General features: G+C 37.2%; 5 protein-coding genes and 1 long non-coding RNA gene across 13 annotated transcripts; 2 read left to right on the top strand and 4 right to left on the bottom strand.

The window, feature by feature from the left end:
- The first annotated feature begins 889 nt into the window (after positions 1 to 889).
- LOC127935028 (uncharacterized) lies at positions 890 to 3,527 on the top strand. The gene is made up of 2 exons (XR_008147950.1): positions 890 to 1,970; positions 2,766 to 3,527. It is a non-coding gene; the product is annotated as an uncharacterized LOC127935028 (long non-coding RNA).
- Positions 3,528 to 5,049: 1,522 nt separating this feature from the next.
- Positions 5,050 to 10,519, bottom strand: LOC127935774 (annexin A2-like). The gene is made up of 13 exons (XM_052533932.1): positions 10,380 to 10,519; positions 9,604 to 9,652; positions 9,321 to 9,423; positions 9,118 to 9,206; positions 8,691 to 8,804; positions 8,443 to 8,533; positions 7,726 to 7,805; positions 7,529 to 7,567; positions 7,073 to 7,163; positions 6,572 to 6,679; positions 6,422 to 6,477; positions 5,358 to 5,465; positions 5,050 to 5,231 (listed from the first exon to the last, which is right to left on the bottom strand). The coding sequence occupies exons 2-13, from the start codon at positions 9,643 to 9,645 to the stop codon at positions 5,172 to 5,174; spliced, it is 981 nt and encodes a 326-aa protein (XP_052389892.1). The 5' UTR covers positions 9,646 to 9,652; positions 10,380 to 10,519; the 3' UTR covers positions 5,050 to 5,171.
- Positions 10,520 to 11,296: 777 nt separating this feature from the next.
- LOC127935565 (uncharacterized) lies at positions 11,297 to 53,198 on the bottom strand. Its single transcript, XM_052533558.1, has 22 exons — positions 52,881 to 53,198; positions 41,906 to 42,017; positions 35,629 to 38,513; positions 29,778 to 31,422; positions 23,567 to 23,614; positions 21,810 to 21,928; positions 18,837 to 19,047; positions 18,159 to 18,298; positions 17,121 to 17,247; positions 16,987 to 17,022; positions 16,742 to 16,881; positions 16,466 to 16,592; positions 15,239 to 15,393; positions 14,958 to 15,084; positions 14,587 to 14,619; positions 14,153 to 14,265; positions 13,840 to 13,969; positions 13,557 to 13,696; positions 13,328 to 13,451; positions 13,088 to 13,246; positions 12,814 to 12,973; positions 11,297 to 12,185 (listed from the first exon to the last, which is right to left on the bottom strand). The coding sequence occupies exons 1-22, from the start codon at positions 53,051 to 53,053 to the stop codon at positions 12,097 to 12,099; spliced, it is 6,993 nt and encodes a 2,330-aa protein (XP_052389518.1). The 5' UTR covers positions 53,054 to 53,198; the 3' UTR covers positions 11,297 to 12,096.
- A 7,226-nt stretch (positions 53,199 to 60,424) lies between these two features.
- On the bottom strand, positions 60,425 to 72,511 carry LOC127935914 (PR domain zinc finger protein 1). Of its 2 annotated transcripts, XM_052534133.1 has the most exons (7): positions 72,260 to 72,511; positions 71,348 to 71,654; positions 67,870 to 67,989; positions 65,907 to 66,156; positions 62,846 to 63,732; positions 62,632 to 62,760; positions 60,425 to 62,253 (listed from the first exon to the last, which is right to left on the bottom strand). In XM_052534133.1, the coding sequence occupies exons 2-7, from the start codon at positions 71,516 to 71,518 to the stop codon at positions 61,729 to 61,731; spliced, it is 2,082 nt and encodes a 693-aa protein (XP_052390093.1). In that variant the 5' UTR covers positions 71,519 to 71,654; positions 72,260 to 72,511; the 3' UTR covers positions 60,425 to 61,728. The 2 variants fall into 2 exon arrangements, with proteins under 2 accessions (XP_052390093.1, XP_052390094.1); XM_052534134.1 differs by lacking the exons at positions 67,870 to 67,989; positions 71,348 to 71,654; positions 72,260 to 72,511 and adding an exon at positions 66,364 to 66,518.
- A 16,621-nt stretch (positions 72,512 to 89,132) lies between these two features.
- On the top strand, positions 89,133 to 102,226 carry LOC127935885 (prolyl endopeptidase). Its single transcript, XM_052534096.1, has 15 exons — positions 89,133 to 89,309; positions 89,673 to 89,747; positions 91,748 to 91,881; positions 92,106 to 92,236; positions 94,150 to 94,359; positions 94,561 to 94,682; positions 94,892 to 94,997; positions 95,594 to 95,785; positions 97,121 to 97,318; positions 97,427 to 97,530; positions 98,149 to 98,285; positions 98,408 to 98,502; positions 99,477 to 99,608; positions 101,033 to 101,189; positions 101,695 to 102,226. The coding sequence occupies exons 1-15, from the start codon at positions 89,268 to 89,270 to the stop codon at positions 101,987 to 101,989; spliced, it is 2,130 nt and encodes a 709-aa protein (XP_052390056.1). The 5' UTR covers positions 89,133 to 89,267; the 3' UTR covers positions 101,990 to 102,226.
- Positions 102,227 to 105,672: 3,446 nt separating this feature from the next.
- Positions 105,673 to 236,412, bottom strand: LOC127935853 (ephrin type-A receptor 7). Of its 7 annotated transcripts, none has more exons than XM_052534043.1 (19): positions 236,222 to 236,378; positions 203,826 to 203,890; positions 199,847 to 200,516; positions 153,639 to 153,794; positions 150,277 to 150,624; positions 131,461 to 131,588; positions 129,803 to 130,094; positions 127,993 to 128,101; positions 122,161 to 122,271; positions 120,148 to 120,203; positions 114,796 to 114,921; positions 114,076 to 114,261; positions 111,708 to 111,769; positions 110,911 to 111,114; positions 110,204 to 110,539; positions 109,249 to 109,401; positions 108,000 to 108,190; positions 107,718 to 107,882; positions 105,673 to 107,636 (listed from the first exon to the last, which is right to left on the bottom strand). In XM_052534043.1, the coding sequence occupies exons 1-19, from the start codon at positions 236,298 to 236,300 to the stop codon at positions 107,522 to 107,524; spliced, it is 3,552 nt and encodes a 1,183-aa protein (XP_052390003.1). In that variant the 5' UTR covers positions 236,301 to 236,378; the 3' UTR covers positions 105,673 to 107,521. The 7 variants fall into 7 exon arrangements, with proteins under 7 accessions (XP_052390003.1, XP_052390005.1, XP_052390007.1 ...); XM_052534045.1 differs by having other exon boundaries at positions 110,204 to 110,407; XM_052534047.1 differs by lacking the exon at positions 110,204 to 110,539.
- Positions 236,413 to 255,000: the final 18,588 nt, after the last annotated feature.

The raw sequence follows: 255,000 nt of genomic DNA, 5'->3' as shown, positions 1-255,000 counted from the left end.
GAACTATTTTTTCATTTTATTGTTAACATAACTTATAACTTATTTCAATAAATACTTAAACAACTGTATGCAAACTCTTTTCACTTACACATAGATTTATTTTGATTTGATTTTAAATGGTGCTGGGTTCATTCTCAAATCTTCTGCTAACTGGAGTTAGCAGACGTTAATGACTTGAGTCATATGCTGTAAATCTATTTGTCTCACAAATTGATAAAAACTGTAAGCTTACGAAACAGACATTTTCATGAAAGATGTATTATCTACATAATAGTTCAACTTCCTTGTGGTGAAGGTCAGCATGATCACAGTACAGATTGGTTGGCAACGGTAGAATTACATGACATGCTTCAAAAGAACAACAGGAGAATTTAATGATACAGCAATTGTTTTTTATGCACAGTAACTATACTATGGGATTCCAAAGTGGACAGATTTACAGCACAAATGTAATGTTTTATTAAAAGCATTTGTTAAGGAACTTATTAATAAACTGAATGTCTTGGATTTGTGTTCATTGTGTTTGTTTTACTTGATGATCCAGAAAGTCAGTTTTCAAGATGTTGAAATATATTTGTTTCCTGTTTTGCATTTCATATCAAAAAAAAGGAAAAGATAAAATTAAAAAATTAAAATAAAAAAAGAAAATATAACATATAATGAACTCTAGCCATAAAATGGCTATACACAAAATGTATGAAATAAATTATCAGCATATATTTCATACATTGACAGGTTCAATAGTAAACATTAATAATGTGTTAAAAGATTTGGTTACATTTTATTTGAATGGTCCACTTTAGACATTCTTACGCAGCTACATCAACAAACTCTCAAAATAAAGTATTAAGCAAAGATTGATTAACATGGATCGAATGCCATCTATCTGTCTGTCTGTCTGTCTATCAATATATATCAGACTTTACATGTGAAATAAATAAACAATTATGAATTTCACATTAGCATGAAATTTGATTACCATTTTAAGCAATTACTGACAAAAACCTAATATGGTGTTTGTATAACAAAATATACATAATAAAGCAAATTTAAAAATGTTCTATGTTCAGAAGCCCTTCAGATACAAGAGTGTACAGAAGCCTGTTGAGGAGCATTCATACACATTAACTTTTATTATAATAAACAAGTCACTCTTCAGATCAATGTGACCTACATTGGCAACAGAGGAAACAATGAGTAAAAAACTGTGAAGAAGAAAAGCAGAAGCTACTTTAAATCAACTGAACAGCATGTGATGCCAAGTAATATAAGTTTATACAAGTCAGTCAAACTTTCCATATGAGCTTTGAGTTTAATTGATGCATTGATTATACAAGTGGATATCTTTATTGAGAGTATTATAGGATCCAGAGGTCACATGATCCAGAGGAACAAGGAAGCAAAAGGATATTTCCAAGAAATATTATTACACCCTTATATCTGCTCGTTGTTATGAGGTATAACTGGAAAATAGGGAGGAAAAAAATGGGTTAAATAATGAGAAAATTGGGAGACCACACTAAATAATCTCCTAACACAGTGAATCTAAATAAAAAGATGATATGTTATCATGCGATATGAGAGGCGAATAAGACAATCGTTTGATTTCGGTTTACAGGAAAAGGTTAACCAGTAGAAATCCATAATTAGTAACATCTTAAAATCAATAAAATCTGGACACACTCCAGAACAAAGACAACCTTCATCCTAGACCAGGGATTGGCTGTTCAGCCTGAGTTTTCACGAATCCACACCTGTGTACGACCATGAGAACATGACATAATTACAGAACCTTATATAAGAGCGGAGGAGGGACACAGCCTCTTTATTGTGCGCACCTGTCGGCTTGGTCACAGTTTGAAGCAAATTTCATTCTCTGTGGTATCATTTCTGATTACAGTTTTCTCTCCATCATGAAGTGGACGATCATAAGATTCTGCATGTTGGCTCTGCTGGCCTCCCAGGCTCAGGTAAATACATACACATCCATCAATAACTTGTAACTTATTTTATATTCACACTCCACACAATGCTGATGTCTTACAATATTATCATAAGCTATTGAAATATGTCCGGGCAGGTAGTCTTGAACAGGCTAAGAAAGAGGTCAGATTCCGATAAGCTCTTTTCAAAGCTAAATGATAATGCAAATATTGAACGTTTTGGGATATAACAATTACAAAATTACAAAATGTAATATACAGAATAATACTTTTTTTGTGGTTTCCCAGTATATATATATATATATATATATATATATATATATATATATATATATATATATATATATATATATATATAAATAATATATATAAATATATATATAAGTCTAAACATCTTAGAAAAAAAGGTATTTTCAGATAATCTAACTTGACTTATTTGTATTTCTTGTTTTAAGCAAAAAATAACAAAACATAGTGAGATTTATGATTGAAACAATGGCTTTAAGTTGATGAAGTAATAAAAAGACTTCTGTTCTGCTTCTCAAGTAAATGGATAATTTTTCAAATATATTCAGATGTTTTTACTGGATGACAATAATAATAATAAAAAATAAAATAAAATAAGGAAATGATTTCCCAAGTTATATTTACAACAATTATACTACAATAGTGAGAACAATAATAGGGAAGGGGAAGTTTCACACCAATGAAATCTGAGGAACGAACTCTGCATTGTGTTTCATTTTTAACATCTAATATTGGCAGTGGTTAATAGCTTTTAACTGTTTAATTTAATTAAGCTTTTTAATTGTTTCCTAAAAGAGTAACGTGACAACGACTGTGACAATCGACTTGGCAACATCTCATAATACTTCAGTTCCATGGACAAATTCAACAACTGTCAAGATTTCAACTACAACTCAACCACCTGTTCCAACAACCAATCTTACTTTACCCACAATAACGAGCAAGAATACTCCAGGTTCAACTCAAGCCAATGGGACGACTTTGCAGCAAAATGTGACAACTGCATCAGGTCAGCCAAACACAACGTCTCCATCTCCAAAGTCCACCATGAGTCAAACACCTGGTTTTTCAAGCAGAAATACAGATTCGACCACATTCACAAATTCCTCAACTACAGTGAATGCCACTATGACAACAGTAGGACAGACCACAATTGGGACAACTAAGTCATCCAGCGACTCACTGACAGTTACCATCATCAACTATATTCTGCCCGTCCTGCTGTACAAGATGTTGAATTGAGCATTATTTGATTCAGTCCTGGATTAAATCTAATTTGGAATGTTTTGTAAAGTACTGTAGAATAATAGAATATAAGTAATATATAAAAGTACAGACTATATGTATCTAGTGAGCATGTAACTGACTATTACATTTACAGTAGCATAAGCCAAAACTGAACATCAGATAATAATATTATTGATTGAATGTTTGTTATGATTGCACACACCTGCTTGATGCATCACAAATGAGGACTTCCTCAAAAAGCACGTAAGATTTCAAATGAAAAATGCATAGTTTAAAATAATGTCTGAAATAAAGAAGAAGAAAAAATGATCTGTTGATTGTATGCGTGTCTTTCATAGCTAAGACTAGTGTTGATTTTCATTTTAATGTGATGGTAATGTATTTACTGTTTAGTAACTGGGCCTTTTCTGCTAAAATAGTACAAATCAATCATTTCCTTTTCCTCAGTTTATGATCTTATGGCATACTGGAAAATCAAATGAGTCAAGCAACAATCTAGAAGATAAGAATGACAAATAACACGGTAAACGGTCTTAAAGGTATACTGCACCCCAAAGTAAAATTCTTACCCCCGTGTCGTTCAAAACCTGTAAAAGCCTGTAAAAAGCCTGTAAAAAAAACCTGTAAAAGTCTGTCTTCGGAACACAATTTAAGATATTTTGGATGAAAACCAGGAGGCTTGTGACTGTCCCATTGACTGCCAAGTAAGTTACACTGTCAACGTCCAGAAAAGTATGAAAAGCACCGTCAGAATAGTCCATCTCCCATCAGCGGTTCAACCGTAACATAATGAAGCGACAAGAATACCTTTTGTGCACCAAGAAAACAAAAATAACTTTATTCAACAATTTGTCTCCTCTGTGTCTCTCCACATCACTGTAGCACAATTTTGGAGAATATCTGCTGAATACAAGCAGCGTACGCTCTTCTGAATCACCTGCAACAGAAGGATGTTTTCTTTCAGATCAAAGTGTAAAAACGTATCCTTGTGGGGCAGCTGACACAGAAGATTGTAGGTTGCCTCTTAAATAAAAGCATTCATTACTTTCAAAAAAATAAATAAAAATAAGCAGCAAAACTGTTTCCAATATTGATGTTAAATCAGCATATTAGAATGATTTCTGAAGCAGTCTGAGTTATGATGCTGAAAATTCAGCTTTGATCAAATAAATTATATTTTAAAGTATATTAAAACAGAAAACCATTATTTTAAATTGCAATAATTTCACAATATTACTGTTTTTGTTTTCTCTATTTCTGATTAAAAAAATAAAAAAATAAAAAATACAGCCATAATGAGCTGAAGAGAGATCTGTAAAAAACATCACAAATCTTCCCTGCCCAAATCTTGACTGGCAGTGTATATATATATATATATATATATATATATATATATATATATATATATATATATATATATATATATATATTCAATCAATAATATATATATATATATATAATTCCCCTCAAACAAAAGTGAAAATTGTAAAAATAAAAATGAAAGAGTCCTGTTTTGAATCAAGCCCTATAACCACAGTGTGTTCTGCTTAATCTTAAAAACACTTATGGGCAATAATATAAAAAAATAATCCAGAGATTTAAGGTGAGAGCTTTGAAAGACCATTTCTGCCACATAAAAAAGGCATGCTTAAGTCAATCAATATAATGATATAGAAGTAAAAATTTTGACATAAAAAGTCATGAAAATATAAGAAAAAAGTCGTAACTGACAATACAAGTTGAAAATTGTATTTAAAAAGTTCAAAATTTTGTTATTAAAACTCTATTGCCTTCCACAGGGATTTGTAAAGAACAGTGCTACAATTCTCAGTAACATTTTATTTATTTATTTATTCAGACCCAAAGTTTTTTTTATTAAAATGAATGGAATGTGCTTTCACTGTGTGCACGTAAATGTAAAAATGCTTATTTGCATCAGATACAGCACTTCTTCTAATCTTCTGCACGACATATAGCCAACAAACCCTGCTGGAGTTCACCTTTGAACTGCTTCTATTGAGAAAACAAGAAAAAACAAAAAACAAACAAAAACATTATTTAGCTGGAATTAACAATGATAGTAAAGACTGGTTTAAAGATGTGTGTGTGTGTGTGTGTGTGTGTGTGTGTGTGGAGGACCTGTAAGGTCGTGTACAGAGAAGTCCCTGTTGACTGAAGGTATGCCACTCTAACTCTCAGTAGATCCTCCTCACTGTGAGCCACCATCACACCCTGGACCACCGGTGCCTTCAGAGTACAGGACACAGTATGTCAACACATATTTTTAGGCAAGGCATGGCAAGCCAAGGCAAGGCAAGGCAAAGCAATGCAAGGCAAGGCAAGGCAAGGCAAGGCAAGGCAAGGCAAGGCAAGGCAAGGCAAGGCAAGGCAAGGCAAGGCAAGTTTCATTTCATACACAATGGTAACTTAAAGTGCTTTACATAAAAGAAAGTAAAACAATCATATAAAACAAAAACAAGAAAATTATTTAAACGTATTTAAAATGAATTTAAGGTTGTGCAATCATTTTGGTTTACATAATATACAGTGCAATTCATGAAATACAGTTCAGACGTAGCGCAGTGCTCATTCAATAAATGCACAGCTAAACAGATGAGTTTTGAGTCTAAATTTAAAAGTGGCCAATGTTTTAGCACATCTGATCTCTTCTGGAAGCTGATTGCAATTGTGGGCAGCATGATAACTAAAAGCAGACTCCCCTTGTTTTGTGTGAACCCTTGTTATTTCTATCTCACTCGATCCTAATGATCTGAGTGGTCTGTTAGGTTTATATTCAGTCCTAAGTCATTGAAATTTTCATTTCAAAGCAAAAAAAAAAAAAAAAGTCTGTGGGCCACTGAGCATTATACAGTGAATAAACAAGCAGTGATCTCAGCATTTGTATAAAGCTGTATATTTGTTTTAAAGAACTTCCCGTTTTGTATTTGCATGCGCTTTGCATGGATTTAGCAAGTTGTATTTTTGTATTTCAGGAAATATTTTTTTTCATTGATACATAGCTGTCAATATTTAGCCCATCAAATAGGTGGTTTTAGGTTTTATTTTACTCGTTGGCACCCAAAATGCTGGCAAAAGTTTTAAACTAAATAATTTAGGAATGGCATTTATTAACTTAAATTAAAAAAAAAAAAAAAAAAAACCAAACAAACAACAACAAAAAAGAAAAGAAATCCCAAGCTTACTTTCATAGTTTGGATCCGTTGTGCCAAGAATAGATATTGGTTTTGTATACATTGCACTGATGAGAAGAAGAAAGAGATGAATTGCAAATGACATTTACATTTATTGATCACACACACATTAATACATCCTCAAACAAAAAACAGTTTTACCTAGTGTCTTTAAGCCCTTTTTGAAGTCTCCAGAGAGGACTCCTTTAAAATGTCCGTCTAAAGTCTCCTTCACTGTCTGGCCTATCTCAAACTCCAGTTCTTCCAGCACTGAAGTAGAAATGTTCACACACATTTGAAATATTTTATTGTTTGTTGCTATACAAGACTTAAATTGTACATATGGTCATTTTTCACAAATTTGCATGAGTCAAATTTGTCAAAAACGTTACACAAGTAATTACTTGTACCAAGGATACAGGAAATAACAGCCTTTCCAAACACTACGTCTGCCAATAATGGCAGATATTAATCAGTAATAATGAAATGTTCTGACACATCTCTTGCACAACAACTTCAGTAGAAGTATAAGCTGTCAAATTTGGAAATACCTTAAAATATAAAATCCCTAGATTTAATTAAATGTTAATTAAACCCACATTTATCTTCTGAAGGCATTTCCAACAATTTTGTCCCTGAAATAATAGCTAGATCTGAACTCACCAGTTCTAAGATGGTCTGGGTTTCTTGTGGTGAGTAATTTGATCCAAATATCAGCTGCAGGTTTCTTGTTTTTCAGCTCCTCAGACAAAGACTGTAAAACAAAATGAAAATATAGCTACTGATTTCAATCACACAGTTCAGTCAAGTATATGAAATATGCAACTTATCTGAGTGGACTTCTTAGAAAACTTTGAATATCTGTCATCCAATATGGATATCCAAAAAAAAGAATATCTGTGATCTAACTGAGCTGAAATCCACAATCTGAATACTATTTAAGAAGTCAGCTAGAGGTCACGGAACAATCACTGGCCGTTGCAGTGTAACAGATCAAACAAAGCAAAGTCAACATAGGTTTTATGGTTAATTCTTTATCAGCTACATTTCTTGATATGACATGAAAGCAGTCCTTTGAGAAAGAGAGACAGAAATCTTTGTGAATATATATGGACTCACTGCTATATCCTGGTCAATAATCCCTGGCCCATTCTCTTTCTGATAAAGGATAGAGAGAAAGAAACAGAGAGATTGAACACGATTACTCGCATAACAAGAGATACTGACATGGTGGTGACGTATCAACATAATGAAAAAACGTTTTTGATGGTAATTATTAAATAGTGAGATTTAGGACAGGAAGTAACACACGTTACCTTCAACAATGCCACAACGAGCTTTGCAAAATCTCCACTGGTTTCACTTATCAAGTCTTTCTCCAAATCCCGCTTATATTCTGTTAAAGTGACAATGTTGAAACATTTAAACACAGACTGATAGAAAATGTATGCAATTTTCACTGTTATATTAAATTCTTATAGCATATATAACATATGCACTAGCGTTTAAACTTTTGGGGGTCAGTAAGCTTTATTTTTGAAACAAATTAACACTTTTTTTCAAAAAAGGATGCAATAAATTGATTGAAAAATGACAGGAAAGTCTTTTACACTGTTATCTAAAAAGAGAATTTCAAATAATTTTTTTTTTTTACTTTGAACTTTTTATTCATAAAAAGAAAAAAAATTATGAACAGACCCCAAACTTTTCCCACAAATGCTAACGTAATTTACAGCATTTTTGTGTTGCTTTACAGTGGAAAATTACCAGTAATCAATAATTATTTTGTGTCATATATGACACAATTTTCTGTCAACATTTAGTGCTCATGTTGATTTACCATCATACCAAAAACCTTTTTTATTTTTATTATTATTATTATTTTTATCATTATGCAATGCTTTAATTTACTAAGAGCAGAGTTAAAAGTGAGATGTTCCAAAAAATAAAATAAAAACCAAGAGGTTTTTAATAGCATTAATTACATTTAAAGGTTCTCCTTTTTACATATTGTAAAATAATTCCTAAAGCACCTTGACTGTATGCAGCCCTGATGTCAGAGAGCTGCTGTGGGGTCCTTGTGCACAAAATCTCCAAAAGAGTTTCTTCATCTGTACCAGCCCCCTGAACACACAAAAAATGAATACAGTCTGAGTGGATGTCCATCTATAGTTAAATGTATGCTGATAATCTCTCTCTCTCTCTCTCTCTCTCTCTCTCACACACACACACGTAATTGCATACTCAAAGACTAGCACTATATTAGGGATTAATGCCAAACCTCCATGGCTTTGCGTAAGCGATGGGCCTCAAACTTCTCTGGTATCATCATCAGTCCAAGTATCAGAGACTGCAGATCACCGGAAAGAACCTTCTTCAGACTTGCTTCCAATTCCTGTAGCACACACATACACAGGAACACACATATTTTGTTTTATCATGATGAGAATTATTCATTGACTTCTATTGATTTTATACTGAGTTAATGATATTTTATATCCTCTAAAACCTTAACCAAATCCTCACAAACCTTTCTTTATTTTTAGATGTTAGAATTTGTATTACCCTTTTAGGACATTTAGTCACTATATAATGCATTATATCACTTAGTCACTTCTTATAGTATTTGGCTTGTAAAAAAACACAACCTGACCCCCACACAGAGACTGACCAGCTTGTGATGATTTGGAGATTTGTTTCTGACTTACTTTTTGTGAGAAATTCTTGTAGGCCTGGGCAAGAGATTGTCTCTGAGCATTACTGCGATTGGTCAGTATTCTCACAATGGTGCTCACATCTTTAACAAAAAAGTAATGGTCGTTTGAAATGAAAACAATTAAATATGATAGACTGCTAGAAGATTGACTTTTACTACCACAATCATGCCTCATGAGCATTGATATAAGTGTACCTTTCTTCTCCAGTGCAGTGTGAAGGACTGTAGCATCTCTCTCGGGATGTAAATTTGGGAAAGGACGAACAGACCCCAGGGTGCCCCACCACATGGCTGCAGACTGCGGGATGATAAAAATATAGGCAATGTGAAGAGGAGGATGGAGATTGTAGAAGAAAAGAATCCTGATGTAAAAGAAAAATGGTATTGAGAAGATGATTCGAAAAAGAAACAGGAGATTTAGTGACAAACAATGAGTCCTACACAAAAAGTGAAGTAAGTACAGATGCAAACATTTTACCGTAAGTGGAGAAGTTTCCTGTGTGTTAGCTTCTGGCTCCATGTCACCCCTTGTCAATGTGGAAAAGTTATGCACAAAAATGGTGTAAAAACAATTTGGATGCACTTTATTTTACAGTAAGTGTACATACAGTGTATTTATCTAAGAAAGTTCTGGTAACACACGGGGTACAGTTACATGGGGTAGGGTTAGGTTTAGGGGTAGGTTCAGGGTTAGTTCCTAGTTATTACATAGTTATTGTAATTACTATAATAAGTACATCGTATGTACATGGGGAGCAGGACTGTAAAATAAAGTGCTACCAACAAATTTCTCTAGCAAATTCCACAATTGATTTTAAAGAAATGGCAAGTAAAAACGAATTATACATTATATTTTAAGTAGAAAAAAACTGAAAAGTATTTTGATGTAAAACATACTCCAATAATCTTTGTTTTATTTAAAACTCATTTCATGAGAAATAATTCTTAAAGTGTATATGGGGAAAAAACCAATAAAGAAAAAAAAAAAACCCACAAAACCTCAGAAAGACCACTGTTCTTCAAAAATATTGAAATTTTTCAAAGAAAAAATTAAAAAAAAATAAAATAAACAAAGACATTAACTTCATTTTCACTTAACATAGGGCCTATCTGTTCAAAATTAAAATATGCTTCAAAAATATCCTTCTGACAAAAAGAGTAAAGCAAATGAAAATGAAATTAGTTTAAAAAGGTTTACCTAGCTTAAAAAAAAAAAAGATTACTGAGACAGTGATGATTATTAAGTTGGTTTACCTATACTGAAGACTCAGAATGAGTGTCTGTGAGATGTCAGTTTCAGCTTTTTTTAGTGACTGACTCCTGATCTTCAGTCTCTCAAACTTAATAACGCAAAATGAAAACACAGGTTAAAATCAATGTTGGGAAATAAATAGCTTCCGTACGCTGCTCGTCTGCTGCAAGAAGCACAAAACGTCTCAAACCGAACAAGCTATCAATGCCTTAGATCAGATCAGATCAGATATCTCATGGGTGTAACCTTGAGACTACACACAAGAACTTAAAAAAACTGGAAGACTCAGTTGACCAGATTCCTCCCCAAACAACATTTCTGAATTAAAGATAGTTCGAAAGAGAATTCTCGAACACATTTTGATGAACATTTATAAAGTTCGATGTCAGTTATTTGCTACAAGCTGTATAAAACAGGTTGTAATTTGAGAAATGTGTGAACGTGTTTTTAAAGTCAACAAAGAAGTTACTGGAGCTGAACATGCATGTAACTGCATGTGTACATAAACGTGTAAAAATGTTGAAAACATCAGGAGAATTCACCTCCACCTGCAAGAGCAACATCATCAGGTGTGGCTTTTGATTTGTAGACCTGATCAAACTGAATGGCACCAGCACACGCATCTGCATACTCGTCATTCATCAGCAGCCCTTATCAGACATCTTTACACACGTAGTAAACACGCCGCTCTTGACCTCGCCGCTCCAGTCCTGTCACTGATCGTATCTGATCTCAGGGTTAACACAAGTCATCCAGTCTGGCAGCATGTTTCCAAAACCAAGTTAAACTGATTAAAACTAATAAACATGCACTCCTGGATATGTATGCCTATACTGTACAAGATGTTCTTGAAGAACCGTTCTAAATTAAGACAAATAGTAAAACATCAATAGCCAACATTTGATGAATTAAGACATGATTTTTTTTTTCACGTAGTTTTATTAAAAAATTAAAACCGCTCCCTGTTACATAATATTTTTACATTGTACTATGAAAATAACATTTATACATAATAAAGTTTTCCAAATCATGGTGACTTTATATTGACTGACATAAGCACACTTTTTGGTATTAAAAACAACAGGACAGACATAAATCTGGTAGAATTCACTCTGGTAGCATTTGCAATGACTATAAACTAATTGCAGACACTGTGCTATAAAAGTATACCCAATATGTCAGATAAAAGCTGAGACAAAACGACATAAGCTTGTAAACAAATAAAATGAGCAGAAATGAAAAATCCTTGGAAAGTTGCCGGAAACATATACAATGATGACATTCTCATGTGACGTATAGGGAAACAGGAAAAAAAGAAAAAGAAAAAAGTTTCTAAGTGACTTAACCACCAACACCATCAACAGTTTGTAAATGAGCCATAGGTAATATGGTTTATTCAAACTATGTGCAAATAAGACACGTCACAGACGAGAGCTTTATGTTTCACAATCAAGAAAACTAGCATGCTGAATGATATTTGACCTCTGCTTCATTTTTTATTTTTTTTTAAATGGCAATACATTACCTATGATTCATTTCACCTATTAACAGACAGGAGAAACTTTCCCCACCCAGCATCTTCTGATTGTATGTAAGGATGATTCACTGGTGCCCTCAAAGTGTCATATGTCAGTTCAGGTAGAGCTTGTATTGTTGGGGCAGGACAGATGGGTGGATTCAAAAGGAGAGGGGGATCAGATGAAGAAGAGAGTGGCGCGATTAAACAAATTCCATCTCCCACTGTTGACTGGCATGTTCCCCGTTCTCTTCTCGGATCACTAAATGTTGTTTGTCATATGTCTTACCCCCTGTAAAAGAAAAAAGAAAAAAAAAGACAAATTAGACTGCATGAAGAACATTTTTAGTGTTGCCAACATCAAAATTTTAGGTAGAAACACATATATTTATAAAGAAATTTAAATATTTTATATTTATAAGACAAAGTATACACTACCATACAAAAATGTAGGGCCGGTAAGAACACAGAAGCTGCATTTATTTTCATAATATAGATTTATAATAAAGTATTAAATTTTTTCAAGAAAGATGTGTTATACTGGAGTACACTGTTACAAAAAAAAAAAAAAAAAAAAAAAAAATATATATATATATATATATATATATATATATTTTTTTTTTTTTTTTTTTTTTAAATATTTCTTAAAGTTTCTTAATCAATCAAGGTCAGCAAATGTTGTTTGATAAATTTGGATGAAGTATGGCACGGCACTGCTTTATTGATGTCAACTACCCTTACTTTTTTAAATTCTAAACAAAAAATTAATCTTTAATACATTAATAGGAATAGGAATACAATGATATTTTTCATAATGAATAGTAAATAAATTGCCATTTAATAAATAATAAAATAAATAGGTACAATATACAGTAATACATTTTGTACTTTGTACAAAAAAGCATCAAACTATAGTTTACCTTTGATATCCAGCACCATTCCGGGGAAGGTGACACTGGAAATTGTGCCGCTGACCTGAGCGCTCCACGTTTGCACTGGCACACGTGTTTCAGTCCACAGCACCACCTTAGCACCCGACTCGACATTACCCATCACCTGCAGACTCATGGTTCGAGCCAGCTGACAAAAAGAGAGCATACATTTAAAAAATCTGAGAAGGGGTGACTTAAAGAAGTTGTAAACTATGAATAACCATACATGCATTATTCATCAACATCATGGTGTGCAAAGCACCTTGTTTTTGATCAGCCCGTCCTGATAAAGCCAAATATCACTCATTCCCTCCACCTGCTCTGTGACGACCACGCGGCCTGTCTTCATGTCCTCAACACCACCCTGCACTGATATGTAGTGGCCCGTCTCTTTATTTTTGATGCGGAACAGTCTTTGTTTCTATAGGGATATAAACAAACAATTAAAAAAATGGACGTACAAATGATAGGAAATACATAAGAAATACTCTGTGATACTAACTTGTCTGACTGGATACAAGGAGCCGATACAGGACAGAGAGCTGAATTTACTCCAGTTTGGGATTTCAATTGTCTCCAAAAGGTACTGGCGCCCCCTGTAGTTACTATGTTCACATAACACCCAACTGCAAAGAGATTGGTGTGGTTTTAACATACATATGTTAAAAATCTCATACAAAATAGACATGAAAGCTCAAATGTACTACTAATAAGCAGCCCATCAAACCTACCAGCCACTGTTGACCCTAACAGAGAGGAAATGTGGATTAAATCCTTCCTCCCACATGTTGTAAATCTGTGTGTCAATTGTGACCTCCCGACCTTCAAAGCTCTCCAGTCCAAAGAGTGAGATTGACGGCACCGAAAATGTCTAAAGGGGGAACAGATGGGTGAACAAAGAGAGCTATATGTAGTTAAATGTATCGTCTACAGATTTTTCAATGGATCATGGCTCAGATCATTTGACGACCTCCTTTTCCAGAAACATATTAAGAAAGCAGGGTTTCTGCTCACCATTGGAACTGCTTTGACCGAGCGAATGCTGTAGTCAGTTGGGACGCCCATGCTGGTCAGGTTGGGATAATCTCCTTCAGACAAAACATACATGTTTCCTGTGAACTTCTCTCCTCCATATAACACCCAACTGAAATGAACAGAGATATACATACTCAGAGTGTCACAATCTGAGGAGAGATTTGAACATGAATATAGTGAAAGGTAATGCATGTTGAATCTAATGATTACAGTTGTATGTGTCTACATGCATTATGGAGCAACTGTATACACTCATCAAAAAATGTATCCCACCCTTAATTTTCTCACTTACCTTCCTCCCACCACTCTGCAGGACTTGACACTGAGACTTTCAGACAAACAGTCCTGGTTCTGATGACACACCCGACATGAGCCCTGGAAATCCAGCTCGGAGTAGAGCAGCACCTGCAGCAAAGGGAAAGAGAGGACAAATGTTTCATTAAATGCAGTGTGTTAATAAAAAAGATTTCTTTTACATACTGCTGTTCAAAAGTTTTAACACTGTTAAATACGATTTCTGTTTCAAATAAATGCAGTTCTTCACTGTTTCCACAAAAATATTCAGCAGGACCACTGTTCATCATTGATAATTATGTTTCTTGAGCACCAATGGAATAAATTACATTAAGAAAATATATTGCAATAATATTTAACAATCTTACTGTTTTACTGTATTTTCGATTTTATAAAAACGCAGCCTCAGTGAGCATAAGAGACTCAGCTTACCTCATTTCTGAAGCTGGGTCCTTCACTAGGTGCCTGAAATACATAAGAACAACCTTATTAATGAAATCAAGGACATAATATAAAAAAATTGAGATTCATAGGGGAATTCATGGCTGTGAAATAATTAATGTCAATTAAATACTTAAATATTATTTCAGCACATTTAACATCTGGTTGAAGCAGATTGCAGATGGTTATGAAATAATAGACAAGAATTTACAATGAATTACCAGATGAAAAAGTGATTACGCCTCTCAAAGTTCTCTGATATCTACTCCTTATGCAAAACATATTCAACCACACACAATTTGAGTGAACAGTCCTCACACAAAGTGTTTGGATTTGATAAATGAATAATGTGTCTGACTTACTGTGAGGATGGGCTGTATGGAGCAGATGCGGTTGTCTACAGAGCCCCAGTCTTCACAGCTGTTGTAGAAGCCTTTTTCCAAGACATACTGGTTACCTGAGAAATCCACATGAGAGTAGGCCACCCATCTGAGGAAAGAAAGAAAAATCAGTTCATATACTTATTAAAACATGGCTCGGTCTACCAGACTGGAATAAGACAATAACTATCAGATAATGTATGCAGAAGAGTTTTAGTCACTCAAACATTGCTACATCAAAAGATGGAGGGATCAGAACATACGCTCCACTCAGCACGTGGATGGAGTGGGTGTTGATGCCAAACCCAAACAGCTCCACATCTGGGACAGCTTCTGCCACCTCAAATGTAGGCTCTTCATTCTCCTCTTTATCCTCTTCAGGTGTCCCATATAACACCAGCAGGGGCTCGGATAGGTCCTACAGGAAGCAGATTTCACAGTCCAAAAAAAACTTATTGTCAAAATCCAGTCTAACTTCTGTTCACTTACCAACCTGGGCTACATTTCCCATCATCCACTGCACTGATTGCACACAGCTGTAACCAATCACATGCTATGGATGATTGGATATGTAGTCCAGTGTAAAGTGCAACAATCTTTGTAGTTTGAGAGTCCAAAGTGAGAGGGTGTATAGGACAGGATGAGTGAACGGACGTTAGTAGACCGGATTCATGACACTTATAACTTTGAACATTTATTAATTTAGTTTACAATAACTTTTAATGATGAAGTGCACTAAACACCAAAATGTTGTGCAAGCTTAACTTCATTGTCACCAAGACAATAACTTGTGTGTGTGTGTAAGCACACTTTGCAATTAAGCTCTTTCTAATTCAGAAATTAAAAAATATGTATATTATTTTTTAATTATTGTATTAATGTAATAACATTTTTTATATTTCCATTTCAAAAACAAATTTACATATATTAATAGCTAGTCACAGAAATTCTACTAAAAACTTTTAAAATACATATTATATAATTGTTATTATTAGTAGTAGTTATATTTTGTATATTTGTAAAAATATTTTTAGGACATATATTTACATACCTTTATAGTTTTCACTGAAATTCTACTTAAAATATTTTAAAACATGTATTGCATTACTTTTATTATTATTATTATTATTAGTAGTATATTAACATAATTATATATATTAAACATTTCCATAATTTTCAGTATAAATATTTATATGCATTTATGGCTACTCATGGAAATTCATTTAATATATTTAAACATCTATTATATTATTTTTTATCATTAATATTATTATTTGTAGCAGTAGCAGTGCTACATTAAAATAATATATTAATCTTTTCAATATTTTGTATTATATTATTGTTATTACTAATTGTGTTATTATTATTAACACTAGAGTATTGGCATTTTTTTATATATATAAATAGCATTTTAATGAAACTAAATGGTATAAAATTTTATCATATACAAAAAATACAAAATAGTAAAATCTATTTTGTGTCTGTCTTACAGCTTGGATGACTCGGACCGAGCGCAGCTCTGAGTTCACTCCTCCCCACACCCGCCAGTCGTGGTACTCTCCCTCTTCTAGAAGATACTGGTGACCCCGGAAACCCTCCTTCTCATAGCCCACCCAGCTACAAAACAGATGGAGTAAGTCAAGCACAAGAGAGAGAGCAATACAACAAAATAAGTCAGATACTGTCCTGCGTACTGTGCAGTAAATATTTCAGTTCTTGCACTCTTCCCCACTTCATTCTCAATCACAAATACTTTTAACACTCACCAGCCTCCAATAACCTTAATGGATCCTGCACTGAACATAAACAGTGATTGTTGCTTGTCCACTCTTGTCAGGAAATCTCTCATGGTGGTGTAGATTTCTCTGCTTTTGCCAGTGAAATATGGCTTTTCATAGAGCACAATCTGTTAAAAACAAATGATCCCAAACATGAATCATCCGTGATCCTGCAAACAACACAAATAATATGACTGCTTAATTACATGGTAGCTGATGAACTCAACACTTACTTTTGGCTCAAAGAGGTTCTCCACTTTAGGTTCCCCCTACGAAAAACATTTATGTTAATATTCATCATTTAATTACTGGTATGCTGTGGAATCATTGATCAAAAAGCACAGCAGACTGAGGAGGAGACACTTACTATTTTAAGCGGATGTAGGGAGCCCACGTATGGATGTGTGACGCCCCAGGAGGCTGGGGTGGGGAATCCCCCGACTTCAAGCACTCGTGGGACACCCTGAAAGAAGGGCTCTGCAAACACCAACCATCTGGAGGAAATCAAACATGTGATGTTTCCAAACAAACACTATGATCAAGCCCCAATGGAATATATGCAAGCAAAAAAGTATTCTGCAGATTTTCACACAAAATCAACACATTCTCACTCCATTCTCACTTTAAATTGCTAATTTCAAACACAGTATATAACAGGCAGAAACTTCAGTCACAATATATTCAAAAAGTATTAATATTCCAAATCTTCTGAGGCAAAACGATTGATTTGTGAAAGGAATAGACACAATCACCATCTCCATCTGCTTTAAAGTTCAGATCCTGTGTTGCAGTCTGTGAACAAACTCAAAAATTGTTTTTGTTTTTTTTACACACACAGCAGTGAACAGCCATTTATGCCACGGCACCCAGGCAGCAGTTGGGGTTCAGTGCCTTGCTCAAGGACACCTCAGTCGTAGTATGGCCAGCCCGAGACTCAAACCCACAACCTTAGGGTTAGGAGACAAACTCTCTTACCACTAGGCCATGACTTCCTCTTTTTTATAGTCAGTTTTTGCAATAAATATCTGTGACTGTACTTTTATTTGCCTGTAACATGCTTTTTATTCTTCAGAAGTGAGTAGGTTTAGGGTATGAGTGGGGTTAGGTGCTCCAAAATATCTATAAAAGTATAGATTCATATAAAATGATTTCTTTTTTTACAAATGCATGCAAACCATTAAATGTGTCTTGATCTGGCACATAAGGCAAACAGCTGATAGCAATGGAGTACCCTGCACATCTAAAAGTGATGCTAAAGGGGTACCCTGACCATCAAAGGTGACGCCAACGGGTCCTGACCAAGTGTCAATATGTGACGATTTGAGTTTGGAGTGAGAACGTGTTGCCAAAATCTGTGCAGAAAATGTCAGGGAGATTTTTGGAATAAGCTGCACTGATCACTCACAGTCCAGCGTTGATGATGATGGAGTTTGCTTTGACTGGGAAGCCAAAAATCCTGGCGTCTTCTGAGGTGTCTCTGAATGTGACCTTCTTGCCTTCTGCATTTTCTTCTGGGAAAAGACTGATTTCAGGAACGCTGTAATCCTGGAAAGGTAAAAAAAAAAAATAGTTTTAAACATACTGAGCATTAAGAAGAAGAAGGAAAAAAAATAAACTCCTGCAAGTGTGAGTTTCTAAAAAGTCAAAATACTGGCACAGTTTTGCTTCGGGACACAAGGTGGCGCACCAATACATCTTCTTTTATGGTCTTTGCTTAGTCTTCTAAGGGTTTATACTTTTTTTCTCTTGTGTTATTATTATATTCACTTATTTTATTATTAGGGCGAGACCCTGTTTTAATTGTTTAGTTGTGCTGCTTTTTATATTCTCTAACTATTTTTGAATCTTTGGTCAGCCATGTGGCTGTTTTATATGTGCTTTATAAATAAATTGAAACTTGACTTGAACCTTTTAATAAGATAGCTGTGATGTGTGAAACCAAAACATGATCCCATCCATCCGAGACACATTCACAAAACAAATCTAAAACAATGGCGCCTGTTATGATAAGAATGTCTATGAACTTGAATTTCAGCAAACAAAGGGAAGCCAGAAAACTGCAGCAAACACAAGTGTGACGTACTCTCACTGCTCGCCGTATGGATCCGATGATGAGCGTCCTCTTTAGCTGAGGCTTGGGCTCATGGTCTTCTTCCCCATGATCCTCCGTTGTTCCGTTCTGCTGATCAAGCACTTCTTCATCTGGTGGTCCAAATGGATTTGTCAGCTCGATGTCCCCCTCGTCCAGAGCGAACTTTTCCCCCTTGAATTCTGGCTTCTCATACAACACCCAACTTTGGAAGACAAAAGAGAAGACATAATCTGAGGAACAGAACATACAACTTTCTATTCATTACAGAATCCTGAAAAAAAGTGTCAAGGTTCCCCCAAATGATTAAGCAGTACAGCGGTTTTCAACATGGATTGTATTAATAAATATTTCTTGGGCACCAAATCAGCATATTATAATGATTTCTGAAGGATCGTATGGCACCAAAGACTGTAGTAAAGGCTGGTAAAAATTCAGCTTTGCCATCATAGAAATTAATTACATTTAAAAATATATTACGATACAAAATTTAAACTGTAATATATCAAAAGAAAAAAAAAAATCTTAGCAACCCACACATACCACAATACCCTTTTTTGAAATACCTAGCCTAGCAGCTATAACCCTGCTTCACTTCTACTTGAAGCACACTGATGCAAGGCTTTGACACAAAGTCATTAGAAAAAGCACATGACGTGTATGTTATGACATCTTTGGCAAACCACAGAACAGCTGACTTTGCCCGATCGCTCAGATAAATTACGAGGGCAAACATGAAGTTGCTTACGCATAAACATAAATCAGCCAACTCTCTTTGAGCTGAGGGAGTGACAAAGGTAGATTGTACAATGGATTTTAGGTGTTCCTATTAATATAAAATGTATAACTCAGAAACAGCAATTAGAAAAAGCTACATTCATGTGTTTCTGCAGTTATTTATATTTTGCAGTGATTGAGAGATGTTTCATTGCTGGGAGGCAGGGCGAGGCTGCATGTTAAGACTGATGTGGAATGTGTCTGATTCGCCTTCTCTAGCCAATCTGACTACACTGTTTAGTGTGCATTAATATTTACTCCTAGATTTTTGCATAATCCTGAACAGCATTATTATTTTACTACACCTATGTTTAATAAACAAGTATGACCTGAACCATTAATTTGTTTTTTTCATGTTAATTACTTAAAGTAATTAATATTAATTTTGGCCAATTGCTCTGTAGTTGCAGGATAATGATGCCTATTATATATATATAATATTAGAGTTGTTCCGATTCCGATACTAGTATCGGAAATATCTCCGATACCACAACAAATTCTGGCATCGGCATCGGCGAGTACATGAACCCATATACCGATCCGATACCATTTTCTTAAAAAAGACCTAGTTATGACCGCAAGCTTTGCCTAACCGCTGCACGGTTCTTCTTCGCTGCTCAAAATGCATTGAAAACACAGGAAGTTGTGCTGTGTTGCCACAAGCAACCCCTGTTTAGAGCAGCGAAGAAGAAATGAAAACGCGTTAGCAGCCCTTATCTATATATGACTGGATCACTCATCACATTCTAAACTGCCAAAAGACAGTGAAGCCGCTACTATATTATAGATCAGTGGTTAGCAGTATGTCTCTGTAGTACCGGTAGTTACAGACTCTCGAGTATATTCAGTACCGGCAACTGCGTTCAGTCGCTTCCGTGTAAGTCAAAACGCAGGGCTCCAGACAGTAGCCGAATATATACTAGTGTCTGTGAATATTAAACTGCAAAATACTATTTAAATATTACTCCCGCAAAATCTACATCTCTGTGGGTGACTGGCACAGATGCGCGAGAGCTCGCTGTTTTGTAGTCTCTGCTGTGTGTCATGAGGACACGAACGCATAAACCGTCACTTCATGAGAATTTACCGTTTCATTTGAGAATACTGTCATATCATAAACACAGACACTCAAAGATCTTCATGGCAGCCCATTAAAATAAATGTTTGGTTTACATGAGTAAATTGACAATATATAAAGCTACTGTTGTAGCCTACAGTAATAATAATACATCTCTATAATAATAATAATTATGCCTAGATGGTTGCTTGTTTTTTACTTGTTTTTTACTTGTTAGAGATTATCTGATTAATAGATCTTTTTTTATATTCCTAGACTTATTTGTTGCAGTTTTTTTATACAGTTATATTGTAAAACTTAAATACCTTTTTTAGTTTGCGGTGTTAGATTTTTGGCTGCATTTGAAGTTCTTTTTTGCATAAGAAAATAAATAATACTGTCAAATTCATGTTAGATAATAAAAATACTGTAATAAATACAGTAGTTCACCATGTATTTGTTCATGTTTTATTGAGGGATCTGTCTGAAGCACACCATAAAAAAATTCTAGCAATTTACACAGGGCTAGTAGTATATACAGCTGTATATACAGATATACACCCAGGTATCGGATCAGTACTCGGTATCGGCCGATACCCTGAGCCCAGGTATCGGAATCGGTATCGGGAAGAGAAAAAGGGTATCGGAACATCTCTATATAATATATATATAAAGAAAAAAAAAAAACTTCGATTAAAAGACAGTAAGACTTTAACAGTGTTACAGAAGATTTCTATTTCAAATAAATGCTGTTCTCCTGAAAAAAGGTATCACAGTTTCCACAAAAATATTAAGAAGCAAAACTGTTTTCAGCACTGATAATGAGAAATGTTTCTTCAGCAACAAATCAGCATATTAAAATGATTTCTGAAGGATCATGTGAGACTGAAGACTGGAGTAATTGCTGCTGAAAATCAAGCTTTGCCATCACAGAAATAAATTACATTTGGAAATATTTCAAAAACATGAAAAACTTAGGTATGTCACCTGCACACATGCATCTTCAAAACTAAGGTCCTCTTAAGTGCACACTTAAAATGATTTACAAAATATAGATCAGAAGTAAGAGAAATGATATGTGGATGTTTAAGTCACCTCAGCAAGGTGGTGCACAGTTTGTGTTTGCCACTCACCCTCCTCTGATCACTCTGATTGAAATAGTGTCCGTAAACTCCCATGATGTGGCATCCACAACATCACCACGCACTTCAATTCTCCCACCGGTCATTCCAGGCTTGTCATAGATTAACATCTAACAGAAAAAAGAAACTGCTTAAAAAGTCCCATCTTTTTTTCTTATTTTACAAAGACTGCATGTTTTTATTTTTAACCAGATCCACCACTAGGGGCAGCAGCTGCGCTAATATTGGACAAGGGACAATCTTCCTTTGTCCTGCACTTTGAAACATGTCCATTTGCACTGTCCTACTTTTGAAGCGCATATTTATTGTCTCAAAACCTTAAGGCTGCAATATTACACTGTTGAATATAGTCAATGTCAGAGAAGGAAAGGGCAAGAATATGCAAGAATAAGCTTGACAAGCCAGTTTCGATGACCTTTTCTAAATCTCTTACTTTGCTTCTGTTAAAGAACACAGGTATGTCAGCCAAAACTAATTAAGCAGAGATGTATAATGCACAGTTAAATCTGTGAATTGTGAAATATATAAAATAAAGGGTTAGTAAATGTCAACAGAGGCAAGTTGAATCATGCGTACTGGAAAAGCAGTATTGTAGTTTAATGTTCCCACCAGATAGCAATCCCGAATGGACGCATGATAAAACATGGTATTTTATGATAATATGCATAATTTTATAAAACAATTAAATGTTATATATTATATACTGTATACATTTTAGCAGTTACTGTAATTTACCAGAAGGGCTGTATTTTCCTCAAGTGTCCTTCACCGTCATTCATTTTGACTTTACAGAATTTCAGATCTATGAAATCTTACATGAGAAGCATATTTCTGCCCTCAGAGTTAAAAATAAATGAATTAAAAATATACTGTAAACAAACAACAACAACAACAAAAAATAAATAGTCACACTATGAGATATAAAGTCGCCATCAGGACATAGTCACAGTCACAAAACTTCACAAAATCCGACTTAGGTAACACTTTAGAATAAGGTTCCATTAGTTAATGTTAGTTAATGTATTAATTAACATGAACAAACAATGAATAATACATTTATTACTGTATTTATTCATCTTGGTTCATGTTAGTTAATGAAAATACAGTTATTCATTGTTAGTTCATGGTAATTCACAGTGCATTAACTCATGTTAACAAGCACAACTTTTGATTTAAATAATGCATTAGTAAATGTTGAAATTAACATGAACTAAGACTTATAAATGCTGTAGAAGGATTGTTCTTGCTTAGTTCATGTTAACGAACGTAGTTAACTAACATTAACTAATGGAACCTTATTCTAAAGTGTTACCCTGACTTAATTTTCAAACATTCAAATACAATACATAAATAATTGGTGTGAGTGTCAGTATTAATAATTCATAACCCATCATTTCTTTTAGAAATCATTTGATAAAGGACATCATGCCATTTTTTTTAACCATTTCTTTTTATACTGTAATCCTTCACTGTCCAAACGTGTATTTGGCAGATGAAGTGCGTCTATTTCTGCACTGTGCACTGTGCACTGTGGGCCTGTTACACAACCACTAATCTCTCTAATCTGTTCTTTAATACCAGCCTCAGGCTTTCCACACAAGTGAAAGCCAACTACATTCTGTCACTTTTTAATAAAATGAGCACATGCAGCAGAGCGAACATATGCAGGGCTTGGTTTGGCCTCATCAGTTAGGCGATTCATTAAATATCAGTGAGAAAAGAATGGATATTTGTGTCAAATATCTCACCTTCCCAGGCCGTGGATTGAGCTTGCCATGCTCCTTTTCTTTTGTGAGCTAAAGAAAAAAAGAAGAAATATTTAAATGAGATGAAGCCTCATTCAAATAAATGCAAACATAAACAAAACAGCGAGTACCTTCTATTTTAAGAAAGCATTACAATTAAATTATTCAAAGTGTGTTTGCACTGGTAGATCAGTAAAATATTATGCTATTATGATAAGATCAGTCAGAAACCACAGAGTTACTGTACAACATTTTCAGACATTCCTTTACATAGAGTTCAGTTCAAAATGTCATGTCACATGAATTTAGGATAACTAAATTAATAAATCATATTCAGAAGAAGAAACTAATACTGAAATCTAGATCCCTTGGTTAAAATACCCCAAATAAATTTTAAGGTTACATTTTATACATCCTTTTTACTAATTTTCTCATCTTCCATCCCCTCTGTACTGGTGATGGTGTTAAAGTTTGGCATTTCAGCATACAAACAGATCACTGTTGGTTTTGAATGGAAACACTACACTCCTAAATCTAACCTTTGACAACAGAACAAGTACTTTACACAACACTTGATGTTTCTACCTCTTAAAGACACATGCAGTAAGGTTTGAGGGGTTTACGGCCTTACTATCAACAAGACTCTTAACAGCACTGGAATGCAGCAAAAATTTACTGAATGCCTGGGTTTAAGACAAGCTGTTTGAAATGTTTATTGTACTTAAGAGATCTTCAGAGAAACTACAGAATATACTACAGAAACAAACTGAGATTGACATCTGCAGATCTGCTGTTAGCATCTCTGCAGAAAAAAAAAAAAAAAACCTCTGCTAAAATAAACAGTTGGCTTTTGAAATGACAATCAAGAAGTCAAATTATCAGGTTTAAGAAGTTCTTCTGTGGATTAATGGCTTTTGGTGAATGCAGTGTTTTTACATTACATGTCAAGGTCTCATTGTTTGTTTGTAAATGGCACATATTTATGTAGGAGGTGATGAAAAGCCCTTCCCAGAATTTGGCGAGTGACTAGGGTTGCCACCCGTCCCTTAGAATACAGAATCGTCCCTTATTTAAAGGTCGAATGATGCATCCCCTATCAAATCCCGTGACGCGATTTGTCCCGTATTTTTCAAAGGCCAACACTTATTTGAATAAACAAATAAGAATTTTGGACTGTTCCTAATACGAATAGCAATTCTAATGAAATCAAGAAGCTCGTTTGTACGTAGGCTAATTGCATTTTGGCGACAATGACTAAAAGTATTTTTTTCTCTACTATGGAAGTTACTGGGAACCAGCAGCTGTTTAGTTACCCACATTCTTCCAAGTATCTTCTTTTGTGTTCAACAGAAGAAAGAACTTCTTGCAGGTTTAGAACTACCTGGGTAAATTACAACAAAATGTTAATGTTTGGGCAAATCATACCTTTAAAGTGACAGACACATACTTGCTTCTAAAGCATACTAATGTAGTCCTATTTTAAACAAATGAATATAACAAAATAAATAATAATAAAAATGAGAACATTTTAACTGACTAATAATAATTAAGAATGGATGTCCCTTATTATTGGCAACCCTACGAGCGACATGCCTTTACACTTGCAATAAGACATGGAAAGGTTAAAAGACAGACTACATCACACAAGAGTCCAAGTCAAATTAATCTGTTTGCATATGGGGATGCTCTTAAAGAAAAGTCAAATATGTGAGTTACATAATGCAGATGCTATAAAGCTACCTCTATAAACCTATCTCTATATGTCACCCAAAATATGTTTTCCAGAACGTCCGAATATTTAAAATATGCATAGTGAAAAAGAGTGTGGAATGCAGACGGTATCTCCACAGTCAATCTATCAACTCAGTGGAACAGTGAATGTGACATCTTCTAGATATTTAGCCAAATTATGCATGACTGCTTAAAAGATCTGTAAAATTGCAAAGACTAAAGTCTCAAATCCAAAAGATATCTCTCTCACATACACACGCGTGCACACACACACACAGCCCCTTCCCTCCGTGCACACCGCATCTCCATGAGAACAAGTGTTTGACATTGAAAGCAAGCTCGCGAAAGGTTGGTATCTCGTGAACACCTTTACACAATCCCACATTAAAAAATATTTTTAATTCTGAATATAATTTTGTCAGTGTATTAATGTTGACCCGAGAAGTGATTGCTACTTTAGAAAGTTAACTAGTTCGCAAGTTTGAGGTAAAATGCACTTGGGTTGTCGATGTCAAGCACTACATAAGCTGTGATTGAAATATTAAATTATGTTATGTAATTTGTTTACTCTTACACTGAATGTTTGCTGCTTCAGTCCAGATGGGTATTCTATTGTATAGGGTAAATTTAGTATAGGGTGTGAATTCTGTACAGAAAAGAATTCCTTGACTGAAGTAAAGCCATCTCTCTCTTTTTCACCCATGCACACTCACGCACACACCCACGGCACAGACTAAAAAAATTGAAAAGCTATTTGAAGTTTTTATATATATATATATATATATATATATATATATATATATATATATATATATATATATATATATATATATATATATATGTTATTTGTGTTGTTCTTTTCTCAGATTGAACTCCCTGACAATCTGACAGAAATGTCTTGTTGTGGCCCAAAAATGGGTTGAATACATGCGGTTCATGTATGTCTTCTTTAGTCTGTGGGCTTTTTAGGTTTTTTACTGGCACACCTCACTTACACATTTTGCACTTACTGCGGAGTGTTGAGACTGTTTACATATTTGTGCCCATATGTAAATTTGATGTACTGGTTTTATTTTTTCTAAAATTGTATGACGTTTGTTTGTTATTACTACACAATACTTTTCTGACCTTTTTTTAATCTTGCCCCTGACAAATAACCCAAATTACAAAAAAAAAAAAAGACTAAAACTAACACTAAAATTAATATAAACTAAAACTAAGCATTTTCAAAAAATAAAAACTAAACTAGCAAACCCACTTTAAATACTAATTAAAACAAACCAGAATTTATAAACAAAAAGTCAAAACGAAATAAAAATAAAAACGAATGCAAAATGCAAAACCTGCTGTTTTCTTTTTTTTTTTTTGGTTTTGTCTGGTTGTCCCGAGAGACGGCATCACAGTATGTTAAGAGGTGTAAGATTTCTGTCACACGCTTGAGGTATTCAGCAAATCACAACGCACTGGATAGCTGGCCAATCAGCTAAGACCTCACTTTTCAGAATGATGAGCTTTGTAAAAATCAATACGTTTCAGAAAGGTGAGGTGTAGAGGAGCAAAAATAATGTACATTATGTGAAAAATAATGTGGTTTTGAACCTTAAACCACGTAAACACATTGCATTACACCAAATACACAACATAATGTTATTTTTAGCAATGTCATATGATCCCTTTAATATGATAATAAGGTGCTTTTTACACCTAGGATCCAGAAGGAAACTGAAAAACAGTCTATGTAGCCTTGGAGGAGGGCCTCCGCAAACTGATATCTGTGGAGCATGAAGGTGACATTTTCTCTATGTCTGTTCCAACTGATTGGAGCTCCCTCGGACAAACAAACGGAGTTGCTCACTCTCTTACAATGACAGCTGTCAGTGTGAAAACCTTGTCCCTCTATGTTTTTGCACAGTTTTGGACATAGAAGGGCCACCATTCAAGTGTTAATTAAATATTCCATGGAGGGATATATACGGTATTTTAAAATAAATATGATGGGTAACTAGAAGCTTGTTTACAGATCACAATGCAAGCAGGGGGAAGTCTCATATTATGGTCATCATGATCGCGCATGACAACATGCAAGATCAACACTGTTCATGTACCGCAGAGTATGATTAAATTAATGTACATTTAACCAGTTTAATGTGAAGACGCACTGAAACGTAGACCTTCGTTTATGTGTTTTTGATTTACACTGTATACGAACCTGAATAGTTTGCTATTGAGGGTTGTAATAGTATTGACTCACTGACTTTAACGTTAGTTAGTTTTAGCCAGAGATACCTTGCTGGAACACAAGATGACATTAACGTTCTACTTGAGCAGATAAAAACTTAATGAGTGTATGACAACCAGAAAATTAAAGTTTTTGTCTTCATTGGGATTGGGGTTGAATGCTTAGAGACATTACGCTCAGTTTTGTTTGGGTTTAGGAAATATAATAAAATAAGTTCTATTGCCCATCCTCTCAGGATACCTGGAATAAGTGTTGCAAATACCCCAGGCACATCGGTTTTCCATTTTCATAGCATAAACACCATCAAACCGATGAAAGCATCAGATCTCCCATTGTTTCTCCATGGTGCTGAAACCTAAAGATGTCTGAGTTCTGCTCCCCATGCAACTGATACTCGACTCATCTGCATTCGAGGGGAGGGGCTTACCGATAGGTCAACTGGAACATTTACAGTAAGCCACTGCGAACCCAAAGAAGGGTGTGTATGAGCAGGACATGATCTAGCCTGTCTAGAGAAATTATCACCTCCACGTGCAACTGATACTCGACTGCCATTGGCTCATCTGCATTCGAGGGGAGGGGCTTACCGATAGGTCAACTGGCAAATTTTACAGTAAGCTATTGCTAACCCAAAGAAGGGTGTGTCTGAGCAGGACATGACCTAGCCTGTCTAGAGAAATTATCAAAGCTAATTAGAGGAGACAAAGCGAACGCAGTAATATAATAAATAGCGACACATTCCATCAGCCTCTCCTTCTTTCTTTACCTATTGACAAGAGCCCAAGGGACGACCGGTTCTACTGATACCATTTCTGACCTGTCCTCAGAAAGTGGCAATTCAGCTTGATTATTCCCAATGTTTTATTCAATGGGAAATATATGCTGGTTTTGTCTTACATGATCATGCACTGAGAAATGCATTCAAAAAGAAACCAGCCTAATTATATAGATTATATGATTAGATAAATTTTCATTTTGGTATTATGAACAGATGCAACTTCAAAAAGGGCATTGCTCTATGCATATTTACAGGAAACCAAAAAGTCTTTAATTGAAACCAGAACTATTATTATTTAGGGGGTTTGCATATTATGATATCATTACTTGTGTGACAGGAAGTAGGATGCTCCTGTAAATAGGTTTATGTGGCATCAAGTGGCAAATAGAAAAAAAAATTTGGATATTTAATTTTAATATAAAGTTGGATGTGGTTTGAACTGTCAGATAACTCAACAACATATGTCAACACAGAGCAAGAGCAGTGTGACGTGAATGATAGAGGTCAAGCTGAGTTTTATAGTGGATGTGTTATCATTTGAAGTCACTCCCTAGTGACAAACCACTTTATATACAGAATCTAAATCATAAAAGTCTTTCCCACAGTAACATTAATAGTCCTTTTTCACATGATCAAACTTGTGAGACATTTTAAAGCCTTTGTTGCTGAACATCAATGTGCTCCAAATAGACAGAATGCCTAGAGAATGAAAGTGAGTATGATTCCTTTAACTGCTGAAGGTTGCACCTAATAACTATACAAACTAACCAAACTACAGTTTTGGTGAAGCTACTTTGGTTAAAATCTAAATTTGACTTGCAAACTCAGGCTCTGTTCAGTAAAGCAGTAATACAAAAGAAGACTCTACAGAACTGCTCAGTGTCTGTTTTGGAGGACAAGAGGAAATGTGAATATTGCATGAGGACTGCGGTAATGTATACTTCCATCAATCTCTATTGTAAACCTTTCATGGTGAGGTGACATAACACACCTTCTAGCCTTCCATTCACTGAGGTTTAAGGCTGAGGTGCTCAGTCCAGCTCCTGGAGAGTCTTGCAGAGTTTTTGCAGAGTTTAGTTCCAAATCTAATGATACACACAAAATTGTCTGTAGGTAAAATGAAGGAGGATTGGAGAGAAGCTCTGCAAGATATCCAGGTACAGGGCTGAGTAGTCTATGTTTAGTGCATCCTACACCCGAGCAGGTCTACAACACAATGCTTGGTGTAAGTGGTTTCATATCAGGTTACACTAACAGGCTGACTAGGACTAGGAAAAACAGAGTAGTGACGATACGATAATACGAAAACAACACTCTCATTGATTCCATGCCCTCGTTCTCAGAGTGCTAAACTTCACCATGGCACCCTTTTGCTTTGCATTTTAAAAATACTTTACTGTTGTAGTGTTTAATGTAAATGAAGATTCAGACAATGCCAACATGTATTGTGGCAAAGCAATACTCACATATGCATCAGGGAAGGCTCTGTATTTGAGGAGTACGTTCCGCTCTGGTTCTGGCTTTTGATTCACTTGAAAGTTCTTTGTGTCATTCATCAGAAGACCCCCGTCAAGGCTACTGCTGCGCTGAAGACCCAAAGGTTGAGAGTTCTTGAGGAGAGTTTCGGAGGTCAGAGAGCGGTAAAGTTCCACAGTGGACTTGGGGTTGAAACTGGAGGTGTCTTGCGAGTTTTGTTGGACAGATGGAGCCACACTCATTCGAGAAGTTTCAGTGATCCCACTGAGGGAATTTGATGGAGATGTGAGGTATGAGAAGCGCTCGATACGTGAACTGAGCAAGGCGTCAGATCCCTTGGTGGCAGAGCTTATTCGCTCTTGACTAGGGCTGATTTCAGGGAGAGATGCTGCACGGAAGATGGAGCGGTTTGAGGACTTGCCGTTTTCAATTGGCTGGAAGAAGAAGCTGTTCTCCAGGCGAGATGAGCTTCCATTTGTGTGTCCTTTTTTAGAATTTTCTTTTTCGGTACTCAGATCGTTGAGTGAGCCCCTGCGCATGACGATGCTGTTGAGGGCCGAAGCTCTCAGGGAGAGCCCATAATTCGGGGTCTCTCCGAGCTGCTGTTCCTTCATCATGGTCAATGGAGAGCGCATGTCCTTGGGGGAACTCCAGTGAAAGCCAATGTCTGGAGGCAAACTAGAAACTCCATTCAACAACTTTGGCTCAGTAATTGATGAGACTGGAGTACGAGGAGAGAGTGGAGTAGGGGATGAGATTGGTGCATCCTCTTCAATAGGTGGCAGTGAAGAGAAGGGAGTGTTGGATGGGGTGCGTTGAAGCCTTTGCCGGACCGGTCGCTCCATGCTCTTGAGAGTGTCTACCAGGTTATCCATTTCTGAGAAAGATGTGGAAGAAAGAGTGTCAGGTTCAGGGCCAGTGGGTGAGGGAATCAGCTCTACTCGCGTAGCTTGGAAAACATCAGAGGGGTAGTCATCTGCCTCCGCAATCATCAAGCGAGAATCTAAATGTGCCTGTGAGTCAAAGACTGTTCTTCTTATCTCCTGCTCTCCCTCTCCCTCTCTCGCTACAGGTAAACTAAGCTCCACCCTGCTCCTCCCACTCTCACTCCTTTGATGAACTTCGCTCTCCACAACTTTCCAGTTACTGTTACCAAGGCTACCGTTAGTCTCTGAGGAGAAAGTAGTAGGGTGGGTCCCGGGAGAGTGAAAATGAGACGTGTAGCTGGGGGAAAGTTGAGAGGAATGCAGGTATGTGCTGTCTGTAAACGTGTAGTCTGAACTCTCTGTGAAGCTGGACTGCTTTTCTTCAGAGTTGGAATGGAGACTTTTCCACCTCCTCTCAAGCTCAGGACTGGCTCTGCTCGGTTCTGACTGATCTCTTAGCCTGATGCTGTCCAATGGACTTTCATGGTTACTGAAGTTTCCCTCTTTGTCAGTGCTGACCAGGGACACTTTGCGGACCACCATGGTATCCTCTCTGCCTTCTCGAGAAGATGATGGCCGACTGAGCTTCGTACTTAGCACCGAAACACCAGAGTTCATGTCTGTATCAGGTGCAGTCTCAGTTTCCACTTGGTTTACGGTTTCTGACTTGTCAATCACTGTACTGAGAACAGTGGATGCATGTAAGAACCTAGAACAAAAGGATAAATGTGAAATAGTTGAAAAATAAATAAAAAATAAATAAAATCCTTTAATCATCTTTTATAATGATCCTCAGCACATATTTCAAAGCTGCTGTGTTGTAAGTCAAACATTAAAATGTAATAAGAAGGCACTACAAAGTTGCTGTCACATTATTTAACTATAATAAAATGAGGTCTATGCCCAATAAATATGGAGAACCTTGGCATATGTACTTTTAAGACCAAACTCTGTTCATGTGAAAAGGAATTTGACACTTGTTTGATTCATGAATCCCTGAATTAATACATTCATATTTGAAGTAGAAACATAAAAAAGCACAAATGGCAGCCAGATCATGCAGGGTATAATTGTCCCTTTCTCATTTGGGAGTGTACTGCAATGTGGGTAGGTAAGTTTCTCGAGGAACAATGTGTTTAAAAGGGCACTTCAAAATGAATCACAGCTTTAAAAGCTTTAATCACACGCCATACAACAGTAAAAAGATGAGTGGAACTTCAGAATCTATACCATAGTACATTTTACTAATGGAAAAGACTACGTATGCAATCACTTTACAACATTGAGCATGTAACAACAACAGTAAATATAATCAATAAATGTGTAAGTGTGTAAATTGCTTCAGTAATCAGGGCATTGCCTTCTGGGTACAGAGAAAGTGGCATTTGTGTTGTTGCCTTTTTCAGCATGATGTATGAAGATAGAGTTTGTTACAAACTAAAAAATAAAAATAAAAATAATTAAACTTTTTTTTTTAATAAAACATATTGCATTGTGATTTATCACTATCCTCAAAAGCGATGTCTCTTCATCAACTTTGTAGTAATGCATTTTTAGCTGACACAGCAAATATTATCAGTTGATTTGGCATTATGATGGCACTATTAAAAACGAGAGATATAGTGTATATATTATCTGGCTATGATTTACAGACACAAGATAGAACTAATTCCCAAAATGTTTGTCTCTGCTAGTTACAGAATACTAGTTAAATATTATCTGAACAGGAAGACCCCTGGCTTGAGATTAACACACATTCCACACATAATCAGACTGAAAACAGAAAGAGTATAAACTGAATGCTCGCATGTTATATACTCACATTAATATACACACATCAAATCACACAGGTAAACGCATTTTAAAGTAATAACATTAGTAGGTTTAGATTACTTTCACTTTATGATAAATATATGTTTAATTTATATTAAAGAAACAATTACTTATAATTTGACTGAAGGCAAGACACAGAGACAAGATAAAGAGGATGTGTCACTTCATATGATGAAGAACAGAGAACAGAGAGAGAGAGAGAGAGAGAAACAGAACACTACTATGTCATGTAGTTTATTTTTTCACTACATTTAGCCCTGAGACAATTAAAGGGAGAAGTATCAAGTTATAGGTTGGCAGAACTAGTCACTCTGGATAATCTACAGTGAATCACACCCCCTGGTGGTAAAGCTGAGCCTCACATTCCAACTTTGGTCTCCTGCAATTTGAAATGTATTCAACAGATTTTAATAAAATTCCTTAGAAATTCACACTCATTAGCTGTACTGCACCATCATTCACACTTGTGTATTATGTTCTTTGCCAGCATATTCACACATTAGTTCAGGCGAATTTCCAGAGCATTTTGTCTACATTCTGAGAATTGTTGTGGTTCTGATATTGGGTGGTGGCCAAGCTCTGTTCTGTGGTTATTTGCATGTCTTCACCAGACATGTCTCACTGAGGGAGATAAAATAGCTTAAAACAAAACATTATTGCCTAAATAATAAAAAAGTGTTTTTTCAAGCTGTCCGTTCAAGTTGATTCTCTTACAGCCTTTGGTTTAGAGGTCAGGTGCATTAGGAATGTAGATGTTTGTGTGTTTAGCCAATTCACATGATATGTGACACACCACGGAGATCTGTAATTGTCCCTGTCAGTTAAGGTGTAGCTTAAAGTCTCCATTTCACTTTTATAGAAATGGCATCCATAATTGCTGACTGGTCCTTAACAAGCATTTCTGTGTATTTACACAAACACTCATGACCATTATAGACTGATAGACATCTGCCTAATGAACTGAAAGATTGTTACAAAGCATGTCTGTTTGTTAAAAATCACGATCAATTCAAAGGTGTGTGTTCCAGATATGATACAATACCTCCCCCCATGGGTATCATTCAAGATCAGAATTTTAATTCAAATTCAATACTATAATAATAATTATTCAAATCTTTTATATTGTTATAGTATAAACACGACTTGTGCTAAGTGCACGCTAAGGATTAGACTATGTGTCAGCACTCATTCCCAAATGAACATGCATAACACATTTGCTCAAAGGTAAAGTAATATTAACATCATTTAATTTACATTTCTTGAAAGGCAGATTAAAAAATTGCATACGCCCATGTAATAATAATGTCCATTTTTACAACTTCATGAGCACATTCTACAGACAATCATATTGTTCACAGAAATCTCTGGTTCATTCTGATGGAATGTTCCATTAAGCTTGTATGAGTCAGTAATCAAAAGAGGGCGGAGCTTAGCGAAGGGTCAACTGTAGTAAATACTTCATCAGACTCATTTCTGACAGTTTACTATAGTAATTGTATGGATTCTTTCAGCTTTTTCATACCAAAATAGGAACATTGGAATTTTCATAAAATTGCCAATATAAACCAGGAAATTAATTTTAAATAAGGGTCATCATTATTATTTTTTTATTTTTTGCTAAATGCCAAAAACCAAAGTTAAATAGCACATTTACACTTCCAGGCAAAAACATTTAACATTGTATTCACAACATATCTGATGAGACATGTTAGGAGACAGAAAGCACTGATAACAAGGCTGAAGCTAAGAATATACAAATAAGAATGAGGCAATGGGGACAAGTCTTTCGTAACGTCTGTCTGTCACTTGCATCCCTGCAATCATTCTAGACATCCACATACTAGGCATCACTCAGAACTACAACAAGAAAGTGCACTGATTTTTGCTTTGAAGCACATTCCCACTGCTGTTGTTAAAAATGTACTAGCATCTGTACAAATGAACATCATGTTAGAAACTGCATTTAACTCAAACACATGCATGAATTAAGCATGACCAATATCTAAATGTGAAAGTGCAGTATGAAAATCCATCAGCCACATTCCTGGTGGTTATACCTGTTTGCCTAAGTAAGAAATCAAGTGAATCTCAGCTGTTTTGGCATTGGCCTTCATTCATGATGGCTATTGCCAGAATGTGTATCATCAAGTATGAGTCAATAGCATACTTTGAACTACCTTACATTCCTTCAGCAGCCCATCCCATTCAAATAAATGTAGAGATGTGAGGTTGAAAGCAGGTGGGGCTTTGATAAACCAGTCCCTTCTTGGGATAAGAACTTCAACCTCACTTACAAAATAATTCGAATTTCATCTTAACTCATCTAAAAGAGACAGAATAATAAATCTGTATATATACTCCATAAAAAAAAAAAAAAAAATGAAACTGGCAGGGAGAGAGAAACATAAGCCAAAATAGTTGCTGAACACGTGGAATAAAAAGGGTGCAGTACATAAACAATTTTATGCCCATATCTATCTCCCATAATTTGTCTTCATCTCATATATCACTTTAATCAGAAAAATGAACAACCATAAACAAAGTCACTTCATATAATAACCCCCGTTTTAATATCTTTTTCTATACTTTTATTCATTTCACTTCTGTTCTAGCTTGAGCACACACTCACACTTAAAACCTGGCATGGTGTACAGCAAATATTGATGGCCATCATGAGAAACTATTTGCGCTGTTCCTCATTCGTAAGCCCCTCTGGATTGTTGCGTCAGCCAAATGAAATAATATATATGTGAAGTAAATCACATGCAATCAGAATTGAGGGGTTACATTTGTCTGTTTCCCATGCGAAAAGTGTGTAATTCAAGCAAGATAAGCTTAATTAATTTTGCATCTTCTATTAACCTATTCATGAATGAATAAAATAATTTTTACAAATATTATTTTTTTGTTTATAAACACACACACACACACACACACACACACACACACACACATATAATTGTAGTTATACATTTATATATAAAAATATATCTAAGTATTCAATCAGGTTTTCAGATCAATACATTATATTTCAAACAGTACACAAATTGCCTGTAAAAAATGTGAAAATCTTGTATCTCACCTTTCATCTGTTATTAAACTTCTTGAAAGTAGCTGATCAGGAACAGCGTTAACTTCTGCTAGATTTTCCTTTTCCCTTTTGTTGTCTGGTGTACTTTCGCTGATTTCTACCCAATTCCTGTGAGTGATATTATCTCTGTCTATCTTTACCTCTGTCACTGTCACCTCTCCCTGTTTGTGGCTTGTGTCTCTGGTGTGTCTGCAGGTCTCCTCTGTGGTGTGTGCAGTGGAGATCTTCTCACTGTTATGTTCTTGACTTTCACTGCCCTGTGATCTTGGGAGAACTGTGGCTACATCCACAGTCTCTTCACCGGTGCTGTGTTCCTCCTCCTCAGCGTAGTGGTTTTCAGGGCTTGTTTGGTATTTGCACCTTGCCGTGTCCTCCAGTATTGTTATCTCTCCGCCTGACTGGTGTGGGGCCGAGGGGTGGAGACAAATCTCCAGATGACTGTGTGTTTTCATGCTTGAATCTGCAAGTGATACCTTCACTGGCTCAGAGAAGGGAGGGGCAGAAGTGCATTCTTCAGGGCTACATTCTTGATTGACTGGTAGGGCTGGTTTCAGTGGAGCGAGATGGTGAATCTGCTGCTCTGCTTGACCTGTCAACACCTCAATGCCTTCAAATACCTCTGCAGATGCTTCTCTTGTGCTTTGGACCATTTTCAATTCATTTCTCTTCTCTTCAACTAACGCATATGTTTCAGAAACCTTGTAAAATAACATTTGCTCTTGTGATAAAACATCCATGATTTGCTCTGATCCGGTGTCTTTTTCTAGATTCGATGGAACTACATACTTTTCGTCATAAATGTCCCCTAATTCACTTTGTTCCTCAACTTCTTGGGCATATTTCTCCTTTCCAGACATGTGAAAGTCATTTCCAAGGTCCATACTCTCAGCTGTGGTTTCAGCCTGGCCTTCTATTATCTGCTCTGATTCAGGGTCTTGAACAAATGTAATGTCATGATTTTCATTATAAATATCATCTAATCTACTTCCTTCCTCCACTTCTGGTCCACTTTTGTTCTGCAGGTCATTTCTAGTAGTCAGAACTGCTGTGGTTTCAACCTGGTCAATCAACTCTTGATTTACTTGAGTAGATGCCTCCTGAACTTCTTCCTCAGGATCTTCATACTCTTCGAATGTTTTCTGTTGTTGTGTGTGCACCTCTGTCTCTGGGGTTTGAGAGCTGAACACCTGGTCTGAAACATCTAAGTGAGGGGGAGGATGAATTATGAAGGCAGGTATGACTTCAGAGGGAAAAGTGCAGGAGATATCACTGTCTGGAAAATCAGAGGAAGTTTCTGAAGAGATGATCGATTTAGCTCGGTCATTCTCCTGACTTATTCGGTCATGTTCTGATATTTCACTTAGGTTTTCCACATCTGAATAAGACATATTGTTAGAGAGACCTCTCTGGGAATGGTCAGGGCTGATAAGGTCTGAGGAACCTGAAAGGTCAAAGGTGACAGTTGACTTACTGATGGTGTAGGTTCTTGAAACAGCTGACTGAGGTAAAGAGATATTTGACTCATTCTCAAGAAGGGCAGGTTCAGCAGGGCTAGGTTTCACTGAACCATATGTCAAGGACAAATCATTGTTTGTTTCATACGAATCCATTGAAATAGTCTCACAATTAATCTTAGGGTGAGTTTCCTTCAGTAAATTTGAATCTAAAGTGGAATGTACAGTGATTGTGGGTAAACTTTGAGGTACTGAACTTAAATCACTTTCAGAAACATCAGTGTTGGACAGAGATAAAATTGGCTTTTTATCAGTATCAGCATCCAAACTGTTCTCTGCGGTTATGGAGGAGGATAAAGTGCTAGATACAATCAGATCTGGCATAGATGAAACCACATCGGCAATGAAGGGGTCAGTGTTGACGGCATTGCCATTGCTGGCAGATGTGTTTCTGTTATTTACAGCGCTGGTTTGAGAATCTTCTGCCTCAGTTGATATAGTGTAATGTGGAAGACTGGAGGAATGTTCTGGAAGGGTATCGGCAGTATATGAGTTTAGGCTGGAACTCTGGGTCACAGTATTGTTTGATGTGGAATCATCAAGGATGACAGAGGGGGTACTGTGGGGGATGGAAGAGTCAAAACTTTGTGGGGTGGAAGAAATGGAACTTTGGGGAATGGAAGGGATGGAACTCTCGTGGATGGAGAGGATAGCAGAGGTTACATCTTTTGAGTCTTTACGTTCCAGGTGTGACTCTTTTTGGAAAATAATTTGGTCATTGTTAGAAGTAATGTCTGTGGTGAAGGTGTTGACCTCAACATCTGCTGAAATTCCTGATTCAGATGTTTCAAAATCAGAGAAAGGGTGATCATCCCTAAAAGAAACATCAATCGGGTTCAGATCAATGTTTGATTTATGGACTATGCATGTGACTGTACTTGCTGTAGTTCCAATATTCGGAGCAGGCCTGAACGAATCAGTTATTGTAGACTCAGGGTTGGAGTACAGAACAGATTTATCTTCAGATGGGCTATCTGGGGGGGTCTGGTCAGCATCACTATCAGACAGTGAAGAGTCAATATATGGTATCGATGTACTGTCCAGATTTGAAGGCACAAAACCTGCCTCCTCCTCATTAAGCTTAGACATGTCACTCATGATATTCTGGGATTGGGATTGGTCAGAAGTACAGGAGGGTTCTGGTGTAGGCACTGCTGTCTTCAAACCAACCTGGTTTTGTTCTGCTTCTTCCTGGATGACAAATTCTTCCTGTTCACTGATGCGATCCTTGAGCACTGGGGCTTCACTATTGCTTGAGAGTCCCTGGGGTAGATCACTTTTCTTCTTCTTCTTCCAGGATAAGGATACAGCAAAGCCCTTGGATTTACGGATGTCACTCTCCGAGTAGCTGTGCTGCACTTTCTAAAAAAAAGAAAGAAAGGAATATTAAGTCAGAAGTTAAAGTATAGAAGTAAAAAAAATAAATAAATAAAGAAGGTGAAGGGGAAAATGAATGCAATAAAAAAGAGAAAGAAAGAGGACAAAGTTTAAAGATCACAGAGATTTACATAATATTAATAAAGTAATATAATATAAAGATGCGTTAATATTTATCTGAATTTTGTTGACATTTGATATCACAAATATACAGTATATACAAGTCCTTGCATGTTGACTCAAGAAACATTATGTCTCATAATAACCTGCCTGATTGGTATTGTCTAATGAATTCCTTGGGCACGAGAGGTATGAGGCGACGATTCAACGGAAAGAGCTTTTGTTTCTAAAGTATTCATGAAACACCCTTCTATCTTAGTTTTATTTTCTGAATGTGATTTAACCACTTTCATCAATGTCAAACAAGAGCACAGACTACAACAGAGTAGAAGCACAAATAAAACTGTATTTGTTGTTAAACATCACATTTAATAATTATTGAAACCTTAAACTGCAAATAGCTATAATGGGATTTTTATATAAACAGTAATAAGGAAGATGAAGAAGAATAAAAAATAAGAAAATCGGTCCCACTTTATATTAGGTGGCCTTAACTACTATGTACTTACATAAAAAAATAAGGACAATGTACTTATTGTGTTCATATTGTATTGCAAAACACTTTTGTTGCTATTGAGGTGGGATAGGGGTAAGGTTAGAGAGAGGGTTGGAGGTATGGGTAAGTTTAAGGGTGGGTTAAGGTGTAAAGTATGGGTCAACAGTGTAATTATAAATGTAATTACAGAAATTAAATACAGATGTAATTACATGTAGTTATTTTTTAAATATAAGTACAGTGTACAAACATGTATGTACACAATAAGTACATTGTACTAGATTATTAATGAAAATGTAAGAACATAGTGGTTAAAGCCACTTAATATAAAGTGGGTCCAGAAAATCATATTACTAAAATAAACAATCGACAGATTAATAGATGCTCAAAACAGCTGATAGTTGCATATCTAGTAATTTAGTCACAACCATGTGTTATCACAGTCCTTGAGGGAATGAAATCTTGTTCTGCTGTCTGGTGAAATATGATAGGTCTACTGCTAAAGTGAATTCAGTGTTCCATCTGATAACATTAGAGGATGAAATGACATGAAGTGAGATAAAGAAAGATGTGTAACTGTCTGTCAGTCTGGGTGGAGGCCCTTGTATTCCTAGAGCTGCGGGTGGTACAGTAGTTCAAAATGACCATATCTGCAGGTCATGATCAGTCAACCTGTCATAGAGCTTAACCAATCAATACTGTTGTGAAATGCATAACTCAGTCTCAGTTTTTTAAAATGACACACACACACACACACACACACAAACCAATTATAAATAAATAAATAAATATATATATATATATATATATATATATATATATATATATATATATATATATATATGCTAGGCATCTTTGATTACGAACACAACACATTTTTGTGATACTGAATCTGATGCAAAACATCTGAATGAAGCCAAACCTTAATTACATGAAAAGCGATATACATTATTCATGAAGCACATCAAGTCAAATTTTATTAACTTACTGAAATCTTTATTTTGAAGTCATTGTGGATTGTTCAGCCAAAATAAACACTCACACATTCATGTACATTCACATGCAAATAGCTCCACCTGCTGGTCAAGTGAAAAAAAGAAATTATAACCAAAATCTATGAACTTTTGTGCAACCAAAAACAAAACTAAAGTGCCCAGTTCCTGATTTTACTCTGGAAAATAAATAAACACACACACACACGATCACTTACATTTTATCAGAGGACATGGCGAGACAGGATCGGCAACTTCATCCTTGCCACACCGACTCAGAAAACACTATTTTATTAGTAAATAATTCAATCTCCATTCTATTTCCCCCTGACACATTCATGTTAATTACTTTTGCCAGTGCTTTGCGGAAAGCTTTTGCCTATTGCGTGTATTTAAACGCAGAACTGTTCAGCTGCACTGACGGCACACAGATATTTGATATTTGGATCAATGTAGGCTACATTTGTGAATGCACATTTTCACCAATGTCGCGCATCAGGTCACGGCTTCCATGCGCATCTTACAGAAAGCAACTTACAATCGCAACTTCATTGTGCTGTTACTTCTTTCGAGCCGAATTACACAAAATTGGTCAGGTCCCGACAGCATCAGGTGTTATAATAATGGTAAGTATAATTATTTATTTATTTCAGTGAATGTAATCGATTAGATATCATAATATTTAGGCTATAATAGGCTATTATAAATCTGGTTGGTTTGTACTGGTGACATAATATGTAAATGAAATATGCAGCCCAGTGGAAAAAAATGTTGAGAAGCACTGGACAGAACCAATAACAAATACTAAATAGATTACATTAAGAATAATGTAAGAATATTATTATTAATGTAAAATAAGTATTTGTTATAAAATTGCTTGGTTTCGATCAGTGTTTTGGAGTATACTAGCTTATATATGGCCTTAAAGGCTTGTAGACAGACTCATGAGTCTTTAAAAAAAAGAGGACAGGACAGAAGCAAGAACAATAAATATGTACAGCACCAATCAAAATGAGGCCCCCTCATGATTTCCACACAACTCAGTGCTCCTAAAATAACATTTAGCAAAATTCTCCTTAATCATCTGTATCCTTCATCATGTCTGTGCATGTCTTCCGTGCAAAAAACAAAAAAACAAAACAAGCATGCATATTATTTTCTGTACTACTGAACACAAGCATGACAGGAGAGACTAAATCATTTTTTCATAACATCCTCATCAATAAATAACTGTTTATTTATTCATTCATTTAAATTTAAAAATAAGGATGTAAATATATGAGATTGACTGTAGCAATTAACAATTGTGAAACAAGTATAATTGATATTTGGGATCGGTGTGCACTTAAAACCATCCGGTTTCAAGATAGGATTCATCTGCAAATATTTTATGCTAAATTGGTATTAATTTGATTGAAGTTTAAGCAGGAATTGAGAAAGATGGTGCTGTTAGATCATTTACCAGCAGAGGGAAAAGGAGCCACACTAACCAGCCAAACATTGACTCCTTCCTTGGTAATAAATGTATTGTTTATTTTTATTATTTTGTGTACATACTGGACCCTACTGGCTTTGCCTTCATTTTCAAGATCTGTGTTTAAATATTAGTAATATTTTAACTCTTTTTTTTACATTGCAAAATATTACCACCATATACTGAAAGTTTTTGCAAATTAACTCTAAAATCAAAAGATAAATGTTTCCAGGTACTGCATAGCCATACACTTGTATGTACTGTATACTGAAGTACAAGTGAGGTACTCTCTGACCTTTGACCTGAGGACAGTGCCAAAGAAAGATGTCTTGCGTTTAGCCCCCCTCTCATCATCCTGAGTTTCACTGTCTCCCAACGTCCCAGCTCCCAACGTCCCAGACTCAGTTCTGTGGAAGACGACATTCAGTTAGACATCTGGAGATTGAGGATTCGGTTTAAAGTTCGGATAAATGCACAAAGAGCAAAGAAAGCAAACAAAAAAGCTGCCTTGAGTTTGTTGTGTGGCGCCAATGCTCGAGTCAGCCAGTGAAAATGATGAGAATGTGAAACATTCAATCATCAGTCTTTCCTAAGCTCATCCAAATACAAATATGTGTAAACAGGTTATTGATTCTCTTAAAAAAATATATACATTCAGTGGAAACCTGCTGCATGCTTTCAGACAACAAGATGTGGACACACAGTGCTCTCTAAAACAAATGCACTAATGCAAAGACACCCACTGTGGCCCATTGTACAGGACCACCTAAAATAACTTAAATGGGTGCAAACCACAGTGAAAACAGTCATGCAGTCAGGAATACAGGCATCAGTGCATCAGGACTCTTATTCACTTTCTTAATGTTAACAATGGCCTAATTATCTATTATATGATCAGTGGATGCAATTCATATCTCAGCTCTGATTTGGCCAGCATTAAACAGAAAATAGTAAGGTGGAACAGGTGCATCCAAAAGTCCCCCTCATGAAGGAAGCAATCACATTTTTTCAAAGTAAATCACATAGTTGTCAGTCACTTAAACCTATTTTAAACAAAGAGCAACTGTTACTTGAGTAACTTGAATGACTGATGAATTGAAGTAACTTATCCTTTGCGTTATGTGATAGAATCCATCAAAAAATGTCATGTAGACAGCTGAGACTGATTCTACAGCTTCAAAGTTTTTGCAGTGATGATCTAGGAACCTAAACATAGCATGAGAGCAATCAGAAGGGAGTTGTTTGAGGCCTAAAGATTGCAGGGTCTTTTGTTAAATATTCTGCTTCACATTCCAAACCCACTCTTAAAAACCCTCAGGCACATGCCTCTGAAAATGTGTTGGTTCAAAGATGCATAAACAAATTAAAGCAGAACCTGAGCATAATCACTGAAGTGATATTTGTTTAACCTGTAACTGTAAAAAATTTATATTCTTTAAAGGTCTCATCTTTACAGGTTATCACTCTCGTGCCAACAGCATCAGGTGAAAACAAGCTGCAACTTTTACTCTTCACTATCTTGGTTTTTTGATCAAGCTTCTCCCCAGAGGGGAGAACAGCAAAAGTATGAGTTTCACTCGGTGTGATGGAAGACAATAATCATGCATTGAGCAAGTTCCTTTAAGCAGAACCATATAATTTGCTGGTAGCACAGAAAATTAACTCAACAGAAAAAAAATACTTGTTATCGTTAACTTAAATTAGTTAAATTATTTGTCTTTATGTAGTGAGGCAAGAAATAGATTTCAAGTCCTGTGCCTTTCCAGAGCACAGGAAACCAGACAGGTAATTTATAAAATAGGTAAATAAAAAAAATAAAAAAAATCTTTACAACAGCTCTTCTATAGTTATTTTCATAAATCTCTTTAACATTATATATATATAATAACTTCTATAACATTATATATATATATATATATATATATATATATATATATATATATATATATATATATATATATATATATATATATATATATATATATTGTCACGGTAGGAAATCCAGTGTTTCCTCCGTGTCATGTTTTGTGGTTGTTTTTGTACTTACGTTGTCTCCATGTGCTCGTTTAGTTGATTGTCATCACCTGGGTGTTGATTGCCTCGCTCCAGCTGATCTTCATCACACCTCAGCTACTTATACTCACCTCGCTCTCTCTCTGTTGTCAGATCCTCTCTCATGTCTCCGTGTCCTAGTTGGATTACCGTCTTCCGTGTTCGTGTGCTGGATTGGGTTCGTGTTGTCGTCCTCGTGTCAGTGTTCCGGTCTGTTCCTGGTTTCACCCATTGACCTCCTTCACCTGCACCATCGACTTCACCATCCAGCTCTTCTCACGCCACCGTAGACCTTCCTTGCCATTGCCAACATTCTGGACTCTCTTTGTAATAAACATCATCTGATTGCCTGCAATTGCTTCCTCCTCTTTTACCTGTCGTTACAGTAGGATCTGACCATCATGGAAGCAGCAGGCGATCGCTCCCCATCTCATCTGGAGGAATTTCTGCAGAGAGCCGTGGGTCGTATGGATCGCCAAGACAAGGCGATAGATGAGATGGGTCGAGCCTTCCAAGCAATGGTGACGAAGGTGTCCGAGCTCGCTCTCCAGACTCAACACCAACAACAACAGCCACCCGCTGCGCCTCCCACGCCACCCACACCGCCGATCGTCTCCGGGGGTATTTCCCAGCCCGAACCACGCCTCCCCATCCCTGAGAAATATGCGGGTGAGCCAGAGTTTTGTCGATCATTCCTGTCTCATTGTTCTCTGCACTTCGCCATGCAGCCCCGCACGTTCTACACCGAGGAAATGAAGGTGGCATTCGTCTTGTCACTACTGACGGGAAGGGCTGCCCTCTGGGGGACGGCGGTGTGGGAGAATCAAGACAGCTGCTGTGCCTCGTTCCACGCCCTTTCGGAGGAGATGAGACGGGTCTTCGACCGCTCCGTCGCCGGGAGGGAAGCGGCTAGACTTCTCACGGACCTACGTCAAGAGGACAGGTCCGTATCCGATTACTCGATTGAGTTCCGCACCCTGGCGGCGGAGTGTAAGTGGAACGAAGAGGCGCAGTGGGATCACTTCCTGCATGGGTTGGCTGACCGCATCCAACAGGAGATCCGCGCCGTCGAGCTCCCCACTTCTCTCAATAGCCTGATTGATCTCACCATCAGAGTTGACAACCGACTCGATCAAGCCGCCAGACGGAGGGGGAGAGCAGTTCTCGCGAACAGACCGGAGGCTCAGTGTCAGCGCTCAGAGGTTGCGGTCAGCCCACCGGGAGATCTTGAACCCACGCAGGTGGGGCGAGCTCGGCTCTCCCGGGAGGAGAGGATCAGGCGGAGATCCCTGGGACTATGTTTATACTGCGGCAGCCAAGAACATCACATCCAGCGTTGTCCGGTAAAAGACCAAGCCCGATAGTAAAACAGAGGCTACTATCGGGTGGGATCTCTGCCAGGAAGACCTCATCTACATCGACACTCCTTCCGGTGAGTCTACGGTGGTCCACCCACGCACTCGATCATCACGCTTTGTTGGATTCTGGGGCAGAGGGTAGTTTCATGGACTTCAAGTTCGCTTGTAAGCTTAACATTCCTCTCACCTCCCTCAAACACCCCATTGCACCCTTTGCTCTCAACGGACACAGATTACCAGTCATCACACAGACCACCTTACCTGTTTCTCTCATCACATCTGGCAACCATACTGAGGAGATCTCATTTTACATCACGGACTCACCTCAATCCCCCATCGTTCTCGGTCACACCTGGCTTCAGAAACACAACCCCAGGATCAATTGGCGCCTTGGATCCGTGGTTAGCTGGAGCGAGGAATGTCATTTGTCTTGTCTTTTGTCTGCTGGTGTTAATGTTTCTGAGTCTGTGTTTCAGGGGGAAGCAGTGGATTTGGCTAGCGTGCCCGCGGAGTACCACGACCTGAAGGAGGTGTTCAGTAAGTCTCGTGCTGATTCTCTTCCTCCTCATCGTCCCTATGACTGTGCGATAGAGTTATTGCCAGGTACTTCTCCGCCTAAGGGCAAGTTATATTCTTTGTCTATTCCAGAGACGGCGGCCATGGAGAAATATATATCCAGTTCTCTAGCAACGGGGTTTATCCGCCCTTCTTCTTCTCCAGCGGGGGCGGGGTTCTTTTTTGTGGGAAAGAAGGACGGATCCTTGCGACCTTGCATTGACTACCGAGGGCTGAACAACATAACGGTAAAGAATACCTATCCTTTGCCGCTTATGTCTTCAGCTTTTGAGAGGTTGCAGGGAGCGTCCGTTTTCACTAAATTGGACTTACGTAATGCTTATCATTTGGTCCGCATCAGGGAGGGGGATGAGTGGAAGACTGCCTTTAACACCCCTAGAGGCCATTTTGAGTACTGCGTGATGCCGTTCGGGCTAACCAACTCGCCGGCAGTCTTTCAAGCACTCGTTAATGACGTGTTGCGAGACATGGTCGATCTGTTCATATATGTTTACCTGGATGACATATTGATTTTTTCTTTGTCTCTCCAGGAACACGTGCAACACGTACGACGAGTGCTTCTGCGGTTGCTAGAGAATGGATTGTTTGTCAGGCGGAGAAATGCGTTTTTCATGCACAGTCTGTTTCTTTTCTAGGACACATCATTTCGACTGAGGGTGTTCGCATGGATCCTGAGAAGGTTAAGGCTGTGGTAAATTGGCCATCCCCAGAGTCTCGCAAGGCCCTGCAGAGATTTCTGGGGTTCGCCAATTTTTACCGGCGTTTCATTCGCAATTTCAGCCAACTAGCCGCTCCTCTGACCGCCTTGACCTCCCCTAGTTTGACGTTCAGGTGGTCAAACGCAGCTGAGGCTGCGTTTGCCAAACTGAAAAGCTGCTTTGTTTCAGCTCCCATTCTCGTCACCCCTGATCGCTCACGTCAATTCATAGTGGAGGTCGACGCGTCAGAGGTGGGGGTAGGAGCAGTGTTATCCCAACGCGCATCCTCAGACGGAAAGGTGCATCCGTGCGCGTATTATTCTCACCGTTTATCTCCTGCAGAAGTTAATTATGACATTGGCAATCGAGAGTTGTTGGCAGTCAAACTTGCACTGGAAGAATGGCGTCACTGGCTTGAGGGGTCGGGTGTACCTTTCATTGTATGGACGGACCATAAGAATCTCGAATACATTAGAACCGCCAAAAGACTTAACTCCAGGCAGGCTCGGTGGGCATTGTTTTTCGGTCGTTTCGATTTTACACTTTCTTACCGGCCGGGTTCCAAAAACATCAAACCCGATGCTTTATCCCGTCTTTTTGAGCGTTCCGATCGTACTGCTACTCCCGAGCCCATTTTACCGGGGACCATCATTATCTCCGCGCTCAGATGGGAGGTCGAATCGAAGGTGTTGACTGCCTTAGAAGGGGTAACGCCCCCGGCTCGTTGCCCACCGAACCGATTGTTTGTGCCGGAAGGGTTACGGTCAGACGTTCTCCAGTGGGGTCATTGTTCCAGTGTTGCTTGTCACCCAGGGGTTAGTAGAACTAGATTTCTAGTCAAGCAACGATTTTGGTGGCCTGGTATGGCTCGTGACGTCCACGATTTCGTCTTGGCTTGTTCAGTTTGCGCTATTGGTAAGACTTCCAATCGACCTCCAGATGGGTTACTCTTACCGCTGTCTGTCCCTTCAAGACCCTGGTCCCACATTTCGCTAGATTTTATCACCGCCCTCCCGCCCTCTAAAGGCAATACGGTGATTTTAACCGTAGTGGACCGGTTCTCGAAGGCGACTCATTTTATTCCCTTGCCCAAATTACCTTCAGCCAAGGAAACAGCGGTAGCTGTCATTGACCACGTCTTCCGCATACATGGCCTTCCGACAGACGTGGTTTCTGACAGGGGTCCCCAATTTGTGTCCAAATTTTGGCGAGAATTTTGTAAATTGTTAGGAGCGACTGTTAGTCTTTCTTCCGGGTTCCATCCCCAGAGCAATGGTCAAACCGAACGAGCCAATCAGGATGTCGAGAGGGTTTTGCGATGTTTGGCTTCCAATAATCCTTCGTCCTGGTGTCAGCAACTCTCAGTTGTGGAGTACGCACACAATTCTTTGCCAGTGTCATCTACGGGCATGTCTCCATTTAAGTGTAGTTTAGGGTACCAACCACCTAATTTTGTCAGTACGGAATCCGAGGTTTCGGTCCCCTCCGCACACGCACTAGTCCAGAGGTGTCACCGCACCAAGGCTAAGGCCGATCGCCACCGGTCGAAGCCTCCCCGTTACGTCGTCGGTCAAAGAGTGTGGCTTTCTACCCAGAATATTCCTATGCGTTCCGTTTCTAACAAACTTGCTCCCAAATTCATTGGCCCGTTTTCTATTACCAAGATTATTAATCCGGTAACCGTGCGTCTTAGCCTTCCTCCGGCGTACAGGAGGATTCATCCCGTGTTCCATGTGTCCAAAATTAAATCGGTGATTTCTTCCCGTCTTAATCCGCCTGCCCCGGTTCCCCCCCCCGCCTCGTCTCGTTAATGGGGAAACCACCTATTCGGTTAATCGTATTCTGGACTCTAGACGGAGGGGACGCGGTTTTCAGTACTTGGTGGATTGGGAAGGTTACGGTCCGGAGGAGAGAAGCTGGGTTCCTGCTCGGGACATATTGGATCACCACCTTATAGATGATTACAATCTACAGGTAAAGCAGGCTGGGAACGTCAGGTGACGTCCTAGGGGAGAGGGTACTGTCACGGTAGGAAATCCAGTGTTTCCTCCGTGTCATGTTTTGTGGTTGTTTTTGTACTTACGTTGTCTCCATGTGCTCGTTTAGTTGATTGTCATCACCTGGGTGTTGATTGTCTCGCTCCAGCTGATCTTCATCACACCTCAGCTACTTATACTCACCTCGCTCTCTCTCTGTTGTCAGATCCTCTCTCATGTCTCCGTGTCCTAGTTGGATTACCGTCTTCCGTGTTCGTGTGCTGGATTGGGTTCGTGTTGTCGTCCTCGTGTCAGTGTTCCGGTCTGTTCCTGGTTTCACCCATTGACCTCCTTCACCTGCACCATCGACTTCACCATCCAGCTCTTCTCACGCCACCGTAGACATTCCTTGCCATTGCCAACATTCTGGACTCTCTTTCTAATAAACATCATCTGATTGCCTGCAATTGCTTCCTCCTCTTTTACCTGTCGTTACATATATATATATATATATATACACACATCACACACACTTAAGTGTCATAAGTGTCAATTTTTCAAAACTGAGATTTATACATAATCATAAAAGCTGAATAATTAATCTTTGCATTGATGTATGGTTTATTAAGATCGGACAAGATTTTGTCGAGATGCAACTATTTGAAAATCTATAGATATAGAATCTGAAGGTGCAAAAAAAACAGAATATTCAGAATATCGACTTTAAAGTCATCCAAATGAAGTCCTTAACAATGCATATTACTAATCAAAAATTACATTTTGATATATTTAAGGTAGAACATTTACAAAATATCTTCGTGGAACATGATCTGTACATAATATAATAATTTTTGGCATAAAAAAATCTATAATTTTGACACATTCATTGTATTTTGAGCTATTGCTACAAATATACCCCATCGACTTAAGACTGGTTTTGTGGTCTCATAGGCGACTCAGAAATGTTTCACTCTGGTTGCAAGCGACATTTGCAGTTGGATTCTCAACTTACAAACACTTTGTGAGACCTTTCTGTTGACCCATATAGCACAGACTACACAATGTTGCTATCAAGTCTACTATCCAAAACAATACTAAACTATGTTAAGTCTGTCTACACAAGCAACAGGATTGAGGATTTGAAATGTATGCCTGTCACAGACCTCACTGTGAGTGCACACTGCACAGTTTGTTTGCCTTTGAGTCACAGTTTATTTAGGAATGGAGACACATGGCGAACAGTGTTTGAATAAGCATCTCAACGTATTGTGCCAAGCAAACACAGGGGACAGATCCTGTCTACAACAGACAGGTTCTGAAGAACAGTCACATGCCAAGGTGTTTTTATAAGATTACAGCAGTTTGCTTACCTGAGGGAGGAGCTTTTGTGGCCGTATAACCTACAATAGTCACATACAAAAGCTGGTTGTTGAGGGTTTTTAACTAAAGGTTGGGTTGTGTGAATATGCAAATCCAAACATCCAAACAAACACGCTCTTCACACAATATTGGGTCCTTTTGGGTAGGAATTAGAGCGACTGATTATTATACGATTAAACTCAACTCACCCATTAACCAACATTCACAGCCAAAACAAATATCTGGTATCACCATCATTGCAGCCTATAAATCACCAGCGTGAAATTACGGAACAATTGTAATCATTATATGAATATGACTATGAGTTACACTTATATGACTGAAAGGGACCATAAAGCAACACTGCAACTACTGACTTCTTTCTAAGCACATTCACCATCTGACTACTGTAGGTGAAGCTGATGAGCATATTCAAACAGAAAGTTGTGGACAGAGCCAAGACTAACACCAAAGTCCACTGCATAGCAAGTCTGCAATGTTTTAAGGTACATGTGTACCATTTAATCTCACAGATAAGTATCCCAACAGGACAGGACATTTATCTTGCGACTCAAAAAGCTTATTAAACATTGTTTTTTACTTACAGTAAAACAAACCGAGCTACTGAGCTCGGTAAAGCCGCATTTGACCGCCACAGTCTAATAGATTACACCTTTAGATTGAATAAGAAACTGTTATTAAACAAAAACAGTTCTTGTTATGAAGCCGAGGATATGTAGTTTGAAAATTGTGGCATTTATGTTGGTGCATGGTATCGGTGTTATCTCTTATACTCGTCAGTGCTGTTTGTCTAACTGTTTCTTCTCCTAATCTCACCTATATCACTATACTTCAAATGCAACTGTTTTGTGCCGGAGCACAACTGTGTGCGTGCGCTGCGGCGGTTCACGTGAAAAAAGGCCAAACCAGAACTCTTTTCCAATGGAAAGCATATTTACGCTGTCTGAATCGTTCCATATCCCCTATATCGTGCACTACACCATACAGAAAATACTAATTTTGTGAACGAGAAACCGATGGCATCTGAGGATTCAGCATCTAATGGCAGAATGTTATGGTTTCTAGAGAGCATTTGATTGGACAGAAAGTTTTTTTTTCTTTTTCTTTTTTAATTGAACAGACTGATGAGAATCTGAAGTGCAGGGAGATGTCATCAAAATTGTTGATCCAATAATGTTGTTAGAGACTGTACATTTTGAATGCTTATATCTCCTAAATGCGAATTTGTCATTGTTTTGCAGCACACTAACTTATAGATAACCTTAAGGCTAACATATTCATATTAAAAACAAAAAACTTCAATTTTGATTTCATGGGGATGTTAACTTTGCAGTGTCTATCTCTTTATGATCATCACCCATGCAGTGTGAGTTTCCTACAAATAATAAACATAAATCAGCACACTGCCACTACTGCTCTCAAAATGTTATTACAATCTCAAAGTTTAGACCCTAAAGTTAGACTAGAGCTAGCCCAAAGGCGCAAAGCAATAGGCCGAGTTCAGTAGAGGTGTGCGATACCGCTAGATTTGGTATCGATCCGATACCAAGTAAATACTGGGCCAGTATCGCCGATACCGATACCAATACCAATACTTTTTAATAATTAAGGTGGATGCGTCTTCAACCTAAATCTAAATGAATTTTCATGACTTTTAATTGTTTTTGTGATTTGCATTTTGGGTTATTAATCAGTACTACATAAGCTTTTGTTCAGAAACAACTTTTGGTTACTTCTGTTTTATTTAAATAAACAAAGTTACAAAATTATTACTTCACAAATATAAAAAAAAATGTAAAAACAAATTCTCTTTTCAAGTAGCATGTTAATAAAAAAAATGTTTCTCCTCTTTAGTGCACTTTTTTTCTAAAACAAAGTCACAAAGTTTTACTTCACAATGTAAAACAAATTCTCCTTGTACAAAATTCCTGAAGCCGACATCTTCCACTATGGAAAGAGGCTGCAGGTCCTTCACAATCATTTCTGATAGGCGCCTTGTAATATCCACTGCTCTTGGAGAATCAGCTATTGATAAAATAATAAATAATAAAAATAATTAAGTCTGGTGCACATCTATGTGTAGTTTAAATATAGAAACTAGTATCACTTTCACAGCTAACACAAAAAGGGTAGATCGGCCTGAAAATACAGCCGTACAACGCTCCTCTTTCTCTCCGCCTCTGACTGACTGCTGTTAGAAATGCGCGGCTGAGCGGTGCGCGCGCCTGACTGCTGGTGGTAGCCATAATAGACAGTAAAAGAAAGTAGCGCTAGTGGTGAGTCACGTGACGGTACAACACAGGAGAGGGGGCGGAGAGCAGTGTCGAGCACGAGCAGCACTCTTGAGAGCTTGCTCTGCTCTGTCTGTGACAGTAGCAGCATTTTGACAAACACGGCCAGGTCGCAAAACGAGAGAAACTGAAACTTAAGTATCGATATTTTCCCGTTGGTATCGATCAATACCGATATCAACGTTGGTATCGATATTATCGATATTAGTATCGATCTGCCCACCTCTAGAGTTCAGGTAATCACAGCCATGCATATGGAGCCCAAAAACACAATCTCTATTCTGACATTACTTTTACATACAATAGCTATTTAAACAATTAGTTAGTGACGATAAACTTACAGGGAGGTACGATTGTTGTTCTGTGTGTGTGTGGGGAGGGGGGGAAGGGGGGGGGGGATTCTACCCGCGAACATGAAAAACAATTCGCAGTAACAGTGTTACAGTGTTACAATAGCTCAATTCCGCGGGAAAACCGCTGACCTGGCAACACTGGGAGCGGAGCAACTGAATCAAATTAAAGCAAACTATACTTTGACTACAGAATATAGCTAGTTTTTAAATACTTACAGAATAAAACATAATAGGTTGCATTTGATTTATTAACATAATAATTGTCAAAATTCTTACCAATGCTCAGTCTTAGCAGCTACAGTACTGGATTACAAATGTGGCAAAACGTTGTCCCAATTAATTCAAGAACATTTTTATACATATAGGCTTCAAATATAAGTAAAATCACAGTAACAAACATATTCATTGGTCTCGTGATTTTTATTATTATTATTATTATTTTTTAGCTTGTGGTTTTACATATCGTTTAAACTAGTACAGATGGCAGATATTGGTTTTAGACTATCTGACATGACATGGACAAAAATAAGCATGGATCATTCAGTAGCCTATAGTTATAACGGCAAACAGAATGAAATGGTTTTACCTTGGAGCCTTTAGGCTCTCCTGTAAACTGTGCGATTTCTTTGTCTTCCATTTAATAAATTTGAGCGTTCCTTTGCTGCTGTCATCTTTCTCCACAGACTCTTTGAGATTTGCTTCACTTTTAGAAAACAAATTCCTCAAAGATTTTTTGGTGGAAAAACTCTTTTTCGCCATGGCGAAACTTCTGAACGATCACCACAGAACCACGCGAATGACTTGAGTAAAAGTTGATTACGGTGTCGAGGCACGTTGAGGAACCTACTGCTCTCTAATACACAGTCAAACCTTACGCTCCCCCACGAACAGATGCTCTGGCTGTACATGTCAAAGATAGTGAGACACCTACCGAGTGTTTTTGTATCGGCGCGCACATCATTTCCATAAACGTTATCAAGATAGGCAGTTCTCTAGGTTATGAAACACAGCCATAGACTCTACTTTATTAGTGTTAGGGTTATGCTATTACTGACTCACCGTAGTGAATCAAATCTTTTGAATCAGATTAATTCACTAATTTGATCAGCGTCCATTTGTGCAGGTTAGTGTGAGTAAATTAATCATTCATTCGACTATTTCCCAAAACAAAGTCCTTTATTAAAATTAGGTTTCACTATATAAATAAATAAATAAATAAATAAATAGCCTAAATAAATTATTCCATTCAGTCAACTGATCATGTTGTGGCAAGAAATAACAGCCTATATAAATTAAGTGTTACAATAAAGTTAATGGATTAATTAATGCCACAATCTCCAGTTCGGAAACTATTCGTTTATCATCATCATCATCATCATCATAAACATTATTATTTTTATTATTATTATTATTATTATTATTATTATTATTGCTCTTCGCGAACGATTTATTCGTTTTCATCTAATTTTCAAAATCCATAAATCCGAATTAACCATATGTGTAAAATTCACACGTAGGCCGACAGGATCATAGCAAGAGGTCAGTATTGCCAGTGCCTATACGAAATAGCAAGTTTGTCGTCTGAACAGACGCAATAAAGACAGTAAAGAAGATAATGTTTAAATAGAGGGTTTGGTTCAGTTCAGTGAAGCTCAGATAACCGATCTGTAACATTAGCCTATAATGTCGGTTCACTGTATAAATATTTAGTTATTTCATTACCCTAACGTCTGATTCAGGAGGAGATACTAAATAGGCTACTGGTAAATTCAGGTAATGTGGGCCGCTTAAGCTTTATTGTACTGTGGGTTTACACTTTCAGAGCATAACAATGGTCTTTAATTTGCCCAAAGGGACAGCATTTCTTTAATCATAAGCTTGTGTAATGTACGGTTGCTCACTAAATGTAATTTTATTATTATTGTTATTATTGCGACAGGTCCTATTTTGTTTGATACTGCAGGGAATAAAATTCAAAGAATAATAAAAGTGCATGATCACAAAAAGTTTAGTTGTCTGCTATATAGTTCTATGTAGTCAATGACTCAAACGTGGACAGCAGCAGTACCTTTTTTTTAAGCAACACTTTGAAAAACAAGTGTGTTGTGGCCATATTTGAAAATACAACAGAAATAGGCCTAATTATTCAAACAAATATAATAGCACCTATTACTGCTACTTGTGCTTATTTTACCACAAGACGTAATGACATTTATTGATCAGTAGATGGCGCCACTGAACAATCCTTTTAGCATGGCCATATGCACAATTGAAGAGGTATTATACATATATATTATTTGATTTTTTGTTTTTGTCTTATGATGCTTTATAACCATTTAGAATATTATTTGTTAATATTTGTATTCACTGTATTACTTGATGTATAATTCTGGAAAAAAATAAATATTTGATTATTTGTAGTATTTTTTTTTTATTTTTTATGAAACAAATTTCAATCAATCTTAAGCGCTGAATAGCGACAGATGATATTTGATCAGGTTGCCAGACATTTGTACAAAACAAATAAGGTTAAAATGTAAGGTTATTTTGAATCAAACATGCGACGTAATGAGGTCATGTGAAGTTCAATGCCATTTGAAACATTTATCAGTACGTTGCATCGTTGCATACTATGGGCTTGCTACATTAAAATAATCATCCTGTGCAATGTAGCATTCTGTAGGCCCAGGTGTTCAACGCAACACAACTTAAACCATATTACAATACATAGCGATACCATCCTTTGACCTGTAGTTGGCGCTAATTCACCAAAAATGTGAAAGCCCTGTAGTTAAATCTCTGAACTGAATCTTACGTTTTTCAACGATCTACGCTGTCAAGTGGATTTCTTTAAGAAACCAATCCTGGACCAGATAAAAATATCATCAATCATTGATATTATAGTCATGTATCAAAAATCAACTACTAGCGTATATCCTTATTATATAATATGCACATATAATTATACAACACACAATGCTTAGAATATGGTGATTATACAAGCAGCAGTCATAGACAATAATCTTACTCACACCTATGGTTACTCATATGTACTCAAACACAGAGTTGGGATGGTACTTTTTCAGCAGTTATAGATTGAATTCAGGCTCTGGTTTCAGGTGTAACTGAAACACATTCTATAGTACTGACAGGGCTTGTTTGCAGAATAACGCCTATCGATATGAACCACAAAAGAAGAACATTGAAACAACAACAATGTTGAAAACATTTACTAATTAAATGATAATATCTGCAAGTGCACCTGAATTTGGTATTGCTCTAGAAGCAGCATAACCTATACATTCAGACAGAGGGGAAATCAAAGCAACGCCTCTCATGCCAAATCAAAGTTGACCGAATTCAACTTTCTTATTTGATATTACACTCATTTGATAAGGTTTGTAATATCAAGGAAGGAAGTCGCTCTAAATTAACTTTGTTTTGGCACAAGAGGTGCTGCTTTGAGTCTGAATGTATTATTTTAGGCTGACACTTTTCCTCTGTTGCACTTACTTGTATTATAAGTACTGTAAGTCTGTCTAAAATGCTAAAAGTAGAAATAAACATTTGATGTGTTTAAATATGAGTCGTGTTTTTCCGTAGACCATATGCTGTAGTTCACTCCATCATCATCTGCTCACTTGAAACTCTCATGACTTTGAGATATGATGGAAAATGCCCTGCTCTTTTCCATTTAATAAAGTGCACTGTGATCACTGGCTGTTAAACTCAATAACAAAAAACAAAACACAAGCTACTTTTTAAATTATATAATTTAAATAAATAAATACATGCATACATACATTTCTATTTTCAAAAACATTTTAGCACATAGGTAAAACTATCTTGTGAGCCAGGACTTCCACTGTCACCCCTTAAATAACAGGTGCATGATGCCCCGAAACAGAAATGAAAAACTGAAATTTGGAAATGGCTTGTTTGGTATTGTCATACTTGCAATCAGTTACTTAAAATTTCTTGCCCTCTTCAAAAGAGCAGGCTACTTCCTATTTTGCTGTTGTGCCACACAGATTTCAGTCAAAAAAGCCCATGTTTTCTCCAAGATCTATAAAAAAAAAAAAATCAATTTTAGATAGTAAATGACAAGACCAACATGACACGACTGTTGTGCCAGTTAGTCATGAGAAATTGATTGGCAAAAGGAGTGTATGACCATTTGTACAAGTCGATGACTAATCCGATATGAGAAAAACAGAAAGATATTGCCCATTTGACACATCAGGGCATGTCCAGACCTTTAAAAATATAAAGATCAAATAACAAATGTCATGCAGGCATGCTTATTGTTTCATGGTCCATTATTAAAAAAAATCCTGGTCACACCAAAGATCACTTTATTACCATCATAATTTCTAATGATGAAGGCGGCTGCATTAAAAGTGTTCACAGATTCACAGATACACAGAAATGTTTGTTATGTGGAAGTCTTGTTACAAGGTAAAACTCTTTCTCTGGAAAAGTAGGAGGGGCATATGTGAATCTTTGTAGTTGTTTGTGTATACCTGGTCTGGGAGTCATATCCACTCTTCAAAGGATCAGTAGTTTTGGCCACTGTGAATTAAACTTATGCTAGATTTGATGTGATGCAGCAATCAGAAAGTGTTGCAGATCAAATGCCACTTGCAATACTTCAATAATAATAAAAAAAAAACGAAGAAAAAAAAAACGTTAAAGTAAATTTAAATAATAAATAAAATAGATATAAATAAAATAATATACACATGTTAATGGGATAAATTTATATTAAGGAAATGTGCTTTATTGTTCTATAAAATGCAAGTTGCTTATTTATTTTTTTACATAGTGGCAAGGAAAAAGTGATTGTGAAAGTACCCACTGACACTTGTTGAAGTACTTTGATGTTTTGCATGCTGTGGAAGAAAAGAAACAAACAAAGCAACAGCAAAAAACATTTGTAGTTGTAGAGGTGAGGCATCAAACTGGAATACACCAGGACGCACGGCACAAACATTCTTGATTCCAGTGGTACAAAGCTGATCAGATTACACAGAAGGAAACAAATTCTTGTGCTACCTAAAAGAAAAAGAAAGTAGAAAGGTCAGTTATGCTGATTACCTGTCAGTCATTCCACTCTTTTAATGTTGCCGTAAACAAAACAGGTTAGGCAGTCAGTCCATGCACAGTTATCTGGAAGCAAAGCTGAGGTCTTTTTGGTGCAAATTAGGTGTGAAACATTACTAGTTTAAAGATTTTTGTTGAAAGCCATGACAAGGAACGTGCGACCCTATGCAATATTTACAGTGAAATTCTGGTTTTATCTCAGCATCTCAGTTGATATAATTAAAATTGAGGCACATTGTCTAACGTGTCATCAACTTTTTACTGTGCATTTTTGGAATTCACTTGTGACTTTTAATCATGCTTGGGGTTTTGAGTCAGAACTGGAGAAGAAAAAGCGAAAATGCATTGAAGCATTGAACTGGCTGTTGACTATAATAGATTGCATGCGATATTTACATGTTAATTCAGTCTCTTCAGTCTGCCCTTTTGACACTCACCCACACATGTATTAGTAATGTGATCTGCTAGTTTCTGTTTTTTTTTAATATTTTGTCTTAACAAAAAGGGGAAGGGAGTTGCACTGGGGGTATTTAAATGTGTAAAATAGGATGGTATCAGATATTTGATGTGTAAAGTGAAACTATATTTAAATACACAAAAAAAGGGATCCATTTTCAGGTATCAAAATGTGCAAATATTACTTGAAGTCAAACCAAATACTGTCTAAAAGAAAGTTGGAAGTATTTTAGAAAAAATCAGTTTGTTAACATGTTAATTATACAAACTGAAATGTTAATAAAGAAAGAAAGAAAGAAAATAACATTAACCTAGATTAATAAATACTTTAAAAGTTTGGTTCATTGATAGTTAATGATAGCCAATGCATTTACCAATATTTACATAAAAAAATTATTCTTATTGTAAAATGTTACCAAGTAATGTAATTATATTTCCGTTTGATTGCCCTTAAAAGGCGCAGAAGGATGTAAGATCTGACAGAGCAGGATTTCTGTCGCCTTGGACCTGTGTGATAAATAATCATTGAATGTTGCTTGTCCAGACCTCTTGGGTTCGCTGGAAAAGATAGTGCAAGTTGATCTTTCAATTCTCTTGTAATCATGTGACACTTCAAAGTGATTCGTGGATAAGACAAGAAAGAAGTCAAATGGAAAGCAGCCAGTCTGGCCAATAGCCCAGGAATGTTGTCATTTTGACTTTCTGTAAAAACATTAATATACATTAATATAGCATAATGACCACAATATTATTTTTAATAATATTGTTTTTAACACAATATTATTAGTATTATTTTTATTAAGGTGAACTGTTGCTTGAAGGCTTGTAGGTCAACTACGAACCAGTTATCTTTGATGCACTTTTTAATATGATGTTTTCCCCCAATTGAAACAGGTGAAAAAAATGATTTATTTAAAGGTTTCATAATATACCTGGAATATTCCCTTAGAAAAAAAAATAGGATAGGATAGGATAGGATTTGCTTTAAACCCAGTTCCACTTAGAAACTGCTAGGAAATGTCACAAATATTTACAGAGAGACTGCACGTAAAACATTGAATTAAATTTTAATTTTTTAAGTAGAAAGACTGAAATAGTGTAAAATGTTGTCTAATAATCTAATAATTACTTTACAGTGTACTCAATGCACTTACCAACTCATTCTTAAACAAAATTAATATACATTTTGAATGCCATTATGGTTATATACATTTTTGAGATAACATTACAAGGTTTTATGCATTTAAACTACTTTTTGTCCCAGTGCTGCGCTGGCCACTGTTGACAGGAACTAAGCTTCTGGGTTTCAGAGAATGACTTACTAGCAATTACTGAACGCATGAAGTTTTAAGTCTGTGCAGGAAGGCAATGCAAGTACTCTGAACATGTCACACACACCCCCACACACATACACACACACACACACGCACGCACGCACACACACACACACACACACACACACACACACACACACACACACACGCACGCACGCACACACACACACACACACACACACACACACTCCTCATGTCATTTACAGCAAGTCAAGTTCCACTCTTTCTTTCTCTGTGGTGTGTTTTCACATGCTTCTCTCTGTTTCTTTCTCCTTTCTGCCATAAAAGGGCCTCTTGCAACTTCTCCTAAGATGTATTCAAAGTGGTGGTTTGACATGCTGTCAATGACAGATGTAGTTTCTCTCACTTGTTGTCTGTCGTTCTCTCACACATACCCTGCTGAGGTGTGTTTGTTCTGGTCTGAGGTGTGTGTGGCGGGGGACTCTCCCTTCATGTGTGCACCCTTGAGGGGAGAAGGGGGGAGGCTGTGACAAAAGGAAACAGATAAGCGTTGTACTCGGAGAGGACAGAGAAGATGTGAGGCATTACTTACTGTAACTACTTTGTCTTCCGTTCCTGACATTTATGTTGATCATACCACAGTTTTACCTGCTGATAGATACTAGAAGAGCGGTTTAGTAAAAGTACAGGTCAGCATTTGTGTGGGAATGGTGACTGAGAGTGACAAACTGCCAGATAAGTTACTCAAATCAGTGCTTTGCTTCATATTAACCTCCAGTTTCACAAATAGTAGAACTACGTTCATTTTACATAGTTATATAATTGAACACAACTGTATTTTTAAGGTTAGTTCAACAAAATTAGTTTTGTTTTATGTCAAAGTTTGTCTTGATTGATGTCAAAGGTTCTTCAGCAATTAAACACGACTTATTGTCATCTTTTATTATATAATAGCTCAGAGGAGTTCATTGGAAACCAAAACTATGTTTTTACTGTAAATCCCACTATAAGTAAAAGTAGGTAAAGGTTGAAGGTGTTTTTTTTTTTCATGTCAAAATGAAAAACAGCGTTGCATGTGATGATGGGCATTTTTGATCAGTCCTAGTTGATGAGCAACAATTTCAGTTCCTCTACTTTCTAGAAATACGACGCACATAGATCAACTTGTGTGGGACTTTCAAACTAATAACCCTGATGTGTGTTGTATGAGTGTGTGGGTGTGAAAACTTGATTCTACTCACAATGTCAAGTCATTAACAGCATAAGACAGAAAGACTGAGGTCTTAGACAAGTAATGTTTAATGTGCTACATTATAAAAGTTTGTCAAAAATAGGATCTCACATATAAAGTATCAACATCTTTTGGACTGAGTCAAAAAATATACTAGGATAACAAAAAGAGACACTAAAAGTCACTGTACAAAAGTCACTAAGTAATGGAACCGTCTTGTTTCTAAACCCAGCTGTAGCTAACAATTTAAATATCCTGCACTTGGATCTAGTTCCTGCTTTTTCCAGTGCTGATATCAAATAAATAAAAAAAGCATAAAATATGAACCTGACAATTTAACTTTTTAGTATGAGGTACTGTTGTGTCTCTAGTTCTGTAGTCTATAAAAAAAGTATTGCAACTTCATGATTGGCAAATTCAGTTCCAGCTACATTGATTTGATCATTTTCATAGTGCTAACAATACTTGTTTGGATTAAAGAGACAACAGTAAACATTGGTAGACACAACTAAGTAACAATATAACTAAGAAAACAAATAATTTTTCTCTTATTTTAAATATTACATTTAAAGTGAGGCTTGTTCTCTTTCCAATGTCAAAAGGGTTCAAGATCTGTTGTAGAGAAAACCAAAAATTTTCTTCTGCCATATTATCATCACAAGCTACAGTGAATCATCATTTGAAAAGATACCAACAGTACATTTTTATATCTTTTCACAAAGGAAAACATCCGGAATTTTTTAACACCAGGTAAAATCATACACACAAACTCAGACTGTACACATTCATATCCACAATAAATGGAATGGACGGGAAAATCCAGTCCTTTTGGAACTGTCACATAGTGTCCATAGAGGGATTAACATAATATTCCTGAGAATCCCAGTATTTTTTTGTTCAAGAATTAAAGAAGTAAAAAAAAAAACATAAAAAAAGAGAAGGACACATATACACAAGTATTAAAACATTTGATACAGTGCTCAAATGAAAAAAAAAAAAATGAAAACAATAATAAGTTAAGACAAACTCACACAAATAGACTTTCACATCGGTTTGGAAACCAGATGAATTATGAGGACATTATAATCACATCTTAATCATATAATAGGTCAGAGGGTAGAAGTGCAATCACTTGACATAATCTTCAAGTCTTTGGAAACACTTTTTGTTTGGTGCGGCTTTCATTGGCTTGGTTTATGCATCTTCTCTTGGATTTATCCCTCAAACTACCAGAGGAAGAGAGGATTTTTGGTGTCAACTAGGGAATACTCTGTGCATAGATAGCAAATTGTGGAGTTTCTGGAAGACCTGAGCAAGCTATATGTCATCCTTTCAACATTTTCTCTCATCTACTCAGTCTTTATAGAGGGCCGGTGGTTGAAGTGTACCACGCTGGCTCTCTCTTGGTGATGACCCATGGCGGTTACCTTATGAGGTACTACAGCAAAAGCCTTGAGGAATCCAATGTCCTCCTTCCCTTCACCGCTCTCCAAACTTCTAGCCAACCATTCCTCCAAGGCAGCATCCACCTGAGCCTCTCCAGAACTCTCAGGAAGAGCCTCGGCCTCCTGACTGGCATCAAAGCGCTCTACCATCTCTGCTGCTTGCCTCAGCTCTGGGATTTCAGGACGGATGGCGGGGCAGAAGCCTGAACGCTGATGGAGGTTCAGTGAGAAGCGATGGAGGAAGCCTCTAGAGCAAGCTTGGCAGGAGTGGGGCCGGTCACGAGAGCTGTGCAGCCGACGGTGGAGTTTGAGGTGAATGTACTGGGTAAACTTCACCCCACACAGTTTACACTGATATGGCTTCTCCCCGGAGTGCAGGCGTAGGTGGGTTTTCAGGTTGCTGGTGCTGCTGAAGCGTTTGTGGCACACCTGTAGACATTCAAAGAGAACGTTAAAAGATTCTGTAATTCAAAAGCAAACAAGAGGCAGCAGATAAGAACAGAAGGCAACTTCTCTACTGCCTTAAATAATTGCCTTGTTGTTGCTTTGGTATGTAGAAAGAAAGCCAGACGTGTTTTTTTTCACTAAAGGACTGTATTTATTTTCAATGGTCAAGATGAATGAGTAGCACATGCTGACGCCACTGTCACACCCACTCTAGTTACTGTACAACAAAGCGTTTCTCTTAAAGGAAACAGGACTGACAAGGTAAAGGTTCTGTAAGAGATAAGCAATGTTGTGTGTGTGTGTGTGTCATCTGATGCCCTTTATTTCGATTTTCTTTCACAGCATACTGTATACACTCACCTGGCACTCATGTGGTTTCTCGCCTGTGTGGACCAAGTGATGTTTCTGTAGGTGGGCGAGTTGGGTGAAACTCTTTTTGCACAAGTTGCACTGGAATGGCCTCTCTCCACTGTGGACCCTCAAGTGCACCTTTAAAATGAATATACAATGTTTAGTTTTGCTCAGTTCCATATCTTTCAAAAACAAGATTCTAAATCAAGCACATTCTACTCACTTTGAGGTTGGACAGTTGACTGAAGGTCTTGAGACAGACATTGCATTCATACTTGATCTTGCCATTTTGCTTCTTGAGTGGGTATGGGAGAGACTTGTACCCAGGTGCTGGAGGAGAGCACGAGGATGAAGGTGACATGCTCTTGGGCGTAGCCAGGCTGAGGTTGATGGCCTCTTCACATTCAGAGAGTGGCTTCTGGAACGTTTGCTGAGGCGATTGCTTTGGCTGTGGGGAGAGTTCTGGTGTTGCAGGGGCTCCTCGTAGTGGAGTATTTGGGATTCTTTCCTTCAGACCTCCATGAAGAGAGGCAGGATAGGGCAGTGTAGCTGGTAACAGACCTGGTTGGGGTACGGAAGGGTAGGGCAAGCCATCACTACCCAGGAATCCATTGTACCGAAGACCCCCTTTTGAGGGCAGCATGGAAGGGAAGGGAGGGGAGTATGGAGGCAATAGTAGACGTGAATAATGAGGGCTGTATGGTGGCAATAAGGGATATGGAGCTTGCAGAGGTCTAGGTGAGGGCAATGAAGGGTATGAGATCAAACCTTCTCGATGACCGTAGAGGCCGTGCAAGTGGAGTGGAAGGTCTTGCGGTGGGGACAGACTGGGATATGGGTGAATGCTTATGTTCATTTCTTTCTGGTTGGGATGTGGAGAATGGACAGGCTCTGGTGAAACAGTGTTGTGGATCTTTTTGCTGAAATCCACGACCTGTTCATCCGGTGTGTCAGGTGGCGTGTCCCTCTCAATAACCTCTACATCAATCTTTTCATCCACCTCATCTTCCTGTCCCTCACTTTGAAGTTTGCGTGGACTCTGGGGCTGTTTAGGGTAGTAGGTGTACTGAGGTAGGGGCTGCTTCTGATACTCAAAATCAGGTATGTACTCTGGAGAATGAGAGAGAGAAAAAAAAAGGTCACACAGTGCAAAGTGTAGAGTGAATGGTGACAGACAGCAGAGGTGAGAATCCAAGTATGAAACTGGAGTGCGTGAAATCTTGAAACTCAACACATTTCACATTGAACAAATCTTCCGTCGCTGAAATTGACCAAGCAGGTCAGAGTCTTCGCAGAGCAAAATCGGTCACCAATCAGGCAACGCCTCTATGCCTGTATGTGATACACCTACTCATAACCATCCTCCTCATACGCTCACTTATGGTAAATGGAAGCGCTTTCAGTTTAAGGCTGACAGGCAGAAGATATCTGACTGGTTTCTTTTTGACAAAGAGATAGTACTGCTTTCACGTAGCACCTAGATTACAACCGTGTGGGTGTTCGCAGTGTGGGTGTGTGTATGTTTGTGAGGTTGAGGGGCATATGTATGTATCGGAAGAAAGGAGCCTTGTGTGACATCGATAGTTCTCACATTTAGAAACTACTCTGATTCACTATAACAGCAGATGTCCTCAACCATGGGAAAATTTCCAACAACACCACTTTAGCACCAACTGTTACTTACTGTTACAAAGGAAATCGAGATAAGGTCAAATTATTACCGTCCTTTCACTCTAGAGATTGTAAAAACAAAGCCACAACAGCTAGCTTCTTTCAGTAACCTTTGTGGTGACTCAGACAAAACATGCTAAATCATGGAGAGTAGTACAAGGCTCAACTGTGTCTCACAGCAATGGGAAGATTACACAAACACATTATAACCCTTGTGGTCAAAGCTTGGTTCCTCAAACCTGATGTAAACCAATCTGGTGCAACATTTACAGGCATCATCTAGGCATTTCCTAACTACCGAGAGGAAAGTGAAAATGGATATCTGAGACTCTGAAGAGCACAACATAAAAATTCAAGTAATTAATGTGTTTACAAATTCTAAAATCTAAACAATGGAGGAACACAGATAAACAGAAGCAACAGAAATTTGCCATGTTTTATGTTAGACTAAGTATCAGCTGATGTGTTCTAAGAAATTAATCTATATTTAAGCCGAAGTCCTTAAAAAAATAAAATGACGTGATATAACGCTTTCTAAAACTGAATATACAGATTTCTTTAAACCTCACACAGGAAGTAAAACTTTTTAAAGCAGACTGAATTATATAAATGTAAAAAAAAAAACGCTCTGAAAAAGGCTAATGTGCTTCACAGTGCCTGACTTTCTAAAGAGGCATATTTTGTAATCAGGAGTAATTGTTCAGTGAAAGCATCACCAGTGAGATGAGCATTTCGTGTCAACATGACTCAGGTAATGGTCCTTAACAACAGCACGTAAAATGAACACATAGACATACATACATTCCGAGGAGTGAATAAGACAGGAAATAGCACAGTGCCAGTGTGAAATTGAATCAGTGTGACATAGGGAGTATCGCATGAAATCTCCTTAGACAGAAAATCCAGAGGGTCCATCGTTTTGTCATAAACATACTGTACAAACGCTTACTCACTCTTACAGATCATACACGTTCATAAGCAGTTTCATTTACAGTCACTTTCATTGCTTACCACCTCTAGAGTTTCAAATGACATTTAAAGAATCACAATTAATTTGCATATTGTATGTGTGTGTGTGTGTGTAGTTTTATATTATATATTAGAGCAGTTTTATGTTACATAAAATTTATCAACGAATAAAAGCCTGGAACCACCTTAACTGTGTGATGAACGTTGGTATTGGTGGCATAATATCATAATGGTCAAACCTATATAAGACACTGCCGCAATAAAAAAAAAAGTTAAAATAAACACCCTCCCTGCATATTAACATAAATAATGTACACAGAAAAACTGAGGGTGCAGATTAATTGCTGATCTCTTAGAATAAAGTAATTAAAAAGTTCACCTGATTCAGAAATAGAGGAAAAGACGGAGACCAGGCACATTATAAACATTATCTCGGGTGAGTGCACAGGAGGGGCAACAAAGATAGCTGAGGTGACTAATAATTCCATAGTTTCAAGGAAGCCAGAGAGAAAGCAATAAAGATATAAAATGGAATGGAAAATAAGTCAAAGGAAAAAACTATGTATATAAAAACCAACATTTTATCCAGTTTTTCCCTCCATAGTGCCAAATAATGTGGGATAGTTCCAAAGCCCATGACTCACTTGGCTTCAGACTGTCTGGTTGCTCCTGCTGGCTGCTCAATCTCTGGGAGAACTCCGGACTGTACCACACCAACAGCTCCTGCTTGGGCTCCACGGGCTGGATGGTGTAGAAGAAGATCTCCTGGCCGTTTTGACAGGCCACCAGGTTCTGTTCGGCCAGCGATCGTGCCGGGTTGACGTATCGCATCCAGTTGCTGCGGTGGACATCATAGCCATCAATGAAGTGGTGTAGGTGTCCACCACTGTAGATCTGGAAGGAGAGAAAGGAAATCACGTTAATGCTTCGTGCTAGTCTGCAATATCAACAATGCTATCATAAGTAATCATTACAATTTTAAAAACTGATCTTCTAAAAAATAGAAATGAACACAATATACAAACAACACATAATACATTGATTTCAGTGAAAATCGGTAAATACATTTAAAAAAAAAAATTGTTACAAATGATTCTTCACCTCTGCCATGAACAGAATGCTCTTCAAACAGCTGTTTATATCAACTCCTCTGTGTCTTCTAACCTGTGAAAATGTGTGTGTGTGGCTTGTCCCGCAGAAGATGTGTGACTAACTTTGTGTGTCAATGATGTCAGGCTCTTTATAAAACGCTGGGCGTCACAACGATCTACACATGCTGCCAGTCACACGCACTTCTCCTCCCCTTTCTCCACCCAATTTTATTCTAATTTGTATGTGGGGGAATTCACTGTTGAGACTTGCCAGGGCATGTTAACTCCCCTATCACAGACACTCCTTTAAGCAGTTACACCCTTGAAGACTCATAAACACAAACACACTTTCACCCACACGAACAGCCTGCTCTTCACATCCGTCCACCTGCCTTCGGTCACGTGATATGCTGCATCATTTCATCGTTTTATGGCAACAGGAAGTCAGTATGGATTTACAGGAAACGAGGAAAGGAAAGGACACACGCACGCAGGCACACACACACACACACACACACGTGTTTGTTTTTTTGAAAAGTGGGGACATCCCATAGGCGTAATGGTTTTTATACTGTAAAAACTATATTCTATCGCCATTCACCAACCCTACACCTAACCCTCACAGGAAACTTTGAACATTTTTACTTTCTCAAAAAAAAAAAAAAAAAAAAAAAAACTCATTCTGTATGATTTACAAACGTTTTGAAAAATGGGGACATGGGTTATGTCCTCATAAGTCACACTCTCCTTGTAATACCTGTGTCATACACATGTCATTATACACAGTTGTGTCCTGATATGTCACAAAAACAAGAGCACTCACACACACACACACACACTCATGCGTGCATGCATGTATGTCCCTATACACGCACACAGCCACACATATGCACACAAGCAAAGATACAAAGACATAGATAAATCTAGTGCCCTTTGCAGGGAAATAAAGAGAATGAAGTTCACTTGGATGCTGATATGACAACAGAAAAGTAAGGACTGTAAAGAAAGTGATTGAGTGTGTGTGTGTGTGTGTGTGTGTGTGTGTGTGTGTGTGCGCATCTGCCACTCTTTCTCTGTGCAAGAAATCCTGACTTCTCTAAAACCTGGCCACAAACCAAAAACTTGCGCTATCCTTTGCGTTTTTGTCAAATGGTTTCGAAATAGCTATACTTGGTAACTTCTGCTGAGTATACCATTGTATGAGAACAAAGCAGGAATCTACAACAAACAGGATAAGATCTCTCAGAGCTTCCTCTGTGTTTTCCAAGTGAGCCCTTGAGTGTTCAGCAAACTAAGCCTAATAGGAATAACTCCTCTCAGTGCATGTGTGCATCAGAACTTAAGCGAGTATTGAGTGCTGAAAAAGCCAATGCATATTTAGATGTATTTAAGCATGAATGAATATGCTTCCGGCTCCTTTCAGCTAAAATTCTCTGGAAAGTCAGTCATGACCGGTTTGGCAGCTTTTCACTCAGTAGAATCCCTGAAAGATTAGATCAACAATGAAGTCACTTACCCTCCAAAAATATTTCCTGTTGGTCTGAAGAGGCACATTTTCTTTGGTGTAAATGGCTCCTTGAAGAGGTCCGAATCGTGTACCTTGAGGTATGTACTCTTTGCTGAAAACTCCAGTCACCTGCAAGAATGAAGAGTTGCACTTGTGAACCAACTCAGTCAGGGGAGGAATCAAAATAAATGATTATTGATCTGTTCACTTTGAATAGGAAACTGCATTGCATGATTTCAATTAGGTGTGCTTGTTTGCTGAGTGTCACAAGTGACCTAAAGTAGCACACTATCCCCGCAGGTTAATGAGTTAAGTAAATAAATAGACTTATACTTTCCCTGCTCTACTTGGACCCTGACCTAAAAACATTCAGCTGTCCTCAATAACACCTGACCCCTTTGACCTTGCTTGCAAACGTTGAGTGGTATCGACAAACAATCCTGTCTGAGGGCCTTAAAAGACAAAAAAAGGAAAGCAGAGGGAAAACAGAATACAGAATGGAGCAGGTGGTCCACTCTCAATGCTCTGTAGAAACCAGGAACTAGGCCTGTAAATAGGTCACACTGTGGTGTGGGGGTCAGTGGCCCCCTTATTACCTTCAAGTCACTCCTGCACTTCTTTAAGTCTTATGATAAGTTTAAATGCAACAATTTTAGATGAAAAGTCCAATTAAAGCATAGTTACGACAGATTAAAGAAGATTGAGTCATGGGATAGGAAGGAATTATCGATTACAAGAAGCACCAACAGGATGCATGGGTTGGGGGCACAGTTATTGGCTGGAGACGAGAGCTGTGGCGACAGTAGAATTGTGCATCATTAGTGTTGCGTGACTAATTGGTCGGTCTTTAGTGATTAACTGCTCAGAGAGGGTTTAGGGAGTAAGAGGAAGGGGGAAGGGGGGTGAGTGTCAGGCCAACGGCACCACGCCATCCAAACACACATGCTGAAGCACTCAACCCTCCATCCAAACATTACCCTCCCACTTCATCCCACCCCAAGCTGTCCAAGGATCCTCGGTCCAAACGAAAGTTAATCAGTCAAGCTTAACCTACTTCCTTTGGCTGAGATTCTGCAAGTGTGCGCGTTTGCGTGTTTGTGTCCTCCCAGACCCTGTCACAGATCACCCCATCTGCCACGTGCCCCCCTTAGCTAGGCACACTTCTCAAGCTAAGGGTCAGGGAGCATTGTTTATACACCCCCTTTGATGCATGACTGTGTAAATGTGCCTTTGCCAGTTAACACCTTCTAAAAAAGTCTATCTTGATAGTTCCAATTTAGTTTTGAGTTGGAAAAAAATATCATAATGCTTATTGTATCAGCATCTGGTAGCAGTGCTGCTAGCTGTTAAAATCAAACAGCAGTCAAGAGATAACAGGCACTTTCTGTTCTCCCCCACAAAACATGCAGTCGTAATGCACTGATGACAGGTTAAAGCAGCAAAACACAGACTTTCATACTGACAAAAAGTTGGAACGTGTGCGAATGAATCACTGAAACCATTTAGGGTATGACTAGCAGCCTGGTCACCATGAGACTAGCCATCTGACATCCCTAAAGTCTGTCATCTCTTACTTCCAAATAAAAGTTACTGAGGCACTCCGGGAACTGAAAAACTAAATGTGGGTTTTCCTGTCCATTGCTAACGCCATCGACCACGTAAGAGCAATGCTTTTGACAGAATCAGCAGAGGCAAGAGGAATAGCTTGCACAGTAATGGGAAGTGTGTAATGGCTCTCGAAGTATTTGTAAATTTAAGCTAGTGTGAATTCTGCAGTAAGTAAAAGTATTTTTAATGTGTCTGACAGCTATTCTAGTTGTGCCTCAATGTATCATGACAGGAAATATATTGTTGTATGGTTGTGTTTATGTTTATCTCCATGCTTAAAAAAGGAGTGTCAGCGTGGGAAAAGATGAGAGTGAGAATATAAACCAGACATAAAAGAGTTGGTGAAAGAAAAGGGGAAGAGAAAGACAATTTAGTGCAGGCCAAATGAGAATAAAAAAGAATAAACTACACACACACACACACACACACACACACACACACTACATATATATTCACTGTTTGGAGTAGCAGCACGAAAAGTATAAAAAACCTCTCCTTCATGTTTGACAGAACAGAACAGAAGAAAGAAAATCAGGCTTAAAATGACGTGGGTAAGTAACCGAATTTTCATATCTGACTAATCTTGAGGTCTTAACACAAGCTGAAAAATGTTCACACATTTTTCTGTCTAAGACCAGCAATTATTTTTTTTAGATAGACCAGTGTATGTACATGTGTGCATATGCATCCTCCATGAGCTGATAACCACAATTTCACACCTTCAAAAAGAGCAGGGGCAATAGAAAGAGGAACTGACTTTCACCTGCAAAGGAGGGAAATTGGATCATGCAAAAGACAAACAGAGCACCAACAAAATGCATGAAGACGCAAAAAAAAAAAAAAGAAAAAAACAGCAAAGTTTCGAATAATGACACAGATATCAATAAAACAAGAGATAGCGATAAGGACAACAATCGAAAAACAGAAATAGATATTTTTTGCTAAATTTCATTGACAGCACTGCAGTAATCTTATTTTAATACTAAATTAATGAAGTTTGTTAAATACGCCACAGTTAAAGTTAAATAAGAAAGAAACAGTCACAAAATAAACCCAACAAAATGTTCAGGTATCATCCTGGAGGGGGTTTATTGTGATAATGACCGGTTAAAATAACCCGTTATGAAAAATAAGTCTGATATTTTTTATGAAAGATATATTAATTTGAGTTAATAAGATGGTTTAAATAAAAGTATAGTGTAAGAGACTGCATTCCAGGGACAATGCACAAGGAAATACACAGTCATTCAATGGCAAAATGCCTCCACTGACCAATCAGTATCAAATATTACAGAAAGCAATGTAATATAACCTTATACTGAGACGCACGCCAACAAAAACAAATGAATAGCCCAGAGAAGCGCTCCACCATGTAAAAGCTCATTGAAAGCAGAGTGAGTCTGTGAATGTCAGGTGGAGAAAGAGTTAATGTGATTAAGCTGTTACCTCAAAGGTCCTCTACCTGCCTGATCCCTGACCTGCCAATGGCTGTCATCGTCACACTGACCCACTGAACCACAGCTCACAGGGCCCTCATACTGTGTGAAATGATGTCAAGACTTATCTGATACTTTGAATTGGACAATCCCGTTTCATGGAACTTTATTTTTATACATCTAAAGGGTTATGGTTGAATGGTTAGGGATCTAGGCTCAGACAGAGGTGAGCTTAAGGAACTGAAACAATACCAATTCAGTAGCACCTATGCACTGAAGCGGTTTTGATAGTATGTGCTCCAGGAAACCATATAAAGTGAAAGCAGTGTTGCACAAGCTGCTGTAGGCAACAAGTGTCTATTAAATGATGAATTATCAAAAGCCTGCTGACACAAGGGAATTGGGAATGTAGTGTACACAGCTAAAGCTGCAGACTGTTGTACCTGGTTGTCAGCGCTGTACTGGAAGGTGAGGTTCCGTGGAATGGAGGTCATGGCTTTCGGAATGCTGAAGCTGGGTTCGGATGCCTGGTCGTGGACGATGTAGGTGCAGCTTAGTGCAAAGTCCACCTCCCTCCACTCACTCATGTCCTCTAAAGATGCCTCCAACTTCATTTCCTCTTTTTCCTTTTTCAGTTGCTTCTCTGTGGTATCTTGCGTATAGATTTGCTTGTATATTCTCCTTTGGTTTGCGTTGCTTTTGTTCTCTGTTGGAGATGTCCTCCTTTTGCTTTACTTGTTAGTTAAAGATCTAAAGAAAACCCAAAAGATGTATTTACATATACACATTTCCTTTCAGGTGTCCAATGCATCTACATATACTTGCTTGTTGCAATACAATATAAATGTATTCTTATACCGTGAACCATCCATGTAGTTAGAAATGACACATACACCTTTTTTAGAAGTAGTTAACATTCACAATTGTTATGTATAATCATATAAAACAATTAGATGTGTCATTCTTTAATGAGAATTAATGAGATGTGACAGATATGATGCCAAATGTGATAACCCTGACTTTTATGAGAAATGTACTGTTTTCTTTTATGAGCGTAGTCACAACTAGCCACGACATATAACATTAAGGTCACATGCTATTGTGTCAATAGGCTAGAACTATAAGTATTTTTTATGCTTTTCACAGGTTGTTATTTCATATTCATTGATCTCACTTTGACTAAATCTGATTTTTTTTACTTTGTTCAAAAGTAAATTGTTCTACTTTGTGAAGGAAAGTTGGGACCAATCAACAATCAACTACCCCAATCAACAACAATGACGCAGAATTATGAAGCAAACCAGACCTAAAGACCACAATATGCTTTCTATGAAATAAATAAATACAAAACTCACTTCACATTCATTCAGCTGTTGTATCCTCAATATCTTTGGTTAGGCCATCTCTGCTTTGCTGTTGCCCAGTCAGTCAGTCAGTCATCTTGTTTGATTTCTCTCCAGTTTCCACAAATTCCAAAGAACCTTCCAACAGCAATTCCCCTCTGATATTTCAAAATCTCTTGTCCATTCCCTACTGTTACTCGGACTGTCCGCACTGAGCTGTGCCAGACTTTTGAGTTACAAAGACTAACCAATCAGCATCTGGCTTTAATCATGTGATCACCAGGATAAGTCAAAGGCGATCCAATTGGGACACTGGAAGTGTTTCGGACACAGCGAGCACAAATGTACAAATCAACACCTTCGGCAGACAAAGGATTGCCTTGGACAATCTGAATGGAGTTGGACAATTGAGTAAAAACAGATGGTTGGATCACTGAAAACACACCAATGGACTTTTGCCTGGATGGACTCTTAATGAGCAATCTGGTCCCAACCCAATTAAACCCCCCTTCCTTTAAACACACACACATGCTACAAGCACCTCTGTGACCTAGATCTAGACCTGGCCTGGTGTGTGATACTCTGTTGTGGCCAGTAGAGGAAGAGACAGAGACATGAAACAAAGCAGATCAAACTGAGGAGCTTCTTAGACACCTGTCTAAAGGGTTTCATCACTCTGTCAGGATGCCACATGCACCAGTTCTGACACAGAGACCCCAGTCCAGTCTAAACTCATCAGTTCTGTCCTGGAACATTCGGTGTACATTCATCAGGCCTAATATAAAGGATTTTGAGCATTGGTCAGCAGCGGTCTAAACAGAGGGAACTCAAACAGCATGAAAATACTGAGTTCAAGGATGAGTCTATTGTTTTAAATACAAATTCTAATAAGAAATTATTTATTTAAATGTGAAGAAAAAACGATCTTGTCTTGTTTTCAAATACAAATATCAAACATTCTTACAATCTAGATACATTTACTTCAGTTAGTCTTATTTTGAAGCCTTACTTTCTGAAAAATGTATCAAGTTTTTTTTTTTAAGAAATAAATAAACAAATAGTAAATGTGCCAGTGAAAAGTAATAAAAAACTTTGAATTTCTATATTTTTTTAATTGGCAGAATTTATTTCGGGTTTAAGCATAAACTTGATACATTTACAGTAAACACTTAATATCTTAAGTCATTTTGCTTAAATGTAAATATATCTTTATTTAAGAATGTTTAGATATTTATAAGAAATATAATGAAGTTATCAGACTATTTCTAATTTCTTCTCAAATCACAATGGAGAACATAATCATCACTCAAACTGATGAAAAAAAAGAAAAAGCATTTTTGGACACCACTTTAACTGAATAAACTGTGGTATGGAGTGGCATTCAACAGAACTTTTGGGGTGGGTGGGGATGTAAATATTTGCATGCTATGAATTCACGCTTCAGAACAAAGTGAAAGAATCACTTCACCTTAGGAATGTTTGTGGAAATTCTCTTCCTCGTGTTTCACCACTTAATATGGAACTTGGATGGCTACTGAACTTCTGCCCATAAAAAGTAACATTACATTTGTCAATCATATTAACCTTAAAAAATACTCTTCAATGACTACAGAAATAATTGAAACTGTTCATCACTTGTTAATAACTTGACTTCAGACAAGCAATTTCCTGCAGTCTATGTAATACTGGAAAGGACATTTTGCACTGACCATTTTTACAATGTTGATTAACACCAACTGCATTTAAATGTCATGTCATGAGTGTCCCTTTTACTCGTCTTCACCCATGGAGTGAAACAGTCAGTAAATTGGCTGCCATATGGCTCTGGTGGCTATTTTTGAGACGCATGTGAGCCGCATGGCGTAAGTGTGCCTCTCTTTTCACTGGGCTAATTTCTCTAATTTGCAGACAGTCTGGGCTGAGGCTCAGCCCGGCGGGGCGTGAGCAGAGCTGATCATCCAGGGCGTCACTCTATTTGCACTTTTACAGGGGAGGGTTAACCCCATCGGGGTAGCATCAGGTGTGGGGGGGGGGGGGTTGTTGATAAGGACAGAGGGAATAACACACAGTGAAAAGCAAGGGGCCAGTCCAAACTATCTACATAACCTGTGCATATGAATATACCTTGGCACACATCACTCTACTTTGATGGGCAGTTAATGTCACAGATATGTGAGGTTTCGCATATTTAAGATTCATGCAAAATATGGTAACTGAAAGCTGCATGTGTGACGTTTGTGACAACACCCAGTATGCTAACGGAGGAGTTTAAGTATGCGGTATGTGGTATCAACAAGGTGACAAAACAGATTCCTTTAGTTGTGCAATGGCTCTCCAACTGCCAACTGCTGATATAAATGATGATACATGGTTTTATTCAATAAAAGAGAAATCGATGTTAGTCTGATCAAGAGGCTAAAAGGTTTGCTGGATTCTCTGTGTCAAGCGGATTCCTGTGTCTTAGTTTGTAATGCATGTATAACTCAATAAAGTGAAGCAGCATACTTCCATTAATTCTGATTGTGTATGGTTTTATGAACGGTGAGTCAGCATTTTCAGTTCTGAACAAATCAGGGCATTCAACGTTCACCAGTTCTCTTAAATACTTTGATTGCTCCACCTGGGTGAAATTCACAATCATTTCCAGAGAAGGAAAAACTCAGTTTTTTTTTTTTTTGACTCATTGGGTGGGTTACTGTACAATTATTTTTTCTTTTCAGTTTTAAATACATTTAAATGTATTTGAATGTACTCTTCTGTGCTGATCAATGAAGGAAACAATAAACTGAGTATAGAAGATAAAGCTTTCAAGCTTCATAATGGTAACCACCCCAAATCACTCAAAATCCTAGAAACTTTCCTCCAGCCTGAAAACTGTGTAGAAGAGTTTATCAGAATACAACAAATAACATGAAGACAGAAGTGGCATAACAGAACAAACACAGAAGAACATTTGATTAACAGAAAAGGAATTTCCTTCCGATAGTAAAGGATGATACTAAGATCTTGATTTTTTCAATTATATACACAGCAGTTATTTGTGCATCATGGTACGTGCTTATGATCTAGTCACACGTCAGGGATCACATTCAATGCTCAAGGCTCAGAAAGCCCCCAGACTCCCCTCAAATTAAAAATAGCTGTAGGTGCCCAATATACAGAAACTAAAAATAATTCTGAAACACAACCAAAAGTAAAACATGTCATTCTCTTCTATGTTTATCCCGTCTGCTCCTCAGGAGTAAACAGACCATATTCCTCAAGAGAGATGGATTACTATCTTCCCTCTGCTTTAGAACTATTACAAACCCTATTGCCTCCCTAGCAACAACCCCACCCACTGCAAACAATGTCAGCCAGTGGTTTCACAGCCAGTGGATGGTGTGTCAACGCGCCATTTAACCACTTTGTTTACGGTCTTTGCTTAGCTTAAGGCGAGTGCACATCCTCCTAAACACAGATTATCTGCTCCTTCTGCCCCTAAACATGTATGATTACATTATTCACTCTCACAGCCAAAGTCACTTGGGATTTTTCATTTCATTTTCTGGTCTGTTTAGGCTGTTGTTTTCCTCATGTGATGTTGACTTGTTTTTGAGGAAGTTCCCCTCCTTGTTAGGAAAGAGAAGATGAGCAGGCTGCAGTGAATATGACTCTGACATAATAGAGAGGAGAGCAGTGACCGAGGCGACATGAACATCGACATGCATCGACATGAAGTTTGGTTAGATTGCGTAAAGGAAACCAAAATGAAAAGCAGTTTTAATATTATTATCGTTATTACTGCATGGCTATTCAAGGCCTACTTACTCAGAGGTGTCACAGTCATGCTGAACTGACTGGTTATCATGTGCTATGGTGTAAAAGCACTTTGTGGGATAAATGCATGCTGTCATGAGGATTGTTTTACCAATGCATATGATTATTTAAAATTGTAGACCAAAACAACTTCCTCTTCTATAGTTTTTCTATATATCTCACTTGAATCTCAACAAAGGCAAAGCAATGACATTGTCAAATGCTGTATGCAATTCATCATGCACACATCTCGGAAACTGAGGGGAACAAACAAACACGTTCTTAAAGGGACGTTTTACAAAAAGTAAAAAAAAATAAAAAAAAAATAAATGCATGACTTCCTTCTTTCTTCTGTGGAACATAAAGTTTTTTTTTTTTAGTTGCCAAGGAAACAATTCTAATTTTCTTTCAGTTTAACATGATGTAATAAAACAAAATGAAATACAAATGAATATTAACTGAATAGACACATAAAAAATAATAATAATGAAAATGCCAAATCTAAAAATAAAAACTAATTCAAAACATAAATAACAACAATAGCATTTCAATAATACTAAAATATCACTTTGGACCTCAGTGTTCCTCAACATGTTTTCTTCTGAGTTCTTTCTTACGAAAGAAAGTCACACAGGTCTAGAATGACATGAATTGTAATATGTAACCGTAAATGATAACAGAATTGTCAATTTAGGTTGAACTATTCCTTTTCATCTTTTCATTGGAAATGGTGTCTTTTTTTCTCAAGGGCTGGCAAACAAACACCCACAACACCACGGATCCATCTTTTGAGCCAAAACCTCCATCTGTTTCATGATCGGCATCATGTGCTGGAAATGGTTTTCCTGTTACTGATCTCTTCCTCTGTCTTTGTTCTAATATAATTTTCTTAAGTCTCTGAGACCCCTTCACCGGGACAGCTCAGTCTGAGTGCCATGAAGGGAAGCAGGGCACAGGCTTCTCTGAATGGAGGAGAATGTAGTGACGTTAAATGAAGGAAACATCTGGAGAAGAGGAAAAACAGCAGCTACATGGAATACATAAAACAACTCGATCATCAAAGTGGATTAAACTGCCACTAAGCAGATGCGACAAAGGGATATAAATCACAAACACAGCTTAAGCACATCAATCACATTGGTTGCACTTTATTCTACAGTACGTGTACTAACATGTACTTATAGTGTACTTACAGTGTATTTATCCAAGAAAGTTCTGGTAACACAAGGTAACTACATGGGGTAGGGTTAGGTTTAGGGGTAGGTTCAGGGTTAGTACCTAGTTATTGTAATTTTTATAATCAGTACATAGTATGTACATGAGGAACAGGACTGTAAAATAAAGTGCTACCATCACATTTATGAAATAAAATTTATCCAATATATTGTTTTTAATACTTCCTAGTATCAATTGCTAAATTTGGTAACTAAACAAAAAATGTAAAAAAGGTTATTTGAAAGAATTCAGGTTTTCTTTTTTAGAATTTCATGTTGTAATCAATGTTACTTACAGTAAGTTTGGTATACCTTCAGTATGCAGAAATAGGAATATAGTTAAAAATTATGGTCTTCACATTCAGACCAATGGCACAATGCAAATGTGATGCTGCTATTATAAAACAATATGCTAATATAGAGTAAGTTATATGGCCATTTGGTATTTGGAAATATGGAAGTATGTCCAAACCTGTATACTAAGTCAATGGCTACCGTCAACTGTTTGGTTACCAACATATTTTTTTTTTTTTTTGTGCTCAACAAAATAAACAAATGTATGCAGGTTTGAAACAAGTGGAGGGTGAGTAAATGATAACGCAATTTTTATTTTTGGGTGAACTACAGTATCCCCATTAAGTACTTCTATTGTTCTACTTATTTCAAGTTTTCACTTTTCTAAGCAGAAAGGCACATTTCCTGCTTCTGTCAAACTAAAAGAACTATAGGTCAGTGCTAACTCACACTTTCACACTTTAACACACACACAAGCACCTAAAAAAGGCAGCGGGGGCAGCAAATCATGAGACAGTCAAGCAATAGTCCTGAACCAATCAGCTGCAGAATTCACACCTTCATCTAAAAAAGCAAGAAAGAGGAAGTCTATTCATATGATCTTATCTCAATAATCTGCAGTCAGTTTACACCGCTCAAAATATATTCTGCAAGCTATCAGACACCTAAGTGCAGGCCACCAGCAGACAAATCATGTCCAGGTGAACAGTTCTGGACTCCAATTGGGTTTGTGCTTTAACAGGGCATTAAATCTACACGTTTTCCATTGCATCACTTTTCCATTTATTTTTGTCTTATTTATCCTTCGCTACACTGAACACAGCAGCCTCAGGATCTTGCACCTTTACCCACTTTTATTATGCAACAAAGGGGAGAATTAATTCACAGTATAACATTTATATTCACAGTGTCCTTAAATGGTCATTCTTTATGATACGTAATGCAATGTATTGTTCAAATATGTCAACAATGCAAATGTCATACTGTTGCACTTAAAATAATGGTATAATAAATATTTGAAAGCTTTATTGTACCATGAATTTGGTTATAAATATTATTCTAAATAATTTGTATGAATTAACCTATATATATATATATATATATATATATATATATATATATATATATATATATGTGTGTGTGTGTGTGTGTGTGTGTGTGTGTGTGTGTGTGTGTGTGTGTGTGTGTGTGTGTGTGTGTGTTAAACTGCTTTATGGTAAACTGCTTTAAATTACTTTTTTCCCCACATCAATCTGCACTCCATACACCAAAAAAATTACTTTTTAACATCATTGCAAGTATTCATTCCCTTATCTGGGACAGTTGAAATTTAGCTCAGGAGCAAAAAAACTCAAGGGTCACAATAGCATGTAGACTCTGTTACCCTTAATGGAAGAAGTTTGAAACAACCAGGAGTATTCATAGATCTGGCCTTCTGGCCAAACTGGGCAACTGATGAAGAAGGGCTTTGGTTAGTGTGGTGACCAAGAACCTGATGGTCACTCTAGCTGGAGATAGGAGAAATCTACAGAAGGACAAACATCACTGCAACACTCCATCAATCTTCTCTTCAGTTAAGACACATGAAAACATAATTGGAATTTACAAAAAAGCACCTAAAGGACCCTCATGCTCTGAGAAACAAGATTCTCTGGTCTGATGAACCTCAATTCTAAGCATCAGGAAACCAGCTCTGCTCATCACCTGCAGAGTACCATCCCAAAAATAAAGTGTGCTGGTAGCTCAGAGTAGAAGGAATGCTCAGTGCCGCAAAATATAGATATAGCCTTAATGAAAACCCAGTCCAGAGCATTCAGAATCTCAAACTGGGCAATAGGGTTAACCTTCAAACAGGACAATGACCCTGAACACACAGCAAGAGGGCCTTATAGACAACTCTGTGAATGTCCTTGAGTGGCCGAGCCAGAGCCTGGGCTTGATCCCAGTCAAGTGTTTCTGGAGAAACCTGAAAATGTGCATCTGCCCGCATCCAGCCTCAGACAGCTTGAGAGGTGAGGAGATACCCCAAAATACCTGAGGCTGTTAAGGTTCTTCAGCTAAATATTTAGTTAAGGGTATGAATACTTATCCAATAAAGTTTTTTAATATTTATAAATTTGTGACAGTTATGTTTTTGCTTTGTCATTGTGTTGAATGGAGTGTAGATTGATGTGGAAAAAAAAACCAATTTCAATCAGCTTAACATCTATATCTCAACAATACAATTTCCATACACTTGCAAATCATTGCAAATCACACTGAAAATCATGGAACATTGATATTACTTAATATTAAAACGTTTATGATTAAATGACTTTAAATGAATGCCAATTAATCTAAACTGATTATTTATATTTTACACTGTTATTGTCATCATTATTGAGAAAACTCTACTGATCTATTGAAATAACAATTCTTTTTTTTTTTTTTAAAGGCCAATAAGCCACAAACTGTTATACTTTATGCAAAACACTTGCTGTACTGTACTGTATACATTATGTAAAACACTTACTGTCATTGTTTACAGATTTTTTTCCCCCTGTCACAACACTACTGCTGGTCTGCTGTTTAAAGCAATTAGTCATAAATTTTTTATAGCCTTAAATGGTTAAATCACTCTACATTCTTTAGCAGGATACACATAGCATCTATTAGCAAATGAAGAAGCAATTAGACAGAGCAAAAATGTTCTGTGATAACCCACTCCCTTATGACTAATTGTGCAACATATTGTCAGGGGGCAATGCACGGATGAAGCTGGTGGTTGGACAGTGTGCAACAGGTGGGTAAGTGCTGGCAGGGGGGCAAACAACCCCCTCAGACCTCCTCCCAAAAGATTTGAACACAGATCCGTCTGACAGACAAGAGGGATTTTCCTCAAATCCATTTGAATCAATAAACATGTCTGCTAATTAAGATAAAGTGGGGGATAGGGAGTGAATAAGGGAGGTCACGACACATAAATAGTGTATGCGGTGCTGATTCACAGACGTCTAGACCAAATAAAGCCTACAAGCAGCCACACCTATAGAGCAGGGCAGGTACAGAGAGGATCAGGGATTTTACCTGGAATACTCACACTGAAAGTTCATCTGTTTCTGTCCGTAAGGCTAAATATAGCACGCGTGTCCTTTACTTCTTGCTTTCAGGCAATTATTCATTTCCGTTTTCCAAGTTATTAACACCTTAAACTTGGTAGTCCCTCCAGCAACTGACACACCCAAACTGATTAATTTTTTAAAGTAAATAATATAATATAATATAGTATAATATAATATAATATAATATAATATAATATAATATAATATAATATAATATAATATAATATAATATAATATAATATAATATAATATAATATATACCATGGTTATTAATATTAACTAAAACAAAAAAAAAACATTTTTGGTAATTAAAATAAAAGAAATAAAATAAAACTTATTTTAAACTTCTTTTATTTCAGCTTATTTTGCCAAGGCTCATTTTTCAATTAGTTTAGCTCGAACTGAAAAATAAATATAATAAATAAACTTTAGAATAATAACTGTAGAATAATGAAGCACTAAAACATTCATATAAAAATTCAAATGGGAAATATAAAAATATGCACAAATTCAATAATATATTATTGCATATTTATAATAATTTATTATGTTGAATATTAAAAACTATAATAATATATCACTGATAAAATTTGCATTTATATATTTGTTTTTAATAATAATAATACAATATTTATTATATTTAATAAAATATTATAGATGTCATAAAACTAGACAAATATATTAATTTATTTTAAAAAGTAAATATATCAATTAAATAAGTAAATACACTTTGTTTAGTATATTTACATACATAAGGGAAGTTGATTTCCTCATTTGAATGTGAGGACTGTTTGAGGTGAGTGTGTGGCATAAATAACTGGAACAACAGAAACATATCTCAATAGTCTAAAGAACTAAATGTGATTGAGAAATCTGACTGAAACAAAAATCACCAGAACCAAATTTCCCTCATGTTTCCTCCATCTTATACTCTCTCTTTCCTCTTAAACTTACAGTTAGGTTCTTCCAACCTTGATTCTCCATCCTTCTCTCCCTTCCATTTCTAACGTTCATTACTTTGACCTAATTCTCTTGATTTAATCTTGTCTCCCTCCCAGTTCGGACAACAATCAGCCTGACTAATTGCCTCAATGCTCGCAGTCTTGCTAGCTCCAGTACAGTCAATACAAAACAAACCCCAATCAATACTGTCATCGCTGTCACAGTAGTTTTCTTACAGTATCAGTGGCTCCTAAAAAGTTAATCGCACACCTACTGACGGCTAATCTAATCTAATCTAATAATACATCTTCATCATCTGAATGATCAAAAATGAAACTATAGGCAAAGATTTACTCAACAGGAAGAAGAGGAGGACGAAACTGTTTCACAATGATGACATGCAGTAAAACATAGTGTGACCCAAATAAAACTTGCATTCAGTGTTCCCATTCCCAAGGCCTGTAATAGAAAGCTATTCGAGTTGCTATTATTTATGAAATACTTCCCTTTTTCTGATTCCGTTTCGGTCCCCCAGTTGCCTTTTAATCTAATTTCATTCGCCGTTTTCAACTTCTGCAAACAACAATAGTGTTTGTTATTCTATATCAGCATTTCTGGGCATTGCAATTACTTTTAAGCGCTGAAAGAAAGATGGGGAGGATGAATGTAAGATGATTAAGTGGTAATAACTACATTGATCGTCAAATTCCAGGGATTATAGAGAGCGGCATTATTGCATGTGCCATCTGCTTGTGAGATCATGGGTGCGTAATTGAACATGTATTCATGCAAATAACATGGATATAAACAGATCAGATCAGAAATACTGAAAAGAGTCAAACTTGGATTTGACAAGACCTTAAAAAAGAAGTATGTCTCTAAAAGAACATTACTTTTAGGCATGTGAATATAATAAACATGTTTATGTATTAATATACCCCCCCCCATCGTTCTCTCCATCCCTTGTGGTCTTTTTAACCCCCTCGCCACCAACCCGCACTGTTGGAGAGCCCCATTCTATCTGTAAGCTGATTGGCTTACACAGCCTAAGATTGTCAGGATACCTGTCTCTTTAACTCATTAGTCTATGTGCATGGCATTATGGGAGATGGGTCTGTCTGAAGTCTTTCATAATGGTCCATCTGCTAACTTAGTCCACTTTCTAGTTCCTCTCACCTGTCTAGACACAAACAGCAAATAATTTGTTTATTTCTTTATTTCTTCTACTTTTATTTCTACTTTATTTCTTCCTATGTGCATAGAAGACCACATAAAAATGTAGGTTAATATTTAGATAAGTAAGTGTATGTAATTTAAATAAATAAACACAAATATTTATAAAGTGAATATATTTAGATAAATGTTTATAAATATAGAAAATATTTATAAAAAATGTATGAAAAACAATTATTGTTATTAATTTGTATTATAATTTAAATAAATATATTTAGATAAATAAAAAAAAAATAAAAAAAGATATATGTTATAAGCCTGTCCAGGTTTTTTTTTTTTTTTTTTTTTGCCATTCAATTTCCCTCACTCCAAAATCCTGTCTACTATTCATGCAAGATGAAATAAACAACAAGATAAATACCAAACTAATAAATAAACACATATGTATTTATATGATTAATGATTTAAATTAAAAATTATATTTAAATAAATCTCTAATATAATATTCAGTGAGGACATTACTTTTGGTTCCCTCTTACTTCTTCTGAGCTTTAAAATAAATGGACCGATTTTCCAAAATGCATCCGTCATACAAAATTTCATGAATGAGGTCCTCATACCACTTTTTACAGAAACGAAAGTTATACGTGTATGTGAAATTGAATTGAATAGCTTCAGGCTGCAATAGAATTCGGCTTGGTTAATAATGAGGCCAATCCTTTACTCTCTCTTCCTCATCTGCCCTAATAGCTCACAATTAGCAGATGAGAAACGGTTCGTGTTAAGACGCTCTTCCCCTTTTCCCAATACGCTGTCTCCCACCAGACGCCTTTCCCAATCACTGAGATTAGGTGGATTAAATGTCTGAAACTCAAAACCGATTTTTCTTGCTTCCTCTGAGTCAACGAATTAGGCCATCCAAGCAATTGCAAGGTCCAACAACAACAACAAATATTGCACTGTGCACTGCTTGTGCATGTTTGCAATCGCAGCACATCCCCAAGGTTTAGTTGCATGTTTTGGTGGTTTATGGTAAGTTTTGGTAGCCTTAAACAGATTTCACACTGAAACACACTCACTCACCCACTCTTTTATCTACAAAGACAGCAAGTCTGTTGAAAAGTGTGAGAACAGAATATATAGTGCCAGACAAAGAGTTTAAGACAGCCATTCAATGATGTTTGTTATCTATCATGATAAGTTTCCTGACTAGTTGCCTAAACATACTGAAAGTGCTGAGTTGTTTGACTGTAGGTTTGACTGTAGATTGACAGAGTGATTTATTGTGATGTGGGAGTGGTGAACTATTCTAGAACAGGTGACTGGTCTGAGTCATTAGCAGACTGCATGACAAGTGCTTTCCACTGTTTCTAAAAGTGATAGATGACTTCATTTCCTGCATGGTGAAAGGTAGGGTGAATTGTGTTAGCACTATCTGAGAAGGCGACATTATAAGATAACACATATGCTCCGGATACTCCTGACACTTCTAAAAGGATGGCATCTTAAAAGGGTATAGTAGTTCACCCAAAAATGAAAATCCTCATCATATACTCACACAGAAGTTGTTCTAAATCTGTATGAATTTCTTTCTTCTGCTGTACATGAAAGAATATATTTTGAAGAATGTGGATCACCAAACAATTTTTAGTCCCCGTTGATTTCCATGGTATTTTCCCCCATATAGAAGTCGATGGGGCATTACCTAGTTTGGCCATATTCTAAGGCAGATATGCATATATCCTTGTGGAGAAGCAAATCCCAAAATGCATTGTGAAGATTGCAGGTGAGAGAGATATTGATTATAAATAAACAATGGGTAAGTATAAAAAATAGTTGTGTTATTAAATATGGTTGTAATATTTAAATATGCCATTTAGCTATGCAATGTTTCATTAGCTTAGCAACATGCTACCATCAAACTCTAAATAAATCTTGAGTGAAGTCTATTTGAGTGGCATGAGGAGTTGTAGAGCGTTCTAAATCTATCACTTATAAAGGTTGCGCAATGGACAGGTTGCTGTCACATTTTCCATTGTTCTATTCATTTTGCGGGTGAAATGCAATTATTTCTGTAGGAAATCAGAGGAAACTGGTATTTTGCATGAGGGTGAAAGATTTCCCCGTAGAGATGTCACAACTTCAACTTGTGCTAGGTGTGAAAGTGACCTCGATTCACTATTAACAATGCTAATGTTTACGTGCTTTTTTTTTTAAATGTTTTTTTGGAAATGTTTCTGTGCTTTTGAGAACCTCAGAGTATCATGACCAGCTGTATGTCTGTTAGTGAAGAATGGTGTTTGGGGTGACACATTACTTCCTGGGCTGCCCAGAGAGAATGAAGGCCATGAAGGGGAAACCACAGTGTTCTTTTGCCTCGCAGCAACATCAGTTAAGAGAAACTGTCCAGACTGACACCTAGGAGGAAATGTATGCAAAATATTTCTGTCTATACTAAACAATGCAAATACAGGAAGTCTCAACTCAAATAAACTGGTCTTTTGCTGAATTGCTCGGTTTTAATTGAAAAAGTTTAGTTGCATATTATAAAATATACAGTACTTAAATCTACCCTATTTTCTAAATGCATATTCTTTATATTATTATGAATGATTCATCCATATGTTTAATAAAAAAAAATAAAAAAAATAAAACATTGACCTTTTTCAATTTTCAATCTTTAATCAAAACTTCGCCTTCTGACATACTTCTCCCTGGTTAATTATGCTAGAATTTCCAAATAATTTCTTATGCATAAATCCCGCCCCCTTCTTTCAATCAGCATTCAGACGCCAAAAAAAAAAAAAAAAAAAAAAAAAAATTTTTTTTATTTTTATAGAGTAAGTGTTATCGCTTTTTTCTAGGATTTGAAAATTTTGTTGAACACATGCTTTTCAATATTTGGCTCAAAATATAGAAGAAGGAAAATAAACAGTTTCAGCTATAACTAAATAAATAAGCCATCTTCACCAATAAAAGCCAATCTGGCAAAAAATAAAAAATAAGAAATGTGTTTTGCTATGCGGCAAACTTTAACTTTGGTAAAAAATAATAACCAACACTGATACTAAGAACTCAAATCAATAATATTTAGCACCTTAGTGAGCAACAATACCAGAATCTACAAAAGCATTAAGGGCCTGTGGCTGTAGTGGTTAAGTTGTACTGAATGTGCCGAGGCCAACCCCGGGCACTATAGTTAACATACAGTATACCACATTATCCACATTAATCTAACATTATTCTATGACTACAAATGTAACAAATCTTGTATCAATGCACAAGTTACTTCACATTCTAGAGTTGGGCTACTGATCTGCTCATGTTTGTCCTAATCTTGCTCTTTTTCCATGAAGAATGATCAAACAGTCTAGTTCAGAATTTGGCTCTATAAAAGAAGCATATGGTAGTGGTCAGGCAAGGATGAATATTACTACCTTGTTTGTGTATGAAAACAGGAGTATATTGTGCAATTCCTGTTTTTGGTTATTGATGAGTTCCAGAGTAGTAATTTAAGACCAAGAACAGGTTGACACGCAAACCATTGATGTACCGTAGGTTACTCAGTTGGGGACTCTCCAGGACTGAATTTTGGAAAGCAACCGAGTTTGTGATACATGTTCGTGTTTCAAATCTTCTCACTCCCTGTCTGGTGCCTTCAGATTCTTCCCATACTGAAGTAACAAAATCAATCCCCGCTGCACCCACTCGTCTCAGAATTGAGTTTCCCATCAGTGCAGCTATGTGTATGGGATTCCCCCTTGAATCATATTCCTTTGCAAGCAGAGTGTTCATTTCTTTGTCTCTGACATTTTGACCCTCAGCTTCCATATGATTTTTGGCCTCAAGATTGGTTACAGCTTGTCTTCTTGTTTGCCTTCAGCATCTGTTTTGCAACAGGTTAGCAAGAAGTCAAGACAGTTAACCATTTAAAGGAATCATTTTGGGTTCAGGACAAGTTCAATCAACAGAATTTGTAAAAAAACAAACACACAAAAAAACAATGGAAGTGAATGAGGCCAATTTTTGGAAGGATTTAAAAGCATAAATGTGAAGCTCACAATAGTACTTACATGACTTTTTCTGTTAAAACCTGGGTATTATTTGCACTTTAAAGTTCTAAATCTATGTATGTATATGTATATATATATATAGTTTAAAGTCATTTCTACAGTCAATGTTATGGCAACAAAGTTATAAATTGCATTTAACTTCACACAGAAAAAATTAGTACGCATTTTTTTTTTATTAAATTTTTTAGTTTTATTTAATAATTAGAATCAATATTTTTTTTTTTTTTTTTTTTTTTATGTTTACATGTGGATCCCATTAACTTCCATTGTAAGTGCATCACTGTAATCCAGATTTTTGTGGGTTTTTTTTAAAGAAAAGGCGATACAAGAAAAAACATACCTGCAGTTTACTTATTAAGCAATGTCAAGAGGATATGTATTTGATGGCTACAACAGAATCTAATTTTCATGATGGGAATATCTCAAAACAAGCCTTTTTTAAAAGCATGCCAGAACCACTGCAGCGGGTACGTCATTATTTGAGGGTTTATGTGTTTCATTAAAGGTCTTGTAATAGAGGGATATACGTTGAGACCAGTGACAGCTATCACACCACAGGCATGTAAAGTGTGACTTAAGACTTAACAAAAAAAGTGTATAGGATACCTTTTACATGCCCGCTGACAAACATCACTTGCCTTGTAATTAAATGCCGGAAAAACATTTTCAAATGTTTTTCTTCCAACCCTTTTTTTCCTCGTGCTTTCCACACTCTATTTTCTGACAGGACAGGCCGTCTGTCAGCATATGCCTGTTTTGACTTCACTAAACTTGTATTGCTGCCAGGAACTACAAATGCATGTCAACAAAGATATGTGAACAAATGCACAGAATAGGCTAGCTGTTAGGTTTTTGTGCACATTAAAACGGTAACATGGTGTACAAATAAGTGCTTTTCTACAAGTAAAGGTAATAGATCATCGACACAATACCTGGTGTCACTACAGTTACAAAGCCAGAGACCAAAATTTCTATGCTTATTTCCAGACTTAAAATAACCTTTTGTTTTGTTCAGTATATAAGACCACTGCACAATTGCAAAAGATCACTGAATCAATCTTATTTCCAATGAACTTTACACATGCGATCAGTAATGTTTTGATTGTATTGCACGCCTTTCTGAAATTGCACTGTTGGTAGTCAGCCATGATTAATTTATTCCACAAACAAAAGTCTCCAATAACAGTGATCTTATAATGATAAAGTTCTTAGTATTGTGATGCAGTGCTCTTACTGTTCACTCTTAAATATAAAGGTTCTGGGAAAAAAATATTTAGATAACTATAACTATTAAAAAAAAAAAAAAAAATCGACATTTTGTTAACTGAAATAAAGTAAGATATAAATATTAGCAAAAAATTAAATTAGAAAAAATTTAAATAAATTAAAGCTAAAAAATAAACAAATAAATCACATAATAAAAATTAAGACTTAAACTGATATTAAAATGAAAACTAAAAATATCAAATGCAATATACACTAATAAATATTATACAACTATTCATAAATAATACTACAATATCATAGTTGGCTGCAGATTCTGAGACAACATTAAATATATTATAATGTATAAATGATGTGAAAATCTAACTGCTTGAATGAAAAATTTGAACATTTACTCAAAACATTTAAAAGTTCCATAATTCCATGAAATGTAAATAGATAATTTTGTAGCACAACGTTTATTCAAAATTTAGTACAAATAAATAAATAAATAATACAATTAAATATATTTGACGAACAAATTCCTGTAACGTTTGCTCAGAATTCACTCATAAATATTTGAAAATGCACATAAGTCATTGCCAATAATCTCTGTTGTTAGAAATGACACAATACAGCAAATCAGGCATGGTTTCGGCTGAAGCTGATAATCTCAAAATAGTCAAATATCTGCTGCCTCCATAGCGTGACCCACTTCATGTTAGATAAAACACTTGTATTAGCTTACTGATATGACAAATGTACTGTACTGTAAATCATGCAATCCTGTATATGTCTTACATTTTTATTTAGACCTTTTTTACACTACAAATTTCTTAGTGTAAAAACTTTTAGTAAGTGACAAGAACAAATGCTACTAAGTCTTTTTTTTTTTTAGGAGAGCAGAGCGCAACGATAACTGTAGTGAACTTTGTGAGATCTAACACCTCCCACTTTGGGTTGACCAATCCAGTGTGAAATCATTTCCTGCCTGAAGAGCTGCGTGGTTGTGTAATCAGGAGAGAGAGAGAGAGAGAGAGAGAGGGCGAGAGAGACATAGCGAGAGAGAGAGAGAGAGAGAGAGAGAGAGAGAGAGAGAGAGAGAGAGAGAGAGCGCCATGTTTAATTTCACTTTCACTTTTCGGAGTTAACTCACCCGGGCCTGAAACATACGGACAAATATACAAAGAATTACAAAAAAGAAAAAGAAAACACACTCAGCATGGCTTTCAAATACCCTGAAGCACGAAGGGACGACAGTAAGGTCAGTGGCACTTTAACTTGTGGTTTTGCAGATCTAATCTTTCATTCATTTGTCTGCTCTTCTTCTCTCTTTAAGATGACATGCACAAACTGCGAACAGGAAAGACTGACTGGAACAACGAACAAGCTTTTGTCATGTATCACGAGAGTAGAGGAGTTTAGGGGTGTCTGTGTTAATATTTAGAGGTTATGTGTCAGAAGTTGCATGTGGCAGCTGACTGCATTAGTTTCCTTGCAGCGTGGGTTTGCCTTAAGGCCTGGTTTATTAGATACAAAACTACCTGGAAACCAAATGTGTCTTGTTTCCATTTTCTCCCAGTGCAGACATGCCTGCTGCTCCTAACTTTGGTGTTTTATTTCAAAGGTGGATGATTATCATGGAGTAAAGGTTCCAGATCCATACCACTGGCTGGAGGACCCTGACAGTGAGGAAACTAAGGTGACCACACACGTGACCCCCTTTTATATCATGACCGATTTTTTTTTTTTTTTTTTTTTTTTTTATCATCAGTGGGGTTTTCATCATTAATGGAACAGGATAGCAGAGGAGCGACAGGAAATGATGTGAAAGTGCTGGTAGATGATTTAACTAGGGTCACCCTCAAAATGTTGGTAAATTTGTACTTCTCACCAGGCAACCTCTCAATGACTTCTGTTATGGTTTATTACACTCATAAAAAAAGACTCAAGTCATATTTGGATGGTAATTGTTTCTCATATCGACATCTGTAAAAATACCTTTGCCTGGTCAGTCACATGATTTTCAGCTGATATTGCCGGGGAAATATAATTTTTGTGGTGCTTTGCCAGGGTAAAAAAAATAAATAATAAAATGTCTTTCGTATTTATCCCTTCTTATCAAATCCGCAGATATGTGAATTCAGGTGAGTATTAAATTAACAACATGAACTTTGCGCTTGTCAAAAAAAAAAAAAAAAAAAAAAAACAGGGAATTTTTTGCAGTTGGTGGGAGAAAAACACCAATGTGCTGTAGTCAGGCAGCAATACAAATCACCAACTATCCCCTGTAAATGTTAAAATTACCTTATGCCTCCATGAGAAACATTTACCATTTGAATAGGCTTTAGTCCCTTTAAGAAGATGCTTAATCACTGTTGGCATTTGATCAACAAAAAAACATTTAAACAAGGTCCTATCAGCTACTGTGTCACTTTAAAGGTGCACTCAGTATTTTTTTACAAACTAAAAAAAGTTGTATACAATAAAATAAACATTAACATTATGTATAATCACAGTTTTTCCTCCGGACATTTAGTATTAGTCTTAGAAATATGTTTTATTCTGCATAAAGCAGATGTCCCCCTCATGGGCACTGTGATGTCGACATCCCATTGATAACTAAAGCCACAGTCAGATTTCAAGCATGAACCACCACAAAGCACAAAAAAATCATTCAAACTGAATCCAAGAATGTCCACTGTAGATATGCGTATTATAATACAGAGAAAAAACAGCCTAGCTTGTATACTAACTTCATGCATTCAGGCCAACAGTTGTCAATATAGAGTCCAAAAACACTGGTACTATTGTACTCTACTGAAGATAAGCAAAAATGTATTTCCCATATTCACACAGTGCTGATATATAATATACAGAATTATTCCACGCTGTTCATAAGATGAGATACAACGTCCAATCAGATTTTTCTCTGTTCACAACCATAAATCATATGCTAAATGCAAATCACATACAAAATCTTCCCAACCTCAGACCTACATGAATGTTTATATGATTTATTCATGGTTTCAAAGAAGGCAGAAGCTTTCTAAACCCTATTCAACCAAATTTGCAATAAAAAAGACTGAACCAATTAGTTTAAGCACCATTTAGTACTAGAACTAAATTCTGTATCATCCTTGGTTCATTAACACTTGCATTACAAGAAGTTACAGCATGGTTTTCTAAGGTAATAATTAACAAAATCATCAAAATGTAAAATTAATATGAATAACTTGTTTAAAAAATAATGAATTGATCAAAACACCTGCTTAAGGAATATAAAAAAACTGATATACATTTTATGCTTATGTGACCATTAACTGACATTAGAGAACCATGCACATGCAAATATGGTGTTACATCATTAAAACATTAACGTTTAATTAAATAAACAGGTTTGGTTGACATTATAAGTCCCAGTAGCATCCTTTTACTGCAATACTGAGATCAATTAAAATGCTGCCTGACAGTTACAAGCTTTCGTGAGCTAAAACGACTTTCTCTTTCTTATCGGACAAGGTAAACAATCCATACCACCATGCACATCGTATTTTTAGGCTCGCCCTGTTTTGTTTCCTGGTCTCCCGCTTTGGCCCACATAACCGGAACAAAGACACGTGCATAAAAATGTACATATAAACAAGTTCTCTGTGTGCATGACAACGAGCATTTTAACAGTGTCCCTCACCCGCCCTGCAGATGTTTGTTGAAGAGCAGAATAAGTTGACCATGCCATTCCTGGAACAGTGTACAGTCAAAGAGCGGTTTCACCAGCGCCTCACGGAGCTCTACAACTACCCCAAATACAGCTGTCCTTACAAGAGAGGAAACAGGTAGCGATCAGATCACACAGACAACACCAAACACAGCGCAGGCCGATTGCACAAAGTTTTCAAAGTGACAAGCTCTTTTCACATTCATAAAATATTTGACATGAATAAACATCGAATCCAATAAATGCACTTTAAAAACAACAAACAATGTAACTTTGTGCAATGCTTATACCATCTTATACTTAAGTGAAAATAAATACATTTAATCAACATTCTATTTCTAGATATTTCTATTCTCATAATGAGGGTCTGCAGAACCAGAGTGTGCTCTATGTGCAGGACTCTTTAAACAGTCCTGCATCGGTGTTCTTTGACCCAAACACTCTCTCAGAGGATGGAACTGTGGCTCTCAAAAGTGAGTTTGATTTGTTTGATTCATAATACACTTACACACATCTATAATTCACTTACACTAACATCCTACTGTAGTTTTTCCTATTCAATCTCTCCCAGCCTCTTCTCTTTTATCCTTTCCTTATATGTCTTGACAGATTTAAAAAGAGACAAGAAATCCATAGTCAATCTAAAAAACAAACAAAAAACATACATTTTGAGAATTATGATAAGAAATGAGTGCGTAATAACGATTATGCTAATTAAAATGGGGGTAAAATAAGACTTTTAAAACATACTTCAAAAACTATTTCTATAACTACATTAATATGCATATGCAATATGTAGTGCATGGAAAAATGATACTGAGTAAAATGAAATAACATATTTCTAAAATATGATATACATAAAACTGGTAAATATCTGAAGTGAGAGTTTAGGTCTTTCTATTTGTGGAGCTCTTGAGATGCACAGGATTGCAAAAAAAAAAAAAAAAAAAAAAAAAGTATTACACACTCTTTCTCTCTCTCTCTCTCTCTCTCTCTCTCTCTCTCTCTCACACACACACACACACACACACGTTAGTTTTTGTGGTTTACGGGACTCTCCATAGGCGTAATGTTTTTGATACTGTACAAACAGGTATTTTCTATTCCCTTACACTAACCCTACCCATCACATAAAAAAACCTGCATTTTTAGATTCAATTCAATTTTTAGATTTAAAAAATAAAATAAAAAATAAAATACATTTAGTATGATTTTAAGCTATTTGTTTTATGAGGACATAGGAAGAGTAACACCTACTTTATTTCATTATACACATTTGCATTCTCATGAGCATTTAAACCTGCAAAAACACACACACACACACACATCACATCACAGCATGACTGTACATCTCTTGATTTATGCTGTTTTTATCTTTCTAATTTAAGTGTACATTTTTACAGTAGTTTTCTGGCTATGTAAGTTTTTCTCTGCAGATACTTTTACACCAGATAATTTGCATAAATGGGAAACCAGACTACTTTCCCTTCTGAGTCTTTTCCTGGAGTGGCTGTTGTAATAGTTTATTGATGTCTTTGCTGAACAGGTTTGGAGATAAGTTTAGCCCTGAGGGACTGTGTGTCCTTCAGTAAAATACCCAGCTGGAATTTTTTGCGTTACGTTTATCCTCAATGCACTGCACTGATTCATATGTGACTGCTGTTTAAAGAATCAAAAAAGATGTAGAAAAAGTAATAGATTAATTTATGACAAGAGTGCACCCTCAAAAATTTACATTGACAGGAGTACTGACTTCTTCGTTGCCTTTTTCTCTGTCCCATTTTAGAAATTATATATCAACTGAAAACTTAAAATATCAAAATGCATCCTTTAAAACCAATTTTAAAACCAGACATTGCATTACCATGTAAATGGTACATCAGTATCATGTTACAACATGTTTTCATTCTTGAATTATACAAATTTAAGTTTGGATCGTGCACTATAAAGTCTATGTTCAAAACTATGAATGACAGTTAAGGGGTTAATTCAACTGCATTTTTACATAGGCAACACATTTTTTTCTTTAATCATTGCATGCAAATCTGATGTTGATGAACTTTTGATACAGCTTTTTATTGCTGTAACCCAACAGCACGTCTGCCAAGAATCCTTCACGTTGCTGTAATTTACAGCTTTGTCTTTCCTCATTTTTGCTTTTCATTCCTTTGATCTCTTTTTATCTGTCTATCTTACTCTTTTGCACACCCTCTTTCAAACGCCTCTTTGTTTCGCAGTTTCTTTATATTGATATTTGCCATTTAGAGTGCATTAGCTTCAACCGCACCAATAAAGTTGACAATTTTGTGCTTAAATGACCAAATCTGCATTTCATCATAGCTTGTTGGTCATTTTTATGTATTTTCTTCTACTTGTTGATGTGCAGTGGGTCGCCTGTCCGAGGAATGTGAGTATTTTGCCTATGGCCTGAGCAGCGCAGGCTCTGACTGGGTGACTGTACACTTCCTGAAGGCTGATGACCTCACCAAACTGCAGGACGTTCTGGAGAGGGTAAAGTTCAGCTGCCTGGCCTGGACCCATGATGCCAAAGGCATCTTCTACAACTGCTACCCTCGACAGGACGGCAAAGCTGATGGTATGTGCACACTGTTGGCCAACTACACTACTTTCCTTCTCTGCTGACATCACTTATGGTGCTTCCAGTGTGGCACAGGAAACCCACCTTTCACAATCCAGTTCCGGCCCTACACTTCTTCTACAGCACGGAAGTAAAACCGGTCATGAATGGCAGTTCATGTTGACTTTCTGTGATTTGCTCCTTTTATGTCCATTCTAGGCACTGAGACCACAACAAACCTAAACCAGAAGCTTTACTACCATGTCATCGGCACAAGCCAATCAGAAGACATCCTGGTGGCAGAATTTCCTGACAACCCAAAATGGCAGAGTAGCCTTACTGTAAGAGAACACCAAATTTATACAAAACCCACTTTTTGGGAAGATAAAATGGTGCAACTGGCTCCTACGATTCATGCAATGTGATGAAATATTTATAAAGAATTTGACACAATTACCTAGGCTAAAATTAATTGTTCTCCTTTTTTGTGCGGTTCTCTTTTTGTTACACAATCGTTCCACTGTTTCTCTTTTTGTCCTCGTCTGTTCAGGTCTCTGACGAGGGCAGGTATGCAGTGCTGTCCATCACCGAGGGTTGTGAGCGAGTGAACCGTCTGTGGTACTGTGACCTGCAGCAGCTGCCCAGTGGCATCACAGGTCAGTTTACATGTGGAAATGTTTGGTATGTGGGATGCCTAATAGAAAAGAAAACATTTATTAATAATAATAAAAAAACTGAATTAAAACATTTTAATTAAAGAACGACTGAAACACAAAGGACCACTAAATTATAGTATATTTAAATTTCTGTAAGATAGGGTCTATAAGATGTTTTTGAAAAATCTCTTTCCTGCTTTACAAGGCTGCATGAATATTGAAAAAAAAGTAAAAAACAAAACAAAAACAAAGATCTGTTAAAAATACATTTTGAAATGTCATTTATTTTTGTGATGTCAAACATGAACTTTTAGCAGCCATTACTCCAGTGTCACATGATCCTTCATAAATTAATCTAATATGCTGATTTGTAGCTTGAAACATTTCTTCTTATTATAAATTGTAAAATCTCTTGGGCTGTCTATTATTGTTGTGTAAGGCATCACACATTTTTTTCAGGATTCTTTTGATGAATAGAAAGTTTAGCATTATTTTGAAATATAAATGTTTTGGAATAATGTCTTTACCATCACTCTTGATCGTTTTAATGCATATTTGCTAAATAACATATTCATTTAATAATAATGTTATTCAAGGTTTGCTTCCATGGGTGAAGCTGGTTGACACATTTGAAGCTCAGTACACATACATCACCAACGAGGGCACCGTCTTCACCTTACGCACTAACCTGGACGCTCCTCGTTACCGCCTCATCACCATAGACCTGCAGAAACCAGAGCAGACACACTGGAAAACCCTCATCCCCCAACATGAGAAAGATGTTCTTGGTAAGAAAACATTATTCACTCTTGTCAACAAAGAGAAACTTTTGTGTGTGTGACTTTTCCACCAAAATAAAAACTCTATGGTTTAACGTTTGAAAGAAAACCAAAAAAAAACAACAAAAAAAAAAAAACAACCAACACCAATCTTAAATTCTAGTATTGTAATTTTACTGTGGCTATAAATAATAATAATAGTCGTAAACTGAAAGGATTGAAACTGAAAGGACCACTATATTATGTTATATATAAATTCATGTAAAATAGGGTCTGTAAGATGTTTTTGAAAGAAATCTCTTTCCTGCTCAACAATGCTGCATGAATATTACAGTAAATGTAATACACACACACACACACACACACACACACACACATATTATATATATATATATATATATATATATATATATATATATATATATACACACAAACACACATATATACAGTATATATATATATATATATATATATATATATATATATATATATATATATATATATATATATATATATTAATAATAATTTTTTTCTTCAATGTCTTCACTGTGACATGATCCTTCAGAAATCATTATAATATGCTGATTTGCCCTTTTAAGAAACATGTCTTATTATTATTATCAATCACGAAAAAAGTTGTGCTGCTTAATATTATTGTGTAAGCTTCCACAATTTTTTATGCATCTTTTAATATTATTATTATTATAATTTTTTCATGAAATAATGCACATACTTCATTGCTGGTAAAAATAAATACATATTTATGGCCAGTAAATTTTCTCAAGTCACCGGCCATTGGCAGGTGTGGAACAATGTTAGTTTGAGGCCCTTGACACATACCTTAATGTTTTCATTACAAAACAACAACAACAACAGCTTAAACATTTTCACTGTTATTACTCTGAAAAAAAACAGCTCACAATTCATTAAGCAGTAATAAAATACTTTATATATACACAATATGAAAAGTATAAAGTTAAAACACATAAAAATACCTTTAATATATTGCTGAAAGCAACATACAAAACCACTGCCAGGAAAAACCCTGATTTGTGTAATTGGACCGTTATCTCATAATTACAGTAACTCTTGTGACAACTAGCCCCGCTTACCCCTTCATTTTTCCTTACAGAATGTTTCGGTTTAAACATTTTGGAAACAGTTTTCTTAGTATTCTGTAGTCAACATCTGTGGGTGAAACTGTCACAAGCCTCCACACACACACGTACGCGCACACACACACACACACACACACACACACTTCCTCTTTACTCACACTATCATTAACTCATTTCCAATAAAAACAGAGAACTACAGCCTCTCGGTGGTATATCTTGTCTGCAGGCTTTGTGTCGTGTGTGAACCAGCGCTATCTGCTGGTGAATTATGTGCATGACGTGAAGGACATCTTACAGCTCTATGAGCTGCAGTCAGGGAAACTGATCAGAGACCTGCCGTTAGATGTGGGCACTGTAGTTGGCCTCAGCTGCAAGAAGAAGCACCCTGACTTCTTCTACAAGTTCACCTCTTTCACTACACCAGGTAATCACACTTAAAAAAGTGTCTGCATTTACTGTGGAAGTAAAAAGAAGATCACAAAGATTTCCAGAGCAAGAAAAGTGTTTCTATTCTTCATATCTAATTGCTCAGGCATAATCTACCACTGTGACCTGAGTCAACCCGACCCAGAGCCCACGATCTTCCGGCAGGTGGAAGTAAAAGGCATCAACCCGAGTGACTACCAGACAACTCAGGTCAGGCTGCAGTCTGTCCTGAAATAACACATGAATCACAAGCTACAGAAAATATATAATATGTACAATACTTATCAAAAATATGGAATAATAATTTTTTAATGCTGTTGAAAATAAAAAAAAGTCTCTTATGCTCCATTACTCCAGTCTTCAGTGTCTCATGATACTTCAGAAATCATTTTTATATGCTGATGTGGTGCTTAAGAAACATTTTTGGCTATTATTGTCTTGCTTAATATTTTAGTGGAAATTTTGTATTCATCAAAGAATCCTGCAATAAAGTGCTTCAAGATTTCCACAAAAAAATATGAAGCACATTTCAACAGATAAGAACCTAATTTTAAGCAACTCAGCATTTAGAATGATCTCTATATGGTCATGTAACATTGTAGACCAGAGAAATGGCTGCTGAATATTAAATTTCATTTTAAAGATATATTCGAATAGAAAACAGTTCTTTTAAACTGTAATAATTTCACAATATTTTTATCAAATATATGCAGTCATGGTAAGAACTCTTCTTTCAAAAAAAAAAAAAAATTGTTTAGAAAATGTTTAATTATTCCAAACTTATGACTGGCAGTGTAATAATACACCTTAAGTATTTGTTTATTACAGGTGTTTTACCCCAGTAAGGATGGCACAAAGATCCCAATGTTCCTGGTACATGCACGTGACATAGAAAGAGACGGCTCTCATCCAGTATTTCTGTATGGTTATGGAGGCTTTGAGAACTCAATTCAGCCATATTATAAGTTAGTATAATTTTTTTTTATTATTTGACTAAAGATTGCAAATGGAATGGGATGGAAAGGGAAGAGTATGTGAAATATGTATATCCCAAAATAACCAATTATTTCTCTGTCTGTATGTGCAGTACTGCATACCTGCTCTTCATTAGACACCTGGGTGGGATCCTGGCTGTAGCCAACATCAGAGGAGGAGGAGAGTACGGCCAAACTTGGCACAAAGGTATCCTTTCTCCTCACATGTGTTGAATGCCATTTTGAAAGATAACAGAAGGAATGAATGAATGAATTGAAATTGAATTCAGATCAGCTTTAATTAGTCAGTCAACTTTTTTTCCTTTTACTTGAAAATTTGTAAAGAAGGTCTGAAACTCGCAGAAGGTCACAGACTACTTTGCATGAAAGTGAACTTAATACCAGCGACGTATCTGCTTGAGTCACTAGTTTGATGATCACAGCATCTGGATTATCTGAGTTCCTGTACAGGGCTTAACTAGATTTTTTTTTTTTTTCTGAAAACTTTCAGAAAAAATGGTAACCAGTTATACCGAGAAATAAAAAGGATCTAAGTTTAAACACCTGGTTGTTTCATATATATTTAGAAAAGGTCCATCATATACAGCTTTTACTCAAGAAATGAATGATAAATGATATATTAATGATAAATGTGGTTATAATAAATTTGGAAATAATATTGACCTAGTTTGTTTAGGCCAAGGATCTAATAATTTTTTTCTTACATACACACTTTATATATATATATATATATATATATATATATATATATATATATATATATATATATATATATATATATATATATATATATATATATATATATATATATTTTTTTTTTTTTCTATAAATGAAAAATCAGATTGTTACAGTGGTTTACCACATTCAAATATTGTTTCTGGGTTAAGCTTTAATGTAACACGAGTACTGTACTTTGCCGCAACATATGATATATTATTTGAATAAATAACACATCTGTTCATGTATTGCCAAATGACTCATTTTCCCCCTTACATGAGTAAAGTGTGCATTTTTTTTCTATGGCTGTATCTTAAACATATTAAAATCCTTAGTATATAAGAGAGATTTAGTTACAAGTTAATATTACCTAATACCTTGTCCCCCAACCTTTACATGCGCTGCATCAAACTGTAAGTCTTTAAGAAAGATTTTTGATTTCAGCTGGCACTCTTGGAAGCAAGCAGAACTGTTTTGATGACTTCCAGTGTGCTGCCAAATACCTGATCCAAGAGGGATACACCTCAGCCAGCCGGATCACTATCAAAGGAGCTTCCAACGGCGGCCTGCTCGTGGGTGAGTTCCTTGGAAGAGCGTGACATCAGTGGTCTGAGGAAGACAGACGGACACAATCATCTCCAGCTAATGAAGAACACAGCCAATAAGACTCGACAGTCTTAGCACACATATGCCTGTTAAATTAGAGTGGTGCTATAATGGAAACTTATGGACATGCAGCTCTGCGGCTCTAATGATGTGCAATCTGTGCTGTTACTCACAGCTAGCTCATCTGTTGACATTCACACTCCGAGCTTTCTCACACAACAAGCATTCGCTCTTCAGTTAAAGCACATTTTGTCACTCTCATTAAACAGCAGGTTTAGTAGGAGATACAGTCGTTAGATGGGTGGCACTCACCAGCTGCCAGTGCAAATACAGTTTCAATCTCTGTCTTATTCATAGGAGAGACAGGATTGAGTCAGTGCAGCTACTGTGTATATGCAGGATTGTGCAGAATTCATGTGCGGTCGATCGTGGGAGGCGCATGGAATCTGTTTAAACGTTTTTAGATTTTTCGCAGAATTGAACACGTCATTCAAAAGGTTCTACAAGTTTCCTGCCCATTGTGTGTGTCTTTCGCAGATATTTCTGGAAATATGATTATTCTTTAAGCTATCAGTAAGTTCTGAAGTCCAAGAGGCCAAGATGATTTTCTTTTATTTTTGGTTATCCATGGTACTCCATGAGTCCAGTTTATTTAAAAATTATATATATATATATATTAATACAGTTGAATAAAATAATACATATTTAAAAATGTTCTTCCTTTTTCACTTCCAAGTATGCAAAATAAATACGTAGTTTATAATAAGTGTAATATGCATAAAAAAATAAGAAGAGAAACTGTCAGAAATTAGAAAATTATTGGATTCATTTTTGTTACACAACAGAAAAAAAAGTGTAAAAAAAAAAAAAAACACATTGCCATTCAGTACATTCATGAATATCATGACTGTATTCAGCTTAGCTTAACATCATGCATAACCATGTTTTTCATTCCGCAAAAAGTGAAAAAATTTTCCCCTAAAATTCTGAGCCAAAAAATGTACAGATTCCATCTGCACCTGGTCGTGGGTTACTGGTGTGTGTGGGTGTGAGGTAACAATCAGAACTAGATAAATGTGTAGGCGGTGCAACGTTTTGAAAACAGTGGCGGTGAATAAATTACTAAGCATTTGAAAAAAAGCTTCTTTATGCTGAATGTGTTAGCTAGGTTAGTATGTCTATGTTGATCCCTATGTTTAGTCACAGTGTAGTTAACATGGCCTTTAAAAAGGTGAAGTGTGACAAATCGGGCTGCACTATCTGAGTAATCCAAAACATTTTCAAGCCCACTCATTTAAGTACAGGTGTGTGAGTCAGTGTGTCTGGTAAATGTGGACTGTGTTTGGCCATTGTATACAATGGGAGAAGAGTAATCTATGCATTTCTTTTTCCAGCTGCATGTGTAAACCAACAGCCCGAGCTCTTCGGCTGTGCGGTAGCTAAGGTTGGGGTCATGGACATGCTCAAGTTCCACAAATTCACCATCGGTCATGCCTGGACCACTGACTACGGCTGTGCCGATGATCCTGAACAGTTTAAATGGCTCATCAAGTAAGGATTCCTCTCTTTTAAAAGCCATAAACTACTGGTCAAAAGTTTGGAATCATTAAGATTTTTTAAAATTGTTTTTAGAAGAAGTCTCTTATGCACACCAAGGCCAAAATCTAGTAGAACTTTAATATGTTATTAGAATTAAATTTTTTACTGCTTAATAATTTCATGCTAACCATTATATATTTTGTCCAGGTTTCTTTAAAGAAAAGAAAAGTTCAATGAACAGCATTTGTTATAAACCGAAATCTTTTGTAACGTGAATGTCACTTTTGATCAAAATAACCCTTTATTAATCTTTATATGTCCATAATACATAACGCATCCATAATACAAATTTTTCTTAAATACTACCACGGTTTCCACAAATTATTAAGCTTCAAAATCTATTTTTAATATTAGAATGATTTCTAAAGGATCATGTGACAGTAAATAATTAATTATAATTGTAAATTTCATACTATAATATTTCTCCCCAAAAAAAGTTTGCTCTTTTCCTCCACAGGTACTCTCCTCTCCATAACCTTCCTCAGACCCCTAGAGATGGGACCCCGTACCCCGCTATGCTACTGCTGACAGCCGATCACGATGACCGCGTAGTTCCCCTGCACACTTTGAAATATGTGGCCACTCTCCAGCATGGCGTGGGCCGCAGCCCCGGGCAAACCCAGCCGCTGCTGGTCAGAGTGGACACACGAAGCGGACATGGAGCTGGGAAACCCACTGCTAAAGCCATCCTGGAGGACACTCACATCTTCTCTTTTATAGCGGAGACACTGAAACTCAGCTGGAGAGAATGAGAGAGAGATAGAGAGATGCAGAGGATAAACAGAATTAGCAATTTAGGGAAAAGAGCACAAATTATCAAGTGATTTCTAAAGATTTTTGACTGTCTTGAGAGAGAAGGGCAAGTAAAACATGGAAAGTACTGAACTGATTTTTTTTGTAGAAACTGATTTTTACTTTTGCTTCAGCACAACAATGTTCATTAAGTATGTATATATATATATATATATATATATATATATATATATATATATGTATGTATGTATGTATGTATGTATGTATATATATATATATATATATATATATATATATATACATATATATATATATATATATATATATATATATATTTTAATAAAAAACAATTCATTTTCTGATTGATCCATTATTTTGGTCATTACAGCGGTCTAATGTTTTGCGATACCTCAAACAGACACTAAGGGGCAGTAAGGACCGCTATAATCACACATTGCATATACAGGTCAAGGTGGAGGAGAGAGAACACTGCCTTGGGCCGGCCCCCCTTAAGAGAGTTAACAATTGTTTAAACATTTACTATAGTGAAACTGCAGAGATCATGACTGTAGTAACTTAGTTTATGCCAGAAACCACATTTTACATACCACAAATTAATAATTTGTATATTTTTATATAATTATGACTTCGATTTTCCTTTATGGTTTACATTGCAAAGACAAAATTAAGTCATAAGACTTAATTAAAATTTTACCTTCTTTACTGTAGTAATATGTTAAACTTGCAGTTACTAGACTTACAAAAAACAGATATATATATATTACAGGGTTACTGTAGTAAACCATGGTTTACCATGTGGTTACTATGATTTGTTACATGAATATGATATGCCATGGTTAAATTGTGGTTATGTTTTTTTTAAAGAAAGTTTAAATTGGTGTTATTTTGTTTAGACACTTTCTGGTTGTCAAACTTTAACCTGTGTGAACTTGATGCGAAATTGCTTAATTCTGCCTAAAAATAAACGTGAGACTGATCTATTAAAAGTAATTACAGAAATAGCTCAGTAAAGTGAAGGTAGTTCTGACCTTTGTAATTACTGCTGGAACTATCACAGACAGTCGAAGCTGTATCTGAGGTCGTCTGAAAATACTGGGGAATGCAGAAAACACTTCACATTGCATTGTCCACATTCCACATGAACATAATTACAATAGCGATAACTGTGTAATTACAGACTGTGCTGTAGCATAATTACATACTACTTGCGTGCAACACATTAGTGTGCAGTGCTTTTGTAACCACTGGATAGTGTAAAGCCTGACCTAGATTTAAGGTTTGTTGGAGAGCTGAAAGGAGGCATGAAAAGAAATCGAAAATCAAAAGCGAGAGCAACTTGTCTTGAACTGTGGTCACAGAAAGTTTAATCTGGGCTTGGACAAAACCTGAGAATTAATCAGACGGGCTCTCAACGCAGCAGAGAATTGAACCGTGTCCCCCAGACGTGATGATTCAAACGAGTATCAGGCGAACGCCATTTTTTTTTAAACCTGAAGAGTCGATATTTGCCCGAATATCTGCTGCTCTTTTATACAGGTGTACAAAACAGGGGCACTCCGAGTGTTTTGTTGCTTTTATACAACTGTTCAATAAACAAGTAATGTTAATATTTAAAAAAAAACCTCTCATTTTAGAAAACCAATATTACAAGTTACATTTTGTCTACTTCCACAGGAGAAGTAGCCTTCCGCGTGCCAAACGAATCGGATGATTCAAATACTCATCATGAAGAAAGTGGCTGAATTCAGATTTTATTTTATTAACAATAGAAATTTAAAAACTCAAATGGGGAAACAATTATAGGCTATTTGCCGAATTCAGAACTGCATCTAGACGTTTCATCCGTAGTGAGTGCACTGGCCACCAGAAAAACCCAAGGAGGGCTTTGCGTGCTCATATTTTAAACCTGTTTTGGATCTTTACCTGCAGCGCGGGGTCGTTCACATGCTACACACGAAGAAGAGCTGCTTCATTGTTACCAAACTATAGAAGACACGCAAAAAAAAAAAATCTACAGTGGATTGTTGCTAAATATTCCACTTCCATTTAGTGCTCTTTTTGTTTTCGATCTTATAGAATATTAAAATGTGAAAAAAAAAAACAGCTGCAAATGATCTAGTGGGTGAGTAAACGTTCAACATTTTTAAACCTTTTTGCAAACCCATTTGACCGATTTGATCAAGAGTAGGCCTAATGCTTTCGCGAATCTGAAATCACTACTTCTGATTCAAAACATTAAAAAACATATCCGTATTGACATCATAAAGATTTATGTTGTTTTAGATTTACAATATTTACAAGATTTACAATATTTTACTGAGAAACACCCCTACTTTTATTATTTTTTAAGTAGAAATAATGGTAGAGTAGTACTCTATAGGCTAATTCAGAAATTTTGTTCTTGAATCAAGTGTTTCAAAGGAATTGCTAATGATCGAATCGATTGAACTCATTCATGAAGAGAGCAACACATCTACGGGCACATTGATGTAACTTTGAGAAATCCACTAATAAATACTTACTATATATAGTATGTTATATAAAAACACACAATAACATTTATTTTACTTCAATCAAGCATTTCAGTCAAGATTAATGCATAATAATGATTTTGTTTTTTGTTTTTTTTATCTTCCTAGAACATTTAATCACGGTTCAGTAAATCCACTAAAAGCCCAGCAGGAATTCCAGAACACACTGTACATTGCTTCTTTTACTTGGCCCTCTTCAGAACAGAACTGGCTGTTTGTCACTTAAATACACTCACACAGCTTTAACATCTCTATCCTCTGTGAATGAACTGAAATCCGTTTATAGAGCAGTATTTGGACTTCGAGAGATGACATGCTCCCGGAGAGACTGCTTCAAGCCCCACTACACTTTGTTTGTTCACACTTGCTCCCGATCCGGATTAATTTCCCAAATCCGATTTGAGAGCTGGCACTCTAACTGCTTGCATCAAACTTTTGTATTTGGAAACTTTCCCCTTCACACTGGCTTAGTGGTGGACCCTCCTTGCTTCTTACAGAAGAGTCTTTTAATCTGAACACAAAAACATGTATACACTCCCTAAGAGAACACACACACACACACGTCTTGCTTTCTCACTGCTGGGAGTTTTACCTGGTTTACTTTTTTTAATCACACAAAGCATTACTTCCTTTTCACACTTTTAGTTCTCCCCCATTATTATCTCCAAGGGATTTTTTAGTACTTAGAAATGTGAGAGTACTGAAACCCTTTAAATTCTTATTGATATGAGCACTTGGATCCACTAAATAGACGTCTTTAAATCTCTTGGAATGAATGACGACTTAATATCTAACAAAAGAATCAGAATTAGATACATAACAGTGGGAAAGACATTATAACATGAAATGATAATAAATATTCTGGTGCAATTTCATCCCGTCACTTTCATACAAAAAGTATCTAGCTGGAATGAAAATAATTTATTAAAAAGAAACCTTTTGATAAAAATACAGAACAAAGAAAACCTTTTTGCTTCCCGCTGTTTTTCCGGGAGTTGAAAGCTGACAGGAAACACTTGATTGCCGTGCCTCGACATTGATTACACAAGATTAAAATAGACTCCAATGCGTGTATGACTTCAGGCAGGTACGCCGGAAGCCAGGAGACCTCGAGCAAACACAATAAAGTCTAGAGTACATGTATTGTATTTTTTTAATAACATGTTTCAATATTGCAATAGCCATCTGTTATTCTAAACAGGTAAAAATCATGAAAAACTCTGACTGAAAGGAAACAAAAAAGGAAAAGAAAACTACTTTTTTGGCGACTCGCCAAATTGAAACAGTAAGTAATTTCAACACAGTGAGAGGATCTCATTTAACACATTATTATTCAAACAAATTATAAAAATAGATTGCATTTTCAAATACATATTTACAGTATCAAACAGAGATCAGAATGATACACAATGCAAAGGGGAATTGAGTCTTATTCGGTAAAGGGCTGTTAATCAGTACAGTACATCATGTCTCTGTCCTTTACATTTTGAAGTGATAATTAACACGGGTTTGCGCCACGTTCAGATATGATATGGCTGCAATAATAACGAATGTGCATCTCTGTATGTGTGTAACTGTAAAACACAGTGTGAAAATGATGCTCTTATCATTAAATTCCAAAACTCTTTAATTGTTTATATCCTAAAAATCAACAACAACCTAATATAAGAAAAAAAAAGCAGTCTTTTTGTACTATATGTATTTGTGGCAAAGTCCAGATCCAACCTGTGTGTCCTGGTCATTGTTAATGTGATTTGCACCGACCTATTTCTATAATCAAACTGTAAATATTCTGAATTAGGCTTTCACTCAATACTGCTTAAACACATCCAAGTACAACCAAGTCTTGTTCACACGCTCACGTCACACAATAGTCTAAATTCAGTAACACTGGAACATTCAGAACATCCTCACTGAAGAACAAACACTTGCGCTGTACGAAACGAGTATTGGACACCTGCCGTCACAGCGTGTAAATGTGTGAATGTATGTGTGTGTATACATCCCCTACACATTCACTCACTCGCTTTTCAAAGTGCAGAAACAAATTAAATTACATAAAATCGAAGTGCATTTTGATGAAATGGCAGCTAAATTCAGTGTTTTGTTTTCGGTTTTCAAACAATATTTCAGCATTCAAACTCCAGTAAGCATCTGTAAATGGATAAATAAATCATCTAATAAATATGGTGCAAGCTTTTGTAAGTCATGGACACTGCAGTGCAAACATTGTCCTTATAGTAGACGGAATGAGAAAAAAAAAAAAACATTATGAGTACAAATGTCCGACAACACTAATTTAAACTCGGAAACGAGTTCCAAGTGTGGAAGGAAGAAAGCAAAAAAAAAAAAAGTAGACAGTAACCAAATCAAGAATATACACAGAAAAAGGGATTTACATATTTTTTTAGATTCCTTAACTCAGAAAACAACTTATTTCCCGAAGATTCGGCGAGATGTTCTTCTAGTCTGAGGAGCAAATGGTCATGGATGACATGCTCTTGGTTTAGTCCACTTAACAAGGAGGAGCGGTGGCTACAAAACATGAGATGTTTTCTTTGGATAAAGAAAACAGGACTACATGTCACCCTTTTGATTGCTCTGAGATTGGTCAGAGTCAAACCTCCCTGCTCTGGGACAGTGACGGAGGGTCTCAACCACCTTAAAGTCCTAATATAAAGGATAGAGCTCATGTCACTGATGAACAGCAGAAGAAAGGCAGGTCAATATCAGCACGCAGGTTATTCAAGGGGAATTTTCTTGCTTGTGACAACGTCCCCCTCAGAAAACAAGAACTTGTTTGTGGAAGGAGAGAACCAGTGTTCACTAAAAGAATGAAAAGGCGAAGATTAGGAAGAGAACTACCATTTGCAGTGACTTGGTTTTCACTTCCTGACCGCTGAATGGCCTGCTGGGTAATTATGAGAACAGACGTCCATATGTCTTTTCTCTGCAAGTCAGCACACTGCTGAGGGTCTGTCAGACTTGCACTCCGCGGCCGTGCATCTGGATAACCTGTGCTCTGAGAGTCTGTATGGCGGACAGGATCTGTTTCTGGTGCTCCAGAGAGGTGATGCCGAGACTCAACACATCCCTGCAAAAACAACAGAGCGAGTTACACACAAACCAAATAAGAGAAATGCACTATTAAGGCCTTGATTTCAATGTCACCCACTGAACAGTCATGCGAGCCACTGACTCCAGGTAACAGTATCCAGCAGCAGTGAAGTTGTCTTTGTAGCGGCCCATGTCTACCGCCTCTAACCACTCTCCAACTGAACTAAACGAAGGGAAGGAAGGAAGTGTCCGTTCTGCTAGTGATACAGATGAGCCCAGAGTCCTTGACAAACACAGAAAGAGATTTCTGTCTTCAGAATGAGAAACATAAATACTTCTAGGAAAGTGGAAAAGGGGTGATTTCTCATGGAGATGGGATCCATGAGAAGCTTTTCAGTACCTGCGTCCCAGGGTGGAGGACCCGATGTTGTCCGGGCTCCTCATGGCCTTGCTGAGAGCGCTGTGGATCTGGGTGAAGGTGGGCCTATCTGTCCTCTCCTTCTGCCAGCAATCCAGCATGAGCTGATGCAGAGACGGTGGGCAGTTCACGGGAGCGGGTAACCGGAACCCATCCTCTATAGCTTTTATTACCTGTAAGGTAAAAATACACCAATTTAAACACAAAAACATAACTATTGACTAGTTGGAGTAATGGAATAAATTGATTAGCGATGCATAAATAGTGCAGACTAATAACATTTCTTCATTGACATTTTTCAAACCCTAAAGGTTTTAGTTTATTTCCAGTCTTAAAACAGATTTTCAGTGTGAACTCACTTTTGGTCCCCATTGTAAACACATCTTATTGCTGAATTTTTTTCCGGGATGTTTTCGATATACTTTCAAATCACTCTGCACTAATAAAATTAACTGTACAATTAGAAACAAATTAGCAAATTATATTATTATTTCATTCATTTCAATAGGTAATGAATGAAATAATAATATAAGCCAAATCTTATAAATTAGAAATATTATTAAAATAAAATAAAATAAAATAGAGACTATGCATGGACCAATTAAAAGTTTGTGGAATTTTTTTTTTTTTATGTGCCCTTGACTGTTTTTTTTTTTTTTCTTTGCTAAGCATATTTATTATTTATTTGTTTAATTTGTATTGTGTTGTTTCTTTACATTTTTTGAGACTGCATTATTACTGGGGTCCAAACACTGTGATGTCCTTCAACTGTGGTTTATTTCAGAGACTATGGGGATCTTTTGCTGCAGGCATGAAAAGGAGGCCACACGTGATGTGACTTCTGAGTCTGATTGGACACGGAGCTGAAGTCAAAAGTGCACACACGCATAGATACACACACTCTTTATCTGGGGTCTTTAAAGGCCCTCGCTTTAGCTACTTTTAAATTTTTATACAAATGCATTACTCCCCACTTCACACAGAAAAATCCCATCCTAGTACCAACAGAGAGAGGCAGGAAAGAGAGAGCGAGGGAGAAAAAGAATATAAAATCACAAACAAACATAAAAGGATTTTTAGGGAGATCTTAAGGAGGAGGGAAAGCAGCCTCCCAATAGAGAGAGCAAGAGATAAAGAGAGAAAAGGTTTAAGAAAGAAACACCAGAGGAAGAGCAATGCAGAACTGCACAGGTGGCGATACATTAGAAGAAATATAAAGGAATGGACGTACATCTTGGTTGCCCATGTCCCAGTACGGTCTCTCCCCGAAGGACATGACTTCCCACATGACGATACCGAAGCTCCAGACATCAGAAGCGGAGCTGTAACGATGGTACTGAATGGCCTCTGGGGCCGTCCACAACACCAAACTCTTTCCTCCGTGCTAAAAGAAAGACAGACCCTGTTATTTATAACAAATTGACACAAATGTACTCATTCCTTATAGATTCTAGTACTAATCAGTAAGTGGTCATTGTGAAGAAGGTTTTATCTGATTCACAGCACACTAATTACAGAGACTTAAGCAACCTGAGGTTAATTGACTTGCTCAAGGCTTCATGAACTGCTCTTTGCAGAGTTTGAACCTACAACCTTTCAATTACCAGCCCAGACAAGTGGGCTACAATTGTAACTATGATTTTGCTAATTGATTGTTGCTAGGATTGTTTCCTGGATTAAGCTCTTTTTTTAATTTATTTTTTTTGTGCACAAATGACACAAATCAGTTGGACAGATTTCATGGTGGGCAGAATTCGACTTAAAAATATAGAAATGAAAGCAAAATAGTAAAGAGGAAAAAGAGAGGAAAACAAACTTGGAAGGGAAGGGTAGGAAGGAAAGCAGATAAATGAAATGTTAATTCAGAAACATCACTAGCAAACACAAAAAAGTAATATCACGGTTTGAGTGTATTGTGTAGGTGAAGGACGGGTTTAGTGTGCCGTACTGTATCCTGACCGCATTCATCTGATCATAACAGAAGCATGAAGCACTGAGGTGTTCTTAAATTATGCTGCATATTCAGCTTCAGTACTCGCAAGAAAAATAAAAAAAAATCACATAAAAGTTTGATAAACTAGATACGAGCTATGCTTTGGCTTTCAGAGAAATGCTGACTACTTGGCTCTTCGAACTCAATCAGAAGTGTTTGAGAGCGCTGTGTGGCATTATGGTAAAATACTCACTAGTGTGCTGTAGACTGCCTCGATTTTGTCGTCCTGAAGAGGTCTGAAGCCTGACACTTTGCAGACCAGGCTGCTGTTCACTAGGACTTTGTGAGCAGCCAGACGGCGATGGATAAAACCCATCTCTGTCAGATACTTCATCCCAGATGCCACTCCGCTCAGTAAATCCACCAGCTGAAGAACAGTCAACTGACCTTCGTGTTTCTGAGCAGAAGAAAAGAGGGAGAAAATGAAAGAAAGGAAGGAATGACAAATGTTGCCAAGAGAAAAATCAAAGGGAAAGGGAAAGGGAAATGGAGTGTAAAATAGTAAAGAGGAAAAAGAGAGGAAAACAAACTTGGAAGGGAAGGGTAGGAAGGAAAGCAGATAAATGAAATGTTAATTCAGAAACATCACTAGCAAACACAAAAAAGTAATATCACGGTTTGAGTGTATTGTGTAGGTGAAGGACGGGTTTAGTGTGCCGTACTGTATCCTGACCGCATTCATCTGATCATAACAGAAGCATGAAGCACTGAGGTGTTCTTAAATTATGCTGCATATTCAGCTTCAGTACTCGCAAGAAAAATAAAAAAAAATCACATAAAAGTTTGATAAACTAGATACGAGCTATGCTTTGGCTTTCAGAGAAATGCTGACTACTTGGCTCTTCGAACTCAATCAGAAGTGTTTGAGAGCGCTGTGTGGCATTATGGTAAAATACTCACTAGTGTGCTGTAGACTGCCTCGATTTTGTCGTCCTGAAGAGGTCTGAAGCCTGACACTTTGCAGACCAGGCTGCTGTTCACTAGGACTTTGTGAGCAGCCAGACGGCGATGGATAAAACCCATCTCTGTCAGATACTTCATCCCAGATGCCACTCCGCTCAGTAAATCCACCAGCTGAAGAACAGTCAACTGACCTTCGTGTTTCTGAGCAGAAGAAAAGAGGGAGAAAATGAAAGAAAGGAAGGAATGACAAATGTTGCCAAGAGAAAAATCAAAGGGAAAGGGAAAGGGAAATGGAGTGGAAAGGTAAGAAAAGTAGCATACGATGTAGAGGGGGATAAAGGAACATTGACAATTCAAAGTAAAAGGAAGGACAATGGAAAGGAAATTAAAGGGAAAATACAGGAAAAAAAATGAAATGAGAAAGGGAAAAGAAATGATAATGTAGGGAAAGGAACATACAAATGGAGATGACAAAAAAGGAACAATGGAAAAAGGAAATAATGAAAAAGGAAAAAAAAGGAAAGGAAAATGGGAAGAAAACATCAATATAGAATATATTTATGAGAACTTTCAATAATTTCACTTCATCTGACTCTGAGACGAGATAAAATGCCTTATTTGGCTCTTTCCGCTCATTGTTTTCTTTTTATCAGCAAATCACATCTGCAGGTTTTGTAATGCAACTTAAATATTTTATATATATACCATTTACTGTACTATCTCAGCATTTTGCATCTGGCGACTCAGAATATTCTAGTCAGTAGAACAAACAGACGCAAAATACATTCTCTTACCCGCAGGAAAGAGTCCAGGGCTCCGTTGGCCATGCTCTCCACCACAATCATCATAGTGTTGCCTGCAGCAATAAGAAAAGAAGAAGAAGAAAAAAACACACATCTAAAGAAATAATTGGATCATGTGTTTGTTTAATCCTTCAGCAGGGAAAGAGGACATGGTAGGGTTGCCCAAAGGTCACAAAAACAAATTTTCATAAAAGTGTAAGTGTTATGTAAGAGATTATACATCAGCAAGTCACTGCAGACAGATAAAATCATAGAGCAAGAGAAAATAAGACAGATAAAGTGTAAAAATAACTGATAGGAAGTCAGAACACCAAATAGTTTTAAAGGTATAGTAGCAAAATCTAGATAGACAGACAGAAAGAACTGACAACTGCAACAGCAACTGACCAATCAGAATGAAGTATTCAATAGCACTGTATAATAATATATCTGTGTCTGTATTTCCAGTAAGCGTTTGACAGTGAGTGATAGAAAGCACCCAAAGAAAGACGAAGGAAGTACGCTCCATTAGGGAGGTGGGTAGCGGTAAATCCCCAGGTGTTAGAGCAAAAGAGAGAGCAAGGAAAAGAGGTAGAAAGAGAGAGAGAGAGACAGATCCCTCAATCACGTACACAGACACCAACAATCTGTAGAATTCAATGACCAGTCAAATGAACAGGAGGCTGCACTATCATTCTGGTCAATCTACCGTTCCCTGCTCCATCACAACTCCTGCGGGGAGGAGCGGACATGCCTGACCAACCCCAATCAGAAGACCTCCTACCGGGCTCTCAGCTCTGGGCTCATCCCACTAGAGCTGTGGAGGTCTATGGCCTGACAGGTGGATGAAGAGTAGAGGTGTGTAGCTTTCAGGAGGTAAATGGCAGAAAAAACAACAACACAGATTTGCAGGTGGAGGAGGAGAAGTCAGGGAGAAAGATTAGAGTCATTAAGGGGGCTTGCTGTGATTTGGCCACCAATTATTCTAACGTGAACATCTGCTGTTACACACACACACACACACACACACACACACACACACACACACACACACACACACAAACACACTTTGACAGGCTAATTCAATCCCAAAATCCCAATTCATTCTTATCTCCAAAATACCACTGAATAAATGGTCTCTTACTCTTCATTTAAAACAATAAAAAAGAAGAACCAATTATGTTTTGATAAAAAAAGTCAAACTATACATTTAAATAAGGGAGCATTTAAACAGGAATTAAATTTTCCTCAAGAGCCTGCTGCTGAGAATGCACACAACAGGACATGCTTAGGGGAGTTGTAACAGTTCAGACATTGCGTGAATCAGAGGTAAAAAATGACATAAATACTGTTCAGTTTCTTGCAGAGACCGATCGTTTTGTGTCAGTACACATCGATGAATTGTCATGAGCCGCAGGGTTTAATTTGGTTTTGTTTGTATATGTTTTTATTTTTATTTTTATGTTTTAGCCATGATTCCCATCCACTTACATTACAAGACTGACAGACTGCAATGGTTTGAGCTAAAAAATCTTGGTTTTTGTTCTACTGAAGAAACAAAGTCACCTACATCTTGGGTAAGCAGATAAACATAAAATTTTCATTTTTGGGTGAACTATCCCTTTAATAATTCCTTCCGCACTAATACACAAAGTCCCAGACTAATATCACCACTGCTAGTTCTTTAATTTAGCAAATCTAGCTTCCCCTCCGGTCTTCCCTGTCTTTACAACACCTTCATCATCTCTCATTCCTTTCAGCAAGAACACAGAAAGCAAATCCATCTAGCTGTTTTATCTCCAGGAACATCACATCGATCAATCTAAAGATGGATCTGTTCTTCTCTCTCCGTACATCTCCACCCCGAGCCAAGTTTCCCTTCATCACGCTTGTTGACTGAGTGTTACCAGTTTCATTTAAGCTCGATTCCCTTCATTCTGTCCTTCCTGGAGGTGATAACATCTACAGCTCCTCATTGTCCTTGATCTTTTACCTCTGATGATCATCCATCCTGCAAGTATCGACCTTTCCCTCCCTTTCTGTTCTTGCGCTTTTGAGGACCGGCCCATTTATTCAAGGGTCCACTTCCCAATAAACTGTCCAATCAATGACTTACCATTCTCTTTTCCATTACTGCAGTGGGACAACCAGCTCATCCCTTCTTTATTCTTTTTCAGCACAGGGACATGTCATCTATTCTTCCTCTTGAATCTCTTTCAGGTGAAGGCCATCAAATCCTCTCGTTCTTTGTCATTCCCTGTCCTGCTAGCAATTGTCCCAATCGCCCTGCAGCTCACATTCTCTACAGAGGAACGTCCCATACATCTCTCTTTTCTTCCATGCCATCTATTCATTACACAATCTCTTTGTCTCTACTGACCTCTGGTGATGACTCCCTCCAGACGCACAATGTTGGCTTGATCAAACTGTCCCAGAATTCCTGCCTCGCTGAGGAATGAGCGTCTCTGTTTTTCCGAGCAGCCTGCACGTAGGGTCTTTATGGCCACAGGCAACTCTCGTTTGCTGGGAAGCTTCAGGCAACCACGACACACCTCCCCAAAGTCTCCTGAAGAAGGCAAGGGTTCACTTGATGTTTATTTGTTTCTCATAATATAGAATAAATCAGAACATTGCTCGTCAATTAAAGGAACAGATACCCAAAATTAAAATTATGACACCATTTACTTGCACTCATGTTGTGAATAATGACTTAGATGGCACCTTTATGAAACCTTTATGATACTTTTGCTTCCTGTTTTGAAGCTTGAAAGCTCCCGTGCACATTCACTGCAATTTTGTTTTTAGAAAAATGTGCTTTTTTGACAAACTACTTTAGCATTAGCTGTACATTTCATACATTAACATTAGCTGTACATTTTGTTTAAAAATAATGAGTCAAATGGGTTTGGAGACAACATGAGGGGTCAGTAAATGATGACAGAACCTTTATTTTTGAGAAAAATGTGATGCATAGATAGTTTGCATAGATACTATTATGAAAAAACCTTAGGCTGTCACAAATAGAAAATACATTTGCAGGGATATGAATTGGATAGTGGAAAAAGTCAGCGTGAAGTAGGGAGGTTTTGATGTCTGGTACCTGTATGGACTATCCTCTCGATCTTGATGCTAGATATGTCCAGCTCTTTGGCAAAGGCATGAACAGTCTGGAGCAGATCTTCACAGGTTTCTGGGTCAATGTAGGTCCTTCGGGTTGGGATTTTAACTGAAAAACAAAAACAAATATATATATAATTGGTGGTACTACACTCAGCATTAATATTGATTGATTTACTGTTATTGTAAATGAAATGGGCGACAAACTCCAATAGACTGAGCCAACTCTAGGTATCAAAATATCATATGCTTTATTCATACATTTTGGTTTTCAAAGACTGACTCTCCTTATGGTTATTTTGCACGTGATGAAATCTGGCCTGATTTTCTCATGCAGCATATGATAGTAGCTGTCAGTTTGGAAAGAAAGGATGGAAAAATGACAAGAGGTATTTAAAGCATTCATGTATATACTGTCTAAACGCACCGCACTGTCTAAATGCAACTCATTCAGTTTTCACAAAACGGCAAATATCACATAGTTTGCTATTTTAGGAAATGTGGGTAGGCCAGTGAGCTACCAAAAAGCAGCCCCCTGGCAACCAGCTAAAATACCCTAACATCATCGCGTTGAGTTTTGGACAAGCATGAGAAAATGTAACTGAACATGTACTATACAGGACCATAGTGTTTATAGTGCAGTATACTTATATGTTGCTAACAAAGATTTATACATTTTAAATTTATATTTAAAATTTAAATCCACAAAAAGATCAACAGATATAAAAATGTTAAATACTGTTTTATTATTTTCATACTGTATTGTTTTACTGTATCCTTGCGTTATGACTCAAAGGCAGTCTTACTCTGAAATGTGCTTACAAGTCAGCATCGACCCAAAGCAGACCAGGGTCTCAACTTCACAGTCTCATAACAGCTTATTGATCTGAAGCTCACATACATACACCCATACTTAAGAATACAATTACAAAGCAAATTAAAGGTGCTCCATTCCATCATGAGAGTGCGGTTCAGGATCGAAAGCCTCTTCCACAGGAATGAGGTTTTTCTAGCACATGTATTCACATGTGAGGTTGCTATTACAGTGATTTAGGGGTCCAGTTCAGTTAACTTCCTATTAGTTTCTGTTTGGGTTTGTTTTTATCAAACGATCTGATTCAGCCAAAGAAGCTTTCAAACATACACACCAAGGTTATAATTACATAATATGTGTTCACTAAACTAAAAGCAGAAGTTTGCAGATGAATTAAACTAATAGGAATGCACTAAATGATTAGTGCAAACTAAAAAGAGTATACGTTTTTTTACACTCTGATGCTCTATTCTTCCCGTTACATGTGAAATTGATGACACCATCACAACAACAACAGAAAACTGTGCAAAGTGGTTACATCATATAATGCTGCTGTGTTCTTTTTTGCAAAAAAGTTTCTTTGTTGGGATATGTTGCAAAAGCAGTGGGAAAGAAAGTCCTGTTAAGTTGATCCAAATGGTCTCAAAAATGAATATATTTCAATGTCAAAAACTTTGGCAAAGTAGTTGCCACGAAGACACCGGTGCGATGGTAAATTACTGCAGAATTGCAGCATTTATGTTAGAGTAGAGTAGAGGCTGTAAAAACGTAGAATAAATGACAATTAAAGTGCATTCGATTGTCCACAAGCACTGCAGTATGCAGAGTTGTTGTAAATGTAAAAAATGATGCCGTTATTTATGCAATTTTTGCAAAGTACTTCTGTATATATGTCTCATTATAGGAAGATTTGTATTGTATTTGTATTGTAAACCGTTAAAACCAACTTGAACTTAAATTAAATACAAAAAAAAAAAGGAAACGTACAAAACCACAATAAGTCTTGCGCTTGGGTAAGAACCAAAAAGTGTGAGAATGCACTCAGTTTCGCCTACAGACAAGTTTACACTCACTTAATTCATTTCGATTTTAAATAGGTCTATAATTTGCCTAACTGACGTTTTTGAACAAAAATACCCAGATCCCCAAACAGCCAGGCACACAAACACTTCACATAATTATCTAAATGTGTACAACATTAATTACAAGTAATATGAACATAATATGAACAAAATCAAAGAAATACTACATGGGAAAAAATTTAATAGAAGTATGTATTTGCATACACATTTTATTTATACACTTAAATGATCCTTTTTCTCTCTCTCTCTCTCTTTTTTTTTTTTTTTTTTTTTTACCTTTGAAGACGTTCCCCAAAGAAATGTCTCATCAGATTTAGTTCTGCGGACAATTGTGTCCCAAATGTACACAGAAGCTATTTAAATCCCCATACACTAATAACCACAAACCATTTATATGCATATACATTTGCATATCTAAAGCACATACGCAAACAAAGTAGGCCTCAGTGATTTTATAATGACAGCTAAAGCACTGATCCCTACCCATTGTTTCTAGGTCATCCAAAAATATGAATATAAAACAAACAGAATGCACTTGCAACGTGAAAAGAGAGTGTGCTGAAAGGGCTAGTTGTATAACCAATGGACGAACAAATCTGTAAAACAAATGACGGTGGGAGACACAGAGATCATGAACGATGGGTCACCAGAACTGCAGCCAGGGCGAAACGAGAGCAAGAGAGTATCTGATGATGCTGATGGGATTTAATTTGTGAAACGTGGGAAATTATTCTGTATGAAACTGCGTGATAGAGTATTGTGCTTGTGGTAATTTTTAAAGGGGTCATATGATGCGATTTACATTTTTCCTTTCTCTTTGGAGTGTTACAAGGTCTTGGTGCTTGAAGAAGATCTGTAAAGTTGCAAAGACTAAAGTCTCAAATCCAAAGAGATATTCTTTATCAAAGTTAAGACTCTGCCACGCCCCACTAAAATGACTCATACAAACACGCCTCCACATGTCTACATCACTGTGTAGAAATATTTGCATAATGTCGTCCAAATGTTCAGGCAAAGAAAGAAGGTGTGGTTTCAGTAACTGCAGTTAGAATTGAAGTAGACATGTCTGTGAAATGCTGTGTGTATCTAGGCGAAAGCAAATCACTTTATTTGTCCTTCTGAAAGTAGATGCATTTAGGAATCTTTAAAATTACTTACAACAGAACAGCAATGCATTTTATGGACGACTGTTTCATGAACATAGTAGAGGAGGTAATTCTGGCTTTTCTACGACAATCTATCGCTTCTGAATCAGCTACTGTAACTGTTTTGTTATTAGTTTAAGTATTTGCTATTAACTTTTCAAATTCTGAGGTGTGCACATTGTGTGTGTATGTGTGTGCGTGACAGAGAGAGAGAGAGAGAGAGAGAGAGAGAGAGAGAGAGAGACAGGGTCACACAAGGGTGTTGAGTGCTTGCGGTGTTCGACCAATCACAATGCACCGGATCAGCTGGCCAATCAGAGCAGACTGCGCTTGTCATTAGGAGGGATTTAGTAGAAAATGACTCGTTTGAGAGACGGGGCATAGAGGACCTACAATTATGTACAGTATTTGAAAAATAATGTGTTTTGAACATTAAAGCATGTCAAAATATTTTGTTACACAAAATAACGATCTTTAAAAAAACATCATATGACCCCTTTAAGGAAAATCTGAATTTATACTCTTTTTATACTATTTGTACTCTTCTTGTTTTCAATGAATGGTTCTTGTTTGAAATATTATTTTGCTGGAAGGTGAAGGATCTGAGAGATTCCTTAAATTCTACATTGAAGAGTGAACATTTGTCCTAGTTTGCAGAAAGCACAAGATTGTGTTATGTAACCCAGACAGAACAACTTTTAGTGCGTTTTCATTAATTTGCACATTACATTTTTGTAATACATTTATTTATTTGTTATAATTCTTGTATTATATACTTGTTTTATTTCATTTATTTTTGTGCTGCTCTTTTAAGATATAATGGAGCCGAAACCAGCAATCAATGCTGATTGACTAACAGCATACCTTTCCTTAAAGGAGCAGCACATAAATTAATTACATAAAAACAGCTATACAATAACAGTTAAGATGAATGAAAAAACACGTAATCATTATTTTATCTGGGTTATAGTTCTATATACAAATACATACACGATATACAAATCATTACCCTTCTTTGGCATTCTTTATGATTATTTAATCACATACTGTTTAATCGGTTCTATCCATATGAAATGTATTTATAAAATCTAATCTATATGACGTTTATAGCCTTATTAAATACTTAATTGTTGCTGGAATAAGAATAAGCCTTACATCACCAAATTTTGCTTGGAAATCTGGCTTCAATAAAGAGAAAAGTGTTAAAAAAATATTAAACATCACATGAAACGTGAAAGATTTAAACAAATCTGTCTCCTACATCCTCATGGCAATCTTCCTCCTGTACAAGTGTCCATCCTGGCATAATGTACATATTTACAAGTTAATGAACACGTGCAAATATAAGTATTATATACTGTACAGATATACTGTGAGACAGACTTGGCACAAACCAGCTCAAAGGTGTGTGAAGCCGCCAGTGTTCATTCTTTCAGCAGATTTAATGCCCCATCTGCATGACTGCTCTGCACAGAAGCTCATTACTCACCAAACTACTGCTGCTCTGACATGCTTACACATACAGTACACACACACACACACACACACATAAATATTAACGCACGTGAAACAGAATGCTAACATCTGGCTAGAGTTTACAAAGATTTGAGGGAAAACGGCAGAGAAAGAGAGATAACTGGGCATAAAAAAATAGAGATAACCAGCCCTGTGCAGCTGTTTTGCATTAATGAATTAATTAGATTTTTGGGGCTTTTTGCCAAAAAAGAAAATGAAAAAACAGTGAAGAGAAGACAGGAAACCACTCTTAATATACATCTGCTTTGCCAACTTTCAATATAAAAAAATGCTCACAATCCATCCATAGAGTTTCAGAGTCTCAGTAAACTGGCAATAATAAAAGCAATGCAATTGTAACTTAACATTTAGCCATAAAAAGTAATGCTGCATGCATTTCAATGGATTATTTTGACAATATTCTTCAACACTGGATGCTGCAATTTGGCATCTTTGTTCCAAGACTGGTAGCGCCCTCCCCCGCTCTTATCATCTCAGAGGGCGTCTGAAACATGCTAATAGACTGGAGCACTAGTCTGGCTGGTGTAAAGGCACGTACTTGGACTTAGACATTAATGCAGTGCCACTTTATACATTCCTAATCTCTCTTTATCACTGATCACTCTATTTTAGACTCCGTTTTTTCCCTTTACCTTCCACCTAAGCTCTCAGTCTCTGACAAGCTATATCCATTACTACCATCAGAAATAATCCTGACAGTCCGGTTGATTTGTGGAATGAATGCACATGTATGCATGGAAACACAACGTGATACTCACACTGGAAGTAGAGTTCCTCATCCCCCTCCTGGCTGGCTTTACTGTAGCCACACTGTCTGCAATGGAAAAAACAACAACAAAAAAATGACGTCTTTAAAAACAAAGCATAAAATGACCATAAAACAACTTGCGTTAAAGAAAAGAAAATTTCAGCACACAGCCGTTACCGACTGAAAGGAATGACAAAAGAGCACTTAAAATGACAACTTGTATTAAAGTTATTTACGAACATATCTGTACCGCCAGTCTAAACAAAAATGCAACCGAGTGAACTTAAGATAACAAATTTGTATTTCCCTTGAGATGGAAAAATTGCTTATTTTTACACTTGATTTTCTGAGCTTGACAGTCCTCATTCACATTCACAGCACTGAAAAGAATGGCTAGGATTGCACAGAAGTCATAATTAAGTGATCATTTTCATTTTGAGGTAACTATCTCTTTAAGATTCCTTTGAGGTGAAAATCTACAACACTTTTCAGTTAAAATCATAAGTTTAAAAGTATGCATGAGGTTTTATCTTTGGTAGTCCATGGTGTGTACATGTAGAGATTTCCTGTGGAACCGCTGCTCTGACATAGTCATAGCGTGAGTGCAAGAAGAATCAGGCCACCGCAGGATCTGATGGAATTTGGGTGATTTTACGTTGTGGATTAGTGTGACATGGAGACATTGGGGAAAGACATGCACCACGGGAGGGATTAGAGAATAGAGACACACACGCACGCACACCAGGGGTGGAAAAGCACTCAAAAGGGGACTCTGACACGATTTTGGAGACTAGGTTATTTGCCAGCGCGTGTACTGTTGTTTGAGAAGAAAGAGGACGCACACCAAACAGACTTTCAACATTTGTGTGTGTGTGCTGGCAGGCATCTAATTAGGACTTTCACAGTCTACTCTGAAAAGGTGAATATGACAGCGTCAGACAGAGAAAGAAAAATATGTAGGAGAGACTACACAAAGCCTGCAGGGACTTCAGCTCTCTGACCATGTTTACACCTCACATCTGTTGGAGGGCAATAAATACAGGAGTAAACAAGGTCCAGATTATTAATTTTATTGATAGCAAAGTACAGCATGGCTCTAGCAATGCAAGATCATGGGTTTGACTTTCCAGAAATGCATGAACTGACAAAATGTATACCTTTAATGTAATGCAAGCGGCTTTGTATAAAAGACCTGTCAACTGCATTAAAATAATAATATAATGCATTCATATTATTATTATTAAAATGACCACATTACCTTTCCTAAGCTCAGGGTCACTTTACACTTTTACCGTAAGTAAATTATTATTATTATTATTATTATTTACATAAACTTAAATGCAATGTAAGTTGCTAATATTTAATAATTATGAGTTTATAAATGTATAATTTTCTGAGTTTGACAGTTATCATTCATTATTATTACACTGAATTAATAATAATAAATATAATTTTATTAATAAAAATATTATCATTTTTAAATTATATTTTTAATTACATATCACTTTCCTAAGATTATGGTTGCTTAACTTGTACATGTAAACAGTAATCCATCCTGATCGGACAGTGGAGACCATCCACATCCATCTACCTATTGATCATCCCATGGGGTGAAAAAAAAAAAAAAAAATTTTTTACATTTAGCTCCAAGTTGGTTTAAAATAAAATGTTTATTCAAATTAAATGAAAAAGTCCCATTCAAAGTCCTCAAAACATCTGTTTTGCCTGACACCAATATACAGCGAGACGGATCATGTTCAGCACATACAAGTTGCATTTGTTGACTTCAACTCTGTGACTCAAAAAAAAATGACATTTTGAGAACTTTCCCTCAAAATAACAAACTGGTCATGCAATCAGTCTCAGCTGACCACCTGTTAAAGATGTTAATAGCAGGAGTAAACATGGCCTCTGTTAGGAAATGAGGTGGCGAGGCAGACGGGACAAACGAGAGGAAAGAAGATGAAGGGAAAGGCAGCAGCAAGGTAGGAGGTTTAGTGAAGAAACGCAGGCATGCCTGTACCTGGGAGACAGCTGCGTGGAGGGAGGAAGAGGAGGAGGAGGAAGAGTAGAGAAGGAGGTAGAGAGCAGCACCACGCGAGTAGGAGCTACATTGGACGGTCTGGAGAAGCCACTAAAGGAAGAGAGGGAGAATGGGCCTGAGAGTAGCCTTCTTACTATTGTCAACATAGGAAGTGACTCACTGAAGTGGCATCTTCACTTCCTTTCATGCCACCTAACTTCTAACCTACTTAAAATGAATTATAGTTAACCTAAGGTGACAAATGATGACAATGTAAATTCTCAGGTGAACGATCCAGAGTTATTCTCTGACAGAAATACTAGGACAAATAGCCCTCAAACCAATGTCTGTCTTTTATAACTTTGTATGAGAGCTAATACGATGGTCTGCATCAAAAGACGAGGAGAGGAGAGGAGGGGTGGTGAAGAGAGGAGTGAAGGTGAGTGGAAAGTGAAAGGAGTGACTGCACAGAAGAACAAGTTAGAGCTTTATGTGAGTGTGTGTGTGTGTGTGTGTGTGTGTGTGGATGAAAACACTCTGCAGGAGATTCTCAGTGTATTCAGACCCAAGACACATCTAACAGATTTAAAACAAATCTAAAACTTCAACACTAAATTACAGAAATAGTTGAAACAGATTGGACAGAAATTTATACACAGAGTTGGATTGAAACTATAACCAATAAATAACCATGTATATTTATAAAAAAATGCATTACAACATGAACAAACCTTAAATTGAAATGTTCTTTGTTGCATATACAGTAGAGGGCAACAGTGCCTTTCCACTTTTTCAGTAGCTCTGGGGATTAGAAGTATTTTTCCCTTTAATTTTTTTCCATAGGGATTTTTTAAAAAAAGTCTCTGTTATACAGTAATAAGCGAATACAAACTATGATTTAAAGGAACACTCCACTTAAAAAAAAAAAAAAAGGCTAATTTCCCAGCTCGCAAAGAGTTAAACAGTCGATTTTTACAATTTCTGAATCCATTCAGCCGATCTCTGGGTCTGGCGGTAGCACTTTTAGCTTAGCTTAGCATAGATCATTGAATCTGATTAGACCGTTAGCATCTTGCTCAAAAATGACCAAAGAGTTTCAATATTTTTCTCATTTAAGACTCTTCTGTAGTTACATTATGTACTAAGACCAACGGAAAATGAAAAGTTGCGATTTTCTAGGCCGATATGGCTAGGAACTACATTCTCATGCCGGCGTACTAATCAAGGAACTTGGCTGCCGTACCATGGGTGCAGCAGGTGCAGTGATGTTACTCAGCCATGGTACGGCAGCCAGGTTCCTTGATTATTATGCCAGAATGCTTTAAAAAGGGAAATAACTACAATCCCATGAAGCACGGTGAATGACACCAAAATGAAAAATGATAGAGGAAAAAATAAAACAACTGATAATTTTGAATAGTATTTTATATTAGTAATTTCATCATTTGATTTAGATGTTGATTACAGAGAGAGAGAAACAATGCACTTTATGTTTATTGCAAAATATGTGTAGAAATATATATACAGAAAGTAGTATGAGAGTCTAGGGAAACTGACTTCATGTCAGTGGGAGGCTGCTAAAGAGCTATTTTTGGCATGATTTGCTTGATGTAATTCTCTGATTGTTGTGATTTCTTTGCAGAATCATGGATAATGTAGTTTTCTACCAAGAGTTCTGATGTTAAACTAGATACTAGGTTCTTTTAAAAAGAAGTTGAAATAATGTGGGTTGATGGCTTCACACAAAGCATATATCAACGGAAAACCTCGTAACTCTCAGTAGGTCTGTCTTCATTGGTTGAAATAATTGTTAAAATCAATTGAATGGCTTTATTGCTTCCGGAACCTGACCGCTGCACTCTCTTCTGACCTTCACATACTATTTTTTAAAGCGGTATGCTAGTATTTCATTTCAAACACAGGCACAGACACAAAGCCCACTGGCTTCAGATGATGCAAGTATATTAAATGTACATAAAGGGCCAAAAGAAAGGCTGTCCACAAATACCAATAATCCGCTGGCCGTGTGTTTACGCATTTAAGTAAGTGAGTATTATTAATAATAAAAGAAGTCCCTGAAATAGAATGAGAAAAGATAGGACCCAGAATTTTCAGAAGGGTTTTGGGGACAAAATGTATCTTTTAAAACAAACCCTGTATAAACCAATCTGATTTAACAGAAACACTCGAGTCAAAGAACTTGAAAGATCAGCAGTACTGTTTTCATATGCATGGATATTGATTTGAAAAGATTTAGATGTTCAAAATGTGTATAAACTAGGGCTATCAAACAAATCAATTACATTAGATGGCAATTATTAACTGAATAACAATTAAGCCTGAAATGAAGATAACAGACATATAATGCAAGATTATTGTGGCAGAAGGGCAAAGCTCTCAATGAGATGACAAAAATTGTCTTTAAAAATCAATATATTGTGTCTTATGTCCATGCAGATTGGCTGTTTATGTTTCACTTATACGTAACATACTACTATGGACAAGCATGTGGTGTGCCTAAATTCAATGAGACGTCAGCAATTTTCGTTTGTCCAACACAATTTCACACCTGATACATGCTCTAATAAACCATTCTCGCACACATCATTTATTAATATAAACCCCTTTATCAGAGACTAGTCGATAAATCCGCTCTCTTCTGTGTGTTAGAATGACATGCAACTAGATTGTGTGTTGTTGTCTGAGTTGATGATCAAGTCTGTGGTTGCATATGAAAGAGATTTTGTGCTGTGTGTGATTGACAGAGGCTCGGCGATACTCCATTGTGTGTGGTTGAGAATGAATGAGGACCATTCCACACCGGCTCAATACAATCCATTCTCATCATAACGGAGAGCTATAGGAGCGTGTGCTTTCTGTCTGCCACTCCCTCCCCTAAAACCTGTGATATTCTGTGCGCATGAAATACCCAGACCCAGTGCAAAACACGGCAGAAATATCCATAGATTTCCTCAATATATCATTCACAAGCAGTTTTGCATCCTGCATTCCTTTAATTTATGTTTGTAAAATGATTTTGCTTTCAGCTACCTATAAGACTGCGGTATACTCTCAGCTTTATTTAACACATTTTACCATGAAAATGTAAAAAAAAATTATATTCTGTCTCATAGGTTTACAATGTTCACGATGTTTAAAAATAAAAATCTAAGATAAAGCAGTACACTAATAAAGTCAATTTTTTTTTTTTGAATAATTTCATACACTATAAATCCTTTATTAAAACAAAGTCAAAGATTAGATAATGAAGTTGTAAAATTACAAGATTAAAGTATTAATATTTTCGAAACACATTAAATCACATTAAATCTATTATGGAAGTAGTTTTTGATAATATTTCATATATACTTTTAAATAATATTATATTGTAATATGTTGATAAGTCAGTTATGTCAAAATCTTAACATCACAAGACTGAAGTACAAATATATTAAAAATAAAGTCAAAATAATAAATTATGAGATGAAAGTGAATTGGCGATAAACATTAAAGGTTTTAGTACTAATTATAATTTATAATAAAAAAAATCAAGTGATTAAGTAATAACATTTTGTAAAATCAATGACTATTCAGTCCCAACATTACAAGTTTAAAGTGGTAATATTTCGAAAATGGCAAAATTACAATAAAGCCACAACAATATGAAAGCAGTATTTATTTATTTTTTAAATCACTTGAGACAATAAATTAAATTGAATGAAGTGAAAAGTCATACTATTACAAAATTAAAATAGTAACATTATGAGAATAAAGTAAAAAAATACAATAATAAAATTACATGAATTTAAAGATTGTAGTCATGGCCAAGGAAAACAAAACTACTTTGACATTTTGCTTGGCATAAACACTTACAGCCAGAGGGCCCTATTTAAACGATCTGAAACGCAAGTGTCAAAGCGCGAAGCGCAAGTAAGTTTGTGGGCGGGTCTCGGCGCTGTTGCTATTTTCCCGGCGGGATAAATGGCTCTTGCGCCCGGCGCAAATCTAAAATAGGTTGGTCTGAAGTAGCTTCATTATTCATAGGTGTGGTTTGGGCGTAACGTGAAATAAACCAATCAGAGCGTCATCCAACATTCCCTTTAAAAGCAGGTGCGCAAGTTCCATTATGGATTGCTATTATTATGGCGTATTTACCAGGCGCACGCCAGGAGCGGTTCACAGCCGAGGAGACTGATGTTCTTGTAAAAGCAATGAAAGACAGAGAAATTGTGTTGTATGGGGATGGGAGAAACCCACCCAAAATAGCGTCGGTTAAACAGGCGTGGGAGGAAATAGCCACAACTGTTTCATCGATTTTTTTTCCTGGTTCTTGACGGACAAACCAATTTGTCAGATGTCCTTATATACATATATGTATTGCCACTATTGGGCAAACAGGTCTGATCCTTAATTACTACAATTAGCCTGAATAATTTGTAAGCAAGATTTATGCCTATTTTTTCACATCTTCGTGGCACACCACAATGATTTCCGTCATCTCATGTGTTAATATTTTTTTAGTGTAACAATTTATGAATCTTAATAAAAATCTGTGTAGATTATATGAGCAAAGTGTATGCGCGTTGTGCACGCTATATACATTAAGGTCAAGCATGCGCCCTTAAAATAGCATAATGAACAACGCGCAACGCGCCACTGACTTTAGACTAGGCTTTTTCTGGTCAGTGGCGCAATTGTTTAATGGAACAGCAAAATAGCACCAGGGATTGTTTGCGCCGGAACACGCCTCTTTTTTTGCGCTGATCCGCCCAGGGAGCGCAAGTTCATTCACTAGTTTAGCGACGTACTTCTGTGGAGGGAAAAGCGCGCTTTGCGCGGGTGCAAAATAGGAATGACACATGCGTCGGTGTACAAAGTCAATTGCGCTGGGTGCAAGATAGGGCCCAAAATCTTTATGGTAAGTTTTTTTTTTGGAAACATGGCACTAAAACAATGGCACATTAAGGACAACTGAATCAGGACAATTCAAGTCTCAAACCTGCACCATCCACATGAGTACCACAACCTATCCTTCTAACAACTACATCACAGAGACAACTGTACGGATCTTTAATGTCCAACTGTGGAAGAACTTGATGAGCTTCTGAAAACACTGCTGATTCTCCAGTATTGCATATATCCACTCATGTGCATCTCCCGGTGCACTTCTGTGCATGTGGGACAGTTTTGTTGTCTATGTGATCAGCGTGAGAGTGATCTGTCTAAATAACAATCCAGGAGCAGAAGGCATGTCCTTCTTCATATTTCTCCACCTTCACTCCCTGCTGGGAGAGGCAGCCTTTACAAACACACACACGACATATGTACACGTCTCGCAATCATGCCAAAATTGGATCGAGCGATTGCGCTGGCCGTCAAACAAGCTAACAAGGGCATTGCGCTTCTCAAAAAGAGGAATGAAGCTTCATGCCCCCGGGGGATGACAGATGAGTTTGTGCATCTGTGTTTGTGAGCGATGGGCTCGACTAAAAAGTGTTTTGATTCATTCTAATGGATGATTTCGCAGACCATGGAAGTAGAAAAAGTATTTTCCTGATGCAACTGTCAGGCTGCCGTTAGGGAGACCCACTATAGACCAGAAACTGAATGTGCAACCATATCTTATTTCAGTTAAAGGGATAGTTCCGCCAAAAACAAAACTGTCACGAGACAGTCATGTTTGACAGGCTAGATTTGAAGATGCAAAGGATCATTTTCACCAAATCATGACTGATAACTTTGTGAACATGTTCTGCATTTCCACAAGCATTGAATGAAAAAAGCATTTGAGGAGTTAAGTCTTTGTTAAAAGCATTGAAATAGCAGTTATACCTTCTCCAGATGAGCAATCCAACTCCAAGAGTCAGTAACATGATGAGAGCAGCCACCGAAACCACCACGATGATCACCACAGGACTCTGCTCACTAGAGGCCAAGGCCACTGCACCACCACACACAAAGACAAACAAAAGATTTGGTTAGTATTCATGATGGCACAAGCCATTACCAGTTCTCTAAAAGCACCGGAGCTTGACAAGAAGATTGATCTTTGAAGTCTTTCCCTATTTATTTTGATAGCATCCTAATGGGAATACATTTTTATAAGTTAAAAAGTTACGACTTTCCTCCAAATGGCCCCGCATTGCTTTTTTGGCGAAATGTAATTATCATTGAAACTCAACGAGTGAAATATAGCCCTCTAGCAAAACACTGTCACCAGCTTTGCATATTTACACATACAAGGACATCAGGACAACAATCCATCTTTACACATACAAGATTATTGTAAGCCCATAAATCGTGAGGAAAGTTGCTTAGAGTATTATTGAATTATTCTGTTCTGCATTTTTAAATGTTTTTTGTTTTGTTGTTGTTGTTGTGAAATGGAGCACTTTGAATAGTGTCTGTATGATTTTTTTTGTCACTTATGCTCACAATGGAGGCATTAATTTGATCAAAAACACAGTACAACATTAATATTTAGAAATATTATTACAATTTTAAAAAAGTGTTTTTTTCTGTTTAATAAATCTATTTTATAATGTAATATATTCCTGTGAAATAAAGCTGAATTTCCAGCAGTAATTACTCCAGTCTTCAGAGTCACATGATACTTTTTGATTTTCTGCTTAAGAACAATTTCTTATTATTACGTTAAATATGTCCTGCTTAAAATTTTCATGGTACCTGTGATACTAAATTTTTTTCAGGATGTACCAAAAGAACAGCATTTATTTAAAAGAAAAATATTTCTAACCATGTAAATATCTTTTAATATATTTATTGTAACCTTGCTGAATAAAAACATTAATTTCTTAATGCTAAAAAAAATATTTTGAACAGTATTGTATATAAAATACACATAAATTCATATTTATCTTTATTTAAATATGTTAACAATTACTACGAAAAATATGAGTACTATAAATTCACAATAAAATATTGTAATATTAACAGTCCTGATTATAACACTTTGAAGTCACAATGAATGATAATTACGTAATATAATATAATATAATATAATATAATATAATATAATATAATATAATATAATATAATATAATATAATATATCAGACTTTCATTAGTAAATATAATTTGACATTAAAATTTTACTATGAGGTCCCTTCAGATAAACAAAAATGCTCCACCTTAAAGCATCAAAATGACTTCATAACATACATTTCAAGGTTGTTGTTTTTTTTGAATGCTGAGAAGTTAAAAATTCTCTACTATCTGACTGAATCAATCATTTTAAATCTAGTGGAGCATTTCACATTTGAGAAAAACTCCAAGCTGTTAGGAGCAAAAGCAGAGAGGAGCGAATGGTTTGCAACCAGGCACCAAAGATTGCAGCTTTGTTCTGCATAATCTAAAGCTGTTCAAATACTTGTTTGAGTGCTACAGTGAAGGAGCAGGATGAGGTCACATGTGAAAGTCCTTCCTAAGTGTTCATTCAATATGAATGTGTCCTCTTAAATTAAAGATGACAGCAAGCATTTGCTCTTTAAGTCATTGTTTTACTGTAAAGCCAACATGTTTTGTGTATTAACATGAAATAAAAAAAGGTAGAGTTTACAACAATTTTGCACCACACATTCCTTTCACATTCATTGTTTCTTCTTAAACAAAGAGACACTCACGTTCCACCAGCGTCTGCAGCTCCAGCGGTGCGCTGTACGCCCCGTAGTCAAGCGAAGGGGGCGACACAGCTGCCACAGGGCTGGAAGAGGAAGCAGAAGGCGAAGATGGAGACAAAGAAGAGGAGGAAGAGGAGGAGGAAGAAGAAGAAAGAGGAGAGGAGGAAAGAGATGAAAGTGCTGGGCTGGAGCAGGTGCGGATGAGGAAGACGTAGGTGGTGCCTGGTTTCAGGTTGTTGACGCTAATTCTGGTGGCAGCCGTCTTTACTGTGGAATAGCGCTGGTCTTTCTGGTCCTGAAGGAACACAGAAATATGTCCAGAAAACAACCACCAAAGAGTCTATGGAAGTAAATGACAGTGATGGAAATAATATTTTAAACATTTCTGGAATAATACTGCCTTTGTCTTTTGTCTTCAGTGTCCTTCAGAAATTATGCTAATATGTTGATAACATTTCTTATTATCACCAATAGTAAAAAACAATTTTGCTGCTTAATATATTTATATATTTGTGTGTGGAAAATTATGCATTTTTTAAAGATACTTTAATGAATATAAACTTCAAAGGAACAGCATTCATTTAAAAGATTTTTTTTTTGGTAACATTACAGATGTCTTTATGCATTGACCTCAAATGTATGAACAGTAGCGTACCTAATTTTTATTATTTATTTATTTTTTTACCTTAATTCACACGACAACTGAGTCAAGTGTTCCTGTAGCTCAACTGGTAGAGCACTGCATGCAAGCAAGCGCAAGGTTGGGGGTTCGATTCCCCGGGAACACATGCTATGTAAAAATTGATAGCCTGAATGCACTGTAAGTCGCTTTGGATAAAAGCGTCTGCTAAATGCATAAATTAAATTTAATTTAATTTAATTTAACTGAGGGACAATTTAAATATATATACAAATATAAACAAATTAAATTAAAATTAAAATTTTCCAGAAACAAACTTTATTTAGAAAAAACAACAAGTGAAACTATAAAATCTATAGATAAAAACTAAATATCAAAAGTAAATTATGAAAGCTTGCTAAAATTAAAATTTTAAATCTTCATTAAACAATTAATAAAAATCCCTGGTTTTAATAAAAAAATAATAATAAATCAATGTCTAGGAGCCCGTAGTAAATGAAACATTCTTATATGCACAATGAAACAAATGATCAAAACTAATTAGAAAAACTTGCCTTAAGAGTTTACTTGAAAAAAAAAAAATAATAATAATAATAAGACACCCTAAATTTACATGAGATCTTAAAACGAACAAGATTTTCTCTATTCGGAGTCAGAAATGTTTGGATTGATTTTCCTTGATTTCCCTTTCTCTAATTAAAAACGACAGCAAAATAACATGTAAGTGGTTTGCATTACATTATGTGCTTACGAATTATAATCTGTGTAAGAGTTTGAATGTGAACATAACTGTGTTCATTATACATATGTTATCGTGTATTCTGTTTTTTTCTCAGTGCTGGCAGGAGTTTGAACAGACATCAGTGTCTGGCAGCTACATGTTCTGAAGCACTGCTGCACCTGACAGAATGATCTATGAGCTACAGGCCTGTGGGAACCTGCCGTTTAGTGTGGCTGTACACACGTGCAGGTTAACAACAGATTTACTGCTTTGTGGAGAGGACAGTGCATGTAACCGAACCTTTTCATAGTATTTGATCTCGTATTCAGTGCGGCTGCTGTTGGGATACACGACGGGTTCCCTCCAAGCCAGAGTCACACTGCGCTGCTCAACCTTCTCCGCTCGCAGCTCGTTAACCTGGGAAGGCGCTAAACAGACAGACAGAAAGAGAAAATGTAAATAATTAAAAGAGAACTGTGAGCTGAACTTCTTCTGCCTGCGTGTGCAACAGATTGGTGATGATGATGACGTCTGAACATGCTGATAAAGATTTGATTAAGACCTTCTCCTGCTGTCAGAATAATGCTAAATCCAACCGTTTTGTGTTCAATGCTGGTTAGACAAACTCCAAGATACAACCAGCACAAATTCAACACTTCAGAAACAGTATTCAACATTTATGAGCAAACGCATGAAACAAGACAAACAATGAAATGAAGCATGAAATATTAAGATATTTTTCAATATATATATATATATATATATATATATATATATATATATATATATATATATATATTTATTTATTTTTTCTAATATATATATATATATATATATATATATATATATATATATATATATATATATATATATATATATATATATATATATATATATATATATATATATATATATTTTTTTTTTTTTTTTTTTTAAATATATAAATTTTTTAACCAAATCTAGTCAAAGGGGCACAATAAGGATTAATGTATATATTCACAATAAAAAAGATCCATTTCAAAAATAGAAGCCCACTGAATAAAATCCTCTTTTAATACAGCAAGCTAAATATGAATTAAAAAAGCCCAAAATCACATACTTTGAGTATGTACCACATTTGACAAAGTATTTCTTTTGCGACTATAAAAATATGTTATTTTTATGAATTTGTGTAGTACAAATGTAATCTACACATAATACACCCGCCATGTTTGTACTGTCATGTGACTTACAACTAGATCAGCACACAACCATTTATGAATCCTCTCCATAGCCTAATGGTATAATAAAGCAACCTTTGTATACACTATTTAGAATCCGCCATAAGATATAGGTCATCTGGGAAATCTGGACATACTACTACTCATATCACATTCTTTTTAGCTTACTATATAGTAGAGAAGTTGGCATATTCAGATGCATCGGTTATCCTTGTCTAAACTGGAAGACTATATCCTGTTGTGTTCAAAATACATACTGTCTTCATGTAACAGAGCGAGTTGGATTGTGTGAGTGCATTCCCTGCCCATCCTCCACTGCTGTTCTGATTAAGAGATGATTACAGACGACAGAACAGCTGAGAGCTGCCACTCAAAAGCCCCAACTGAAGGCTGACAGCTCCATCACATCAGAAACAATCAATGGACAAATAAGATGACAACATTTAATCTCACACACATCAACCAACAACCAAAACAAGCCTTATCTTCCCCCTAATGCTTGCTGTTCTTTCTTCACATACAGTGGCACATGCTAACAAAAACACACCCACACAGTTTCTGTCACATCTTCATGCATACCACGATTCATAATTAAAGTGTAATTCTGGGCGCTGATCAAAGACCATATCTGTCCTCTTCATGTGTCTGAAGCTTTTATAACAAAGGCATGAGAGTTATTGTCATTCAGTCTGTTCTTTCGGCCTGCTTCTCCATTCTCCAGACATCCCATGAGACACTGACATGAAATAAAACTAAGATATCTCAGGAAAAACTCTTTGATCTCAGAAAAAGTGACAGCTACACTGCTCATTAAAGTTCACGGACATCTGTACTGTGACATGCAGTGCGAGACGGCTGACAGCTTAATGACTACACTGTTTAAGGACAATTCAATCCTGACCAGATGTGTGACCTCTCCTTCATTCTATTTTTGGCCTGTATGCCAGTTTATTGACAGGTGTAGTGTAGAGATGAAAGGAAATGACAAAAACCAAACATGAACTCCGATTACACACATAACTAGAACAGTTCAGTGTGTATGTGGTAACACACAAGTCACAGAAGAGCCTGAGTAGACACAGAAAATATGAATGGAGGACACTAAATACTGCAGCTTTAGGAAAAGAAATCAAACCCTTAAAAAAAAAAAACCTGATTATTACGTTTTTTTTTTTTTTTTCAAGAATGTGAATGCACAATAGGTTGGTATTTTTTTAAATATATTTAAGAATTATTATTTTATAGCCAAACCGCAACATAAAATAAAATAAAATAAAATAAAATAAAAATAAAAAATACGACTTGAGATCACACGATGCTTTCTGGAGTTCACTAGGTCAAATTATTTTACTGATGACCTAGAAATATCCTAAAACTTTTCCAGATTTTTAATGTGGTCTCACACTTCTGGACTCCACAGAGAGTTATGTGTTGGAAAAAAAAACAAGCTAATAAATCGTTTTATAATCTAAAGAGGGATGAGAGGTACAGCATAACAGTTTGTGGGTTGTACTGGGTGTAAGAGAAGCTTCTCTCCAATTCTAGTCCAGGATGTTGTTTCTAATGTGCCATAATGAATGATGTATAAAGAGCTCAAAACTGCTGCTCTGCCTCCCACTCCAACAAAAATCCACTTGGAGACACTGATTACTGGCAGCCTGACCCCATCCAAGAGGGAGAAAATGAGAAAGGAGATGAATTGCTTTGAATGTAACTCCATCACTGCAGAAGCCAAACTGAAGGTTACAAAGTTCTGAATCGGACAGCACTCTTGAACTGACCTCTGTAACACTGGTTAGGGTGTAATACTACATGTGAACCTTTCAAACACACAAACACTCATACATATGCATTCACAGCACACACAAACACTCCATTAGGTAAACGTGCACATAACATTTTAAACACTGATTCTCATTTCCCACAGTGCTGTTACTGTTAACTAAACTAAAAGTCTATTAAATGTTGTTGTTGCTGACTAAAATAAAGCAGAAATAAAACAAATATTAAATAAAGCATTATCTTGGCAACTATAGCTAAGAAAGAATTAAGTTGAAGTACTAAAAATATATATAAAATGATCACCATTTGAGGAAATTATATTTTAAACATTTCTGGATTATTTTAGCTGATTCATTTGCTTTGCTAAGATTTGTGCTTTTAAAAACTAGCATTTTATGTATCCTAAACACAAAAAGTTATTAAATACATATAATTGAATATATTACAAAAATGATTTTTTCTTTGAACTTACAGTATGTTAAAACAAAATTGTTGGTCGTGAAATAAAAAATGAATTAAAGATAAACAGAAATATTTTAAAATGTATTAAATTATATATTTTTTTATTAAAATGAAAACTAGAAATGTGAAAAAGCTACTGGATTTCTTGAGCAGTTGGTATTGCACTATAGGCAAAGTCAACATGGCTTTTTTTTTCCAATGGCAGATCCACAGATTCTTTCAGCAGGGGCGTTTTAGAAACTCCGTTTGGTATGGAGCAGTGCACTATCAGAGCGTGCAGGCAGGCACACGTTACTCCCTCGGGACATCTTCCTGTGAATAAGTGTGCAAGTCTCTCTCTCATCCTCAGTCATCTCATTATTGTCTGGAGAGTTCCTTCTATTGGCTCTGCAGTCATTGACTCGCACCGCTGCAGCAACTACTTCCGGCTAATCGTGCTTTTGTTAAATACATCCACTTAAAGGACTGCTGTGTGTGAAAAGAGTAGATTGGGTGAAAATAACAAAGAAAAAGATTCTAAATGTTTTCTTTCATAGCCATTAAAGCAATGTTTTCTGCCAACTGGCAGTGATACAATGTTGACTTATTGAGAGAGAGAAACACAGCGAGGAAAAAAAAGGAAGAGATGCAGGGTTGCAATACTCAGGTAGGGTGAAATGTGATCACCTATGGCAGAGGAGAACGAGACCAAACAGTCAAGTCATGCATGATAACACACAAACATACACACATCTGCTACTGCTATATCACTGCAGTCTCGCAGAGCATGAGATGTCTCCAAGTTAGAGTTAACCTTGCAGTTAGGGTGAAAGTGTGTGTGTATTACACTGTTTACACACACCCATCGCAGGGCTCTATGAGGATGAGGATTGAAATTCTTCATCAACACAGCACAAAAGTGAACACTTTGAATTAAATGTTCAGAACCATACTTAACCATACTTTTAATTCAACATTTATATATATAGCATATATATATATTGAGAGAGAGAGAGGGCCTTATTTTACGATCTAAACGCAAAGTGTAAAGCGCACGGCACAGGTGCACTCAGGGCGTGTCCAAATCCACTTTTCCTATTTTAACGACGGATAAACGGTTGGCAGGCCCGGGCGCATGGTCTAAACGGGTTGTCCCTATTCTCTTAATGAGTAATCTGTGTTTTTTGGGCGTAACGTGCAATAAACCAATCTCTCATCTTCCATTCCCTTTAAAGCTGCGGTAGGGAACTTTTGACGCTCTAGCGGTTAATAAACAGAACTGCTTGCGTATTGCGGAAGAACATCGTAGCCGGAGCTACTTCTCTCTGTTTATGTCTATGAAGAATCACAAAGGTACCGGGTTACTCCGCCGCGGTATCCCCGAATCAATCTAAAATAGTCAGAATATAAACACTTATTATAGGTGCACCCTAGTGATTCAGGACAAGCTAAAAACACGGTTTGGAAAATTGATTCATGGTGTACTCGCTTATTATAAATTGTTTCTGCATTTTGAACACAAAGAAAGTTACGGACCGCAGCTCTGATTGGTTGTTTTTTACCGGGAGCGATGGAGTTTCTGCAAATGGCAATAGGACCACTGGGAGGAGCCAGAGGAGCTTGATTTTTTTCACAGATTATCTGTCTCATATTCTACTGTCAGGACTAGGGGTGTGCCGGTTTCACAATTGGTGATGACGGTTATGACGTGAGTCAATAAGGGGGGGGGGGGGGGTGGATCTACCGTAGAGTGAATTGGTTGTTCTTGGAGATAGCGGGTTAACTCCGTGTCAGCGCGATCGGTAAAGGGGCAGAGATTTCAGACCTCCATTTATTAAGGAGATCGGTCACAAAACTCATCATCCGAGCCAACGTTTTTTGAGCAAATTTCAAAGCCGCACCCGCCCGCCATCCACTGATTGTTTTGCGGTCTATGGCCATGCAATGCTTTGCTGATGCGAGCCGGAAATAAAATGCCATTGTCTGTTCTTGAAAGGATGCAGCAAAGATATTTAATGCTAATGTATGAGGCATAGGCCTACGCTGAGTTTCATTTGCGATGAGATGTGCTCTAGTTCACAGTGCAGTGCAAGTGAACGCGGCGCGCTGGTGCTTCCATGTCGGTTATCATTGTCTGCTATATTTGCTTTTTATTTATTAAAATACATGCAATTGGTTGATGAAACATTTATTAAAATTAAGACAAAATTTGTACAAAACAAAATTCGTTTTTAAGAAAGGTTTTCTACAAAGCAAAATTTTATGAAGTGGTAGGCCTAAATATCATGTCTGACGATTTACAAAACTTCATTAAGTGGTAAAAACCATGTCTCCCGATATATTGCGCATCTTATGATCCTATCTAAAAAATGTTTGTAATAAATATTTTAATGACACGGTTTTGGCCGGTCTCACAGTTATATACGAACCGTCACACCCCTAGTCAGGACATAATGACAGGTTTAACAAATATGTAAAAAATATTTTTTTACAAAAGTTCCCTACAGCACCTTTAAGAGACAGTTGCGTTAATACCATGATGGATTTGATATTTAGGCCAGCGCAAAGACAGAACACGTCTCCGAGATGAAATTATAGTGTATTATATGGCCCAGAGAGAGAGAGAGAGAGAGAGAGAGATGCAGTATCCATTGACAAGGCTGCAAATAATCCTAAAAATGCTAAATTAGTAAGTAAATTTAATTTATATAGCACATTTAAACACAGTGTAGCTGACCAAAGTGCTGAACAGAGTATAAAAAAAATATATATAATAATAATAATAATAAAAAAAATAAGAATAATAAATAAATAAATAAATAAATAAATAAATAAATACAAAATAAGAATAAAATAACATGCAAGACAATATCCTAAAAACACAGTACTAGGATTAATATTAGATAAAAATGCCTGGGAGAAAAGACATGTTTTCTGAAGCCTGCAAGACATATACATTTTCATCTTAACAATGATATTACATCACCCTTCGTACAGCTGGGACAGAGAGAAGAGGGAATGAAAGGAAGAGGAAGTGATGAGGAAGAGGAGAGGAAGAGAGGGAACGAGAAAGCGTAGTGAAAAACAGTGAATGGTGAGGAAAAGGATATAAATGGGAGAAAAAGGTTTTTAAAAAAAGAGAAAGAAGAAATAAAGCAAAGAATGAGTGCAGGAACAGCAAACAGAGACAAAAGGCAGATAAATGTGAATAAATCGATTAGATTTGCCAGTGGTATTTCGCATTGAATTTCAAATTTAATCACCATAGAAATCTGATTTATTTAACTTAGAATTATGACTGTCCTTAAAGATACGATATTCAATTTCTGCATTACTTCCAAACACAAAAATAAATGTGTTTTCACACAAGTTTTCATAAAAAAAATAAAAAAATAAAAAAAACACACTTGCTGTGTGGGGCTCAAAAGAACAGAGCAATATTTTGAAATCTCCACAGAGCTACTAAATTCATGGTTGCAACAGCAGATTCTGTTAGGATAGAAATAAACACTAAGTAAATAATTAAAGGGGAAGTGTGTTTGTTTGTATTTATTTATTTTCCATCCAAACATTCTAGACAAAAATACTCCTGAATATGCAAGCAGAAACATTCAATGTTAGAAGCGTATTATTTTCCCAACTTAAAAATAGAGAGGAAATAAGGAGAGGTAAAAGAAAAAGGGGAAAAACACAGTGAGAGGTGGCTGACAGAAATATAAGGAACTTCATTTTCCAGACACAAAGTGGCAACAATGTTGTAAGTTACAGACAGAGCATAAAACAACCCGACAGCACAGGGCAGACAACACACTAAGCTCTAAGAGTTCATGTGAAGTGCAGTAAAGTTAGACTGAATTGTGAAGGAAGAAAAATAAGCTCAGAGTAAAAGAAATCCACGCACACACACACACACACACAAAGCATTTATTCAGCACTGACTACAAAGAAAAGAACCATAGACGGGGTGGTCTGACCAATAGGAAACTGTCTGACTGTTATCTCCCCCTAGAGATGACAGACAGCTGTCAATCAAAGCATTAGGCCATCGGTCTCATCACAAGATTGCCTGAGCAGTGGGATTGGAGACAGAGGAACTCATCAACTCCCTACTGCTACACACACACACACACACACACACACACACAGACACAAAGCATCCCGAACAACTCCCACACACATTCTGCATGCATAATACCTGTCAAAAACTGCAACTCTGAACTTTTTATTAAACAGACACACAAAACAAACATATACAAAAGGACTGGACTGTTTTTTTTTTTTGCTTTTTTGCTTTTTGATGATATCTGAGATTTACAAATATTAATATTAATGTGTTTTCTATTAAACTTATTTTAGTCATAAGAAATGTGTTTATTCAAGACGATTTCAATGGTAATAATAAAAAATTCATATTTTAAACATCAAATATAATTTAAAAATCTTATTAAAAGGCAATTTTCCACACAGTTCACAATACATTTGAATAAACAGAAATATTTACCTACATACTTATATAAATATATTTAATACAACATTTAATACACCACGTTCAAAAGTTTGGCTTAGTATTGTAAATGGGTTTGAAAGAAGTCTCTTATGCTTTCCAAGGCTGCACTGTGTCCATAAAAAAATAAATAAAAATAAAACAGTGATACTGTAAAATATTATTATGATTTTAAATACGTTTTCTATTTTAAAATATTTTAAATTGTAATTTAATCTATATATGTGTGTGTGTGTGTGTGTGTGTGGGTTTTCCAATAAATAAAAAAGATAAATAGATTTATTATAAAGAACAACATTTTTCAAAATAGAAATCTTCCATAACATTATAAATGTCTTTACTGTCACCTTTGATCAGTTTAATTTGTACTTGCAGAATAAAAGTGTTATTATTAATTAAATTAATACAAAGCTTACGGACCCAAAACGTTTTAACAATAGCGGTCGAATTCAATGCTAGGACTTCCATGAACTATCTGTGTGTTGACTAGCAAGTAACTGAAACCAAGTTTGAAATATATTCAAAGCAAAATGTCTGAACTGAAATGAGTGAGTTGACTAAACATCTCTGAAGCTCAAGTATAAAACTTTATTACACAGTGTAATATTAATGAGTCTCAGACCAGGAAGGATGGAAAAAACTAATCTAATGGCATGCTCTTTAAACTTTATGGCTAAATAAAGTGCACATTAATTCACAATGTTGCCTAATTTTATATCATCATCAAAATCATGACTACAGTATATTGCAAATATATTACCCTGCTCTAACACTCAGTGTACTAAAGATCTTAACACTTACAAGGATGAGACTAAGAGGAAAGGGGCATTTCAGAGCCGGTTTTTCGTCTCCTTTCATGCATTGGTACACCTCCCTCTGCCTCGAGAGCCTGATTTGAGCTTTTTGCAACACTCTGATGATCTAAGGAAGTCTAGCCACATATGTGTGTGTGCTCAATCCAACAGCCAACTCCTTGCATGCCATATAACAAGCTCACAAAAACATCTGTGATTACCAAAAAGACCTACACCGGTAAAAGCAAGCCCTCGCGGAGGGAAAGGAAAAGATGTTGCGTTGCAACCAATTAAAATCCTTTGCACTCTGTGACAAAGGGGGCCAAATTGGATGAGTGTGGCGCTGAATGGAGGGTGATGACTCAATCTCTTTTAGAGCTGCTGGAGCCTTGTGCTCTCTCATTTTCCCCGATTAGAGCAGACCCAGAGAGCAGCTCCCTTGTTAGGGAGAGAGACAGAGGGTGCGGTAATGTACACTCCAGAGCAAATGCATGGAAGTGCTCTGAATTGAGCTGGAAGATTTTAGGTTCTGAGAGCATGTCACTTTTGACAGAAGGATGGATGTGGAGGAGGGAGAGAGAAACAAACATTTGAGATACTGATTGGTCAGTCAGTTGAAGTCAGACTATAACGGTCAGGTATCTCAGAAGAAAGGTACAAAACTATCAGTACACAGCAAAAAACGTTGGGTTACACTTATTGGGTCAATGTGTTGGGTTATCTTAAAATTTGTTGGTTAATTTTCTTTTCGTCGTTGGGTTATTTTTAGTTATAACTGTTGGGTTAAATTATATGTTTCCCGCTTCACTCCTGTTCAAATTTTAACGGTCCAGTCAGAGACTCAGCGCGGACATCAGCGGCAGCCTACGTGATTATGAAGGGTAAGTAACTGTTAATATAATCGTATGATGTATATAACTGTCACAACATTAAGTAATGTGTCGGATACGTTAATTATTGTTTTTTATACTTTAAAAAAGTCTTAATTCCCTTTAGTCCATTTGTTTCCCCCAGATAATCATATCGATTGTAAATTAATGCTATTCCTGTTTGTACGCCAGTATAAATACACTAAAAGATTTAGACAAGTATTACTTAAAAGTTAATAAAAATGTTAGAAAAGCCGCACAGACCATTTATCGGCTCGGACCAGTGAAAGAAGCTTCTCGAGCGAGCTCTGAGCTCACACACATCAGTCATGCGACAGAACAGACTCCGCGAGAATCGTTTGAATGAACCTGCAATTTTCTTTTATAAAAGTTCAAAACCCAGACGAAAGAAGAGCGCGAAGTCGTGAGGCAATCCGCTCTTTCAGGGGAAATTTATACCAGTGCCCCAAATTTACATAACGTTACTCCTACAACTAACCTTTAAGAGGGGAGCTAAAAAAAGAAGTCATATTCGTCTCAGCGCACCAGCACTAATTAATTGTACTGTAAAAGTGTTTTTATGATTTAACGTATTCATATTGAATATTGTTATGCATCTATTGGAATACCCTATAATTACAGCAGTTTCTCTTATGAAGCTAGATTGATTGACATGTTTTTTTTAAATGTGTTGTACTAAATGTGTTTATACTTATGTTTTAGACAATGGACTTTTTTCGTGAAGGAAAAAAGGCAATAATAGAATTTCTGCCTGTTAACTGAAACATTTCAAGGTAAGTATCCTATTTAAATCACTGATACATACATTTTCAATTTTACTTAGACCTATGACTTCCAAAAATTATGAAAAAGGACAAATGAGGTGAAATAAGTGTATTGTTGCATTCCGTCCAACAAAGCTTCCTTTCATTTACAGTGTACTTTTGTTCCTCCCTACAAGTCAAAATCAGTTTGGGGTATTGGGTGGGAAAATTTACTCACATTAGCCACAAATATAGCCACATTTTCTGGAGGGAGTGAAAACTGGTTTAGTCTGTCTCTTAGTGCAAATGATAGTAGATCCCCACAAAGACTGTAAAAATTTAAACTGAGCTTATTTATTTATTTTTATTTATTTTTTTGTCTGTAAAATCTCTGTACTTTTGTCATTAGGCCTTCATGCAGAAATTGTCTTTAAACCCTTCCTGCCATCTGCACCATACCACACAAATGGAAAAATGGTCTGCACATCATACACGGAAATGAAGTTGTCCTTCATTGACATTCAACCTGTAAGTAAAAGCAACACTTAAAATTACAGTGCCCTGTGTAGTCAAGTCACCTTTATTTATTTTGTACAAGACACACGTTGTACAATACAAATAGTTCCAAGAAGATATTTTGAATAAAAAAAAAAGATGACAGAATTTTCATTTTTGGGTGAATTATCACTTTAACCAATTTAAATTCGCTATAGCTTTTAACTCATTTTAATTCACTCATTTGTAAAGTGAGTGTATCAATGAAACATCATCACAATGCATGTTAACTGATTTTTCTTATTATTATTATTCTTTTAAGGTTGGCACTAATTAGTGCTGTACTTGAATCATGAGACAAGCCAGAATCCACATGTCCTGGTGCTTGGTGACAAGGAAAACTCCTCCTTAGTTTTAAACGGGGAGACGATGGAACAGGAGATGAAACTACAAGCAGTCGATCGGTGTTTCAAACTTTTCTTTGTATATGACATCTACTACCTAAAGCCTTCTGCTCATATTTGAGAGTTTTTGGAACACACCGTCTTTAATAGTTTCTTCTGCACACTGTCTCCTCCTTAAAAACTTTGTAATTAGTAATCAATAAAAAAAAATATATATATATATTTTATTGATCATCAGTAGGTCCAGCAATATATTTTTATTATTATTACTTGATTTTATGATTATTTTTTGTTTTATTATATGTTCATTTTATTTGAAAGTTGTAATATTTGCCAAGTATGGTAGACCATATACGGAATCGGCGCTCTGCATTTAACCCATCCAAGTGCACACACACAGCAGTGAGAAGTGAACACACCACCGGAACAGTGGGCAGCTATAGATCCAGCATCCGGAGAGCAACTGGGGGTTCAGTGCCTTGCTCAAGGGCACTTCAGCCATGGGTATTGAGGGTGGAAGAGAGCACTGTTCATTCACTCCCTCTCACCTAGAACTCCTGCCAGTACCGAGACTCAAACCTGTGACTTTCGGTTTACAGGTCCAACTCTCTAGCCATTAGGCCACAGCTGTGAACTGTATTTGCACATTTGTGTGTTTTGATATGAATATGAATCGACACATTTGTACATCTTGAAAATGTCAGTTGTATTTTTACATGTTCTTGTACATTTAAATCAAATATTTTAAAATATATTTGTAAATGTGTTACTTGCATATTAAAATAAAATCTGTAAGTTACAACAAAGTAGTCTCAAAATATGGTTGTATTAAGTAAATTTTAATAAAAATACTGATGTTAATTAATGTAAATAATTAACTCAACTGTTGGGTAACTTTTAACCCAACAGGATTTTAACCAAATGGGTTGGGTTGAAATAACCCATAGATGGGAAGGTGCTATACCAACCCCTAGTTGGGTTACAAGTTGGGTTATTTTTAACCCAACATTTTTTAGTGTGTAACTTTTCAAAAGGTAATAATTTGTCCTTTTAGGTACTAAAACAGTATATACTTTTAAAGGACTAATGTGTACTTTTAAAGTATTAAAAGGTACTAATTTGTACCAAAAACAGTTAATACGATGTTTCTTTTAGCCTTTGTTTTTACTTTAGGGGACAGTGACAGCTTTGTGCTATTTTCAGAGAGTGAAAACAGGTTAAAATAAACTTCCCAATGCTGAGTTCTTTGGAAGGTTGCGTCAAGCAGCAGGTGCTTCAAAACAACCAGGAAGTTAGACTAATGTCTAATATATGAAACACAAACTTAATTCAAGCTCTATTATCTGAAAATACAACAGAATATAGGTGGCACTTTAAAACTTTAAATTAAAAAAAGTGTAAAACTTTTTTTAAACTGTTACTATATTCATTTTGTAATGTTACTATTTAATTGCTGTAAAAGACTTTCATTATAGTCTTTTAATATACAAGTCTTTGCAACTGATTCTTTTTTTTTTATTTTTATTTTTACTTCGTATGAGAACAGTTGTAAGTACAGTTCTAGAAGTCTTTCATGTGGACGTATATACAAATTAATTTACATATCACCTCAGTGATAAAACTCATGGATTTGGATGGCAATTTATTCACAGTGGAAGAGCGAGTTCTGTGATCCTATGAACCTGGGAACGTGCTGCTCATGTGGTCAGTCACATGATTGTCTGCTGTAAATAAAATTAAGTTTTTAACTAATTTTGTAGTTAAATAATTAAATGCGTTATACAGAACTGTTTATAATAATACACATTTTTAAATGATTTTGCTGCTGCTGCCATAATAAAGACCCATTTTGAATGTTTATGTGCTTTTCTTCTTTTTCTGCTTTCAGACACTGTGGTGGAGCAGTTATGAAGAATTATTTTTTTAAATACTTTCAGGCATTTCAGTAATAAATATGTATTTAGTTAAAATCACTTACGTCCCCCTGAGAAACAATTATCATCCGAATAGGGCTAATGACCACTTTAAAACACTAAAACATCTATCATTATTTAATCACTCAAGTTGTTCCAAACTTGAGTTTCTTTCTTCTGTGAAACACTAAACAAGATATTTAACTGTTTCTGGGGTCCAAACAACCATCGACCCAAATGACTTTCATTGTTTGGATAAGACACATGCACCCTCCGCCCTATATCATCCTCTTATCCCTCTCACCCCACTCTTCCTCTGCTGAGGCACGCAGAGGTGCCAGACCCCAGAGAGCTCCACAGGCCTCGGCCATCTAAAGCAGCTAAACAAAATCCTCTGAAGATACTGAAATGTCAATCCCTCCACGTTGACCCCTCCCCTCAGCCAGTCTCCCTCTGACACACACTCGTGAAAACATTGGGGCTTTGTTGAGTAACTCTGGAAAGTGTGTTCTGGTGTAAAAGAGCTGCAATCGATCAAAGCAGAGCTGTCCAAACGAAGATCTGAGAGAAGATGTGACCCAAATCTGCCCACTCTTTGTTTGGGTCTTATTCATGGCTGGTTCAAAATATATATTTACCCTCAAAATTTCAGATCCACAGTATTAAATGTTGTATGATGCACTTTACAAAAATACTATGTGTCATGGGCGATTGTTCTGAATGAAGCTCTTACACATTCATGTAGCAGATGGAGTTGTTTATCTACCACAGATAATACACCAAAAAAATAAGTCTCTCATCCATGCTGACAAAAAGCCTTTACAAATCATAGGGGTTGGAATGCAATCAGATTTATTTTAGTTTATAAATTCATATTGATTTAATTTTGGGGAAAAATGCCTCAAAAGATGTTTAGTTTAATTTGTAGCATGTACTGTGGCACAAACCAACTTTCAAATGCACCAAGGCCTGGGTGGTGTGACTGTATGTTTATAATATATAATAAAAAAATTGCTATAACTTTAATAGCATTCTATGTGAAATCACGCACCTGATGGAATTTACTGCTGATTAGAGAAACGGCTTTAATGACGAAATGCGTATTAATCATCGGCTGATTTATATTGTGCCCCTCCCCCTCCTAATATTTATATTTAGAAAATAAATATAAATAAATATATTTATGAACATTTATATTTTGTTTAGCTCCAATCAAACATAAATAGACATAACCAATCAAACATAAATAGACATAAATAAATTCAAATAAAATGTTCTGTATTAAATGGTGTATGAGGCACTTAGGATAAAAGGTAATTTATCCTATTCGATTACCTGTTTAATACACTGGATTATCCAAGATTAAAACATGCTTATTTAATAACATTTCATGGACCTTATGAAAAATTTTTATAATGTCCATAAAATGAATAATCAGCGCTCTTTTCCACCCTCAATAACAGGACTGAGGTCAGACCCTTGAGCAAGGCACCGAACCCTGCTCCCCGGGTGCCACAGCAATATGGCTGCCCATTGCTCCGCCTGCGTGTTCACGGTGTGTGTTTTTGTGAATATGGGTCACCATACTTGGCCACACGTCACTTCACATTAATTTCACTTACTGCTCACATCTACAGTATTGTGAACCTGTCGAGAACAGTAACAGTGATTTAGGCAAAAATTCATTCAGTGTTGGAAATGCATGTTATCTTTCGACAAGACTTTCAGCAGAAAGTGTAACATACACACTTCTGTTTGAGTCTCAGAATGGCCAAATCTCAGGCGATTAACTGTCCTGTCCAATATATCAGTCTATCACTAGCATCAGTGAGATTATTGGAAGTTTTATTGCTTGTACCTTCAGGGCTTAGCTTATATGTTGAAGCTGTCATATGAGCCAGTGTTTATGCGATCTCCATGGTCTCTCTTCATGTATCTGTGTTCAAGTCAAAAAACACTAGTCTACCTCGCTGCCATCTCACTTTACCGTGAAGAGCTCCATGCAAGCAGAGAGCATGAAGGGACTGAGGCCCTTGGTGTTTTGTGAGACAATATAATATAAAACAGCCACTGACCTTTATGAATATTGCATTGGTGACAGCAAGGGCACACTCTCACCCCCACCCTAAACTAAACCTGTTAGCCAATCCCTCCTCTCGCCCTCCCAATGGGAACTATTAAACTTCCTCTCAGGATAAGGGCCCATGGTGTCTCCAGGCTACAGAGAGGGTCTGTGGAGCTTTACAACGCATGGTTCACAGCCGGCAGCGTTGGCTCTTAGCCAGTGTAGGGTTTAAGACCACAGGTCCAGGAGAAGTGCACCCTGACCAAATGGATTTCCCTGTATTCGACAAGGAGGCTTTGGGCTGGACTTTATCGGCCCACTGCAGACCCTGATGGGAGGTTCGCCTGGAAAGTAGAGGTTGCTTGGCATCTTTTCTTGAGAGGCCACAGGGAAGGAGGTCCCACGGGGGACAGGAACTCCTCCAGCCTGGGATCTCCTCCACAGGTGATTAGACACAAAGTTTCTACACACTTGTTAACCTTTGTGGGTTTGTTCATGGCTGCATATGCATTTCTCACTGATTTCTTCTGGCAAATTCAGATTATTGTGCATATAGTAAGAAGGGAAGCTGTTTAATTTAAGCTTATTGCATTATACGTTCGACAAAATGTAATACAAATTTGGGATTTCTAAAATCAAAACGTGGAGATGGGCAGCATGACCAAAATATTATACCACAGTTTCAGTCATTTTATATAACTGAACCATTCACAGTATTTACAGAAAAAAAAAAAAAAAAAAAAAAATTAAGTCGAAAATACAACAAATATTATTATAGTAAGTTTAAAGTTTTTATAATTCAAAATTTCCTGTTCATTTAAATGTTTTACTTGCCATTTCTTTCAAATTTATTTTTACCTTTTACGAAAATACAGTGGAGGTCATTGGGAACAGAAACTTTTGGATTTGTTAACAAAGTACTTCAAAATATCTTCTTTTGTTTCCCACAGTAAAGAAGAAAGTCATACAGGTTTGGAACGTCAAAAAAACGGTGACAGAATTTTCATTTTTGGGTGGACTATCCATTAAAATTTATGAAATGTGTTAAAATTTCTTTGAACTATGTAACAGCTATTTGAAAATATTGAAGAGAATTAAAATGTCTTTCCTTATTCAAGTACACAGGAGCAGTAGTTGCGTGCCATAGAAACACCTACACAGAACACATCTGTCCGGGGGTTTTACTGAGATGGCTGCCATGTGACCCGATTTGGTTGCTGCAAACTGCTCTCAGAATGATCAGAATGCTTATATTTCATTTCCGCGGACAGTTCAACAAAGGGCCAATAAATACAGAATGTGCACATTCAAAACGTGCAGCACTGATCTCAGCCTCTAGTCAGTTAAACTCCTTTGTGTTGGCTTGCAATCACACCCGACTCTAATCACAAAGCTCAAAAACACAGCTGCCTCCGAGACTGTACATCACAATAAAGTAATAGCACTTCCTCTGAGAGCTCCAGTTAACCTTGAGCCTGTGCTGCACGAGGGAGAGATTAATGGTGTGTTTATTGAGAACGGAACAGGAGAACAGAGGAAAACGAAGTTAGAATATGCAATACACATATAAATTAAAGATTTGTGTTATGGCTACCCACACAACTTCAAGCAAAATAGAAAAAAACAAGGATGGCATGTTTCAGAGGAATATGATTTATACCCGAGACCCAGGTCCAAAATTAACAAATTAAAATTAATATGAAATAATAATCAAATTAAACAATTAATTCATTAATACATAATAAATGATTATATCTATTACACATTTAAAAATAGGTAATGATTTATTTGTTCTTAAAAAAAAAGAAATCCTAATATATGTCCTGAATTTATTTTTATAGAAACAGGTTCATGGCTGGCAAATGCGCTGGCAAATGCTCTCGATTCACTTGTTTTGGCAGGTGTGGAAAAAAGTTAATTTGGGCTCTGGCTGAAGGGGAAAAGGAGAGAAAGAAAGAGAGAAAACAGACTACTGAAAAGGTGTGCGAGACAAAGAAAGAGTCATTTTTGGCAGAGAGAAAGCAATTGTGTTGGAAAGACTATCAAATAATGAAAGGCGCAGGAGTGGAGTGCCAAATAAACGCTCTGCAATTTACTCTTAATGGAAAGCAAAATCTGAGTGCGTAAAAGTCTTGATGAAAGAGATCTCCTCCATTAATAAACATGCAGCTCCTGCGCTGCTTTTTTCAGCCTTTGTGTTCCGGCACTCTGGGATCATTGAAGGATCTGAGCAAGCGCTGATGTGAGGGTGAGCCTGTGTGGCTCTCCACAGTATGTATATGTGTGTGTGTGTGTGTGTGTGTGAGAGAGAGAGAGAGAGAGAGAGAGAGAGAGAGAGAGAGAGGCTCAGCGGGTCTGTGTTAATCTGGGGGTTGTGTTGTACTGTAGAGGCATTTGATGATATAGGTGAGGGTCTAACACTCTAATTGATTTCTGAAATGTGTGTACCTGGCATTTACATAATACTGTTTACATTGTGTGTGTGTGTGAGTGTGTGTGTGTGTGTGTGTGTGTGTGTGTGTGTGGCAAACTCTATGGAACTGACCCGTCACACAAACCCACACCAGCTGTTCACTAAGCCCTGTTTGACTCCAGATGCTGCTCTTATACAACTTACTTTTGTAATTGGTCAGCACTAAAAATGGACTGGGTGCTCATGGGTCGACATGCACACACAGCCTGTGTACATTGTGTACTAGATATTTTCTAGCTTCTAAACAAACCCTCACACAAACCTTTCTGCATTGAGACATTATTTACTATGTAAATAAGCCATTTACCTCATGGGGACCATTGGATGGAGGTAATTTCAGGTTTTACTATCCTTACGGGGGCGCTTAATGTCGTCCCCACTATATAAGCAAAACCTGATTCACAGATACACACAAACAAAACAAGGTGCATTCTAGAAGTAAAATGACATGTTTTTTTGACATAGTCTTACTCTAAAAATAGACATTATCACATTATGCAAGTGAGACTATGTTTATTCATTATTATCCGTCTTTTTTGTTATGAGCCCACAAAATAAACACAAAACCAACATTAGCAAAAGTATTTTTTTTACATCAAGTGGCCAAGTCAAGGCCAAAAAAACAAGCAAACAAACAAACAAACAAAAAACCTTTTCATAGTCATGAAAACAAGAGTTGTTATTACTATTATCACTATAACCTCCATTTATGTGCAGAACATTTAGTCTTCAACTATAAAAGGGACATAATCCACTAATAGTGGATTTGTAATTGTATGGTTTCTGTTGTTCAGCACAAAGCCACAATAAAAGGACCATCTCAATTAATGGGAAAAAAGGTAAATGTTTTGTGCATTTTTTAATAATACGCATGTGTACAATTATGAATCAACTAATCCAAAATAAAACAACCACTGACCACTGTTTCTGATCTCAGTAAAGAGGACATGAACATCTTTAATCCCACATGGTATGGAAAGAAATCAATGACACCAGGATGCAATGAAACTGAGAAGCACTAAGATGAATAAGCTGCTTTGTCAAAACCTCATTTGGAGATGAGTGAAAGCATCTGCTGCAGTATTACTGAGAGAGGACAGTGTCCTCAAATACGGTCTCTACCCACATTAGGAGCATGACACCACTCACAGACAAAAACATGAAACCAGCATGCTCCATCCACATTACACCGACAAATGCAAAAGCTGCAATGTGAAAAAGCAGCACTAACATTTATTTGACAGTGTGTACTAAACTGTCTCTTGCTAAACAAATTTTATCCTGATAAAAAAAAGTGAACTTCGGCTCACTGATGCACTTTATTTGCTTTATTTGGAAAACAGGGAATGATACTAGGTAAATACTAGTGTAATTTTTGTACGGAGAACATACCTGGGAGGCTGGTGGATATGTTGACCTGTGTGTAGAACCTTTTGTTGGGGAGTAACTCCGAGACGCCGTTTCGGGCCTCCACGCTGAAGGAGTAGTTGGTGTTGGGCAGCAGGTTCATGATGGTGACTGTGCGCTCCGTCAGGCCGCTCTGCTGTGGTACGAACCCCATGCTGGCTCCGCAGGGTTCACACTGCATCTGAGGGGCCCGCGGGGGGCCGACGCATCGCCGGCAGCCTATGCTGTAGGTGAGATCCCCTCGGCCACCTGAGTCATTCGGAGCGGCCCACTCCAGAATAAGCGTGGACTGTTTGAGGGTGTAGACCAGATCACGAGGTGGAGAGGGTGGGCCTGTGTGCCAAAAGAAATATATAAATAAATAAAAAACAAACATACAAATGAAGCCCGTAATGCTGGATTAAAACAAAAAGTGTTCAATACCACTGCCACAAAAAAAAAAAAAAAAAACCTTCATAAGCATTAAATAAATGTCATCTGAACATACTCTAATTAACAGGATGATAATAACCCCTCAATGAACTGTAATTCTTTTTTAATAATTTAACCCAATTAGCTACAACTGCGTAGAGCTTAATGGAGATTTAGGCTTAAAATCACTTGAGAGGAAATGAACACAGGCCATGGAAGACAGTCAAAGAGAGATGATGGAGTATTGAGGGTACTGGCAAAGATGAACACAGCTCTCATGCACTAGCAAAAAGTCAATTCATTCAAATACAGGGAGAGGAAAACCTCCTTCATGTAAATGTGCCAACATTACAGTAGTACAGTAGTTTGACCAAAGCTGCATCGACTGAGTGGTGCACTCTGTTAAGCCGCTGGTTCTGAACCTCTGAGGTTGTAGGTTTGAATGCTGGGTGTATAATGTTTGAGCAAGGCACTGAACCCCCAACTGCTCCTCGGGCACCACATCATAAATGGCTGCCCATATATATATACCCATATATATATGCCCATATATATTATAGCAATTCAACACAGCAATAGACAGCAATACCACTAACTGCGTTTTTTTCAGATTTGTGATAGCCTATAAAAAGCATTTGATTTCATGGTAAGATCAAGGACCTTAAAGCAGCTGTATAGAACTGAATGGCTTGCTGCAATGGCATTCACAACTACTTCCCCCAGAAGCAGCAACTTATTTATGGTGAATAATGTGGGCAGAATGAATGACGGTCTCTAAGAGAAAGAGAGAGGGGGTGTTAAAAGAGGGGCGGGGAGGAGGAGAGAGATCAGATGTGTTAATTGCTGCTGTCCTGCAACGCGAGACTGTTCTGTTGACTCTGGGAGGACTGGGTCAAGGCTGGAGCCCTGTGTCTCTAATGCCGTTTGTCAGACAAGAATCTGTCAGCAGCAGGAAGCCATGTAAATGTCACCGGGGCTTTAAGCTGCCCATCATCAGCTCAGGCCAAGAGCACTACAGGTGCCTCCCGCTGCCCTTAAACACACAAACACATCCACACTGCAAAGATGGACTCAATATGCTGCAATGAGAGAAACTTCCACTGTTTACTTGTATATGCAAAACTAGTGAAATAGGACAAATAATATTATATTATAATACTATAAGACTAAATTAATTAGTAATTATTATTATTATTATTACATTTTATATTAATCTCAGTATATTTATACGTTTTCTATTTAAAAACAAAGAATTACCTGAATAAATTTAAATTAATATTATTCACTACATAACTTACTAAAACAACTAATACATATTAATGAAATAAGATAAAAAAGACTAATAAAAAATAAAAAATAAAATAATAAAACAATAAATAAAATTATTGTATTAAAATATACAATACAATTGAAATAAAATAAAAACATTATATTATATTATATTATATTATATTATATATTATTTGATATTTGCAAGTTTGCTTGTGATATCTTTCTTTTAACTAAATGCCACTTCCAATAAATTCCACCACAACAATTTGAACTGATCTGAATGAACTGTGGGAACCAAGTAATGGTATAAATCAGTATAATCGAAAGCATCATAACTGGTGCTGCAAAGCATTTCTGAGTGCCTGATTGTTCTTTGGTACATGCATTTGTTAATTTTTAATTTGAGATCTAGGCTTCTGAAAAAAAAAAGTGTGTGCATGGAATAATTTAGATGTGTGCAAGAAGCGTTGTTTTATTAAAGGCTCTAAAGGCTTATGCAATGGGTCCACGTGTGGCCATGAGCAGTGAGGAACAGCTGCAGTTAGGATACATCCACCACAAGACAGGACACCCACACACACAGAGCAGCGCTTTATCACTTATGTTAGCACACACACACTAGGATACCGACACAAACACAGGCATATTACCAAAACAGAACAGCACAGAAAATACACATAGAAGAGTAATGCAATCCATATCATGTCACCTCCTTTCAAACCTTGGTCTTCAGTAATTTAAAGTCATTATAGACATTCCTCTCTCGCTATAATAATCTGGTGGCATCTGCTCATAACAGTGACTGTAGAATATATACTAATTAACATGATAACAGAGTCTTTGTCTCCTTCATATAACAGCAGCCTAATCAATACAGTTATTAATGGTGTAAATAAAAGTCATTAGCACCCAGAGAACAATTCAGCCCAGAATAAAGGGCTGGTCACACAAGAATTGAAAGGATAAGTGTGTGATTTCCATATTTGTCTGAAAGAACTGCTTGAGGGTAAGTAAATCATGGGGTATTGTTCATTTTTGGATGAATTATCCATTTCAGTTAAGGTATGGGGTAGGATTAAGGGATTTAAAATTTGCAGAACAAGGCATTAATATGTGCTTCATAATTACTAATAACGAGCCAACATGCTCTTTATATCCTTGTAATATGCATGCTAATAAGCAACTAATTATTAGTGAGAACTGGTCTACATTTACATTTACATGTATGCATTTAGCATACAAGCGACTTACAGTGCATTCAGGATATACATTATTATTATTATTTTATTCATTTTTTTTTACCTGACGTGTTCCCCAGGGAATCGAACCCACAACCTTTTGTGCTGCTAACACAATGCTCTATCACTGAGCCACAGGAACATATAAACTAAAATATCTATAAACTAAACTAATCTATAAACTAAAGTGTTACCATACAGTATAGACTATGTATAGTATATACCATACTGTATACATCACTTAACTGTACACACAACAAACAAACATTCCCGTTGGCAGCATTAAACCCCACAGTAAACAAAATTAAACCAGGAAACAACAGGACTAGATTGTACAAACATGAGAAGACGCATAAATAAATACTTGTGCACAAATAACTACACGTGCAATGCACACCAAGCATTCACCGCACAGAGAAGTCTTACGTGTACAGGGTGCAGATGGAGGGTCCAGTGGAGTTCTGAAGTGGTCCTCCTCGCACACACACAGCACAGAGCCCTCTTCTTCAGCCTTACTGTTAGCTGGACACGGGAAACACTCTTGCTGCCGTGACGACATCTTGTAGGTGCCTGGGGGACAGGCTGGCAAAAGAGAACACACAGCAAAGAATCCATTACAGAGTCTTGAGACAACAAATACTGTAGCTTCTGGTTGCAGAATTAAATACAACCCTGAAAAATGCCATTACGTACAACCTGAGACCAGAAAAGAGTACATGGCTTTAGACCTTATTAGCCAACATAAAAGATTAACTTGGGAGTATAATATGCTACTTGAAGGGGGAGGGGGGGACACATGCCACTGTGCCTCCAGGAACAAAATCTTTTGAAATTAATATATTACACATTATTAAGGGGCTATTTGTTGCCTGTACAAGCAATAAATTATGGAAGCTCATGCTTGTGAAGTAACTGCTATGCGACTGTATGAGGGAACAGAGCACTTGTGCAACAATGAATCACAACAATTATTAATTTTGGGGCTATAGGAAAGAAAAGAAAGCCCTGAACCTTTATGGTAGACTCAATTGTCTCACTAAGAAAGACAATAGCTAGCATACAGGTGCATATCAATAAATTAGAATGTTGTGGAAAAGTTTATTTATTTCAGTAATTTAACTCAAATAGTGAAACTCGTGTATTAAATAAATTCAATGCACACAGACTGATGTAGTTTAAGTCTTTGGTTCTTTTAATTGTGTTGATTTTGGCTCACATTTAACAAAAACTCACCACTTAAACAAATCAGAATACTTCATAGAACAAAAAAAAAAATTTAGTGAATTGTTGGCCTTCTAGAAAGTGTGTTTATTTACTATATATGTACTCGTTTTGCTTTAATGACTACCTAAATTTGGCGTGGCATTGAGGTGATCAGTTTGTGCCACTGCTGAGGTGGTATGGAAGCTCAGGTTTCTTTGACAGTGGCCTTCAGCTCATCTACATTTTTTGGTCTCCTGTTTCTCATTGTCCTCTTGACAATAACCCATAGATTCTCTCTGGGGTTCAGGTATGGTGAGTTCGCTGGCCAGTCAAGCACACCAACACTATGGTCACTTAACCAACTTTTGGTGCTTTTGGCAGTGCAGGCAGGTGCCAAATCCTACTGGATGAAATCAGCATCTTTAAAAAGCTGGTCAGCAGAAGGAAGCATGAAGTGCTCCAAAATTTCTTGGTTAATGGGTGCAGTGACTTTAGCTTTCAAAAAACACATTGGACCAACACCAGCAGATGACATTGCACTCTAAATCATCACAGACTGTGGAAACTTAACACAGGACTCTAGGACCTTGATTTCCAAATGAAATACAAAATTTGCTCTCATCTGAAATGAGGACTTTGGACCACTGGGCAACAGTCCAGTTCTTCTTCTCCTTAGCACAGGTAAGATGCCTCTGACATTGTCTGTGGTTCAGGAGTGGCTTAACAAGAGTAATACCACAACTGTAGCCAAATTCCTTGACACATCTGTGTGTGGTGGCTCTTGATGCCTTGATCCTTGTGAAGTTCACTCAAATTCTTGAATCTATTTTGTTTGACAATGCTCATAAGGGTGCGGTTCTCTTGGTTTGTTGTGCATCTTTATCTTTTTCCTTCTACTCAACTTTCTGTTAACATGCTTGGATACAGCACTCTGTGAACAGCCAGCTTCTTTGGCAATGAATGTTTGTGGCTTACCCTCATTGTGAAGGGTGTCAATGATTGTCTTCTTCTGTTAGATCAGCTGTCTTTGGAACTAGATGTTTTTTTATATATAATAAAATATATGTACACATTTTTTGTTACTTGCAAAAACCAAACAAAACAAAGATAAAGCACAAAAAAGCAAACAAACAAACAATATTCAAACCAAAACAAAAAAAATTAAGAAATTAGCATCTTAGAACCAGATGGTGTAGTTATAGCATCTACCAGCAGAGGCTAACAGGGTCAGCAAATCCTTGACCCCTGTAAAAGGTTATATTACTTGCATCCATAATGCCCAAGTTCGTTGCTAAGATGGCTGCCAAAAGAATTAACTGACGTTAAAGAGACTTGAACATGTTTTAAGATCACTAACCTCTAGATGTTATAGTATTATGCCTACATTTATAGGCTACACACTTACCGTACAAACTCCAGCCATCTATTAGTCCATCCCCCAATTTTGGATCAATAATTTATGTTTAAATTTATGCATTTAGCACGTTTTTATCCAAACCAAACAAAATGGGAAAACAAAATGGGAACAAATCACTCCAAAATTGCCTCCACGCACTGACAAGGTCATAAAAACTATTCTCTGGAAAACATACAATGAATATGCACATGGACACAGAGATGCAAATACACAAAATGACCCAGTGTAAGCACTGAAATATGGTCCTGTTTTCCAGCGAGGCAAGGAAAATCAGCAAGATAATGAAAAAAAAAGTGATCCAAATATACAGTATGCATACAGAACAGAACACATGCACGGATACAAACCAAAATGCAAGTGCATCTCAGTGTTATAATGTATGAAAGCAAAGCTCTCCAATCTAATGGCTTGTCAGATTAATTCCTGCAAACAGCGCTAACAAAAATGACTGCAAACTTTGTGGTATCAGACCTGTGTTTTTATGCCACTTTTTGTTTTTGCTGCTGTCTTTACAACAAGACTTTAAACCGCAATGCAATTTACCACTGCTGGGAGGACTGTGGCAAAAACAGACAGCCAACTGAAGGCAGCTAAAGCCAAACGCACTGAAGGGAATGAGATTACAACCCATATCTTCTGATATTACAGGGAAATTCCCAGGGATCCCATTTTTTTTCGAATTCCTCAACAGACCAGCTGACTACATAAGGATCAATTTTTCTAATGTGGCATCAGCAAGGGTTGCTTCACAGAAACCAGTGAGATGATTAGCTCTATAGTGCCAGAAGGAACTATAATTCAGATCGAGCCAAAAGTTACACCAGGGGTCCAGTTAGCAGAGAATCCAGCATAAAGTTAAATGGCAAATATATAGGGGGAAAGGAGGTCTGTGGGATCAAGCTTTCAGAATTACAGTTTTAGATGTAGGGGGTATCACATATAAAAAGTTAGCCATTTTTAGGACATTCTCTGCCTAATTTTATGCCTCATTTTAAAATCTAAAATCAGTCATTATTTATAGTCTAACGGAGAACAACAAATCTTTTAAATGTGTTCATTTAACAGGGACTTTCATGCAGTGTGTCTTACAAATGAGAATAAAAGTAACAGAAGAATGTTTTTTTTTTTAGATGATCTAAAGAAAAGAGGGATTGCAAGGCAAGACAAAAAACATTACTGGTAATAAAATCTGAAAGCATTGACTCCAGGACAATGATCTTGTTTTGTGTGAGCAATCAGATTTCACTGAGGGGTCTCCCCCCAGCTCTTTTGAACACACATCAATAAATCATAACGAACGTAACACAGTAAACGTGAGCAATGAATTGTTTCAATGGCGCTCTGACAGGAAGTATTAATGAATATTAATACGTCCAAAAAGACGTTTGCTTTGCACTCCCTCTCTCGTCTCGACACAAATGGCCTTCATTATTTTGGGACTATAATTCCATGCCGTCTTATTTCCAAATGTCAGGCTAGATTTGCAAGCAGCTGTCAAGGAATCAATAATTCATGTCATCATATTCAGATCACTGCCTCAATGCTGCTAATTCCAGTTAATGAAAAAAATCCCCTGCGAATGGAATAAATTCACATAAATGAAGGAGTGAAAGGTCTATTTTAAAGGCCCTGCCTATCATACTCCCTTCACACTCCTGTGACAATTTAAACCATTGGGTTTAAAGGGCTATAATAACCTATTCAGGTTGCACAGGGACCCGACATGGTTTTTCCAGCAAAAACTGTGCATTTTGCAACAGTGATTGTGGTGACATTGATATGGCCTCTGCATTAATCAAACCACAAAAAGCTATTTTTTCCAAATTTCAAATGTCATAAACAATCACCCTCAGTGGTCTGGTATCAGCAGCAAAATCAAGTATATTTGGGAACAGAAATTTATAGAGATTTAGCTGTGGGTCCTCTACTTACTGAGCCAAGAAGTAACCACCTACTGTAGCAACCACCTGAAATACCCAACACAACAACACACTAAAAGATAACCAGAAATCCAAATCACATGACAACATCTGAGCATCACAGAAGCATGGACATTTAAAGTAATAACCACACAAAAAATGTAGTAATGGTTAACCTAACACCCATAAATCACTCAAACTGGACATAGAGCCGCTTTAAGTGGGATTTAAAGATAGACAAAGAAGGTGGCCTTAGGGTGTAAAGACTGGACAGATTCTTTCTCTACATGTCGATTACATTCATTCTGATAACTTAGATCTTCTTAACACACCTCACCATTTTTCTTCACTTCTTTTATTTTCATTGTATCATACTCTTATCCTCTATCTCAGCCTCCCGCGCTCTTCCCCCAATCTTCCCCCAAATCCCTCCTCTCACAGTCTCAAAGTCAATGCCGCTTATCTCTACCAATGGAACAATTGAAAAAACATGGACAAGAGTCATGATTAGAAGACATTATACTCTTTGGCCTTAATCTTAACTAGAGGTAGACCGGTATGGGTTTTTCACTGGCCGATGCTGATATTTAGAAATTAGGGCAGCCGATGGCCGATATGTTTTTTGTGATTTCTTCTTCTTTTTTTTCATTCATCTCATAAAAGTGAGTTTGAGCATATGATTGCAGGGTACAAGACAGTAATAGTAGTAGTAGCCCAATTAATAATACCCAAGAGTAATAATACCAAGTCAAGGACCACCCCCTTTACTCACAGTCTTGGGGCCCTATCATACATAAGGCACAATGCAGTGCCAAATGAGACGCAAGTGTTTTGTGCTAGTTTCAGCCTGACGCAGCTATCATTTTCACACCCTGCACCAAGTTGTCTGAATAGCAAATGCATTTGCACCCATGTGTGTGCCGACAGGCACGCTGGTCTAAAAATGAGGTGTGTTCAGGCAAATTGTTGGCGCGTAGCTGTTTTGAGGCAACTGAAATTGACTTTGCCCAATTGAAACCTGGTCTAAAGTCAATGGCACAGAATTATAATTTTTTTGTTAATTAAAGAGTGTGTTAGTAATATGCACCTATAGGCAGGTGAACAATGCACGTACACTCTTATCACTCTTATCTCACAGCTTATTATACACACAGCAGCAGCAGAACACAAACATGTCAAATATTAAAAATAAGAGGATTAGTGTAAAAGATTTGTATTGTGCCCCATAGATGGTCTGCAGACGTGCAAGGTTAAAAGGTTAACCTTTTCTCTCTGGAGATATGTTCAATCTTTGCTCTTGCAAACTCTGCCATGTAAATAGCAAATCTGCCATAGCGAGACCAACTGGCCTTGCAAGGGAATGGGATATAATACTCTGATTGGTTTATCACACATTATGCCAAAAACACACCCATGACTCATTATGAGAATAGTTCAAACCCTTTTGGAAAGCCTGGCACGTTGACCATTTCCCCCATCCTTAAACTAGCAAAAGTGGATTCGGACACTTCCTAATTGCACTTGCACCATGCGCTTTAGACCATGCGCTTAGATCATTAAAATATGGCCCCTGGACTTTGAATGTTCACACCTTTCTTGTATAAAAGAGTTCTGTCAACCCTTGTTGGTTTGCACACTCACTTCATCTACTCTCTGTGTTCTCCCTGCTTCCCCGATGAACCACTTTGGGTCACCCACTTCTAGTGGCTTAGAATGCTGAATGACATCAAAAGCTTCCAAGCAGCTAATGTTGGGGCTTTGTTTGCTTCCTGTCACCTCTGATGGATGGTTTCCATTTAGCCAAGTCCGGAGGAGATTTGTAAATGTCCAGAGCTGAGCCCAAGCCCAAGCCCCTGATGGAAAGGCACAGGGCTGAGCAGTTCCGAGAGGAGTCAGGCATCACTACATGTGTGCACGACACTCCGGTCACGTGAACTTGAGCATTCAGGTCATTGCGTTTACAGATTATAGTCCACTTCAACTCACTCGTGCACATATGTAATTTTTCATAGAAGAGCCTGGGGAACCTTAATAAGAGTTTTTGCATAGTGATGTGCAGAGGAAACGGGCAGAAAAGAAGAAAAATTTTGAGAAGGAAGAAAGATGAACTGAAGAAAGGAAGGGAATGTGAAAGACTGATGGAAAGGAAGGATGGAAGGAAACAAATATGGGACAAAGGGGAAGGCAGGAAAGAATGATGGAAGAGAAGTATAGAAGGAAGGAAAGATGGCAAGAAAGACATGTAAGGAAAAGAGATTCAAGGAAGAAAAAATGAAAAAAAAAAGTAGACGAATGGTAAGGAAGTTGGAGGAACAAAGAAGGGAAAAGAGAAAAGCTAGAGGAAAAGTTGGAAGAAATTAAGAGGAAAAGAATGGGAAGTAAAGTAGGAAGGATAGAAGGATCGCAGGCAGAAAGAAAAAGCACCAAGATCTCAAGAATCAAAAAAGGGAAGGAAGGAAGGTGTAAAAAGCAAGGAAGGAAAATCTAGTGTGCCAATGCAACATTAAATAAGTGTGCTAATGCATTCATGTGCTTCTGTTAGAGAGCGACAGAACTGTCTTGTCTATATCACTTTTGCTTTTGCAGACATCAGGGTAGCATTTCACAGTGGGGAAACAGCACTTGTGAAATTGATTTCCTGTAGGCTTTCGGTGACATTACCCCTGTCCCCTCAAACCCCAATCTCAACATGCCCATATCCACGTCTGCCTGATCTGAAAAAGCAAGCTATCAGCTTTCCCTCATTAGGCTGGAATAGAGGGACGAGATCGGAAAGCAGAGAAGAAAGGAGAGAGAGCCCTGACCATTTGCATTCCAAACCCATCAGGCCAGTGCCAATGGTTATGTTTGCATCTGAATGTCAAAGCAATTTCAGGTGCAGCGCTCAAGAAATAGAGAAAGATGGAAGAGAAAAAAAAATAATCAAAGTAAAACCTCATTTTTGAATCACTTAAGGGTGTCCGACTGATGAGGATGCAGGGTTTGGAGAATGAGAACGGGGTAGCGAATGAGATGCAGGCAAATTTGCAACATCTCAGAAATATCTAAGCAAGACAGGTTGGGCACATTTGCAGCCCCAAACAAACCCCACTCTTTAATATAGGTTCAGGTTCAGATAGGTTCAGATCCCTCTTTTGTTATTTTCACCTTTAGCTTTCAGGGCATGAGGCTCACCTTGAACATTAAGTGATAAAGCAAAGTGTAAAATAAGTAATTCCTGAAAGTTCTGCAGATGCAAAAGCCTCACAAACAAATCACTGTGAAATGGACAAACATATCCTCCTGAACAGGTTCGTCAGCATCGAACCCAACAATTTAATTATACTAAAAAAAAAGATGAGAGGCGTGTTTGTTGATTGATTTCCAATTTTTTAAGACAAATGGATGTCTGGAGGCTGTTCACATTTTCATGATCAATGGTGTTGAGGTCAAGAACGATAACAGATATTTCTTCCAAGTAACACACCACAATAATTCGTGCAGAATAACCAAAAAGCAGGGAAGGATAGAGATGGAAAGAAAGAAAAGTGAAGAAAAGAATAAAAGGGGGAAAGAAAGGGATGGTAATGAAAGCTAGGAAGGAAGGAAGAGACTGATATGGGCAGAGCAAAGACCGATAGACAAATGCACATTTACATGAAAATCCATTGACCTCAACCCAAAACTATAACTCTGAAATCTGACTTTAGTGTTAAATGGGGGAAAGAAAGAAATAAAGAAAGATGAAAAGGGGAAAAGAAGAAAGGAAAGTGGGTAGGAATAAAGGACAGATGGAAGGAAAGGATAGACCAGGTTTGGCCAATCTTTCACAGTTTAGCTTAATTCCTAATTAATCCTAATTAAACACACTTGAACCAATTTATCAGGGACTTCATGATTTCTAGAAACTTCCAGGCAAGTGTTTTGGGGCAGTTTGGAGCTAAACTCTGCAGGACATTGGTTCTCCAAGAGCAGGACTGCACCTGCCATAGGACATGTCAAGATACATGAAATAAAGTAAGATTTGTAAAATTCCTTAATGAAAGGAAAGGATTGGTATTGGGATTGCGTATTGACTATGCCAAGATACATGAAAAAAGGGTTATGAAAAGATCCATTGACCCTAACCCAAGCACCTTTGACCTTTGTGCCTAAGAGTCATTAATACAATTAGCCAAGGAAATGACAGGGTGGTCCACTTTGGAAATCGAAGGAAGTAAAACGGGTGGGAAGATATGGATCTATACATGACAGGATCGATGGCAAGGGTAGGTGGACACTGGTACTGTAGGTCTGTAATGGAATTAAAGGTCACTGTGAACCCTGTTGAGAAATGATGGGCTCAGCAAAAGATAAATGGATGTGCAGGGCTGGAAGGCCATCAAGGGTAATTAGCAGTCACCCTCAAGGATCTTGACTGTGACCCTTGGAAAAAAGTTTATAATGTAACAAAGAACACACAGTGTCAAACAAAGTTACAATTGTAACACCCTTGCTCAGTTGCACACGCTTACTAGTTCTGCAGACACACTAAATGCGTGACCCTCCACAAGCACACGGGCAACAATTAACAGAGTTTGCCAGTTTGGCGTTTGCATAAAAAATGAGTCAGAAATACAATCGAGGCCACAATTAAGCTGTAAAGGTAAAAGGCTTGTGACCTTGTTGTGCAATTAACAGCTTCTTAATCATTAGTTGTTCTCTCTCTCTTTTTTTTTTTTGAAGGTACCATTTTAATTATGGCACAGGATGCTGTCAGGAGAATTTGAAAGTGATGTCAACACATTACTAAAAATGGGGAAATTTGGAATTAGAGCTTGAGGTGCAGCTGTGACAAGGTACAGGGTGAGTGACAGAGGATGTGAGAAGAGCTGACAGACAGAGGCAGAGATTAAGATTAGAGGAACGAGGAGAAGGAACACAAAGAGTGGAACAAGCATTTACAGAGAGAGACATACTAAAAGAATGTGGAAAAGTGAGTGGCATAAATGGAAATGTTTGACTTTTAGCTCAAAAATCAAACTCTCGGTTGCATTAAGGCAAAATTTTAAAGTGCCTGTCATTATAGGGTCTCAATCTGGATCTTTCATGTGGTTGTGAAATGCATTTTTTATTTTTTTTTTATCCCACTTAAAGCGCTCTCTCCTGCCCCAGTGCACTGTGACCCACGGTAGCCCTGCACCATTTTGGAATGCTGCAGACAAGTAAGTTCTGAGACAGAATATTTTGTAACCACTAAATTCAGGGACACTGTGATTACACAGGATCATTCAAGCAAGTGCACCCCATGCTAATGTTCAGATGAAACACAGATGGACATTAAACTGCACAAAGGTGCTTGATGAGTCTGTGTGATGCATGAATGCACAATTCATTTAAAATGCATGTAATTAATATAAAATACATTTAGACTCATTAAAGGGCCAAATGCTATTAAAGTTTAACAAACTGTTAAGTTTCTAAAAGTAAAATCCAGCTTTATCACCTCCATGCCTTTGAGGTTGTTCAACACAGTCATTCAAAATTTGGTGACAAATAGGTTCCTTGACCTTTCAGTCATTAAGACCATTTAAAAATAAAAAGATATAACCTATAAAAATATATAAATCCTTAAGAGAATGAGAAATTAAACATTTTATATGGCAGAAAAGCATTCACAACTTCATACATGTTGTACAGTCAGGACATTACCATTTTTGAGAATGACACTACAATTATTGTACAGTAAGATTCCAAAAACCTGGGGTTATCAAATGTCCATAAAATCAAGAATAAAAGGTATAAAAACCCCAAACCCTCTACCCCTGCATGCTTTTATCAATTCTTAATAAAAGCACTAAATGGATATTTTTTATGAACAACGGAATATTTGTTGTGATATTCCCCATAAAGGAAACTGGGGTTAAAGGTCTTGTTCAAGTGCAGCTAGGCTACACTACCCCAGCATGTATATGGATTTTTATAAAGTGAACACTGCCTCCATAAAATTTCAGACTAGAAAAAAAAACTATCATTCATTAAAGACACCGTAGGTCGCCAGAACAATGGTCTTTAGCAAAAAAGTGGAAGAACTTGCAACTGAACACCAGCACAGTATACAGTACACTGATCAAACTGTGCATAAAGACTTGGACAGAATGTTGTCTCTTCCATGCCAACTCTGAGGTGGTTTTGGGTGTTCACACACAGCAGATGGGTCTATGGTATGTGTGGGTGTATCTATTGATTTCTCCTGGCCTGCGCTCTTCCAAGAGCCTCTATTCCTCCTCCCTCACTAAATCAGTCTCATTTGAGACTCACTCCAGTCAAAGGACTTCATTGCTCTTGGCAACCGATGGAGCTATAACATGCCAGACTAAGCCAAGTGTCCTCCTTGACTTCCTCCCTAGATAATGGACAATATAATAGAAGTTATTCGGTATGGACATTTCTAAAGATCACCATCTTGACATATGGTTCTGTATTTTGCCATTTTCTCACTCCAAATTTTGAATATTTTTTACTCTTCTCCCTATACTGTAATACAGACACTGTGTACTTCCTGCAGTAAGGTTGAAGATATGGGATGGTAAAAGTAAGGTTTAAGCTATCGTCATTGAATCCCTTAGCTAACAGAATGTAAGGGAATGATGTTAATGAGTTAACACCAAAAAGCTGAAAACATTACAAAGGCTGTATTATTTTATTTGTAACCCATTTGGATGAAATGAAGCATAAATCTGGTGATTGCAAACCAGATGCAAACTATGTTCACAAATGGTTTAAAATCAGATTATAATCCGATGCACCTCAATGCTCAGATTATAATTTTATAACTTTAAAACTCAAACAAATCAGGTCTGAAATAAGATTTGTATGCATTGTGAACACCGCTTTAAGGAACAGATTTTAAAACATTAAACATCATATACTTGACGACTAAATGGTTACAGAGAAAAACTGCTAAATGATTACTAATACATACTTTCAATTTTGTTCCAAGATTGTTCCAAACAGAAAAACCCCATGCAAAAACACACACATGGTTGCAAGAAGATGCATGACATATGAAAAAAAAAAACCTATCAAAGTTTGATATCTTCTGACTGAATGGATTCATAGTCTGAACTCTGGAACTAAAAAAAATTGACTTCTTGCCAATCATACTATGCGATTCTGAAATATGTCAACTCAGACTGCAGATCGGCATTGACTTTCGGCAACTAGCACTGACGTGTCCAGACTGAAAAACTGGGCAAAAATCATAGTAGTGTTTTCCAGCATTTATTTAGTTGGCTTCAGAAAGCTCTCCAGCTGTCAGTCTCAACTGAGAGATCAAACCAATTTGATTCCTTTCACATATTAGCACACCAGTACTCAGCCAATCATAATGACAGATTGTGTAAAATAAATTAAACATCTAAAAGACACGGATCATGAATATGTATTTAAAATCTACAGAAAAAGCGTATTCTAATATTTATCTAATCCTCATATTCATACAAAGGAATTCAAAAATTACCATGCTATAATGAACTATGATGAACAGATCCTCTAACTGAATTATATGATCAAAGCCATATGCTTTTGTGCTGATCTTTACTCACTAGATGGGGTCAAATGCATTTATGAGGCATGCAGAGAATCATGTGTAAGAGAGAACCGCACAAAAACTATCAGAAAAAAAATATCCCTTTTTTGCCAGACACCTTTCGCATCACTCCTCCTCTCCTTCCCACTTTTTTTGCTAAGAGCAAATGAGCGTAAGCCAGTGAGCTATATATCGTCGAGCTTCATCAGATCTGGGAGAGCTGGTGCTGTGCCAAGTGAATCTGCACACTTCAAAAAAAAAATCAATAGCTTGTTTTTAATGGAGAAATCCTGGAGCGCGGCACAAAGGTAAAACGCAAACAGTGGTGTATTCAGACGTTAGTGCTGCAGTTGGAGAGGGCGCTGCCTGTGGCGGCCCACAGATCAGTGAATCTGACGCTGCATCCGCTGTTGAGACCTTGCTTATGAGCGGAAGTCCCACCGATGTTAGCAAACTCCAAGTCAAACTTTAGACACCCACAGAGAGGATGCTGTTATTGAGGGCAGGAAAGAGGGAAATGTATTTTCAGAGGCATGAAGAAATGAGTGTTTGTTTTTCAAAGGCATAATACTGTATCTTATGCGTATGACTCATTTCAATTAAATTCATATATACTACCATTCCAAATTTTGGGGTTGGTAAGATTTTTTATATTTTGGAAAGAATTCTCTTGTGGTTACCAAGGCAGTGTCACATAAACCTTTATAACTTTTTCGAATATGCTGATTTCATGATTATTTGTTGAAAACAGTTGTTCTACTTAATACTTTTTTTGTGTAAACTATAATATTTTCAAATAAAATGTATATATATATATATATGTATGTATATATATATGTATGTATATATATATAGTATATATATACATACATATACACACACACACAAACCTCTTTATATTGCATTTATTAAAAAAATCTTATTTAACAAAATAATGCACTAAATGTTTTGTATTTTTTGTCATTTTAATATGACAATGATTAATTTCTATTTTAATTTGTTTAAAAAAATCTTGTTTCACTCACATTCACACTCTAATAAATGATTAATAAATAATTCTCACACAATTAATCTTTTATCCTGTTTCACGAATCTTAGCTCCCAGCCTATGGTGGATTCCTGGTAAATCGCTGAGCTACAGGAATCATTAAATAAACTATTCATGGCCACCCTCAGAAGAACAGACAGTGCGCCCAGTATGGACTACACTGAAGTCCAGAATGACGAGAGGAGAGTGAGTTAGACCAACAGAAAGAAACAGTGAGACAGAAAGAGAGAGTAAATCAAGAGAACCAGCTGAGAAAATGACATGAGCTATCCGGCAGTTATCCCTCTCATTTGTGCACAGCTCTATACTCAGCAGTGAATTATTCAGAGAGGCCACTCAGTGTCACAGTCAAACTGCTGAAATAGCTGCAGTTCACAGTAAGTTGAGGGGCGAGGGGGTGGGGGTGGGGGAACAAATATAACCTAGAACCGCTTACGACGCACCAGTGATGCAAAATGTGCAGAAGAAATCTTGGAAATGCAGAGCTGTTGAGTAAGGGACAGGACAATCAAACATTTAAGCAGTCACAACACACACACACACACTTGCTTCATGACTGTGAGGTGAAAAAGAGTAATGAATGACAAATTAAGAAGAAGGGTGTAAGAAGGGTGATGCACCACCTGCCACTAGACAACCAACACAAGCAAATTCACTCATGTTTAAGACATGCTGTGTGAAATCTAAACTCATACGGTTTAATTTCTAAGCACACATTCCTAATTTTATTGTGCTTGATCACACTATTATACATGCAAGTCAAACATCACAACCATGGAAGCCTGCATCATTGGACATTTCACAATATTACTGTTTTTAACATATTTTTGCATAAATGCAGCCTTGTTGACCATGTGAGACATATGTATATATATGTGTGTGTGTGTGTGTGTGTGTGTGTGTGTGCGTGCGTGTGTGTACACAAACACAAAAAATTATATAAGCTAAAGATATTAAAGGTTTCATTCATTTTACAATCCAGTCAACTCAGCCTGTCCTTTATTATTTGGAAAATAACTGTTTTAAATAAAACGTAAAAAAAAAAAATTGAATAAGACTGAATGCATTACTTCATTTTGATTACAAATATAATATGTCCATTACAGTTGAAAGATACAGTATGTAAAAACAATAGAAATGTGTTGTAAATGTCTTCTTTACTACATGTATGTACTATTTGCTGCCATCTCAGTGTTAATAATAAGCTTGGCCTTCTCTCCAACCAGGACACACAATTTCAACAGGCACATCAGCTTATCTGACTCTCCACATAAACACAAACACACTCACAAACACATTCTGTGTCTGAATTCAACATGTCAGTCTCCACAGCAAGCTCGGTCCCCATGCCAACCCCATCAGAGAAGGTAACGGGCCTGGGGTCAGCATGATCGCTAATGCTAACACCACGTCAGACTGGCTGGACTCTGACACTGGGCTCCAGCTGTGGTCACTGCAGACACACAACAGCTAACAGCTGCTGAAATATCCTTGCCAGACGGAGTCCAGTTTGTGCTTGAAAGAACTTCATAATTCGGAGATGTGTGTAACTGTTTAAAAGGTTTGAGTGTTGAGGGATACTACTAAACATCAGCTTAGGGCTGAGTGTCGCCGACCACCTCATGATGCAAAAATCATCACAATGCAAATCAAAAACTCATTTAGACTAATTTTTTTTCAACACTTATTTGTGAAACACAAACATAAGCAGAAATATATAGTATATATAGAGTGTATATATAGAGTATATATAGAGTATATATAGAGTATATATATATATATATATATATATATATATATATATATATATATATATATACACACAGATGGACTACATTAATAAGGGTGTATTATGTCCTGAGCATTGCTGAAAGTCCTTGATCAACGTGTGGGATAGGCAAGCTAACACTTATTACAACCAGACAGGATCATACCAAGGTGACACATCTTAATAAAAATCATCCCAGATCCCCCACTCAATTCCCAGAAAGACATTCTATCATTGCTATATTGAACACTGCTAAGGAGATTGTGTCGTTATACACACAGTCAGGATTAAAGCTCTGACAGTTCATTAGGGAGTCTGTGACATCATCTAGAGATGCGGGAACAACACATGGGCCAGAATACAGCAGATCTGGATCACTTAATACTGATGGGGCTCACACATACATGGCTCATGTCAACACAAACACATATCATTACCACTGTTGCAATCCGCATTACTTCAGTTACCTTAGTATGGGTCAAAACGGGGCTTAACCCACCCCTGCCCTGTGACTCAATCAATAAATCAGCCACACAGGCTTAACATGATTGCCTAAGTCCAACAGAAAGCAGATAAAAACAGCATCTTTAAAGACTTACACAATGTCAGTAACAGATGAGAACGTTACGAACAAGCCGGAACCTTGAGATATTACAGATTATTGGTGGTGCTTCCTAAAGCACAGACAAGAATAATTAAATTCTTCTTTGTGTTACAGACATGAAAGAGAGAAAATAACTACTCAAAACCTTTGAAAACACCTAGCAATTGGCTGAGAACACTTAAAAAAAACATTCAACTATGTAGCAATGCTTACATTTTGTTCAGAAAAAGTAAACATCTAATTATTGTACATGCTACTAAAAATTTATGTAAAGTTAAATCTGCTTGTATCATATTTTCTAGGCAAAACATTTATAATCAAGGCCCTCTAAATACTAATGCAACAAGGCCAACTGTATTTCAAAGAGGCAATCTGCACAATTCCATGCCCCACTTCTGATATAAGTGCAATCTCCTGATTGTACGAGCATGTTTTAAAGTACACAGAAGGACTTACATTTACAGCATTGTGTTGCCAAAATAGCAAACAGGAAACATAAATCATCATCATCTTTTATTGGCAGAATAAATTAATTGCGGCTGTTTAATTTAATGAGCCATTAGTATGTGATTAATTTGATTTGATGCATTTATTTGCAGGCTGTGTTTTTGTATTATTATTTTTTTCTTCTTGTTTGAAGTAACTGTTTATGCATGCCTGTCAGCGCCAAACAAGTTTAGATTTGTAGCCATGATGTTTAATTGGATTTGAGAGGGAAAATGGGGGCTGTGCTGTAAATTGGAGAGCGAGTGACTGTGTGCAATAAATAACATAAAACAAACAGATCTGCTCCTGGATCATAATCGGTCAATCTACAACAATGCAACATTAATTATAAATGCTATTTGTTCTTAATATATGTCTTATAAATTATATCAATATTTAATATTTATATAAATTCATTTTTATATTTATTAGTTATATATATATACAAACACCCCATGCTTAAGCTGAATTTTACCTTATGCAACTAATGTACAGTACATGCACATTTTGAAGTATACAATACATTAAAAGAATCTTACGATTCTATGTAAAACTGTCATAATATATCAGTTGCATCAATTACAAATAAATAAACAAATAAATGAATAAATATATACATAATAAAAAAAATAATCATTGTTATTAATCATATCAAATTTAATCAATTCTGAATTGACAAAAATCAATTATGACTTGAATCTAAAATGATTTGTGAATCAAGTCAAGTTTCAGCACCAAGTGCCAATGCAGCAATGATTACGCCAGCTCTGTTTGTGCTTTGTCAGATAATCAAATGCTCACCAATGCACCCCATGATGCCACATAGATACAAACACACAATGCTTGACCTTTCCTGTCCCCCACACAGCGTCCGGGTGTGTTACAGACACACATACACACACCAACACGCACAATGAGCCTTTACTTGCCGAGGATAACACCCAACATCAATAAACAACAAAGGGCATTTATTCATCCATCCATCCTGTCTTTTATTTACACCTGGTGTCCACTGAGTGATACCATTGGCCAGAGGAGGAGTGCCGGCTGCTGGTAATCGGAAAGCCAGCCAATTAGATTGATCCGGCAGACTGAAACAAACAAAGGTTGCCAAGCAACAGCTGCCCGGGACAGAGGCAGCCAGAGGTAGTCGGCTCCAATCCATTCACCATCTTCTTGGCCAAGTACCAACACATATCTGCCTCCCCATCCATCCGCATTGGTCAATTCATAAGTGAAGTGCAGACGTGCAGGTGAACCGGCAGTTTAAATGCGTTTAGAGAGCCCCAGTGAATCTTTCAACAGGACACACAACGCCCGAGTGGTGCCTCCCACCATTGGGACTCCTCTCCTGGCTTATGGAGTGAATCCAGGAATGAGAGCCTGCATGATTTACAGCACAGAGAATGGAGGGAGGCTGAGCTATAAAGCAGCGCTGTCTAGAGAGGAGAATAGAGAAGTTATAGCAAAAAGAACTCCGGACACTGGGAGGAGCATAACATTGTCAATTTGCTTCCTCCACATTTGGTATAAATTGATTTTAGGGGTGAGCGCTTGCACACAGAGTGTCCTCTCTCTGGAGAAGCACAGCGGGAGAGGCGCCTGTGCACCATCTATGGAATTCGACAGCTAATTGTGTTTGATTGCACATAGTAAGAAATCAATAGCTTTCAGACACCAGCACAACACACCATGTCCCATATATCCCCTAAAACTCTTATGGTGTCCCACGTAAACAAATGAGAAATATCAATAGCTGCGCCTTTTATAGGCTGCAGGCGCAAATATGAGCGCATACATGCCTGCTGGCAGCCAACTGGAGGTCATTTAACAGCAGATGATGAGAAAACAAGCTAGGGAGATTGAAATAAAGAACAAGATAGCGAAATTAAAAGGTTTGTGCTCCAAGGTTAATGAAACACCACTGCTTTGAACTCCAACTAATGCCGAGACTGTTCTGTTCAGGATACACTGTCTGAGCAAGTGTAAAAAACACTGGTTACATTCACACAGTGTCTGGGATTCACAACTGTATTTAAAGATGTGACTCTCAAAAAAAAAAAAAAAATGTAGATAGATAGATGGATATTTTTTTGGTAAAAGAAAAAAAAATATTTTGATTATGCGTGAATAGAGACTATTTAATCGTTTCAATTTGTTATTTGCCTAATAAATGACAATAACATTAGCTTTAAACAAGTTTTTGACAGATTCCTGCATAATCTGTGCTTAACATACAGTGCTTAAATTTATTGACTGTAACTTTAAAGACTGTATTTATTGACTAAAAAATATGAATAAAACGAAATACTTTTATTTTTTCTGCCTTTCTTGTAAAACAGTGGGAAAATAAAATAAAATTGTTTTGTTGCATACTTGGTCTGATGAAATTCCTTTTGAAATTGTGTGACTGTACATTCTTTGGCCAAACCAACTTTCGACTGCAGTTCCATTCATACAGCACATATTTGCCAACGTTGATGTCAGAACTTTCCTCTGCCTCCTGACATTTTCAGAGCACTCTTTTACCCAAGCCAACTCTGTATGTACATATTTAGCATTGCAAACAGCAGTGACCGCATTCTGCTGCAGTGTGAATTTAGCCAATCACCTCAGCTGCTCAGGTCCACCTCTGTAATGTACGCGAGGGTCATGAGGGAGGAGTGTGAACAGACCGTGTTTGTGTGTATGAAATATGTCAGCCTGCATAGTAATATCATGCTCTTGCCCAGAGGCAGACAACCCCAACAGAAGGCAGAGGGAGAGAGAAAACGCGAGAGACAGAGTGATATGAAGCAGATCCCAAACACCCGTGGATAAAGGAAAGCAATAATGTGGCTGAGGCCATCTGAGAGTGAAATGACATGAGATTAACCTAAGGGGAGAGAGGTGCACACCTCAGATATCTTCTGGGAGCTCTGTGAAACACACACACACACACACACACACACACACACACACCACAGCATCTGTTGAATGTCAAAGCCAACAGAAACACATCGAGGGCAAAACATTTTGAAGGAAAAGTAGGGACTGGGAGGAAAAAGATGCATAGAGTAAGATCAAAATAAAAGAGTAGAAGAAAGGGATGACAAATGTGCACAGAGACAGTTTATTAACAGCAGGGTGCTTGTCCCTCACAGTGGGTTGGTTTCTGACTGTCTCATCTCTTAGAATTCACAACCAGCAGTCTCGTACAAGCACATACAAGTGGCCTTCACAGACCCATCAAGCACCTCTTTTACGGAGATGTCCAAACACTCAAAAATCTGCCTGCACTCTCAGTGGGGTCTCCGACAGCTATGGCAAATCTGTTGCCCTAAACAACTCCCCCCCCCCCCCCCCCCCCCGCTTCCCACTCTCCGTTTTTCTGCTCTTCATCCCTCTTTTCTCAGGGTTTTTCCATTTGCTGACCCTGATCTGTCCGTGCGCCTCCACTGATTGGCCGCGTGCCACGGTCAAGCTGATAACCTGCTGCTTTGACTCTGGAAGACTTGACACTGGGATCAGGGTTTGAGACACACTCAGGCATCGGACACACACTCTGTTCGTCTTCAGTTTCTCTCTCTCTTTCAGACAAACAGCAGCCCTTTCGGTTCCTGCGGGCTGTCTGGGTGTTCTGCCTGGCTGCTTCACAGACAAATGAGAGTGGGGGCTTCTGATAACCCCGTCTACTCGGAGCAGAAAATGGGAACATCCACAGGTGCTCATGCAAACATAAAGACACACACTCCATCATGACAGCACTCACACAAGCTCTATACATTAAAGGGTTCACATCAGGAAAACACATCTCATCTTGTGTAGAAGAGGTTTTCTTTGACGTTATTCTTAATATTAATGTTATTATTGTTCTACCCACATACATTAAATTAAATTAAATATAATAATGTATACTAGAAAAACAAATATAAATCAGTATTTATTATTTTTTTATGGCTTTGGATCGAATAATAGTAAGAATAATCATTAGGGATACACTCATAACAGTTTTTCGAGAACAAGTCTGATAACGATACATTTATTTTTGGTACTTGCCTATACGGATACCTGAATTTTCTTAATTTTTTTTTTAAATATTGGGTACAGAAACCAAAAGTGAATCATGTTAGCTGGCTTCAGTTAGCAAACAGATATTTCTTACAGGTATTTTCACACATAATTATGATTGTTAAATGTATAAAAAAAAAAAAAACTTTTGCAGTAGAATTAGGAGCAGGCTATGTACATTCTAATGAAAAATAGTACAAGACTTATTTTGAAGGGCTGCCACGAATACCTTTACAGTTCAAGTATGACACTATAGTTTTACTCAAATCAAACAGTTAAATTCTCATGAAGTGACTCTCAGAGCAGTTTTGAAGTTGTTGTTAATGTGTTTCCGTCCTCATTTAGTGAGACGGCAGATGCTGAAATCACCGCGAGCGTCAGGCGTGCTTCTGTGTGTAGTAAATGAAATGCGCGTCTGCACCATTCATTCACAGAGACATGCAGAATGTGCAGAATTCTATGCAGGAAGAAGATATTTTGAAGATTGCTGGTAACCAAAAAACTCAAAATGTTTTTTGTAGGAAAAAAAATACTATGGAAGTCAAATGGCAACCACCAACTGTTTGATTACCAACAATCTTCAAAATATCTTATTTTATTTTTAACATAAGAAAGCAACTCATACAGGTTTGGAACGACATGAGGGTGAGTAAATGATGACAGAATATTCAGTTTTGCGTGAACTATCCCTTTAACAGGAAGTGGTAATACTACTATGGCTAGAACCAAATGACCAGTGTTTGCCTTTCAGTAAATGAGTCAGGACGGCTGAGCGAATGTCATGTCATTTATATTCATGAGCAAAGCTTTTAAGTTGAATACTGTGCCCCACCAACTTTTTCCAGATAATTCCTACATTTCTGAACATATTACTACCGACATTTACTCAACATCTTGTCAATGTTCAGCATGTCTTAATTCACCACTGTGAACTACACCAGAACTCTGTGTTTAGCCAATCATAGCAAAGGTCATATTCATACAGAAAATGGTTACTGTACCATTTTTTAGCAAAAATGGAAACAGTCACGAAAAACTAAACTGTGACTGTATAAAGCAAACCCGCATTCACATACCATGACTTTAAAGAAAAATACTATTCTTTGAGCCATATTCATATAACTTTATATAACTAAGACAAAGAGAAACATGAACACAAAAGAGAAACAGACCACTAAAGCTTTGCGTTGCCATCATTTTCCCCTCATTTTTCCTCAATCCCTTTTCAAAACATGACATTTACCTTAACAACAGGTCATTATGTATCTAGCATGCTCTAGCGAGGGAGCTTTACTGTCCATCTGAAAAATCAATACACATTATCAACCACATAAAACCTGCTGCGAGAAATATATACAAGGAGGTTCTGATCAGGGATCAGCTTTTCAGTGTCATATCTGCCTTGTGTCATTATGTGGCTGTGCAGTCATCCAGAACTGGCCCTCTTGAGAAAAGCATTGAATCAAAACCATATCGTTCAGTTTAACCCTCTGGTTGTGGGCAATGGTGAAAGGTGACAGACAAACATAGAACTTTGCTTTTGTGAGTGTGAAAAAGAGAAAGACAAACAGAGAGAGGACGTGTTTACGTGTGTGAAGAACACTTTGTTTGTAGCTTTGCAAGTCTCATAAGTGAAATATATCTAAAACAGTTTATTATATGATTCCACTATATAAAGTATAGTGGCTGTGGTGCCTTTATATTTGATATTATATTATATTCATATTTTATATATATTAACATGTGAACTGGGTTAATGTACTGTATGTTATTACTATACATACAGTACATTAAGATATATGTCATCCCTAAAATCACATTAAACATGGCATCTAGCCTAACAAAAGTCTGATTTCATGTTTAATTTATTGTAGATGAATACCATACTGAAGCATACCATACCATAGTGTGTGCTGCATGAATTAGCACTTGACTTCCTTTTACTGCAAAGCCTTTGAGATCTCACCCAAGTACTTGTTCTGCATTAGGGGTTGTTCAAGGTGAATCATTATGTTAAGTGTTTTTGTTTGGCGTGTAAACTTAAAAGACCTCATTCTAGAGAAAGATAAGCAATAATGAAAGCCGTCTCATCCACGTTATATTCGATTTTCTTACTGTTGCCATTAGCTTTTAGCAGTTTTAGTCACTAAGCCTTTTGGAGGGATGTTAAATGCGGAGTCTCAGTCGACATGTGTCCTTTTCACGGTAAACATGGACTGACAAGAAAGTCACAGACACAGTGCTTTTCATGCTTAAACACATCATAAATGAAAAAGAGTTGTCTAGCATCAGTGTGTACTGTATGTGTGTGTCTTAACCACAGCTTCAGGCTACCACGTCTTGTCAGAAAAAAAGCAATTTTTTTCCTTTTCCAAGGGAATGCGATTTCACTTCCCTCAGAAAACCCTCCATCCAGGCCTAGTGTGGCTTTCACCGGCTCAAACAATAATACAGTATGCATTAAATATTACACAAACACCCACACACATTTGAGAAAAAGGGGAAGTCATGAATTAATGATGGGTTACAGTAAGATTTGCTTTTCCCATATGTTTACATCTCCACGTCTCAAAACTCCAAGAGGGAGAGGGTGATTATGGGAAAACAAATAATCAAGCGAAAGGTAAGAAATGGCATGATAAATGGACTAGAACAAATATGGTAATCATGTGTACAGGCTCGGTTGAAAAACCGAGTGAGCTTACGGTCTAGTCAGGTTCCAAAAATTAGGAGAAATAAAAATCCCAATTTTTTAAATACAATTAAAATATTTGTCTGTTGTGTGTCAGGATGGCTGTACTCTCTTGGAATCAAATAAATTGCACCACATTTTAATCAAGTCAACTTTTTTCCAACAGACAAATTACATGCTGCTGGAAATCTGATTAACAAGAATTCCATTTCGAATAAGATGCCCAGCTCAGTAGGCTTTGCAACAGGGCTACTGTAAAACACAATGATCAGACCCACAGTGAGAGAAAGAGAGTGTGTGAGAAAGATTAAACTTTAAAAATCAAACTTTGATACAGAAAAAGAAAAAGATGGGAATGGCAAAAGTAAACATCATCCCTCCTGTCATGATTCCTGAGGTAAACTCAGCCATCAATCCAGCTCCAAGAGCACAGTGTGTACTGCCAGCCTCCGCTTTCTCCCTCTCTATTGATCTTCCCCTCCTGTCTGTCTGTCTGGACTTTCTAAATGGCGCCATTATCTCAACTTTTTTCCACTCAGGAACAACAAAAGTTAAACTCCCAGTGGGAGAGCGAGACAGAACTGGGGGGATGAAAACACAGAGGGACGGGAGCTGAATCATCGCCAAGTCCTTGGGGAACATCCACCTGTTGAGTGTCCATTCGGGAATACATATGGTGCCAACATGGGTGAGGTCACACCAGACAAAGGTGTCAGTATAATTGGCATTGTGCAGCACAGGAGATGGCAATGAGTGCATTCACACAAACACACACACACCCACAAGATCAATCCATCTCCAGAGTGGTGCATGTCCCGCTGCTCTCCCTATCGACCTGACATACACACACGCACCCTGGATAATGGATGTACCACACACACAGAAAGCTCAAGCAGGGAGTTGTCCCATCACCCCAGGATAGGAAACACAAATGTCCTCAAACAAGGAGAGTCCATCTGATTTGTATCAGTGGAAATTAGACATGCTTTTAAAAAGTTGAACTATTCGGTTATTGGATATTCGACCAATGGGCTCCCAGTTTTGTCCTCACGAATAGTTTTCTTGTAGGCCCCAATATTTTAATGATATATAGTGATATATAATTTTGTATCAGAACTTCCTTTATTACAATGATAAGACTGGATCACACTTTGTTATTATAGTGTTAGTAAATGATGATTTCTAGCACAAGAAAATCTGAGAGATAGTCAAATGTTGAGAGACAGAAGAACGGCTATCACTGAGAGTATCTGATCTACGCTTTAGCTGCAGTTCACATCGGCAAATGTCTGATTTTTGATGGACTTGGAGCCACAGAGTGAGCACACTTCAAATGGATTTATTAAAATGATTATAAAGAATGGAGAAAAACAAAAGAAACAATTTATATCTGAATTCCTTTAAATGAGAAATAAGAACAAAGCTATTTTTCATGGCAGAGTTAATGGATAACATAAAATTGAACCCAATCTCAACAGAGGCAAATTCTAAAGACATAATCAATGAAGTTAACATTGTGCTTGCAAGCAAATTCAAATGAAATGCAATGTGTGCAAGTGTCTCATGAGGTCTCGTGGTTTCCACACCTGTTCAGCAATGAAATTCCATGATTGGAATTCATGAATTATTTTTTTTCATATTGATATTTAATATACATAAAATGTAATGATAAAAAAACAGGATAAAATTATAATTAAAATGATAAAAATTAGTTAATAGTAATTATTATTATTAAAACATTACATTGATTTGCTATTTTAAGGAACACCTTACAACTAATATTAATATCATACAAACAATATTCTTAATCCATGTACAATTTGTAAGATATTTGCAGTAAAATTAGGGCTGCCCCGATCACGATCGGCCGATCGTTAATGCGCATCTCGTCAGTAAAGCCGGTTCTCTAATCAGCGGTAAATTCTATCATTTGCGTGATTTCACAAAAAACAGCTGTTACTACACAGAGCCATTGTTAACTGAGAAGGTGCGCAAATCCACGTTCATTTCCAGCGTTTATTTGCGCATCTTCTCAGTTAGTAACGGCTCTGACGAGATGCGCATAACGATCGGCCAGAGCACCCCTAAGTAAAATATCCAAAAACCACTAGGCTAGTGTTATATATTTTGTCCAGCCGATTACTAACAATATCTCTAATGTTTTCAACTACTTGTAAATCATGAGAAAATTTTCGATCTAAACAGTGACATGGGGCAGTGCAGTCGCCTGTCAATAACGTTAGTTACCCTTTGTTACCGCCTTTACTGATGTAGAAGCCACATCCAACAACCTGTACCTTTAATTCATGCAGTACAGTTTTTTGTGCATCACCCTATTTGACAAAAAAAAAAAGATTTCAAAATAATACAACATTGTTGTAAACTGATAATTGTTGTTTTTTTTTTTTGTCTGAAGATAAACTGATTATTTATTTTTTTTTAGTTTTATGAAGTCATTTCATTGGACACCATTTTTAACAACACATTTGTATTAAATCATAATACACAGAATCCAGAAAAAAGAAAAATGGAAACAAAATAAAACTGATTTGATGGGGCCCTAAAATAGAAGGGCTAGAAAAGTTTACTTGTAAAAAGGTATTTTTATGTCAAAGTTACGTTTACATTCATTCTTGAGGTCTAACAAACGTGGAATGCATTTTTTTCCCTCATTAATGGTATGAAATTAATATTGTGATAAATACGTATATCAAACAATATGGAAAAATATATATTTTTTTTATTTGTTATTATTAAATTGCTTTTCTTGGCCTGGAAATCACAATTTATAAAATTATCTTATAAATAAATGTTGTAATATAATTTAAAACTGATTTTTGAATTGTAGGATTTTAGATTTTTGCTCCAAAACTACATGTAGCAGAATTTTAGACATCAGACATTAGATTGAATTTCAATCAACCTTAGAATGTTCCAATAACATTAGTCCAGCAATTACAAGCCGCCACCTTCTTTAGCTTTCCCTCAATCCTATTATAGAAAGATGGAGGGGCATCAAACTTCCTATGGGTGTGGAAATGTGTTTGTGGGGAACAGAGATTGAAAGAGAGAGCGAGAACACGGCACAATCACATTTCAATAAAAATCACCTTCTCTATAGGGATCGGCTCATCCCAAAACTCATTCCAAAACCAGACTTTGGCATTCAAAGAGACAACAAAGACCGAGTGCGTGCGAGTCTGTGTGTCTTTGCGCACGTGTGTGTATGAGATAACCGCATTACTGGGGAAATCTGCATAGAGCATCTATCCAGGAATTGGAAATGAGATCATGATGTTTAGAGGCGGGGGGCAGGGCTAGGGTGGTTCAGATACATCTCAACACAAGACAAACACACACACACACACACACACACACACGCATAAACACAAACACACGCACACCTTTTCCTCCTGATAATATGCAAATGGTTCCACCCGAAGGTCACAGAGCAGCGTGGCGGTCGCTTCTGCACGTAATGCATTCCAGTGTGGGCACGATTAACCAGTGTTCCCCCTTTTGACCCTTATCGGCGGTGTCATACTGAATTTATTCCTCACCTCCTAGGTGTCACATTAAATTAATTCCCCCTGCCTCTGAAGTCCGTCTCTCTCTCATGGAACGAAAGGGTTTATGGGAACATAAACTGGCTGATGGGATGGAGGTTCTTAGAGTGCCATTTATCCGAGTGTGGTACTATACAAATAGGATTATTGCCGGGTGGGCCAGAGTGGAACCAGATCAGTGCGAAATGATCATTACTGGTTGAAGTTCACAGAATGTGACCACTGTGTTTGAGCAGCAGCAAAGGATGATGGGAAATCTAGTCGGACTTAAAGGTGAAATTCCTCCTGCTTCATCTCATAAATGCCAAACTGTATAGAAAACCTGAATGTTTGATTCAACTCTGGCATTAACTGAACTCACCGCACTGTATTTATCTTTTAAAGCTGCGATGTTACTACTTCGCATATGCTCTGCATACGTCGACCGCCAATAAGCCAGAGCAACTGCTTATGAAAATGAGTTTTGGCTGTAATATATATATGAATAATGCATGGGGCAGTGCTAGTTTAGGGTGGGTGGGGTTGGACATGCTAATCAGAGGAACAGACACAGTCCTCGTTAAAACTTTAATTGCCGCTTCATCTGCATCCTCTCTTGTGGCCCGGGTGCACTTGCTGCATTTTTAAACAACCATGAAAAGCAGGGAGTTTTCAGGGACTGTCATAGAGAAATGTGCGTTTGATAAAGAGGAAAAGAGAGCAGAGATGGGAAGGGTAGAAAGGGGGAAAAAAATAGACTGGAAAGTGTAATTGACCAGCTCTCCCCTGGTGGTGTTAGTCTAGGCTAAAAGTGAATTACTTAACCTATATTTACAGTATGACTGTCAACGCAATCAAATATTCAGATCACAAATATTATAAAATAATTTGTAAAAATTATATATTCTTAAAATAATTAAAATTACATAGATATTATAATAATATATTTAAATCAAATAGTATAAAATATATAATAAAATTATGGTAAATAAAAAAGTTTAAAGGTGTCTTTGTTATGTTACATGTACTTACTATTATAATAACAATTAATTATGCACAATTACATGCAAGTAACCCGAAGCCAAACCCTAATCCTAACCATATGGTAAGTGCATGTAGTTAATTAATATTACTTAGTACTTAAATGTATAATTACACTGTAACAAGGGCATCTTAAAATAAAGTGTAACCAAAATTATTTAAATAATATCAAATAAATCTGGTTAGAATGTCTGCTAAACAGGTGTATATATTTAAAAGTCCAACGGAGACTCGACTTTAATGCGGCACTAGACTGTCAAGATCATTGTTGAAAAAAAAAAAAAAAAAAACACTTGAGAATAACAGTTTCTCCACTAAACTAACAGACTACGAGAACAAGAATAATGGAGAAAAGCAGAAATACTAAATAGACAAGTGAATACAAAGTTACACAGTAACGGAAAAGGAGGGCTGAATTGTCCTGGTCCCTTCAGTCCCATGATTCACTGCAAATGAGATGTCACTGTGGAAGTCATAACGGGATCTCGCCACTCCCTGCAGCATAATTGAATTCCGCACTTGTATAAACTAGACGCTCAGCACAGCCGCTGTTCTGATTGTTATTAATGCTGGTGTTTGTGGGGGGAAGCCTCCAATGACCCATCACAGCATCTGCAGAGCCCTGGAGGGCCCTATCATATAGCTCTCACAACAAACATGGGCACATCACGAGCAGCGCAATCATTCAGACTGACACAACATATTACAAAATGAAGTGCATTCAAATATGGTGTGGGAATTTTTAATTTCAAATAAGAGTTTACGTCAACCTGAAGGCAACAAATGAAACAGGCATACGGTCTAACAATCTCATAGTCGTTCACTGGCATAAAACATATTTACACACATACACAAAGATACAAATCTTCCGGACAGCTGCTCGAAAGGTGATGCACTGTGGTCCGATTCCCCCAGGATTCATCCCTATTGGTAATTGGTGCTCATGAGATTTTTAAACTACTGGTCTTTGGGAACAAAAAAAAATCTTTACATTAACAAAACTAAAACTAAAAATGAACAAAATGGGGCCAAGCTCTTCTGTTTACAATTTTGAGCTCTGGTCTTATCAATCATTGATGAGAGATGCTCCACTCCTGTGCAGGTTTAACCTCACAGGTTCTGTAGTCTGAGCACGAGTGATCCAGTCAGACGGCTGATACGAGATCAGCTCTCGGCTATGAATACAATACAGAAGACACGGTCAAACCAAAAGGAATTCCAAATCTAAGGTCAAGTGTAAAATTGAAGAGAGATCATGTATAGTCTGGGGAAAGCACAGATCTCAAGCCAGCCATCAGTTGTGTGTAATTAAACTTTAAGAGCTGAGTGGTGGCTGAGAGCGGAACAGAGGTGTTCAGCCTGGTTACTTTAACAACCGGCCAAGGGCTGATTGTGGCCCCTAGTAAAGCCAGAGAGATTTAGCTTCACCATGGGAGCCATGAAGATCATTAGTCCCCAGAGAACGCAGTCATTCATCTGAATAACCTCACACTATACATGAACAGACATGTCTATGAAGATATTATCTTTACCATCCTATAATGGTTCATGAGGATGAATGAAAGTGTCAGTGTCTACGTTTCAATGCGGACAATCAAATTTGTCTTTTTGTGTGTGTCATCCGTTTCAGTACTAAAGGTGTTGTATCATGAAAAAGAAAATTTTTCTTGCTCTATTGGAATAAAAGAGCTTGATGAATAAATACAGATACACGCTAACTTTTGCAACTCAAAGCTCTATCAAAGTAACATTTTCTGTAAGGACCACTATTGTCAAAGATGACTGACAATTAGCAAACAGTTTGAACTGGCAGTATGGATCTCTTCGGGGCAAGAACTCCCTGTGCATCCATGCAGCTTAGCATAGATAAGAACAGGGAGAGCAGCGATAATCATATGCTGAAATCTCCCAATACATACTGACAGTGAAAATCTCAATGCCTTAAGCAACAAGCATATTCCCCTTACCAAGAGATGACCTAGCGAGTATGTTGCCAATAGCTGAAAAGCTCACGCAACATGTTGTCAGTAACAACAAGATAGCCTTTAAACATGTTTCCAACAAAAAACTGAACCCCCAAAAACAAGCATGTTCCCAATACAACTACAGTTTTAAGAACAAGCATGTTTCCAATACAATTAGATAGAACAAGCATGTCCAATACTAGAACAGAATCAATGCTGAACTGACTTCAACTGAACAATGTTTACCATATCTCTTTGGAACTGCATCACAAATGATTCAGTCTGCACTATGATCATTATTTCCTGTCTATCACAACAAAGATGCTTGAATCTACTGTATACTGCTATATTAATGAAGGACACTTGAACTGATAGCAGTGCTCCAGACCGCTACTAAAACATATAAAAAAATATATATATTTTGCAAGGGAAGTTTTTGCTGAGGTCACCACTGGTGACTATATATTTTACATGTTATAACTTAAAAATGTGCATGTAATGCCTTTTTTCCTGATTGTTGTGCAATCAGACTGCAACTGCGCATTAAAGTTTAAATGCAAAAAAGTTGCTTTAAACAGGCCTCATCTCTGCCGCACAGCAGCACTGTCGCACACCTTAAAACACAGTTGTACAGCACGAAAGAGATTGGAATGATGTAGATATGAGAAGAGAAAACGCAGTAAAGCAGCGTCTATTCCGTGCCTGGCTTGAACAAACTACAAAAGGTAAAGCGGTCAGCTGTGTGGATATTAGCAATAACATTAACAATTCTTGTTTATTAGGCATATTAATATGGCTTCTTTATAAGATCAATGCTGTGTTCTATTAATGCATGAACTTCATTTTATTTGAAGCGCACTTGCCATCCACTAGTGGCAAAAGTATCTGTTTTAACAAACAAAGTGTCAGCTTTAAAATGATTCCAAGTTCTTAACGAAATTCAAACAATAGGCCTAAAAACAGTTTTGTTTTTGGCACTCTTTAATGCGCCAGGTGCGATCACTTTAGCGCCTCAGTTCAAGCGGCAATTAACCCATTTAATCGTTCTCTTTACTACTAAAGTACATAAACATGAATTAACATCAAAGGGTAGGCTATTTAATAAAAGAGCCTACAGTACAACTTATTGAAATGTCTCATGTAAAAGCTCATTCAGTGTTTCAAACTGCAGAAAACATGTCAAGCTTGTGTACACCACACTGTAATAGACATTTACCTCAGAATAACCATTAACTCCATAAACTCATCAGTCAGCTAGAAAATTAACTATAAAAAGAGGAGCATTTTGTTAAATGTATATTCATATTTTTTACTTAACCTGTTGTCTACATGATTCAACTCCTGTAAAAATTGCATTTAAATAATTAAGAAAAACAGACTGAAAGTGTGAAAGACATACACTCTTAAAAATAAAGGTGCTTCACAGAACCATTTTCGGTTCCACAAAGAATTATTCAGTCAAAGGTTCTTTAAAGATAGATCTCTTTCTCAACCTTTTATAATCTGAAGAACCTTCTGTTGCCACAAAGAACCTTTTTTGAAACATAAGGGTTCTTCAGATGTTAAAGGTTCATTATGAAACTATTTAGACAAAAATGGTCTTTGGCACCATGAAGCACCTTTATTTTTATGAGTGTAAATAAAAACCATTGTGCATTGTGATTGGCCAAATACCTCAAACTTGTGATGGAAATGTTACGCCCCTTACCATACAGTGATGCCGCGTTCCGGTGATTATGCTACCAACATTGTATTTATCTTACTGTAAAGGTATGTTTAGGCTTGGAGTAGGTACACATTTTAATGAAGGATTTTCCTTCAGAATTATGCTACAATCTGTTTTAATGGAAAATGGCAAAATCTGACAGATTTGATGTGAAACAGTCAGCCGATGCTCGCTTGACTGACGTGTACCTCCAGAATTAACGTTACACTTGATAAATATGGACAGCCCTAATATTCACATTTATATTGTGCTTTTATATGGAGAATAATTATATATACAAAAAATAAAAATAATGAAAAAATATTTCGTGACTTCACCTTTGTGTTGTCCCAAAGCTCCATGCCGTTATTTTTTCTATGAAAAACAAAAGGAGAACTATGAAGCATCGTCACAAAGCTGGTGAGGTTGAGCAAATAATGACAATTTAAATTTTTTTGGGTGGTCCATTACTTTAAAACAATCATAACTTCACGGTTTATACTAAAATTTGATTGAACAAACATGAAACCGGCTTTATGAATAGCTATTCCAAGTGTGAAATGAAGACAGAAAGTAAGAAATGACAATAAAAAGAGAAACAGCAACTGTTACACGCTTTTTTCTGCCATGTCTGGGTCTTATGTGTGAGTGGGCAGATGCAAGTGTGAGCATATATGGGCTCACATGAGAGAGAAAGAGAGAGAGTGTGTGTGTGTGAGAGTGTGTGTGTGTGTGAGAGAGAGAGAGAGAGAGAGAGAGAGAGAGAGAGAGCACCAAAAATACTTATGAGGGACGCAGGTGCTGTTGGAAATGTCATCTGCTCCATTTGGATGGGGAGGGTCTGACACGCAGCAAACGACTACAAAACACAAAGGCAAGCAAGTGCCAGGAGAACTGCCAGATTGAAGTACCCTCAGCACAGAGAACAAGACAAACCTATCCTGACACTCTGGGATGATAAGACTACAGTAGAGAGTCTTGCCAGTACAGGTGGCAGATCGGTAAACACACTCGAATGCTGTAATGTGATACAGGAGTAGGAGGAGGCAGGGGTGAAGAAACAGGCCCGGTGAATCACACCATTACAGCTTGACTCACAGGAGAGGACCCAACTGTCACTTGTGGATACTTGTGGACTTGAAGTCAAGACCCACACCATAAACCAGACTCCCAATGAACCAGCCAAGAACCAGAAACTTGGCATATAAAACCAGTGACTGTGTTTACGTTCTTGTCTTTGCAAATCATGCACAGAGTTTTTATTCATAGAAAACTCTAACATTTGGCTCTCTGTGATATTTTTGAAAGTTGTTAGGCAAATAATGTGACAGCCTTGGAAATATCAGCAAAATGTGTCGAAAATGATAACTAAATGAGTAATGTTGTACGTTTTTACCCAGCAGAAGTGTGTTTAAAGTTAAAAGGAATTATGGAGATACAATAAAGCTGTAAAGGTTCCAGTTATTAATGCAAATTACAAACATCAATTATTTGCTGTCATTCATTTTGGAGAGATTTTATGACAAGAAAACCTGTATATTTGTGTGGCTAAAATGTCTATTTTTTTAAGTTTAAAATGTTTTTTTTATATAAATTAAAATTATTGAAGTCCTCGTTTTCAGTTTCTCTAAAAGCAGAAATTCCACACAGCATAAAAGAAACCTACAATATAAAATTATTTTTCATTGTATGTTTTTATTATAATATTATAATGTTTATACTTTAAAACTACATCTATAATTAAATGTGTTACTTGCTGTATCTTTGTAATTACTTGTGAAATTTACTAGTAATATATGAGTGAAAAATTGTCACCATTGTTTCACCTACACCATTTTTATTTCAATGTATTATATTAATACATATACATTGTATATCAATACTTTGTACTTCATTTCTCTAATGCTGCAGGGCACATTGCGCGGCTAGGTCTCTTCACCATTGTTGGTCCTCTGCCAGCACTTCAGCTTCTTCCCAGCATGCCGATGAGGTTGAGATCATTGGAAAAGGTCCGGGGTGCCAGCTAGTGTGGTGTAGGCCTCAGCCACTCTTGGACCTCAGGGTCTTGAGATCTTGAGAATGCGCTGGAGACATCACTGGTGGAATGTCTCCAGACATGTCGTGCCTACAATAATGACTGGCATGGTTGTAGATCCTTTCTTCATGATCTTTGTAAATCTTCTGGCCCAGTTGCCTTCTTCATGACAAAGTCAAGGGTGGTAAGAAAGAGGATTGGTTGATGGCATGGTGCAGATGATAAATAGAACAGCACAGAAGGCCTTCCCCAGAACCAGAACTAGTTGTAGTCCCCAGTACCAAGAGGAACTTAATCTCTCGACACGTACAGTCAGTCGCATTGCTTTTCTTTGGGGAGCAGAACAATGACAACTTTTCTTCCATCCTCTGGGACTTTCCCCTGACACCAGCAGATATTAAAGAGGTGGGTCAGCTGCACAGCAAGGGTCTGACCACCCGCCTTTAGAAGTTCTAGACAGGCATGTCACGATAGTCGATAAATCAATTAATCGCACAATAAAAAAAGAGCTTGATAATTTTTTAAGCCGCGATAATTTCGTTTTTACATTTTTATTAAAAAAATGTAACATGTCATGATGTGGGGTTAGTCTGGTAGGCAACCTGTGGACAGCCCGCAGGAGAAAACACCTTGTCCGATGGCACAGATGTCCCGGGAATAAAGAGATAATGTCTCGCTAGAGTGGCCAGCTTTGGGAAGCGCCTTTCATTTGCTTGTGGATGTTTGCACTTGCACTATTGCTTTATTTTAATTCCGCGTAGCACATTTTGCAAGTAACTTCGTTGCCCTTTCTATCGAAATGGGCCTACTTTTCGCTCGCTTCATTTGGCTTACTCAGCTAAATATGTAGGTGTGCGGTTGCGTGTGTCAATGCGCCCAGTGAGTTAACACGAGTCATTCTGAAAAGCTGAGATGTTTTTAATTCGATGTGATGTGGACGCGCCTAGATAAAACCTGTGCGTCGCTTCCATTATGAGCGCGCATACCGCATTTGAAATAACGAACTTGAGCGCCCAAAAGATGCGATATGTGAACGGCCCCTTCATCTGTCAAAATGTTTACTTTTGTTTAATGGTTAAATGGTCAATATGAGCATCCCTAACTGGCATATAAACATAATAGAACATACAAACATACAAAAATTAATTAATTATAAGCCACACAAAGTCAACATGTTGGTATTTCTTGCTTGGAAACTGCCATAAAATTAAATAAAAAATAAATTATTGATATTTGAAAAGGTGTACCTGCGTTATTATGCCAGTATCATTATATTAGTTGAAACTGGTCTTAGAACAACAATATTATCGTTTAGCGCGATCATTTCTTGGACAATTTATCATCCAGCAAAAATTGTTATTGTGACAGGCCTAGTTCTAGATTGATCTCATCAATTCCAGCCACCTTATTGTTCCAGAGCCCTTTGATGGCCATCATCTCTTCGATCGAAATGTCACCTCATAGACATCTAGATCAATATGTATTCACATCCACAGTGAAATCATACATGGCGCTAGGGTCAGGTTAGTTAAGGATGTCTCAAAAGTGTTCCATCCACCATTCATCCTATTCTGCTCTGATCAATAAAAGCTTTCCATGTTTGTCTTTTAATTGGGCCTCTGCCTCCTTTTGTAGAAGCCAGTCTCTCTTATCTCAACATCCATTGTTCCCTTATGATCTTTCCCCGTCTTCACGATCTTCCAACTATCTTCGATGTTGTCTTTATGAGTGAAAATCTCATACTGATTTTGAAGATCAAGTACAAACCCTTTGGTGGTATCTTGGTTATAAAAGTCTCTCTATGATATATGGACGCTTGATCACAGCTGGTCTTTGGAGTTTAAATTTGAGTTTCAGATTTGCCCGGAGTAGATAATGGTCAGAGCCAATGTCCACTGCCCTGTAGACCTGTGCGTCACGGAGAGTTACCTGCCATTGTCAACTGATGCAGATGTTTTCGATCTCATTAAAGGTGACACCATCTGGCATACGTCATGTCTTCTTGTGAATACGATGATGTTGAAATCAATACAAAGGTTGTTATGGTCAAAAAACGATCCTGTTTCGATAACTGATTGCTTAATACTTTATTTAAGCAATCAGATTACACAAAAACACTCACAAAGGCTAAAATGCAAATTCACATTGTTACACACAGGTTCACAAGATAAAAGCCAAATCATCTTGGATAAATAAGAGATTAATGGGTCTGATCCTGCAAACACCTAAGAGCTTTTTATCCATCTCTGGCTGCAACCCCCAAATCAGTGATCCATGAGTCATAGAAATGTTATGGGATCAGACCAGGAGTGTAGAGAATCAGGTTCCCATCTTATCAGATAAACATGCGTTCACTTCAAATTGCTGAAATTCTCCTGATGGCAGTTCTGGAAACCTTAACTGAACTTACTTAACTAAAAGGAAGAAGTGTGCATGTAAGAACCCATGTGGGTCTCATGGGAAAACTGTCTTGGAACAGTCAAAAACAGCAGCAGAAATGGTTTCAGAAGGAGCATAGAAAAATTGAGGGAATTTGAGAACACACGGTCGGTCACCTCACACAAACTCATTCACCTTGACCAGAATGCTTATAAAATAGGTGGACAGATGCTACTAATGCTAATCCTGATGGTGTTTGGCTCTACATTCCAAAAACTGGTGAGCTGGCTGCATAGGGATCATTCGAGGGCATCATATGTGAAGGCTGTTGCAAACGGCATGCAACTTAATTATCCTGCTTTATAAGCTAAATTAAGGCAACATTGCCATGTTATCCCAGAATGCATTGCAATGATCTGAGTGAAAACAAATCCAGATTGCAGATGCAAAAAAAAAAAAAAGAAATTTCTTTCAAAACTGAAAAAAATGATTAAAAATGGTATTCCAGTGTAATTCAAATGAATTAGCTTAAAAAATAGCTTACACAAATTAATATTCTGTCATCATTTACTCACCCTCATGTCATTCCAAATCCATAATAGTTTAATTAATCTTTGAATGGCAAACAGAAGCTAAAAAGTGCTCATTCTCAGGTGTTTCACAAACACATTTGAGCTTCCTCAAGAACAAAGGTTTGTTCTCACCTGTCAACCAAGTACAATTCAAAAGGTGTTACTGGGGCACAGCATGTACTATTTTGGTACTCATTTTTACTTTTATCATACTTATATGCATCCTCTAGGGGTGAATAATGTACAAAGTTGTGGAAGCGTACCGCCCAAGTGACAGCTCTTTTACCTTTTTTTCTGGGTGTGTTGAGTTCCTGTTTACCATATTTGATGTGTACTATGTGTGTTAATCAGTGTTTATACGTCAATAACTCAATAACTGTTCATTGTATGTGTCTCTTCAGAAGCCTTGGATTAAACTGCTTGATTTATAATATTATATATATATATATATTAGGGGTGTAACGATACGCGTATTCGTATTGAACCGTTCGGTACGAGGCTTTCGGTTCGGTACGCGGTACGCATTATGTACCGAACGGTTCGTTGGACTAATTAATTAAATTTGGAAAATAAAAAAGGTGTGTGAAATATAATGTTATGCGTTCAACAAGGTAGCCCAATAACCCAAACGACGTAACAGGCAATGCCCCTGACACCCCCGAAGAAAAAAAAACACCAACTTATATGTTTATGTTAGGCTACTCAGTCAGGCGCTCGCTCACTCAGTACGCGCTGAAGGCTCGGTACGGAGCCCCGCACGTCACCTGTAGGAGAGAAAAAACATCAATCCGTGGCGACGGTTTTGCAATCCGTCCCCTCAGTTTATAAACCGTGCTCATGAATTAATTAACTGTTCACTCGGTTTAACAAATCGTACCCAGGATTAACAAACCGTGCCCACGAATTCCCAGTCCGTGCGTTTAGATTGTGTAAACCGTACCCTCGGTTTTTGAATCCGTACCCACGAATCCATAATCCGTGCGCACGCTTTCGCAATCCGTTCCCTCGGATTTGAAAACTGACACGCATTTTACACTTAACAGTGAAACATGCATCTAACTCCGGCAGGTGGGGTGAGGTGGGTGGAGCTTAGTATAATAAAATCACAAAAATAAGTCTTCATGTTAAGAAAGAATTGTACACAAGCATTTCCAAAACTGTCCAAAGGTTATTTAAAAATAAAGCAATTCACAAATTATTTTATGACAAATATTTTTACTGTCTTGTACTCATTTATTTAGCCTACAAATTAAAATTATAAAAAATAACTTTATTTTTATTTGTATCATTATTATATATTATTAAACAGGTTATGCATAAGAATCTTTTATCCAAAATAACTTACAAAAGAAGAAAAAATTACTCCAGAGTCAGTCACAATGCCAGGTTTATTGCACAATAATAATCAAGTGCTATTATAGATTATCAGCAATTGAACAAGATTTTAATGCGCATCTTTCTTATTAAATCTTTGTATTCCACCTCGTACTACACTTGATAGAGAATCACTTAAGACACTTTGCTGTAAACCTATTCCACATAATAATATTCAATAAAACTGTATGTTAACACGTAGGAGTTTGCTGCATGAATCCGTGAGTACGGTTTACAAATCCGAGGGAACGGATTGCGAAAGCGTGCGCACGGATTATGAATTCGTGGGTACGGATTCAAAAACCGAGGGTACGGTTTACAAAATCTAAGTGCACGGATTGGAAATTCGTGGGCATGGTTTGTTAATCCGTGGGCACGATTTGTTAAATCGAGTGAACAGTTTATGAATTCGTGAGTACGGTTTATAAACTGAGGGGACGGATTGCAAAACCGTCGCCACGGATTGCTTTTTTTTCTCCTACAGGTGACGTCCCGGGCTCCGTATACGGACATCACCGCAGCGAATGGTGCATTTACGTTATAGCCGCGGATATGAGACCTTACTCTGTAGTGGAAAACGCAGGTTTTAAGAACATGCTTAATGTAATTGAGCCCCATTACAATATTCCTTCACGAGCACATTGCAGACAGACCGTAATTCCTGCTTTGTTCCAAAAAACATAAGCCCAAATAGAGAACCAATTGAGTAAAAACACACTAAATATAAAGAGTTATAGAGTTCCATATAAAAAGAGTTACATCTTTGTATTTGTTCATAACCACTACAACAATATTACATTAAATTTTTTTTAAAAAATTTATAAGGAGCTATTTTTGTTTTATACAGTATGCTGCTAAGAAAACACCATAGAAGATGGGTAAAGAATAGCTCCATCATTGTTCAATGTAAAAAAAACACATACTTTGTTAGTTTTAATAAATAAAACATTTTTAAAAAAATCAAGGAAATTTATCTGCCAATTTTTTCTTTTTGCTGTATCTAAAACGTACCGAACCGTACCGAACCGAACCGTGACATCAGTGTATTGAACCGAACCGAACCGTGAATTTTGTGAACCGTTACACCCCTAATATATATATATATATATATATATATATATATATATATATATATATATATATATGCACATACACACGTTTACTATGTCTTTGTGAACTTTCTGAAACATCAAGATTTGGGTTGCATCAGCTTTCAATGGAAGGACAGAAATCTCTTTTTCATTTTCAATCTTTAACACATAAAAAAATATGTTTGAAATAACATGAAGGTTAAACAATTATGATAATTTTCATTTTTGGGTAAGAATTTGTTAACATGATACATCAAACTCTACTGAAGTTAACTGAAGTCTCCCATGCAGAGCGCTATTTGTATGGCACTCAAAGTTGCTGTCTATGTAGAGAAATCAGTCACTTGAGCACCTAAGGAGCAAGGCAGCTCACTGGGGTTTGAAGCAGAGCTAATGTGTATAATTTATGTATGACACACTACTGCGGTTTCTGTCACAGTTTTAGAGCTCTGTGGAGAACTTAACCTGTTGAGATGTTTCCCCCCTCAGTGAGCATTTGTGTGAAAGAGAGAAGTAGATGATTCAAAGCAATAGAGGTTGAAGGTAGCCCTGTGGCACAGATCCAGTTCTTTTTGAAACAAGAAACCTCCAGAACACTCCCCCAACCACACACACACAAAGACAGAAGCACCACCATGTGCCAGGAGACAAATGGCTCCATCAGCCCATGTTTTGCATATGTCGTATGAGTATGTGCGCTAACTGTATGCAGTTGTCCACGATCAGTAGTCTCTCCTACAAAAGTGTAAATTTTAAGAGCTGCAGCTCTGGAGATGATGAACACTAGCGAGTGTCCACAGGGGAAGAATTACAGAGCCTGTACCAGATGGGCATAGGTGGCATGATGCCAGCCAGAACAAAGACTGGGGTGCCAAGCCACAAATGGCTGGCAGTTTTCACTACATATTCCCAGACATACACATACACATGATAATCTCACCATCATGCTGTAAAGTATCCGGTTAACCCACCCATTCTGATGACTGAGAGAAATAAATAGCTATTAGAGACTTGAGAAAGAAAGAAAGAAAGAAAGAAAGAAAGAAAGAAAGAAAGAAAGAAAGAAAGAAAGAAAGAAAGAAAGAAAGAAAAAGAAATTGAAGGAAAAAACTAAAAGAACAAAAACAAAATAACTTTCGAAATATCAACAAAAAAAAACTAACAGTCAAGGGAAGCACCCACTGTGTTAACGAAGCTGCATGTGTGTGATGTGTGTGTACGTGGAATTATGGAAGACATTAGCGTGAGAGTCGCCATACAACAGAAAGATCTCAGCAGCTGCTGCAGGCTTAAGACTTTTCTAACTATACATCTGTGACTTACAACAGGACCTTTAATTAAACTACTACAAATCACACATGCACTCAGTACCATACTTACATGTCTAATTTCATCAATTTTTTCTTCATCATCCGTTCTTCTCTTTCTTCTTTGCTTCATTTGTGCCATCTCTGTAATTACCTTTCTAGACATTCACAGCATTTTATTTCATCCTCAACGTCCAGCTATAAATGACCCTTTTTTTAACCATCTCTTACCATTATATTAACATGGAGTGATTGTGCTACTGTACCCTTAAGGCATGTGCCTGTTTGTGCCTACTGTACCTCACTGCACCTGACTGAACAGGCTTCTAGATGGATTGGATGGAAAGCTTCAAATTAAATGTAAATGCACACATTAAAAACAACATGCACAACGGAAGGCCGAGGTCTGTGTTAAAGCAGATGGTCCCTCTGGAGCTGATACATCAGATCAGCTGCTCTCTGACACACAGCAGCTACCCACAGACACAACGAATGACCTCCACTGCCCCCAACACACACACAGTGTGCAAGTACAATGAAAAGCCCTCTGCTCTTCAGCATTTCACCACTTCGTCCTTAAATTAAGCTTCCACTCACAGTTCTTTATAGATGAATGAAGAGAGAGAGAAAGAGGGAGAGAATTGGAGAGACGACCTCTTCTCAAATGATTAATTTAACTGAAAGCTTTGTCTTCGCACTGAAATATACTACACGTCTCAAATGATCTCTTATCATATGGGCTTTTAACATGACTAAAACATTGCTTCCTGTCTTCTCTCTTAAGTAAATCATGAAAACGCATTCTCAACCCATTTTATTTCTGAACATGACATATTATTGAGTAAAAGAACAATAGCTATAAAGATAACTATATTAGTGTTCCCAATAATGCACAACAGCATTTTATTTAATACAAGCATGCACTGCAGTTATGCCGTCTGTCGCTTTAAATAGCTCTGTAAAGTTGGGTTTAAAGTAAAATAAAAGAAAAATATAAACAAAAGTAATTTGGTTATTGGTTACTATTATCCAATAGCCTGCATGACCAAAGCGACATCAGTGGAAAAAGAAAGTTGTTTCAGAAGAAGGGAAACTTTTTATTTTGATTAAGATTATTTCTTTGAAATAACATGCACTGATGAATCAGTCAAAAAATGAAACAGAAACATGAAATAAAATAAAATAAGTTTTCACGTTAACTTTCCATTGTTCGCGATTCACTTCATATTTGCAAACTGACATATTTCTAAGTGAAACAGCAAAAAAAATGAATAAAAGAAAGAATAAAGAAAAAACTAACAAAATTATATAGTAGATAGATGTGCATTAAAGGAATAGTTCACCCAAAAAAATTAAATGTTGTTTTTCTGCTTACCCCCAGGCAAGAACCAAGATGTAGGTGATTTTGTTTCTTCAGTAGAACATAAACGAAGAATTATAACACAAACCTTTGCAGTCTGTCAGTCTTATAATGGATGTGAATGGGAATCACACCAAAAACATAATAAAGCAAACGAAAAAAAGCATACACAGTCAAAACCAAATTAAACCCTGCGGCTTGTGACCATAGGTTGATGTGTAAAGGCACAAAATGATTGGCCTGTGCAAGAAACTGAACAGTATGTATATAGTTTTTGAACCTTTGATTCATGCAGTGTCCGAACTTATAGAACTCTCCTCAGCACATTCTCAAACAGGCCCGTGAGGAGTCTTCTTTTTGCTTTTCGACAGATCGCAAACTTATAAGTGCATTACCGCCACCTATCTCTTTAATTGACCATTGACAATCTATCTACAATCTCAATTAGGAGTCTTAATGGTCCACTTGAGATATAAGTGGCGTTAATGCACTTATAAGACTGCATCTGCTGGAAAGAACAAAAAAATAAAAATAGGATGCCTCACGCATGCTTAGGCTCGTCAAGATAACAAATTTTGCTGGATGATAAATTGTCCAAAAAATTATCGCGATAAATGATAATATTGTCGTTCTAAGACCAGTTTCAACTAATATAATGATAATGGCATAATAACGCAGGCACACCTTTTCAAAGATCAATACACTTTTATTTTATTTGATGGCAGATTCAGAGCAAGAAATACCAACATGTTGACTTTGTGTTAGGGATGCACAGAAATTTCGTCCACCGAAAATTTTCGGCCGAAAATGGCCTTTTCGGTTTTCGGCCGATAGACTTTTATCACCGAAACAACACGGCCGAAATGTTGTGATGACGCAAACAGAAACCGCACCTGCATAGCGCAGACCACGAGCTCCACGAGACATTCACTTAACACCTGTGAGAACATTCTCTCTCTTCTTACTCCTTTATTCGCAGCACTAAAGCGTCTCCTAACAAAGAGATTAAGACGGACCACGAAGTAAAAACAAAGAAAAGTACAGTCTTATAGAGTCTGTTAGCACACGTCTCACTGAGATCTTTTTGGATCCTCTGCACTTCATCGCGAATGTGCTTGATCCACGTTATAAAACCATTACTTAGATGCGGAAATAAGGCAGCGCGCACGAGAAATGATCCAGGCCGCGCTGTAATTATCTTTGAAACTTTAATATTAATTTATGCAATCGCAATGTCTTAATTTTAGTAAAGTTAGTACACGGTCATAGCAATAAATGCAATTGTACTAATAATTGGCATAATTTCTTTCGGTGTTTCGGTTTTCGGCCTTGGTTTTCTCTTTTTCGGTTTTCGGTATCGGCCAAGAATTTTCATTTCGGTGCTTCCCTACTTTGTGTGGCTAAAAAATAACTTATTTTTGTATGTTATATTATGTTTATATGCCAGTTAGGTATGGTCATATTGACCGTTTAACCATTAAAAAAATTATCATGAACTATTCCTTTAACAAAGTAAATAGAGTGAATCTTGAAACCTTCAAATATTCAATGGTAGACAAATGATGAAAAAAAACAAGGCAAATATCAGCAGATCCTTCTGCTACATGTTAAACTGCAATTATTAGACTTCATGAGGTTTATCAGCATTTGCATTTATCACTGACTGAACATAAATCAGAAATGGCGCTCCAGTTACCCCTAAACCCTTTCATGCAATTTCAGACAGAACACAGGCCCAAAGCAGCCTGAAAATAATTAAATGTGATGCTTCAAGGCTCATGGCCTCACACACACACAAAGTCCTGTCAAGTGCAACCTCTCCAGACACAATCAACAGCTACTCATGGCCTGGATCAATACTATCGAGCCATTAAGTTAAAACACACTCGCTCTTGCACACACATACACACTGACGTGAACACAAAATCATACTCACACTCTTCAGTATCCCTCTTCACTCATTACCATCACTTTCTCCCTCTCTCACTCACATGCACACGTATAGGTGTCCAAAAGTGCCGACCCACAGCACACAGTGATTGGACAAATCCACAGTGTGCCTGAACAGTTTAGTGAAACATTAGAGCTGATCAATAGCTTTGAGATCCTGAGAGAGCGGCGAGTCTACCCGCACATCCATCTCATTAGCATTCAGCTGAGACCTGAGCTCACACAGAGTGACACCACCGCAATCTTTAAATTCACCAGCTCTCCTTCCCATCATCCCTCAATCCTTCAGTCCACCTCATCCATACTCCATAACTTTCTCCCGCTATCCCTTCACTGTACTTCGGCTTCATTCTTCTAATGAATTAATATTTTGTGTTATTCTGCACATTTTTTGCAAGTTCTATTGACAGAGAAAAACATGAAATAATGAAGAGAGGGGGAAAGGATCAGGAAAGTCAGACTCAAACTGGTATCACCATTCAATGTGTTAGTGGCATCACCTTTCAATGTGTTAGCGCTACAGATGTAAATAAAAAAAAGTTTAAAAAGTTAAAATGTCCATTTGAACTGCATGCTGCTCTTTACTGTGCTTTTTACTGCTTTATTAAACCCAAAAAATAAAAAATATAAATAAATAAAAACACCTCTTATCTTTCATTGGCCTTGATGATCATTTATTTACTTGGAAAACCTGAAGAATATTTACTTGATTGAGAAACATTAAATTGTTTCAATTTTAGTAGCTAATATTAAAAAAGTTACATAAAATAAAACTGAAGAATGTTCAATAGTCTGTTTTTATTTTCCCCAATAGAATCTAAACTAGCATCGGCTTTGTGCAGATTAACTGGTTATGGTATCCAATACTGAAATTTGAATATCATAACAAACCTAGTCTGAGCATGTGTATTAACTACAAGATTTTTCATGCTCTGTTTCCCATCTTCCTCCAATTTAGTTATTTTCTCTCCATCCATCTCTCACTGGTCTCACCCAATCTGTTCCTTCACACATTCCTCAGCTCCTGTCTGTTCTCCGATTGGCTGTATGTCGGTTTTTATCTTTCTGTGTCATTATATGTGTGGTGTGAAATCCTGTTCATCGTTGGCCTTTGAATCATCCTCTCTTCTGAGAGTCATGACAAGCCTTTTCTCTGATGTAGTAACACCATTCACTCATGCAGCTCATCATCATGACTACTACATCTGAAGCATCACACACTCACATTTTCAAAGCTAATCACTCAAAAAGAAACTCCCTCCTCAGGTGAATGACTAGTTGACTACTAATTTTAACAAAATGAAAACACATTGTTTATTTTAACAAATAAATAAACCAATTTTTCTATCATCTCGCAAAAAAAAAAAAAAAAACTTATAATTTTAGTCTATGGGACAAAGTGCAAAGTAAAGCCACAAGACTTAAACATTGCACATTAACTTGATAGTAGTGTGATAAAATCACTTATTATCCCTGCTTACATTACACTTTCCATCACTTGTTGCAACCAACCAATGTTTTTATCTATGGTTTAAGTCAGCAAGTGGTAAGAGACACATTCAGATAAACCAGATGATGCTAAACTTGTTTTTAACCCAGAACAAAATAAATGTGTTCGGTTTAAAGTTCATTAATAAAAGGTTGAATGGCTTCTGTGTATTACCGTATTTTTCGGACTATAAGTCGCACCTAAGTATAAGTCGCATAAGTACAAAAATATGTCATGACGAGGAAAAAAACATATATAAGTCGCACTGGACTATAAGTCACAGGACCAGCCAAACTATGAAAAAAAGTGTGACTTATAGTCTGGAAAATACGGTAAATGGTTGGAGTGGTATTTATTATATTTGCTAATGTTTGTGGGTGTTGATTAGTAAACTGTCATTGTGGCTATGTGTACTCTGACACAAATGAGGTGAAACATTAAGTCAGGGATGGGCTGTGTTTGGACATATGCATCAGCTCACACGGAGGAGAAGTAACAGGAAGTGTTTGTGGGAGATGGTGAACGTCATGTGTGGGGTTTGATAGTCCATCTCACCTACAGTGAGTGTGAACAAGTCTGTAAAAGATCATCTGAGATGATGAACACTGATTTAAGCTTGGAGAGAGGAACTGAGAGACAACACACACCCAGACGAACCACATAAACAGAAAAAAAGGACGCGTTCACATGCAAACACCCTGAAACACCCTTTTCACCCAAAATAATACTTTGGTTATACAAAGGCACAGTAATGTCATTAGATAGCAATACCATGGTAGTTTAAATTACATACCATGGTACTAAATAATCCATACACCACAGCATTTACATCCCAAAAACATACTGTGGCAGTATAATGATACAATGTAGGTTTTTACACAAGAAAACCACAGTTATTAGACATATACCACGGAGCTGAAAGTAATGAATTGCTGCTATTTGAAATTGTATTAAAAAACATTATTATATTCATTATTAATAATAATAAAGATGTTTTTATCAGCTCTAAAATTATGTATTAGATTAGAACAAAAATAACAATATAGATTTTAAACCTATAAAAAATTTTAAAAATCCATTCCATTATATATATATATTTTTAAAATGCTTTTTTTTTTTTACATTTGTAATTCTACAACACTATAACTTTAAATGCTTAAAAATATGTATGAACATGCATTATGGGGATGCACAAGATTGTGTTTGACATCTCTTTCAAATTAAAGAGCATTTATCATTAAAGAGCTTCAGGTTTTCAAAGAATAGCAATTTTCTTTTTTTTCAATTTGTATTTGCTTGTACAAGTTTACTTCGCCCACGTATCGCATGCCTGTTAGTGATTTATGATTCACTGACAACAATAACAAAATAAAGACACAAAGCAGGGTCTGTTGTAACAGCCTGCTGCTGTACGTGTGAACTGACTACAACTCCCACACTGCATCACACAATTCTTCAAGATGGACTGTGAAATATCACACTGACAAACATACACACTCACACGCATACACCATGTCCTGTAGCGGCTGTTGATAACGCAGTGATGCACTGGGTGGAGAGATTTCACCACTCCCAACACTGACAGACAGAAACCTGAGAGAGCTTGATACTCTCAGTCAGCGCTGACGTATTTCTGACCCTTGGAGTGAAACCAAACGGATGACTGTTGGTGTCGCTGACCCACGTCAAAGCAACCAAACAGCTGGGAGCTTCTAAAACCATCATGCAACACGTCTAAAAATTCAATCTGACTAAATCCTCTGCATTTGATAAGAAGCTGGGTTTTAAATAAAACAAGAATTAATCATTTACTCACCCTCGTGCTGTTCCAAATCTGTACGATTTTCTTACATGAAAAGCAAGAGATTTTTGACTCACTGCACGGTAAGATTTTCCATGAATAGTTCATTTTTATCATTCTTCAAAACCTTTCATCATCTGGCTTAAAAAAAAAAAATCTTTATGAGACCGCAAAAGGACTGCTTTTTCACCAAGGTTACTTTGTGTAAAAATCAAACCATTATGAGCTTTAAACATAAACTTTTGTGCTACACTACAAAGGTTTGGGTGGAAGAGCGTTTCTTACCCTCACAGCTGCTGTGTCCCTCCTCGTACCCAGCACTGCAGCTGCATTTCCCGATGGGCACCAGCCACTCTCCTTCAGCACTGCAATGCATTCTGGGAGGACTGTCTGTGTCCACCTCAGAGTTATTGACGCACGATCCTCTCACCTCCACCAAAGTCGAGAAGGCAGCTTCAGCTACTGTATCCGGGAACACTGCTAAATTCTGCACCGTTGATAAACAACGTTTGTAGTACACTCTCACGGAAACCAGCGCAACACACGCCCCCACATCCTGGAAGGCCAGATGGAATCCTTTGCGGTTGAGATGTCCTATCTCTCGGACTTCTGTGTTAAGTTTCATCTTACGTTCTCCCAAATCTCCCTGCGTGAAACTTTCATCTGCCGCAATGGTGTCGATTTTGCTGTAGCGGTCTTCACGGGTGACGCGGCCCAGGTCCCAGTCAGACTCGGCATAGAGGAGGTTGAAGGTCTCCTTACAGCTACCGGACACGCCTGGGATGCTGTTGCAGTCTCTCAGGGTGAACTGCAGCTCGATGAAGATGCGCTGGCCACCCTGCCGCCATATCCAACCTGTCTGGAGCCAGTTGTTCTGACTGGGCTCCATCACGTTGCATACTTGATATGTGCGAATGGGCTTGTATTTCTCATCGACACCGCTGATTTCCTCCCACTGAAATGAGAAGACAGAGGAAGAGAAAGATTTCAAAAGAAGAAAAAGAAGAATCAAGAAACTCATCGTTATATTTATAGCTATTTATCTATTAACACGGATAAAATAAAATAACCAATTTTTTATAAAATAAAATATTAAGATTTTCTTAAGCTGCATCAACTTTTTCAACTTGCTTTCACTGTGAACTAACAATGAAACTTTAAAACAATACAAAAAAATTTCCCACTGTAAACTAACAACTTTTTTTTTTCTAAAATAATAACATTCATTGCAAAAATTGTGTGCCTTTTATATATTAGCATGAGTGAAATAGAAATGTAAAAAATAAATGAATAAAAATAAAATACAATACAATAAAATAAAAATTAATTAATTTTAAAATATGTTACCCGTTAAATTAAACAACTTAACCTGTTAACTGTCACTCACATTTTTGAACATAGACTTGAAAGTGTATGATCCAAACTTACATTTTTTGATTTCATGAGTGAAAACATTTTGTAACATGGTAATGCAATGTTTCAAATTATGAATTTTGAGATTTTATGTTTTCAAGTGATACATAATTTCACATGATTTCTAAAGTGTGATAGAGAAAAAGGCAACAAAGAAGAATTTTTTTGACAAAGGTCAGAACTCCTGTTATGTAGGTTTTTGGGGTGCACTATCACCATAAATTTATCTATTACTTTCCCTACATAATTTTTTAACATAAAAAAGATTGGTAAAATATCTATTTAGAAGTCTTAGGCCTTTCCAGCAATATATAGTTTGTCATTATTAGATTAGGATTTAATTGTATTATAGTGAAGTAAACTTAGACATTTAACGGGTATAAAAAAAGGTACATTTTTACATATATACACAGAGATGTAAATTAGCAAGTTGTTGTAGATCAATAGGCCTGAATAAGTATTTATTAATTATTATATGTCAATAAGAGCAGTTGGCATGCATATTTATAGTCATTTATAGTGTGTACAGTTCAATCTGCATAAACTTTAATGCCAAATCATCTAGAGTATATCAAACACAGAATATATTAAGACTAAAGCATCTTCAATCAGCAACACAAACAAGCTCATTGTCTCATAGAGAGATTATAATGAGCCTCTGAAGACGAACACTCTCACAGTGTTTTCACAATGAATTGCAGAGTAATAATGATCCTTTCAGCAATTTAAATCCACGTCTGAATTTGGCAGAGTCTCTCCACAGATTCAACTATAAGTGGCAGTGAATCTGAATGCATCTTGCTGAAACCCACAGATCATAGCATGTACAGTATGTATGTATGTGTGCATGTGTATGACCTCGCAGCTGTGGTGGGCAACGTCTGGGAGCAGGAGACAGAGAATTTAATCACTCTCAGGTCTAGAATTAACAAGCTAAACATATAAAAACTTGTAGCGTGTGCCCAGCATGTAGTCACTTCTCCTCACAGATAACGTTACGAATGATGGAACATGTCCGTCCTGACCTAAGACGTCCTCTGTAAGGCTTACAGCTCATGTAAGCTATGAATCAGTCTTTGCATGTAATCTTTAGCACGTGATTTAGAATTGAGAAGGAGAGAAGATGATGTAAGATGGGAGACAGGACACAGGAGGAGACAAATGGGGTTTATCTGGTGAGGGAAAAGCAGCCCATACTGGGATTACAGCAGAAACGAGTAAGTAATACAGTTGGGGAATCAAGACACAGAAAAGAAAAAATAAATAGAACTGTAAAAGGTACAGATGGGGGGAGGGGATGTGGAGAAAGACACTGGGTATAGGGTTTAACCCACTGAACACCGACTGCATTGACGCAAGTCTCATAAATCTCAAGTACATCATAACACTTCATTGTGAATTTTGAGTCAGATATGACTGAAAGCAAGGACTTGCAATTCAGCAAATGAGTCAGATGTTACAGTAAATGCTCTGAATGATTCAGTCAGCAATTGAGCAGTTTTAGACCAATGGCTCCATTCGTCGTTAAGACCAATTCCTTAAACAGAACCAGACCACAGAAGTCATTCATGAATTGGATTACACTGGTTTACAGCCGTCATGAAACAGAAGCATCTGAATTTTATGTGCTGAGTGAAAAATAGGCAAGTATTTTAAATTTGGGGTTGGTGCTGAGGAGCCATTTTTTATTTAATAATAATAATAATATTATTATTATTATTATTATATCCAGCGAGTCAAAGAGAACAAAGTTGTCACTTTCTGATAAATTGGCAATAATTATTGCTGAGAAAAGTAGGCAACACCACTGAATGCAATCATTTTCATATATAATAAATCACTTGTGCCTCAGAGTGAGCAGGCAAAACACAATAAATGCAATCATTGCTTTTTAGAGGTGGAGGCCTGCTGTTTGGGAACATAGTCATGTAAGACAGTTTTGGGAAACAATTATACAGAAATACTTGGATGACAAACTTTGCCCGGGCATTTATGAATGTCCATAACAACATTTCAGGTTACACAGTCCCTTAGTGCAAAGTAACATTAATTTTTTGGTGTGCATGGAAGAATTTATTTGCAAAATTAATTTACATCTCCCATTATTCACATTAAACCTTTTTGCACAAGTCAAAATCCACCTCAAGCGAGTGTAAAAACGTTTTTTGTTCTAACGCAATACTTTTGGTTCTAATGCAATACTTCAAATTGCACATCAAAACAAGGTGATGGAAACAGCTACTGTCTACATTTTGTAGAAACACAATGGCTAGTACACATTGACTTTATTACATCCATCAGTACACAGACTATAGACAATAATATACTCAGAACAAAATACAAGCCTAAAACATAAAAAAAAATTAAAGACTATACAACCTCGTAAAAACACATCCTAAAAAAACTACAACACTTATTAAGCATTAAGTAAAATGGAATACAGAAATAAAGATACAAACGTAAAAAGTATGTGGGGAATGAGCTGAGGAAACACATTAAACAGCAACCTGCATTAAAGATTATGCTTATTAATTTGTTTAAAGTTCTTAATATAAAAGCACTTGGCTTGGTTTGTGGTTTATACTGTGCACAGCTTACAATGTGGCATCTGCTATGTTTTAAAGAAAATGCATTATTCACTGCTGTAATAGTGACTGATGGATGGTTTCCATAATTGCTAATCAAATTTGTCATCAATTATTTTCATTATCAATTGTTATCAGTTTTTTTAATTCTTCACCCACACAATGAATGAACTACTGGACATGTTGGATTTACAGTAATTCCACTCAACTTAAACCATGCTATAGTTGACATCTATGATGATCTAATAAATAAACATAGGTCTTACCCCATTAGAAGGATATGAGGTCCAACCCAGCTCTGCCTGGGACTCCTTAGAATTCAGCAAGACAACTGGAAGAAAAAAAAAAAAAACAATGTGAGAACTGATAAGGTATCACAATTATTACATTGCAATTATACGTTGTGGATTTTTTTTCTCACTGTCAGAACGCATAGAGCTGATAGTGTTTAATAATAATGAACAACCAGTCCCAGCTGACGGGCTGTTGATCTGGAGGGTGACTGCATCAGAGGCGCATTAGAGTTTAAATGGGGACTGACAGACCTACAGAGCTTAGTGATATTAAGTGCACCGGTCATCCGCTGATAATGTGGGACTGCTTTGCAAAGCACAAGAATCTTTACAGATTTCAGCCAGTGAATACAGTCTGTGATACAATTTGACATTTAAAAAATTAATTTTCTAAAGGGAAAAGAAACGTTTTACAATGCAATAGAGCCCAAGAGGCCTATGACACAAATTCATGTTGCCATTTGTCATTTCTGCTACATTTTTACAATTACAAAGCCCTAATGTGAAACTCAGCTTCTAAACTAAATTAAAATGAGCAGTGAACCCTTGAATGCTGTTATCCAGCAATTCGAACAAATACAGGACTGTGTAAAACTCAGGCAAGTTGAAACACTTTAAAAATATGCCCTTAACACAAATAGAGCTTGGGCTCTGTATCAGCACCTTGGACAAGGCTTGTCGCCATCTAGCCTATAATTCAGAATCACGGACAAGGCCCAGCACTCAGAATAGTATAAGCACCCTGGACAGCACCAATTCCTCTCTTATTCAACACTCTTCCTAAATCTGCACAAAACAAGATGACTTCTACAGGGAAACATCTTTTTTTTTTTTTTTTTTTTTTTAAATGCTAAAATATATTTCAGGTCAACTGCACTACAATTCAAAAGTCTGGGGTCTGGAATTTTTTATGTTTTTGAAAGAGGTCTCTTTCATGAAGAATTCTCAACAAGGCTGCATTTACTTGATCAAAAATACAGTGAAACAGTAATACTGTGAAATGTTGTTTCTGCCAAACCAAAAGGCTTGTTTCTATTTGCTCTACCCTCTGCTACAAAACGCACAGCCACTTGACATCAGCAAAATGCCACCACTGTAAGTCGCTGATACAGACTATTCACACATGCGCAATTGCACATGGCTCTGACATCACAATAATAGTCTGAATGCCACTTCATAACAAGCCAGATGAGCTGCAGAAGGCTCCTTCAGAGTAGTTATGCACTTCTGCAATGAGAGCACTTATATCTTACAGCATGAATGGGAGCTTTTTTTTTTTATCTTGTAGACTTGTGGTTACTGCCAAGTTTTATGAGGGGGAAAATTATGCATGTAGTGAGCAAAGATTATTTTACATTCCCAAGGTTTTCTGTGATGAACACAGGTATAAATTTTGCAGTGTTTGTTTTAGATTTCTTCAGTTGGTTGAAGTGTGTTTTTCCCATCAGAACAGCTGTTGCTCAGTCTCTCTACTTTTAGGGGACAAGAGGATGCCTTTTGATTTGTGCTGACACGGGCCCCCTACTGATCTGACCTTCAAGAGACACAGAAAAATAGAAAGAGAGGCTGTGCCAGACTAGGTTTTACTACACAATGCAGTCATTCTTAGAGAACTACAATGTTCAACCAAAAATGAACCCCAAACCCATTTGATTTCTTTAAAACACAAATAGATAGATTTGAAATGTGCTCTTGTGCTAGATCTTATTGTGAACGATTGATCCATGCATGTGTTTTAATAAAAAAAAAAAAAAAAAAAGTCATAACTCGATCTTCTGGTGAAACAGATTTTGATGTATGCCAGATATCTCTAATCATTTTGTATGCTTAAACTGTGCCCTTTTTTTTTACATTCAACTTAAAGATCACATTCAGATCTGCCTCCATTCAATCGACAACCGACGGATCCAAGTCTCCGTACTACATACTGTATTTCCTCAAAATATGGGAGAAAAGATCATCATGACTTTAAAGTCACTCTTTTTCAAGCAATTACAATTAATAGAGCTTTCAAGCTTTCGAAAAATGCAAAAGCAGCATTAAAAGGGACATAAAACAGGTCATAAAACTCAAGCACTATATTCCAAATCGTATTAAATCCATGCAAGAGCTCTGGGTTATTTTAGTAATTGTCCACTAGACATCCTGCTTGACAGTCATAGTCCCCATTTCCACTCACTATACCAAAAAAAAAAAGAGCAGTTTAGACATTTTGCTAAACATTTCATTTTTTGTTCTACAGAATAAAGTCAGTTAAACAGGTTTGGTACACTATGAAGGTGAACTATTCCATTAAAATTTAGATGAAATGATCCAGAACATCATTCATTACAGGCTTTGGATTCCAAAAATATACACATTCTGTCTCTATTTAGCAAATTTACTCACCCCAAATAACCTTCATTACATTAAGCACTATTCTTCCCTCTAGACATTAGCAGAACCTTGAAGCAGAATTATTCCCTCCCCCCAAAAAACCCTAAATTAACCTTTGAAGAAACAAAGACCCCATCATAAAGAGGACTGCCTGGAAGATGTGCTTATGTCACAAGGGCACCAATCATCCTGTCAAACCCAACACACTTTTGTTAATCCCAGTAAAAGACGGATAATTTGAGAACCATAAAATTCAATAGAGAGGATTAGCCACATGTTATTACACTCAATTCCATGCAGCTTATCTGCATATATATATAAAGCACATGCAGAATGCACCAATCAGAGTCCAGAGACCTGTGGGACAATCATCGGCCAAACATATCCCCCTAATAAGCACACACACCAACTTGGATTAACTCTCTATATGTGTGTATATGTGCTTTCTGGCCGTTAAAGCCAACTAAATGACAAAGAGCATTAAGTTGAAGCCCCGTACAGACCCTTATGACCTCATTAAACTTTCAGCTCTGCCATTGGGGTCTAAAGAGAGCTTGCTTTTCTTTAGCGTTCTATGGAAATGCTCGCATGTACACGCACAAGGCACAGAATCATAATAACAGCTTTTTGCCTGGGTTTCTGCACAGTGGGAGGTGTATTCACGACGACCTCTCAGTCTTTCTCGCTCTTCTTTCTGATCAGCTTGGAATAGTTTCGAAATGGGTCACTGTGGCGAATGCCCGCTTTTAGAAACACAACCCCCCTCCGAGCACATTATCTTGACACTGGTAACCTTGGAAGCAGTCACAAAGAAAAAGTTGTTTTCAGGAAAAGGGGGTTGAGAAGAAGACGAGGTTCAGATTTTCTCCAGTTGGTCAGTGAGAGGTGGCTTGAGTCATGGGCTGTGACCGTGTGGGGTCGGGTTATGTCAGGTCCATGTGCTGACGAAGATGTGAATGATGGCTTCCTACTGATTCGGTCTCCCTAAACACTGAAGCTTGGCTCACTCATAACATCATCGTCTACCCACCAGAACCTTTGAGCTGTCAGAGTGAAGAGAAATAAGTTAATGTGCTTAACAAGTGATTCAGGGTCATTAAGTTGTCATGGAATGACTTAAGACTGACATGCACAGCTTTGAAAGTTGCTTTGCCTCATGCTCTTAAAAGATGATTTGGAATTAAGCAAATAAAGGCAGATTTTTACTTTTGAAACATCAGAAGCCATATGAGAGAGGCGTATGAACAATCCAAAATTAATTTAGGCTAAATCTGACAATAGTGAGTCCATTGAGAAAATTTGCCAGCTTTAAATACTTTGTGCCTGTCATGAAACTACATTGTACATAAATTCTCTTAAAACAATTTTTTTTTTTTAAGTTACATTTTGGGGTCAGCAGGATATACCTTTTTATTTTTTAAAAGGAAATTATTACTTTTATTCTGCAAAGATACATTATATTGGTCAAAAGTAAAGACATTTATCATACGAAGATTTCCATTTGAAATAAATGCTTTTTAACTCTTTTTTTTCATCATAGAATCCTGTAAAAAATGCATCACGGTTTCCACAAAATATTAAGCAGCACATCTTATTTCCACACTGATAATAGTAAGAACTGTTTCTTGACCAAATCTACATATTAGAACAATTTCTGAAAGATCATGTGACTTTTGGAAAATATAGCTTTGCCATTACAGCAATACATTGCATTTTAAAACATATATATATATATATATATATATATGCAAAATATGTAATTACATTTTGGGTGCCATCCCAAGCATCTTCTCAAAATTGCCTATACAGCCAGGTTCATCACAAATCCATAATTCCGCATTTTGAAACAAATGTCACAAATGAAGACAGCAATCACCAATAAGGGTCAGGCTGAGAGCAGGCAGATCATGTGACCAACTTCCTGAGTGGAGACTAGACTGCTGTCAGCCAGAGCATGTGCTTACATAACGAGTTATGAGATGTGAGCCAAGTCAAAATGATTAGAATGCATCAAAGAGACATCAGACAGCTCTGACTAATGCACATTCAAAGTGACAGAAGTGTTGTACTAACAAAAATGTTATACAACTGGAATTTTATATATTCTGAAGAAATTTTATAGTTTTGGATGGGTGTTTGGTGATTGACTAATACCAAGAATAAGAATGCACATATACTTTGAACATCCACTCTTGTTTCTCAACCTTCTGTCCCCCTTAACCTGTGTTGATGAGGTGTTTTTTTTATTTTTTCTATGTTTTTATTTTTATTTTTTATGTCATGGTGGGCCCTCAGTGTTAACCAGAGCTCTTTTCTGAGTGAGAGGACAGTTTTAGTGGAGCTTTCAGACACACCTCAATAGCTGAAGCCATATCGTTGTTGGTACCTCCATTTCATCTAGCCATGTCAACCAAAAGAATATTTTATTCAGACGAGAGCTACTTGTTTGTGTGCAAAACAGGATGCTTGTGCCGAATACACTGCAGTTGTAGCTGTTTGGCATCTCCCTCTTTCGCCCTTTGTGTTCCTGTCCATGTTGGTCAGGATTTTCCCCTTATGAAGTCAATAGGGTTTAATTCAGTTGGGGTTGGCATCAGAATGGTTCATTGTGCTTTTTTTTTTTTTGAGAATTTGAGAATTTGAGATCACTGCAATATGAGGTTACGGAGGAACTGAGTGGACGATAAAGGTAACGATAAAGATGAGGGATTCACCAAAATAATAATAGTTATTTAGTTACTTAGCCAGTAATTTAGCTGTTAAATTTAAGAAATGCTAATGAACTTAAATATACAGTACACTTTTCTTCATAATGTGTTGGGTTAAAATGCTAATGCACTTAAATATACACTAAAAATATAACGTTTTGTCATTTATTTAAAAAAAAATTGTACTGCAGCCTTGGTGAGCAAAACACTTCTTTCAAAGATAATTAAAAACTTATACTGAACCCAAACTTTTGAATAGCAATTTATAACGCTGTTGCAATTTTTAATTAGCATTTACCGTATTTGATACAATGCGTCCTACATTTTTATGTTCTGTTTCAACCAACACTTTTCTTTTTGGTGCATTACTAGCAACACCAGGAAAGGAGGACAGTGAGGGAACAACTCCTCCTCCATCCATAATTATCTTTCTCTCCGTCTCTGTCATTGTTAATAAGCAACAGAGTCAAAAATGTGGAAGGGTGGAAAGACTTTTTTCCCCCCTCTCTCAATTTAGAAATCCACTTTAGATCAATTTAGACTCTGATTCTCACCACATTACCACATCACCTCCCTTTCACGCCCCTGACAGGAGGAGGGCCGTTCTTCTCTCCAGCACTCCCACCTGTCTCATTCATTCATACTCAAAGACAACCACTTCCACTCCCCTTGTATCTTCTCCTTCTCCTCTAACACACTAAATGTTGGATTACAGAGGTGATATTAAAGATACTACCAGGAAGTGGAGTGAATTTTCCTCTCCTGTCCTCACTCTCAAACATACCCACACTTTCACCCATGGTTGTTTACAGTGGGGTGGGCTTAAGTTCAGAATGCTTGATGTCTTCAAACTAATTATCATCACTGATGATCTTGATTGGCAGTCTAAACCTCTTTTTCTTTACACATCTTGACACAAACATACACAAAGATACTACTTGTCATTAAATCTGAGCAGAATGGGAGGCGGCACTAACAAGGAGGCTAAATTGCTACAGCCACTAGCGTCTGTTGCTAGTGCGTCTCTTGAGATTGGGGAGTGAGGTTTACCTGCACAGCACTACTCGCTGGCCTCCGTTACACTTAGCGGTTTTGGAAAATGACTAAGTTCCACTTTATGTCATCTTTTTTTTCTTTAAAGGTGTACAAGGTTTACTTGATGTGCTTACGCGCCGATAGCTAAGTTAACAACACAAAGATATTTTAAGCAGTTTTACTCACCGCCTGCGGTTCCAACACTAGATCGTGACCCTTTTTCGTTGGGACTGCATCATCCTTAAGAAATAAACGATACGCAAATCCGGCGTCAAACTGGGCCTTGTTTGTAAAACAAGCATCTTCGAAATGCAGGGAACAAACAAAACACTTGCACAACACGTCGATGCTCTTTAAAAATAAACTCCGTCCACTGGTCCCTTAACCCTCTGGAGTCTAAGGGTATTTTTGGGGCCTTGAGAAGTTTTGTCATGCCCTGACATTTGTGTTTTTTTCAGTTTCTTATAAATATCTAAATGGGTAAAGTCTAATATCACTGTAATCAGCACAAACTGGGCTATAATAATATGTGAAATGCATGCATGTACATGATTGTATTTTTGAGAAAAAAAATGTTATGCATGGTTAGTGAAAAACTAAAAATGTTAAATCACTTGAATAAGGCAATAAAACACATACATAAAATTGGTTGCCGGAAAAGTTGAGAACTGGAGCTTGTAGCCTAGAATTTTTCTTTCTGAATGATGTGAAAATCATCTTGTTTACTCACTCACAGAAAACAATATATTGATTTAAATTTTCTAAAATACTTTTTGTTGGTAAAAGTCATATGCGAGTAGGCGTCAACTATCATGAATATCATTGTGATTTACACCTGAGAAGACAAAGGCCTGCATAATGAGCTGCATAATGAGCCTCTCATTCAACTGTGCCACTCTGAGGGAGGACTTACAAGAAAGAATGTGAGAACAAAATAAAAGTATATAATTTTATGTTTGTAGTTTATTAAGAATATATTTAATTATCCCACAACATAATTTAATATCCACTTGGGGGAGCAGTTAAACAGTTTATTAGGGACAATCAAAGCTGACTTTCAAATTTTTTGGCATCCTTACTTCAGTCACACAATCCTTCAGAAATCCTTTTAACAATCTTATTTTCTACCAAATAAACCCCATTTATTATCATCATCATTATTATTATTATTATTATTATTAATGTTGAAAAGAGCTGATCATATTTTCAGGTTTTTTTAGGGGGAATAAATCGAAAGAACTGCATTGTTTTTACATTTGTTAGAGTTATCTCTATTTGTCACATTTATATTATATACATCAAGCTTTTGAATGGTATAGTATTGTATATTGTTATTGAAACTTCATAATGTTTCACTTGATTATACATTTAGTCAGGAATTATAGTTTGGAAAAAGTATTTGGAAAAAGTCTAACTAGTAAAATGTTTACACGTTATGTGAAAACTAGTACAAATAAATAAAAAGAGACTTACTCATGTTTATGATCTCTGCTGAATAAAGTGCTTCATTCTTTTTTCTGAGGAAATCCATTTCTCAAATCCTCAACCACATCACATCTTTTTGGGGTGAATTATGTCTTAGTCCTCTCATCGCGAAGCAAACAGTAAAATAAAATAAAAACTTGAAGAATAGTCTGGCTGCTTTTTCTTCTGTGTGGGCGTATTCAAGCCGCGCGCTTCAGTTTGAATCTGAATAGCGCGTTCAGCGCGGGGGCGTGGTCACATTAGATATAATGAGCGGAGATATGAAAAACAGACATTGCGTTGTTTTCATATGGATTACTTTATCTCAGAATATTTGTTTTCGGCAGCACTTGTTTAGTTTAAAAGTAGACATTCCAGGCTTTCTATAGATATCTCTCTCATGTCTCTTCGTTGAGTATTCACGGAGTTACAGTTCATTTTAATGAAATGTTTGTACATGACGATCAGCGGAGACAAAGACTGTAGACAGCGCACCTTGTTTGTTATCTTTATTTTATAAGTGCACAAAGGTTTTTTGTTATTATGTCTGTATCCAAAAAAAACTAGACCCTTTACAGATTCGATTGATGTATTGCTCTTATCTGTACGATTAAAACTGAGAGTGTAATTTAAGTTCTTTTCGGGGTTATCAGGTGAAAATGACTCAAAACTCATATATGCGTTAATCGACTCGAAAGGGTTAATGCCCTGGCAACCAAAAACACACTTCTTTTATGACATTTCGATCTCGTTTTGCTCTACGGGAGCGCGCACTCTTCCGGCAGAAGTGCCCTTAGGACCCATATAAGGACATTCCGCTCCATCTAACGTCACACAGACCCATACTCGAAAAAAACTTTCCGAAACTTGTGACAAACCGGAAGGAGTATTTTTGGAACAGAAATACTCCTTCAAACGTACAACTTAATTTTTGAAACTTTGTCCATGTTTAGCATGAGAATCCAACTCTATAACAGTGTAAAAAAACTGCATGAAATAGCATTTCACCCCCCCTTTAAGTTTATTTATATAGCACATTTATCACAGCAAAGCTGACCAAAGCGCTGAACAAAGTCAAAGATAAACATAAAATTAACAAAACAGATGAAACAGTAAAACAATGGAACATAAATAAAATCCAATTAAAATGCCTGGGAATAAAGATGTGTTTTCAACTTTATTTTAAAAAATCTAATAGAAGGTTCAAGGTGAATGTCCAGTGGAAGTTGGTTCCAGAGATGGATGGGCAGTAGAAAAAGCCCGATCACCCTTCGTTTTTAAGCGTGAACAAGGCACACCTAACAATAAAAATGAACTTTCAAAAAAAATCTAATCATACAGTAATGATTTAAACATTAAAAATATCTTTTGAAAGAAATTACATACTTAAAACATTTTAAATATTGTCTTGATTCATTGAATAATGCTTAATAATTTAATTGATTAAATTGATCAAATGACAATAAAAACTTTGAGATGAGATTTCAATTTCAAACTAATGCTTTTCTTTGCAACATTATATTTAAAAAATCCTGACAAAATCAAACAACATGTTTTCAACATTGATAACAATAAAAAAAATGTTTCCTGAGCAGCAAATACGAATGTTAGAATGATTTCTGAAGAATCATTTGATACTTTAGACTAGGGTTAGGCCGATATACAATGCCGATAGACATCACGTTGTTGAGCTGGCATTGTGGTTGCCGTTTTACCTTATAAAGATTCACGCTTCAGGTATTAAACGACTGCTTGACAACTAAAATATCTACAATTTTTTTTATTGTCGACGTTGTAAATGATGTCGACTAATCATTTCATCCCTAATGCTAAACCAAACTCTTTCAAATAAACACTCAGATCACATCCATCCAACTCAAATCATCAAATCATCAGTCCACACTCACTAACTCTCCCCACCCCCTCCATCTTTCCATTATTACTATAGACATTGATCTCCATCCTACTGATAAATGAAGGCAAGTCAAAGGTGTATGTGTGAGAGAAACATAGAGAGACAGAAAGGTCTTGGGTCGGGAGAGAACGGGGCCCGACTGGCCATCCATCAATATGGCACATCACGGAACCGCAGAAATCCATACTCTCGACAGCTGATCAATCAATAGGCAGCACAACCGGGCAGCTTGTAAAAGAATACGGCCAGGCGAGTCGATAAGTTAAAATAACAGGTCTGTGCCTGTTAAACTGCAGAAAGATGGAGGGATGAATGGATGGCAGAAGGGGCAGAAAGCTTGTCTTCACCGACTAAGTGAATAGATGATGGGGAAATATATTAGTCGCAATGACATCTGTGCTGCAGGGTTCCTTTAAGCTCTTATCTGAGAACAGACTCTCTAGTTACTGTAATATAATATAAAATAAAAACACAAATAAAACAAATCTAAATATTCCAGCAATTTCAAGCAACATCCTATAAAAGAATAAATTCAACGTCTCAAAATAGATGCCACTTATCTTTCTCTTCTTCCGTCGAGGCTTTTCATTATCATTTGTACAACTGTCAGATCTCATCGCTCGGCTGTCTCATATTGTCTCGATTCATTTATTCCATGATCTTTGAGGTAGATAATTTGTGCATATTAATCCACAAATGCCTCGTTTCCAAAGGGGGCTGGGGGGGCACTAATTATGCAAATCAGGTGCAGAATGGCTCCCATCAGCTTGTTTGGATTTAATTAGATGGCCCTTATTGCCTTTTTCCAGAGGCCTGTTGATCTAGCCACGGTCCATGTTTATAGTGAGGCCATTAAAAAGACAAGTCTTATTCTGGATTGTTTACTTTGTGGCCTCTGTGCACTCTGTGTTTTCTTATTGTTTCTCAGTGCACTCTATGTTGTCTGTTTGTAAGAACAGGAAGAATTGCCCATGAAGTGAATCACACCTCTGCATTACTAAAACCCTCCTCGTGTATGACTAACCATTTGTCAGTTTAGTCATACACAACCTATCAAAAACCTGGGTGCTGAAGTCAAAATATCAAATGACAATTTGTTACTCACATGTGGCTACATGTCTGGGATTCTTACAATAAAACTGCACAAGAGTTCATTGTCTAGGTGTAGAGTGGAATATCTGCTTACAACATCCATGCTAAATGCTGCATAATTTTTACAAAATGACCATGTGAAAGAGTGCAAGTTATGATACAATAGCAATTTGACAGCAAGTGCTTGATTCAAATTACTTAAATAACTTGATTAAAATGATTTTAAAGAGACATGTGCATACAGTATGCATATAGCAAATAGTATAGAAAGTAGCACTTCTGTCAAGATTCTGAAGATGGACACTTTTCCATCCCATGAGGCTATGGGAGATGATTTGCGAATGACTGATGCTGGTAGGTAACATGACAATGACAACTTGACAAATGTAGTACATCTGGAATTCATTTCTACTACACACATTCATAATACACACATATTCATACTATATAGAACATACTTTTTTGCAAAGTAGTATGCAATTTTGGACGCAGCCTTAGAGAAACTCATGAATTTTCATGCTAATTAAATCAAGAGTCATTTAACCAAAGTTGTTTTTTTGTTTTTTTGCCAATATCAGGGCAAAGTTCATTGACTTTCCCAGATGTGATGTATTGACCCTAGCCTTTGGCAAAGAAAAGGTAATCATTGGAAGACCTTGCATCAATTTCAAGCTCATCGAAAGCAAGTGCTTCCGATCAAAACCACCTGAGGCACATAGGCTATGGAAAGTAGTACAAACGTGGGCAGAACACTGCAAAAGTCCATTGTGGTTCATCACTAGCTTTTTGACCAATAATTTTCCATAAATGGTTTTCCTACCAAAACCAACGAGTGTATTTTCCTGTGGTGAGAAAATGATCTGCCAAACTTGTTTACCTTAAAGGAAACATTAATCAATGATGGCATTGTAAATATGATCCAAGATACCCTTTCAATGCTCAACGCTGTTAAAAGACTATGCTTTTGATGAGTAATTTAGCCACTGAGAGGGTCATATGGCATTTCCATCTTCTTATTTAGTGTGGAGGAACGGAAAGATTGCACATTTAAATTTTGGGTTGTAAGGAAAGAGGAAGGCGAAACCATTTAGGAGGCTGAAATGAAAAATTTGACAGGCATCACATAAAGTGAAAAGGAAAAGGTCCTAACCCTGGTTCCTGTGGCACCCCAATATCTACCAGCCCACACATCCTCTGAAGAGGCCCATCCACTAATGGACACATCTCAGGGAGTTTAATCAAAGCACAAGGAGAGGGTCTCTCTCTCCATTTCTCTACTGCCAATCATTTAAAAACCTGAAGCTCAGAAGCCTCTTACAACTGGTGCCCTAAGAATGCGGTGCTGAATAAAGAGAATGAAAGTCAAGGAGAGAGGGAAGAATGACATAGAGGTGCAGGTGAAACTGCAGACTGTGGAAAGAGAAAGAGTAGAATAAGAGAAATTACATAACTACACAAACCAAGCCATATGTAAGGTGGACACTGCAACTACCTTCCCTATTGACAGTTTTTCCACAAATACAGTCTACAAGACCCTCGATCCTACACAGCAATCTGTATAAACCACAACAATTCCAACACTTCAGTCCAAAACATTTTCTCTTCCATCAAAACTGAAAAAAATAAAAACTTGTTAATATGCAGCTAATACATGTCAGAAACAAAAAATGATGTAAACTGTCTAACAGCTATAATAATCAAATAATCAATTATCCATCTCTGACTTGTCCTTTTATTTGACTGAATTGTGAACAATTTTGCTACTCAATCTGCATGATAAATGTACACCAAAACACTGGCAAAATTCACTTTAAGCAGATGTATGCGAATATAATTTGCTATCTTCAATATTTACTGCCAAAACCATTTCACTAGGAAATACACTTAAAAGTAATTTCATGGCTATGGTAACTTTAGATAACTATATTAAGACAGTCTTGTTACTGTTACTAAAACACTTACAAATGATTTGTGTTAATTGAAATAAAGATGAATTAAAATACAAGTATCAGATGAGAGGCACATAACAAAATCATAAAACAAACTAAAATGAAAACTTAAAATCTAAAAATATGCTCAATAATACTGAGCATCTTCTGAATGTAAACATGTTAAGAAGAAAAAGTGTTCTGAATGTGAATCTGTTTTTAGAATTGAAATTATTTGACATTGTGTGCCAACAGAATCATATTTTGTGTGTTAGCAATCAAGGAAAACAGCATGTTAAATTTATTAGTGTGAGTGGGTGTACGTGTGTGAGGAAGCAATATATTCAGCTGAACTGCTGCTGTCCCAGAGTCCTGGTTCATATCACATCGCTAAAAAAATCTGTTTAAAAAGGAAAGGAAATGAAAGATACAGACTGGGAGTGAAAAAAAAAATACTGGGAGGCTCATCTACATCCATCCTGAATGGACAGATTGAAATTTAAGGTTCATAGTTCATAGAGGAGGAGGAGGAAAACGGAAAAATGCTAGGCAACTTTCAGGAGACACCATAAATGCAAACAAGTACATAAACACACTCACACAGCAGTGATTGAATGCAAATTCAAATGCAAATGCTCCACTGCTAGTTTTCAAGCAGCCTGGACTGCCGATGGTAAGCATTTGAACACGACAGCCCAGACAAGTTTGAAATGTCAAAAAGTGGAGTGGCACTAAACAGTTTCACAAGTGCATGTCTAGACCTCAAACAGAAGAATGTCCACTTGGCCAAGCCTGTAACAGCTCAACTGTTAAAAAAAAAAACACACACACACAAAAAAATGCCGTTCTCAAATCTCCAGTCTCTCACACATAAAGCCTAATCAACCTGAAATAAAACTTTCTACTAAGAAGACTCCAGAAATCACTAGAAATAGGAAAAACCAACTTGGGACATGCTAATGTGACAGACTCTGGTGCAGAGTTAAGAATACTGATAGACTGCTAGCTTGAATATACACACACAGCCTTAGACTCTTAGGGCAAGAAAGAAGCCAGGTAGTGTTTTAAATCGCTGCACTATTTAACAGTATTCTCAACTCTAAGCTTTCACAACCCACAGAACAGCCCTGAATTTTTCATCACATCTGCACTCTCCCGGGCAGGAGCAGCTAATAGAGCGACATGTGCATGTACGATCAAGAAGACTGTGTAAATGAAGCTAAAAGCACATTTCAAGGCATATGTACACATTGTAAGCATATCACAGCACATCACATCACACGTGTGGAATTACATAATAGCACTGGAATTTCAGAAGAAAATGCAAGTCATGCCTGAGCAATGCCGTTAGTGCGTTGTTGAAAAGGCATCAAGTTGCTTAGGCGTTTGCAATGGTTTACAGCATATTGCAAAAAAAGTTGATTGAGTGATCTGGGTGGTGTTTGGTTGGTTAGTTAAAAATTAAACCCACTGGGATTTTTCAAGCTTTAATAAGAAATGAGGCATTATTCATGCTAGTGCAGGACATGTTATACAGAAGAATTTAATATTTAGCCTAGTTCAAGGAAAAAAAATACTTTTAACAAAAATCACTAATTATTCTCAACACATTTTCTTCGCACAGGGATTTACTGGAGGGATTTCGGAGTAATGCAACAACATGCTGTTGTTTTAATAATACACATCTGCTATGCTGGTATTTGTTGTTATTTTTAAGGTGCAATGGCATTTGATGGGCTTTGTTTTAGTTGTATTTGAGGATTTGGAGGACTCAGCTCTGAAGTATTTGTTGAACTTTGATTCAGCAATAAGAATGTGAACTGACTTTGATTCAGTAGAATGAAGAAACAACTCAAATACTGAACTTAGACGCTACATTCTGAAAAGTTGAAAACACACCAACCATTACAAAATTGACCTATTAAAACTATGCCCATCAATAACGCCCACCATCTCTCATTGAAAAATGTTTTTTTTATATGTTGGCATTTGGTGACATTGATTTGAACCTTTGCAACCTGTGAGGAAGTATACATTGTACACACACACTCTAGAGTTCAACAGCTTGAGGTTAGTCATTTTTTTTAAAGAAATTAATACTTTTATTCAGAAAGGGAGCATTAAATTAGCCAAAAATGGCAGTTAAGACTTGTACAATGTTACAAAAGATTTGTATTTCAACTAAATAATAAATAAAAAATCAGAATTTTAGAAGATTTCTGAATGGTCATGTGACACTGAAGACTAGGGTTGGGCCGATAGACAATGCCCCCGTCCATGGCAATGGCTGATGCGCCAGCATCGTGATCCCCAAACCCTCCCCCCTTTTGAATGCACAGCTGCTTTTTAATTTCGCTATCACTTTCGAGATTTGCAATCACATGTACAATAATCTGTTTATACTATGGAGCGGCAGTACTTTCCATACATTTTACAAGATTATATGTTTGTCAGTGGTTTGTCAGGGGAAGATTTGGCCTAGTGGTTAGAGAGTATGACTACTAACCATAAGATTGTGGGTTTGAGTCTCGGGCCGGCACTACCACAACTGAGGTGCCCTTGAGCAAGGCACTGAACCCCCAACTGCTCCCCGGGCGCCGCAGCATAAATGGCTGCCCACTGCTCCGGGTGTGTGGTGTGTTCACAGTGTGTGCGTTCACTGCTCTGTGTGTGTGCACTTTGGATGGGTTAAATGCAGCGTGCAAATTCTGAGTACGGGTCACCATACTTGGCTGTATGTCACTTCACTTCAAATCATTCACCAGCATCCTCAGTCATCTCACTTTACACCGTGTCTACAACGGAACACGACAGTTGTCATGTGACGCTGCCCCACATCAGCTAAAGACTATTACACTGGACGCGACAAAGCGACCATTGAAAATCATTTGAAATTTGTGTCAGCACATCATAAATAGAATGCGCCATATGTAATGAATCTCTATTATAGATCAGTGGTCCTATAGCATTTTGTCTCCGCTCGCATCCGGTCTAGACCCGGTGTTAGGAATCGTTACTTGTTTTCCCATATTAGGGTACACCCCCTAACTCCACACACTCAACCTTACCCCCTCGCCCATGTCGCTCGGTCCATCGCGATGTTTCACTGTTTCATCTTCCGATGCCAAATTTGTAGACAACGACCAACCCTAGTGAAGACTGGAGCATTTGTGCTTTTAGTTTGATTATGCCACAAAAGGTGGTTCAATGGTTCTCAATGTCAAGCTAGCTATAAACTTTGGTATAGCGAAGTCATACTTGAGAGAGAGACAGTGAAAGAGTTTGTGCTTTTGAATGGAGAGCAACAGAAGTACAGGTGTCATCAACCATCCACACAGTGACACAAGGCCACCATAACATCAGTCATTCACTGAAGTCCACACAACTGGATGAACTGCATTCTGGGTCAGAAACAGTCTAAGGTACATGGGCACAAAAAAACAAAGGGCCAAACACACACACATTCCCTGCCAGGTGAATCCTATTTTTCTCATTTAGACACTGTCTGCTAAATTGTCCTTGATCTCACCTTCAAGGAGTGCTTAAGTAATCTACAGTTACCTCAGAGGCAAGGAGAAATAAAGGGTGACGCTGTAGCACACACACAGCCATTAACTTCTCTGTGTGTGTGTGTGTGTGTGTAAGGAAGGACAAGCTTGCAGAGTGGATAGAGAGAAGGAACTGGCACTTCCTGAGAGCCTCCCCATCTGGCCCTGAAAGAGAGGACCACACCACCTCGCCAACTGACCATCTGACCACACATTACATGACCATGCACTACATGCACACATAAAGGGATTGTTCGCTGAAGAATTGACATTTTTCATTTACTCATTCTTTGATTCCAAGCCTGTGTGACTTTGTGTTCGACATAAAATAAATTATTTAGTAGGATGTCAAAGCTGCTATTTTCCAGACAGTAAGAGTGGATGAGGACTATGGACATTTACATATTCACCCAGACAGAAGGAAAACAGCAGCAGCTTTGACGTTTTGCTAAATATTCTGCTAATACTATGTTATTATAATATATACATATACATACACACACACACACACACGCAGGTTAAGTTTGCCCATTTACAAAGAAATAAAGGATCTATAATTTTTATGGTTAGTTTGTTTTAACCTATAAGAGACAGAATACCAACCAAAAAATCCAGAAAGTAAACATCATATAAAGGTTAGAAATTGATTTGCATTTCAGTCAGTGAAATAAGTATTTGATCCCTAAGTAAAACATGATTTAGCACTTGGTGCAGAAACCCTTTTTAGCAAGCACAGAGGTAAGACGTTTTTTGTAGTTAGTCACCAGGTTTGCCTACATCTCAGACATTTTTTTGCTTGACTGTACAGATAGTGTTCTTGGGGTCCTAATCAGTGTTTCTCTCCCTTCAAGTTAAAGCCAAAGAGCTCAATTTTGGTCTCATCTGACCACAGCACTTTCTCCCAAGCCTTCTCTGAATCATTTAGATGTTCCTTGGCAAACTTTAAACGGACCTGTATATGTGTCTTCTTGACCAGGGGGACCTTGCAGGCGCTGCAGGATTTTAGTTCATTATGTCGAAGTTTGTTACCGATGTTTTGCTTGGCGACTGTGGTCCCAACTGCCTTAAGATCATTAACAAGCTCCTCCAATGTATTTTGGGTCTGATGCCTCACCTTTCTTATGATCATCCTTACCAAATGAGGCGAGATCTTGCACGTAGCTCCAGACCAAGGCCGAATAGTTGCATTGAATTAAGTTCATTTCTGAATAAGTGCACCAACAGTCTCCTTCTCACCAAGCTTCTTGCTGATGGTTTTGTAGCCCATTCAAGCCTTGCGCAGATCTACAATCTTGTCTCTGATATCCTTTGACAGCTCTTTGGTCTTGCCCATGGTGGTGGGAGAGGATGGAATGAAAGATACAGATTGTGTGGACCGGTGTCTTATACGACCGGTGTCTAACGAGCTGACATTAGGAGTACAGTTTTTTTTTAAAGAAATGTATACTTTTATTTAGCAAGGATGCATTAAATTAAAAGTTATAGTAAAGACAATATGTACACAATAAAGATACATTATGATGTTACTAATGAAACAAAAGATTATTTAGACATATAATGCTGTTCTTTTGGCCTATATACTATACATATATCAAATAATCCTGAAATAAAATATCTCTTTATTAAAGCATGTGACACCAAAGACTGGAGGAATGGCTACTGAAAATGGAATAAATTGTAAACCAAGCTTACAATGAAGGTGGGTTTGCGCAGCTAGTCAGTTAACAACAGCTCCGTGTACAGTAGTAACAGCTGCTCTATGTGAAATAATGGCACCTGATGGTATTTACCACTGATTAGAATAACCGGCTTTACTGACTAGATGCACTTTAATCATCGCCCAATATATATCGTGCACCCCTAAATAATAAACTTCTATCAGCAAAAACTCAAGAGCCCTGAGAAATCAGCTTCTTGAACGGAACAAAGTCTTCTAAAAACTGTGAAAAAGCAATCACAGTGCACATCTGGAGCATTCACAAGATCTTAACGAATAAAAAAGTAGATAAATCAAGCTGTTATCTCTATAGCGTATCTATTCCAAGCATGCTAGGATTTATATGTCTCTAGATTAAACACCAGTAGTGATATTACAGAAACGTTCCACTATACATTTTTTTTTAAAGTATCAAGTAAATGCTCTTTTTCAAGCTAGACAATATGCACAATGTTATATCTGAGGTGCAAGCTAACCCTGGCTTGGGGTTAACCATACAGTAAAATGCTCACACACACTTTTTGCCCCCAATCCCCCAGTTGTTTTCAGCTGTTTTCAGTTGTTTTGATTGCAATCAGAGAAACCATATAAATACACACAGACCCAAACACTTCACATGCAAATTGCAGAGCTTGCGATTCAGCCATACAGATAGCCACAGTTCTGGCTCATTTGCCTGCAAGATTGCAGTCAACCCATTCATGACAAAAACAATAACATACAGTAGGCACATATTTTGACAGAAGATCCCACAATCATTTGTGAACAACGTGTTAAAGAAAAATAATGTAATTCCATTATTTAGAAGTCCTGCATTGCAATTCTTTAATGATTGTTTTTATTTGTTTATTTTGTTTAATTTAGCAAACTCAAACTGCAATTGCATCAAACAACGCTATTAACATCATTCAATGTAAATGGTGATAATCGTAATGAAAAAAAAAAAAAAAAAAAAAATCGCAATTACAATTTCAAGGGAATAATTGGCATTATGATTTTTGCCATAAACGTGCAGCTCTAGCACATAACTGAATTGCAAGTTGCAAATTGCAAGTGTCTTTCAGTTAAAACAGCTCAGACATGTGTTTTAGCCTTGGACTAGGCTTAGGCCTTGTCTGTGAAACCAGGGGTAAAAATCCTATATAAATGCTCTCATTTTGTTTTCATTTTAAACAGTGGTGCTTTAATTAGTGTCCCCTTACATTTAAGACGATGCACAAAATGTAAAATTCAAATTAAGAACTCAAGCCCATCTCTAGACCCCTTCAATAACACAGCCTATGTGAAAGCTCCCATATTAGTTGTTTTTAAATATATGTAGTTCTGCAGATCCCTTCCTCAAGTCCGCTAAAATATGCCTGCCTAGTGTCGGCCTATGTTCGTCCGTTATTTTGACGTTGAAAAAGGAAACCTTTTTTTTTTTAAATATTTTTTAGAGATGGAAAATCGATTTTACAATCGATTCAATGAACACTTATGTCTTAAAAATCGAAAATGATTTTTTCACAAAAGTGACAGCCCTATCTAATCATATCAGTCCATTCCCTGGAAACCAACACCAACTGTTCTTCTACCACTGGGAGCAAGAGCAATCGTAGAAGTCAGGCTTACTAGACCTGTGGCCCTGATCTTGGCTCTGGGGAGACGGAGTAAAGCTTTCATGCCAGAGCATACAATTTATGAATTTATTCATCAGCGGGAAACCACGCATTAAAAGGTCGGGCAATTTTCCAGGTCAGTGGTCAAAGCTGCATGGTGAGGAAGAGAGACAGAACACTGTTCCTATCTAGCCCCTGATAAAGGGGGCAGAGGGAGATGGAGAAGGCAAGCAGGAAGGCTTATATCCGGCATGTGCAAGGTTGCCGTCCTTAATGAGTTTGGAAGGTCAAAAGCCTCTTCAAAAGATTAATGGGGTTTTTCACATCACCAGAGTGCTGCTTCACGGGGATCTGAGGGGGCCGAAGGGGAAATGGCCCTGTCGTCAAGTCCATGTCATGCTGGAATACCAGACAGGGAGAGGCAGACATATCACACCCATGTGGGCTGCTCAGCAAAGAGTAAATTGCTTTAAGTGTCTTAAGCATCTATCAGACATCACTCAATGAGCAGGGAGATGATACTTAAATTCCATTGGATGGTAAAACCCTTTAAGATGAGCGACAGTTCAGCCTGTACTATACTGTGAGGATGCTGAAACATTAAAAGTTTAAGTATTTTCCCAGTGGGGATGTGGTACGTGGCTTTTGTTATGAGCTTTGTGATGGAATCCACCACTGATGTATCGGCAGAGAGATTTTCTGGACATTAGGTCTAATAAAACAAGGACATAAGCAACGATGAAACACTAACAAACTTAAAAAGATAACACTGCATCTTTTTACATTGTGTTAAAGTTATCAAGGACTATCTTATTTCAAACATACTGATACTCTGGAATAACATTTGAATATTGATGAGGTTAAATCATGGACTGGACAACTTAAGGCATGCAACTGTTTACCTGTGGGAATGTCCAAATATTGCCTTTCTGGATGTCTTTAATCTTCTAAATCATACTAAATCTTACTTCATAATGGTTTGATTCTAAAAACTAAATGCATGTGAAAGGGTTTGCATGTGCGCAAAGCTCATCATGAATATTTAATGAGCTAAGCGCCAAGGCACTCAATAGACCCTTTAGACAGTTCTAGGAACTAAGTTCTAGGAACTAGCCGGTCGGGTAGCTCCCCCGGGCCATTTCCTGGTTGCATCCGCACAGCCAACAGGAACTCAGAAGTGACGTAAGCTGGTGGACAGCAATGTAATTTAAGCACAGCATTCAACAACATAAACGACAAAAGGATGGAGGACGTGATCGAAGCTGTGTTTTTGATGTATATACTTTGTTACTTGATTTTGATAATGGAGATAGAATGTAGACATAGTAGTTATGTGATAGAAAGAGCAAATCAGAGGACTAAGAGACTAAATCTAATAAGGCAACTTGCATTTCTGCATATATGTTTAAAACTGCTTTGACTTTGGTGTATCCATTTATTGCCATTTTTCTTCTTGCAGCCTACTGTAAACTGCTCTGTGAATAATTAACTGTTTGGTGTTTTCCATAATTATTTTTTATTTTGTATTTTAACACCATTTTTGTATTTTAGCCTAATCTCTTAAACAGTCATATGGTATGCCAGAAATGTACATTTCCACAAAAAAAAAAAAACACTGAAAATGATATGCCTATTTACTAACATTAGAAATCAAGCATTTGAATAAATATTTTTATTCCAAAAAAAGAAAACATTAAACTTCAAACTTTCAAAATTAGAATTCAAAAAGAAATCAACCTTTTTTTTCTCTTTTTCTGATCAATACATTCCTATGCCATAAACAAAATTGTGCCATTCCATATGTAAACCAATCATGTCAGTTATTGGCTTTTAATTAAATAGGATCTCCAGACAGATCTAGATGCTCAGGTGCCTGGACCCTAGACCAATACTTCTGTCCTTAGTTCACTCTGGGAAAAATTTGTCAATGTTGAGAAAAATTGTGTTCTGCATTTTAAAAACTATAAACATGAAACGGAAGAAGCTCACAGTCAATTTAGTTGTACGCCCAGCGAAAAGCACCATTTATTCCAGTCTGGCTTATTAATTAAGCCTTTAAAAAAGCCAGAAGTCTGTAGTCTTACATAAGCCCACATCTGCATGTGTGTGCAGCCTTCAGCACCTCCAAAAACAAACCTGTCCTCTTCATCGTCCCTATCAAGCTACTGAACCACATTAAGAAAATGTGAGAACAAACAACTTATTTTCACAGCGGAAATGCTTGTCTAAAGTGCTTTGAATATAAAGATCAGCAAACAAGAGGTCAGGTACATACACAGCATGTTCTCTGCCAGCTGTCTGACACATTCCAGCTCTGTAAATAGATAAAAAGCAGCTGCACAATGCAGTTAAAAGGACAATCAAGTAGGGGTGGAACAATAAATCGATGTGCCAGCAAGATGTTATCGATACTCTGGCACCAAGCATCGATATTTTCTAAAGAAAAAAAAAAAGTTGATAAGCAGTTAAATGTGTTGGTTTACACAAAGAAACAAGCTTTAATAAGTTCAAGAACAAAATTATAAATTTACTTTGACGTGTTACATTTTATTTACATAACTTTTTGTGCGGTTTTCTATCAGTTTGGACTTGAATAAAGAGAGAAAACTTACACTTAACCTTTTTTTACAGACATTTTGTTCTCATTGTTCGACTGTCGTGATTTATAATTATTGGATTATCTAGAAATATATTGATTATCCAAGAATTGTTGTATTCATGATATTATTGTACCCTTGAAAAACAACTGTCAGAATGCTTGATTTCAAGGTTTATCCAAAACTGAAGATATAAAATAATTTTTTCACCTTTATGAAGCTGCACGGCATTCCAGAAACATCCATATTCTCCTGGAAATAAAACAATCCATCTCCTTCACAAAACCACCTCAGACATGACTCCAATTCCAGGAGAATTCCTGCAGATCCAGCAGAAAAACATTCCTCACAGGGAATGAAGATGAATCCAAATGACCCTTCCCCTGAAGCCGCAGAGAACAACACAGCATCGATCCATATATGGTTCCACTCAATACAGGACTTGGTCAATTTGTGAGGAAACACATCAAGCTTAATTTAAAAGATTTCAAGCAACGATTCTCCTATGACATCCACGCAGGCTATTATGGGTAATCATGACTGTAAGAGTTACATTGGCTGTGTTACCCAGTCAGTCAATGACTGAAGAGGCAGTTTAAGCTTCTTCCTAAGAAAACTGGTTTCAGATAAACGTCCATGACATCTTTAATAAAAGTGAATTCTACAACAAATTGAGAATAAGTGAGTTTTAAACATACCCAAGCAAATATTTAATGACTACTGTGATTATTTAAATAAAGAAGTGAGGTCTGCACACTGAAAACTACTGCTCCAGAGGAATATAATTAAGCTCAAGCAAGGTTTCGACCTTCAGGTCTTCATCAGGCACAGTCCTGGTGAATACGTTGTGACGCTTAGTGTATATACGTTGCAGAAAAATTTACACTTAAGACTGATTTTGTGGTCCAGGGTAACAAATATCAAGGAAATAATTTTATTTCCATGTTTACAGGCTTTCTGCCGAATTAAAAAAAAAATCAATTTAATACTTTTTATGACCCTTAAGGGTGCACAAATCAAATGTATATTGTATGAGTGGGGTAGGGCATATCTATCATAATATATTAAACTGTAAAATGATACTTGGGTACAGATACAGGTTTTTACAAAACAAAAAGTCTTGCAAAATGAAAAATTTCACATTTCAGCATTTAAATAATTTTTAAAGGCCACCTGATCCAGAGTCAGACACAAATGAAGGAGAGACCCCAGCAATAGAAATAGTCACAAATACGATTAAAATGTTAGCTAGGCACTATAATGACATGGATTTTGAGGTGCATTACATTCAAAAATAAAAGTAATCCACTGCTTCCTCAGTGGCCCAGATGTTGGGAGAAAATGAAGACTCCTACATTGTGTTCAGTCTTACATCCTGTGATAAAGCGAGAACCACCACTCGCTAGGGGACGTTGTGAATGTCCGTAAAAGATGTTAAATGATGGCTCAGCCCGCAATAGCACTTATGTGCAAGTGAAATTTATTTACAGTGCCAAAAAATAAACACAGTCCAATGGTGAAAAAAAATATATATAGGTGCACAAAGTACCAAAGAAACAACAAACAGAAAAATAAAGAGGGAATAATCCAAATGAAAAAAGTCAATATACAGTTAAGTATCCACAATATACAGGAGTTACAAAAAAGATCGCTTGAGGCACCACAGTTGCTCTCTCGCTCCGACTTGGTAAACAAGTGATGAGTTTTAATCTGGCCTGCCGTTATATAGGCCAGACTCCACCCCCTTCACATGGGACTTCTCAAACGGGTAATAAGAGACTGTTAAAACCCCATTACTTCAGGCATTTCGACTTCTTTTACACCAATTATTAATACTAAACACAAACTCAAACACGTAATCAACAAATAAAACATTAAACACAAAAATACCACATTCAACCATTTAATTTATATACACACAAAAACAAGGTACCCCCTACTAATATAAAACTATTGTTTTGCTGGTTTCCAGTGCGCTGCGGCAGCGCGGCGCAGTCAGTGATGTCATAACAGATCGCCACTCAATCGCTCTGTTTGGCAGCGTCTCACACCGGAACACCGACCATAGCACGCCCAATTCAATATAACAAACACTGATTAGACAAGACAACATCAAACAACGTGCAGTGTGAGTGTGTGAAATGTCCGGGGTTATGAATATTGACGGATGTGGAGGGGAAGATGAAATAATGTCCAACACGTATGTGCCATCGGGAGTGCGTGTGCACCCGCGCTGCCGACGGCGGAACACCAGGAGGGAAACGAGCGTGAGTTATTACAAAGGTAAGTATTTCTGCTTAAGTGTAGGTGTGTGCGTGTGTGTGCCAGTGTTGCCCAGCAGTGACAATTAGGTCAGCTTTGTCACATTACCTCCCCCCTCTCCAAGCGACGCACTGACTGGGAACCGGGACAGGTAGTCGGCGACCACATTTTGTTTGCCAGGTCGATGTCGTATCTTGAAGTTGTACGGTTGCAAGGACTCTGGTATTATGGTCTTTCATCGACTGGATCCAGGTCAATGCTCTGTGGTCAGTTTCCAGATCGAATTCTCGTCCAAGGAGGTAGTACTGTAAGCTATCAAGGGCCCACTTGATGGCAAGACATTACTTCTCTATCGTAGAGTATTGGGTTTCCCTGGGCAACAGCTTGCGACTAAGGTAAACAACTGGCTTTTCTTCTCCTGAACTTCCTTGTGCCAACACTGCACCAATTCCTGTCGCTGAAGCATCCACTTGTACAAGGAACCGTTTTGAGAAATCTGGACTCTGTAGGACTGGACTGGAACACATATTTTCTTTCAGAGTGTTGAATGCTGTCTCACAATCCTCAGTCCAAGGAACTGGATTGCTTACTGACTTACTCAGTAAGTCCGTCAAGGGTACTGCAATTGAGGCAAAGTTTGGCACAAATCTTCTGTATCAGCCCACTAACCCTAGGAAAGACCTCACCTCCTTCTTTGTTCTGGGTCTTGGGCTCCGCCGAATTGCCTCCACCTTGTCCACCTGTGGTCGCAGCTGGCCATTGCCTAGGTGGTATCCAAGGTATCCAGCTTCTTGACGCGCCCACTCACATTTATTTACATTAAGTGTCAAGCCAGCTGCTTGTATCTTCTCCAAGGTTTGTCGCACATGCTGAAGATGCTCAGGCCAGGAGTTACTGTGGATCACCACATCGTCCAAATAAGCAGCAGACCATTCCTCGCAGCCCTGGAGGACTCGATCCATTAACCTCTGGAATGTGGCAGGTGCCCCATGCAGGCCAAATGGAAGGACAGTAAACTGGTATAACCCCCAGTGGGGTCCGGAACGCTGTGTATGGTCTGGAGGCTGGATCGAGGGGCACCTTCCAGTAACCCTTGCACAGATCCAAGGTGGTGATAAACTGGATCCAGGCATTGGGTAGACATTTGATTGCGCATTCAGCCTACGAAAGTCGATGCAGACACGCAGTGTCCCATCCTTCTTTGGTACGATGACCATGGGACTACTCCATTCACTCACCGAGGGCTCTATTACTCCTAGTTCCTTCATCATCTTGATCTCTTCCTTTAGAGGTTCCACCAACCTTTCAGGAACACGGTAAGGCTGCTGTATTGAGGGTGCTGGGTCGGTCAGGTGTATGGTGTGTTGACACATTTCAGTCCGACCAGGTCTCTGGGGGAACAAAGCAGGAACTTGGTTCACCAGCTGCTGTAGCTCTTCCTTTTTCATGTCATCTAGGTGATCCAAGCTCACCACTGACGTCTGTCTCTGAGCTTCTGCCTCTGAACCTTCATCCTCCACATCCTCCACCTTCCGTACAAGAAGTGACGTCTCTGTTGCCTTACCGGTTGACTCTCTCCACTCCTTCAACAGGTTTATGTGGTAAGTTTGTTTAGCTTTCCCTTTGTCAGGGTGGTGGATCTCATAGGTCACTGGCCCCATCTTGCGGACCACGGTATATGGCCCTTGCCACTTGGCCAACAGCTTATTCGATGATGTTGGCAATAGGAGTAGAACTTTCTGCCCCTGCTGGAACTGTCGAAGTCTTGCATGCTGGTCATACCATCGTTTTTGAGCTTTTTGTGCCTCTTGCAGGTTCTCTTTGGCCAGCTCCCTATACCACTCAAGTCGATCTCTCATCTCTAGAACATACTGCACTATGCCTTTCTCCTCAGTTCTGGATGCAGGGTCTTCCCACCCTCTTCTCAGTAGGTCCAATGGTCCCTGCACTTGCCATCCATAGAGCAGTTCGAATGGTGAGAACCCAGTTGAGGCTTGAGGTACTTCTCTGTAGTCCTGTGTCTGCAATAAACTTCCGTAACCTGTTCTTAAGGGTTTGATTAAAACGCTCCACCAGACCATCTGACTTCCTAGGGCCCTTTGTGCCGCCCTGCAACAGACTACTGTCCAAGTCCTGCAGACCTGCCTTGGCTTGTGCCCGGGTGACAACAGGACATGACACTTCAACAGTGGCAGAGGGAGTAACAGTTTCAGAGTCTTTGGTGGTTTGTATGCTCCTCGGGCCGTATCCATCGTCGATACAGATTCCTCAAGCGATGGTAAGTTTCTGTTGGTGACTCTCCCGCTAGAACAGAGGACACTCGGAAGCGCTGGCGGTAAGTTTCTGGTGAGATGTTAAATTTCTCCAGCAGTGCCTCTCTTAGATCAGCATACACCTCCGCCTTCTCCTCATCCATCGCTAAGTATGCCTCCAGTGCCTGCCCTGTCAGCAACGGGACAAGTCGAAAGCTCCACTCCTCCTCAGGCCACCCCCAGGTCCTGGCCAACCGCTCGAACTGCCGAAGATAGTTTTCGATGTCTTCCCCCTGCTGGAAGGCTGGCATCTTTGTTTCAGACCGCTGCATTGGCTGACTTGGTGCTGGGACATTTGTGGAGTCTAGGACATGTGCTTGCCTGTCTCGTGTAGGCCCTCTCTGTGCTGCCGGAGTTGGTAGGTCCATCCGCAGACTATCTAGGTCATACGAGGTCTCTGCAGGCCGTGCTGACTGTACGTGCTGACTGATCAAATTTACATTTGATTACTTAAATTTTTGTAGTATTTACATTACCTGAATAAAAATGTACTTAAACTAATAAATTAGTTTCATAGCTCTCTTTTTTTCTATTGCATTTATTTGTGCTGATGTTTGCAATGTTTTTTTATTTGTTCTTATTTTATTACTGACTTTTTACTTATCGTTTTTTTTTATGAAAATAAAACTTTGCGTTGAAGAAAAGTAGCTTTTTGTTGTCTATGCTGTAAATTATAGCTTATATAAATAAATAAAAAATCAGAATCAGCAAAAATCTGTATCGACAGATCACACTAACAAAAAACAAGATCTGAAAATCGCAATCGGCCAAGAAAAGTACAATCTCTAGTCCAAACACCATGTAAAATGGATTTTCCATAACAAGTTCGCTTTAAGAAAAAGGATGAGTCAAACATATAAATTTTAAGCACATAAATATTTAAAAGTTTAGATTTTTAGACTAACAAAAAACAAGATCTGAAAATCGTAATCGGCCAAGAAAAGTACAATCTCTAGTCCAAACACCATGTAAAAATGGATTTTCCATAACAAGTTCGCTTTAAGAAAAGGGATGAGTCAAACATATAAATTTTAAGCATATAAATATTTAAAAGTTTAGATTTTTAGAAGGCACAATAGCTTACATATTGTTACATAGTGCTTACATGGTGTTTTACTCAATACGTACCGTGGTCCGCCCCAACCCTCGACCCCCAGAATCCTGGCCCACTTGAGGTTGACCCCTCATCTCAAATATGAAAATACATTTAGAATATGTTTTTTTTTTTAAATAACAACACGTAAAACAGACCTACTGGCTTCCCACATTACAACTACGATCATCAAATCACATGGACAAACAATACGGAATGTTTTATGCACACTAGTATACCAGTCACTAACACCTTCATCTTCCAGGTGTTGAAAATGCACCCGCAGGTGAGACATGATGAGCACACACTCTCTGAGTTTAAACTAAACTCATTTGTGCATTTTTAAGCCTTTTCAAGCTAAGAATCAGCGTTGAGAAGTTGCACACACTGTTTGAAGATTTGTGTGTGTATGTGTGTGTGTGTGTGTATTCATCCATATAGCACAAAAGACAAGGAAATGACTAAGTTCTCTTGACTGAATAGCTTTTCTTACCTCAACAAGGATTGATCTTTAATATACACAGTGAAATATGCATGTTATTTTACATTTGTTTACTTTTACATATCTGGGCCTGAAAAGTCTGCATTAAATTCTCTTACAGTTATGATTACAAACTCATTCTTCTCCTCCATACACTATTTTGAATGTAAATATAATGTGAATAAAAATTGAAAAAATAAATTTATATAGTTCATATAATTAAATAACTTTCATGAAAAGTTGGATGTTTTATGTCGGACTTATGATGAGGAACCGACTATTTCTAATTTTGACCAAACTCAGTCTACCAATCATTGACTATCTTTACCCCAACAAACCCATCTCTAATTGCTGATGTAATACAGAAATGTAATTCCTCTTCAAGCCGACTAGACCCTACTTTTTTCCTGAAACACTGTATCCCTGTTATTTCTGCCCCAATCTCACACCTCATCAACATGTCTTTAATTTCACTGTTCCTGTCTCACTCAAGACTGCTGCTGTTACTCCTACTGTTACTTTTTGATAAAGCTCTCATTGGTTTTCTTTTGGAAATATGTTTCAAATTTATACTGAATGCATTTATGACTGTAAAGCATGCATGTGTGTGTCAAAATCGTAATTAAAATCGAAATCGCAAAATTGATAAAAAAATCGTGATAGGTTTTTTTTTGTCCATATTGCACAGCCCTATTTGGAATTCACTTCCCCTGGCACTCAGAACAGTCACTTCTTTCACTGAATTCAAATCAAAGCTTAAAACTTATTTGTTTAACCAACACTATCACTAATTTACATTGTGTATTTGTCCGTTTTGTTTTCTATTTCTATGTCTTTACTACATAATCTGTATTATATGCAATGGCATTATTTGTAACTGAATTGAGCAAATGTCCAATGAAAATGTTTCTTTGTAAATTAATATCTGTTGCTTTGGTGTACCATGTTCAGCGTCCTTGAGCTTGGTAAAGCGCTATATAAATTAAGCATTATTATTATTATTATTAAATATGAAATTAGCTTAAATTAGCATTTTTTTAAGTTTCTATGGATATTTTGATATGTTATTGTGAATTCTTTTGGCTACAATAATTAAGTAAGGAAAATGTGATGTGAAAACCCTGCAATAATACTTTCTTCTGGCCAAATTTAAGGACAGCATTGCACTGCATAAGTAAATTCTAAATAAAAACAGTTTCTCAATCATTTAAAACTTAAAAAATAGACTATTTTACTATTCTAAACATTTATTTCACACCAATTAAAGTATTGTGTCATTAATCTCAGTCTCACATTGCCTGCATTATAATACATTTTTAGTCAAGTCTTCCATTACACTATTTGTATAACGCAAGTCATTGCCTATATAGAGCACTCCAGATCAATCACTTATGATAAGGATATATTTCAGTTATGCTGCCATAGAAGGCAGTGAGCCTGCTAAAATAGAGCAAGGATGTTGCGCAAACATTAAATTCAGAAACCGCTCACCTTTCCTCCTCCATACACTTCCCACAAAAACAGCATTTTTCTACTTTCAGGCACAGCCATCTCCTGTCTCCAGCCCTCACTGCTTCACTTTCTTTCTTGCTCATTGTGAGTCCACACATCACATCGGTCCACTAAATAAACTCCTGGATGTCACTGTTACGCCTGCCAAACTCACAAATCACTCTAACCTTGCATGCACAGTCCAGCTGCCACCTTCAACAACAAGTACAGGCACAGCCAGCACAGATATCCGACCGGTCTAACCATTCACCATTAGCCAGGACTAAAAATCATGCTTTTAATAAATGCACTGGTATGAATTTCCTGGTGTTTGTTTGAATCAATAAATGAAGCTGAATGTTGCCACATTGTTCACACATTCAGGGCCCAAGTCCAGATTTTACACTTCTGCCAACGAAGAGAGTGTAATGCCATTCAGAGAGAGAACGAACAGAGTTCAATTGGCATAGTCTGTTGATGGAACCCAGCACAGAGATGACAGGCATAAAAAGCTTTCTTAGGTAAGTGCCCTCACATGGTCTGAATTGCACCCTGACAGAGTACCTAAACGGCACAGGAACAGCATGACCAGCGTGGCAGATTCAACTGGCACATGCCTGAAAGTGCCACCGCAACGACCACAAGCCCACTAAAAAGCAGTAAATAAGCCCACAATGAGATGCCAAGGTGTGTTAAAGCTGAAGGGTCAGGAATAAGGGGCCTCCACCTCATTCTAGGAGAGATGGATTCAGCAAGCCTGAAAGAATGCTTATGCAGCTTTTGTCATATGAGATATATATATATATATATCACCGCATATAATACCATTCAAACGTTTGGGGTGGTAATGGTGAAAGTGTTTTTGTTTGTTTGTTTTTGTTTTGTTTGTCTTATCCTCACCAAAGCTGCATTTATTTAATAAAAGTATTGTGAAATATTATTACAATTTAAAATAACTGTTTTCTATTATAACAGACTTTAAAATGTGAATGTGATGAACACACAGCTGCATTTAAAGGAGCCATTACTTCGGTGTCACAGGATCCCTCAGAAATCATTCTAAATATGCTAATTTGGTGATCAAGAAACTTATTTATTGATAATAATAAACTTATTATTATCAATGTTGAAAACATTTGTGCTGCTTAACATTTAATTGAAAACTTTTTTAGATGATTCTTTGATGAATAGAAAGTTCAAAATAACCAAAATAATATATGAACAAATAATATATTTATAGATATACAAAGTATTTTTTGTAACATTACAAATGTCTTCAATGTTACTTTTGATCAGTTGAATGCATCCTTGTATCTTGCTTACTCCAAAACCATATAATAATAGACATATATATGCTATGTTATATCATTGCATACAAGTCTGTAAAATACAATAGGGGACATAAAATGATGACAATTTTCACACTTAGGTTAGCACTTTGTATAATTTGCGCCAACAAAGAGCTCTCACCCTGTCTGAATCCCACCTGTCAGTGACCAAATACAGAGAGAATACAGTGGGACTGAATACAAAGAGAACCGACACAGCAGGATTGGGATGTAATTGTGAACAAAGAGGTTTTCCGTACAGTGGGAACATATTCAGCTCAATCAGAAAACCTCCATATCACCGCAGCCACACAAGGCCTTTCAGAACACATCGCTTTCACAGCAATTAATCGCTGTCAAAACATTCATTAAGGCAACGATTCTAATCCAGTCAACCAGCATTCCAGCAGAGGACGGATGGGTGCTGGCAGAGTTCAGCCATGTGCACATGAGAGCATTACGTACGAGAGTGCAGGCAGGGGAAGAGAGAGAGAGCAGCTTGGCTCAGCTGGGCTTCTTCAGCAAAGCCAAATAGCCTGAAGGGAAGCAGCTATTATTTGTTCTTTCCCTCTCTGTGCCATGCCACTCATTAGGAAGCTTAGTTGACCTCACCTGAGCCTAATGCGACAGCCTGGAATCAAAACTGTTGAAGCTTTCATGACTGTCAAGCAATCCCACCAGGAGCAGCACAGTCAGAAAAACACATTGTGAATCCAGTATAACAGCCGGAATTTATTGAAATTTGCTTTTGTAGCATTATAATAAGGAGATCAAAATGGCATGACAATGAATAACGAATACAAGAAAAAGAAAACTGGCATAACAAAAAAATTATCAGATTATGACAACACAGAAAAAAATACATTTACATTTTCAGAAAGATATATATATAATCCTAAAAACATATGTACATATATGATTAATTATCTTTTTTTATTCTCAATTATTTGTATCTTGTCGTTTTAATCTCCTCACTTAAAAACTGTTTATATTGACAATTTTGTTATGAAACAATACACAACCACAAACAACCACAATTTATTGCGATTTCCTTGTTTTAACTAACCAATTCGAAACATAAAATTATAAATATAAAACAGCTCATACAATTAACCATGATTACTTATTTTATTAATAATTTAAAAAAAATGTTCCAGCCTGTCAACAGCGTCCTAGCGGATTCCTTTAAATCATTGTTTTTAAAAGCTCATCGATTGACATTTCGATTTCAGTTTTAATCAAATCTTCTCATAATGCAAAAGCATTAGTGACCCGGTCCTTTCTGTATGTTTATTAACTTTACAGCGCCGTAATATGAAAGCACACCTGAAGTGAGAGTTATAACTTACTTCCTCTAGACACTTCACGCAATGTAGTTAGGTAAACAATTTACCTGGCGTCTTAACAATTATAAAGACACATACCTTCCTCTGCACTGCACTCTTCGTTTCTGTTGAGCAATAATATCCAAAGAACCGAAATGATCGCTTTAAACTGCTCCATATTTGAATGACGAGGTCTGTGAGGCTCTGGTCATGTCGCAACCGAGCACGCTTGACTCACAGTACGGATGAGACGGAGCCGTCCGGACTACTGACACATACAGCGGTACTATGTGCCTTATTTGGCGCCACGGATGGGCGGGCACAGAGAGCCTGATTGACAGTGACAATGTCCAATGGAATATGAGTTCGCAGAGAAGGGGGATTAGCGGCGGGCCAATCAAATCACGCCTGATAAAATTCCACAGCACAGAGTTCTCCCCGTTGAATGGAGACGGTGTTGAAAAAGATTAAATTTGTTATCTTCAGCGCACATTACAAGCGGCAACTGATCACACTGCATGTATTTATTTATTTTTATTCAGTAAAAGGCGAAATGAGAAAAAGCTGTAAATACTATAGGATTACTTTCAGATTATTTTATATCTGAATGTTATCCTGGTATTAAGAGTTCATTTTAATGGTTGTATTTATATAAATTGTATTATTATAAGATTAAAGATGCTGTATGTAAGATTTTGACTTTACTAAAGCATAAAAAATACCATAATATGTTTGCAGATATTGCAGAAACATGCTAAATTAACATACTAGTTCATCTGAAAAACAATGCTACAGTCAGTTATTCTCCTTAGAAAATGTGCGTTCTGGGCGAAATGTTGGTCTTTGTTTTTGTTTGTGAAACCCACCCACTGTCAGTTTACCCAATTGTATTTCGACATCCTGGGTTGCCAATTGTTTGAAAACACCGCATATTTCATTTCAATCTGGCAATTTAACGTGTGTGTCAAGGAGGAGGGGTCCGGTGAAAAAAACCCTACAATATTTTGAATTTGTACTGGAATACCTAGTTCAACCACTCAATAGGTGTCAATCCTACTGTACAGTGACGTGAAAGCTCACAAAATTTCTGACACCAAAAACACACAACTGCATGAGTCAGTTTTGTCATGTCTCGCTCAATCTGACTGCCAGACTGCAATTCTGTTTATGTCAGACACAGGAATTACACAATTCAGTTTCTATGCTAATAGAGTAGAGTGACGTGACGTGACATTGAGCCAAGTATGGTGACCCATACTCAGAATTCGTGCTCTGCATTTAACCCATCCAAAGTGCACCACACACAGAGCAGTGAACACACACACACTGTGAACACACACCCGGAGCAGTGGGCAGCCATTTATGCTATAGAGTTTTCTTTATTTTCATGACTATGAAAATTGTAGAGAGTCACACTGAAGGTATCAAGGACTATTTGACCAAGAAGGAGAGTGATGGGGTGCTGCGCCAGATGACCTGGCCACTTTCTTTGTTATGTATATAATTCCATATATAATTCCACATGTGTTAATTCATAGTTTTGATTCCTTCAGTGTGAATCTACAATTTTCATATTCATGAAAATAAAGAAAACAATTGAATGAGAAGGTGTGTCCAAACATTTGGTCTATACATATATATATATACACGTAATCAGAGACATACTGTGTCATATAAATTCAGGAAATTGCTCACTGTAAACATTAACATCTATTGCATCTTGCTGACACTCAAGCACAAAAGCTGCCACGAGACACGAGTTCCATTGTCTTCATTCTCATTGGTATTCATTGCACATTTGCATAAAGTGACTTTGTCGCATCTCTGGACATGCCAACATCTTGTCACCTGTAGCTCATTTCGCCTGAAGTCACCACCTCACTTTGAAAATTAATGAGTTCACATTGAACAGGGAGGCAATATTGTTTTTAATTTGCATATTAAAATACAGTTTAAAAATATCTTTATAATTTTCCTTGTTTTTTTTGTTTTGTTTTTTTACTCACAATAACATGCAAAAAAAACACTGTTCATTCGCCACAGAATCAATTTCATGCGTGCATTTGCACACACATGATTGCAGGGTACACACACTACACAAAACCCACACTCTGCATCTATGTAATGGTGAAGCTTGCACCTATTGTTTATCATGGCATTACAATTTCATGCTAGGCTACCTCAAAGCACTCTATACTATAGCTCTGGCCCTTAGATAAAAAAAAAAAAAACATAAAGAAAGAAAGGTGCAGAGAGGCAAAAAAAACAGTCACTTGACCTTTTCATTCGGGTAAAAAAAAAACAAAGGAAGGGGGAGAAAGAGGGAGGGAGTGAGGGTTGGAAGGAAAGTGGCTAAAGACACTATTAGAAGCAAGCTCAATTTTAATGTGACATGGGAGCTCGCTCACTGTAATATGTGTGTAATCACTCGACATTCTCAGGGGACGAACTCACACACACTCACCACTTACAGCCAGAAAGGATCAGGGGGGTTAATCCCAGTTGTGCTGTACTAAGTGTTTTATTCCCCCCCAAAAAAGAAGCTCTGGAATCAGTGAGCTGAGAAGGTGTTAATGTGGCACTGTAAGAGACACTGCTACAGGGAGAATGACTGCAAACTATTTTAAATGGACACCGGGGACTGCTATAATTTTAACCTGTTGTTTGTCCCTGCTGTAAAGATGAGATAGGTTGTAAAGAGTCTCTATGTTTTGACATTTTAATGAGACGCAACTGAAAGGGCCTGGCCTGAAGCCAAGAAGGGAACTGTGGGTAATTATTTAATTTTTGTTTTCGCATACACAACCCATCTTTTCTGTAGAGCACTTTGATGTTCTCTATGTGTAACCATGTTAGCTCACACTGGTATGCAAAACTTATTGGGTAAACTGACAACATCACAGGAGGCTGACAGTCACCAGTTAATGAGTGTGGTTGTTCTAATTACCAGCAGAACCAAGGTCAATGTGTTGTAGCACACTGGCATTCAACAGGACCTGAAGCCTCCAGATTCTGTATTTACTGTATGTGAAAGTGGATGTGCGTATATGAAAACAAAAGAAATGAGCAAGGGACTTGACAGGGACAGCCTTGAATTGGAGTCAGAAATATAATTTTGAGTTATGTGAACAGAGCAGTGAACCCACACACACTGTGAACACACACCCGGAGCAGTGGGCAGCCATTTATGCTATAGAGTTTTCTTTATTTTCATAACTATGAAAATTGTAGAGTCACACTGAAGGCATCAAGGACTATTTGACCAAGAAGGAGAGTGATGGGGTGCTGCGCCAGATGACCTGGCCACTTTCTTTGTTATGTATATAATTCCATATATAATTCCACATGTGTTAATTCATAGTTTTGATTCCTTCAGTGTGAATCTACAATTTTCATATTCATGAAAATAAAGAAAACAATTGAATGAGAAGGTGTGTCCAAACATTTGGTCTATACATATATATATATACACGTAATCAGAGACATACTGTGTCATATAAATTCAGGAAATTGCTCACTGTAAACATTAACATCTATTGCATCTTGCTGACACTCAAGCACAAAAGCTGCCACGAGACACGAGTTCCATTGTCTTCATTCTCATTGGTATTCATTGCACATTTGCATAAAGTGACTTTGTCGCATCTCTGGACATGCCAACATCTTGTCACCTGTAGCTCATTTCGCCTGAAGTCACCACCTCACTTTGAAAATTAATGAGTTCACATTGAACAGGGAGGCAATATTGTTTACCAATGGTTGCAGTAATGGATGGTTCCAGTAATTGTAAACTGTGTTTGATTGTTTAAAAAAACTCAGAGTCATTCATTCGGGAATTCAACTACACTGGTATGTTTTTGATTTACTAAAAAGGTCAGGTTCAAATTATTCATTCAGGAGTCAGACTGCACTGGTAGCACTGTGTGTATTTGACTCAAAAAAAAAAAAAAAAAAAAAAAAATCCATTAGGACATTTGTTCTCTTAAAAAAAAAGCAAATTTCTTTGTTCCAAGCAGTAGATTCAGTATATATACATACATACATACATACATACATACAGTGTATATATATATATATATATATATATATATATATATATATATATATATATATATACATATATATACCTCCTTCAAGACTGTTGGAAGACCATTTCAGGTGACTACCTCTTGAAGCTCATCAAGAGAATGTCAAGATTGTGCAAAGCAGTAATCAAAGTAAAAGGTGGCTACTTTGAAGAATCTATAATATGACATATTTTCAGTTGTTTCACACTGAAAACTGAAAACTCTTTGAATGAGAAGGTGAGTCCAAACTTTTGGTCTGTACTGTATATATATTTAGCACACACACACACACACACACACACACACACACACACACACACACACACACACACACACACACACAGGTGCTGGTCATACAATTAGAATATCATCAAAAAAGTTGATTTATTTCACTAATTCCATTCAAAAAGTGAAAATTGTATATTATATTCATTCATTACACACAGACTGATATATTTCAGTTGTTTATTTCTTTTAATTTTTCTTGGTCAGACAACTCAGGGAAATCCAAGATTCAATATTTCAGAAAATCAGCATATTACTTAAGAGATACAAATACAAAGAAAGAATTTTTAGAAATCTTGGCCAACTGAAAAGTACAAAAATGAAAGGCCTGAATTAATGCAGCAATGTGGAGTGGCATGGGGTCAATCAGTCTGTAGCACAGGTGTAATGAGAGCCCAGGTTGCTTGGATAGTGGCTTTCAGCCTTTCTGCATTGTTGGGTCTGGCATATCACATCTTCCTCTTCACAATATCCCATAGATTTTCTATGGGGTTAAGGTCAGGAGAGTTTGCATGCCAATAAAGAACAGGGTTACAATGGTCCTTAAACCAGGTACTGGAAGCAGGTACAAGGGCACCTAAGTCATGGTATTGAAGGTGGAGCGAGAACTGTACATGCACTCCCCCCACCCACAATTACTGTCGGCATGGGACTCGAACTCACAACCTTTCGATTGGGAGTCCAACTCTCTAACCATTAGGCCTCGACTTCCCTTATATAGTTTTTGGCTCCCGATGCCAATGCTTACATCAAAGATAGAAGTAAAGATGAATGGCGGAGATTGATGCTGAACTGAAGTATTTCATTTTACTGTGTAGTAAACATAACATTTAAATTTCAAAGTTAATATTAGTTACATTTATTTAAATATTGATACATTGCATAAATTATATAGTTTGTGTAAAAGTTAAGGCAAAAAAAATAAAAAGATAAATAAAAATTGTATGTTGTGAATGCTTATGTAATTTCCCTCCAAAACCAGGCTAATAATTAGTCCTTCACCTGTCAATCAATCATCATCATGCAATGTTCAACACCTGCCCCCACCCCCCCATCTAAAAAAAAAATAACCCTCATAGGTTTTCTGCTAAGTGCTAAGGCTACCGGCCAAATAGTGTTATTTTTTTCTCCTGTAAAGAAAAAAAAAGTTGATTGTGAGATATTGCAGTTGAACAGAATTATTCTGTGTGCAGTGTGGCAGTTTGCAGATAAGAACCTCAGCTAAGTAATCATAAATATTAGCATGATCCCGGCGGCCACATTTGGAGATCCTCAAACTAGAAGAATTCATCTCCCTGTTCTAAAGGCAGCAAGATCCAGACATAATCCCAGTTATATCCTTTACCAAAGAGGACTTACGGCTAGCCAACAACCATTGCTCTCCTCAAATATCACCCTAGAAAGACTTTACTCTCATAGTGACGGTGGATTAAAGAGATGGACAGGGGCACAGACTGTCACTGTGTGTTTGATTGTGTTGTCACGAGACATTTGTGATTTTTATCCGAAAAGCAGGGAAAGCATGGCTTTTGGTTACTTTGTATCTGCACACACAGTGTCAGTGATAGGATATCAATAAAAATCCACTGCTGTTTATAATTTACCTGGCTAAACAGGATATGAAATTTAATGCAAGTATTTTTTTTAATCTTGTCATCACGAGATCATACGATGTTTATTTATTTAATTTTTATAAAAGGGCAACCAAATCAATACCATAAATTTTACTATGGTTTAAGTTCTTGAAAGTCATTAAAGCAATAGTTTTGTTGAGAATTTACATACCCTCAAGTCATCTAAGATAAGTTTATTTCTTCATCAGAACAGATTTGGAGAAATTCAGCATTACATCACTTGCTCACCAGTGGGTCCTCTGCAGTGAATGGGTGCCGTCAGAATGAGTCTAAACATCTGATAAAAGCATCACGATTATCCACATTTAATCCACACTACTCCAATCCATCAAATAATGTCTTGTGAAGTGAAAAGTTGCACGTTTGTAAGAAACAAATACCCCAATACCAGCATTTTTAACTTTAAATCACTTCCGATCTAAATATGCATCCATAATCCCCATTAACACTTCCTACAGAGAAAAAGTCCATGCCCTGTTGTCATCTCAATAAAAAATCCACTGACATTTTTATTTCGAACTGGCCTGTGTTTGCTTGTAAATAGTGCTTGATCTGTGCATATTTCTCTCCTGATTCAGACAAGATAACTTTTTCACTGGAGAAAGCAATATTATGGATAAAGGACTGATATAGACAGTTTTAAGTTAAAAGCTTCTTAATGAAGAATTTGTTGAAGAAGTCTTGCCGATTACTTATTTTTATCAACTGTTTGGAATCTCATTCTGACAGCACCCATTCACTACAGAGAATTTATTGGTGAACAAGAGAAATAATGCCAAACTTCTCAAAACTTGACCTGAGGATGAGTAAGTTTTCAGCTCATTTTTATTTCTGGGTGTACTATACCATGTCACTGACAAAAAAATATGTTTTCCCTATTTAAAATGGAAAGAGGTCTGATGTATCAATAGATGATGGAACAACAGAGAATGGTTCAAAAAGTTATTTATAAAGCAACTTTGAATGAGGCTTGAATTTATTCATTATTAAGATATGAATTATCTTTCTCTCTCTCAGAAAAAAAATACAACAAAACCAAAGATGAGTTGGAGCAAAAATCAATGGCGGAGAAAATAAGGGAAAGACAGAAAAGGATAGCTGGAGAGTGAAAAATGGGTTGATTTGTCCGCATGTGCTGGGTGTCTCTGGAGATAAACATGGGAATTTATCACAAAAGATAAACTGCCTTGTTGCTGTGGTTCTCTCTTTCTATACAGTTTATACAGTCACTGAACACGTGTGAGTTAAAATGCATGTGTGTTTTATTTCGGTGCTTTTGAGGTGCCATATTTCTAGATGTAGTTTCTAGACAGAATTTATCCCACAACTACTGTATGTTTTGAATCTGCATGCCACAGTCAAAAAGACTGATCTTCGTTTGAACCTATCTTTGGTTTTCACCATGAGAGAAAATGACATCTCCCATGAGTCCTGCTGGATATGCAGCAAGTGCAAATCAGCCTCAACTTACCATTTCCCAAGCAAATTAATTCTGACACCCTTGGAAGTCTACTGCATCCTATTGTTCCCTGCCTGCATGGTTTCTTCTCACCGGTGAACAAATCTGAAGCCAGTCATGGCCTTTGATCAAAGAGGAATGTGGTTGATCCTTCTAATACACATATCTTAACAGGAGACACCGGCGGGAAAGGTTTGTCTCGGAAATCCAGGTCATGGAATAAATGATTAAGTTCTGCAAAAGAAGTGGAGAGAGATGGAAAGAACAACTTGAGAAAAAGTTTGTATAATTCCCCGGGACTGGGTGCTTGTAAAAGAACAATGTGGGACATCACCATTGAAAAACATCAGGCTTATATCACAGTGTTGGCATGCAGAGGTATTCTCTATGAATCTATTCCTGAATTTTAACCGTATTCTGCTATTATATTTATTAGGTCTGCCAGTTGGACATCCTTCTGAAAGATTCAGGATTTGTTTTTGCTTTCATCTAAAATACTTTCTCTTAAAAAAAAGTCAATTTCATTTTATTTTTCTGTTGACAGAATTCTGTCTTTAAAATTTCCACCACATCTCAGATACCTGTGTATTGTGTTTAATACCATTATGTGATGAAAAAGTGGTGGAAATTACATAGCTAGCATTTTATGTATCCTAAAAGACACACAAATTATACTATCACATTTTTTTGCACAGCTATAGCTCATAATATGATACACAGTAAAATCGCTTCTGTAAAGCCATGCATGTAAATTAAAACACATATACCATGAATTAGTTTTCTTCACACAAAGAAAGAACAAATGGAAACAAATGACATTTTAATGTAATTAATTTATATATTATACATTTATATAAACTATTCTTACACAATAAATACTTACATTTATTTCACCCTTTTTTTTTTAGATCATCAGTTTTGAATTTACAATAATTCTTATTCTTATGGTGTTTTTTCATAGTCCGGTTGAAAGTCTTGTCTGCCACTAAAAGCATTTGAAAGGTAGTACAGTAGTATATCAAAATGCAAAAAGCCAAATGTACATCAAAAAGAGCCTTTTCTGAAGGAAAATAAGTTGATTCCACATATTATCCTCAGCAGCCACCTGATACTAACTGAAAGCTGAGGTTAGCCACAGATGCTTCACCGAATCAAAACATCATTCTCCTTTTATTTGTACCTCACCCTTCCACTTTGAGCTCTGAACATTTGCCACCACTATTGACTCATTCCAAACAAAATAAATAAATTGGCTATTCTTTGACCAAATAACGTGTCTGTTGATAACTACAACGTCAATCTTCAGCCCTAGGATTGCTAAAATGGCTGCTACTGTTATATATATATATATATATATATATATATATATATATATATATATATATATATATACATACAGTATATACTTTTTTTCTCCATCTCTTTTACCAAGCAATATCTTGACACATCAAGGATAATAGCTCTCCAAAGCACTCTTCAAAAAGTCACTGTCTAATAGATTACCATTGATAGCTCTCAGCGGTTATAGACCCAAGCCAATAAACAGCAAGGTTTGTCATTCTCATACTTTCAGAAGATGGGTTGAGTTTGTTGATGCAGGCCCATATGGACCAATATAGAAGTTTTTTTTTTTATCTTTTTTAGCATCCACATTCCAACACCTTCGGAAAATCAGTATTTTTACTTGAGCTCCAACAATTTGAGAAGTTTAGACTGAACTTTTGTTAACCTTTGAGCAATAGCTGTCTGAATGAGAGCGGTGCCAGGGAACATCAATTAAATCTCGGACACGAGCTAACAAACAAGCAGAGATGGGTACTTGAGGCAGTCTTTATTGTATTGTTTAATGAGTGGATATGTCAACAGTTCTCTCGCTACCGGCATTTATCCTGTGCCCCACTCAATATCCTGAGAAAACAGAAATATTTACATAATTAATTACATTCCTAGTAATTAAAGGAGCAAATAAACAGGCCGGTGTTGGAGACTGATGACATATTTTGAGGAGATTTGAGGCACTGAAAGATTCATGCTCCCCGAAAAGGCGATGTAGGCAGGAGAGATGCAAAATGTATGCAAATGAAGCTGGAATATTCAAGGTTCAGGAAGCTGTTGTGTCAGGGGATTTTTAGAGCTATGAATGAAAACATCGCTCCCAAACTTTAGCTGAACTTTCTTAAGCACATTAAAGTATAACGGAGTGAAAAAAAAATAAATGTATATATATATATATATATATATATATATATATATATATATATATATATATATAAACATAATTTAAAAACAACTCCAGGAAAAAAACAATTAGCTGCAGAAGCCAGATAGAAATATCATCCAAAAGAATTATTATTTTCATGTTATTGACGATAAATTACCAATATTAACATTTTATTTTGTTTTTAAAATACAACACTAAGGACTAAAATCAATCATTTTAAATGAATGTAGGTATCACACCACTATTTATGGTATTAAAATGGTTATTAATTTTAAGATTTGCTACAGAAAATACATTTAAAGTGTTATGAAATTGTTATTGTTTTCAAATAATCTCAAGTAAGTGTTAGATAATGGTGTGACGAGTGGGGCGGGCCCGAGAGACATGGGAACAGGAGCGAGGCCGCTCGACCCACCAGTCTCGAGTCCCACGGAGGATATTAAACTGGAGCGACAACAGTGACGGACGAGAGAGGACCAGGCCTGGACTTTATTTGTGTTTGCTTTTTTTATTTATTTTTTTATCTGTTTTATGTTTATTTTGAGCATTAAAGTTTCATTTTGACTGTCCGCCGGTTCCCGCCTCCTTCTACCCATAGTTGTGAAGTTTTTATCGTTACAAATGGCAAACTGAATATAAATGTAAAAATATTTTATAAGATATAAGTATTGTTTTGATTAATCCTTTTTCCTACTACTTGTTTCACTTCTGTTTTATTTTTTATAACCATATGTGTTTCCAGATCACTACTATGATTACCACTCGCAAACCACACAATGTAGGCAGCACAATCTTAATAACCTGCACACTTTGCCTATATCTGCTAATACACTACTTTCTTTTTCTATTGGTCTCTGGAATTGCCAGTCTGCTGTAAACAAAGCCGATTTCATTAATTCTGTTACTAGTCATTCAAAGCTTAATCTCATGGCCCTGAAAGAGACCTGGATCAAACTGCTACACTGCTACACCTGCAGCACTAATAATAATAATTTCTACTTTTCCCACTCCCCCTGTTTGACTGGAAGAGGTGGAGGTACTCGTCTGCTCATCTCTAATGATTGGAAATGTAATCCTTTACCATCTTTGGGTATCAGCAGCTCCTTTGAATCTCATTCAGTTACTGTTACCTGCATCCACCTAGATAAACCTTAGGCTGTAGACTTACACATTCTGCTTGCCTCTTTTGATCTCAAGCAAGCAAGCAACCAACTGGACCTTATTTACACACGGCACTGCAACACTGATCATGTACTGGTTACTCCACTGCACACCTCGGATCACTTCCTCCTCGCTCTTAATCTCAACATGGTCCCTGACACATCACTTACCCCTCCACATGTCATCTTTTGACATAACCTACATTCACGCTTACCCTCCCGGCTATCTACAATGGTTTCATCTTCCCTTCTTTCCCCTAAAATGTTAGCATCTTTTGATGCTAACAATGCTGATGATACTTTCTGCTCCATTATTACATCTTGTTTAGACACTGTTTTTGCTCCTTGTCTTCCAGGCCAGCCCGTACCACCCTTTCAGCCCCTTGGTTATCTGATGTTCTACGCAAACATCGTTCTAAGCTTAGAGCTGCTGAAAGGGTGTGGCGCAAATCCAAAAATACTACTGACCTTAATGTGTATCAGTCACTCCTCTCTTCCTTCTCTGTTAATGTCTCCACTGCTAAAAGGACATACTACCATAATAAAATTAACAATTCGTCTCGCATGATTTTTTAAACATTTTCTTCGCTCCTTTGTCCTCCTCCTGCCCCTCCTACTTCATCTCTAATAGCTGCCAACTTTGTCAAGTTTTTCATTAATAAAATTAAAAATATCAGTGCACAATTTTCCACACCACAATCCATCAAGCACATCTCACCAGCAAACATGCATTCATTCACATCCTTCTCTTCACTCTCTGAGGCAAAAGTCTCCAAATTCATCCTTTCTAATCATCATACTTGTCCGCTTGATCCTATTCCAACTCCTTCAAGCCATTTCTCCTGCAGCTGTACCTGCACCCACTCACATCATTAACATATCCTTCCACACTGGTGTTTTTCCCTCATCATTTAGACAGGATCGGTTAACTCCACTACTTAAGAAACCCACCCTCAACCCATCTATTTTAGAGAACTACAGACCAGTTTCCCTTCTTCCTTTCATTGCAAAAACACTTGAACGAGCTGTGTTCAACCAAGTCTCTGCCTTTCTCACACAGAACAACCTCCTTGACAGCATCCAATCTGGCTTCAGAAGTGGACATTCAACTGAGACTGCCTTGCTCTCAGTTGTTGAAGCGCTAAGACTGGCATGAGCGGAATCCAAATCTTCAATACTTATTTTGCTTGATCTATCCGCTGCTTTTGACGTGGTTAACTACCAGATCCTCCTGTAAACCCTACTGACAAAGGGCATCTCAGGAACCGCACTCCAGTGGTTTGAGTCTTACCTATCAGATATGTCTTTCGAAGTATCTTGGAGAGGTGAGGTATCCAAGTCTAACTACAGTCTAACTACTGGGGTGCCTCAGGGCTCAGTTCTTGGACCACTTCTCTTCTCTGTCTACATGGCATCATTAGCTTGGCTTTTCATACCACTGCTATGCTGCTGACACTCAACTCTACCTCTGATTCCATCCTGATGATCTGATGGTAGCTGCTCGCATCTCAGCTTGTCTAACAGACATTTCGTACTGGATGAAGGACCAACACCTTCAACTCAACCTTGCCAAGACAGAACTGCTTGTGGTTCCAGCAAACCAATCGTTTCATCACAATTTCACCATCAAGTTAGGCACATTAATCATAACTCCTTCAAAAACAGCCAGAAACCTATGAGTTATGATTGATGATCAGATGACTTTCTCAGACCACATTGCTAAAACTGTCTGGTCCTGCAGATTTGCTTTATTCTACATTAAGATCAGGCCCTTTCTTTCTGAACATGCTGCACAACTCCTTGTTCAAGCTCTTGTTCTGTCCAGGCTAGACTATTGCAATGCTCTCTTGGCAGGTCTTCCAGCCAGTTCTATCAAACCTTTACAATTAATCCAGAACACGCAGCAAGTTTAATTTTTAATGAGCCGAAAAGAATACATGTCACACCTCTATTTAACAATTCGCACTGGCTACCAATAGTTGCTCGCATAAAATTCAAGGCATTGATGTTTGCATACAAAAGACTTGTTAGTCATAGCGCTTGTATATCAATGCTCTTTTGTTGTTTTTGATGTCTTCCATTGTCCTCATTTGTAAGTAGCTTTGGATAAAAGCATCTGCTAAATTACTAAATGTAGATGTAAAAATAAAATGTATAATGCTATGTGACATGCATTCCTAATAGTAAGATTATTTATTTTTGTATAATGGTTAATAGACACAACTCCACTTAACGAATCACGTTTGGCTTTGTAAAAATGTCTTAATATGTTTGGACCAGCTTTGCTTTATTTCCTAAGAAAATAACGACTGGATAGAAATAAATCAGTTTTGTCTCACAGGCTGGAAAACTATATATGCAAATAAGAAGCTGCTCACCTTTCATGTGTTAAATACAAAAGAACACAAAACCACATCAAGAAACCAGATCCACGGGCCCGGAACCAACAAAACTGTCAAATCTCCCACTCTCTTCTCTCTTTCTCTTATAAATGCACATGAGTGAGCCATTGTTTGAACAGGAGTATAAGGAAAAATCTTGCTTTGGTTCTACAGTTCAAGGTACCTCTGCATCGTCTTCTCATTAAGTTCATCAAAAACATATTTGTTTTGACATGCCAGGCACTTAACATTTCTGAGAAGCACTTTGGGGAGCCACATGTACAAGTCCTTCACTAATACAAAGCCACCCAGCAGCCTGCCACGAGCACTGAATTGTTTTATTTAGATTTGTGTGTGTTCCTGTGCAGCATAGTGAGGCCAGAAACTCTGTTTAAGGGTGCCATGGTGTTCCTATGTGGTTGCTAGGGTGTTCTAGGCAGGGTTATTAATGTTAACTAAAACCATTAAAAAAAGTTTTAATATTTTTTAATCATTAATCATTAGTCATTCATTAGTTATTGCATTAACTAACATTAACTAACAATAAGCAAGATATTTGCTAAAGTATTTATTAAACTATGTAAACTTTAGTCAATACAGATGCAACTGTTCATTGTTAGTTCATGTTATCTCAAGTCCATTAAATAATATTAACATATATAAATATTAACAAATTTTGATTTTAATAATATATTAGTAAATGATGATATTAACATTAAGATTAATACATGTTTTACTAGTATTCTTGTCTGATTAGTTAACTAATGTTAACAAATGAAGTCTTATTGTAAAGTTCTAAAAAACATTTTTTATACTATCTTATTTTTGTTTATACTGTAAAGTATAAAAGGATTTAATGTTGATTTGAACCCTTGGTTATTGCATTGATAAAAACGGTTGAATTTTGTTTTGTTTTTTTCTCAGAAGAATGAAAGTCACAGGTTTGGAATGATATGAGTAAATGAAGACAGAATGTTCAGTTTGGGTCAATTTTAGCTAAAATAACAGCAAGCCACATAATCTGTAATTTATGTCTTTTAATAATAATACTGCCACACATAGCTAGAGAACATTTGGGAACTGAGAACAGTCTCTCCTCGAGTTCTTTTCTCAGCAAAGCTTTTCCCTCCTTTCCTCTTCATTCAGAAAACAGCAGACGTGAATCGATGGCCTAATCTGATTTGTCATCCTTGCTTGCCTCCATTAAGAGCAGTAATGAGATTAGATAATCTGGGAGGACGGGTGACGGCAGAGCAACGGAGTGTTGCTGGCTCGACACAGGAAGTCCAGTGCTCACCATCCCATCACAGTGGATGAGACACAGCAGCCTGAGGCTGACAGTTTCCTGTCCCGGCAGAGGTTACAAACACACAGCCGTCACTTCTATTTCCAATCCATATATCAATAAGCCTTACACACACTTTCGCATACACAAGACAAATCACATAATGCTTTAGCGTTTGGCTCTTTCTCAGAAAAGAGTACGTACCAGACAATATCAGAATTTATTTTTACCATTTCATTACAGCTGAGCTTTTAAGAAATCATATTTTACTACCTCAGGGCCAGGGCTATAGTCGCCATAGACCCACTATAGCTGATTTGCCCATCATAGATATTTAAATTAAAAGTCAACAAATATTCTTCATGTAACATATTTATTCTTAAAGGGACAGTCCACCAAACATTTTATGACTATTTATTATTATTCATATACAGTAGTTTTAGGCAGAATGACAGACTCGGTCACCATTCACTTAAAGTATATATACAAGTATTCAAAAGCTTGGGTCTTTTTCTTTCTTTCTTTCTTTTTTTAAAATGAACTGATAGTTTTATTCAGCAAAAAAAAAACATTTTAACACATTTTAACAACTGGTCAACAGTAAAGACTTTGTTACAAATACATCTTTCAAATGAATGTTCTTCTTTCGAAATTTCACCAAACAATCCTGAAAAAAATATTTTCCCAAAACATACTATGCAGCACAACTGCTTTCAACATTGATTATAAGAAATTATGTTTCTTGGTGTGCAAATAAACATATTTGAATGATTTCTGAAGGATAACGAGGCTGGAGTAATGGCTACTGAAAATCCAGCTGTGCTGTCACAGAAATAAATTGCATTTTTAAATATATTAAAATAGAAAACAGTTTTCTTCTAAATTGGAATAATATTTAATGTAATGTAATGTAATATGTAAAAATCTATCTAATCTTTATTATTATTATTATTTTTTTTTTTTTAAATAGCAGCCTTCATGAGCATCTTTCCAACCTAAACTTACCAACAGTAGTGTACTTTTATTTATTGATTTTTAATTCACTGGACATGCAAAGGCACAAAGCAGTGGGTCACAGGTGGTGATGGTATGAGAGGGAGGGAGGCAGGATTGTTTATTGTTGTGTTGCTCAGAGATTATGTCAACCCTAATGACCCTGATCATCAGGTACCATCAGTTATCCTAAATTAGGTTAGGTCGAGGGTCGTCTAGACAATGTCTGGTGGGTTTCCAGGCAATGCTCTGTGTCAGCGCGCCCATTCCCGGTCAGCTTGCATTCAGTTTATTTCCTGCGTACTCCTATCTGGTTTACCTGCTAAAGACCTTTGCTGGTTTCAGCATTTGAGTCTATTTATTGTCTGCATATTTGGCAGAACTCAATGCACTTAGTGCAGACCAAGAGTTCTGGTTACCGCTGCCAGACAGATGCGGTAATGAGAGGTGGGGCTGCTTACAGTAATAGGATGAGGTCGGCTCATATTAAAGCTATCATTCTATTTCCCTTCATTACATCCACCACTTCTCCCTCTGTGGTTTTGTTTGCGTAACATAATAATTTTGTCCTGAAGCCTTTGTCAGAAACACTTTTGTGCGCCAATCAACACCATAATCTGATTGTCTGTCAGTGTTGTTGCAGCTGTTGCAAACGTTGCGACTTAGTAGTTTTGTACAATGAAGAAAACATTAGTATTTACTTAATAAGAAAAACACTTTTTGTTAAAATTTTGAAAAACACAAGCAGTTTTACAAAACAAAAAACACAATAGCATAAAATTAGGGGTGTGCCGGTTTCAGAATTGGTGATGACGGTTATGACGTGAGACAAATGTGACGGTTCATAACATAACCGTCGGGGGGGGGGGGGGGGGGGGGGTGTAGCGGATCTGCCGTAGAGTCAATTGGTTGTTCTTGGAGATAGCGGGTTAACTCCGTGTCAGCTCGCGCTCTGGTCGGTAAAGGGGCAGAGATTTCAGACCTCCGTTTATTAAGGAGATCTGTCACAAAACTCATCATCGCGCCAACGTTTTTTGAGCAAATTTCAAAGACGCACCCGCCCGCCATCCGCTGATTGTTTTGCAGTCTATGGACGATGCAATGCTTTGCCGATGCGAGCCGCAAAAAAAGCCATTGTCTGTTCTAGAAAGGATGCAGCAAAGATATTTAATGCTAATGTATGAGGCATAGGCCTACGCTGAGTTTCATTACATGAGATGCGCTCTAGTTCACAGTGCAGTGCAAGTGAACGCGGCGCGCTGGTGCTTCCATGTCACGGTTATCATTGTATGCTATATTTGCTTTTTATTTATTAAAATAAATGCAATTTGTTGATGAAACATTTATTAAAATTAAGATAAAATTTGTTCAAAACGAAATTCGTTTTTAAGAAAGGTTTTCTACAAAGCAAAATTTAATGAAGTGGTAAATATCATGTCTGAGGATTAACAAAACTTCATTAAAGGCGGGCGTACACAGTGCGAATTCGGATGGTCGGAAGATCGTATGTCCACGCACATGGCACGAGTGAGTTTATCTGAAAATCGTACGGACGAGATGATATAGCCTACGACACGATTTTACAACCTGCGAATTCCAGAAGCAATCGCACGAAGTTGATAGACGCGTTCGACTTGAAGCAGCGCTGCACGCACAGAAGGATCACTGTATGACATTACCGCGAGAGCGATATGAGAGCACACATATCCAATGCATTCGAATCGCTCTCGCGGTACTTTGATGTCATACAGGTGATCATTCTGTGAGTGCAGCGGTGCAAGTGGAACGAGCCTAATATAACTGCTCTCCCTCTCTCATAACTGCAAATAAAATATTGATACGAACCGTGACTGTTTCCTACACGTACAGTTTATTTTTCAGCAATAGGAAACCGGGACGTTTGGTCACCCTGTGTGTGTGTGTGTGTGTTTTCTTGTATATGGTTTATAAATATCTGAAATGGGTATTAAAATGTAAACATGGTTTGTGAGGACAATTACTGTGCCCTCGTAAATCAAATGGCTTTAAAAAATACTATACGGTGTTTAATAGAAATTTTAAACATGCATTTTTCGTGATGGATAGAGGTAGTGAGTGTATTGGGATATACAGTATAGAATACCGTTACGTCTATGGGTGTACTCACACAAGCCAGTTTGAACCGTGCCCGGGTGCGTTTGACCACCAAAGCGCGGTTCGTTTGACTAGTGTGAGTGCTCCGAATCGTGCCCGGGCGCGGCTCGATTGGCCGGCCCTGGCCCGCTTGGAAGAGGTGGGCCAGGGCACGGTTCAGTTGGACTCGGGCGCGGTTCGCATGCAGTGTGAGCGCTAACCGTGCCGGAGCACAGAAAAGGACGCGTTGCGTCACGGTTTTGCGACGCTCCAAAACCAACATGGCAGGGAAAGGGTCGCTTTGGTCTACGGCAGAGGTGCAAAACGCATTAAAACTAAAAACTGCAAAGTCCTTGCTGCACTTCAGCTGGTACCTTGCAAACATCCTCATACGAGCACACATCTGTTTAACAACAGGCTGTGAGAGGGCTGTGGACCAAACGACACAAAATTATCCACAAAGAAAACAGAGCGATGTACTCCTTTGCGTTCACTCTTCCTGTTTATCCCGAAACCGTCGCACCATAATGACGTAAGCGTGCTCCGGCACGAATGCTGAAACGCTATATGTGAGTGCAGGCCAGAGGGGGAGTGGGGACAATCGTACTCGGGCCCGGTTCATGGCAACCGTGCCTAGTGTGAGTACACCCTATGGAGAGTCCCTGTAAACTACATATGCGTGTGTAAGAGAGAGAGGGAGAGAGAGAGAAGGCATTGGAATACCGTACGTTGCTAGAAACATCATACAGCGCTCGCTGTTCCTGGCAGACTTCAGCAGCCGTCTTCGTCTTTCTTCTTCTGTGGTTTTCCTAGTTCGTGATTGGTCAACTTCAGATAAATCAACAAATCGGCTCGTTCAACCGCACAAATGGCACGAATTCAAACCGATAGCTCACAAACTTTTTAGACATGTTTAAAAGTGATCGGGAGGTCGGGAAGTGCTCGTAAGCCACTCTGCTGGGCTCGTAATTCATCGCAAATGATACGAGCCGCGACCATACGAGAATACGCGATTTCCACACGATTGAAAAAAATCGCATGCGAACTCGTACGACAGCAAAAATCGCACCGTGTACGCCCGCCTTAAGTGATAAAAACCATGTCTCCCGATATATTGCGCATCTTATGATCCTATCTAAAAAATGAAAATAATCTTTGATAAAAAATGTTTGTAAAAAATATTTTAATGACACGGTTTTGGCGGTTATAGAGTTCTGATGACGGTGTTCAACTATAACCGCCGGTCTCACGGTTATATACTAACCGTCACACCCCTACATA

This window comes from Carassius gibelio, chromosome A19, assembly GCF_023724105.1.
Source record: "Carassius gibelio isolate Cgi1373 ecotype wild population from Czech Republic chromosome A19, carGib1.2-hapl.c, whole genome shotgun sequence".
NCBI classification, from domain to species: Eukaryota; Metazoa; Chordata; class Actinopteri; order Cypriniformes; family Cyprinidae; genus Carassius; species Carassius gibelio.
The sequence above is the reverse complement of the archived record's forward strand: the minus strand, read 5'-3'. Positions and strand labels throughout refer to the sequence as shown.

What these genes read in the sequence shown, in the direction of transcription:
- LOC127935774 (XM_052533932.1), bottom strand. Translation starts at nt 9,645, where the DNA reads ATGGAGCCAGAAGCTAACACACAGGAAACTTCTCCACTTACG. An exon ending in TTATTGACCAGGATATAGCA is followed by an intron (nt 7,164 to 7,528) that starts GTGAGTCCATAT and finishes TTTGTTTTACAG; the next exon opens with TCTTTGTCTGAGGAGCTGAA. An exon ending in AACGGATCCAAACTATGAAA is followed by an intron (nt 5,466 to 6,421) that starts GTAAGCTTGGGA and finishes TGTACTCTGAAG; the next exon opens with GCACCGGTGGTCCAGGGTGT.
- LOC127935565 (XM_052533558.1), bottom strand. Translation starts at nt 53,053, where the DNA reads ATGGCGAAAAAGAGTTTTTCCACCAAAAAATCTTTGAGGAATTTGTTT. An exon ending in CCATACGGCGAGCAGTGAGA is followed by an intron (nt 18,299 to 18,836) that starts GTACGTCACACT and finishes TTACCTTTCCAG; the next exon opens with GATTACAGCGTTCCTGAAAT. An exon ending in AGAACCTCTTTGAGCCAAAA is followed by an intron (nt 16,882 to 16,986) that starts GTAAGTGTTGAG and finishes TGTTTTTAACAG; the next exon opens with ATTGTGCTCTATGAAAAGCC.
- LOC127935914 (XM_052534133.1), bottom strand. Translation starts at nt 71,518, where the DNA reads ATGAAGTTGGAGGCATCTTTAGAGGACATGAGTGAGTGGAGGGAGGTG. An exon ending in GTCAACTGTCCAACCTCAAA is followed by an intron (nt 62,761 to 62,845) that starts GTGAGTAGAATG and finishes TTCATTTTAAAG; the next exon opens with GTGCACTTGAGGGTCCACAG. An exon ending in AGAAACCACATGAGTGCCAG is followed by an intron (nt 62,254 to 62,631) that starts GTGAGTGTATAC and finishes GAATGTCTACAG; the next exon opens with GTGTGCCACAAACGCTTCAG.
- LOC127935885 (XM_052534096.1), top strand. Translation starts at nt 89,268, where the DNA reads ATGGCTTTCAAATACCCTGAAGCACGAAGGGACGACAGTAAG. An exon ending in CCTTACAAGAGAGGAAACAG is followed by an intron (nt 91,882 to 92,105) that starts GTAGCGATCAGA and finishes TTCTATTTCTAG; the next exon opens with ATATTTCTATTCTCATAATG. An exon ending in ACAGGACGGCAAAGCTGATG is followed by an intron (nt 94,360 to 94,560) that starts GTATGTGCACAC and finishes TGTCCATTCTAG; the next exon opens with GCACTGAGACCACAACAAAC.
- LOC127935853 (XM_052534043.1), bottom strand. Translation starts at nt 236,300, where the DNA reads ATGGAGCAGTTTAAAGCGATCATTTCGGTTCTTTGGATATTATTGCTC. An exon ending in AGAGTGCAGTGCAGAGGAAG is followed by an intron (nt 203,891 to 236,221) that starts GTATGTGTCTTT and finishes TTTTTCTTCCAG; the next exon opens with TTGTCTTGCTGAATTCTAAG. An exon ending in AGATCAAATACTATGAAAAG is followed by an intron (nt 130,095 to 131,460) that starts GTTCGGTTACAT and finishes GTGTTCCTTCAG; the next exon opens with GACCAGAAAGACCAGCGCTA.